The sequence below is a fragment of the Myotis yumanensis genome, unplaced genomic scaffold, assembly GCF_028538775.1.
Source record: "Myotis yumanensis isolate MYYU_CA2020_CCGP unplaced genomic scaffold, mMyoYum1.0.hap1 SCAF_1, whole genome shotgun sequence".
In the NCBI taxonomy this organism is placed as follows: Eukaryota; Metazoa; Chordata; class Mammalia; order Chiroptera; family Vespertilionidae; genus Myotis; species Myotis yumanensis.
In genome coordinates, this window is record NW_027223752.1 from 17,299,740 (window position 1) to 17,521,400 (window position 221,661).

General features: G+C 50.0%; 1 protein-coding gene across 6 annotated transcripts; it reads left to right on the plus strand.

The window, feature by feature from the left end:
- Positions 1 to 29,346: 29,346 nt before the first annotated feature.
- On the plus strand, positions 29,347 to 221,338 carry TTC7B (tetratricopeptide repeat domain 7B). Of its 6 annotated transcripts, XM_070414930.1 has the most exons (23): positions 29,347 to 29,547; positions 47,447 to 47,601; positions 49,460 to 49,628; positions 71,396 to 71,526; positions 79,220 to 79,341; positions 80,224 to 80,247; positions 101,746 to 101,824; positions 108,510 to 108,682; positions 116,432 to 116,495; positions 120,262 to 120,399; positions 136,884 to 136,967; positions 137,906 to 138,010; positions 140,266 to 140,383; positions 141,583 to 141,640; positions 147,343 to 147,415; positions 149,975 to 150,135; positions 165,446 to 165,562; positions 172,580 to 172,677; positions 176,178 to 176,342; positions 179,235 to 179,285; positions 186,211 to 186,351; positions 195,399 to 195,601; positions 220,379 to 221,338. In XM_070414930.1, the coding sequence occupies exons 1-23, from the start codon at positions 29,427 to 29,429 to the stop codon at positions 220,598 to 220,600; spliced, it is 2,772 nt and encodes a 923-aa protein (XP_070271031.1). In that variant the 5' UTR covers positions 29,347 to 29,426; the 3' UTR covers positions 220,601 to 221,338. The 6 variants fall into 6 exon arrangements, with proteins under 6 accessions (XP_070271031.1, XP_070271047.1, XP_070271039.1 ...); XM_070414946.1 differs by lacking the exon at positions 176,178 to 176,342; XM_070414938.1 differs by lacking the exon at positions 80,224 to 80,247.
- The last annotated feature ends 323 nt before the right edge of the window (positions 221,339 to 221,661 follow it).

The following is a 221,661-nucleotide window of genomic DNA, read 5'->3' on the forward strand; positions in this document are numbered from 1 at the left end:
TTATATGTAAAGTTAAAGGCGGTAATTCTTTAGTAGTGCAATTTTGAAAATATCCCTAAAAAGTTTACTGACGTGAATTTTTTTTTAAAAAGAGAAAACCACATATGAACATACTTGGAGGAAATTTTAAAAGACTGACATTTTAATGTATAGCTGGTATCCCGTCTAAAATGGTGTGCATCCTTAGGTGTGGGATGAAACCTTGTTGAGCATGATGCTTGCTGCAATAATCTATGTACAGTAACTGTGTAAATTAAAAGTGCAGTCAAGCCACAGTTCAAATGAATGCTGTTCCCACCCACTGCGTCGTCTTCGCTACCTGCACAGTCATACTTTCTCTTTCATTGCTGCTGCTGCTGTGGTCCAGCTGTATGGCCACACACATTAATGTAACACACAATGATATCTCACTCACCACTTATTTTTTTAAAATTTTATTTTATTGTTTAAAGTATTACAAATAGTAATACATTTGTCTTCTTTTTTCCCCCATTGACCTTCCCACGGCCTCCCCTACCCCCCGGCACATGCCCTCACTGCCCACCCACCCAGTGTCTTGCGTACATTGGTTATGCTTATGTGCATGCATACAGGTCCTTTGGTTGATCTCTCCCCCTTACCCCCACCCTCCCCTACTTTTCCTCTGAGGTTTGACAGCCTGATCGCTGCTTCTCTGTCTCTGGATCTGTCCCTGTTTATCAGCCTATGTTGTTCACTATATTCCACAAATGAGTGAGATAATGTGGTATTTATCTTTCTCTGACTGGCTTATTTCATCAACAAACAACAAGTGTTGGAGAGGATGTGGAGAAAAAGGAACCCTTTTGCACTGCTGGTGGGAATGCAGACTGGTGCAGCCACTGTGGAGAACAGTATGGAGTTTCCTCAAAAAACTAAAAATGGAACTCCCATTTGACCCAGTGATCCCACTTCTAGGAATATATCCCAAGAAGTGAAATAAGTCACTCACCACTTCTTAACATAGCCATGCTTTGACTAACATTTAGAGGTTGTAATTAAGATCAGAGAGATGAAGACTGGATGGAGACAGAGAAAGGAAAACGGGATGAAAATTATGTTGGGACAAAAAAAGCAATCTGAGACGAGCAACCTTCCAACTCTGAGACGTGAGCATTTGGTACAAACATAGGCCTACTTTACAACAATGCCACTTCTAGGGCCATACAGATAAATCTGTGTTTAAAAATTCTGTCTGCTCTGTGAGCTTCCTGAACACGTCTGTACAGGCCTTGTGAGGTGGTTCTTTTGTTCTGGGAGGCGTATGTGATCACTTTCTCTCTGTTTCCCTACCCACGCCTCAGCTTTTCCTACTGCCTTCAGTCACACCTCATATTCTGTGGCCTAAGTGGAGCACTAAGACGACAGATAGGTAGTGATTATGTTTTTTAATTGTATTTCTGTGTAACATGAAAAGTGCACAGATCCTAAGTGGACAGCTCAATGAGTTTTTACACATGTATTCATGCACCTATGTAACCATCATGCAGATCAAGATGCGGCTCCCAGTGCGTACTCAGACATAACCACTGTTCTGTTACCATAGATTCGCTTTGCCTGTTCTTGACCTTTCTGTAAATGGAACTCTACAGTCTGTAGTCTTTGTGTCTGATTTTATTGGGCCACCATTATGAGTGTAAAATTCATCTACGTGGCTGCATATAGAAATAACATTTTGCTCTTTTTCTTAACTGTGTAGTATTCTATCAGATGAGTGTATCACAACTTATTCTACTATTGATGAACATTTGAGCTGTTTATAATTTTTAGCTTGTATGTCTAGAGTTGCCATGAGCACTCATATATACAGGGTGGAGCAAAAGTGGGTTTACAGTTATTTGTATGAAAAATAATACAATAATAAATAATAATATGAGAATGAACTGTGTTTCATAGACATACAACTATAAACCTACTTTTGCCCCACTCTACATATTTTGAATGGACATGTGCACTCATTTCTCTTAGGTTTATACATAACAATGAAGCTCCTAAGTCATGGATGTGTATATAGCTATAGACGATATTGCCAAGTAGTTTCAACAGTGGTTGTACCAACTTACACTCCCACCAAGAAGTGTGAGATTTCCAGTTGCTCCACATCCTCATCAGTACTTGGTACCATCAGCCTTATTAGTTTTGACCATTGTGTGAAGGTTGTATTTCATTGTAGTTTTAGCCATTTTTGGCAAGTGTGTATTTTATTGTGCTTTTAATTTGCATTTCTCTGAGAAGTGATGACATGTGGAACGCCTTTTTATATTTTACTAGAGGCCCGGTGCACGAAATTTGTGTGTGGGGGGTCCCTCAGCCTGGCCTGTGCCCTCTCACAGTCCGGGGGCCCTTGGGGGATGTCCAACTGACAGCTTAGGCTTGCTCCCTCCGAGGAGCGGGCCTAAGCCGGCAGTCGGACATCCTTAGCACTGCTGTGGAGGTGGGAGAGGCTCCCGCTACCACCGCTGTGCTCACCAGCCTTGAACCCAGCTTTTGGCTGAGTGGCGCTCCCCCTGTGGGAGAACACTGACCACCAGGGGGCAGCTCCTACATTGAGCGTCTGCCCCTGGTGGTCAGTGAGCATCACAGTGACCAGTCATTCCACCATTTGGACAATTTGCATATTGGCCTTTTATTATATAGGATTAGCCATTAGTATATTCTCATTTGTTAAGTGCCATTAAGTCACTTTGCCACATTTATTGGGTTGTCTGTTTTTTCCTTTTGATTTTTAAGGGTTCCTTATATATTATTAATGAATATTTTTGTGTGATATATTATTATACATTTCTTCTCTTTGGCAAAGTCTTCGTATCTGGTAATGTAAGGCCTCTAACTTTGATCTTCCAGATAGTCTTGGCTAGTCTTAACCCTTTGCAGTCCAATGTTATTTTTGGAATTCAAACAGTGTGGTCCAAATTAATTGACTGGATTGAATGTTGAACTTTTTAATGTTCTTATTGCTCGACATTGGACCTGCTCCTAGCACCTGGTCTGTCACAATCTGTTTACCCTCTTCTTCCTTTTGTGTTATTGTTGCCATATATTTTACCTCTGTAGTCTATATATACTTTAAATTTCACAACACATTGTTTTATTATTTTATTATTATTACTATTACTATCTGTTTTAAAGAATCAGTATTTAGTTTTTTTTACCCATGTTTACTCGTTCTGATGTTTTTCATTCCAACCTGCCTTTCCTTTCTTCTCTCTGGGATTATTTTCCCTCTGGCTGGAGAACTCTCCTTAGTATTTATTTTATTGCCAGGCCTGCTGGAGTATGAAATTCTAGGCTCATCACTTTCAAAATACTACTCCATTTCTTAATTTCTGTGGAAAAGTCAGCCATCCGTGTTACTATTGCTCCTTTGTAGTTATATGTCTTTTTTCCTGTCACTTTCAATATTTTTATCTTTGCCGTTGGTTTTTAACAATTTAACTATGATATACATGTATGTGGTTTCTTTATCTTTGGTAAGGATTGTAAATTTGTTGATTCTATTGGTTGAGGTTCTTCCTTAATTTTGGAAATTCTTAACCAGTAATTATTCAAATAATTTTTCCAACCCCTTCTTTCTCTCTTCTTTTCTAGGATTCTTCCAAACCTTTCACCGTGTTCCATATGTATTTTACAGTCTTTTCTGTGTTTCCCATCTTTATTTCTTCTGTGTGATGTTCACTGACCTGTCTTTTAATTCATTTATCCTCTGTTCTGCTAGACCCAATGCCTTTTAATTTCCATGTTATGTATTGTATTTTCAGTTTAAAATATTCATTGACTCTTTCTTATATATTCCAAGTCTGTGCTGAAATTCTTAATGTTTTTACTCTATAATGTTCTTGAACATATTACTCAAATTAATTTTAAAGTTATTGTCTGATAAATCCCAAGTCTTAATTATTCCGTAATGGTTTTTTCTATTGCCCTGGTACATTTTCTTCCCGTTTTCATTCATTGGGTCCTGTTTTCTAGGATGCCTTGTAAGTTTGACTGAATACTCTACATTGTGTATTAAAGATCACAGAGGCTCTGCACCTTACCTTCCTCCTAAGATAGTTGTTTTCTTCCGCAGGCAGGTGGAGTGCAGACACATCACCAAGCTCCTGTTGAAGTTGAGATTAGACTTTGTCAGGACTTGTTTCAGTGTTTGCCCTTATTCCCGGCCAGGCCTGGTAGTAATCGTTTTAATCACCATTGTGCTTAATCGCCAAGGACTTCACACATTCCAGAGGTGATCATTAGTACCTCCCCACAGTGGCTTCTCACAGCGATAACTCAGTTGTCACAGTTCAAACAGAGGCATCAGGTTTCTTCATCTGTTCCTTCACACACTAGACATTTGTGAGCGCCCAGTCAGGTCAGATGCTGTTCTAGACACAAGGAATGTAGCAGTTTATAAAATAAGATCTTGCAACTTTGGGACCTCTGGCCTCTTGTTTTATAGAAAAGCTACTAAAGGGTTTCTGTGTTTACTAATTAAAGACATTCCTTATGTGTGGATGAGAGAAAGACAGACTGAGACTAAGACCTTTGGTTTATGACAACTTCCTATTTTATACAAATACTAGAGGCCCGGTGCATGAATTCGTGCATGGGTGGGGTCCCTTTGGGTGGCCTGAAGGGATCGGGCTGAAACCCTCAGTCCAATGCCACCTGCAGCTCCTACCTGCTGCTCCCGCTCATCCTCGCCCCACTGTGCCCACCATGGGCTCGTGCCCAATCAGTCCCCATCGGGAGAGGCTCACACTGCTGCAGCAGCACTTCCCAGCCATGAGCCCTGCGTCTGGCACCCTCCGCAGGGGAGTGGCCTGTGGGATCAGGCTGAAACCGGCTCTCCAACATCCCCTGAGGGGTCCAGGATTGCAAGAGGGTGCAAGCCAGGCTGAGGGACCCCACCAGTGTACAATCGGGCCAGGGAGGGACTGCAGGAGGCCTCCAGGGCGTGTCCGGCCCATCTCACTTAGTCCTGATCGGCTGGACCCCAGCAGCAAGCTAACCTGCAGGTCGGAGCAACTGCCCCCTGGTGGTCAGTGCATGTCATAGCGAGTGGTTGAGGAACCTTAGCATATCATTAGCATATTACACTTTGGTTGTTCTGCCGTTCGGTCTATTTGCATATTACCCTTTATTATATAGGATTTTTAGCCTTCTAAATAGTTCTGCACACCATTCACACACAATACATCCATACTTGGCCCACCTTTTGAAAGCTAAGACATAATGCTTAATTCTTTGAGTTTCTATACCAGTGATGGCGAACCTATGACACGTGTGTCAGAAATGACACGCGAACTCATTTTTTTGGTTGATTTTTCTTTGTTAAATGGAATTTAAATATATAAAATAAATATCAAAAATATAAGTCTTTGTTTTACTATAGTTGCAAATATCAAAAAATTTCTATATGTGACACGGCACCAGAGTTAAGTTAGGGTATTTCAAAATGCTGACATACCGAGCTCAAAAGTTTCACCATCGCTGTTCTATACCCTACAGACAAAACAAACACCTGAAAAGTTCACTTTTTTGGAGTACCTGTATATGACAATTTGAGTTAAAACTCCTGGAACTGACTTGTGGAAACAGCTCCGAAATCAAATCTTTCTGTGAGCGTCAACATGAGATCTGATGAAGAACCAGCCTACTCATGGTTTCTCATTTTAACTTCCGTTTTTAAAGAGCATTTCACACGCTACAAAACACTTATTAAATGCTGTGAGATACTAAAAAAAAAAAAACCCAAAATGGCTTGATGTGACCAGTCTCCCAGAATAAGTTAAATGACACTGTTACCAAAAGAAAAATCTAACCCGGGCACATGTCCCTGTTAAGATATTATAGTCGCATCAAAAATGTTGCTCCTTGTTTTTTGTTATGCTCTCCCCCTTCAGAGACTTCACACGTTCCAGTGATCATTTGTACGTCCCATTCCCACCATTCCCTTGTGATCAGAAGGCAGAGACCTGGGATGTCCTCAGATATAGAGGTCTGCAGACGCGAGGACACACTCGGGGAGCAGGTCGAGAATTTTGAGCACCTGTGGTTTGGTGTCCCTGTGATGAGGGACACTAACCCCTTCAGAATGATTTAAAAACTACCAGTGAAAGTGGACAAAGCCAGACACAAGAAGTCACATATCGCACAATTCCATTTATATGAAATGTCCAGAATAGGCAATCCGTAGAGACAGGAAGTTGATGAGTGACATCCAGAGGATGGTAGGAAGGGGAAATGGGGTGTGACTGCTTCATGGGCAGAGGTGATGAGGTTTGGGAATGATGAAAATGTTCTGGAATTAAATCATAGTAATGGCTGTACAACATGGTGAATGTACTGAAAACCACGGAATTGTACACCTAAAATGGAGAATTTTATGTTAAGTGAATGTTATTTGAATTTTTTGAAAACACACACACACACACACACACACACACACACACACACGTGCGCGTGCGCGCGCGCGCTACCCGCTAGAAAGGACAGGTTATTTTGAGGACGTTAATTCCAACACCTACTCTTCAGAGAATACCCTTCCCAACCCTCCGCTCTTTGGCCTCAACTCTGAAGCAGAGCTGATATTATGGTTGGAAAATCTTCTCTTACAAACAGGAATTGGTTCTTGGGGACGAGTGACTGTTTTCTTGAAGATAACACCAAAACTTCAGCCTAACAGACAGAGGGCACCTCCTTGGAACCCAACCTTCCCAGCCCTGGGTAATGTGTGGATAGATATCAAGGTGCGGTAGTTTGAATGGCGATCACGTCTACTTTGTCATAACTGATCTCTGCTTTGATCCTCCTTCGTCCTAATGGGTCCACCAGGCTCTTGTTTTACATACGTTTCTCTTTGGTGAGTGCTTTTCTCAAAGCTGTTCATATCCTACCTACATTAACTGTCAGAAGCAGTTTCATTTGTGCCTTGAACTGCAGTATTATTTTATTTATTTATGAAGTCATTTGGAGCAGTTTTCTTTTTCTCAAACACAATACCATTGAAATACCAGAAAAGTATGCTACTCACGACTGTGCCATTTTACCAAGTAATCAGAGGCCTATTGTCTCCCATAACTCCACTGGACACAGCTAAAACTTTTATCCTTGATAATTTATTTTTACTGACTGAATGCAAAAGTTTTATCAACATGGGAGTGAATGTATAAATCTTTTCATTCACCAATTGAGATACCACATGAAACGTTGCTTTTGTGCCTGGCAAACATGAACTATATTGAAGAAAATTAGACTTCGAAATTTTTTAAATGCTTATGTAGCAAATTAAATAAAGTTGTTTCAAGCTGCAAAGTATTTGACATAAAAATGTTATGTGAAGAATACATATGGCAGCACAATAAAATTAGTACTTTTGAAACATTTTGAGTGATAAATGTTTTGAAGGTATTTTTTAATAGTAACTGGTATTGAAAATTCTAAGTATTTAGAATAAAGCACACTTAAAATGTATAAACTAGTAATTCCAGATGTTTTTATTTCAGTATCCTTGCTTTTGAAAGTCAGAATACTCAAACTTGACTCACCTAAACTCCAAAAAATTTCTCTGATGATGAATACATTCAGTGAAAAACTTGAGTCTTTTAAATTTTTAATTAGAAATTAAGCTGACTTATTTGGGCCTATGTTATGAAACCTAAAAAGATAACTACTTCTGACTATTATACTTAATGTATAATCTTCAGTCTGTAGTCTTTAAAAAATTTGTTTCTGCACTGGTTTCATGTTAAATTTTTCAAATGTTACCAGATTATAGTAAAGGGTTTTGTTTTAAATCTGGTAACATATTTAGGAATTATCTATAATAATAAAAGCGTAATATGATAATTAGACCAGATGTCCTTCCAGACGACCTTCCAGACAAAGCTGGGCTGTGAGGGAAGCCAGGGTCCCAGGTGCCAGAGGGAAGATAGTGCCCGTGGCCGGGGGAAGGAAGGCCTACTCTTTTTAAAAAACATATTTTACTGATTTTTCACAGAGAGGAAGGGAGAAGGATAGAGAGTCAGAAACACTGATGACAGAGAAATATCGATCAGCTGCCTCCTGCACACCCCCCACTGGGGATGTGCCCACAACCAAGGTACATGCCCTTGACCAGAATCGAACCTGGGACCCTTCAGTCCACAGGCCGATACTCTATCCACTGAGCCAAACCAGTCAGGGCAGGAAGGCCTACTCTTGCACGAATTCGTGCATCAAGCCTCTAGTGAAATTATAAATCACAATGTTAAATCTTCATTCTTGCATTGTAATTACTTAAAATTAGGTTGCATTCATAGTCTAAAGTATATACCTTCGTTTGGGAGAAAAAATACTATTCTATTTTCTAGTTACTTAACAATTAATTGTTACTAGTTACTTAATAGTTCAACATTGTGAAATGTACCTGTGTAAGTGTGTATGTGCGTGTATACACACACATATCTGGGGCTTACACGACACCTAGAATAAGACCATCCCTTAAATTTAGTACCTGTCCTGTCCTGAAGTACACTCCGGTTGGAATAATTAATTAATCACAAGGTGTGAGGTATCTCTGTTTCTTTTCTTTACTTTTTCACACTTTTTTGTTGTTGTTGTTGTTGTTAATTATCACCCAAGGATATTTTTCCCATTGATTTTTTAGGGAGAGTGAAAGGGATGGAGAGAGAGAAACATTGATGTGCGAGAGACACATCAACTGGTTGCCTCCTGCATGGGCCCTGACAGGGGCTGGGGATGGAACCTGCAACCCAGGTACATGCCCTTGGCCAGAATCGAACCTGAGGCCCTTCAGGGCACTGGCTGGTGCTCTAACCACTGAGCACACCGACCAGGGCTCTTTGTTTCTCTTTTAATGAAAGATATGGAAACAAACTACTAACACCAGATTGGTCTCCTAAAGAACTAATATAATTGTAACAGGAGATAACATTCCAGAGTTCCAGGATTATCTTAATGTAGCTTTAAAGTTAGTTAAAGGATTTTGATTTAATACAAAGACTTCAGAATGGTAAACTTTGGGTATTTAAAACATCCATAGCTAGTAAGTATTTGGGTGTTTTTACCTTTTTTTTATTTTTAATCCTCGCCCGGGGACATGCTTAAAGTGAGGAAGGGAGAGAAAGAGAGGAACATCCACTGGTTGCCTTCTGTATGCACCCAGACGGGCTCGAACCCAAAACCCAGGTATGTGCCCTGGCCAGGACTCAAACCAGCAACCTTTCGGTGCACAGATGATGCTCAACCAACTGAGCCACTCTGGCTAGGCCGTAGGTATTTGTTTTTTAAAGATTAATTAAGGAATGCGTTTTATTACTTGCTTGATTTTATCCAAACATAAATGTAATGTTTTTTAAAAAAATAATTAGCTACCACATTGTTGGTGTCTTAATGGGAAGTTTTAGTTTGATTGGCCAACTCTGCTGGGTTTGGCGGTTCTAAATTGGTTGGTTTTGGGAGGGAGGGAGATAACCTAAGGAGGTACTGCAGTAAAAAAATCTCATGGAACCATCCAATCATGTCCCTTATAAAGCTGTGGCACTTAGAGGAATTTTTCAAAGCCTGTGTTGGGAGACAGGTAAATTAAGCAAAACCTCAGAGTGAATTCTTCCTAGTGAACTCATCTTACACACAGAATGTCAGCACATTCAACACTTTTTGCTAATATTCCGGGCTTCTTTTTATTGCTTTACAACCTTAATAATGCTCCCTCCCTGATAAGAGGCTCACTGGAGTTTATTTTTGGTTAAAGAGAAATATTTTTACTAGGGAGAAAATACGAGGCACATACGCCTCTGGTGGCAAACTCTAAATCAGCCCTCCTACATCCCAGCATGAGCTCCCAGGCCTACCGACAGCAAGTCAGCCGTTCATTGTTACACCTTGCACTTCACACTGGAAGTGCTTGCAGATCAGATCCTAGGCGGGTGGGTTTCGTGGGCTTGGACTAATATATGGATATTTGCTCCTGTGAAGGTATTTAGACATTAGAAATTAAATTTCCATTCTTAAGATTTCTGTAAGTGAGTGGCTTGGGCATAATGCTGTGTCTCTGTGTTCTAGGACTGCTACTGACCGATGCTATTTATTAAGTCAGCCGCTGCAATTTCCTTCTGGAAGCAAGGTTCCTTCCTGGTGACGTCACCAACAGGTGAGGCCTCGGACAGGGGCGTGCTGCTCCTCACTATTTGGGTGTGTACCGTGTGTTCAAGAATTTCTTAAAACTTGGAACTGGTCAACGTGTTCCATTAAAAGATGGGAGCACTTTAACGTCTGCGTTGAACACCATTTTTATTCTGAGGACAGATAGGTAATATTTTCTGGGTTTGTTTGGGGCATGGCTCCCCCCATGCATTTGGGTTTTTTTCCCTATTTTCTTAATAATTGAAAAACGTTTTCCTCCCCTTTTATTTGTATCTTCTTCCATTTAGTCCTTATGGTAGCAAGGCGGGAAAGGAAGTCTCCTTTTAAAGTGCACTTCTGTTCTTCCCCAACTATGGCAACTGCATCGATTACTGTCTCTACTTACAGGTTCTTCGGAGCTAGAACCTGTTCTTCCTGGTAAGCAGTGCCGGGAGCTCCGGGGAGGGGGAGCAGAGGAGACCCCAGCATGGAAAACAGTGTCTGAATGTCCTTCTAAGGAGCCTCCTTCCGAGACGTGGCCGAGTTCTCCTGTGGGGCCCAGGGAGAGGCTGTGGAGCCATGGAGGGTTTTCCTTTATCGTAGCAGGTTTGGGGGTCTCTCTCTCTCTCTCTCTCTCTCTCTCTTCCTGCCCCCAACCACGATATTCCTTCTGCTTTCTCCTCCCTTCCTCCCTCCCTCCCTCCCTCCCTTCCTTCCTTCCTTCCTTCCTTCCTTCCTTCCTTCCTTCCTTCCTTCCTTCCTTCCTTCCTTCTTTCCTTCCTTCCTTCTTTCCATTAATCCTCACCTGAGGATATTTTTCCATTGATATTTAAAGAGTGGAAGGGAGTGGAAGGGAGAGTGGAAGAGAGAGAAGCATCGATGTGAGAAAGACACATCCATTGGTTGCCTCCGCACACACCCTGACCAGGGACGGGCATCAAGCCTGCAACCAGGTACATGCCCTTGACCGGAGTCGAACCCGGGACCCTTCAGTCCACAGGCCGACGCTCTATCCACTGAGCCAAACTGTCTAGGGCTCTCCCAGCTTTCTAAGAGAAGCTGGACTTGACCTTATTGTTGTCCAGGTTACCCTGTTGGGATGAAGCAGCCTTAGACGCTGCACCTGCAGCAGCTTCTGCCTGCGTGTAGCCACCACGTTAACTATTTTAGACAGTTTTCAGCCGCTCTTTGCTGTCCAGCCACCTCAGCTGTGTTGCAGCCCAAGGTGACCTTTCTGGCCAAAGAAGCGCCGGCCAGAGTGGATGTGTCTCTAAAATAAAAGCGCTGAACTCGGTGCCCCTCTTAAAACTTCTCTTTTCACACGTAATATGGGTGCATGTTCATCTCTGGCCGACTCTCCATTTCCAGTGTCTGAAGGGCTGGTTCTGAAGGTGCCTTTGCAGCCGCTGGCTGGCTGGCTCTGTCCGTGGCCTGATAAGCAGTCGCTATTCATCATCCCCTGGACACGAGAGGCGCATCTGCGCTGCTCAGGCGCGCCGGCTGCCTCCGCATCCCGGCCGGGACCAGGTGCTCATTTGTCATCCAGGGAGGAAGCGTCTACTGTGTTTGCAGAAACCTGCTTGCAGCTTTTCTTTTGTTGGTCTTTGCCATATACTCTGCCTGGCTTGACGAGGTTCTTTTTTACCTGCATATCTGTCTCCTTTTCTCGTCCACTCCGAACGTTCCAGTAGGAAAAATTAAACTGAAAAAAAGGCCGAAGTGGAAGGCGTCTACGTGAAGTCTGTCGGTGGGGTTTGCTTTGGGAGGAGGTGATGTCTTCTCCTGTGGGTTGAGAACATCGATTTGGACGGCAGTTAGAGCAGGTCCTTAACCTCTTTGAAAAAGCCCTTTGGGGGCAAACCTTTGACAAAGTCCCTCCCGTGGCATGTAATCCCAATTTTATGCGCATGGCTTCTTTCCTACGTCTCTCGAGAAGAACACAAGACATTCTTAAGATGCACGAAATAAAATCATCCTCATGTCAAAGATCGATTTTAAATCTGCCTTTTACGCCATCTTCCTTTATCTTTGTTAGTATTGATCTCCTACTAATTCTCCCCAAAGGGAGTGGCTTGTTTTTCTTTGCTGGGTACCTCCTGCATTTAGTTAGGAGTAGCTTCTCTAGGCCTGCTCTCCTGAAACCCATGTTTATAATACTTTATGGTGGGTTTTTTGAGTTGACTCATTCTTGCCTGTAGAATCTTCAAGTATTCATTTATACTGAACTTTTCCTCTTCTTGGCTTATTTAGAAGAGCTAATTACATGTTTCTTTTGTTGCTGTAGATATGCCTCCATAGGCCGATGGTCTTTGAATGATTTATTACCGTGACAATTGCTGTTGGTTACAGGTAAACTATATGCTGCCGGAAGTCGGTCCATCCTTGCTGCTTGACACAGTCGCTGCAGGGAAGAAACATTTGCACAGTGTATGTTTCAAGGGACCTGGCATATATGGCATACTGTTCTTAATATGTTTGCTCACCTTCTTGGCACTATGTGTTTTAACCAAGGTCACCTCTCTGAGAAAGGTTGTTTCCCCAGGTAGGGATTTTTCCCTGAAGTTAGGGAGGGAATAAAACCCCTTAACTAAATGCCAGGTGGGTAGTTAATCACTTTAACTATGAACAATCCCCCTTAAGCTACATAATCTTTACTCCCTGGAATGGAGATAAGAAACGCCCTAACCTTTGGAATAGAAATTGACAGGATTAAAATCAACTGGTATAAATACAGATGTAATAAGACAATAAAAGACAGAACCTGGCTAGAGACCCTGACAAGAGAACCCGGCTATGATGATCACCTGAACATAGCCCCCGTGTCATTCCTTCTTCACCGACTCCGTCCACACCTTTGGGAACCCCTGGACCTGCTGGGGCTGGACCCCAACAATTGAGAACTGTTATCCTATGAACCATTGATTGTTTTCACAGCTACTTGTCTTCAACATATATAAGAGGCATGTGTTTCTTTTTCCCTTCGTGGTCTTAGTTTTCCCTTTGCTCAGGCAGGCCTGAATGAGTCGTATGGACTGGAAAACACACACGTACCCCAAAAATGGCTGTAGTGTAGAAATTCGATGTTTTCTTGCTTCGGGAGTTTGGCCAGAAAGTTTTATGGATGAGTTTTATTTTTAACAAAGCAGGAAGGGGTTACTTTTTACCAGCTTCTCTGTGTGTAAAGATGTATTTATTCAAACTTTAAGAAAAGAATAAACCTGTTAACATTCAAAGACTTGATATCAGATTTGAATTTGTGTGTAGAAGGTTTATGGAGGGGAAGGGTTTACAGTATGTTTTTGGAATGAAGATTATGAAAGAAACACAACAGTATCAGTAATTTTGTGTCTTGGAAGAATGGCTCAAATCTGCTTGCTGGAGCTGAACCTGTGTGGGTAGCGGAACGCACTCTTCCACTGTCCCCCATCTGCAGGAGCCTGCCCTCAGCAGGGCCTTGGGAGGGGCAGACACTGCCTCTGTGCAGAGTCCTCTGAAGGTCTTGCCCCCTCACCGCCCACTCAGAACTCTCTCCTGCCCTGTGACCTGGGGGCTCCGGTGGAAACCAGCCCCTGAGTGATCAGAAGGGAGGAGATGCCTGGGTCTTCATTGCCTCAGCTCTTGGCAACTGGCTCCCAGTCTCCTTGGCTGCCACCCCTCCAACCTTCTGGGACTCAGACCTGCCTTAGGCATGACTCTCCTGCTGCTACCTTCATGGTTATCCCTCACCTTTATCCTCTTAAACTCCCCCGCCTTCCATCCAAGGCCAGCTCCTCTCAGTCTTCCAAAAAGAAATAGTCACCTAATTCCATTATTTTGGAGGCAGCAGCCATTGATGGGATGAGCACAGGCCTGGGTGCTGTGTTAGTTACTTATGCTGTGTAACCAATCATCCCAAAACTTAGCAGTTTGAAACAATAGCCATTTATTATTTCACAGTTCCTGTGCGTCAAGAATCGGGGGACAGCTTAGCTGGGTGGTCCCTGCTCAGATCAAAGTCTCGTGTGGATTGTGGTCAAGGTGAAGATGCTGCCCACGGCTGCCATCATCTGAAGGCTCGACTGGGGCTGGCAGATCTGCTTCCAGAATGGCTCGCTCGGCTGGTCACATGCCACCTGGGCCTCTCAATAGGGCTGCCTTACAGTGTGACAACCGGCTTCCCCTGAGCTAATGATCTGAGAGGAAGAGAGGAGGAAGCCCCAGCTTCTTTGCTGTCCTAACCTCCGGTGTCACCGGCATTACATTCTCTAGAAGCCGGCAACCAAGTGCAACCACACTGAAGTGGCAGAGAATTGGGTCCCGCCTTTTGAAGGGAAGAGCACTAAAGACTTTGTGGACATAATTTTTAAATCTCTGCAGGTGCAAATTCTTACTCACCCGTTCTACAAACCATGTGATGTTGAGTGAGTCATATTCCTAAGCCTTAGTTTCATCTCTAAAATGAGTATAACACAATCTCCTCCCAAGGTAGTCATATGGATTCCAGATGTGGTGCACAGTAGGTCTTCAGTTCGTGGCAGTTATTGTGACCTGGGCTCTGGAGGAAAACCAAGCTGGAATCTGCCAACAGCACCGGTGGAGTGGGACCCCAACCTGGTGGGGAGGGAGCATTTGGGGCCCTCCTGCTCCCCCCGCCCCCCCGCCCGCCCAAGATGGGCGTTAGGGCAGAAGCGCCAGCCTCTGAGCTAGAAGCCAAAAAAAACAAAAGGCCCAAACAGTGCTGTCTCCCAGGACCTTTAGTTGAGCAAATCTTTCCTGCTTCTCACCTCCTTCCGGGAGTGGCCCTGCGGGGACTGACACCCGAGAGCTTTTCTCAAGACATTGTGACCTTGAGCTCAACCAACTAAAACGAAAATTTGAGAGTGAAATAAATGTGCCCTTAACTTAGACGCTTGGGTGGTTGTTTGGCCCATTTGTTTACGGTTGACTTTGGACTCCCCGCCTCTGGACTGTGTCCAGCTCACTGTTTATAATTTGCATCAAGTTTGCAATGGCAGGACCTCTTCCTAAAGCTCGTCTCAAACTGGATGCACAGAAAGAGCCGTGCGTTTTCCTTTGCTGAGGAGGCAGCCTGTTTGCCAGTTGTTCGCGATTTTGTGGCCTAGCTCTCTTCACAATCTTTTTTAAAAATACGTTTTTATTGATTGTTAGAGAGCAAGCGAGATGGAAACATGGATGAGAGAAAAACATCATTGATCGGCTGCCTCCTGCATGCCCCCCACCATGGGATGAAGCCCACAACCCAGGGAATGTGCCCTGACCTGGAACCGAACCAGTGACCTCTTGGTTCTTGGGTCGCCACTCAACCCCTGAGCCACACCGCTGGGTTCTTTTTGCAATCTTAGTCCTTTCTTATTTCTTAGTAATTATAGCCCACCCTCCTGTGCTCCAGTCCTGTTCTTGATCCCTGTCACCTTCCCTCCCTCTCTCTGGGCCCTGAAACCGCCTGACCAAATGGGAGAAGTTTATTGCAGAGAAGAATTACCTGGGAACGGTGCCACCTTCCCCTGTGGGAGGGCCTGTGGCCGGAGGGGGCGATAGGGAATGATAGGTACCAGGATGCTTCCCGGGGCCTGTTCTCAGCCTATTCCGTTCTGTGATTGGGCCTCAGAGCCAGGCAACAGCCTCAAAACGGGACTTGTGCTTCGAGTTTTGTGTTCCTTTCACTTGGGTCGCTGTGTGGTGTGTGCTATCAGCTCAGACTGAGCTAGACATGATTCTGAAATCTCAGAGCCAGCCCCATGGATTAACAGCTAACCCAGGCATGTGTTTGGCTATTTATAAGACAAAGGAGAACTAATCCCCAGTGTAAAACCAGGCAATACCAAAGGCCGGGACTCAGCTGCCCATTGAGGCGTGGGCTGGGGGACAGCCTGGGGCCGCCCGCTCTCTCAGGCGCCTCCTGCCCGCTGCTGCCTGTCTGCATGTTGACTTGGCAGGATGTTCAGTTGCAGATGATGCTGAACCACATACTCAGATTGGGTCAAGAACCTCACTTTTGTAAGATAATCATGTATGTCAAGCATCCATGGATGTTTCTGGTAAATATTATTCATGTTTAATCTCTCAAACTTTCACAGTCACAGATGATGCAGCTGAGCCAAATCACAAGTCTACTTTCCAAATTGCACCCCCGTGGCAGCGTGAGGCTGTGACTGTGATGATGGGGAACGTAGAGGACACCCAGAGTTAGGGCACCCCGGGCCCCTTCACTGAACAACGCGGCGTGCCCGCGAGTGGCTAGAAAACAACCAAAATGATGGCTGGACCAGCCTGGCCAGACGTGAGAACCAGCCTTCAGTGGGAGGTCTGGGCAAGATGCCGCCTCAACATTCCATCTTCTCAGCAAGTTTGATACCATCCCTCCCTCCTGCCTGGGTCCCCCATTGGAGGGTCAGACTTCCATGGGCCTCCGTTTCCCCATCTGCAAAAGAGGGCTAATGTTATTGTTCTCCAGTCACTGCCTCCCTGGAACCGGCCCTCAGGGTGCCGAGGACTGGAGCGTTCTCGGGGGCAGTTAGACTGTAAATTCTCTATAGCATCTGATAGTGCTCCAATATCATAGAAGATATTGATAGATTACAAATATTGAGGGAGGGTCTAAGGCCAGGAATACACTATGCAGCTTGAAGGGGGAGCCCAGAGTGGGAAGAGGCAGCATGACCTGAGGAAGCTGGGCCTGTAGCCCTGCGGGAGGTCTGGGCAGAGGGGAAGGTCAGGGGCCTGGGTGATATGTCACAATTCGGGCCTGACCTACACCCCCACCTGGACTGTATGGTCGTTAATAGGAGAAGGGGGCACAGTGGGCTGAGGTCAAAAGTTCAACTCAAGCCCCAGCTGGTTTTCTCAGTGGTTAGAGCATCGGCCCACAGACTGAAGGGTCTCGGGTTCGATTCCAGGTCAAGGGCAAGTGCCTCATTTGCAGACTTGATCCCCGGCCCCAACCGGGAGGCAACCAATCGATGTGTCTCTCTCACATCAATGTTTCTCTCTCTCTCTCTCTCTCTCTCTCTCTCTCTCTCTCTCTCCCTCTCTTTCTCTCTGTCTCCCTGTCTCTCCCCTTCCTTCCAGTCTCTCTAAAAATCAATGGGAAAAATATCCTTGGGTGAAGATTAACAACAACAAAAATTCCAGCTCGACGCCCAGGCCTGCCTTGACCCATTTTGGAGGCAGAAACATACAGCAATCAGCAATAGGGATAATAATTGTTAGCAATTTTCTCGATCTGTTGAGAATTGCGGCCCACCCCACGTGCGTGAGCGAGCGGCACAGCTGGTCAGAGCTGGGCTCGGTAAGCAGGCACTCGCACAGGCGCCCCAACTGCCTTTCTAATGCTTTCTTCCTTGAGCTCAGTGGTAGCACACAGGTGATCGGCAGAGTTCTTTGCATTTTTGCACGTTGGAAAGATTTCGTAAGGATTTTTTAAAGGACAGTGCAGGCCTAGTCCCACAGCAAAGAGCAGCCAGCGCTTGGTCACAGCCTGGAGGCGAAGAGCAGAGATACAGGAAGAGGAGAGCCGCAGGCAACAGGTTGGCATTTCAGGGGTTCTGTTCAAAATAGTTTTAAAGCATTCTCTGAACAACGGGTAAGGGGGACCGTCTGCCCAGAGCGCGCTGATTGGTGGGAGGAGGCCACTCGGGGATGAAAAGTTTAACCTAGATAATGCCCAATGGGAGGGAGCAGATGGTACAAAGTTCAGAACCTACTCCACCCACAGGCCACTCTGAGCAGTGAGCCCACGGTGTGGGATGTCCCATGCTGAGCACGCGGGGGTGGGGTGGGGCGGGGGGGGGGGGGGAGTAGGGGGAGGAAAGAACAGGGAGGAGATATTAAGATCTCTGTTCACCTGACAACACAGAAGGGTTGCCAGGCTTCTGTCCTCTCTCTGCCTGGTTTGGGCTCTGCACAGTTCTGTCAACCTCTCAAATCCTTTCCAACTCTGATGGACTTAAAATTAACCTATGTCCCACTCAGGTTCTTTGTTTGAAAACTACTCCTGAATAACTTAAGCAAAAAAGGGAGTGGGTGACAGGAGGCGGGACAACCACAGGAACAAAGGAACAAAGACCCAGGGTGGCAAGGAAGGGCAGGAACTGGACTGGCCCTGGGGCTGAGGATGGTTTCATCTGGGCCCCAGTGCTGAAGGGAGCCTCAAAGGCATGTGCGTGTCTCTCTCTCTCTCTCTCTCTCTCTCTCTCTCTCTCTCTCTCTCGTGGCGGTGGGGGTCGAGTGCCAGCCATGGCTGAAGGAGGGCCCCGCATCACCCTGACAGGCACTGAATAGATGCTAGTTTGTGTTTTGAGGCCTCGTTACCATGGAACAGCGGTTCTCAACCTGTGGGTCGCGACCCCTTTGGGGATCGAATGACCCTTTCACAGGGGTCGCCTAAGACCATTGGAAAACACATATATAATTACATATTGTTTTTGTGATTACTCACTATGCTTTAATTATGTTCAGTTTGTAACAATGAAAATATATCCTGCATATCAGATATTTACATTACGATGCATAACAGTAGCAAAATTACAGTTATGAAGTAGCAACAAAAATAATTTTATGGCTGGGGGTCACCACAACATGAGGAACTGTATTAAAGGATTGCGGCATTAGGAAGGTTGAGAACCACTGCCCTGGAAGCTACTTTTGGCTCACCCCCACCTTCACTCCCAGGTTGGGCCACTCCCTGTGATGTCACAGATGTGAACAAAAGGGGCCACATGCTGACCTGACAAGCTCAGGGGAGGCCTGCATGGCAGTCTTGCAAACTCAGAGACCTAAAGTAACCACAAAGGATGGTCTGAAATTAAACTTTAACTAAAAGCAGTTATGGTGGGCAGTTACATCCTAGGCCAGTATCTTCACTGACAAGATCAACCTTTGCCTTAACTGAGCCTATCTGTCTTTTTGCATCTATGATAACACACCCTTGAAATGTCTGGGTAACTTGTAACTTCCCTTTTTCTGGAGCCCCTGGGGCACAACAAAATGTGCTGGGCGCCAGGACAGATACCACAAATTCCTTCATTATCATGTTAATTGTCCTGCACCCACCTAAGTATGTGTCCATCATTTTACTTTTTATCCAATCCCAGGGGTTTCCCTGCTTTGCTTTATCCCTCCTCCTTAATCTATCACCAATGAATTTCATGTAACCCACCTATGTCCCTCATTTGATTGCAAATGTATAAATACAAATGTAACCCCACCATTCTTCGGAGCATTATCTCAATTCGGAGCATTATCTCAATTCGTTGAGGTTCTGCTTCCTGGCATATGTCAACAGTTTGGCTCAAATTAACACAAAAATTCTTTACAGGTTTCAATGGTTTTTATGTTAACACAGAATAATGGAATAATTTTCATTTTCAGGACACTGAGGGGTTTATTCGGAGATAACCTTTGGAAAAAGGCCCACTAGATGCCAAATATTGATTTGCACGTTTGCAGAAGAAAGAAACCCAGATCACAGCGAGGTGGTGTGATTCAGTCTATGGTGCTGGAGCCCCCGTCGTTCCCTCCACAGCGTGGAAGGCCGTGACTCACCGCCTCAGCCACAGGTTCCCCGGCATCAGCGCACCTTACTTTATGCGACGTGAGTAGACAGCCACTGTAACAGGGGCCACACATTCTCTCTGGGAAATCTTCGCCGGGGGCAGCCCAGTGGCCAGCCTTCGTGGGAGCTTTGTTCACAATAGCCAAGAAGTGGAGGCCACCTTGTCTGATGAGTGGACCAATAAATGTGGTGTCCACACAATGGAACATTATCCGACCATAAAATTGAGTGAAGTGCTGATACTGTGCTACAGTGTGGAGGAACCTTGAAAACACTATGCTAAGTCAGAGGAGCCGATTATGAAGGAGCACATTGGTATGATTCCATGTATATGCAATGGTCAGGTAGGCAAGTCCACGGGGACAGAAAACCCACTCGTGTTTGCCAGGAGCTGGAGTGGGGCAGCGAGGAGTGGCTGCCAGTGGGTCCAAGGTTTCTTTCGAGGATGACAAAAAGTCCTCACATTGATTGTGGCAATGGTTGCACAACTCTGATTATATTAACAGCTACTGAATGATGTTATTTAAATGAAGACCGTATGCTACGTGACTTATATCTCAACTTGTTTTAAAGATTACACATTCTAACACACCACACAGATGCTGCAGGTAGTCTCTGACATGACCATCCCATTCAATGAATGTTTCTTCAGTCAATAACCATGGCATGCCAACCATCAACCCAGAGGATGTGAGGGATGTGGAAGTGATCCAGACCCAGTCCTGGCCTTTCGGACACTCGGAGTCTTTTCGGAGAAGCAAATACCCAAATGCCTGCAGCAGGAGGAGTGGTGGGCACCTGTTATATAAAAGCACAGCGTGTCAGACAAAATGACAGAGAGCTGCAAACCCCAAGTGCTCCTTCCTCTGGGAAAGGAGATGAGCCTGGTGAAGAGGGAGGGACTTCCCTTCTCTTTCCTTTTGGGGCTCCCCAAAGGCACCCTCTTTGAATGGATGGGTGGCTGATGAGCCCAGGGCAGCTGTGCATCCGGGAGGTTGCACAGAAGACTAAGGCACGGCCGTTATTGCCCAGGAACCCAGAGCCCAACAGGAGGGACACAGCGAGAAGTGGACACACAGTGCCAATGACCTGCAGAAGGCAGCAGGTGGCAGGTGCTGGGTTGAGTGCCCAGGATGCTAAGTGTGACAGGAAGTCCACCCCTAGTTAAAATAGTACTTTAGGTGAAGGACTTAGCAGCATTTTGGGCTCAAGGCCAGGGAGCAGTGGAAATTCCCAATCAAACCGGAGAAGCTGCCTGTGATGAGGCTGATAGTAATTTTCCCTCCTAACCCCTCTTCCCCTTCCCCCGGGGAAAGCCGGAGGGTCTTTGCTCAGAAAGCAGCAAAGGAAGAGAAGCCAGAGGCGCAGGAAAACCCTCCCAGATTCACCCTGCGGAGAGCGGGAGGACTTGACCGCTGTGTGACTCACTTCCCTCCGCACAACTTGTGACTCTGAGGGCAGCGGTGCTGCGGGGCCTCTCCAGGCCCGAGCACCACATCCTCTCCCTGGGCGCCCGCACCTCTTCCTGCCCTGCCAGCGCCTGGCCCTCCTCCGAGAAGCCTCCGCCCGCACCCTACTCCCTTACAAGCCACACAAGCCAACCCTGGCTCATTTAGGCAGAAACGGGTTAATCTCAGGACTTCATAATCTCCGGGAGGAAGGGGGCCAGGCCCGAGCTGGGCAGTGGGGCAACAGAGGCTGTTCTGGCAGGAGAGAGACTGCTGCCACCACTCCTGGGCCTGGGCACCCACAGGAGGGAGAGAGAGCCCTGCCACCACAACTGGGCCTGGGCACCCACGGACACCAGCACCAACCTCATCCGCAGCTGCCAGACAACCACAACGGAATCGAAACGCAGCTGCCCTGGACTCCGAGTGGTGTCTGCCTTGCAGGGCTGAGGTCATTAGCCTCATTGGAGCCATAAGGGAGTCTGGCACCGTGAGTGCCTGGCATTTCAGCTTCTCCAACGGGAGGCAGGTTCTGCCTTATCAGGTGGGGGGTTCTCCAAGTGCAGGAAAGGAGATCAAGATCCCAGGTGGCCACAATGCCGACAAACGGCCATTCTGCCTCCTGTGAGTAAGGGCATCTAATTCTGCCTTTTCTGCTCCCTGCCTTCCCTGATCAGCACCAGCTCTGAGTTTGACAAGAGTCATCCAGGTGGTCAAGGCTGAGCCAGCTGCTCAGCACGCATCTGTTGAGGTCCCAAGCCAAGTGCAAGGGCCCCATTTCCCTGGGGATGCTCCTTAGAAGAGTGTTAGGGGCAGTTGGGACTGTTTTCTTCTGGGCGAAAGGGTTGGCTTGCCTGGACTGCAGCAATAGAGACCCAAGGACCTCTTTAAAAAGATGTCCTCTTATATCATATAAAAGAAATCTGGGTGGGGCGAGAACCAGTGCAATATGGCATGCACCTTCAGCCACAGACTCATTCAAGCCACCCAGTCCACTGTAGTTCATCAAAAAATAAAGTAACTTCCTAGAATAGACGTTGCTGTCAGCATCTTTCTGCTGACCACAGACTATTCCGGGCAGTATTTTGCAACAGGAGGCACGAGGGGACAGCTTAGCTGTGGAGAGAGCCCTGGTCTGCAACCTGAGGTCATGAGGGGCAGTCCCCGGGGAGGCAGCAGTGGCCTGAAAGCTCAGTTCTCTCATCCCCACTATCCCACGGTGTCCCGGTTGCTACATGACCTGAGCAAGCTGCTTGGTTTCAGTTTCCTTGTCTGTAAAACAAAGCTGAATCCCTTAGGAGTCCTTGGGTGGGTGGAAAATAATGCAAAAGCAGCCAATTCAAAATGGAATCGATGCCCGGCCTGTGTGGCCCAGTGGTTGAGCGTGGACCTATGAACCAAGAGGTCATGGTTCGATTCCCTGTCAGGGCATATGCCTGGATTGTGGGCTCTATCCCCAGTGTGGGGCGTGCAGGAGGCAGCTGATCAATGATTCTCTCTCATCCATTGATATTTCTATCTCTCTCTCCCTTCCTCTCTGAAATCAATAAAAATTTATTTTAAAAAAATGGAGTCGGAGCTGCCATCCCAGAGGAACTGCGTTGCACATCTTAGACCTCAAACCTTTGTTGCGTTTGAACTGGGCAAAGTAACCTTGGAACGGGCCGAAAGCAGCATCCTGTTCCAAACCACAGTTGACAGGGAAGCAGACATTCTGACTACCAGACTGAAAATGACAGGCAGTCCTCAGAATTAACACCACCATGTTGAGCTAAAGAATAACTTCACTCACTTGCACCTGTAGACATCTCTTCCTTCACTTATTAACCCCAACGGAAATTCCTTCCTCTTAGAGACTCCTTGCCTTCACCCACTAATCGGAACACTATTTGGGTTTCTGCCTGAATCAGCGCTTCCCAAATAGCAATTTGTTTGGGTCTCCAATAAATGCTTGTTGCCTCTTGCTTTGGCCGTTTACGTTTCGGTTAACATTGGTAAATCACAGGGACCCACACGGGTCAGCTGGGAGGGGTGTTTGTTATGAGAGAACCCAGGGAGGGGAAGGCAGCTGGGCCTCAGGAAGGTGGGGAAAGTGATCTTTCTTCAACTGATGTTTATTGATTTACCACTAGGGGTGCCGCTAGGTCTGGGCTGGCACAGCCCAGGGATTTGCATTTCTAACAAGTTCTGATAATTCTTTCCATGTGTTGTGGCCCAAAGTGGGGCCCACGCCCCTGGGCCTGTCATTTTCTTCAACTGCAGGTTTGGGGCATGGATTTTGAGATTTAATTGCCTCCATCAACCAAGGGGGCATGGAGCCTGGTGTGCAACCAGCATTCTGGACCCCATTGCACTTATCAGGGTTTGAGAATCACGGTTTAAAAAAGTTTCAAAACGTCAGAAATGTCTTTGTTCCCAGCCTTGGGTGGGGGAAATCAAAGATGACCGGCCAACAGACTTTGCTCAACTTCCCAAAAGGCTAGTGTGTTTTATTGGACTATAACAAACCACCCTCCACTTTCACCAAAGACCATGAGGGTTCCCCCGGAATCAGTAAATCCAGCCTCCGGGCATCTTCATTTCTTCCTGCAGGAGGAGACCGGGTCCCACTCACTGTGCGGCTCGCTCCTCAGGGTAGATAAATGCTGGGAGACAGTCCCAGCCCCGACTCTTGTGCCCCGGCTGCGACCCAACACCCCGCCCCGCGGCCGGCCCAAGCCTCGCGCATCCACCAATGAAATGCCGAGGAGCTCCATGACCTCATCGGTCGGCTCTCTCATTGGCTGCCGCCGCCTCTCATTCGTGCAGGAGAGAGCGGCGCGGGCCCCACCCCCGAGGCTGAAGGAGATTGAGTTGCTAACGGGGTCTGCAAGCTTTGCTGGCTGCTCTTCAAACAACAGATGCCTCAGGAGGCCATTCTGCTCTCTGACAAAGGCTTTCGTGTCCCTTCAACCAACCAAAGAACTGGTTTGCTGCGCTGACCTGAACGGATGTGTTGCTGGGGGTTAGCTGGTAGAATCATCTTCCCCGCGCCTTTCCCACGTACCTAACAGATCATGCTTATTTCCCACTTATCCTAACCGTGCGTTTAAATGAGTTTTGTCTTGCTTCTCAGTGGATGAATTTCGCAAACCCGACCTGATCGTGGAATGCTAGAGAGCATCTCCCCCACAATTAATGAACGTGAGCATTAACTGACACCCAGGCTGGGGATATGACTTTCACAGGGCCACACGGCAGGCTGGTCACAGCGATGAAAACCAGACCCGGGCCTCCTAACTCCAGCTTCAGTGTGGCATTCCGCCCTCCACACCCGATCTGCTGCCTGAGAGCTAAGAGGGGTGCTGCAGGCCCCTGCTTGGGAGAACCCACATATCAATCAGGGAACCGGGCTTCCTCACATCCCAGCAGCTGCCCAAGCCTCACTCCGATAAGAGGGAATCGTGGGCGGGAGCCCAGCAGCCGCCTAGAGCAGTGATCTCATTTTACAAATGAGAAAATTGCAGGGTGCCTGGTCATAAGCCAGTTGGTGATGGGTGGAGGCAGGGCTTGACCCTGGCCTCCTGCCCTTCTCATCCAGTGATGACCTCAAATGCCTGCCGAAGGAAGGAACGGAATGCCCACGACTCCCCAGGGAGAGGTTCTGCATGGTGATCCTCCCGCAAGCCGCAAGCCGGCATCTGATTCTGTGTAAGGAAACAATCGGGAGTGCTTGTATGCTTCTCCGGCTGCCCAGCGGGTCAGATGATCTCTCCTTTGTTGTTATTTACATGTAGAAGAGGGCATTTTACCACAAGCCACTCTTGGCCTTTCTGGAGAAAAGTAGGACAGGGGATATATAAGATAACAGGAAAGGGTTCCCAGAACTCTGAGTGTGAAAAAACACTCCTGAAGACAAGGGATTCCTACCGCACAGGTTTAAACCAAAAACAACCTCCTAACAAGCATTTCAGCTCTGCATGCGTCCTGACCCAGGGAACAGGGTCTCTGGGTATGGGGTGGTGGGGGAATGGCTTCCAACACATAGGAGAGTGGGTGTGGAGGGTAACAATGGTCTCTGATGGGCTTCATGAGTGGGATAGGGGAGCACCCTGGAGCACCCACATGTTTCTGGACTCGCAAAGCTGAAGGCCAGCCTGGGAACAGACTCCCCTCAAGGGGCCAGCCAGCCTCCTCCATCTGTCCATCCCTCTTGAATGGCAACAGGTGGTAAATTAGAAACACCGGCGTCAGTGCCTGAACCGAAGTAGCCCCGCAAGGTCCCTGCTGGTTTGTCCCTACAGTGGGAACCTTGGCTCCAGGCCAAGGGAAGAAACGAGACCTTGAAGGGGTAAGGGGCACAGTCATCTTAAATCATCCTCGGAGGCCCTGCTCAAAACGTGGGCACGGAGGCCCCAAATCCCTGGGGCCTCTCCAGGGATTTGGCCCCACTGGATTTGGCCCCACTGGACAGCAGGCTCGTTTGTAAAGGCAGACCTGGCACTGGAGATAGGAGCCTGGAGGATGATAACTCAAGGGCGGTAGAGTCCAGAGGGAGTACTGCACACCAGAGAAAAGGAAGGAACCAGGGCAGCCACGTGCCACAAGGACAAATCCCGGGACATAATGAGCAAAACAAGCAAGTCACAGAACAGGGTGTCAGCTTTAGAAAGTGGAACCCAAACAATAGCATGTGTAGGGGTACATATCACACTCCTATTACAAAGGCTGGCAGAAAGTGAGTTTGGTGGGTGATAAAACTACTTTTTTTTAAAAGTGAGGGTTTCACAAAAACACAAAAATCAAGGCGGTGGTTAACTCTGGGATAGGCTGTCAGTTCCCTGGTGTTCATTTTATTACACAGGCACCTCTTGATGATATGTTTTCTCATGTGTCAAATATTTCATAATTAAAAACCATCCGAAGGCACTGCAGCTATCATTACTCAAGCCCCAGGCCTGCAAGCTGGGGCCTGGCTTCCGCGGTCCCCATGAGCAATGCTGCAGCGCCTGCCACGGGGCCAGCTGCTCCAGGCTCAGGCGACTGGGTTGCTGCTCGGCATGGTGAGGTCAAAGGGTCAAAGGTTAGAAGTGACTGTGTGTTAGCACACTGAGACCCCTGTCCTTTCCTGCTTCGGGATTTCTGTCCCCCCTTACACCTGACCCACGTGCTTCAGCGAGCCGATTCCCGCTTCTCTGTGGGCCTGTCCACTGGGCTGCTCACGCCTGGAGTCCTCCTGTCCAACCCAGCCCCACCAGCTTCCTTCTGCTTATTCACCCACTCCACAAATATTTCCTGAGCACCTACTACGTGCTGGGTACCGTTCTCAGTGCTGGGATGCAGCCGTGAACAAAACCACACAAAAATCCCTGCCCTCACGGTGCTTACATTCTAGTGAGGGGAGACAGAAAAGAAATACTAAAGTAACCAACGTAGGTCAGGTGGCAAGAAGAAAACCATAGCAGAGTGAGAGGTGAGGGAGCGAAGGGTTTGTTTAGCTAGCTGGTCCGGGAGGGCCTCTCTGAGGAGGTGGCCTTGGGCAGGGACCTAATGGAAGGGAGGGAGGACCCGGTGGGTCTGTGGGGAAGAGCCTTCCAGGCTGAGGCAGGCACAAGGGCAAAGGCCCAGCCCTTCCTTTCACTGGTGTCTGCTTCCCCTGAGCTCCCCCGACCCCACCGGCCCGTTCTCTCTCCTCCCCCTCCCCTGCTCACCTCTTCCTCTATTCTAGTTGTACAGGGAACCCAGGCTTTCAGGAAGAGAGGGACGGGAGATTTCCAGACCACAGAGGCACCCCATTTGCGCTGACCTTCGCCCTGAAGCTCTGCCTGGCTCTACTGCCCCAGATAAGCCGGCTTTTCTCAAGAAATTAGCCTGAAGTCATCTTGCCTGCTGGGCATTGCCAGGCTTCCAGGCTGGATTCAGCTACAGACTGTGATTTTTTCGATTCTTGTCAAACCTGTAATACCAATGCCTGGGAAAAAGAGGTTGGCTTAATTACTATCATTAGCACCAATGACCTCCCACTCCCGAATTTCCCTCCGAATTTCCCTCCGTGCCACCTGCAGGTAAGCTCACCTGGAAAACAATTTGGGGATCTTCTCCCCGTGTAATCCTTTGCCTCTGCGGTGGTTGTGACAGCTGCCAGAGCAGCCTGGGCCATGGGCGAGGGTCAAACCGCGCAGGTGTGGGAAGGAGCCCAGAGACCGAGAGGTCCCGCTCTCTGGCTCCACGCAGTGAAGGCTCCGAAAGTTCTTTCCCTCTGCTGGGTCAGGCCGACAATGTTTGTCAGCCTTTGCTCTCAACCCTGTACCCCAGCAACCTCAGCGCTCAAGCAAATGGTCCGAAGAGTCCTCTGGTGGGAAGAGTCCATGGTGGCCTGCCGTGAAGGTGGAAGCCTCGCAGGCAGTCGCTGTTGTGTATTTGTTATTGTGCTAAACCCTAAAGGAAACCATCTGAAGGCTGATTCTAGACCTTGGAGATCTTCAGCTTCATTCATTCATTCATTCATTCATTCATTCATCACTCTCTTATTCAAGCTCCTACACTGTGGCAGGCCCTACACTGGGTGGAAAGGGTACAGACACACGGAATGAGAGCTCACATTTGTTGCACTCTTAAGGCAAACCAACACCGTTTTATTGCTTTACCTGTATATTCTCATTTAATTCTCAACCAGCTCTGTGGGGTAGGCATTACAGCTGAGGAGCTGTAGGTTTGGAAGGCATGGGGAGGTTAAATACCACTGCCCAGGTCGCACATGCTGAGTCAGGGTTCAAGCTCCACTTTGCCCCTGTGCAACACAGGCCTTGTCCTAGAACTTACCAACTAGCTGGGCAGAGAGAGAGACACCAACACTGTACACGACAGTGCGGCAACTGAGGCCGTGTAAACATTACCTGTTATTACGGCAACGTTTGCTACGAGAAAGTCCTACCTGGAGGAGATACCACTGCTGTGGGACCACCCGGGGTCTGTCGGATGTTGAGCAAGGCTTCATGGGGACCTTTGGGCTGGGTCTCAAAGAATGAACAGGTACTTCCCTCCTGGCCCAGAGGGGAGAGAACATTCCAGGCAAACATCTGGAGGGACAGACCACTGTGCTAGAGATGACAAGATAGGGGCCTGAGGGAGGAGAAATGCCTCCGGTGGAGATTCCTTCTCCTCCCCTCCCTATTCCCCCTGTTGGTGGAACCAAAGGGACCAGGGCACCAAAGCGCCCCCTGTTGAAACTTTCACCTTCTGCTCCCCCTTTCTGGGCTGTCCGCAGAGTCTGAGATCCATCAGGTCCACCTTCATCACCTTGTTGGCCTTGGGGGGGTGGAGGGGTGGAGGGGTGCTTGAAGGTTATGCTGGTCACAGCAGAAGGCAGCTCCTGATGTTCCAGCATCACATCTCTCAGTGTCTGCATTTCCGCTTCCTCATTGGTAAACGGTGGCCCAGGCTGCTGCGGGGAGGAGAGGCGACCCTGCATGCGACAGCCAGAGCTCCTGGAAGGCGGGGGAAGGCCCAGGAAGGGATGCTGCTGCTGCTGCTGGCTTGGTGCTTCCTCATACCTGGAGTTCCATCCTCACGGGGATCTTCGCTCCACCGAGGGAGGCGTTTTGTCTGTCCGGTTCTCCACTGTATCCCCAGCACCTACAACAGTGCCTGGCACACAGCAGGTGATCACAACACAGCTACTGAATAGCGGAAAGAAGGCGCCGCGGGGGCACCTGCCCCCAGCCCTGGGTCTCCAGGGCCAAGGCGAGGAAACCCCACTGGTGACCGCATTCTCCCCCGAGCGCAAGGCAGCTGGCGCCTTTGCCCGGCTCAGTTCAGCTCCCCAGACATTCACGGGGCCCCTCCCTGGGCAGGTGCTGTGCCAGCCCACCTGCGGGCAGGGTGGCGGCCAAGGTGCCCGGGCAGAGGGCGCCTCCTGGGGGCACATGCCAACCAGGCCCCGGGGAGCTGCTGGACACCCGAGGCGGCAGGACCAGCTCCGGCAGGACCGCCCCCCCACCGGCCCCATCCCGGTCCCCGAGCCCCGAGCCGGCCTGCGCGGTGACCTTTCCCGGGGTCGCTGGCCTCTCCAGGCCCCGCCTGCGCCCCGACCGGCCCGGCTGCGGCTCCGGCCCTGGCCGGCAGGGGCCGCTCCTCGCGCCGCCCGCCGCCGCCGCCTCCCCGCCCCTTGCCCAGCCGGCGCTCCCGTTACGCCGCGGAGCCGGGAGCCGGGAGCCGGAGCCGGAGCCCGAGCCCGAGCCCGCGGCAGCGGCGGGAGCGGCGAGGGGGCGCCGGCGGCGGCGGGGCCTGCGGGGCCTGCGCGCGGGCGGGCGGGCGCCATGGCCTCCAAGAAGGCGGGCTCGCGGCTGGAAACGGAGATCGAACGCTGCCGCTCCGAGTGCCAGTGGGAGCGGATCCCCGAGCTCGTCAAGCAGCTGTCGGCCAAGCTCATCGCCAACGGTAGGCGCCGGGCCGGGCTGCGGGAGCGGGGCCTGCGGCGGGTGGGCCGGCCCCAGGCGCAGCGGGCGGGCGGGCGGGGCGCGGGCAGGGCGCATCGGGGCCGCCGGGGCGCCAGAGGGGAGGGGCGTGGGGCCAGGGCCTTGGGAGCCGGGGTCCCCCCGGAGTCACGCGTGGGATGTCGGGCCGGCGAGGGCTCCTGTGCGGTCGGTGGAGGGGTCTCGGGAGTTGGGTGCTGACCCGGGTGCCAGGGGGTCAGCGGCCGGCCTTGGGGTTCTAAGAAGTTGGAGGTGATGGGGCAGGCTGCTCCCCGGGACGCGGGTGTGCGTGTGTCTGGGACTCCAGGCTGTGTGCATGGTGTACTCAGGCAGCCAGGCTGCATGGATAGGGGTGTTGAGCAGGGACCCCCGGGAAATATGGTTTGTAAACATATGGGTGAAGGGGCTGCAGGCAGAAGCTCAGGCCCCGGCTGTGTGTGGGGTGGTGAAGGCGGGCTGAGATGATTGTCCTGCGGTTGAGAGGCTAGGATGTCCAAGCTGTGGACCTAGGGAGTCAGGTTTAGGAAAACAGGGGACATAGAGGCAGGGAGTCAGGAGGGACAGTCCTGTAGGGAGAGGTGGGGATGGGGTTGAAGAATGTAGGGAAATGGGGTTGGCTGGGTGAGGGGCTTGGTGCCTAGGGGAGGGGAGGGGAGTCCGATGGAGTCACTGAGTAGGAACCTGGTGCCTGGAGTTAGTCCATGACCCCACTGCCTGAACTGGTACTTGGACCCAATCAGATCTAAATTGCCTCTGAAAAGCCCATGTGAGAGCATAGCTCCGCGTGGCCTTATTTGTTTTGGAAGCAAGCACTGTTGATATCTGCTTGTCTGTTAGTACCTGCCAAAACCACAGGCACCCGTGGACTGGGGAGAGGGCAGAGGTTTTGTCTCGTCTCATCTCTGGCTTCCGGAGGCGGGTTGACACCTGTGGGCTGAGCAAAGGCACGAAGGAAGGCATGAAGGAGTGCCAGCGCCATAAGGAAGGACATCCACTGTTTTCAACCTCCTCACCTCAGAGGACCCAGAAATAGAGAGGGATGTCACATGTCCTCTTCAAGAATGGTGTACATGTGTGCCTTTTATGGTTTTCTTGCCTCGAAATGAGGACTTGGTTCTGCGTACTCTCAGCCGTGGTGCCCCGTGCTTGGGGGGGGGGGGGGGGGCGGGAGGGAGGGTTTCCTGGGCGAATGCAGGTGTCAGGACCAGGTCAGGGACGTGGAGGAGGCACAGGCCTGCCTGGGCTCAGCATGCTGGAAATGGAAGGATGACTTCTTTGCAGTGAAGTTAGCATTTGAGGACGGGGTGTTCCGTCCCATGGGCCTGGCAGCTTGACCTCGTCCTTCCCGTGAGGCTCACTAGCTTGTCCTCTTGCTTCTCCTCACCTGCAGCATTTTTCTCGTTTCTTCTTGGAGTTGGGTTTACTGTGTCGCTTCCCAGCTATGAGGGCATATAATACCTTCAGGGTATTATATGACCACGTTAGGATTAAAGGGGTTCATTTGTGAGGTCCCTGGGTTTTTCCATAAGAGCCACTTGTCTCCTGCTTTCTTTGCTCATTTATTCAACCAGTATATGTGTGCCCACCACTGGCCAAGCCCCCACTCTCACGTGCTCATCCTCCTTTGAGGAGACAGACAATAAACGTGGAAGTTAATAAATAGGATGGCTTCAGAGAGTAAGCGATTTAAAGAAAACAAGAGTTGATGCAACTGAGAATGATGGGTAGGGGAAGAAGGGCAGCTGGCAGCACAGTGGTCTCTGGAATGAGGGGACATGGGCTTCCGGTGGCATGGGCCCAGCTTACCTTCACGGGCCTCTGGACTCATCTCCCTTCCCAGGGCCTTGTCCCTGTGGCCTAAGCCACGGTCATTGATGGGTGTTGGGGCGGGGAAGTGAGTTGTGAGGGGCACTGTGGCCCGTGGGTCTGAGTGCAAGGTTGGTTTTGGGAAACTCATGAGAGGTAGATTTCTGCCCCAGAACCCACATGGTGAGCAGCAGCCATTGATGGCAAAAGGTCGCCAGACCTGAAAAGGTCAAAGAGATTGCTCAGGAAGATTAAAAAAAGAAAAGCAAAGAAAAAGATGAAATAAAAACAGAATTATTGGGCACTCCTTTGGGGTTCAGAGAAATGTTAGAAGGAAGTTCCTTCCCTTCCTTTGGCTGATAGGGGCTCCCCTGAACCAGTGGTGGGACTTCCTCCTGATTTTGGGGGCATCAGCTCCCCCTCAGATGCATTGGATGTCAAGTTCTGGATAGATTTGAGAAAATCCTTAAGCTAAAGCATTTGTTGCTTAGAATAAGGAAAGTGAGTTAATGCCGTGTGTGTAATATTAAGACAGTTCCTGTGGAGGTAGCTACTCTGAGCCCTCAGTTTCCTCATCTTAGAATGGGAATCAAAAGCCTAACTTTGGTCCAGCTGGTGTGGCTCAGTGGTTGAGCGTCGACCCATGAACCAAGAGGTCTCGGTTTGATTCCCAGTCAGGGCCCATGCCCAGGTTTCAGGTTTCGGGTTCGATCCCCAGTAGGGGGCATTCAGGAGGCAGCCTGTCGATGATTCTCTCTCATCGTTGATGTTTCTATCTTTCTCTCCCTCCTTCTCCCTTCCTCTCTCTGAAATCAATACAAACATATATGTAAAAAGAGGGGGCAGTTAATGGTGGGCTGGCCCCAGGGTCTCCTTTGGAAACAAGGATGAGGTTTAACTGCGAGTCCGGGGTGAGAAGGTGGCACTGTTGTTTCGAATGACTTCTTTGGACACTCCCGGGGTATAGCAGTCTCCTGCCCTCTGACACCAGGACCTCCGTGACCCTCCATCCTGACCTTCCCAAGGCAGTCATCCCGCTTTCAGATCCCTGTCCTGTCATAGGACATGTTTTTGTGGCCGACCATATGTCCTGATTTTTGAATTCAAGACATTCACTAATTGACAGTAACACATGGATGGCTCTGAGCTAGGCATTGGGGCTCATGGTCACTGTCGTCAGGACAGAAGGGTTGTGACCTTGTGGCTACGCACAGTGGGGCCAGGACTGCTCAACTTTTCCCTCAGCCTCCTCTTTAGAGGAATTTCAGGCTCCGAATGGGAAGGGCGGAGGACTTCTGACATTCCTTCCCTTGACCAGCCAACCTTTCTAGCACGTCCTCCCTTCACCGTGGCTGGTAGGGCCTCCTGGATCGTCTCGCTCACCTTGTGATTGTCTTTCCACCTGTGCCCGTGCTGTTTGGCTCTGGAGGCCTCTCCGCAGGACGGAAGCCTACCCGTCTGTCAGGGTCTGGTTCAGATCTGTCCCAGCTGTCCTTCCTTCACAGGAAAGGTTGTTTGCCTCCAAGAAGACACTGTTAGAACCAGATGGGACCTGAGAGACCACACTGTATAGCAATTTTCTTCTTTATTTTTCTAAATATATCTTTTATTGATTTTTAGAGAAGAAGGGATGGAGCGAGAGTGAGAATGAAAACATCGATGTGAGAAGGAAACATCGATTGGCTGCCTCCTGGTGACCGAACCTGCAATTTTTTGGTGCCTGGGACGATGCTCAACCAGCTGAGCCACACCATCCAGGGCCATGTAGCCGTTTTCAAACTGTGCTATGGAGGAACCCCTTGGGAACAAGCTTTTGGGTCCTGGTGGCTGGTGGGCAGGTCTCACTCACGGGAGCAGCGGCACTTTTCTGGAAAGTTTCCCTGGAAGGGACAACTAATAACAACTTAAAAAACACAGTTGAAAACCACTGGTGTAGTTCAGCCTCCCCGTTTTACAGACGAGAAAACAGGCCCAGAGAGGGAGGTGTCGTCCTTAAAGCCACCAGCCGGCGAGTGGCAGAGGCAGACAGAGTGGGTCAGAGGTCTGGCCCCGGTGTTCAGTTGTGTCAGCTTGAAGTGTGGGTCTGTGGTTTCCTAACCAAGAGAGTAGCTTCACTGGAGAAACCCCGTTTGTACCGTATTGCCACACACCCCAAATTCTTTTTCTGAAACCCTTGGGGCCACATATGTTTCAGAATCCAGAAATTTTCAGCCCTGGCCGGTGTGGCTCAGGTGGTTGGGCATCATCCCGTGCACCGAAAGATCTCCAGTTCGATTCCCGATGAGGAGACATGCTTGGGTTACGGCTTAAGCCCCGGTCGGGGTCATGCAGGAGGTAGCTGATCGATGTTTCACTCTCACGTTGATATTTCTCTCTCTTTCTGCCTTCCTCTCTCTCTAAAAATCAATTAAAAATTATTTTTAAAAAGAATGCAGAAATTTTCAGACTATGGTACATATGCTGGGCATTATGTGACACTCCCAGGGGGGTCAGGGGCAGCCCTTCCTAATAAAACCCATCAGTATTTCTGCATCAAAACATATGACCAGTCCTTGCAAAAGGGACGCATAGCCTATAAATGGCATCATGTTGATTCAGTTGAGGTTTTGCTGCCCAGTAAGTTAACAGCTTTTGGGTTTTAGAGAATTCTAGATTTCAGAAATTGTGGATAAGGATTGTGAACCCGAAATAATAGTGCCAAATTTGTCGGATAGTTGTAGGGACCGAATGAAAAACAAAAACAACAAAAAACCACCGAAATGTGCTTAAGATGCCGCTGCCTGCACTGGATGTTAGCTGCGTCCATAGTGGTGGGCGTGGTCCCCCCTTTCCCGGCTCTGGGCTGTTCCCCCCTGGGCAGGTGCCTCACCTCACGTTGGTGGTCAGCCTGCACAGGACAGGGGATCCTGGTTCTGCGTGAATGAGCCATTGGGCTCAAAGCCCATTGTTGGTGCGTTGTATTGGATTGGCCCACAGACAGAGGGGAGGCCTCTGGGCAGTTGGAACAGGCCGAAGGGAGGCGGGCGAGGGCTTCCAAAATGCAGTGAGGGCCAAAGGGCAAGTGATGACGACCCCTGAGAAGTGGAGTCCTGCAGGGACCGGTGTTTACCTTTGGGGCTGCTGCCATTGAGTGCGTGTCCGCCAGCCAGGGGCTCCCTGGTTGTCAACCCAGCATTTTCCACCTCCACTCCTCTTCCTCCCTCCTGGCTGGCCTCCTGACAGAGAGTTTGTTCAGCTTTCAGCCCCCACCTGCCATGTGTCATATGTTTTACTGGAGGTGGGCTCTGGGTCCACCCCCTTGCCTGTGATTGGTTGAGGGATGAGCATGTGACTTCATTTTAGCCAATGAGATATGTACATTTGCTCTGGAAGGGGCTTCTGGGAAAGGTTTTCTCATGGTTGAGAGTGATGTATCTTGCTTTAGAGGGAAGGAGCAGGGCCCAGCCAGTGGCTCAGTGGTTGAGCTTGGACTTATGAACCGGGAGGTCACTGCTTGATTCCCGCGGGTGGCAGGTTCCAGTGGAGGGAGTGCAGGAGGCAGCCGATCAATGATTCTCTCTCATTGATGTTTCTGTCTCTTTCTCCCTCTCCCTTCCTCTCTGAAAGCGATAAGACATATTTAAAAAAAAAAAAAAAAAGGGAAGGAGAATGGTCTCTCTTTTTCCTCTGGAAATTGTTAATGTGTTTGAGGCCTGGAGCTGCAGCCATCTTGAGGGCACCCGGCCCAGGGGTGAGGCCGACCCAGGGAGAGTGGTAGCACAGAGCCAAGAAGAACATGGCCCCTTGTCACATTGCTGACCTTCCCTGGGCTGCCTGTTAGGAGAGATAATAAGAGCCTCCTTGTTGAAGCCACACCGAGTCAGGTGTTTGGCCCGTACATGCTGCTGAAGTCATTCTAACTGGTGCACCACGTTACTTACCCAGAGCACCCGCAACTGCCGGGCAGCTTCCCACTGGGCGCTCTGTTCACACTGACCTCACGTGGGTGGATTCCTGTCCCTCTGGGTGACCTCACGCTTGGCAGATGCTGCGGGGTTGCAGGCCTTTGACTTGCGTGAAAGCCAGCGCTTCCCATCTGAGAAGCCAGAAAGAGAAGAGGTTTTTTTGAGGCATCCCCAAACCATCCCCATCAGCCACCAAGACGAGAATGAGCAGTGTCTGGCAGATGGATTAGATCGGTGCCACATAAACTATAAAGAGAAGCCACAAGCCACAGGAAACCTAATGGCCTGGCTGCAGCCTCTGCCGACCTCCGGGTTTGTCTGTCCCTGCTCAAGCGTAGCGTTGGTGGAGGTGCCAGGACTAGACAGAACAGATGTGTTTTGGTCCTTTCGGAGGCCTGCCAGACCTGGAGTCAGAATCCCCGGGCACTTGTCCTCCGAGTGCCCTTGAGCACATCACTTGATCCTCTGGAACCGTAGTTTTCCTGACTGCCCGGGTGTTAAAATAGTGCCAGTGGGTAAGAAGAATGAATAAGCATTTCTTGAGCTTCTGCTGTGCACTGGGTTCTGGACATGAACGTGCACACGGACCCCAGTCCACCATCAAGAACAGCTGCAGGAGGAATGGAGTAGACTGAGGCTTGGAGATGTTCATTGAGTTGGAGGCTCGCCCACTTCCGAGTCTAGTTCCATTATTCTTTCTAGCTCACTGGTGTTTTCATAAACTCGCTCGATCCCAGAATCGCCACGCTGGCTTGTTAGAGTCCAGATTTCTAGACGCAGCAGGTCTGGGGTGGGCGATGCTGAAGCTGCTGGTCTGTGGGCATGCTCTGAGGAGCTCTGGGCATCAGGGATTCTCAGACCTTGCCTCCTCAGGGGTGATTCCCTGGGTCCAGATGGGTGCTGGAAATCGGCATTTTTTAAAAAAAATGTTGTTAATCCTCACCCAAGGCTATCTTGCCATTGATTTTTAGAGAGAGTAGAAAGGAGGGGGGACGGGAGACAGAGAGAAACATCGATGTGGGAGAGACACGCTGATTGGTTGCCTTCTGCATCCACCTGCAACCGGTATGTGCCTTTGACTGGAACTGAACCCGGGACCCTTCAGTCCATAGGCCGTCGCTCTGTCCACTGAGCAAAACCAGCTAGGGTGACATCTGCATTTTTAAATCAAGCCTCGGGTGATTGGTGTGATCAGGCAGGTCTGGAAGCCCCTGCCCTCAACCTCAATCCGTAGCATTTAATGAGCACCTCCTGTGAGGGGAGCCCTGTACCCCAAGAAATAGAGTGACCAGGTCACCTGCCACAGGAAGCTTACAGCTCTGGGCAGCTGAGTCACCGGGGCTGCTCAGCAACTCAGGTTCCCAGGCTGGGCCCGAGCTTCTGCTTCAGGAGGTCTTAGTAGGGTTGGGTTCAGGAAGCAGGATTGTTCACCAGGTGATTGTGGCCCAAGGTCTTCCAGGAGCAAACTTTGGCCATGATTGTTCAAGGGGTGGGACAGAGTGTCACCCTGCAGCCTGCGGGGAACAATGGCATCACTCACAAGGCCGCAAGGAGCACCTGAGTTACGGGGGCTGAGAGCAGGGTGGGCTTATGTGGCAGTGGGTGAGGCCTGGAAGAGAGCCAGGAGGAGGGTCTTGGGCAGAGAGTGGCTTTAGGGTAACTGACTCATCTTAGTTGCCCTGAGACTTATGTGGTTTTAACACTGAAAGCAAGTCCCACATCCGGGGGTGCCCTCAGTCCTGGGTAGCAGGACAGTAGTTCACCCTGTTGGGCAGAGGCAGGTATTTTAGCAGAGGGGAAAGACACCCGGTGCAGCAGAAGGCAGTGGACTTGGCCATGTCAGACCCGGGTTTGATTCCTGCTCTGCCACTTATTGCTGCCTGGCCTCAGATGAGTTACTTATCTTCTCTGAGCCCCACTCTCTATCTCAAAGGTTGTTTTGAAGAGTGAATGAGATAATGAAGTTTCCAGCACCAGCGTTATCGGAAGCAGCCCTGAATCAGGAGTATTGTGTGTGGAAGGAGGGTCCTTCACAGGGAGAGGGGAAGCAGACAGGATAACAATAGGAACGAGAACAGCAGAGATGTGCTGTGGGGTGGGGTTCCTGTCCTACTGGACTGTGACTGAGGTCTGAAGCTGGGTCACAGGACTAGTAAATGCACAACCAGGGCTTCAGCCGGTTCTGACAGCTCCCCCGACCTCCTCTGCCAGCCATCCATTCACCATGTTAGTGAGCCCGGGATAGCACGTGGGGGTGGGGGGAGGGGTGTAAGGAGGATGCAAAGATGAATGAAACCACTGGGCTGTCGGCCCCATGAGGTAGGCATATTTTTACTCTTTTGTTCATTATTAAATCTCAAGCACCAATAACATGTTTGGCACACAGTAGGTACTCAAGTCATTGTTAAATGAACAGCTTGGCCTCTGCCCTTAGGGAGTTGAGTTGGATTCATTCACTCCTCAAACACCTACCGAGCACCTACTGTGTGCCAGCCCCCATCCTGAGGACTGTGAAGGCAGTGATCTCTAAGACCATCCTTGTGCTCAAGTCCAGTACATAGAGACGTGGCATACATGTAGTCAGGGCTAGAGTGGCAGAGGGACGAGGGCTGTGGAGGCCCATGGGAGGGTGTGCCCACCCAGGGCGTGGTTCCACATCTAAGAGTCTTGGTGTTACCCTGAGGGTGACGGTCCGTGGCTCTGCCTGCTGGGGCTCTGCGTGAATACTGGCCGTGATGGACTGCTGTTTGGGCTGACTGACTGCCTGTGCCCTCATCCTGTTTCTTGTGTAACTGTAGGGTGGACACTTGCTGAGTGGCCCTTTCCAGGGCAAGATTCCGGTCCCCTCTGCTGCCCTTCCTTGTCTCTCTTCTCTCCTCTCATAGAGCTGGCTCAGCCCCTTTGCTGTGAGCCCTGGCTCCCTTGAGGACCTGCTGTCTCTGGCCCTTGCAGGGTCAACACCCTAGTTAGCCAGCCTTGGAGGAGTGCCAGCCGGCGAGGGGATGCTGGCAGGGGTGCCAAGCCCAGGGACCTGCAGTAAATGCCACTTTTCTTTCCCTGGCCACCAGGCCAAGGGAGTCAGCTCTCCAGTCAGCCCTGGAGGCCTGGGGAGGTAGGTCTCCCAGGCCCTTCACAGCTGCCCCACTCCCCACGGTCGCCTTCTTCCTGCCCCTGCCCCACCACACACACCAGTGTGTCCAGCCTCCCTTCTGCCTGGAGTCTCACTTGGAGACATTCCTCAGGCCCAGCTCAGACCTCACTGGCTTCCGACAGCCTCTGAGTGTACCTGGTGGTCCTTCCGCGCCACATGCCGGGCTCGGTGGTTCCTGTCTCCCCTCAGACCATTCCTCTCGAGGGCAGGGACTGGGCTGGGGCTTTGAATTTTCAAAAAATGCTTGTTGATAGTGTGGGTGTGCATGTAACTTGCCTGCGTGGAGCTGACTTCCGCAAAGAGCCATTTCCAAGCCTTCTGGGCCGGCCTGATAACGTGCCCCCAGCCCCGCTAGAGTCACTTCCTGCACTTCTAGCTCCGGGGACAGGCCCAGCCAACGGCAGCTAATGACTTCCCAGTTACCTTTTCTTTCCTTAGGCTGGGTTTCTCTAGGGCAGCTGGGTTTCTCTAGGGCAGCGGTTCTCAATCTGTGGGTCGCGACCCCTTTGGGGGTTGAACGACCCTTTCACAGGGGTGGCCTAAGACCATCGTAAAACACATACATAATTATATATTGTTTTTGTGAATAATCACTATGCTTTAATTATATTCACCACAACATGAGGAACTGTATTAAGGGTCGCGGCATTAGGAAGTTTGAGAACTACTGCTCTAGGGGAAGAGTGTGTGTATGTGTGTGTGTGTGTACGCGAGCAGGTGCACACGTGTGGCCAGGGTAGCAGAATGACTGTCTTCTGTCCCACATGTGACTCTCCCGTCCCTGCCTTCCAGCTCCTGCCTTGTGTGTGGACATGGGAGGAGGCTCTGGCACGAAGCCTGGACGCCAACTACCAAGATTTCTCAAAATACCGTTCCTGACGACTTGCTTTGAGCTCTTTAATCTTTGACTTTTTCCGTCTTTGCTTTTCAGTCAAGAATTCCAAAGAGCCAGGCCAGGCCCTCTGCACTGGGTCACAGTTTGAACTAAGGTAGTGGAGGGGGAGCAGCGAGGCCCTGAGGTGGAAATGCCGAGGCTTGGGTCTCGCTCAGCAATCAACCCCCACCCCCCGCCCCCCAGGCACCTCGAGGAGGGGCCCAGTCTCCAAAGGCGAAGGCACTTGGGTGGGTCCTGTTGTACGGGGAGAAGCACCTGTGGACTCATTCCGGAAGTGCACATGGAACCCCTGCTCTGCGCCAAGCGGTCCAGGTAGAGCATGAATGTGAGAGCGAGAGGGTGGACGTCAGAGCCAGGGTGATCGGCTACAAGGAGTTTGCTTTCACTTTGGATGAGATGGGAGCCATTGGGGGGTTTTGAGGGGAGGTGACATGATATGACTTACATTTTAAGTCAGGTGTGGGGTCCCTGGCTAGCTTGGCTGAGTGGATAGAGCATTGGCCTGCGGGCTGAAGGGCCCCGGGTTCGGTTCCAGTCAAGGGCACATGCCCGGGTTGCAGGCTCAGTCCCCAGTGGGGGGTGTGCAGAAGGCAGTTGATTGATGATTCTCTCTCATCATTGATGTTTCTATCTCTCCCTCTCCATTCTTCTCTGAAATCAATAAAAGTATATATATATATATATATATATATATATATATTTTAAATCAGGTATGGGGACAACTAATCAATATTTTGTAGTTGTGGTGTGTGCCCTTCTCTTCTCCATCCTGGGGCTTGTCAGTACTGGTGCCCCAGTTACACCCAGCTCTGCCTCCCCCCCCCCCCCCCCCCCCCGCCCCCTGCCCCATGCAGCCGAGCAGCTGGCTGCTGGAGGAAAGCCCTTGGCCTTGCTGGCCACTTATGCTTGGCGACCAATGACCTCAAAGGCACTGCCACTCTTCCAGTCTGTTTGAATTCCCACTTTCCAAAATGTCCATCTCAGTTGTTCTTTTCTCTTCGGAGACCTCTCACATCCTCTGGACGCCATCCTGTCACTCCTCGCTCATGACCTTGCCTCATTCTTTATTGAGGAAATAGAAACAATTAGGAAACCCGCTCATTTCCGACCACCGCGGCCACCGCTTTCCTCCGCCACTGCCGGGGTTTCAGTTCCTTTCAAAGGCCGCGGCCCCTTCTCCACCTTCACGCAGGACCCCCTGTCCTCACCCCTCAGGACGTGGCTGCTGCGGCCATCTCTCCTCTCTCCTGGTCACGTCTGCCTCTCTCTTTCCCGACCTCTCCCTGCAGGATACTCAGAGGCCTAGACTTTCCTGCGAAACCTTCATTAACCTCCCGTGGCTGTCTCATTGCCGCGTCTCCTGCTCCTTTTTGGCAAAGCCTCTTCAGACTCGTCACGCCCTCCGCCTCTGCCACTTGGGCTTGTCTCCCTTGCACATCCCGAGACCTCTGATGCCCAGGTCACCCTCTGGTCAGCTAATTGCCATGTGTAATGAATGTTCGTTCTCTTCTCTGCCTTAATATTCCAGTAGGTTTTAACCCACATGACCTCTTCCTCTTTCCGGAAACTTCCTAATCTTGGTTTCTGTAACGGACACGGTCCTGGCTTTCTCTTCCTTAACCTCCTGCTCAGTCTCCTCCATCCACCGACGAGTTCTGTACTTGGATGTCGAATGTCCTTTAACTTGGTCAAAGCAGACCTCTTGGTTTTATTCCTCCTCTCCTCGGTAAATGGCAAAATGGTACCACTGTTCATGCCCTTGTGCAACCTGAAATCCAGGATTCATCTTTAATCCCTCTCCTTTCCTCATCCCCAATGCATTGGTTTCCTGTTGCCGTGGCGCAAATGTGCTGGTTTAAAACAATGCAAATGTGTCTTCTTAAAGTTCTGGGGGTCAGAGTTGGAAACGGGTGTCAGTGGGCTAAAATCGACGCCAGCAGGAGGCTCTGGGGTGGGCTCTGTCCTGGCCTCTCCCAGCCGTACAGGCTGCCCACACTCCCTTGGCTCCTGGCGCCTCCTCCATCTTTAAAGCAAGCAGATTAGTCTCCTCCAGGCTCCGGGACCCTCCTGTGCCTTTGCCACATCTCCTCTCTGACTCGTCCTTCCTACTTCCCTCTTCTAAGGGCCCCATGTGCCCACCCAGATAACCTCCCACTGCCAGGTCCTTAACTTCATTATGTCGTGGGTTCCAGCAACGGGGACATAGACAGTTTCTGTACCTTCGACCCAAACTGTCCTCACTCACCCTTTACTCCCTTTACACACCACTTCTTGCCTCACCCGTCTGTCTAAGTGTCTGTCCCTCCCACCGATCGCCGCAGTGGCCTTCTACCCATTTCTGCTCTTGCCTCTGCCTGGCTCCAGCCTCGAGCTCATTCTCCACACAACAGACAGGGAGCTTTCCAAAACCTAAATCCGATCATTTCACCCCCCTGCTCATCCCCCCCTCCCCACCCCAAAGACTTCCAGTCGCACTTCGAATGGTGCCACACTTTTTACCACAAAATACGAGAATGTCAAGGTCTGCTTTTACCCGCCTCTCTGACTGCCCCGCCCTGAGGGCTTCCTCTGCTCCAGGACCGTGGCCTTCTTGCGGTTCCTGGAACACCCCAGCTGGGTTCCCACCCTGGGCCCTCCGTGCGCCGAGCAATGTTCTCCTCTCAGCCGTTTGCACGGCCGACTCAGTCTCCTCATCCACTTCTCCTTGGAGACTCTACCTGGTCTGACCACCCATCTCAAGTGGCCGCCGGTCACTCCCATCATGCTTTAGTTCTCCGCACATCCTGACCAGTGTCTGGCCTTTTCCTGTTTGTCTCTTCGTCCCACCTGCCTAGGAATGTAAGCTCCACGAGGGCAGAGACCTCCTCTGTCTCATTCTCTGCTCGACGTCCCTGGAGCTCGCAGGCCCTGAATGAATGCTGGCTGGTGTGTGCATGTGCAAAGTGCTTCGAGGAACATGATTCGCTCAGGCCAAGAGCGCTGGGCAAAGCTTCTCCAAGGTGACCCTGAAATGCATCCCAAAGGATGCCTGGGATTTGGGCAGGAGAAGGGAGGGAGGATAGCAGGTCCAGGCAGGCACCCTCAGCAGAGACGGATCGCCATGGCCTGGGAAGGATGCTGAGGGCCTGGAGGGTGTGTGCCTGAGAGGCTGGTGGCCCGGAGCAGTGGCAGATGGGCTGTCGGTGGTAACCACAGACCTAGAACTCCTTCACTTGGTTCCGAGGTGATGGACTAGGTCCTGTGTACCCTCCTGTGTACCAGCCAAGCTGCTCTAGGTTTTCTAAAAATTACCTGGTTGTTTTGTGTAGGTAATGAATGCATGTAATAGTAACGATCAAACATTTAAAAAGTATATAGTGGCCCTAGCCGGTTTGGCTTAGTGGATAGAGCGTCAGCCCGCGGACTGAAGGGTCCTGGGTTCGATTCTGGTCAAGGGCACATGCCCAGATTGTGGGCTCAATCCCTGGTGTGAGGCATGCAGGAGGCAGCCGATGAATGAGTCTCATCATTGATGTTTATATCCCTCTTTCCCTCTCCCTTCCCCTCTGAAAACAATAAAAAAAACGTTTTTTTAAAAAAAGTATATAGTGAAAGGTAACTGCACTATCTCTATGTTTTCTCCTCCCTTCCACAGAAACAACCACTCTTTGGACTTTCCCGGGGGGGCCCTTTTAGGCATATGCTGTATATCTGTACATTCTACGAACATTTGTTGTTGGCTTTGTTTTTTACACATAATAGTGATATACTGCACACTGTAGTTAGGGGTCTCTGTCTCTGAGGTTGTTATCTACTATATAACAAACCACCCCAAAACTCAGTGCCTTAAAACAGCAAGATTCTGGGCTTGCCAGGGCTCACTGTGCGTCCTCGGGCAGCTGCGGGTCAGCTCAGTGTCATCCCTGCCCTTGGCTGGGCTTCTCACCTGGCCCTCCCACCTCCCAGGCCCAGGCCCAGGCCCAGGCCCAGGCCAGCCCGAGCACGTTCTCATGGCGGCCGCAGAGAAGCAAGAGGGAAGAAGCGGCTACGGCCTTTGCCAAGCGCTGTGTGCGTCAGCTTTGCCACTGTCCTGTGATCGGAGCCAGTCACGTGGCCACGCCCAGGTCCGTGCAAGAGCCACAGAGCATGTGGGTTCAGGGAGGCTGAGGACCCGGGGCCCTGAGGGCAATCCAGCCGCCACAGGCTTGTGTTTAGGTCTGTTCCTTTGTGTAATGGGCACACGGTGTCACATCGCACGGGGCCCACAGTCCATTCAGCAGGACACCTGTTACCTCTGTCCTCTGCTGTCACCAGGGGGGCGCGTGTAGTAAACTTCCCTGTCTGCCCATCTTCGTGCTCCAAGCGCACGTATCCGTGGGGTAAGTTGCTAAAACTGGAATTTCTGGGCCAGACAGTTCAGGTACATCAATCATTTGGTAGATGTTGCTAAATTGCCCTAAAGCATCTGACAGTGTCTGTTTTGTGTCAGCACTCTATGCGGGGGAGGGGAGGGGAGAAGAGGGGAGCGGGGATGACCAGCACACAAACATTAAGGCACCTGTAAGCTACCTGCGACTTAGAAGCAGCCAAATGAACCCGGGGATGGAATTCACTGAGGTCACCCTGAGACTGAGACTCGAGAACCAAGAACAGGGCCGTCTTTGCTGGGTAACAAAGGGGCCGCTGAAGAACCAGTTCCCGCGTGAATAGGGGCTTGTTTTTTCCTCTTGGCTCGGAGCCCCAGCAGGAATGGTTTGAATAGGCCTCAAGGCTTCTCTATTGACATACAAACCGAGTCCTGGAGATTTTTTTGTATTGATATCAAGTACTCCCTGAAATAGAGTAGAAACCCTAACTTTTTCCCCCTCCATCATCTGATCAAATCTCTGTGTCAGCTGCTTATCCCACAAGGGAGAGGGCTGTGAGGAAGGGACAGTCACCTCAAGTGGCAAAGGTCACAACCCCTCCGACCCTGAGTGTCTGAGGGAGGCCGAGGCCGCCTGGGCACTGCACTGTGCCAGCCACCGGGCTTACTGGATTGGGGATCGTCTGTTTGGAGATGAACCAGGGGACCAGAGGCCCCTCCCGGGGGCTGAGGCCCATGCTAATCTCAGGAGCAGTCTCTATTCGATGTCAGGCTTTATCCCGCTAACAGTCACTGGAGAGCTGGTTTCTCAGCCTCACTTAAACCCCCCAAAATGGTCGTGGGGTGGGGGAAACCAGCCCTGGGCACCCCTGAGCTTCTCCATCCTGGCAGGTACGTCCCGGCCCCGCATTGCAGTCCTGCAGCTCTGCCTGCTCCTGTGGACTGCCCAGCTGTGCCCAGCTGTGCCCTCCTCAGTGCCTGGGGAGTGGGAGCGGGGAGTAGGGGAAGAGATACTGAGACTGAAGTCTTCCATGAGGCAGAATTCTGCTGTCAGTGTCCCCGTTGCCCTGTTGCCGCCAGAACTCTCCCGGCAATCCTAGCGCCAACCTGGTTTGTTACCCAGTTCTCAGGGATCACTCCTCTGTTGCCTGATGTCTAGTGTCTTGAAAATTGTTTTTATTTAAAAATATATTCTGTCATGTTTTTGTGGATTTCCAATGGGAGGTTAAATTTGGTCTGTCTTGGCTGGAAGCGAAAGTCTATTCTTACCATTTTGATGCCCTTTTATTTTATATTTAACTCTTTAATCTGAAATGAACCTTCTTGTATGCCCGGAGGGGTCTTTTCCCGTTTCGTCCCACTGTCCCAGCACATAGCTGGGCACACTATTGGGCATGAACAACCGGTTAGGTGGCACCCTTTCTTCTGTTGCCAGTGGGTTCTGCCGTGAGGTCCTTGGCAGGTGCAGCCAGTGCCCGTGGTCAGGCCGCCGAGCCGCCTTCACCGTTAGCACGGAGCCGCGCAGCCTCGGTGTCATTGCTCTGGCATGAGAGCTCCTTGCTGTGGTTAAGATCTCTACCTGCTGGTTGGGAGAGTGAATGGCAGGGAAATCACCTTTTTTGCAGGGGAATAAAGAAAACAATTTGCTTGAGAGATTAATTGGAGCCTGGAAATTTTAAAAAGTTCAAAAATGGTTTTATAGCAGCCATGCTGAATTTCAATTTAGATTGTAAGCTCTTCGCCCGGAGCGTGCGGCTCCTTCCAGAATTAAGGAACTGATCCTCACCCACCTGGCAGGAAGCTCCCAGGACCATTCCCCTCTTCCTCTCCCTGCCCTTCATGGTTCAGCTCTAACAAATCACTTAGGAGTTCCCAAACAACCAGGCTGTGCCATGCCTTTGCACATTCTGTTCCTTCTGCCTGGAATGCCTTTCCCCACATTTTCCACCCTGAAACATACATCTGTCACATGTGCGTTGTATTGGTGTATAACAGTCAGGTTCCGTTGTAGCAGTGCTCCTTGTAAGCCTTTAAGACTGTGCATGCGAATGCTCTGACACCCACCAGCAGGCCTTAGCCTACACCTCCTTCACCCCGAGCCCTGGGTTTCTTTATTAGCTGGATTTCCGTTCTGGGAGGAAGCTGCTTGTTACCTTCGTCCCTGACTGGTCCATCCACTGGGTTACACTGGCGCCCCTGCGCCCTCGGCAGGCGGAGCTTTATTGTCCGCTGGTGGGGGACCCTGCTGTGGGTCCTGCCTGATGTCCTTGCGATTTCCTTTTTCTTCTTGGACAACCACAGAGCCCTTGAGCTCAGATCTCTGAGTTAACTCTCCCGGGGCCCTCAGCACCGTCTCTGGCAGGTTACTGTTGGCTGCTCAGAACACAGGCGGAGGTGCTGCTGGGAACGGGAGGCCCGGCAGCTTTGGGTCACTGAGCAGAGGGCTTGGAAAGGCTCTCCGTCCAGCTCTCGGCCTTTGGAGGCCCCGCCCCCGAGTCTCAGTGAACTTTGGGTTGTACCAATACTGGACCTACCCCTGGTTGTTCCTCTAGGACCGGCAGCTCAGGATCAAGCCAAGGTCCCTTCTGGCCACTAACCCCAGGTGGGGTTCTTTTTCCTGCACCCCAGTGGTAACTATTAGCATGGGTTTGAGGTACATCCCTCCAGACTTTTTAAAGCTGCTTTTGTATTTGGACACAATGAGGTTCTGTCCCACCACAGAGGAAGTAGACCGTGCTCGGGCTGGTGTGCAGGTTGTTTGGTTTTGTTCAGAACAGCTTGGATGTGTGGATCCAAGGAGCCGCCACTGGAGTGAGCTTTTTATTCTATTAACCAGCCAGCACCGACAATAACAAAGTCACTGCTATAAGTATTGCACTCTTAGGGATAAAGCCTTCGTACAAACGGTCCCTGATATCAGTGTCTGTATAGTTCTTTAAAACATATTTTTATTGATTTCAGAGAGGAAGGGAGAGGGAGAGACAACGACGTCAATGATGAGAGAGAATCATTGATCGGCGGCCTCCTGCACGCCCCACACTGTGGATCAAGCCCGCCACCCGGACATGTGCCCTGACCGGGAATCGAACCATGACCTCCTGGTTCATAGTTCGAAGCTCAACCCCTGAGCAACACCGGCCGGGCTGTTTGTATAGTTTTGACTTTTGGACAAAAACAGACTGCCTGCATTCAGGTTGTTTGGGCACAAGCTCGTTTGAAGAGTCTGACTGTGCAGACATTCTCCCGGCTCGTATCCGTGTACCAAGGCCATAGAACACGGCAGGCTGGGAGGTTCCACTGCATGGCTCTCAGGAAAGACATGGGTTGGGTCCTGTGTGTGTTTTATAAAGATCAGACTGAATGAATCACAAGGCAGCTTTATGTCTTTCTACTGAACTGGAGCTCTCTCCGTGTTACTGTATCCGTCTTTCTAGATTCCGTAATTTCGTGACAAAAGAGGACAGGACAGTGCTTGAGTCCGTCTCCGCCCCCCCCCCCCCCCCCCCCCCCCCCCCCGTTTGAGTGCGTACGCTGGAACATTCTTTACTGCCGACTGGACTGCACCCTAAGATGGTGCCTACTTGGGCCCCACCTGAGGTTATGAGGTTCCAGGTGGGCCTTGTTGGGGGTGTGAAGCAAGCGGGGGAGGCCCTGAGGCCCTGGGGGGTTCCCAGCACAGAGACCACTCCTCGCCCACCTAGCCTCTCCCTTTGTCCTTGACAGATGACATGGCAGAACTCCTCCTCGGGGAGTCGAAGCTGGAGCAGTACCTGAAGGAGCACTCCCTGCGGCAGGGGGCCAGCCCCCGAGGCCCCTGGCCCCAGCTGACCGAGGTCCGCAAGCACCTGACCGCCGCCCTGGACCGAGGGAACCTCAAGGTACCCTGGGCCTCTGGGACGAGGGGAGGCCATGGGGAGGTGCTGGCGCCACCTGCTCTGAGCTGTGTGGTTGGGGGGCGGGGTTGGAGCATCTCCCTGCCGGCTCCTGTGTGATCCATGGGCCAGCCCCCGCTGGCGGCCCCCGGGGGGCTTCCGGAGTCTCTGATGAGCACTGGCGGGGATGTGACAGCTCACAATCAGTGAGATCGGATTGTGGAAAATGGCGCTGATCTTCCCCCGGTGCTTGGAGTGAGCTGCCATATGGGACCCAGGGCTCCACTGTAGGAAACAGGTTCATCAGGAGTGCCGCTTACTACCCCCATTTCCTGCCTGAAATACGTGGTCCATGAACGCCCCAGGCTGCTGTGGCCCAGAGCTGTGCGGGGTTTCCTACTGGGGACGGCGGGCCCAGTACCACGGTGCGGGAGGGAACCAGGCCCGACCTTCCCTCGCCGAGCCTGGACCCTAGACAACGTCCCCCCCCCCCCCGCCTCCCCAGGAAGCCTTGCGCACCACCCTTCTATGTATTCATCTGCCAGTTCTCCGTTCTGTTTAGACTCAGCTCTCCGCCTCCCTCTCCAGCCTTCCCTCGCTGCTTCCTTTGGATCCCCTTTCATCTCACCTTCCCTCGCCCTGCCCCTCCCACCATCCTCTCCAGTGCTGCCTGTTGTCTCTGCTCCCTTCCCAGAAGTGCCTGGAAGTGGCCACCGTGGCTGACACAGCTGCTTCGCCATGCTCTGGCTGGTTCCCTGAGCCGTCAACCCTGTCACAGCTTTAAATGACAGAATTCGTGCTTCTGGAAGCAGAAAAAGCCAGCCTTGTATAGCTTAGCTTCCGAGGGAAGGCCTGGGAGATAAATCTGTCTCCTTATATAGATGCTGGGAGCCTCTTCTTTCTCTGCGGTGAGGGGGCAGGGGAGCCAGGAGTCTGAGCCGGTGGGCGTGGCCTGGGGAAGCTGGCCTCCCTGCCTGGATGGGAAGGAGAGCCCATCAGGGGACAGTGCAGCCGCTGGCTGGGGAGAGGGCCCAGGGTCAGTGACCGCAGCAGGATGGAATGGCTCCGGGAGGAAAGTCACCCTTGGAAAGAGAGCAGGTGCTGATTTTGCACAGATTTAGAAAGCCTCTCTCCTCCGGTTATTTAGGTCCTGCCCAGTGCAGTGGGCTGACCCCCGGGAAGCCCGTGGAGCTTCCTTTTTTGAGACGAGTGCTTCTGTGTTTTGTTCATAAAGTAGTCCTTCTATTTTTGCCCCAGTCCAGCTCAGCTGCCTTAGGGGAACCTCAGGGTTTCTGTTTCATTTTGCAGCAGCTTCATTGAAATATAATTCACACACCATATCATCTACCCATTTAAAGTGTGCAGTTCAGTGGTTCGGGACTATTCACAGAGTTGTGCAACCTGTACCTGAATTTCAGAACATTTTTATCACCCCACAATACACCCCTCACCATTAACCGGCTCCTCCCATTCCCACCGTCCCAGCCCTAGGCGAACACTGGCCTACATTCTGCCTGTAGCTTCGACCATTCTGGCCATTTGATATGCCCCCGGGAGCCTCTCATGACTGGCTTTCTCCTTGCATACTGTTTTGAGGTTTGTCTGTGCTGTAGCTGTGTCGTTATTCCTTCCTCCTTATGGCTGAGTAATATTCCACGTGCGGCTCCACCACATTTCGCTTATCCATCCTCAGCCGATGGACGTTTGCGTTGTTTCCACTTTGGGCTGCCGTGGGCCATCTTGCTGTGATCGCTGCACCCCGTTTCTCTGTGGAGAGCCCCAGCTTTGCGGTAGCAGATGGGTCCCCAGGGAGCATCCCTCCGATTATAGTAGGAAAATGCGTTTTCTCTCCTTTTCCTTCTAGTCAGAGCTGCTACAAGAATCCAATCTGATCATGGCCAAGCTGAACTACGTGGAAGGAGATTATAAGGAAGCTCTCAACATCTACGCGCGGGTGGGCCTCGATGACTTGCCGCTGACAGCCGTCCCTCCCTACCGGTTGCGGGTGCTGGCGGAAGCCTATGCTACCAAAGGTGAGGCCTGCGCCGTCTGTCCCTGGGAGGGTGTCCCCCAGGGCCGTGCCGTTTGGAGCCAGCAGAGCCTCCCTGGAGCCTGCGGTTTGACCCCGGGGCCCTTGGCTGGTGCTGGGCTCCCAGCAGGGCGCTGGGCTGGGCCCACGGCTGGCACGGGGTAATGTGCGGCCCAGCAACACCCGGTTTCCTCAGAGCCTAGGTCTTCAGTTGTCACTGAGGAAAGGAGAGAACAACATCTCAGCCAAGTTTTCCGATAATTAATATGCAATGTGTGCAGGGACTTTTCTTGGTCATTAAGATGCTGCAGAACATTTATAGGGATTCTTATTCTATGGCCGGTTGGCCACATGGCTGACCACATTTTCATTCAGGAATGCCACCTGTGTGATAATGAAGGGCTCAGTGGCCGCTCCAAGTGGCAGTGACTGTAACCATCCGTCATCCCGTGTTTACCCATGCTCCCTGGGGCCCGGGGGCTAGAAGGTGGGGTCAGTGTCACCCTGGTTGTCGGGAAGGAGTTTGTAATCAGTGTGAGAGGATGTAGTCTCATGGGAAGAGATGACAGAGGGAGGACACCCGTTGTTTGACTTTTTCACGTGGCCACTTCCTTATCTGTGAAATGGGTATAATCACGTCCACGTCATAGACTTGTGAAGATTGCATCACATATTGTACGTGAAGCACTAACGCAGTACCTAGAACGCACTAAATGCTGCTAAATGACATTTTAAAATGTCAGCCCCAAACAAGGCAGCAAGTGGTGGCAGCTGGGCACAGGTGACAGCTTTTCAGAGGCAGGAGCAGTCACTGCAGGCCAGCGGGGCCCGGAGGCCTCCTGCAGGAGGAGAGACGCTCTGGACTTCTGACGGCCACGGTGAGAAGTAGACCGTCTGACACAGCCACCCACTGTTCACACTGTGCATCGTGACTGACGGTGGCTGGCCCGGAGGCCTGGCCCTGGGTGGGCGGGGGGCAACCCTCCGACCAGCAGTGCGCTGGCCTCTTGTGTGCTGCCAGCCGTCTGACCTGGTGTCCCGTGCAATGCTGAACAAAGACGCAGCTCCAGACACACTAAGAGCTTTGTGACGGGGGTGACACATTCCTCAAGTTCCCCGGGGAACTCGAATACTGCCAGGTTCGCCTAATTAATCCTCTAAATGCCCCCGTGGGCCGGGAAAGATGCTGTCACTCTTGACAGGGCATGCTGGCCGTTTACTGGGCACAGTCCTTTCAGGCTGCCTCGGGAGGTCCTGAGAGCGCCCGGCCTGTGTCTGCATCCGTCTGAGTCATGGGGTGTGCTGGGGTCTGTGCCACATAGCTGCCCTCCTCTCTCTGGGGTGCTCACTGAGCCGCTGCACGTGCCTTGGCTCATGAGAGGGGTGTGTGTGTGTGTGTGTGAGTGTGTGTGTGTGTGTGTGTGTGTGTGTGTATTATTTCGGGCCAAGAATGATATTCTGCAAAGCTTCCTCTGGCAGTTTCCAGCTGCCTGATTGACATGGGGCCCAGTGCAGCGTAGCCAGAAGTTGGTTTGCTAGTTGGGGTTGGGGGATGGCTCTAGGGCTGCTTAGCAGCAAGAGCTCAGGTCTTAGTGTTGGCTCTGAGACGGCCTGGTGGTAGCAGACTGTCTACAGGTGGCACTGCCAGCTTAGTCTTGTGGCTGCCATGCAAAGGGAGTGAGGAGGACAGGAGACTTGGTCCCTGAGTCTGGCCTGGTGATATGTAGTTAGTAGTGGGTCCCCAGCCCTGGATGAGGACCTGGCTCCTGGGACCCACTGGCTGGCTCGGGGGAGACCTGGCCCTGGCTAGTTTCTGACTTTGTAGGCACATGTGGAGTCACACGTGTACAGGGACAGGGAAGGGTCACCTTTGCCTAGAGGGAGTGGCTGCATCCGTGGAGGCCCCAGGCCTTGAGAGCCTGGGTTGGCCAGGTGAGAGGCTGCTGAACCACCTGCTTGGGCCCAACTCCCACGCTGTACTGGTTGTGTGACCTTGTACACGTTCTTAACGCCTCTGTGCCTCAGTTTCCCCACCTATCAGGCTCTCATTGGACTGTCGTGAGGATTACATGAGATAGTATATGTTAAGTGCTTAAAACAGAACTGGCGCGCAGTGAGCCTGATGGAAATGTTAGCGTGGAAGGTAAGTGTTTGGTGGGGGAACCACTAGAAGTGACTTGTAATGGCAGGAAATTGCCCCTCTAGTTCACAGAAATGCCCAAAGATGGGCCAGTTCTCTCATGAGTTCAAGAGGCTCTTGGCCGAGCTCTGTGCCAGAATATTTGGCCTTTCCTTTCTTCATCGGGTCCTTGAGAATTTTTCAGGGGAGATTGCCAACAAGGATTGGAGGGACGTTAGTGTACAAAGCCTCTAAATCAGAAGGCGTGAACCTCTGGACCCAGGGCAGGCTGTGCTGAGTCAGTTCAGTGTTTCCAATGCTTTCGAATTAGTTGCCGGCATTTCCAAATCAGGAATACTTAACAATCCGGCTTTCCATCTTCTTGGAAAGAAGGGAAGAGCTGTCCCCTCATTCTCCCAGGGCGAGACCAGGCTGGAGCCGAGCGCAGCTGCCCCTTGGATGGGCACGCGCTCCACCCACACCCCTCCCCTGGGCGGCCTGATAGTGGTAGGCGGCGGAGTTGACCTGCACAGGTTCATAGGTCACCTAGACTTTTGCATGGTCTCCTGAGGTCAGACTCGACCAGGGCTTTCAGCCAGAGCCCGGAAAGTCAGTGAACACCCACATCTAACTCTTCCTTCCAGCCGTGGCCGGGAGCTCTTCCCCTGGCCCGGTAACGTTAGCGTGGTTTCCTGGGAATCAGAAGCCAGTGTCATTCAGTTATGGAGGACCTCGTGTTAGGGCTTTACTGTCTCGTTAATCCTCCCAAACCCTAATTTACAGACAAAGGAAGAGACTGGGTGAGGTTTCTAGGAATGATGTCAGAGGCTGCTCTGTGCCAGGGGCTGTGCCCTCTGCTTTGGGTATCAGCCAATGTCCACAGCCACCCTGTGAGGTAGGCACTGTTGTTTTTTCCATTCTGCAGATGAGAACACTGAGTGCAGGGAGGTTAGATAACTGCCCAGGGTGCTACCGCTGGGAAGTGATGGAGGCGGGACCCGACCTTGGATGGTTCCAGGGCCCAGGCTCCTACTGAGGGGCAGGCAGGGACTCAGTCTGAAGAGTGGTCGACTCCAGAGCCCATGTTCTGATCTCTCTGCTCTGTTGGTCTATGGACCAGAGCTCGCTGGGGCCAGGTCAGGTTTCCTCGGGGAGAAAGCATTCAGGCCACTGGAGAACGTCCTAGATTTGCCTACCTCCTCTCCTCAGCTCCACCCCCACTCGCTCCTTGCCTTTGCCCAGGTTTCTTCCTATAAGTTCCGTCCCTCAAGCTCACGAGTCCTATCTCCAGAGTCAACCCTGCTCAGTATCGCCCCAGCACAGTGGATTAGAATCAGGTGAAAATCGTCCTAGGATTAGTTGTACCATTTCCAGATGCCCCTGCTAGTGAGGAGTTCCTCTAAGGCAGTGGTTCTCAACCTTCCTAATGCCACGACCCTTTAATACATTCCTCATGTTGTGGTGACCCCCAACCATAAAATTATTTTCGTTACCACTTTATAACTGTAATGTTGCTACTGTTATGAATCGTAATGTAAATATCTGATATGCAGGATGTATTTTCATTGTTACAAATTGAACATAATTAAAGCATAGTGATTAATCACAAAAACAATATGTAATTATATATGTGTTTTCTGATGGTCTTAGGTGACCCCTGTGAAAGGGTCATTCAACCCCCAAAGGGGTGGCGACCCACAGGTTGACGACCCACAGGTTGAGAACCGCTGCTCTAAGGGAAGAATTCTGTTTTGTTTGCGCTTCTCAGAACTTAGCACAGTGTCTGGCATATAGTTGGTGCTCAATAATTGAATGAAATGTATGAAACTTCCCTTGGATTTCTACCAAGATGCCTGTCATGTAATTCAGGTGATTCTGGGTGTCTGCTTCTAGCCTGTCATGGTCAGATGTGTGGGTTTTGTTGTGGGTTGTTTGTTTGTTTTTGCATGTCGATAGCATACTGAGCATATTTTGATGATTCGGAGTCATTTCTGCTAATTATGGGAATACCTGTGAGATCATACTGACATCCCACCATAACCCACCTGACATGGGTGTCCTTCCTGAAGGTGGTACATTCCAGTTCATTTCCATGATCAGGGAGCTCCTAAGTGGGTCTCAGTTCTCCCCACCCGATCCCCCCGCCCCCACTCCTTCCTCCTATCTCTTCAACCTAAGTAGAGAAACAGAGAATGGGAATAGAAGAAGTGGAGAAACTTTAGCTTCTGGTAGTCCTGGGTTCATCAAGTGAGTAGAGGCCTGTGCTCTGGGTGCAGATTAAGATAGCCATTGGAATCTCCAGGACCCGAGTGGCACAGATGTTCTTTTCCCAAATGGGAGGCATGGCTTGGGACCAGTGGACACATGGCCACTCTCTTTTGGAACTTAGCCCTCCTGGACATGGGGTGACTTTCTGCAGCTCGGACAGCGGGAGCTGAAGTGGCTCGCCTTCCTAGAGATGGCCTTTGTAAATGCCTTGGTATGTACCTGTTGTGATAAAGAGGCCAAAATGCATTGGCTCCCATATGAGGGAAGTCCTGTACCAGCCCTATGCTAGTCCAGCTGGTCAAGGCGGGTGGGTGGCTGTGTGCGCTGACGTTACTATTCCTCCCGCTTCTGCTGGGGCGCAGCCCACAGCTGTGTGATTGAAGCTGGGTTGCTGGAATGTTGCAGCTCTTGGAAAGGAAGAGAGAGGTGTCCAGGGGGAGCGGAAGTAACACACATAAGTAACTGCTGACAGTTCATTGGCGAGAAGTTACTGTAGGACCACAGCCACCAGGAACCCCTGTTGACATGTTAGTGTATTCCTCTATACTTACCATATGTGTGGATTTTTAAAAATAAAAATAAGATTACGTTGCATCTCCTGCTTTGCGACCTGCTTTTCCCACTTCACTGCAGTCATGAACACTTCCCGTGGCAAATGTCCATTTGTGCATCATTTCAGCAGCGGTACAGCGTTTCATTGTATGGGGAGCTAAAATACATTGACCTCAAAAGCCTCTATTTTGGGACATGTCGGTTGTTTTCAGCTTTTCACTGTTACATGTAAGTGAGGCTGTGACGGATGCCCCCCCAGCTGGGCTTTGTGCTTGTTCTCCGCGGCTTCCCTAGGAGGGCTCACCAGAGGTGGAGTTTCTGGGTCAAAAGGGAGGTATTTCCAGACTGGCCTGCAGGCCGGCTGTTCCTGTGTGCTTTCCTGCGCAGCGTGTGGGCCGGGCCGCCTCTCATTCTGGCCAACACTGAATAGAATCTCTTTGATCTGAAAGGGAACATTTATTCTTTCGTTTGTTTTTTCGTTGTTGAGTATAGGCTATTTGAAAAATAAAGAAAAACATAAAGCAGAAAATAAAGTCCGTCACCATACAGCCATTTGAGCTAACCACTTTTAGAACATATATATTTTTATATAAATGCCTATGTCTCTTTAAACTATATATATCTTTAAATATTTAAAATGCATAAATATGTAGATATACATTCATTATTTTATGCACAGTTAAAGTTACTCTATATATATTGTTTTATATTCTGCTTTTTCACTCTATGTATATATGTGTATAATTATTTTCCATGTCATTAAATATTTTTGAAAAAACTTTTTGATATCTTTTAAAAAAAAATCCATTAATTTTTAGAGAGAGTGGAAGAGAGAGGGAAAGACAGAGAAGTATCGATGTGAGAGAAACACATTGATTAGTTGCCTCCTGCATGGACATGGGGGCTTGGGCTGGGGAGGAGCCTGCAACCAAGGTACATGCCCTTGACCGGAATCAAACCCGGGACCCTTTGGTCTGCAAGCTGACACTCTATCCACTGAGCCAAACCAGCTAGGGCTTGAAAACACTTTTTAATGGCTGCACAGTGGGTTGCCTTATGGATATTTTGAACCAGTTGCCTGTGGAACATCTGTGTTGTTTCAGTTTTTCATATTACCAATATGCTCTATAGCTTTTTTTAAAACAGCTTTATTGAGATATCATTTACATACCATAAAATACAACCTTTTATAGTGTACAGTTCAGTGATTTTTTTATATTCAGAGTTGTGCAGCCATCACTGAAATTAATTCTAGAGCATCTTCATCGCCCCAGAACGAACCCTGTACTCAGTAACAGTCACTTCCCATACCTGATGAATGCTCCCCAGCCCTCGTCCATCACTAATCTACTTTCTGTCTCTATAGATCTGCCTATTCTAGACAGGTTATATAAATGGAATCATATAATATGTAATATTTTGTCTGGCTTCTGTCACTTAGCATAATATTTTCAGGTTTCTCACATGTTATAGCTGGTATCATTCTTTTTTATTAAGTTCAGTTTATCTATTTTTTTTCAGTTATTGCTTTTGTGCTTTTGATGTTGTATCTAAGAAACCATCGACTAATCAAGGTGTCTTTTTGGTTTCTTCTTCTTTTTTTTTTAGTTTTATAGTTTTAACGCTTACATTTAGGTCTATAGTCTATTTCAAGTTAATTTTTTGTATATAGTGTGAGGTAGGGGTCTAACTTCATTCTTTTGCATGTGGACATTCAGCTATCCCAGCACCATTTGTTGAAAAGACTATTTTTATTTTTCCCCATTGAATTGTCTTGACATCTTTGTTGACGTCAATTGAACATGAATGTAAGAGTTTATTTCTGGACTGTCAATTCTATTTCATTGGTCTATATATATATCCTTATGCTAATACCACACTGTCTTTTATTATTATAGCTTTGTAGTCATTTTTTTTTTTAAATATTGTTTTGGCTTTTATGGGTCCCTTACATTTTCACTAGAATCAAATGGTCAATTTCTGCAAAGATAAGCATGCTGGGAATTTGATAAGGATTATGGTAAATCTGTAAATCAATTTGGCGAGTGTTGCTATCTAAACAATATTAGATCTTCCAATCCATGAACATGGGATATCTTCTTTCATTTCTTTAAAAAATGTTTTGTAGCCCTAACCGGTTTGGCTCAGTGGATAGAGCGTCGGCCTGCGGACTGAAGGGTCCCAGGTTCGATTCCAGTCAAGGGCATGTACCTTGGTTGCGGGCACATCCCCAGTAGGGGGTGTGCAGGAGGCAGCTGATCATTGTTTCTCTCTCATCGATGTTTCTAACTCTCTATCCCTCTCCCTTCCTCTCTGTAAAAAGTCAATAAAATATATTTAAAAAAAAAAGTTTTGTAGTTTTCAGTATACAAGACTTACATTCCTTTTGTTAAATCTTTTTTATGCTATCATAGTAAAATCATTTTTTAGTTGATTAAAAAATTGATTTTAAATTGTTGACTGCTAGTATATAGAAAATACAACTGATTTTTGTGTATTGATCTTTCATCCTATCACCTTGCTAGACTCATTTTTTAGCTCCAATAATTTTTATAGAATCTTTAGGGTTATATATATATGTATATATATATATATATATATATAAATATGAATGATCATGTCATCTGTAAATAGGATAGTTTTCCTTCTTCCTTTCCAGTCTAGATGCCTTTTATTATTATTTTTTGTTGCGTAATTGCATTGGCAAAACCTCTAATACAACGTTGAATAGAGGTGACCAGAGGAAGTACCATGTTAGCTGTGGGTTTTTCATACATGGCCTTTATCAAAGCCAGTTCACCTTTAGTAGTTTTTTTGAGTGTTTTTTATCATGAAAGAGTGTTAAATTTTGTTGAATGCTTTTTCTACTAAGATATCATGTATTTTGTGCTTTATTTTTTAAATATGGTTTATTACATTAATTGATTTTCATATGTTAAGCCAATCTTGCATTCCTGGGATAGATCCCACTTGGTCACAGTACATAATTCTTTTTATATGTTGCTGGGTGTGGTATGCTAATGTTTTGTTGAAGATGTTTACATCTGTATTCATAATGGATAGTTTGGTTTATTTTTCTTGTGATGCCTTTGTCTGAGTATCAAGATAATACTGGCATCACAGAGTGAACTGTGACATGCTCCCTCCTCTTCGACTTTTTGGAAGAGTGTATGAGGGATTGGTGCTAATTCTTGTTTAAACATTTGGTAGGATTCACCAGTAAACCATCCGAGCCTGGGCTTTACTCTGTAGGAAGATTTTTTATTACTAATTCAATCTCTTGTTACTCTATTCCTTTCATAGAGTTTAATAGCCTTTCCTTGTTCTCCACTTTCTTCTGTATGACATCTTTTCATTAAAGCCGTGAGCCTCCCAGTCATGGCAAATAGTTCTTTTCAGAAAGGATTTAGGGTGAATGACTTTGAGGAAGAGTCTCTATTTTCTTCTATAGTGATACCTGGAGTAGCAGCTCATCCCATGTTATAAAGTAAGCTCAGTATCGTCCAGGGAAGCAGCATTTTCTGTATTTGCAATTGATCGACAAAGTCAGCCTGATGGGCGAGTCCTATTTTTTCTGCAGGAAACTACCAGCCACTGCCAGGTTTTAGGCAGGAGGACGGAACTAAGCTTATAAGTGGGAAGATCTTTCTGGTACAGAGTGGAGAATAGATGAGAAGGAATTAAAGATCATGGTGAAGGTGAGCTGGCTTTGAGCCCCTCTCCTCTGCTGTTCTGCATTTCAGGGGGTCTGACTTGTACAGGCCGTTTCGGAGATGCCCAAGCCAGTTCGTTTCTGCCTGGTTTGGCCAACTGGAAGCACTGGCAGGACATCAGGGCAAGAGGAGAGGGAATCCAGGGTATTTCTCTTGCTTTGCCTCAGGCAGCACCTTAACAGCAATTGGGTGTCTTCAGTTGCTCCAGCTTCTGTCAGGCAAACCCTTCCTCTGTAGTTTCGACCCCCAATAGGGAACTTCTGCTGGGTCCTATTTCCCACCCCAAAGCCCCAACTTCTGGGCTCTTGTAACTCCGCCTCCTCCCTTTGCCCTTTCCAACCCCAGGGAGGTGAGTGGCCTCCTGCTGTTGCAGAATTCTGGGATGCAATGCCATCCTTTTTGGCTTCTCATCTATTTCATCCCCTATGCAGACAACTCCATCCATTGTCTCCTTTATGTGACAGAACTAGATTGATGGCTTTGTCCCAGCTGGACCCTGACAGATATTGCAAAAACCTGGGTTGCAGTAGGCCATTGAGACAGTATGTGTGTTGGAGCGTTGGTGTGGGAAGGTGGTTGAGGGAGGAATCGAGATGACTGTGAGATTTTTAGTTTAGCTCGCTGGGCAGGTAATGATGTAGCTAAAACTGGCAAGGAGCCCTGGAGGAGAGGCTGGGCTGGCGTTGAAGGTGAGGATACCTCTGTGACCACAAGAGGGCGCATCCAGCGGGACATTCTAATTCTGGGGCTGCTGCTCAGCATGAGGGTCTCTACGCTCTTTATTGTGGTTTTTTTGTCGTTTGTTTCAGGATTAAGGAATTGACTGTGTATAGATTTGCTTACACCTCGGGAGTGGCTGAAGCTCACTCAGGACCACAGAGAGTGAGGAAGGCAAGAACTGAGGCCCCTCTCATCTGTGGGCAGAGTGCTGCCAGGCCGATGAAGGGGAGGGGGGATGCAAATGACACAGAGCCTTCCCCCGGGGGTCCCAGAGCTTGAGACACATGAGCATGTGAACATTGTGGCAGGTTTAGATTCCTAAGTAGGTTGTAGTTAAATGTGGTGAAGGCAGTAAGTAGACAGTGGCTTAGTGCCAGAACTAGTTGGACTGGTCTGAGGTTTCACACACCAGGGAAAAGTTCACACTGAGGTAATCAAGAGCGGACCCCACCCCACGCCCTCCCCTGAAGTCATCTTTCCCTCACTGTTGAAGCTCGAGTTCCTGATGAGTCCTTCCTGCTCAACATTCAGGTCTCAGCACGGCTGAGCATCTGTCCAGCGTTCAGAGGCTGTGCCCTGCTCTGTGCCCCCACACTTTGCTCCAGGCTGCCTGCGGCCTGCCCGCCCACCTCCCTGCCCTCACCGCTGCCAGGCTCATTCCCACCTCTGCTCGCCTTCTCCTCCAGCTTGGAGCCCTCTCTTTTTCCCTGTGAGGAGGCCACACTCAGTGACACCTTAGTGACAACCTCTCCAGCCCTGTTGTCCATGTCAGTCTCTCCTTCCTCTGAGCCACCTCTATTCTAGTTGGTACCATCCAATCTGGTGCTCAGTTTTTGTTGAATTATTTTGCATCTGCCACTTGCCTCTCTCAAACTAGATCATGTAATTGATTCATTAAATCATTAAATACGGGAGTGCCTGCTCTGGGCCGGTCTCTGGGCTGTGTCTCATCTAAGCTGCTTGCTTAGATGCCCACCACACAGGGTGCTTGTGCGGGATGGTTCTGCAGACGTTTCCCCCTGGCATCTAGGGGCAGACAATCGAAGATAAACTGTATCTGAGTAACATACAAGTTACTTACGCCAAAGTGCAGTGTTTTCAGTGTATTCTGAGATCCTCTCCATTTTAGATGGAACGGGATTGTGTTTTGGGCCTGACATAAAAGAACTAATCTTGTCTGTAACTCCTCCCTACCCACACTCAGCTTCAGGTTGGATCATCCCAATTTGTGGACGGTGTTTCAGCTTGTTTGGCTCTGAAGAGCCCATCTCCTGTGGCTCATTTTCGTTGAAAGACAGTGACCCCTGGGGCTTCTTTAATGTAGTTTCCTCCCCTGCATTGTGTGCTAGCTGCTGTATTGTTCACTCTTAGGATTTGGATCCTTCCTGCTAGGTTCTCCTTAGGGCCCTAGACTCATACAAAGCTGGCCAAGTTATTAAAAAAGGCACCTAGTTCGTCCAGGCTCCTGTTTGATATTTCAAAACCAGGACTCGTGACTCCTACTACAGTGCTTGACTGCCACCACCCATGACTTAGCTTCCATCATTTTCAAATCATGCCTGGTGCTCATTTTCTCCCCCCAAATGTTCCTGATGCTTTGGGAATGAAAAACGTATCCACATTTGGAAAGCTCAGAGCTCTGGGGGTGGGAGCAGAGCACAGACTGTTCTGTGCAGAAGGAGGGCGTCAGAGCTGGCTCTCTTGGCTGTCCCCCAGCCACACTGGGGCTGGGCTGCAGCTGGGCCTCCAGGGCCTAGCTTGACCCGTGGGCCAGGCGGACCCAGCACAGGGAGAACTCAGGTTCTTGAGCTCCTACCAGGTACTAGGTTCTGGAATAATAGTAGTAAATGATTAATAATTAAAACGTTTAAAAAAATTCCTTGTAAACACCCTCTAAGCATTTGCCTCTTAACATCCTTAACCCTGACAACAACAATGAGAGGGAAAGGGGTAGGGTCCCCATTTCAGAGGAGGAGCGAAGGGTGGACCCCCTGTTTTACCCCTGGCTTTTCCTCCTTGCTGTCAAGTGCTTGCTTCCTAGGTTGAGGCTGGCGTGTCATTTTTGTAGAAACGCCCAGGTGCAGAGACTGCTGAAGCTGACCGAAAGAGGCGGAGTCTCCCTGGGGTGCTGCCAGGTGCCCTGGTTTGTGTCCAGTGGCTCCCAGAACCAGCGTGCACCTCGCAGGAGGTCTTGGAAACGTCTTCTTCCTTGACAGCACTCGGGCTTCTTACTGAAACTGCGGGGTTCTAAACCCGGAATTCCACGGAAGGCCTCTGAGCAAGTCCTATGCCTGAAGCTCTGTGGGCCATGCCACCTGCGACTTGCTGCTCGCCGCCCTCCGAGGTCATCTCCGCTGTGCCGGCCACGGCCGCCAGGGGGCGCGGGAGCCGCGTCCTCGCCCGGCGTTCGCGCTTGCGCAGAGCCGCGCCTGCTTCCCGCACGCTCCCTCCGGTGCCGGGCGCCGCCTCCCGGGCCACTCGCCACTCGCCGCTCGCAGGCCCTCACATTTGCGAGGTCAGGGGCCGGCGAAGAAGGGTGCATTGCCAGCCTTCCTTATTAACCTCGGGTCAGGGAGGCCCTGAGGGAGCGCAGGCCGTGTCCAGAAAGCGGTGCCTCCAGCGGGCGGCCGCACGCAGGCCCGGCTGGCGCTCACTGGGCTCGGCGAGCCCTGCTGATGGGCCAGTCATTCTCCGCGAGGACGTCCACGGAGGGGCCCTGGAGGGTTTCCTGGTAGATGAACGTTCAGATCTTGAAGGGACAGAGCCTAATTCTGACCTCTATGAATGGGATATTTGCTAATGGCCATGACCTTCTAGGGGCCTGATAAGGACAGACATGTAACCACCGGCCGTGCCTCCTCGCTGGCAGACAGCACCCCCCCCCCCCCCCCCCCCCCCAGCTGTTGGGGGCTGTGGCCCAGCTCTGCCGGCTTGCCTGGTCGCTAGCTCATCCCGCAGGGCTCCAGGTCAGGGCTCCAGGTCAGGGCTCCAGGTCGTCTCTGCCGTAGCCCCTGTATGATGGCACATCATGAACCCCTCAGAGCTTGGATTTCCTCCTTGCTGAGTGCAAGGAAGGGGAAGAGAGGGGATCCTGGTTTTTCCTTGAGAAGCTGCTTTTCTTTCTTTTTTGAAACCTTGAGATCCTTTCAGGTGCAGTGAAAAAAGTTTTATTGGAAAGTCCCTGAGTGGAGGGAGTGGGGTAGAAGTGGGGCCCCGAGTCCTCGCTGAGAGCTTTTGCCTGTGTGCAAGACCCAGAAACTGGGGGGCAGGGGCGTGAGAGTGGGCGGAGCTGTGCTGTGCAGCCTGGTGCCCCTCAGTGTCTCCACTGGCGACCTCCCAGGCCTCTTCCCATCTAGATATAACGATGCTGCAAGGTGGGAGGTGGGAGCTGTATTGCATGGAGCCACTCATCTCAGGTTGCTAGGCAGAGCTTCTTGTTTATATTTAGATGGTGTCAGAAGAGCAACAAGCCCTTTTACTGCCATTGACCCATATTCCCGGTTAATGCTGGTTGTGTTGGTAGACTTCTCATTGGTCCTCTCTTGGGAAGCGAGCAGAGACTCAAAGCCCAAGAAAAGCTGGGGGCTGGAGCCTTGGTGCAGGTCCACGGTTCTTAGCTCTGTGATACACATCCGTCTCAGTGATGTACCTGTTACGTTGTGTGGAAAACGCCTGCTTGCTCCATTCCACCAGAGGTGGCGCTTCTGGAGGGAAAAGACCACGCCCCGCTCCGGAGCCCCAGCTCTCCGGGGCCCTGCACACCGTTGGTGCTCAGTGAGAATTTGTGGAGTGAAGAAAGGACACCTTTCCACCGCAGCTCTCATTCCTTCCTGCAGTTGGCACATCCAGGGGCTACACTTTGCACTGCAGGGGTCCCCCTGGGTGATAAGTCCACCTTTTTAAGGAAAGAAACTAGGATCAAGACCGAGCGTACGTGGCATTATGTATTATTTAAGGTTGAGGGTCTGTGGTGCAGTGTTACTGGACTTAATTCTGAAGGGTGGGATGTGGTTCTATTTTCTTCTCCTTTCTCTTTGGTATTTCTCAGATCCCCTCAAAGAAACTGAGGATTGGAATCGCCCCCAGGAAAGGGGTTTGTTAGTAATTGTACTTTCTGTTTATCGAGTGCATATTTATTATATGCCAGGCACTGAGCTACCTCAGAAAGTCAGTGGGAGCAGAGGCTGTTATTCCCGTTTGCTTGCCGAGGAAACAGAGGCCAGGAGATGCTGAGAAGCTTGCTAGGTCGTAGAGCTAGTGATTGGAGAAGCCAGGGTCCGACTCCAGGTCTGCCTGCTCAAAAGACCATCTATTTTCACTTCTTAATATTTTACCCAGCAGTTTGGGAGTTAGAGAATAGATGTGATTTTTAACACAAAGATTAAAAATAATAAAACAGGATTACCATATGGCCTACCGATTCCATTCTAGGTATGTATCCAAGAGAATTGAAAATATACATCCACACAGAAACTAGTACATAAATATTCATAGCAACATTCTTCATAATATTCTAAAAGTTTAAACAACCCACATGTTTATCAATTGATGAGCAGATAAATAAAATGTATTGTATTCATACAGTGGAATATCCAGCAATAAAAAGGAATGGACTGCTTGAAACTAGATCGAGGTGGAGGTTTACAATATTATGAATGTAATAAATGCCACTGACTTGTTCACTTTAAAGTGGTTACTTTTATGTTACGTGAATCTCACCTCAATTTTTAAAAACTGAATGAAGTTCTGGTACTGGCTACAAGTATGAACCCTAAAAACATGCTGAGTGAAAGAAGCCAGATGCAGATAGTCATATACTGTATGATTCGCTTTGTATGAAATAATCGGAATAGGTGCTTCCACAAAGAAAGTAGATTAGTGGTTGGCAGGATCTGGGAGGAGGGTGGAGTGGGAGCAGCTACTAATGGCTATGGGGTTTCTTTTTGAGATGATGAGAATATTCTGGAATTAGCTGGTGATGATGGTTCCACAATTATGTGAATATACTAAAACCACTGAATTGCATACTTTTAAAGGGTGAATTTTGTGGTATGTGAGTAATATCTCAATAATCTGTTATTAAAATGTATATAAAATAATGTAACAAATGAATAAAATGCTCCCACGTGGAGACCTTCTAGCCTACTGTTACCTAAAGATAATCGTTATGCAAAGAATAATCATGGCGTTTTATATAGAAAGTCCGCTGTGGACTAGGAGCCAGGGAACTGGCTGCAGGGCCCACACTTAGCCACTACTTAGCACTGCTTTGCATGTAAAGACAGACAGATAGCCCTAACCGGTTTGGCTCAGTGGATAGAGCGTCGGCCTGCGGACTGAAAGGTCCCAGGTTCGATTCCGGTCAAGGGCATGTACCTTGGTTGCGGGCACATCCCCAGTAGGGGGTGTGCAGGAGGCAGCTGATCGATGTTTCTCTCTCATCGATGTTTCTCACTCTCTATCCCTCTCCCTTCCTCTCTGTAAAAAATCAATAAAATATATTTTTAAAAAAGACAGATAAATTGGAGGTATGGAAGAGTGCAATGTAAGGGCTAAGAGCAAGAACCTGGGAGTAAGAGTGTCTGGTTGGAGGCCTAGCTCTGCCATTCACCAGTTGTGTAATCTCGGGTGAGTCACTTCACAGCTCAGAGTCCTGTTCCCTCGTCTGGAGCACGGGATGACAGTAAATCCCCCTCGCGCTGCGAAGGTTAGAAGAACCGTGTCACACTCTGAGCACAGTGTCTGGCGGGTAGCTAGCACTCTCTAGGTGTGGTCATTGCTATGATGTGGCTACTAAATAGACACTGAAAGAGCAGACATTCAGATTGCAAAGGCTCACTTAGCATTTCAGGTCGAATAAGCATCTCGTTTGCTCCCAGAACTGTGGAAGGGACATGCACTCTAGCAGGTGAATGTCTAATGCAGGGCCTGGCATGCTCTTCTTTCACGAGTGACGTGTGTGTGAGTGTATGTGTGTGTGTGTACACACGTGCACAAGACAACAGTGTTTGCAAATGCCCAGAAAGGGCCAACCATGGCTCCCAGCCCAGCGACCCCCAGAGCTCACAGAGGCTCTGGAGTGACAGGGGCTTCACAGGAGGTCTAGGACAGCTGCCGCCCCTTCCGCCCCAGCCTTTGGTGGTTCCATCAGCTGTCTCCTCTCCACGCCCTGGACAAGGGCCTGTCCTCTCAGGGAGTGAGGTACACCTGACACCTGTGGGAGTGTGGCCTTTCTGGAGGTGAGAACACGGGACCCGCAATCCGGGCTGCCTTTGCCAGGACTGTGCTCTGAGGATCTGGAATCCTTTCCTGAGTTTCTTTTCAGCCTTGGAAATTGAGATCCCTGGAAATTGTCCCAATGCCTTTGAAGTCCATACCACGGGGCTCGGTTATCAGAGACGTGGTGTTATAATAAAGTTTTTCTGGTACTTCCAGTAATAGATTCCCCCGGGGGTCATGTTACAGCAAAGCAGCAGGGTGTACCTGTCCCAGGCTTGGCTTCCAGAGATGCGATTAAGAGAAATGAGGAAACAGTGCCGCATGTTGTGGTACATAGTTCACATAATTATGTTTTATGGTCTTTCACTGTGTTGCATAACTTCACAAGAAATTAATTCCCTGTTCATTTTAATGCGATTAAAAAATCAAAATATTTGTTTTGACTGTTAATCTTGTAGAGTTATACAGCTACGATGGTATCCCTGGAGCTCACCCCTTCCTACCGCAGACGGCATGGGAGGCCCGCATCCAGGGAGTTGCCTGGGGTGATGCAGCTCTTAGTGGAAGAACAGCGCCACTGCCCTGGGGCCCTGGACTTTGATTTCTGTGCCTGTGCAATTGGAAACTCATTTTTATTGTCATTGCTGTTATCAGGCAGTGAATATGCTGTCAGCGGCTCAGTGGACACAGGATATTGTGAGCAGGGTTTTGTAGTCAGATAGACCAGGGGTCAAAACCTGGCGTTATCATTTGCTAGCTGTGGAGCCCTAAGTTCAAGCTTATCTATAAGGTGCTGTTAGCACCTCCTTGCAGAGCGGCTGTGGGGATTATGGATGGTGATGTCACACCCGGCATAGTGCGCGGTGCCGAGGAGGGCCTGGACGAATGGACCGTTCATGCTACTGGAACTGTTCGGTCCTACAGACCCAGGTCGGGCCCCCAGCTGAGGGATCCTGAAGGAATTTGGGTGTTAATCCCTGAGTGATCACTGGATGTCTTGGCAGGAGATTGCCGCTCTCCACTTCCTCAGCCAAAGCCCCTACGGGTAGTCGCTGGGGAGATAAAATGGAGCTCCTTTCACAGGGGATGGAACTCGGTGTGGAGGGAAGCAGAGATGGAGGCCCGTTTGCTGAATTCCGTTCTGTAAGTCACACCGACATAGAACACTTGAGGCCGGGCACACTTGCACTTTTATTTTATTTTATTTATTTTTTTCGTTAATCCTCATCTGAGAATATTTTCCCATTGATTTTTAGAGTGGAAAGGAAGGGAAGAGAAAAACATCGATGTGAGAGAGACACATCAATGGGTTGTCTCCAGCATGCGCCCCAGCCAGGGCCAGAGTTTGAGCCTGCAACCCAGATACATGCCCTTGACCAGAATTGTACCTGGCCGATAGAGTCCACAGGCCGACTCTATTCACTGAGCCGAACCTGCTAAGGCACACTTGAACTTTTAAACTGGCCAGGGTCCTCAGCCCGCTCCTCAGCTTCCTGGTGCCCCTCCCAACGGTGACACCCCACCCGTCTGCTGGCGTCTGTACAGACACTCCACAAATCTGTCTCCTGCTAGAATGCTACCCAGGGCAGGGTACATTTGCCCTGGCTCCCGCTCCCTTATAATGTCCAGAGCTGTCCCTGCTCAGACCTTAGGCAAGTCACCTAACTCTCTGAGACTTTCTTTTTCCACAACATTGGAAGGAGACAGTGCCTGTGAAACAGGACCAAACAGGCTAACGCACACAAAAGAGCTTCAGAAGCCGTCGGGTGTGGCCGGAATGATTTCCTTATGGTTAATTTATTTCACATGTCTTACCCTTCACAGAAAGCACCTTTCAGAAGTCAGTCTATCTGTGGGAATTCCCTCCTGTGGAGGGAGGTCAGTTCGGGGTCCAGTGGCTACTCCGCAGCACGTGCTCAGCCACTTGCTTCACCCATGCTTTGAAGCCGGCCTTGAGGACTGGTCAGGAAACGCTTAATTTCTGTTTTGTACAAGCTTGGATTCTGGACCTGCAGATCTTACTGAGATGCCCCTTAGGTATTGCTGTCACACCAGTTATTTATCCAGTCCGGTTTTTGCTTTTCTTGTCATGCATTTCTCTGGGAAAAAGAAAGCAACTAGAAACATTATTGATGATAGCTTCCCAAACTGACAAGGTGTCGCCTGACATTTTAATGAGGGCCAGTTTGGGCCGTGACCTCAGGACTCTGCTGATTCTCAGACGATGTTGATCTGATCCCAGACACTTGAAATGTCCAATCGAGAGGGCTCGTAGCACCTTTTGACAGAGAACTAAATATTCTGGAACCAAGCCACATGGCCATGAATTCGCCATGGGCCCAGTGGCACGTGGGATGAATGGCATAGCATTTGGGAGATGGAAAGAAACAACGTTTACCATAAAGAGCCTCCTACCCAAAGATAGACTCCTTGCTGGAGACCCATTTGCCAACCAAGACTTGGGGGTCCACATATCTGCCTAATTAGAACATAAACCCACAGAAGATACCAGTCTCTTCTCAACCGGAAGGTGAAGTTTTATACTAGTAGCTGGTTTAATGTTCTTACTATGAATGGTCATAGACTGCAGCCCTAGGTGACTGGGTTTCAGTATTTCACAACTCCAAATGCAGGTGATAGTCAAACTGTATCGAACTGGATTTGCCTTTTCTTTAATTCTGTGGGTGTGGCAGGTCCCAGAGGGCCTTGGTCATCTTGGTGACTCGTAGTGGTCCGAGCCCAGCTGCAGTGGCACAAAGCGCCAAAGAGTAGACCCGTTTTCTTCCTGGCCCTTCGACACACTAGAGAATTTTGTTTTCTTTACATTAAATATCTGATACCAACTTGCTCATGTTTTGGTGGCTTCTCACACAAGCAGAAGGCAGATTATAAAACAATTTGTCTCTTTTTGCTGTTTTCTGGTGGTTTTAATTTTGCACAAAGGAGAACTTAGAGCACACTTTGGGAGGTTAAATCAAGTGCTTGCTCTTGAGTGGTTCTGGAGCCGTCCTACCAAATGGTGAATTTGTTCAGTTTATCTTGCATTCTTCAAAGACAATTTCAAGAAGTTGTAACAGTTCACACGGGTGAGGTTGTTGAGTGATTATTTTTTTGCAACTGCATAAACAACTTTGACTGGAGGGACATTAAAACAGTCATTACAACTGTATTCCTTATGTTCAAAAAGTCCGGTAGAGACATGGAAGCTAAAATTAGATCCAAATAAAATTTCTAGAGATGAAAACTACAATGTGTGAGATGAAAAATACACTGGATGTGATTAAAGGCAGATTAGATATTGAAGAAAAGATTAGTGAATTTGAAGATATAGCAGTAGAAATTTATCCAAAATGAAACAGAAAGGATAAATTAAAAAGAAAGTGGAAAGAGCATGAGTGAGCTGTGGATAACTCAGGTGGCCTAATAATGTGTTAATTGGATTCCCTAAGGAAGGAAGAGTTAACATAATATTTGAAGAAATAATGACTGCACAGTTTTCAGATATTATGAAAACTATGAGCCCTTAAATCCAGAAAGCTCCATGAAGCCCAGCACAAGAAACATGGAGAAAACCAAGCCAAAGCACTTCACAATCCAAATTTCTCACAATCAGTAAAGTCGTAAAAGCAGCCAGAAACAGGCGGATGAGCAAACATGAGGGTGACGGCAGATTTATTGTCAGAAACCATGGGCGTGAGAACACAGTGGAGCACATCTTCAGAGTAAGTGGGGAGGGCGGGGCAGAGGAAGCAAACTGCCAACCAATGAGAATATTTCTCAAAACTGAGGGCCAAATAAAGCCTTCTTCAGACACACAGTGACTGAGAGACGTCGTCTTAGTTGAACGGCACTGTCAGAAACGTTGAAGGAACCCCTTTAGGGAGAAGGAAACACGGGCCTGCACAGAGGGATGAAGAGCGCTGGGCGCCATGACTACGTTGGCGACCGAGTTCCCCCTTATTATTTCAATGTCTTTATAGATAATTGACTATTTCAGCCAAAACAATAACCATGTAGGGTGGGATTTGTAACCTGTGTAACAGTCAAATGTGTATATTAAGAGAATAAAGACTGGAAAGAGGGAAGTGGAAATATGTGGTTATAAATGTGTTATACTATATGTGAAATGATTTAATAGCATGTGAAGAGACTGTGTTAAGTGAAACCCTGAAAGCAGCCACTGACAGGCTCGAGACTTCAATAAATAGAACAAGTGGATGGATGGTCAGTAAGGATAGAGGAACCTTGGAACAACACCATTGATTTGCAAAGAAAATATATTTATTTCACTATTTCTTTCAAATATATTCTTACTGTACAGCCCTCCGATTGTGCTTGTTGGTATTTTACCTAATTGAGATGAAACTATGTCAATACAAAGACCTGCGCACAAACGTTTGTAGCAGCTTATTCATAATTGCCCCAACTTGGGAGCAATGGAGATGCCTTTGACTAGATTAATGGGTAAATGGATTATTATTTAGCAAGAAAAAGAGATGCACTACCAGGCCGCAGAAGGACAGGGAGGGGCCTTATATCAGTATTCTAAGTGAAGGAAGCCAGTCTGAAAAGGTTATAGACTGCATGATTGCAGCTGCATGACATTCTGGGAAAGGCAAAACTACAGAGACAATAGAAAAATTAGTGGTCGCCAGGAGGAGGGGATGGAAGGGATGTCTTAGGGCAGTGAATCTATTGTGTACAGCACAGTAATGGTGGACACTTGACATTATTAAAACATTTGTCAAAGCTCATGGAACTGCACAACACAGAGTGAACCTGAACGAAAACTATGGACTTGAGTTGGTAAATAAATAAAAACAACAATAACAAAAATATGGAAACATTGAAAAAACATATAGTTTGTTACATGCCAATCTTACCCCAATAACGCTGTTAAAACCTATCAAATTGGCTGAGCTGCACCTTCTGTGGCAAAGTGGCAACCTCTGAGCTCGCAGGTAGGTCCTGCGGTTTTGCCCCCTTGTGCATGGAAGCGGCCTCTCCTTCCCGCATCGTACAGCCGCCTCCCGTGGCCTCTGCAGCCGGAGGGACTGTCGCTTTTAGTCTCAAAACGATGCACGTGAGGCTTCGGGTCATTTTCTGATGTTTTTAGTGTGTCTGACCCCCTCTCTGTAGTGGCATCCACTTTGAAAATCAGCAACTAATGACGGGTGTTACTTGGGAGGCCAAAGGCCTGCATTCTGATTCCCGTGGTGCCGATAACTGATCTTCAGGTTTGGGGCAAGTCTCTTGCTTCACCATGGCAGACCTCAGCTCCTTCGTCTGCACAGTGGGTGGGTTTTCCTGCGACTCTGTCTGGTCCCTTCCAATTTCTGTCGGTAGTAAGCCTTGTCTCACTTTTATATGGAGGGGGATGTGTGGGATGTGTGTCTACTGCATCCCAGGGCACTTGGCGCAGCAGCCCTATTGCAGGTAGGGGCACCGGAGACCCTCCACACAGTCCCTCTGCCTCCGGTTGTGGGTGGAACCCTGAGTCCAACTTGCTCCAGGCCGAGTGCCCAGGGCTGGGGTCAGGCTGTAGCTGCTGCCCTCAGCATTGTTCTTTTTTCAGCCTTTCATACATCCCAGCCCTGAAATCTCTCTTGGCTGAGAGAACCTCCTCCATCTGCAAAAAAAATGCCCACATAGCAAAGTTCTGGGTGTTTTCTTAGCCCAGAACTGAGAGGTGGTCCATGGTGTGATGGTGAACCCAAACGCTAAGGCTGAGAGTTGGACGATTTTTCTAGTAACTGAGCCTCCTGAGAGCATCTGAACATGTTTTATGTTTGATTGGGTAAGTTTACATTTTGAGATAGAAAATATCCTTTAGCTGGTCTTGTTCCACGAGCCTAACTTTCCTTTAAAATTCTTTAAGGACCTTGGGATGTAATTGACTGAGAAGCTCTGTTTGGTCTGAACGGGGTCACGGTGATCAAGTCCTCAGACTGGATATCAAAATCGAACGGTGCTTTGAGTACGGCCAGGGGCCTCGTTCCTCTGTAACTTTACGGATGCTCTTTGTGATGTTCCATTTGTCCGAGAGCAGGACAGAGGATCTGCTTCTCTGACCGCTCGTGGGCTCCTGCGGCCACTTCCTCAACCTCTAGAGCAACAGTTTAAAAATTAAGCCCCATGAAAAGCAACTCACCCAGTGTTTGTGTTTGATCTTTTTCTTAGGACTTTGTTTAGAGAAGTTGCCTGTTTCCTCTTCTACCAGTAACCTCCACGCGGACCGGGAACAGGAGGTCATCACCTGCTACGAGAAAGCGGGGGACATCGCGCTCCTGTACCTCCAAGAGATAGAAAGGGTGAGTGAGGCCCGGGCATTTGTTCCAGTGGATACTTAAAAAAAATCAAATCAAATCAAATTGTGGAGGACTGTGGTCAACCTCGGGAAAGCCCTCGGCTTGTCCGCTTCTGGGCGCGAGGCTTTCCTTACTCTCCCTGACGCCGAGGCGAATCTGGTGGCGACCGTGGCGTCTCGTGAGCATGGACGGGTCAGTGCTGGGAGGCACTTGAACACGCTCTGAGCAGAAGTGACGGTGTGCCTCTGTTCAGTCCCTTCCACCCTGAAGCTGGCTATTATGTCCGTTCTCCTTCACAAAGTGGGTGGATCTTCACGTGTCCTTGGTGGACTCTGAACCAGCACCATGTACATCTGGGTTTGGGAGGCTTTACCTCGAAGGCTCTGCCGGAGGTCTGCTGGGGACTCTCAGCCGACCTGTTCGGAGCAGGTGTGTATCCCCTGAGACCATCGGGGACGGCTTCTCCTCAGAGTCCCTGGTTTGCCTGTCGTGTGGGGAATGGAGACCAGCAGCTAACAGGGGGACACCTGACCAGGGAGTGAGTGTGCAAGAGACCCCGAGCCCACGCCCTCGGGCAGGAGGCATTGGAGCAGGATGGGCCAGGGACGAGTCGCTTCTTGTTTGGAAGGATCTCTGTCGCTGGCTCTGCTCGTGCCTAAGCTCCTTCACTTCTCAGCCTCAACATCCCCATCTGTAAAAGGAGCATAATAATGGCTCCTACTTCACGGTGTTCTTGTGGGGATTGTGAAAGGTCATGTAAATAAGGCACTTAGCCCAGGATTCTTGAATGAATGTCGCTTGTTTTTACTAAACTCTGCCCCTAGCAGAGCTTTCTGGGGTCTAACTAAGGCTCAACACGGGTGTTCCCCCTTCAGACCCCGAGATGTATCCTGCGAGGTATTTTGAAATGATTAGAAATCCTCTGAGTCTTTGAAAATAACCATGATCTTGTTTCCCATCATTTTCATAGGTCCTCTGTCTCCGTGAGGATTAGAATAGAGAGGGACAACCAAGTCAGGGTTCGTTCTTGTTATTTTATAAGTGTACAGACTGGAAGTGATTTCTTCATAAATAATGTGTGTGATGAGGATCAGAATTGCCTTGTAGGAGGCGGGGAGAGGAGGTGGAAGCACAAGAGAGGAGGGGGGAGGGCGGTGGAGTGACGTTTGGCCTGGCCTCCACCAGAATGGACTCTCAGCCACGGTTCGGCACATCTGGGAATTCAGGAAGACCTCTGGCCATCTTGCCAAAGTGTTCTATCCCAAGGCTGCTATGAGGAAGGGTTTTGTTTGTTTGTTTGTTATTCGAAAGTTACGATTGGTCTTTAGAGAAATGACCATGCAGCTTGCTTTCAAAGTCACATGGTTTTCCCTGCCTGCCTTCTCGAGAGCCGGGCTCCCGGCAGGAAAACTGCTGACCCGGCTGATCCGTTCTTGTGGGCCCCACAGCCCTCGCCTCTCCGGGCCCTCATTTTGCACCGTCTTTGTCCAGCGGCTTCCCAGCCCTATCCTGGAGGGGCTGCCTTCTCGGGCCGGGAGGAAGGAGGTTCATCTGTTACTCGATTCTTCCATGGCGTGGGAATTGGCAAGTCGGGATGTACTTCCTGTCTTGTTCGTTTATAACTACCTGCTCACCACTGGACTCATAGGATATAAAATAATTTTTTGATGGGTTTTGGGGAAATGGTGATCATAGGACGTTAGGTTTTGAGAAGAAAATGCCCAGAAAGGGAGAGCCCAAGGGCACAGAGGAATTTGGGGCCAAAGCTAGAATTAGAACTAGCTTTTTCTTTACCTAATTCAGCACTTACTCGCTTCCCTGTCCCAGGCTACTGTGGTTTCCCACACCCTTATATATAGAAAACGCTCACCAAGTATTTGGCCAGGCGAACCCTGGCTCTTAGTAGCGTGGGGGAGCAGCCTGGGCCCAGAGTCCAGTCTCAGGGTGTGTAAACGACTTTCACGTTTCTGGCTCGATTTTCCAGTCTGAGTTTTCCTTCCTGGGAAAGCACTTTGAGCCTCCCCAGACCCAGCAAGTCGAGAGAGTAGCAACGAGAGAGGTTGAGTGAACCAGACATCTGTTTTGACCGTAGTGGGTGCTCCAGAAGCGACCTGTTGATGGATGAGAAGTCTAGGGGAGAAATGACCTTCCTTCCGTAAGTGACCTTCGGGCTTAGTGAAAGTTCAAGGGTTTTTATGAGACAAGACAATGAGGATACCTGCTTGGACTTAAAAAAATTTTTTGAACTTAAATGACTTGAGAATTATGCAAAATTGAAAACAGAAATTTCAAGGAAATAGCATCTGAGGGAAGTCCAGGACTGGGGCAGGCTTGGGCGAGTAGTGCTTTGATTTTCTGGGTAGGCAGCTCTTGTAAGTAGAAAACGCCACATGCTCTGTTCCTGTGTTGGTTCTGCCGGGCCAAGGCAGTCCGTCACTCAGTGATTTCCCCTCATTTCCCAGCTATTCTGTAGTGAAGAAACTTCTATTTGCCAGGACCTTGGGCATTTTCCTTATCAGTTGGCTCTTAACTGCATGCACTGGCAAGAATAAAATTGGGGGAGAACCTTTGAGGACAGGTGGAACATTGTGGCCAGACTTTTCCGTGTGGGAACACTGGGTTGTACTTCCCAGGCAGCTCTATTCTCCGAGCTTCCCTAAAAGTGGCTATGTCCAGTGATGTTGGACGTGTTTGCTCCCTGAAGGTGGGGACTCTTCAGGGAGGGGCTGATCTTGGCTTCCCCTGGAGCTAACTTAAGCTGTGAGAGGCAGCGGAGCACAGCGGCCAAGCGACTGCTGGTATTGGGATCTTAGCCGTGGAACTTGGGCAAGTTACTCAGCCTCTCTGTACAGTCTCAGAATCCCCATTAGTAAAATAGCAATAATAATTGCTAGACTGTTGCTGTGAGGATAAAATGATTTCACTCATGTTCTTCCCAGTAAGTACATGGTCAGCACACAGTAAATGTTAGTTTCCTTGTCACTCTCTGTTCCTGTGTCACCTGGCAGTGGAATCTGTCCTAATCTTAGGAGATTTCAGATATTTAGGTAAAAATCTGGAGTATTATAAACACACTGTTTTATTTAAAATGTTAAAAAAATTTTAAGGGAATGTTAATGGGAAAAAATTACTTTTTCTTTTTAAAAAATATATATATTTATTGATTTCAGAGAGGAAGGGGAGAGGGAGAGAGAGATAGAAATACCAGTGATGAGAGAGAATGATTGATCAGCTGCCTCCTGCATGCCCCACACTGGGGATGGAGCCCAAAACCCGGGCATGTGCCCTGACTGGGAATCGAACCATGGCCTCCTAGTTCATAGGTTGACGCTCAACCATTGAACACCGCCTTTCTTTTTTGTGTGTGGAAGATAATGGGACAACATTCTGCCTGGAGTCCCTATGTGATATCTGGGTTCTGGACCTCTGTTCACCCCTGACTGTTTGACCTTGGTCCAGTCACTGAGTCTAGCTTTCCATTTTCATGGTGGGTCTGATACTGCCTGACTAGTCTGAGGCTAGAGAACTCGTGAGTCTGTGTGTCTTTAGCTGGGATGCAAGGAGCTTCCCACATGTTATTCTCTGCCCCCCCCGTTCCTGATGTGGAGGCAGAGCCAAGGAAAATGTGAATACACAAAAAAGCCTTGGGCATTAAATATTTGTTCAGTATTGTCCTTGTTATTTTAGGGTTACAGAGACATCTACTAATATTTTTCTCTGATAATTTGTTCTCTAAAGGGGAGTAAAAAATAGCTCTAAAATTGTGTACATAAAATAATTTAATCAAACAAATTGAATTAGAGCAGATAGAATTAGAAAGGACACAGGATGGCCTTGATTCATTTACCTTCAGGTGGTGGCATCATGCCAACAGCAAATCATGTTATTTGCCCCGCCAGGAGCTTCTGCTGGTGCAGTGACAGGAATAAAGATGACTTCATCCTTGACTCTCCTAGCGCGAGCCTTGCGTTTGGCAAATGAAATCATGCTGTCCTTGTCCTTTGCAAGCATCAGCCCACCAGCTGGTGCTCCTTCTCGAGCAGAGGCTGTGCCAGGGTGGAACCCTACCTTCTGCTGACAGTTCATTCCTTCACACCCTTCAGCAAAGGAGTTGCTGCTAAATTACGGGACGTCCACAGACCTGCTTTGGGCTGTTTCAGTGCTGGGGTTTTGAAAGAAACAACTGGACCCCAATGTTGTAGGGTCCGGCCCAGATTTCCTCTGCTCACCAAGGAGTCGCCCAGCGGTCAGCAGGGTCGTTATTATGCTGTGGTTATTATGTCCTCCCTCGGGAAGAATGTGCAGTGACACAGCTGAGGTGTTGGATTCGGAACTGGATTAGACTAAAGTTACTGTGTCTTGAATTCAAACCAGATGTCCTGGGACAAGTGCTCAGTGCAGCCGTGAGAAAGGCAGGGCGTGACTCTGGAGGTCCACGTGGCTGTGCTGTTGGCTTTCAAATGGGAGACGATAGGAAAGGACAGAGTCTTCCTTCCCGTCCCCTTTCCCGTCCCTGCCTTTTCACTCAAGCCGCAGCAGCGGGTCACAGCTCAAAGCTAAGGCAGCGTATCTGCGTGAACACTGCCTTCGGAGAAGGTCAGGAATGACGGGCAGCCGTGTGCTCGGACTTGGAGGCTGCCGTCTGAGTAGCTGGAGAGGAGGCTGCCACATCCTTAAAGCTGACTTAGAAAAGTCTGGAAAAGTTTCATTTTAATTTTTATATATGCTCAGTCAGTCTTTGCCTTCATAATTGTATAGCATTAAAGTATTTTTAACCTGTGTTTTTTCACTCAACATTTATATCAGGACCTGGAAGTGTTTTCAAGTTGTATCATAGTTGTATCACAGGGTGGGGTCTATGGTATAATGAACTTACTGTCAGGTGTAACCTCTGGTTGGGAATAATGCTGCGCTGGGAACTTCCTTCAGATGGCGCTGTCCTTTGCTTCACATTGTTTCTTACCGGCAGGTCTCCAGAAGTGGGGTTACGTTTTAACATTTTCGTTACTGCATACTGTGCCCACTTGCTCTCTACAAGTCAGGCTAAGCTCCGCTACCCTTTGGCAGTGCAAGAGGGGAGTGGCTTTGTGCAATCTTGACAGGCTTGCTGTATGAAAGTTATTTTGCTGATTTGCTAGGTGAAAATGGCCCTTGCAGTTTTAGTTTTTGCATTTCTTGGACTATCAGACAGGTTGAATTATTTTCATGTATTTGTTCACTAGCTGTCTTTTTTTTTCTTTTTTATTACAACACTAGTGGCCCGGTACACAGATTCATGCACATTGAAAGGAAATTAATTAGAAGAAATATTTTAATATCGCTATTCGCCCTTTCTCTATAATAGAAGTGTCAACCAAATTCACGATCGACAATGACAGATTGAAACACACGTGTGCAATTGGCGCCAGCGAGAGCTTTATATGTATCGCGCATGTGCAAGTCAATGTTTATTTTTAAATTGCCAGTGCGTGTCATATGTACCTGCTGGTCGGTCGGTTGGATGAACGGCTGGTCAGCCACGTAGCCTTTTATATAAACAGATTATAAGAAGGTGCTATGAAGTATGAGATATGAATACTGTATCTTAATTTCCTCATCTTTACTGTGAATCAATAGATACTGTATAAAGTTGAAATACGTAGATAAAAGAATCACCTACTTTCTCTCATCTCTTTCCCTGCACATGCGCACACACACACACACACACGTACACACACAATATGAGATATTTTAAACTTTAGAGAGACCTCTTATGAACTATGTGGAAGAAAAACACATTTTTCTTTAAAGTTGAGTGATTACTTTGGCCACACTTTAGTTTCTTCTATCAATTTTCATTAAAATTAAATGTAATGGTTTAAATTTGAACATAGACAGAACACAACCTCAGTTTCTGAAAAATGATTTTTATCTTTCTCTCCTGATAACAGAGATATCTGGACTATTATTCAATCAGTGCTAACTGGTTATGTCTGTGGTAGAATTTTGAGATGATTTAAAATTTTATACTATACTGGATTGTTTTTGCTTTAAAATACTCATGGCATTCTTTGACATTAACAACTATCCTCAAAAGCCCATGAAGGATCATTTTTAAAGGTGTCAGAGCTGGACCTCCACGTGGAAGTAGTTGGATATATGAGTCTGGAATTCAGAGGGCAAGTCTGCATTAGAGATGATAAATGTGGGAGTTGGCAGCATGTAGCTGATTTTGAAGCTCAGAGGAATGCATGGAGTCATCTTGAGAGAGACTTAAGGGAGAAGGGACAAGTGCTCAGGTCCCCACTGTGTGCATCTCCATCACGGGAGGAGGAAGGGTGGAGGAGGGGCCTGCATTCGAGCCAAAAACACCCATGCTTTTTGAGGTGGGAGGAACGCCTACCTGTTAGCACTTGCAGACGTCGTGAAGCAGCCGGGCAGTTTTGATAAGATGCTGGGATGCAGTTCAAATTCAGGGGTTGCCCACTGGATTTCATTCCAGGACATATTGTCCATTTGGGTACCTCCTACTTTTCTTTTCCCCAAACCTTGCAAGTTAGAGAACTAGCAGTTGCTTTAACTCCACTTGGAGAATAAGTTCAAGACCTCTAGAATATTTGGGGGTTTGACTAACATCTGGGTCTTCAAAGAGCTCCTGACTTCCAGTAGATGTGGTCAGTGTGTTTAGAGAGCACTTGTATAGATTTTTAAAAAATACCTTTTTATTGATTTCAGAGAGGAAGGAAGAGGGAGAGAGAGATAGAAACAATGATGAGAGAGAATCATCGATCGGCTGCCTCCTGCACCCCTCGCCCCCTACTAGGGATGGAGCCCGTAACCCGGGCATGTGCCCCGACTGGAATCGAACTGTGACCTCCTGGTTCATAGGTCGATGCTTAGCCACTGAGAAACACCAGCTGAGCGTATAGATTTTTAATGAGCCACAGTGGCTTCTGTTGGATGAGTACTGTATTGGCTTGTGAGTTTAAAGAGAGTGGCCTCTGTGTACATTGCTATGACCCACTCAACTTATAATGCTGTCTCCTGATTAGTAGGGAGTCTTTCCTGCAAGGCTACAAACTTAAGCTTTGAAAGCCTCCTTATCTGTTGACAAGAGGTCAAGTGCAGGAGACTTGATGCTTAGGTTGTTTTTCTCAACTTGCCCCTCGAGAACAGCCAACTGCTGCTCAGCCCACAGGCCTCACTTTGGGAGCCTGGAGAGTTTGCCTTCCCCGGTTACCTTTAGGCCAGTGCCAGTCACAGCACTTCTCAGCCCTTTCTGAGCTCGTCAAGCTCATGTGAGGCTGAAGCTGCATCTGCCAGCCAGTGAGTGACCTCGGCCTCTGGTGGGTGATGACTGTTTCTGGCCGTTGCTGGGACCTGCTTCTGTGTCATTCAGCCTCTCTGTCAACAGCCTGGCATTCAGAGCCACTCCGGCTCTAATGCTTCTCCTGGCACCAGGCACGCATCAGCGTCCTTCACGCCTCAGTCCCCAGTGCCAGGAGGGCCACACCTGTCCCCAGGTTGCTTGGTTGCCTCCTGTCTCACAGTCATTTTCTCTGTTTTCCTGATCCTGGCACATCTGCACCAGGGCCTTTGCACAGATGTTTGCAAAAACGTTGCGTTTTCCAGTTGTGCACTGCATTTAGCGATAGGGTTTGAAGGAAGTAGACTTGGATGTGCATCTGATTAGTTTTCCGATTTTCTCCCCTTCTAGGTAATACTTACTAATATTCAAAACAGAAGCCCTAAGCCTGGCCCTGCTCCCCACGATCAAGAACTAGGTTTTTTCCTAGAAACAGGACTTCAGAGAGCCCATGTCCTCTATTTCAAAAATGGGTAAGCCTTCTTTATTTTTTAATCAAGGTCCTCAAGAAGGAGAGTAGAAAGCCTTATAATGCTGTCTTCAGTTTAGTTATTATAACAAAACTATTTAAAATATGAACTATAATTGGAATTTTTTTTTAAAAAAAGAATGAAAATAGGCTCTTTTTTTCTCTCCTCACCTGGCTCTCTCAGTTTCCCATGAGATTTGAAGGTGGGGGGAGAGGATGGGGGGCACCTGTGTGAGTCTGGGTCACAAGTGTGGAGCACCAAGCTCAGAGGGGGATCTGATGGGAGCCGTGCTTCATGCTGTCTTCCCAACAGGGGACCGGGACTGCACAGCCCCCTCCCCGCCCTTCCTTAGGGAAAAGGGAATGAGCTGGAAACCCTGGCACACAGGATCATCTTCCTCAGAATGGCTGATCAGTTCAGAGAATCCAATTTGCCAGGTCTCTGACGGTTTTCTTTTTTAAAATATGTCTTTATTGATTTTAGATAGATGAAGGGAGAAGGGAAAAGAGATAGAAATATCAATGAGAGAGAAACATGGATGGCTGACTCCTGCACGCCCCCTACCGGGGATCAAGCCCACAACGGGGCATGTGCCCTGACCAGGAATCGAACCCTGATCACCTGGTTTCTAGGTCAGCGCTCAAACACTGAGCCACACTGGCCAGACTCAGACAGTTTTTATGAAAGTGAGCGTGGCTGTGATGCCACACAAGAACGTTTTCTACCTGAGCTGCCTTTGAAGAGGGTCTGAGAGCCTGAATGTAAGGGAGAGAGCTCTCTAATGCACTTGATGTTTCTTTTCTTTTCTGTGTTGCTCTTATGAGAAATGCCATGATTCTGTTCCAAATCTCTTCAGCTGTCCCTTGTTTTGACATTGTGCTGCAGGATAGATGTGCATGAAGACCAACAGTAGGTATCGGTTCCTCTGTAGCTCCTGCTGGGCTGTGCATGGAGGCCCAGAGGCCTGTTCCCTTCCTCTAGGATGAGTCCCAGCCTCTGGATACATGAACAATGGAGTTGCTCCCTCTTCATTGTTACGAGCTTCAAACCTTGGGGCGCAGCTCGTGGAAGTGGGATTCCATCTTCCTCGTGGCCCAGAGCCACACACATCCAATTCCCACTGGCCTATTTCCCGGAGCCTGTTAAACTGTGGGCAAGGCCTGCTGTGCTCTGAGGGCCACTGGCTCAGATTGGCAAAGTCCACACCAGACACCCCAAGGTTTGGAATGGCTTGGTGGCTTTGGCACTAAGATGTGCTCAAATTGGATCTCATCTGCCATTGATTGAGATCGTCTGAGCGATGGTGCATGCCCTCTAAGCTGAGTTTTGCTGTTTTACTAGTAGATAGAGGGAGAAGGGAGGGAATGTGGAATTTTTTTTTCTAGTGGTCTGTTTTTTCTCCATTTTCACAATAAATGGTGGTCATCACAGAGGACCCCCCCCCCCCCCCCCCCCCAACCAATACCCACCCTCCCTCTAACCTGTGAGCTGTGTGGTGGAAACGCAATTTCCCGGGGGCTCTCCGGGGAGCCACACCCACCCCTTCCATCGAAGATGCTTTGTGTGAGGTTGATCAGGATGGGCCAGGTAACACGTTTTCATCTCCGAAGGCTGTTTGTTGAGGAGCAGCAGGGCCGCTGGGCTCTGACCTCCTGCCATGAGACACGGCTGCCCGCTGAGCCCAGCTGAAGAGTAATGAGGATGAGAGGTGTGTTATTTATCACAAGATGATGGGTTACATGCCGGGAATTGCTTACTGGCTCATTTCTCATTTTACCCAAGTTCAAGGGGATTCCCACTGATGTGGCCAAAGTTAAGGGACTGCTCAACTTGGAAGGCTTTGCTTCTCTTTTCTTGTCCTTGCCCTTCTCTCTGGGCTCTGAGACCCATTGCGATGGCATTGGGCCAGCCACTCCACAGTGTGCCTGCGAGTGTAGTGTTCGGAAGGCTGGGCTGTGCAGCAGTGACGAGGGGTTACTTTTGGGGGAGGTGGAGGCCAAGGCCAGTTTCGAGACCACAAAATATTCACGGAAGGAGAGGAATCTGTGGAAAGTTTTGGTCAAGCCAAGTGCCATCAGGGTTCCTCAGGGCCCAAGGGCCACACCGGGGGTCACTTGTCAGTGGCCGCCTACAGGCAGCATCCCTGAGAGCAGAGGCAGATGGGGCAGCTGCTGTCCCTGCACCCCGGTGCCTCCCCTGGCTCCATCTCCTGATATGTCTGCTCCATGCTTTCTCGAACCCTTTTTGATTTTCTGCACTTTAAAAATGGGCATCTGGGAGCATGTCATGGACAGGGTCTGACTGATTCTCAGGGACAGGGAAATGCATTAGACAAGAGTTTTGCCATAAGAGACAGAAATGGATAAAGCACATCTGTTTCTTTAAAAATATACTTAAAGATATTCAGTTTTTTGGTTGTCATCCCCGAGAATTTAAGGAGTTATAGTAATCACTTTTATTCTTTCATAATTCCCCGTCTTTTTCAAGAGTGAGCACCAAACTAGTGACCTTGAGTCTCCTTCAGAGAAAACCTGATCCCTGGACCAGTTCCTAATCCCTAACCCCTCCTAATCCCTCAGACCCCAGGGATGCTTTTGTGTACCAAGTACTTGGCCTTCATCGTCCTTGCTCCTCGTGGTGGCATCTCGTTCATGTCCTTTGCCACCTTTGAGGTCGGCAGTATAAGTAGCATGGCCCCTGTTTTACACACGCGACCTGGCTGCGGGTTCAGTCTGTTTAGCACTGCACCCCTGCGGTCACTCCATGTGGAGGGGCTTGGTTGGACCCTCAGACAGTGGCTTTGTCCAGCGCCTGCCTTCTGTGAGGGAGCGCTTGAGCCCTGGTGCGAGACCCGCCCAGGGGATGGTTCCCAGCCTCCGCTGATTGGTGTTTTCTTGCCAACTTTCCCTCATGTCTCATCTCCATGCCACAGATCACCTGTTTCTCCTTCTTTCCTCTCCTGGTCCCTCTGCTCCCCCTTTTCCTCACCCTCTCTTCCCTTCCTCTCAGCTCCGGACCCCTTTCTGGTTGCTGTCCACCCTGGTGTCCGGGGCGGGGCTGACTTGGAACACACTCACATCTGCTTCACAGCTGTGTCTCTTCTCCCTCCGGGTGGCAGCGGCAGGCCTATTAAGGATGAAAAAAAAAAAATCCTGCTCAGGCTCTGCAGAGGGTGAAGTCAGAGAGCCGTAGCCTCAGAGGACCAGGTCGGCTGCCTCCGAGGGTTCTCGAATTGCCTCGCCCACGGCAGGCACTGGGCTCAGGCAGCAAGGGCCCGGGGCCAGAGGCCTGGGTTTGGAACCAGCCCTCCTCACCAGGCATCCGTTTCTTTATCTGCGAAATAGGGCTAACCCCACCTACTTTAGAGCTGTGGCGAGGCACAAATAAGAAAACACATGTGGAAACACCGGGAGGCATCAGGCAAACAGCAAGTGGTCAATGGTAATTTCCCATGTTGACGGTGCCCGCTGACCTTCCAGGGGGCGTGGGACCAGGTGAAGGTCAGGTTGCAGCGGAAGCGGAAGCTCGCGAAGCAGGCACCCGTCACTCATTGCATTGCTGAGCCTCGCACTACCAGTGTTCAAGGAGCCGCACTTGTTTAGGCGGCTGGTTTAAGCGGGCGCTGCTGATGATGCGTTAACAGTTAGGGTAACACCTAATAACAGTATTTCAGAGGGGGCTGACTGGGCTGATGCAGCCTGAGAAGGAGAAATGTCACACACACACACACACACACACACACACACACACACACACACATACACACCCCTGAGTCTTTGCAGCCAGAATTGCCAGAGAAGCGTGGGTCTGGGAGGCCACTTACTTCCTGCGAGTCTTGATCTCAGTGTCACTTTCTTGAGGGCCCTGCCGAGCACCTCATGTAAGCAGGTGCCCTCTGTTACCCGCTCTCACTGCACACATTCCTTTCCCAGTACTGACTACGATTCATAATTCTGTACATTGGTTTACTGGTTCATTATCTGTCTCCTTTACTAAACTATCTCCTCCATGAGAACCTGGGTTATGTTCCTTAAATTCACCAATGTAGTACCAAGCACAGTTCTTGGCAGGTAGCCACACTCAATCAATACTTGTTGGACGACTGAGCAAACCTACTATGTGCCAGGTCCTGTGCTGAGAGGCTTACATACCCTGCAGGGTATAAGGAGGCCAGTCTGCTTGGAGTGAAGGTTTATGTAGAAGTCTGTGGATTTCTTGAGACTTGGTTAGATGGAGTGGGGCCAAGGAGAGGACCGGATTTGGAAATGGGGCTATCAAGGATTTGCCATTGGATGTGTTATGCTTGAGATGCCTATGAGACGTATAGCTGAATGGAATTGTCAACTAGGATGATGTATGAGCACAGAGGGAAGGTTGGAGCTTGAGTTATAAATCAGGAGTTTCATCACATTGGACTGGATGAAATCAATGAGGGACAGAGTGTAGTGAGGGAAGCAAAGACTGCCCAGGACCCAGCAATAGTTGGATGTTGAATAAAGGGGAGGAACTTGTGGAGGGGCTGCCTGAGGTCAGAGGGACGCCATGAGGGTGTGTCCCGGGAAAGCCTACAGGGGAGGACGTGCTGGGAGAAGGAAGGGACCATGTCTGTGTTGAATGGTGCTGTGATATTAATAAGGGCAAAGACCAGAGCATTGGAGTGGATAACATGGAAGGCATGTGACCTCGGATAGACTTTTGGTGGATGGTTTAAGAGCAGAAGCCAGGTTGGGGAAAGAGAAGAGCAAATGAAACAGGAGGAAGTGGTGGCATTTGTAGGTAAGTCATTTTCAATAAATGTTACTTCCTTTTCCATTTTAATTTCTAAGGTAGAGTTCCTGCTGGAGGGATAGATGGTGGGAGACTGAAAACCAGGTTAAGGAATAGAGAATTTATCCTCCAGGTGTGGAGAGGCTAGTGGATCATGAGGCTGGGATATCAGGAAGGGCCCAGAATGGGGTGGTTCATTGGGCAGGAGTCCAGTGCCAGCAGTCATCTGTACCCTTTCAGTTGGCCGTGGCTCATTTTACTTATTTTTTTTTTGGCTAGTGGTGACATTCCGACCTGAGCAGTTGACTGAGAGGAAGATGGGGGTGATGGAGGATGTGTGGAGAGGGAGAGGGAGGGCCAGGGAGAGAGTCCGTGTAAGGGGACGACTTCCTTTACTGCAGCAGCGCAGGAGGGAAGCTCATTGAGCAAGCTGAGCCTTGCAACTGGCCAGCCAGGGCCACTGTGGTGAGGCCACATGTCACCCAGGCAGTCATGTGTCCTGAAGACGCTGATCAGTGTAGCTTCCTGTGCTAAGCACTTCACGTTTCCCTACTCAGGGAAATGTTTGTAATAGCTGAAAACCAGGAGCTCAAATGTATGAAAGCACATTTGTTTTAGTTGCTTCCCTTTATAGATGAGGAATCAGGTCCAGAGGAATCAATGACATTCAATAGTCATTCGGTAATTTTTTAAAAAGTCTCTTTATTCCCTTGTGCTTTTTAAAAAATGAACAGTAGCTATTTATTCCCTTTAAAAAATGTTTTTATTGATTTTAGAGAGAGGAAGGGAGAGGGAGCGAGAAACATCATTGATGAGAGAGAATCATTGATTGGCTACCCCTTACGTGCCCCCTACTGGGGATCGAGCCTGCAACCCAGGCATATACCCTACTGGCAATCAAACCATGACCTCCTAGTTCATGGGTTGACACTCAAACCACAGAGCCACACCAGCCGGGCTCATTCAATAAATTTTTATCAAGAATCTCCCTAGTTACACTGTTCTAAGTGAACAAGTCAGACAGTCCCTGCCCTTACGGGGTTGACATCTTGGTTGGGGAAATAGTCAATAAACAAGGCAATAGGATTTACTCAGGGCCACACCACTGGTGGGTGCAGAGCTGGGACCTGCACATCCGCTGACACCCAGTTCAAGTTCTAACCACCCAGACCACATTGCCCACACTCAGTACTCTCTTCTAAAAATGGAGTACTAGGTAGCACGGCTCCAAGAAGTGCATTCCACTTAGAGAATAAGAACTTTTAAAAGCCAGTCCAGATGTAATTATTTATGTCAGAAAAAGTGTCAGCCAATTTCCTCTGGTTTGTTTAAATGTATATTGGTCTGGCTCATCCCTTAATGCCACCAGAACTTTAGTATGGAAACAAAGGAATCTTTGTCAATGTTAATTCTGGATCTCCAAGACCACTTCCGGGATGAACCATGGGGCCAGGTAATAGCTTTCAGGGCACTTCGTAAGTGCCAGCACGTAGTGAGGGTTCAGAGTCCTGTGCCATCTGGAAGCGTTGTCAGTGTTCAGGAAGGTGGGTGGCTCCGTGATGGTCTGTCCTTGGCTTCAGCAGAAGCACGGGGAGGCCATTCTAGGCTCCCCAAGTGCAGGGGCGGGATGGGCGGGGCGGGCATCTGTGTACTCCATTGTGTGCGCCCTACCGGAAGTTCAGTTTCCTTTAGCAAATAGTTGACCCCCTTTATCCACTCTGGTGCCCCCCAGGGTCATTTTTTAACATAAGCAATGTTGCCTAGTAACATAATTGACATTATATCTTTATTAGGTTTCCAGGGAAACAGAATTGGAAAGTTAACCTAAGGTCAAATTCTCAAGCAGAAGAGGAAAGGAACTTGTTAACCCTTTGTCCTCATTGTATTTTTTCTTGATATAACTTGTTTACTGTCTGTCTCCAATCACTGGAATATAAGTTCCACTGGGGTAGGAATTTGTCTGTTTTATTTGGGGAGGGATCTGTATCTAGAGCAGTGTCTGGTGTACAGTTGGACATGAATGAATGAATGAATGAACAAACGAACGAACTCATTTTCAGCTGAGATGGCTGTGGCTCACAGATGCCTAGCAGTGTGTTTTCTTTAAGCGTAGTTAATGCAACATACATGTATTGAAAGCTAGATATGTTTATCGAACTCTGTGCTAGGTCCTGGGATGTAAGGATGGACAGAACCACCTGACTGGCTTCATGGGGCCTGCTGCTCTGATTGCTGCTTCTTGGTGGGAAAGAGGGAGGATGTCACTGACCATCTAGGTCTTCTTGCATATGATGTCCTTGTGTGAAAAGGGGGTGAAGGGGGCCAGGTGTCAAATGATTTCCTTGATCTCAGGAACAAATAGCTTTTCTGGGTCATAGGGACCTCTGTTTTGTGCCCTGTCTCTGAGATTGGGGAGAAGGGGTATTTACAGTGATGGTGGCTTTATTATAAGAAACTCCTTACGCAGGCCCTGGCAGACTCGTTCATTTCTAGAAGCCCCTGGTGTGGCTTCAGCATACCACATACACATCTGGATGGAATTCCGGAGTTCCCACCACAGGAAAGAGAATTATTGTCTTCTGTGGGTTAGTTGTTTCAGAACATTTGCTCCCAGGGCCTCCCAGACCCACATTTGAAAAAGAATATGTGACTCTTGGAGTTGAACCCTTCACGGGCTGAATGAAATTGCACAGAGAAGCACAGGAGAGTGTTTTAGCGTGGCCTCTGTAGGCAGCCCCGCAAGGGCAGGCATTGAAATGACACGTGTGTGTGGGGAAAGAGGAATTCACATCCTGTCTGGACAGAAGGAAGCCAGGCTCACCCTCTCTGACTGTTGGGAGCTTTCTGGGTAATTTGGTAATGTCTGTGCTGCAGAGCAGGCCATGCTGTTGCTGCCCAGGAGGGAGTGTGGGACTTTATTCTGGCTCAAGGTTAACCTACTTCTTCCCTCCCCTGGTTTAGGTGTCAAATGCATTAATATTTTACATGAGGGAAGGTGGGGGTGGAGGCCCCAGCTCTTTTTACTTCCTACCTATTTCTTTTTAAATCATTGTTTTTCTCTCCTTCTTTTTTCTTCTTTTTTTTCTTTTTTGCAGAGGTATTTTTAGTCAACTCTTAGAGAGATTAAGCTACAGCCCAGAAAATGACTGAGACATCTTTGGAGAATTTCTTACTTTTTTTTTTTAGGAAACACTAGAACCTTCTATTGATAATGAGAGGGGCCATACATATTCTTACAAATACCTGCCTTTGTATTTGTGTAGCAATGTCTGCCATTGATCTGAACACCAACCAATAAGGAAATCTGTGATGAAAATGTATGTTCTCATATCAAAGTCCTGCATTAAATTACAAGATTTAAAAAAATTAATGAATTTCTTTTTTCAATTGATGTTTGGATTTTCCACCTTCTCTACTTTAGGTTTGAATTTTGACTTCTTATTCACAAGTGACTTTGGTGCTAATTCTCTAGGCCCAGCACCAACACACTGTAGCTCTCCTCGGCTGCTCGCTCTGCGTCCTCGCTCGGGTCCTTGCTCTGGTCCTGGCTCTGCTGGCAGGCGCTGGGTTGGTGGGCGTGGTAGCTGGTTCTCCTTTGAATCTGGCAGAAGAGCATCCGAAGCAGCCGTCTCTGCATGTTGTAAACAAGCCACTAAAATATCACGACGAATCCAATGCTGTGTTTCTTCCAAAAAAATACCCAGAAAAACATTAGCCAGACTTGGTAAAATCTCTGAATACAGATTTTTTTTTTCAAGAAAGATGCAGTTTTATTGCTTTCCAAGTACATTTTGAGCTAGTTAAGAAGGAAAACAATTGCCTACTCAATTCCACGAATGTTCGTTGAGAGTCTGCTAGGGGACAGTCACTAGGGTGTGCTCTGGAGGCACGAGATGAATATCAATATTCTTTGAGCTCATGGGGAAGACAAGAACGCCAACAGTACGTGTAACACCTGGTGAAAAGCACCAGCGTGAAGGATGGGAGGGGGAAGAAGGCGGGGAGGAAGGAGGAAAAAGCTGCTTGTCTGGGTGAGTTCAAGTGTTTTAGAATTGACATTTGAACTTGGTCTTTGAGGGAGGGGTAAGATTTCCCCTTCTTAGGGAGGATTGGGGGACAGGAGGTAGTCATGGTTGAATGCTAGGTCTCCCAGACCAGATACACTTTATAAGCTCTTGAGAGCACTGGCTCTGGATCCACCTGCCTGGGTTTGAATCCTCCCTCTTGCATTTACTGTGACATTGGCCAGTTATTTAATCTCTCTGTGTTTCAGTTTTCTCACTTGTAAACTGGGGATAAGAATAGAACCTACTTCATAGTGTTGTTAGTGGATTAAGTGACTTAGTAATTATAGTGTGTTTGGACAGTGTCTGGCACAAAGTAAGCATTATATATGGGCTCGACAAGTAAGTGAAGGGTTTGTCAGCTCCCTGATGGGAAGGTAAGAATTGGCAACTGAAATCTGGGAAGATGATAACAGCAGTGGTGGCATTTGAATCTCCTCATATATCCACATAAAAAAGACACAGTAACCAGATAGGAAAACCAAAACCCATGAACAACATTTACAACAAAACTAGATGACAGGGTATACTCATGAATCCCTAAGGACAAGCTGATGGGGACAAATTACCAACAGCTACAGGCTAGCATGTAATTTGCATTTGTGTGGGTGAGAGCAGAAGGAAGCAATGGGGCATCTGATGGACCAGAGAACAGGAGACCCTAAAATAGCCAACAAGTATTTATTGGAGAGCGCCTCTAGCCAATTTGAGATTAGCAGCCGAAAATGGGAAGTAAGGTCTGTGGGGTGGGAGCAGCCTGGCCCTTCTGACCCAGTAGGGCTCTTTCCTGGGACTGGGCCCCACAGCGAGGGGAAACTGCTGAGAGTGGAATGAAAATGGACCAAGAAGAGACAAAAGAAGGAAAAGGTAGACATAAAAATGGGGGAAGGGGCAATAGCCAGGAATTATCAGAAAGCAAGCTGATATATATTTTAGCAGCTTTATTCAGGTATACTTTCTATAGCACAAATGTTATAAATATACAGTTTGTTTTTTAATATATATATTGATTTCAGAGAGGAAGGGAGAGGGAGAGAGAGATAGAAACATCAATGATGAGAGAGAATCATTGATTGGCTGCCTTCTGCACGCCCCCCACAGGACATTGAGCCCCCAACCTGTGCATGTGCCCTGACTGGGACTAGAACCATGACCTCCCGGTTCACAGGTCAATGCTCAACCACTGAGCCACACCAGCTGGGCTACAGTTTAATAGTTTTAAATAAATTTATACAGCAGTGCAATCATCTGCACAATTCAGCTTTACAACATTTCCATCATCCTAAAGAGTTCTTCAAGCCTATTTGCAATCAGTCCCCACTCCTACCCCCAGTGCCAGGCAACTGCTTAGCTATTATTTGTCTCTATAGATTGGCCTTTTCTAAAAATTTTACATAAATGGAATCATAGAATATCTAGTAGGCCTTTATGTCTTTTTTTTTTTGGTCTTTTTCTGGTGTCAGGAGTGGGATCTGAGTCCTTTATGTCTTGCATCTTCAGCTTAGTATAATGTTTTTGAGGTTCACCCACATTGTAGCATGTACCCATAGGCCCCTCCTTTTTGTTAGTTATTCCGTTGTATGGATATGCTATATTTTGTTTGTTCACTCACCAGTTGATGAGCATTTGGATTGTTTCTACTTTGGGGCTCTCGTGAAGAAGGCTGCTATGAACATTTGCATACAAATTTTTCCGCAGATGTATGTTTTCATTTCCCTTGGATAGATTCATAGGAATGGAATGGATGGGTCATCTGATAAGTCCATGTTTAACTTTTTAAGAAACTGCCAAACTGTTCTCCAAAGTGGCTGCACCACATTACATTTCCACTAGCAGTATCTGAGAGTCCCAGTTTCCTTCCATTCTCTTCAGCTCTTGGTATTGCCAGCTTTTAACTTAGAGCTAGTCTAGTGGGTTTATAGCTTTAATTTGCATTTCCCTAATGATTAATGTTGTCCAGCAGCTTTTCCTGTCCCTGTTATCTATTCTTATATCTTCTGTGGTGAAATAGCTGTCTGACTATTTTGCCCTGTTTTCATTTGGGTTGTTATTATTAGGATACACATTCTTTATCAGATATAGCATTTGTAAATATTTTCTGCCAGTCTGTGGTTTGTGTTCAACTTTAGTGATGTCATTTAAAGAGGAAAAGTTAATTTTAATGAAATTCAATTTTTCAGTTTTTCTATTTATGGATTATCCTTTTGGTGTCATATCTAAGACATTTTCACCTAATCTAAAACCACAAAGATTTTCTCCCATGTTTTATTTTACAAGTTTTATAGTTTTTACTTTTACATATAGATCTTTGATCTATTTTGAGTTAATATGCATGTGGTATGGGATAAGAGTCTGAGTTAAATTTTTTTGCATTTGAATATTCATTTGTCTAAGCACCATTTGTTAAAAAGTCTTCTCCTTTCCTATAAAATTGCCTTGACACATTAATAAAAAATAACTAATTGAACATAAATGTAGAGGTTTATTTCTGGAGTGCCTATTTTGTTTCATTGATTTATATGTCTATCCTTAAGCCAATACCACACTGGCTTGAATATATAACTTTATAGCAGGCTTTAAAAATATATAGAGTAAGTCTTCTAACTTCATTCTTTTTCAAAATTATTTTGGTTATTTTCAGTCCTTGATATTTTTATATACATTTTAGAATCATCTTGTCTATTTCTACCAAAAAAAAAAAAAGCTGCCAGGATTTTGATAAGGACTGCAGTGAATCTCAAGATCAATTTAGGGAGGATTGCCATATTAACAATAGTGAATTTTCCAATCCAAGGTCTCTCCATTTATTTAGATAACTAGAGGGTGAATGACAATGGTCTTTTTTTGGGGGGGGGGGGGGTGGTAATTGCAAGGGTGTTTACCTTATAATAATTCCCTAAGCACTATATTTGATTTTTTATGGTTTTCTGTATCCTTATTTTATACAATAAAATGGTTAAAAAAGAATGGGAGGGGAACAGTAAAAGGTGGGACAGAACAGTGCCCAGCAGAGGGCAGGAGGTGTCCCTGCACTGGGAATCAACAGGTCCAGGTTCTAGTCTTGGCTCTGCCATTCACTCACTGAGCTTTGGCAGATCTCACCCTTCCCCTCTCTGGGACCCAGTTTCCCTCTTTGTCCGTTGGAGGTAATGAAGTCCAGCATGCTTCACTAGGTTGCTTGGAGAACCATCTGGAACAATGGGCTAGGGCAGTGGTTGGCAAACTGCGGCCCCTTGAGTGTGGCTCTTCCACAAAATACCACGTGTGGGCGCAGACATACAGTGCGATTGAAACTTCGTGGCCATACTCAAGGGACCAAAGAGCCGCATGTGGTTCGCGAGCCATGGTTTGCTGACCACAAGGCTAGGGGATGGCCTGGAACTGGCTACTGTTGCCTCCGCAGAAGATGATGAGGATGGCTAGTATTCACTGAGCAAGGACTGCTACCTCGTGTGATCCTCACAGCAGCCTGTGAGCAGTAGGTATGCAGCTGGGTCTTATTCTTTCCTGGCATGTGAGGCCCAGTCACTGTCCTCGGGGAGCTGATGAGAGAGTAAAATAACTGTTAGCTGTCTTGCCAGTGGTTTATTGGTAAACTAGAGGCCTGGTGCATGGATTCATGCACTGGTGGGGTCCCTCGGCCTGGCCTGCGGAGAGTGGGCCGAAACCAGCTCTCCGACATCCCCCAAGGGGTCCTGGATTGCAAGAGGGTGCTCGCCAGGCAGAGGTACCCCACCGGTGCCTGATCAGGACCAGGGAGGGACCGCAGGTGAGCTCCAGGGCATGTCCGGCTTGTCTTGCCCAGTCCTAATCACCCAGACCCCAGCAGCAAGCTCACCTACCAGTTGGAGCATCTGCCCACTGGTGGTCAGTGCACACCATAGCAACTGGTCGAATGGTCGGACACTTAGCATATTAGGCTTTTATTATATAGGACTAGAGGTCCGGTGCACAAAATTCGTGCACGGGGTGGGGAGGGTCCCTTCAGCCCAGCCTGCTCCCTCTCCAATCCAGGACGCCTCGGGGGATGTCCGACCGCTACTCGGTTGTTGTGTGAGGGCATCCTGACCAATTTGCATATTACCCTTTTATAGATGTCAGCTCTTGTAGATGGCTTAGTGGGGCTTGAAAATAGCTCATTCCCCTGCACAAATTAAATATTCGCCCCACAGGTGGCATTGGCCCCGATAAGGTGCTTAACAAAGCTTTTTCTCTGTAGGTGGCTCATAGGTGCAGTCAAACTACCATCTAAGTAATTGGTGTGCATTTTCACTGGGAAGGGCCAAATAAATGAGGCAAGAATGAGAGGATTTCAGGTAGAAGCTTGTCCTAATGACCTCTGGACAGACCCATTTCCATATCGCCATCACTCTGTCAACGTTAGCCCCTTGTCTAACTGTCTTACTTCCGAGTTCTGTCTCTGCTGTCCCCTTGTCATCCTCCCCAAGGGAAGGGGCCACAAATCCCGCTCTTTCTTTCGAGCCCATGTAGTGAGTCCATGTGGAGGCGTCATCTGGCCCTGCTGCTCCCAGCCTTTCTTGCTTCTCTCCCTTCCCGCCTCTGTGATGCTTTTGTTTTTGTGTCACGGGAGTTAGTCACAGTTTCCAGTTTGTTTGCGGGCTTTCGCACGGCAGGGATCAGCGGCAGCTCTTCTGGCGCTGGAATGAGATTGGGCCCTTGTCAAACACCAACTCTTCTGTTTGCAGGCTGCGTGACGATCCCGGGCATGTTACATAATTTCTCCGAGCCTTTGCTTTCTCACGCACGAAACTACAGAAGGTGCTAAATAAATACTTGTTAATTGAGAAGAAAACTTTGACATAGTATATAATAGAAAACAGTTCTGATTTTGCACTATTTTCTGCTAAACCAAAGATACGCAAACATACCAGTGGCTGCTTTGGGCTTCTGCCCAATAAATGTTTATCTGTGGGACGGAGGGCCAGATGGCGGGTGGTGGGAGGCAGCGGATGGCTGGGCAGTGGGACGTTTGACAGAATTTTGAGCACTGGGCCAGGAGCTTCCCCAGGCATTGGAAGTAGGCACAGTCCCATTTCATAGATGAGGATGCAGGTGAGGTCTACTGCCCTCCTTCCTACCCTTCTCGGCGTGTGCCTGGCGTCAGGGTGTTTTCCCTCTGCCACGTTTCCACGTCTCACATTCCTTTCTCCCTTCCCCTTCTGCTCCTGAGCATGCTCAACCCTTGCCCCCCTCCCCCCCCCCCCCCCGCTTTTAAAAATATTTTTATTGATTTCAGAGAGGAAGGGAGAGGAAGAGAGAAAGAGATAGTAACAACCATGATGAGAGAGTATCATGGGTCGGCTGCCTCCTGCACGCCCCCCACTGGGGACCGAGCCCACAACCCGGGCATGTGCCCTTGACTGGAATCGAACCCGAGACCCTGGGGTCCGCAGGCCGACTCGCTATTCACTGAGCCAAACCGGCTAGGGCTGCCCCTTTCTTCTTTTCTGTCCCCAACTTACTGCCTTTCCCAGGCCCAAGCAAGTTGTCTGGCACGACTCACGAGAATGAGAATCCCAGCAGCAGGCCTCACACTGAGCAAAACCGCTGCTTCCGCAGGAGCAGATCGGAGGCTCCTGTGTACCAGTTGCCCAGCAGAGCCCTTTCCTTCCCCTGGTTGGGAACGGATGCCTTGAGCAGGCCTGGGCCTGAGCACCCCGCAGTGGCTCCCCTCTGTCCCCCAGCCGCTCCTCACCCAGGCCTGCCACCTGCCTGGCTCCTGAAGCCACTGGGACCAGTGACCCCTACATTGAAAGGCCTTTTTTTTTTTTTTAACTGAGTCCCTTGGACTGTTTTAGTCATAGTTCTTGAAACATTGTCCCCAAGGTGGCTTTGTAAATGCAGGCCTCCTGTTTCCTGCTCTTACCCTGTTCTTCACTGTGGCACGGCTTGGGGGGGGGGGGGGTGGTGGTGGGGGAGAGGTGAGGACTGCCCTTCCCCCCTCCCCACGTCCTTTCTGTCTTCTTCCTGCTCACAGCCCAGCTGGCCTGGGAACAGGAGAGTCAGACGTCCTTTTATCTGTGTGACTTCACTGCTAAGAATCGATTAGTGTTTGAACTCATATTGGTAGCAGACCGTTTCTACCTTCTCAACTGTCTTCCTTCTACTAATGTGCTTATTGACGTTTAAGGTGAATGTGAAGTTGCCTGGTGCTCCTCCGTGTTCCGTGTCATTAGCGTGAGGCAGGGCGTGCGGAGCCCCAGCCACTCCTCTCCTCACCCCGTCCTCCAGCTCTGGCTGGACCTGCCACAGACTGCCCAAACCTCCAGTTTGAGCCACTCAAACCACCGTCAGTGACTCAGCCACCCAAGTTCACGTGTGAGTTTGGGCTGGCCCTTTTCATTGAACTCTCTCCAGTGCTAGCTGCATTCGCCGAGATAGGACAGGACAGAGCCAGTCGCCAGCACCTGGGGTCCTCGGCTCCTCAGGGCTGCCCTGGGCCTGTGGCCTTCGGTGGACATGCTGCACGCCTCCCCATGGACACTGGATCTTAGGAGATGTCGCCATGATTTCCTGAGAGTGACCAGCGTCCCAGAGAAGGAGCATTTTCCTAGCCTCACCCAATATCAGTTGTCTTGTCATTGAGGACATGACAGGTTTTCCAATAAACAGCAAAGTGAATGAATGGGTCCAACTGGGGAATGCCTTTTTCCCCCTTCAAACTTAAATGACTCCAAAGAAGTAAAACAGACTTCCCTGCGCTATACATTGACGAGACGGTAGATTCCAGAATTCCAAAACTGTTGGAGCAGTGGCAGAGTTTTGAGGATAATAGTGGTAATAATGCAAACACCGAGAAAGCACTTACTACATGTATGAACTCATTTAATGCTTGCAACCAGTCTATGAGGTGAGCACATCTGCTATCACCATTTTACAGAGGAGGAAACTGAGGCACAGGCACTTTCCCCAGATCAACACGAGTGAGTTGTAAAGCTTGGATTTGAGCCCATTCAGTCTGACTCCAGAGTCCCTGCCCTGTTTTGCCCAAGTTTATCAACAAAGATGTGGATTTCCAGGTGAATACTTAGGAGAACGGTCCTTACAGTCCTTATATGTGCGATACTGGTTTGTTTGTTAAAAATATTATTAGATTAAATAGTCCAACTGTATTAAAAACTGTTTGGCTTCTAGGGTTAAGTTGAGCATCATTATAAGTTCCTGGGGAAGCATGTTCATTGGCTGAATCACTATTGCCTCCCCTGTACACAGTAGGCCCTCAACATATGTGTGTGTGTGTGTGTGTGTGTGTGTATTTAATTTTTTAATGTTTTTATTGATTCAGAGAGAGGGATAGAAACAACAATGATAAGAGAGAATCATTGATCAGCTGCCTCTTGAATGCCCCCTACTGGGGATCAAACCCGCAAGCCAGGCATGTGCTGTGACCGGGAATAGAACCATGACCTCCTGGTCCGTAGATCATTGCTCAACCACTGAGCCACACCGGCCAGGCGGCTATATATATATTATCCTCACCTGAGGATATGTGTATTGATTTTAGAGAGAAACACCAATGTGAGAGAGGAACATTGATTGGTTGCCTCTCATACTCACCCCAACAGGGGATTGAACCCACAACCTTTTGGTGTACAAGACGGTGCTCAACCAACTGAGCCACCAGCCAGGGCTCAACAATTATTTTTTGAATGAGGATGGATATCCTTTGACTCAATCCCAGCGGTTGGAAAGAAGGAAGGACATGAGACCGGGTCAGCCTGGCTGTATTTTTTTTTTCCTCGGAGACTCAGGGATTGGGAGTGGGAGAAACAGCAGAAGGCTGAGTTGCTCCCCTGCCTGAGCTCCCGGAGCAGTTGGGCCAGCTTTCATGCATGTGGGAGGCACCTTTGTGCATGTCCCTGTCCAGACCCTGAGAGGACTGTCCAGGCCTTTTTTGATTTGTGCCTCTACGGCCTGGCACACAGAGCCTGCCTGTCTGCTGCCTGCTGCCCGGCCGGCTGACCAAAATGCCCAATTCCCTCTGCTTTTGTCCCGAGGAAGCCTCAGTTGCTGAGGTAGGCAAAAAAAATGTCGTTAAGCCTGGTACAACTCTCATTAGGTTTGAAATGAGACTTCCGGACGCTTCGCCTGCTTGTTCGCATCCCAGCGCGGATGGTTGTCACACCCGTCACTGTATCTGGGCTACAGCTGGCTGGCTGCGTTGGTCAGGGAGAGTCCTTTGCTAACGAGGCCAAGGTTGTGGGTCGGGTCCATGGGCCCTGACGGCCGCGAGAGCATCTGTCTTCACAACACACGTCACTGGATCCGAGGCCAGAGTGTGCAGAGGACAGAAGCTGGGCCCGTGCGGGGCAGCAGCCGACAGCGGCCAGCAGAGTCTTTGGACGGTGAAGGATGGCCTTTTCTTGCCCCACTTTCCGGCGCTGGGTCTCTGGTTTTGATTTCAGACTTTTCCAATTGATGATACTAACGGTTATATAAACGGAGTGGAAGCGGTTCCCGAGCTTGAGAACAGAGAAATGGGCCTAGAGGTGCACGACACGTCTGTTTTTCTGGGCTTATAAGCATGGACATTATGGGCACATGAGAACACGTATGGGCACGTCTCATGACGTAAGAAGTACCCGATTCCCTCGTTCCCTTGGTAATCAAGAAAGCTCTTCTCAGCAGAGAGAATGGGAAAGGGATTTCAGAATAGAAGATTGTGCTCACTCTTGTGGGAAGGGGGTCCTACCGCTTACCAGGTGTCACTGAGTGCCTGGTTAGCTCTGTGAGGCTGCTGGGATATGGAGAGGCGGTACAAAGAGGGCCTGTGCTCTCACGATGGTCACAGTTTGGTTAGAAGACAGACCTAAATACACATGAAAATCAGTGTGTTAAGTGTCACCTGTGCTCAAAATACAGGCGCACCCATTGGGAGCACCCAGGACCGGTGCCTTGGTCTTCCCGGAGAGGCTGGGTCTTGATGGATGACTTGAAGTTTCTTTGGACACTTCAGACAGAGAGAGGAGCATGTGGAAAGGCATATGGGAAGGGAAGTGTCTGGAAGATTTTTTTTTTTTTAATCTTGAAGTCCTCATTATCTACATAGCTGTCTCGAAGCTGTCAGGCCAGGCATGCCCAGCAACATCGCTTGGTACCAGCGTGTCACCCCTCCCTTGGGCACCCAGGCACAGCCACCACGGACGGGCACATGAGGATTCTGTGTAGGGGAGAGCTGTGCTGTGCTACTGCCCGTCACAAGCAGTGCCAAAAAAGGGACGAGAGGCAGGGGGATGTACCCCCTGTGGCCTCGCTTCATCTGACTCTGGCAGTTCTGAATTGCATTCACCCCATGAATATTTACTGAGCGCTTTCTGTCTGAGGGATTTGGGACATGTTAGTGGGCAAAACAAAGACCCTGGTCCTCAAGGCGCCTACATTCTTTTGGGGGCTGTGAAGCCTCTGAGCTCCCTGAGGCAGGGGTGGTGGCCTTCGCCAGTGTGTCCTCAGCCTGGGACTTGGTGCTCAGTAAAGGCTGGAATAACCTGCCACTTGGGAGTTCCAGAAGTGAGGGTTGGTAAGAGACCAGGGATTTGGCATCCAGAACAACGAAAGTACTCACATCAGGACTTTGAGTGTGTGCACCAGTGATAGTTGCTAATGACTTTAAGTGGATTGGTGGCCTGGGCCAAGCTCTGAGGTCAGACGATAATTTAGAAGGATAAGTTAAGGGGAAGAATTGTATTTTCCCTTCTCACTCCTAAGAAATGGGAAGAGGAAGAACAAAGCCCTATTCTGAGCTTGCTGTGGAAGTAGCGCCCATCGCGAGGCGATGTGGTTCTCAGTCTCTGAGTTTTCCGTTTTGATTTGGGGTTGGGAGCCCTGCTTCCACCCCCTCCCCCCCCCCCCCCCCCCCAGCCCCCTCGGTTAGATACACAGGCCCAGGTGATGGTATTCAGGAGCTGAGGTTGTCATTCCGAGGCCTAGAGCAGAACCAGGCGCTGCTGTAGGCTTGTTCATAAGAATGTACACTTCAGGGGCAAGACTTCCAAAGTGCTGCTGCAGGGCCCAGGGGGTCAAGAGGCAAGCCACAGGCCCCTCCCCGCCGGTGTCCGCAGGAAGTCATGCTTTTGCACTGACCTCATGGCCAGCAGACAAGCCCTGGAAGGAGGAGATTCAGGAGGAGGAGGAGGAGACCAGATAGAAAAGGGAGGAGAGAAGGAAAAAATGGAAGTAGGTCAGGGAGAGGGAGACGGTGTCCCCATGCAAAGGGACAGAGACCGAGCAGGAGGTTGCCTGTGTTTGAACAAGAGCAAAGCCGTGGGACACTGGGTTGGGGACAGGCAGTGACGCTGGAAAGTGGAAGCGGGGTTTTGCCTGTTTTTCTGGCTGGAAACGGGCTGGTGCACAAGGGACCTGCTGGCACTTTCTCCTTGGTCAGAGCTGGAGCTGTTTGGGAACCGTCTGACCTGGATAAACAGGCACCCGGCTCGGGGAGCTGGCCCCAGCAAGGTGCAGGGGTGAACCCCGCGTTCTGACAGCTTGCCAACGCACCTGCTGCTCCGGGGTTGGCAAGAACATTCATTGGGAGAATGGTTTGCCACAATGAATTCTGACATCACTGCGCTCTGTCAAGGGTGTTGAAATGGGTAACTGACCTCCTGTCAGGGGTCTGTGGGAGCCTCACCCCCAGGGACACTCCTCGCCTCTCCTCATTCTGGAGCAGAGGTTTTAAGCAGCAGTTCCTTCCACCTAGTTGTTGATCACAACATTTTAAAAATAAAGTAACAGTTCAGAGACAAGAAGCAATCCTGTGGCGTTTGTTTACTCCCCTCCACTCGGGTTATTTCATAGCATTTAGGATGTAATTCTTAAAGTTAATTTCCCTTTTTGTTCCTTTGTCTCATGATTATCCAGCTAGATTAGAAATTGTTTTTTCTGCTGCCAACAGTGAAAGCGATTGGCTGGATAAGATGATGCGACCTAAAGACGTATGAACGGTGTGGGCGTCCATGAGAATCGCATGTTTCTGCATCTGGGTTCTTCTTCACTTTCTAATATTTACAATGAGCAGCCTTTTACCTTCAGCTCCTCCTTCCTCCTGCTGCCGAGTTGGCCTGTGGTTGGACAGTCAGCCTCGCGGTCGGCCTGATGGGGCCGCGGTTCATGGGGCAGCACAGCCCCAGGCCTGCCGAGACATTCGCGGCCGCTGTGGATCCTTGGTTCACGAGCAGGATGCCTCCCAGTTTGAGGAAGAATTTGATTCACAGAAACACACTAGAAACAGTTTGAGAAAAACTTGTATCTGCTTCCAAGGTAACGTCAGTGCTTTGGGAACATGCCCTCGTTTCCCCTTAGGATGTGTGACTGCCCCTTGGTCTGGGGGACTTCCTCCAGTCCTCCACCAGAGGGCCTCGGTCCTGCACAGAGAGCCACCTCCGCCTTCGAGGGGAGGTCAATTTACCCATCCTTCTCCTTTAAGGCAGCGAAGACATTGCCCTGGGCGCTGGGCGGCTTCACCTGGGCCAACAGATTTTCCCCACTTGTGAACCGGTTCCTAGAAGTATCTCATTGGCTGCCATCCCTGGAATGCATGAAATTTGTACTGTGTGCCGTGTATATAGATATTAAGTAATTTGCATATTAATGACACAAAACATAGGCCTGAGCTCTTGATCTCATAGTCTGTGCTTTCCCCTGAGCTGTACTTCATTTCGAGAATCTACGTTTCTTTTGTCCAAGAGGGTGACAGAGTTCCCGGCTCACTCCCTTGCCGGGTCTGGGAACCTGAGCAAGCCATGTCCCTTCCGTGTCATAATGAGTAGACAGTGTTAGGTCATTACGGCTAGAATATTGTGTTTTTGCCTCGATAAGTCACTCCTTCTGCAAGGAGGACGCGGGTTCATTCTGAGTGACCAGTTCCCTTCTCGCAGCCTTCCCTGAGTTACAGTGTTGAGGTTTGGTGCTGCCCGTTCAAGGCCTGATCTCCACCCCGGGAAACAGCCCTCGAAACCTGGGTCTCCCATTGTGTCGTGTCAGTCCCACCCCTGTCATACAGTTCACAATGCCACTGCTTTTGTGCCTCGGACACCATGGGAGCTTAACCAGTGGTTCTGGAATAAAACAGACTACTCCTTCCTGCCCGTCCGTGTTTTAGCTGTCGCTGTCTCCTTCCCCCACGTTACTTACGAGAACTGAGCTTCAGTCCAAAAGCAAATGTACTTTGTTGCCTGAGAACACGGGTCCCATAAAAACAAACGAAGGGGAAAGCAAAGGAGATTGCATGTTCCCAGGCCTGTCACCTGATTTTCACCCCCGCCTCTTAGATCTCCTTCCGCGCTGCTTCGAGTCCTGAGCTCACGCTTCTCTTCCTATGCCCCCAGAAAACACTGATCTGCTACCACCCGATCCGTGTGGGTGGGAGGAGGACGGGAGTATTTGTGTACCCGCGCCAACAAACTGAGCGAAGTTCTGGGGCTGTTCTTGTGAATGAGAGTTCTGGGATGTCGTGTAGGTAGAAGAGGCGAATTGATAGCCCTTGCGAGTGTTGGTAACGTACAGAACCCACATTCAGTTTGATTTAATGCCTTTGTGCAATTTAAAATGTCATCCAAGAAGAGGGCCGAATGCCTGGAGCATCTGCCACAGCCTGCAGGGCTGGCTGACAGGTTTGCACCGGCTGACCGGCTCTGGGCTCTGCGGCGTCTTGGAAAGATGAGATGTGTTCTAATGAGCAGGTTATAAATATCCCCGAGTTATGTCATAGGTGGTAGCGGCGCTCAATGTAAAGGGACCGGCTGGGGAGTGCGCCAGCTGAGCAGCCGGGCGCAGCTTTCAGCGAGGACAAGTGGGGCCTGGATATATTGACCAGGATGTTACTCAGGAATCATTTGTCCCTTAATGAAATGTGTCACCAAACACGTCTCTGTGAGGTGTGTGGGGCAGCGGGATGCGATGTGTTCTGAGCCGTCCGGCAGCTCAGGTTCCATGCTCATACAGCTGCTCCCAGAAGGGGCCTCTGACCCTTGGCTTCTCCGCGGGCTTGGAGGCGGGGGTGGGGAGCATTTGATGGATTTATTGGGCAGTAATTTATGTTTGCAAAGATGCAGCGTGGTTGCTTGGTGGAGCCCCTCATTTCTCACACCTTTTCTCTCTGTCTCGCCCATAAAAATGGCAAGTTACAAGTAGCCTTTCCCCACACTGCATGCGGTGCCTTGTGGATATTTCTGTTGCCCAGCTGCCACCCACCTTTTAGATGAAAAGACAGATTTCAGCGCCACTCAGCAGGGCAGGAAAACCAAGGAGCCACGTAAGGATGAAGATAGACTCTGGCAAGATACCTTGCTTTTGAGGGGCGGGGAGAAGGGAGCCTCAGAATTGATTTTCCAACTTTTGTTTTTGTGAGAAAATTTGGTTGCAGAAACACAAAAATCCATCAATCCTAGGTCATGTTTTGGAGATTTGAACAAAGATGGACAGGCACATTCAGAATAATTGTTGCTTAAAATATAGCCAACAGCTTTTATGTAGATAAAATGCATTGAAATATGTATATGAAACGTTTGATGTTAATACACGCCAGATGGAAACCCTGTCAAATTCTGTGTGCACACAGGAACTTGACCAGAGGAGTGGGGAGGTTCAGAGAGCTCCTCAGAGCGGTCGAGACGAGAACAACTCAGAACCTGCGAATGGTAAGTGTGGTGAATGACTCGACTAAGTGTGACCTCTCTCTCTCTCTCTCTTTCTCTCTCATATATGTTAATAGGTACAGTTTACATACCATATAATTAACTGTTTATAGTCAGTGGTTTTTAGTATACACACAGGACTGTTTAGCCATCACTATTATTTCATTTTAAAAGGTTTCATCACCCCAAAAAGGAACTCCATAGCCATTAGTAGTCAATCTCCCTTCTCCCTGTTCCCCAGCCCCTGGCAATCACTCATTTACTTTCTGTTTCTATAGATTTCCCTCTTTGGGACATTTTATATAAATGGAATTATACAATATGTGGTCTTTTTGTGACTGGCTTCCTTTAGGATATTTTTAAGGTTCACCCATATTGTAGCCCGCACCAGCATTTTGTTCCTTTTTATTACCAAATAATATTCCATTGTATGGATATAAGACACTGGAGGCCCAGTGCATGAAATTTGTGCACAGGTGCGGTCCCTAGGACTGGCCGGCGATCAAAGTATGAGCATCTGGCATGGAAGGACAGGTCCCAGCTGAACTCTGGGCCCTGGGCAGCACCTGGGCCCACAGGCCCTCACGCACCCACCTCCGCCTGAGTCACAGCACCTGAGTCCCCACATGTAGGTGCGGTGAGTGTGGCGGACGCTGTGGGCCAGGGCGCAGCTTGAGCCACTGGGGCCGCCCAGCAGCGCTGCATGAAAGCCGGGCAGGCAACACGCTCTCTACCGGCCAGCCTCGCAGACCAGCTCCTGTGCAAACCCACAAGGAGCCCAACTGGCCCTGTGATCCCGGCGGCTGTGGCCCGGCTCACCCAAAGACGCTGCGCAGGTGCAGGCTCCTTATGGGCACCCAGCACTTGAGTGTGGGGGCTTCCCTAGTGCACGAGCCCTGTTGTCCCGGGGGAGGGTAGCAGGGGGAATGAGAGTGAGCTCAGCAGACACCCTGCATTCTCACCACACCTCCATCCCCATCACCCTCGCCCCCAGGTAGCCAGTGAGAGGTCGCAGCATGTCGCTGATGTCCGCCATGTTCCGCACTGCACCCTGGTGGTCAGAGCACGTCATAGTGAGCGGTCGAGCTCCCAGTCAAATGACCGCCTGGGGGGATAATTTGCATATTAGGCTTTTATTATGTAGGATTTTACTTATCCATTCATTAGTTGATAGACATTTGCGCTGTTGCACTTTTTAGCTGTTATGAATAATGCTGTTGTGAACATCCTTATACAGGTTCTTATGTGGACATATGTGCTCATTTTTCTTGGGTATGTACCTAGGAGTGGAATTGCTGGATCGTATGGTAACTCTATTTTTAACATTTAGAGGAGTTGCCAAACTCTTTTCCAAAGTGGTCGTACCATTTTACATTCTCGCCAGAAGTTATGAGGTTCCAGTTTTTGCACACCCTCGACATTTGATGTTGTCTGTCTTTTTAGCTGTAGCCATCCTAGTGGGTGTGAGGTGCTGTCTCATCGTGGTTTTGGTTTACATTTCCCTGATGGCTAATGATGTTGGGCATCTTTTCAGTTGCTCATCTGTAGTGCTCTCTCTTAAACATAAGAAATGCATCCCGTAAGGCAGGTAGAATGTAAGCCCTCCCAGATGCCATTGCGGGAAGGGATCGCTTGTATGCTAATGATTCATACAGACAGAGCAAAGCAGATTAGCCCTGAGCAGTACCTAGTTGTTTAACTAATTATACTATATAATAAAAGGGTAACATGCAAATTGACCCCAATGGCAGAACGACCAGAACGACCACTGGACCAGTCACTATGAGGCATACTGACCACCTCTTGGTCCCTTTTCCTGATGGCCATCCATGGGGGGGGCGGGGCCAGCAAGCAGGCGGGAACAGCTGACCTCTTGGTCACTTCCCCAGGCCATCAGGCACCGATCACCCGATGGCGAACGGGGGTGGGGGTGGGAGGTGTCAGGGGGCGGGGCCGGCTGCGGGCAGTTGGGGAAGATGGCCTTGATCGCAGGCCAGGCCTAGGGACCATGCGCTGGGCCTCTAGTATTGACTGTAAAACTTAGAAGTTAAGTAATGGGTTGATCAGCCATTTGGCTCTCCTTTTGACTTGACTTCTCTCTCTTCCTTTTTAATCCTTTCCCTTTCCTTCCTGGAGACATTCATCACACCTTCATAGCTTTCCCTTCAGAGCCATAGCCATTGAGTGAGGGTTTGGGCAAAGGCCTGGTGCTTACTGGGAGCAAATGCTGCCTGTCACCACTGATGCAGAAACCCCGTGTAAGATCGCAGTTTCTTTTGTCTTCTGTCATCCATGCGATTGTCCTCCCATCATCACAAATCCTTTAAATGCTGTAGGAGAGCATGCCCTGGGGCCAGGCTAACGGATTCCTGTCACAGAAACGAGGCTGTATCTTCCGTTTGATGTCTCCAGAATTTTAGATGCAGACATATAACTCATGGGGCCAGATGGCTAAGCCATAGGCTTTCCTGGGACTATGGGGATGAGAGAAGATGGACTTCACACATACCTCCCCCACCAACTCACTTGGTCTTCAATATTTATTTACATAGTCATGTGATCTATAGGTGCCTTAAGAAATTCAAAGTATTTCAACTTGTAGTAATTTTTATCCATGTTTTACAGTGGAAACCACTGCAAAATATGGATAAAAATCATTGCCTTTTTCCCCCTCATTGATCTACTCCCAACATTCCATAAAACTTCTCAGCTGGTCAATATAACAGCTTTTTCCAAAATTTGGAAGCATAATATAAGTAACTGATGGTGTTAGCAAATGTTTTTATAACTTTTTCAAGCACATTGAAAAAGCCCATCTTTCAAAATTGCTTACATATGGAGCATTTGTTCATATTGTTGTCTCTCAAAAATATATATTCATTCATTAAGGAAACAAATGTTTTTTTTTTCTCATTAAAAAGAGTGACTGTATTGAATACACTGTTGGAATCTGCCTGCTGCTAACTTCAATGTTATTTTTCAGAATTAGAGAATATCTTTCATTATAAGGTTTATGATTTTTAAATTAGTATGTTTGAACTTATAAATAGATATACATTAGGAAGGAAGACAGCTTTCTTTGTTTGTTTTCTGAGAATTACAGTGAAGAGGCCTTGAAAGAAAGTCTGGGTAGACTGGAGCTGCCCCTGGACATTCTCAGCTGTTAACTGGTCAGTGTTAATATGAGAGGAATAGCCCGGCAGACGTGACTCAGTGGTTGAGTGTCAACCTATGAACCAGGAGATCACAGTTCAGTTCCTGGTCAGGGCACATTTCTGGGTTGTGGGCTCGATCCCTAATGCAGGAGGCAGCCTATCAATGATTCTCTCTCATCACTGATGTTTCCATCTCCCTCTACCTCTCCCTTCCTCTCTTAAATCAATAAAAATACATTTATATTTTTTTAAAGGAATGTGTCAGAATTCTTGGAGAGAAACTTAAACACAAGGTAGGGCAAAAGTAGGCTTAAAGTTGTGAGTAGGGGAAACACAAAGTTTATTATTGTATTTATTAATTATTAATTACTGTGTTACTTTCCATAGGAACAACTGTAAACTTCCCTTTGCCCCACCCTGTCCACATCCCTGTGCCTGCCTCAGAAATGCCAGCTGGGCAGTTCTGGGCAGGACCTGAGAGCCCTATTTTCTAGTTTGCGCAGTGATTCTTAGCCCACCCTCACTGAGAGGCGCTTCTTAGGTCTTATTTACTGGTGTCTTGGCTTACAATGGACCTCAGAAAGCCTCTCCAGCTACTGCCATTCGTTAGACAGGGTTTTCATTGGTCTTAATAGCCATTTGATTCTTTTTAGATTAGCTGATAACTGCAAATTTGTAACATTCATATGAGATGGAAAGTTGCTTTGTCAAACTCAGTCTGGTGTGAGACCATAGCAGAGAAAGATTTAAAAGTACATTTAGAGCAATGCCACTCCTAGATAAATACTCCAGAGAATTGAAAGCAGGTGTTCAAACAAAAACTTGTGCATGAATGGTCATAACAGCATCATTCACAACAGCCAAAAGATGGACACAATCTAAGTGTCTGTCGGCTGACAGCTAGGTAAGCAAAATGTGGTGCCGCCATAAATGGAATAGCATTCAGCCATAAAAAGGAATGAAGCACTGACACATGCTACAGCGAGGATGGACCTTGAAAACATTACGCTGAGTGAAAGAAGCCGGAAACAAAGGCCACCCATTATATGGTTTCACTGATAGGAAAATACCCCAGCTAGACAAATTTATAGAGGCAGAAGGCAGATGAGTAGTTTCCAGAGTCTGGAAGGACGAGGAATGGGACTTACTGCTTAAAAGGGTTTGGGGTTTCATTGGGGGTAATGAGAATGTTCTAGAACCAGGGAGGGTGATGATTGCACAACACTGTGAATGTACTAAATGCCGTTATTGTACACACTTGAAATGGTTAAATGGTGATCTTAATGTTATGTGAATTTTATTACACTTTAAAATACATACAAAAAAGTGCATTTCATGACTGAGTTTGTATGTAAAAGTTCGAGTCTTCTTTCGGGCCCCTTTCCTTCCTTTAATTCTGAGTTCATTTGATAGTTACCAGCAGTTTTTAAGCATTTAAACTGCAAGCTAAATGCAACCTCCAGGTAAAAAATAAATGATATAGCCCAGCTGGCATGGCTCAGTGGTTGAGCCTCGACCTATGAACTAGGAGGTCACGGTTCGATTCCAGTCAGGGCACATGCCTGGGTTCCGGGCTCGATGCCCATTGTAGGGCGTGCAAGAGGCAGCTGATCGATGCTTCTCTCTCATCATTGATGTTTCTATCTCTCTCCCTTCTTCTCTGAAATCAGTAAAAATACATTTTTAAAAAGTTAAAAATAAAACAAAAGGTATGATAGATATTGGTGATCTTGCTGATAATTTCTCATATTTAATCATTCTTCCTGAACTTCATTTGAGCTTTCAGTGAATGCAAGCAGACATCCTTTCTCATCGGCAGGGCACTGGTGAGGTGATGGGTGCCTTTAGAATATGCACACATCAAAACCTACTTTAAAGGTCTCTCTGGAAGGGTAATGCCCCGAGGGAATTGAGATCTAGTAGTGGACAAGCAAACTGTGTGGGGCAGAAGTTTTTATCATTTTAGAATCCCTCCATATCCAGAAAATGAAGGTCCTTGTGCCTTTTTTCCTTTAGCATCCTTTTTTGCTCAGCTGCCGGGAGCGCAGGTAATTTTTGCCCATCGACGCTCCCAGCAGAAGTCATTAGCTTTATGACTGCGGTGAGTCCAAGTGAAACTAGAGCGGAAGGTTTAAGAAAACAGTTGAGGAATCGTTTAGGCCCTGGAAATTGTGTTCTTAAGAAAGCTTTACAGATGGCTCAGTTGGGGATGATAGGAGTGGTTTAATTTCACATTTTTATAGACAGTTAAAGCCAATGAGTCTTACTTGAGAATAATCAAGAAAATTTGCCTTTACACGGTGATTATCAGAAACCACCAAGCTAGTGATTTGGTTGCGTTTAAGTTTCCTCGCGGCATTTTAAGAGATTTCACATGGATGAAAGCCTAGCAGAGGTCTCCTCTGGAACATATTATTAAAAAAGGCTCCTTTGCAGGGAAGATCAGCATCCTTTGTCTGCATCTTGCAGAGCGCTGAGACCTCCTGGAAAAGCTGCTGGTGGATGGTTTCTTTTGCTGCCTCTGGCTGATCATGGGCCACCTGAGGTGCAGTGCTTCTGTTTTTCAGAAGGGTTTTCTTCTTTCTTCTTTTTTTGTTTTTACCTTTCCTTTTGTTTTGTCATTGGAAACAACCTAATATGCATCAGTCAACAAAATACTTCTTAGTAGAAGCCGTGTGCTCCTTCCCCCATACATCATTCTGGGCTGCTGTGGGCGGTGGAGCTGGAGTTTGGAGAAGGTAGTAATCTGCATCGAAATCAGGAGGACCAGGCACTCCTGGGTTTTCACGGTGAGGAAAGAGATGCCTACCCAACGTTGGACAAAGGCCTCTCTTGATCATTAGCCATACTCCCCACTTGGCCTTCTCCATTGCAGGGTCCCAGGGTCACCGAGAACAGGGCTCTCAGGAGCGGGGTCCCAGGGTGGGGCCATGGAGGACCAGGCCGTGGCATTCTAGGGAGGAAGACAGTCTGAAAATCTACGCTGGACGTCATCGTATCATCAAAGCAGAGATTTTTTCAGGGATAACATCACCTAGGTCAGTGGTCGGCAAACTGCGGCCCCTTGAGTGTGGCTCTTCCACAAAATACCACGTGCGGGCCAAAGAGCCGCATGTGGCTGCGAGCCGCAGTTTGCCGACCACTGACCTAGGTTGAGTAGTGGCTTTTTGTGAAGTGTGGGCTTTAGCAGGCATCATGTGGGAGGTGATGAAAATATTTGCAGTTCACCTGTTATTTATAAGGGTTTTTGAAAAAGAGCTTAACCAAAAGTGTAAAACAGGTTTAGCGTTCCAGAGTGCAACCGAGGCAGGTGGCATTTGAAGGGCATGAACTTATTTTTTTAAATTGTCCAAATATCTTAGTGTATCCTGTCTTCGTTTTGTCATCAACTGATATAATTTCATCCAAATATTTCATTATGAGACTTGGAAGAGTGCATAATACAAAGTGATGAATGAAAAATATTTAGTAGAGGGTGACTGAATGATACAAAACAGATTCATGGCTATGCCTTTGCTCCTCTGTGTTCCCAGACCATAGCGAGGCAGCTGGCGGAGATCCTGTTGCGGGGGATGTGTGAACAGAGCTACTGGAACCCTCTGGAGGACCCGCCATGCCAGTCGCCTCTGGACGACCCTCTCCGAAAAGGAGCCAACACAAAAACCTACAGCCTCAGCCGGAAAGCCCGCGTCTACTCAGGAGAGAAGTATGGGAGCTGATTCCTCATTTATGTATCAGGGGATGGGAGGGAAGCTTTGGGAAAATTCAACGATGAGTAAGAAGCTCAAGGGCAGATATTTTCCCCCTGAAAGAAAACCTGATGAAGAAGTATCATTGACCAATTTAAGCGAGGTGCCTCATTATTCCTCACACTTTCAGCAAACGTCTGTGCACTGGTGAGGGAAAGGCTCTCATCTCAGACGTTGCTATTGGTCTTTGACTTCTCAGTCTGTTTATCGGAAGAAACCCAGCGTTGTATGCAGTCAGTGAGAAAGCTAGTTGTAAAGCCAGCAAGTTAACTTTGTACTTTGCTTCAATTCCTTCATCTTTTTGTTTAAAAAAATTGTTTGAAACTGAATTAGCTATATGAAGGAGAATTAATGTGCGAGTGATTGGAAGGTGCTGTCTCCTTAGAACTTCTTGGTTATTTTAAGTTTTAAATTTGGGACTCGATCACCTGTGAGGATAATGGGCTAGTGAACCGCTGTAGCCTCTACCTGGGTCTCCCCAGGCCAGGAAAGGAGGGAAAGGAGGGAGAGAGACCGTGAGAAGGGCAAGCAGGCAGGAACAATGTGGGCTTATTCTTGACTTTCCCCTCAGAGCCTTTACTTCCCATCTTTGCCTGTTCTTGTAAGGACAAGGCACGATGACATTTCAGAATCTCTCCATGAAGGAAAGGGAACATGTATAAATAAAGAGGGAAACCCTCTCTGGCTGTTGTCAAATTAGAAAAATGGCCGAGAGACCGCAGGCCCCAGAGAAAGCACCGATAGTCATGGGGGGCGGTGGGGGAGTGGTTAGGGGGAGGGAATAGATTTTTACTACACGTATACCTTCTGAAAGTGGTTATTGCACTGTCAAGGGACAGCTTTTCTCAAAGCACCTGTCTCTTAGTCCTCTTAAGCATCTCTCTCCCTTATCATCTTGATCAGTTGCCTTGTACAAATTCAGACAAGTGAGCATATTCTTAACGTTTTCCCTGGGCTTATTTTAATTTCATTTTTATCCTCCTTTTTCATGGCCTTGTTGAGCCATGAGTTTGCCTAATTCACAGCCTGTTTATTTTTTAGTCCTTATCTGGATTCATAGAACATGTGTTCTTGCAATTCCCAAGTTCACTTTACAATGCTGACCCCTTTTTATGAACTATTTAGAAGTAGATTTGGGTTCATTTTGAAAGTGATATTTATATCTTAAAAATAGACCCTACATTTTTTTTCTGCTTTAGATGCTTCATAATAGACAGGCATATGAGGTACCAGGTATATTGAGGAAGTCAGTTCTTGCTCCCTGCCCAGATCAAGGTGGACAGATGGAGGACAGGAGGAGGGAGCGCTCTCTCTGTGTGGATGCTGTTCCAGTGTGGCCTCCCCCATCGAAGGCAGAAAGCTCAAGCTTCTTTATTTCCTAAGCCACTAAGACTCTTCTAGCAGCAGCTTCCCCATCTGTACAAGGAGAATTGTGGAGGCAGCATGCAGATCTAGAAAATGCAGTTACTAGGTAAAGGAACCATTTTCATACCAGGATTGGTTACTGAGTCACAAGTTTCATTTCAGACAGATACACACATGTGGGGGTTTTTTAACCATTTTATTGAGATGTAATTCACATACTATATGTACCATTCACTTATTTAAATTGTACCGTTCAGTGGCTTTTAAATAGTCATATAGTTGTGCTTACATGACCACAATCAATTTTACAACATTTTCATGTGCAAGTGATTGGAAGGTGATCAGCCAGAATCAGCCCAGAACCCCTGAACTGTCCTCCCTACCCACTTTCCTTTGCATTTGAATTTTGGAGTCAGTTCATTTCTGCAAAAAAATAAAAGCAACTGGGATTTTGACAGGAATTTCATTGAATCTGTAAATCAATTTGATAAATATTGCCATCTTAACATTATTAAGACTTCTGATCCATGAACATCAATTTCTTTCTATTTATTTAGGTTTTCTTTAATTGCTTTCAACAATTTGTAGTTTTCAGGGTATAAAGTTTGTACTTCTTTTGTTAAACTTATTTCTAAATTGGTGTGTGTATGTGCAATTTTTTAATGCAATAGTGGCGATAGTGAATTGAATTATTTTCTTAATTTCATTTTTGGGTTGATTCTGTTGATTTTTGTATACCACAATCTTGCTGAATATTCATTAGTTCTAATAGTTTTTAGGTTCCTTAGGGTTTTTTATATACAAGATTATGTCATCTGCAAATAGAGATTAGTTTTGCTTCTTTCTTTCTAATCTGGATGGCTTTTATTCCATTTTCTTTCCTAATTGCCCTGGCTAGGACCTCCAGTACAATGTTGAATAGAAGTGACAGAGTGAACACCCTTCTATTGGTCCTGATCTTAGGAAGTGAAAAGCATCCGTTCTTTCACCATTAAGTTTGTTGTTAGCTATGGGTTTTCATAGATGCCCTTTGTCAGGTTGAGGAAGATCCCTTCTATTACTAGTTTGAGTATTTTTTTTCATGAAAGGGTGTTTTAAATCTATCAGATGCTTTCTCTGCATCTATTGAGATAATTGTATGAGTTTTGTTCTCTCTTCTCTTGATGTGATGTGATGCGATCTATTACATTAATTGACTTTCAGATATTAAACCAACTTTGGATTCTTGGGTGAATCTCACTTATCATGGTATATACTTCTTTTATTTATTTCTAAGCTTGACTTGTTAGTTTGGAGAGGTGATGAAGATATTAGTTGAGGGTTTTTACATCAATATTCATAAAATACATTGCTCTGTAGTTTTTCTTGTGATATTTTTGTCTAGTTTTAGTATTAGGGTAATACTGGCCTCATAGAATGTGTTGGGTACTATTCCTTTTTCTTCTACTTTTTAAAAGAGTTTGTGGAGAAGTGGTATTAATTGTTTTTTAAATGTTTGGTAGAATTCACCAGTGAAGCCATCTGAGCTTTTGTATGTGGGAAGGTTTTCATTACAACTTCAGTCTCTTTACTCATTATAGGTCTATTAAGACTTCCTGTTTCTTCTTGAGTCAGTTTTAGTAGTTTTTGTCTTTCTATAAATTTGCTTGTTTCAGCTAAGATATCTAGTTTGCTGGCATACCATTTTTCATAACATACCCTTATATATTTTTTTATTTCTATAAGGTTGGTATAGTCGTGTCTTGTCTTTCACTTCTCATTTTAGTAATTTGAGTTTTCTCTCTCTCTTTTTGGGTCAGTATAGCTAAAAATTTTATCAAATCTTGCTGATCTTTTTGAAGAGCCAACTTTTGGTTTTGTGTATTTTTTTTAATTGTGTATCTACTCTCTTTTTTTCATTTATTTCTGTACTATTTCTTATTCCTTCAGTTATTACCTTCAATTTTTAACTTTCTAGTTTTGCATGTTCACAATCCTACTTCTGATTTATTATAAAGAGAGAAAAGCTGTTGGGTTATATTTGTTTTGGGGCTTCTATATTACCAAGGCAGGAATCTCTGATCAGCCAGTTCTCAAAAGGACATTATCACCAATTCACTTGAATACAAAGCAAATTTTAGTGGCACAGATCCTAAAACATGGTGAATTTTTACCAAGTGAACACATGCATGTAATTAGCATCCTGATCAAGAAATAGCTCAAAAAGCCCTCTTCATACCGTCTCCCAATGACTACCCCTACTCAAGGGTGACTCAATCCAGACTTCTATCATAAGAATCAATCTGGTTCATCTTTGAAACATATATTAAACTTTTTGTTTAACTTCTTTTTTCTAATATTATATTTGAGAGATTTACCCATATTTTTACATATAGTAAAAGATTGTTTTCATTGCTGCATAGTATCTATCCACGTTATTAATATACTCCAATATATTGATTTATTCTACTTGTAATGGACTTTTGAGTTGTTTCTCCTTTGGGGCCAAGAAGAATAGTGCTATGAACATTCTCATGTGTTTCTTAGTGCACATATGTGTGCATTTCATTCAGATATATCTTTCCTTTCATTGTATTCCTCCTTATAAAAAGTATTTGTGGTGGCTTAGACAATTAAATGCAAATTAGACGAAAATAAAGAATGCAATTAAAAGCCACTATTCTGCCAGGAAGTGAAAGATGAAAAGATTTATCGAAAGCTAGGAGTGCCAGGTATTTTGCTTAACTTTTTTGTAGGCCTAGGAGGAGAAAGTAGTGATCACGGAGCTCTAAATAGAGGTCTGAACCTCCTGGTAGCCAGTGCAGAGGTTTGGGGTAAGTATGAAGACGCTGTTTTAAGTATAAAGATAAGGGATATTAAGGGTCAGGAAAATGACATAATGGTGGAACTGAAGCTGTGTGAGCAGCCTACATGCCCGTACCAGTGATCGAACTCCTAACCTGGATACATGCAGCTGGTCATCGAACCTGCCACCTTTTTGCTATGTCTGTAGCGTGTCTTTTCTGGAGGAGAGATTATTTCAGATCATCTAAAAAATTCAGTTGTTTGTTGTTTTGTTCATGATTTTTACAAATTCTTGTTTTTGGATAACAAGTGCTATTGGAGGTATTTGTAACTATTTTCTTGCATTTCCTGGGCTCTCTTTTTGCTCTTTGGATAGCTTCTTTTGGTGCATGGAAGATGCTAATGTCAAAGAAAAAATCACTTATTTGTCATGGTTTTGCTTGGGAAGAGATTGCGCTGTCTCCTGGCCCGTCCTCTCACCAGGAGCACAGCAGCCCTTGTGCAAGGCCATGTGCTTTGCAGGACTCGCCCAGTCCACCCACAGCACAGCTCAGTGGGCTGGGGCTGATCTGAGTGAAGGGCCCTTTTTTCTTTGTTATGAAGGAATTTTACCAAGTGGATTGACAGAAAAGGGAAGAATTATGTAGAAGCCTAGGTAACCTCCAGATGGGATCAGCCAACCCCTCATAATCAAGAGGCACTCTCCACGCTTAATTTAAATCTCTTCCTCTCTCTCGGAACCTCATCCTTCCAGGCAAACCCAGGACTGACGGTATCATGGGCCTTGGCGTATTTGACAGACAGTGCGACTTGGGCTGGGGCTGGGGCTGGGGCTGGGGCTGGGGGTGGGGCTGGGGGTGGGGGTGGGGCTGGGGCTGGGGTTGGGGGTGGGGGTAGGGCTGGGGCTGGGGCTGGGGCTGGGGCTGGGGCTGGGGGTGGGGCTGCAGCCATCCTTGGCTTTGATTTTTCAGCTCGTATCTGGCTGGCTGTGGATCAGAGGCAGTTTTCTCCAGGAATTCCCCAGAATTCCTCTAGCCAGGCGTAGTAAAATGGTACAGACACCATTGCTGGACCTGGGAGCTGATGTCATTATTTACAAACCAACTTTCTCCTGGGTGAGGGGTGCTCCAGGCCCTTCTCACACCTAAACAGCGTTGCTTTGATACCTGGAAGGTGCCCTTGACCTTAGGACATCCGCCCTGTCATCAGTTGTAGAATAGCTAGATGACAGAAAGAGGACATGCGTCTGGATCAAGTTGGGTTACCTTCTTCTGTGCTATTGCTTCTACCACATACAGTGCCGTTTTTCAGAAAGGGCTGTGATTCTCTGAGAGTAATCATGACTACTGTTTCTAAACAAGGGTTCTCGCCCTTGTCCCCTGTGTCTTCTGTAAAATCAGGTAAGGAGGTGGTAAATGCATCTGAAGTATTGAAAGAGCAACTTGCCTGAAGGTCAGCCTGTGAGGTAGTCATGTGGCCAAGACTAGACCGCAGCCTGCCCACTCGGACCCCAGCACCCTGCGCTGCCTCCTCCTCTGCCAGCCCCCAGCCCAGCTCCCGGAGCTGGTCCTCACTGCCCGCTGATCCCATTTTCTCCCTGTCCCCTTTCATCCCCCACCCTGCCCTTCAGTCAACTTCCTCTGAGGTCTGAGCACCCCCGCATCACCCCTGAACTCTTGGGCCCCAAGAAGAGAATGTCACAAAAGGGAAGTCCCCAACAATTTTGACTTTGAACTCTGAGCGCCATGCTTTCCTGAATAGGGAAGAGGGAAGGAATGGCCAGGAATGGGTCTAGAGAATTTATAGTTATTCAGAGGGCATTCCAGTGCCGTTTTTTCAGGCAGGCCTCTTAAAACTACCCTTCCTCCCTCCCTGCCCCACTTCTCCCACCAGCCCCGAGTGCTGTGCAGCTCCTAGGTCTCCATCTTGCCTGGCTCCAAAGGAAGGGGAGAGGAAGTGGAATTAAAATCAATGTGCTACTTGTTAGCAGCTCTGGTAAAAATAACAACCGCGCATTTAAGCAGTCTGGATGGCTCAAGTGGAATTTGGGGATTATCCATGGCCGAATTGGCTGGTGTTAAATCACAATTAGCATGGGCTCTCTATCTCAGTTAGTCTGGACAATGCAGGGCTGGCTAGCCATGAAAAATGCTTAATGATCGCATGTAAGCACAAGCCAGGATATCAGGAAACGATTGCTGGGTGGACACACACACACACACACACCCCACTCTTAATTCAAAACCCGTAGGCTCTGTATCTGAATTTAAGGAGGAAGAAGTATTCCATCTTCTCAAAGCCCAGGTCACCTCAAGCTACCTCTTTAAGGAAGGCACTGCCGATTCCAGAATCGTGCTCTTTGTTTCCTAAACATTAGCCTTTTCCTAAAAGTTTAGCCCTGCAAGAGCCATAGGACCCATTCCACAGGTGCTTTTCTTACCTGTAGGGAAGTCAGACTTGTGAAGAGTACGAGACACGGTACCTTTTCTGTCTTGCTTTTTATGGTCCTTTGATACAATATAAAAGTTGCCAACTCTTCAAAGAGAGCAAGTATTTATAATAATTTGGAAAACATTTTTTTGCCATTGTGTGTGTGTGTGTGTGTGTGTGTGTGTGTGTGAATCATTTCATCTCTTAAGTTAAATGATTGTAGTGTTACCCCCTGAGAGGATAAAGTTAGTTTTTATTTAGTCCTCTCCAGAACATCCAGGAGGTTTTTACTAACCAGGTTCATCTTTATTGCACTCCTCTTCCAATCCATGAAAAAGAGTTGAGTTTGGCCCAGTTGTGGTAACACTCAATTCTACTCTAAGGATTCTAGAGCTTCAGATTGGGGGGGCGGGGGACAGGGGGAGGGATGCTGTGTGTGTTTTTAAATGCTCAAAGCATAAAATATAGGATATAGAGAATGCATATTTGGGTTCTGTTTGGTTTTTATTGTTCTCTATTCCTGATCAACATCGTACTTAAGCTTTTTATAAAATCCAAGATGTTAGAGTTCAGCCAAATTCCATAAAACTGATTAATAAGATAGCTAGATCTGGCATGCCACCCCATAATAAAACACGTGGTTACGTAAGATAGCTCACTACATTCTTACAGAATTCTAGAAATTATTCAAACTCTAAAATTCCTTCCAATCTCTTATTTCATCTTAAGGACAATATAAGATATGCCAGTTAGCAAGAAAGAGGTAAAAAGAGTACTGCAATCACACCTCCATAATGGGTTTAGGAGAAAGCTGGTGCTATGAAGATAATGTCAGTTTGTAGCCATCTAAATTTCTGCTTCTATCACAAGCTTACATGTTATTTGGACTTTCAAATTGGTTTTTACAGCTTTATTTCACCCTGCTGTGTGCTACTAAAATGTATAGTTAGAACGTACAAATTCCATAGATTACCATAGAAATTAACTCAAGTGTCCAGATTATACACTGCTTTCCATGGGGTCTATATAAAAATCTTAAAACTTTTTAGCATTTCGTCCTGCTCATAGTCAAGGATTTTGTGTTATTTTGAGATTGCCATATATCAAAGCTGGTTTTCTTTATGCAGCATTTTTTGTCCTCAAGAAAATACTGAAGAGGCCCTGTTGTTATTGCTGATTAGTGAATCTATGGTAAGTAGAATGTGTTTTTACATTTTTTTCTTCCCTATTCCTGTAGTCCCTTTTTTGATATGGCTACTGCATCAGTATAGTGACCCTTTTCCTTGGGAGAAAAATAGATGGGATACCTGGGTGGGAAGAAACAGTAGAGGCTTAAAAGGAGGGATGTTTCTTACTTCTTGGACTGGGTAGCACATTCCTTGGTCACCCCGGAGCATGGAGCTTCTCTTCCCCGAGCAATTAGTAGGCATCTGAGTTTATTCCTTTATCCGCCAAGTATTGCTGGAACACTAACACAAGCCTATACTATAGGTAAACTATAGCTAAAATGATCACCAGGGATCCTTGCCGGGGGAAGGAAGCCCCCAAGGGTCCCTTTCCGAGCCTTCTCGATTTGCCGTGGAGGGAGAGTTTGGAGAGAAATCACTTGTGAATTGAACCTCTGGTTTTCAGATGAAATTACCTGGGCCTCTACACAGGCCCTTCCCCAAGCTCCCACTGCTCCTGGGCACTGCACGGCCAGCCGGGAGGGTTCACTCCTGTCACCTGGCTCTGCTGCTGGGAGGGCGCTTTTGCCAGACCCTAAATTCCTCCGAAGTGTTTTCTTCGTGTTTGGCCAGGATATCACCTCTTAGGTCTGGAATTTCCTTGCTCATCATTCATTGGGTTTCCACTCTGTATATCTTCAGGCGTGACAGCCCTGGCTTGCATCTTTCAGGAGTAATACGTGTTATAGTAGTTGTACCTTGGCAAGCCACTGTGTGCCCAGCACCTGAGCAGAATGGCCAACGCCTGGGACTTGAAAGGACCTAGAGGTCCTCATGCCCATTCACTCAGTTTACACGTGGGGAACCCGAGGCCCAGAGCAGGCGTCTCGATTCCCCGTGCAGTGGTCTTCCCGGTAGGTCATACTGTCCCCTCCCACATCCCGCACCGCACCTGGCAGGCAGGAGGACAAGGGAGGAGCAAAAGGAATCCTAGCCGAAGCGAGAGAAGTGTTTCACAGTTTAAAGGGAGGTCTGAAATGCACTCAGGTGAGAAAGGCTTAGAGATGAGCAGGAGAACGTGCATGTGCCACGAGTCGGAGGGAGGGGTCAGGAGGGCCGGACTTGGTCTGGGAGGACAGCTTCCTTAATTCAGAGCTTTGGGTTTTCTTGTTCTGTGCAATGGCCCAGAGATGTTTACAAGAGCAAGACTGCTTGAGTTACCACTTCTCTCTACTTGGAAGCTCTTTGACGTCATTGGCCTGCCTTCCTCCGAAGGAGACAGGTTGCCCCGTTGGCTCATCTTTCCTGACTGTCAGCTGGTTACTTAGCACGGTGTCACTTACACTCCCTCCTCTGCCTCGGCGCAGTCGGGGAAGGCGCGCATGTGGACGGCCTGGCACCGGCGTTCGGTGACAAGTCTCACTGTGCTTTGTCATCAGTTCTTCGATGGGGCAGCTCGTGGTGGCCTCCTCGCTGACACTCCTGCACCCGGAGCTGGACTCTTCGCAACTCAGCAGTCAGTTTCCTTGGGCAGACCTGGTTGGTTACACTATAGAAGTTCTGGAAGCGTGGGGACAGTTCTGATGGGAAATATTGAGTTCCGTTGTCAGTCATGTATTCGTTTGGAATCTGGAAAACACGGCCCCCTCTCTAAAGTGCTGTGTCTTGGGGATGATGGCTCCATCTCTCCTGCTCCTTCACGAAGTGCGAGGAACTCATAGGCTCAAAATGGAGAGCCCTCTGAGACAGTCAGATGTGTCTCTGTGGTATTTAACTTCCGGAAATCCCTTCAGGGGCTGGTGAAATCCAGTGACATCAATAAATATGAAGGATGAGGTTCCCAACCAAAATGATTATGTTCCCACTGTAAGTCATTCCATGATTATGTAGGTAGAAACCTGAATTAAGTTGCTTTTGGAAGCCCTTTTTTCATGTTCCTTGACTCCTTGATTTTTCTGTTTTTGGACAGAAAAAGAATGTGCTCAATTTCAGAACCAAAATGAGAATTGCTGGTGGTTGTGTTTTTGGTACTTGGGAAAATTGTATTTTTTGTTGGTTCTGACTTTATCTTAGAAGCATAATTTGTCCGTAGTCTCTCCACCTACAAGAACTCATTGGGAATTGTACTGCTTTCTTGCCTCAAATTAAATAGTTTTCCCCAGGAGAAAAGAGTCATTGGGACTATATTTGCACAACGGACACTGATACAATACTCCGGGGTCTTTATTATTTGTGGATCAGTTTAAGGTTCTGTGTTGTACCTTTTTATTCAAAAGAAAACCATAGACTTTCTCTAAAAATTAAAAAAAAAGAATGCATTTGGCATAACTTGAAAATTTCTCTTAAATAGTATTTTGTTTTGTTCTCTTCTCAACATGGAGCATTTATAGCAAATAAATCCAATGAGACCACTTACAGCAGGCCCTGTTTTCCTCCCGAGCTTCTTCTGTTGGCTGAAAAGCCACTCCTAACAAGAAAAATTTAAGGATAAAATCTTCAGAATCAGGCTTATTTTCATAGGTGATGACTCACTTTGAAGGAAGTGGCCTGACATATATTCTTATTTGTCTTTGACATTTAGGAGCGAGGAGTTTTGAAGTGAGTGAGTGCTGATGGGTGGCTAAAAGCAAATGCTCCAGACTCACAAAAAGAAGCCCTTTGACCTCATTAGTGAGAGAGAAGGTGCGCATAGTCTTTCTGAATGTCAGGCAGGAAGACAGACATCAGCCTACTCGGACAAGCGGCCCCGTCTCATGTGACCACTTTCACAGGAAGAGCTGGGGGGTCTCTTTTCGTGCTCCCAGGGACGGGTAGATCTGGAGACTTCTGGTAGTTAGCAGGGAGAAGGACCGGAAGATCTAACTATCGATTCTAACTCCCTGGGAGGTGTGTGTGTGTGGGGGGGGCGGGGGGGGGGTGCGGGGGGCGGGGGGGGGGGGGAGGTGGAGAGGAAAAGGAGCCAGTGGTTAGAGTCTCCTCGCATGGGTTTGTCTGGAGGAATCTGTAGAGAAATTATATTTCAAAGGTAATGAAAACAGGTTGCTGTAAGGAGCCTTTGATGTCTAGATAGATGAGATTAACAAGCTTGAATGTGCCTGCTGTCTTCCTTGCTAAGCAGTGGCGATGTGAAATAGGCAGGTGTTCTCTTGAGTCCTCTGTGGTAATGTCTTTAAAATAAAAATCTGTTTGCTTCTTGCTGTCACTTATACATCTGCTTTGTGCTTCCCTAAACAAGATCGGATTAGTCTTTGTAGTCTATGCCAGCAAGGATGTCACCGAGGGACCTGAGTGTTGCCTTGTGGTGGAGGAAAAGTGTGACATGTCTCTGTAGGACGGAGAGAACTTGATGCCACCATTTGGTGATGGGAAGGGTGGGGCCGGTGACATACGGCAGAGCGGGATCTGTGAGTGAGGAGCAGCAGGGCCTGACCTGCTGGGGGATCCTGCCGCCCCAGAGCACAGCTGTGCCTGCAGCGAACCTGAGCCCAGGAGAAATCACCCCGCTTTGCGCTCACTGGCCCTTAAATCTCCCTCCACATACCTGCCAACTGGGACACGTGTCCTACAGGATCGCACCCCCAGGCCCCACAGTTTAGAGAACACCCCGCACCACGGGCTGAGGCGCTCTGGGGAGTTTGAACAAACAACCAGAGGTGACAGACCCCTTCCCCATCCCCGCCCTTGTCTCCAGACCCTGCTGTTAGGGCAAGAGGCCGAGATGGCCTCCCGACAGTGCAGGCTGTGTGCACGGCTGGCTCACCATCTGCTTCTCTCCTCCGTGCTGCTTCCAGGCCAACCGGGACGCCGTGCTGAGCAGGATCCCCGAGCACAGGAGCGACCGCCTCATCAGTCTGCAGAGCGCCTCGGTGGTCTATGACCTGCTGACCATTGCTCTTGGGAGAAGAGGCCAGTTTGAGATGCTGTCGGAGGTACAGCCCTCGAGTCCGGATGGCTTCCAGGGGTGGGGGGTGCTGGCGGTCTGAACGCAGGGACAGCTGAGGCACCTGGTCCTGAACCCCTGTCACCGGCAGCCACGTGGCTTTGGGTTTAGCTTTGGTTTGCTCCTCTGTGAAATGGAAATGGGGCTAAGCCAGTGGTTGGCAAACTGCGGCCCCTTGAGTGTGGCTCTTCCACAAAATACCATGTGCGGGCGCGCACGTACAGTGCGATTGAAACTTCATGGCCACACTCAAGGGGCCAAAGAGCCGCGTGTGGCTCGAGAGCCGCAGTTTGCCGACCACTGGGCTAAGCGATCAGGTGGGGCAGTCACTGGTGGTCACTTCCTACCAGTGGTCCCAACACCCACTGGCTGTGAGTCTGTGGGAGGGAAGGCAAGCATTTCTCTAGCAGTTTCTCTTTTAGTGTCATTTCCACCATAACCCAAATCACCCATCTGTGATATTAATTTCCTTAAAAAACGGGCTGTATTTGATTTAAAGCATCATTGTGTAACTGCTGCTGAAACGGCAGCTGTGGGCACAGGGTCTCGCCCGGCGAGCTGGGACAGGCTTCCCCGTCAACCGCGTCTGCGTTCAGAGGGACCCTCGTAGCATAGGATCTCGGGCGAGGCGCTGTCATCTCCTTCCCTCCGTTTCTCAGAAACATTTGGGATGGAAGCTTGGCTTTTATCTTGCGCTGTGGTTATGCATAACCGAGCTGCTGCCCAGAATACCAGATTCCACGATGGTAGCAGTGAAATAAGTATAAGATCATTTTATCTTTTCTTTAGTGAAGTAAAGAGAAAGAAAGAGAAGACAACTCATTCGGTTAAAATGGACTTTTCCATGTTATTCATCTTTCTTTTTCTAAATTTATACACATTGCAACAGCCTCTGGGCAGGAGGACAGGGAATGAAATACAGTAACAGATCGGCTGAAATCAGATAAGCGCGCCTCGCCCTCCAGCCTGCGGAGCGCGGCCACATTGCCCGGAGCCACGGACAGCAGTTGAGCCTGTGTGGCCTGGACCTTTTTTTAGGCTTCGGTTTGGTGACTGTACAGGGCAATGGTTACTCATTCTTCAAAAAAAGCCCTTCACAATCCAGCTAGGTAAGGCGATCTGTCCTGATGTTCCTGTTACACCCCGCACCCCCCCACCCCCTGGGACTGTGCCCAGGCTTGGGATTGGCCTGGATTTGTCACCGCTCCTGGTGCTTTGACTTCCTGGGACCCTCTCCTCCTGGCCAGCTTAGCTCCCACGCCCCGCATCTGCTGCGGAGCCCTCTGCGGGGACAGGGCCCCCTAGCCCGTGGCGGGTTCTTCGAAGGTGAACCTTTGCCCTCCAGATGAACCACTGGACGTCTCTCTGGGTCCCAGGCTGAGTGTGGTCACGGGTCTGCTCTCGTGCCATCTCGGGGCTGCGCGGCCTTTCCCCAGCTTGAAATGGCCTGCGTCTGGGACAGGTGTGAGCCACAGGGGGTGCTGCCTTAGTCACAGGCTGGTGGCCCCTGCCCACGGGCTTCTCATCATGCCATGAATGACTTGAGGGGGCGGCTGTCACCTTAGCCGCATTCCTCTGCCAGGTGGCGTTCCCGGGCCTGTGTTTCCTCCTGGCACGGAATGCGGCAGCCTTGTATTCACCAGATGACATTCCTCTTGATGTCGCATTTAGCTGCCATCTTGTGGCAATGACCTGGCACACAAGTCACTGGCTGGTCCTGTTGGTTGTCTGAGCCTTTGTGGTTCCGAATTTCACTGCAGGAGACACATTTAAAGCAATGGTGAACTTGCCAGAGGTTGCCTGAGGAGCTAGAGTAGAGGGGGGTGGGGGTGGGGGGCAGGGAAATGTATCAGGGTATATCCCTGGGAGCCTTTTGAGTTCTGTACCGTATCTGAGCTGTATCTAGTAGGTCAGTTGATAAAACAGAGGACACTCATGTCTTCAACACATATGTTTGCAGTCCCCTGTTCTGTGCTTCAGGCCGGGACACCTGAGGCAGGTGCGGTCCCTGCCCACCAGCAGCTCCCAGTCTACGCAGAGGCGGCCAGGCCGCATGGCCGCCTGGTGTGGCTGGCGCTGGGGAGGCCTCCCCGCAGGGTCTGCATCCAGTAATGAAGGATTCGAATACTTGGCTTCAATCTTTCTTGCTATTTCTACTTAGTTTTGCCGTTAGAGCTTCCCCAAGCCCCGTGGTCTCAGATCTTCTGAGTGAAACAGGAGGGATTGTAGGTGGAGAGTGAACACGGTGGCCCCTGGAGACACGGTTCCATCTCTGGAAGCTCGGTCACTGCAGAGCAGGCATGGTCACCCTCGTTGAGCTCGGACCTGCTCTCCCTTCGTCTCAGGCTACATCTTCCTTAGGGTGTCCTGCTTCCCTCATTTGCTGGGGTTTTCTCTTTTTTTCTTTAATCCTAATTTTTCCTTCCATTTTTCTCAGCACTCTAGGTTGAAAGACTAACCAGATTTTTTTTAAATTGAGGTAAATTCATGTAACATAAACACAGCCATTTTTAAATGCCCAACGCAGTGGCATCGAGTACATTCCCACTGTTGTGCAACTATCCCCTCTATCAAGTTCCGGAACATTCTCATCGCCCTAAAAGGAAACCCCGTCCCACTGAGTGATTTTCCTCCATTGCCCGACCCCCAGGTTCAGTCAGCTGCTCATCTGCTTTCTGACTATGGATTCACCTAATTTGGGTATTTCATATAAATAGAATCATCCGGTATCTGACCTTTCGTCTGGCTTCTTTCACTCAGAAGGCTGTAGCATGTGTCAGTACTTCATTCCTTTTTTATGGTTGGATAACATTCCATCGTATCACAATTTGTTTATCCATTTGTCAGTCGACAGGCATTTGGCTTTGGTGTAGAGTGCCGCTGTGGGGGCAACTGGCATTCAAACTTCCTGTGTTACTCCTTTGGGCCTGCGATGGTTAGTGGGTGTCATTATCACCGCTCGGCGTGGTGGTATATTCAGTTTGCCCTTCTGCATCTCCTGCACCGTGCCAGTGAGCCTTCTAAACCAGGGATGGGCACACCCCCCTTCTGTTAAGAAACATTCGATGGCTCTTCCCCGCTCCCCTTCTTTTTTCCTCTCTTTTAATTTTGTTTTGTTTTACTTTTTCTCCCGTAATGAAATTGACTTCATTGTTTATGTTTCTGCCATATGCAGCAGCCCTGCAGGCTCCTTGAAGAACCGAGCAGTACGTACAAACATGGAAAGAAAATAAAGGTCACTGGGAACCCCACTCTCCTGGGGTGGTTACCTGCCCGTTGCCCATCTCTCCTTGTTTGCCTTCATGAATGTACATTTATGGACGTGTGAAGGCGTGGGATCGTGCCGTGCATGTTTTATTGTGGATGTTCCCAGTCATTGCTCTCCCTTGCCTTGGTACCCCTAACCCCAGGCCAGCACCTTGGGCATCCCGGGCACAGGCCTAGAGAGCTTGGCCTTGAGTTCTGCCCTGCCATTGGCCAGTTGTGTGATCCTGGAAGTTATTAATCTCTCCTGCCTCAGGTCCTCCTTCTGTGAAACAGGGAGGATATCACACCTGCCTCATAATTGTGAAGGTGACTCACTAATCCATGCAGAGTACTCAGAGCCGAGCACACAAGCTCACTGAGTGTGTGCTTCCGCACTGCTCCTACCACCGTCTTCCCAGGGGTTGCCAGGCACCGGCAAGCAACAAAGTATACAAAAAGGTCTTTGGCTTCTAGAATTTTCCAACCTAGAGAGATCAAATAGAAACATGAAAAGATGACTACAGTTGACCCTTGAACAACACGGGTTTGAACTGCACGGGTCCACTTACACATGAATTTTTAAAAATAAAAACCTTATTGTCTTCCCTCCGAGGTTGGGAGTCTGCGGATGTCCAGGGCCGACTGTGCGCGTTGATCTGCGCCATTTTTATACTAGTGACTTGAGTACCCAGGATTTTGGTATCCACAGGGGGTCCAGGAGCCAGGTCCCCACAGGTGCCAGGGGACAACTAAGTTTTGGGGGAGCCAAAGTTTTACGTAGATTTCCGACAGCATGGGGGTCAGGACCCCTAACCCGTAGTGCTCGGGGTCACCTCTAATGAGAGAAGACTGGATAGTGTGGGCACGGTCATGGCAGGGCACAGAGCAGGCCACTTGCAGCAGAATTTGCAGGTGGGGGTAGCAGCGCGAGGTTAGGAGCAACTGATACATGAACTGGCTGCTCAAGGCCTGATGGGAATTGAAGTCTTGAGAGCCGAAGAACACCCTTCATCATCAGGGTCATGGTGTGAGGGCGTTCGGCCTGAGGGTGGGAGCTGAGGGCTTGTTCTCACGGGGGCGTTGGACAGAAAGCCTGGTTGTCAGACCCCGCGTCTCGGTGCAGACTGTGCCCTGGCTCGTGTGAGCAGAGCCATCACCCTCGGCTGTTCTGTGAGCAGGTCCCCTGTGCCTCGGCGACACTGCCCAGCGACACTCCCTTTACACAGTGGACCGCTTCTGACCAGAAGGTGGACAGCCGCAGGCCACCGCGAGAGAAGAGGTGTTACCTCCTCACCACGTCCTCATGCTTCCTTCCTCTCTTGCCCCCGCCGCCGTCAACACTTCCTTGTCAGGCCGCGTGCTCTCCTCCTGGCCCCTCTCCTGGGCGGACCTGAGCCCCGGGGCACTCTGCACCAGACGGGGACAGGGGCGGGGGGGGGGGGGGGGGTGTGCCTGTGCTGTGGGTCCCAGCAGCCTTCCCACCTCTGTCCTCCTGCCGTTGGCACCTTTGGGTGGGCTGTGCAGGCCCAGGCTTTTAGGAACTGTGCTGGCAGGAGTCGCAGAGCTACTTTCACACGAACGCCGCCCTCCCTGCCTCTCTCTCCCGTTGTATTTATCCAGGATGAAGGCTGCTTCCCACCCCAAGGTTGGCTGCGTCTGTGTGTGCCCACATGTAATGCCTTTCTTTCTTCAGGGCACTGTTCAGCCAGCTACTGGGCAAGGAGCCTTGGACAGAGGCAGTGCACACCCCAGGTTCATTACATCCTCATTCTGACAGGTTTAAATATAAGCACAGTGTTTACCGTGTCTCCAGTGCTGTGAGCTTTCGTGTTGTTTTTTTTTAAACTCATTGTGAGCTCCGCCGAAAGGCTTGTGTAGGAAGGAACACTTTCCCCCTTCGGTTTAAGCAGCAGCTCTGGTTGGCATGACAACCCGCACTATTAAAAGTAAAGCAACAAGCCCGGCTTCCTTTGTTTTCTAGGATGAACCCAAGCCGCTAAGGGGTTTGTTTCTTTCATGTGACTACCCATGGCTCCATTTCGACAGAACGTTAAGAGGTCCTTTTTGAAGGACGCATGTGTCCCCTCTGCAAAGACACGGCAGCGTCAAAGACAGAAGGGGTATTTTTATTTTCCTTGTTGAATTTCTTTTCATCTGTTTATGATAAATCGCAACAGCATTATGGTTCTGTGGGCAGCACTGTCTGGCTAGTGCTTGTAACAAAGGGACATTTTCCATCCCAGAGCCAAACACTTATTTAGTCGGGGAGCGCTGTGAGAAGCGCTTGAATACTGGGTCTGCCTAACAGGCCTGCCAGGTGTCAGCTGACATCAGAATTTGGTATTTAAATGCAGCCCCACTCCAACCGCGGACACTCAGCCTGGACCTCGGTGCCCAGGTCCGTGGAAGGCACCAGTGTGGCCTGACTCCGGTGGACCACAGACTCCTGGGAAGTCAGGGCAGAGGGTTTGGTCCATGGTAGGTGCTCAATAAAACCTGCTGAATAAACCAGTGCTTCAGGCCACGAACATTCTCATCCCGCTCCCTCTTCCTCAGTTTTTGAGACAAACGGAAGGTCATTTAGCTAGGAAGTAGGCAGCGGAGGAAGAGATGGGCCCACCGTAGGCAGCGTTGGGGGTCACCCCATCCGAGAGGAACCAGCTACGTCATTTTTACATGACAGGTCTACCCGGAAGAATCTCAGCCCCTGCCATGGGCACTGGTGCCCACAACCCCACCGTAGGAAAGCATTTTTTTTTTTTTAATTAGGCATCATTGCTCTCTTCTTATGGTCCTTAATGAAAAAAAAGTTTTTCACTTAAAAAAAATTTAATATGCCATTTTAACCTTTTTAAAGTATCTAATTCAATGGTATTAATTTCACTCACAGTGTTATGTAACCATGGTGATAATTTCTAAATTTTCCATCACCCCATGTAGAAACTCTTTACCCAGTAAGCAATAACTCCTCACTCCCGCCTCCCCCATAACCTGGTAACCTCTGATCAGACGATACTTGTTTTTTTGTGTCTGGCTTATTTCATCAGCCTAATGTTTCCAGGGTTCTGCCATGTTGTGATAATACATCTGATAGAATGTCTCAGACTTTATTCCTATACTAGAGGCCCGGTGCACAAATTCGTGCACAGGTGTGTGTGTGTGGGGGGGGGGGGGGGCGGTCCCTCGGCCTGGCTGACGATCGGGGTGAGAGGGGCTGTCTTGCCCAGTCCTGATCGGGCCAATGGGGGCCGTCTGGCCAGCGAGGAGCTGCAGGAGGTTGGCCAGCCGCCCCGATCGGGCCGATGGAAGCCGGCCCAGAGGGACCGCAGGAGGGCTCCAGGGCATGTCTGTCCCTCTCGCCCAGTCCCGATCGACCCGGACCCCAGCAGCAAGCTAACCTACCGGTCGGAGCGTCTGTCCCCTGGTCAGATACTTAGCATATTACACTTTTATTATATAGGATTGGCTGAATACACGCCATTGGATGTATAGGCCCATTTCGTTTATCTGATTATCTATTGATGGATGGACCCATGGATTGTTTCCACTTTTTGGCTATTGTGAATAATGCTGTAGGGAACATTTCTGAGGGCCAGTTTTCAGCTCTTTTGGATGTATACCCAAGGGTGGAATCGCTGGGTCATATCGTAATTCTAGGTTTCACTTTCTGAAGAACCTCCAAACTCTTCCACAGCACTGGGCCATTTTACCTTCCCGGCAGCAAGGGGTGTCTCCGTATTCGCACCAACACTTGCTGCTTTGTAGCTGTTGTTTTTGCTGTAGTAGTCGTTCTAATAGGTGTGGAGTGGTACCTCATTGTGGGTTTGGTTTGCTTTTCCCTAATGACTAATGGTGCTGAATATTTTTTTTAAAATATATTTTATTGATTTTTTACAGAGAGGAAGGGAGATAGATAGATAGTTGGAAACATCGATGGGAGAGAAAGATCGATCAGCTGCCTCCTGCACATCTCCCACTGGGGATGTGCCCGCAACCCAGGTACATGCCCTTGACCGGAATCGAACCTGGGACCTTTCAGTCCGCAGGCCGACGCTCTATCCACTGAGCCAAACTGGTTTCGGCAGTGCTGAATATTTTTTCGTGTGCTTATTGGCCATTTAGGTATTATGTTTGGAGAAATGCCTATTCAAGACCTCTGCCCATTTTCAAATTGGGTTATTTCTCTTTGTGTCATTGAGTGATAGAAGTTCTTTATTGATTGTGGATAATAAACCCTTAACAGGTATTTTCTCCCATTTTGCAGTTTGTCTTTTTTTATGATGTCATATGATGCACAAAAGTTTTTAATTCTGATAAAGTCTAGTATATCAATTTTTTTCTTTTGTTGCTTATGTTTTCGTATCAGATCTAAGAATCTATTGCCATGTCCAAGGTCATGAAGACTTATTCCTATGTTCTTCTCTGAGGATTTTATAATTTTTGCTCTTATGTTTGGGTTGTTGATTACTTTTAGTTAATTTTTGTATATGGTATTGGTAGGAGTCCAAGTTCATTTTTTTGCATGTGAAAATCAAGTTGTCCTAACATTCATTGAGACTATTCTTCCCCATGGACTTGGCACCCTTGTTGAAAATCAGTTGGCCATAGATGTGTGGGTTTATTCCTGCAACCTCAGTTCTATTTCATCACCCTATATGTTTATCCTTATGCCAGTACCACACTGTTTTGATAGCTATAGCTTTGTTGTGAGCTTTGAGAAATCAAGAAATGTGAGTTCTTCAACTTTGCTCTTTTTTAAGATTGTTTTGCCTGTCCTGGGCTCCTTGAAATTCCATATGAATTTGAGGATTGGCTTTTCTATTTCTGCAAAAAAGACTTGGAATTTTGATCAAAGTTGCATTGAAACTATCCAGATTACTTTGGATAGTATTGCCATCTTAATATCTCATGTTTTGATATCAGATCTGAGTTTGACTTCTCAATTCTGCTACTTTACATGCCAAGTATGAACTTAAAGGGGTTCCTTTAACTCTAAACCTGTATGTGGAAAATACAGGTAATACTAGGACCTACCTCCAATGGTTATTATGATGATTAAAGAGATAGTGTATGCAAAATGAAGGTTACTGTTCTTATTGGTGGTGTTGATAATCTGCTTTCTAATGTAAAAATCCCCACTGTAATGACCCTTAGGAGTGTCTTTCATCGCATAGTGAAGTAACTCAGCCTTGGGGTCAGTCATGTCTGGGTTCAAATCCTGATGCTGCCCTTTCCTAGCTGTGCAACTTTGGGAAAGATACTTAGCCACTCTGGACTTCCACCTCAGAGACTGCTGTGAAGCTCAGCGAGACAATAGGTGTGAAACAGCCAGCACAGGTCTTGGTATGTAATGCATACCATTCCATTCCTCTTTGGTCATTAGAAAGCATTGATCTGAAATTGTCTCCTTGTAACGTGCACCTGTTCTATGTCTTCAAAACAATAGGGCAAGTCAGTCCTGCCTCAGTGACATAAAGGGCCCCATAGTTATTCTGGAGGTTGACAAACTTTTCTAAAAAGGACCAGATACTAAATGTTTTAGGTTTTGAGAACCAAGAACCAAAATCAAGGATGTTTGTAGGTATAACAAGAGAGGAAACAAATTGCCACAAAATTTTTATTGATTAAATTAACATATAAGAGTGACTACACCTTTTTGTAATCCAGGTGCATTAAGATGAATGGGATTGTTTGGGGGGTAGCATTTTATTTAGTTTGGATTCCAAGTCAGTATGCCCTCCCTACACATTGATGGCAAGTGCTCATCTATAAACGGTTCTGAGCTTTTGGACTCTGGAAGCAGGCAGCAGCTCGGACTTGGCTGGCAGGCCATGGTTTATCTGATGTGGCATCATCTCCAAATTCTTTGCCTTTTGTCACACTCCTCATAGTGCTTTCTTGTTTGTCCGTGACCATCCATAAAGGATATCCTAACACTCGACCCATATTGATTCCTTCAGTCAAGCATTCACTGGGCACCTACGCTGTAGTGACACCCCCCTGGGCTGCTCTACCCGCGACTCCTTACTTCCCTCCCTCAGACCTTGTGTGGGTGAGGCGACAGCTGTGGCTGAAGGTTCAAACCTGAAGCCCAAGCCAGGAAGACAGACTGAAGACAGAAAAAGACAAAAGGTGAGAGGCGGTTGAACAGGGAGGAGGTAGAGGAATGAAATGTCCATTTCTTGAATTTAGAGGTTCATTTTCCTAGAAAAACAAAGAACGGCAATATCAGCAGAAACAGCAGGCAGAGTATGTAGTAGAGGGGGATCCTGGAGACCCGTTACTCGCGTGCAGACTTGATCAGGATGCGTCATCTAGTTGAGCAGAGAGCATGCTGGAGGATGGCGACCAGCATTCAGTTCTGCAATCAAGTCTGAGAAGCAGCCCACCTTCCCCGCCTCCCACCGTGGCCAGAGGCAATGGCGCACTTTAATCTAAGCGTGCGCCAAGGCAATACAGCTGTGAGACGCCTCTGCCTGGAGCAGTATTGCTGTTTTAAAGCAAAAAGAGAAATGGGAGAGGGGCACCAATGTGGGGTTTGCTCTATTTTATTTTTAATTCAAGGAGAGAAAACTCTGAGCAAGATTTGGTGGGAACCACCTGTGTTTCCTCAGAACTTGCGTTGGGAGGGTCTTTTATTTGCAGCCAAGAGCCCCATGAGTATGTTCTTTAGAAAATTTTCCTGGACTTTGTGGATTAGATATCTCAAATTCCGGAAGAAACCAAGATGGCGGCATAGGTAAACACGGGAGTTTGCTGCCTCGAACAACCACTTCAAAAATACAACTAAAAGACGGAACGGACATCATCCAGAACCACAGGAAAGCTGGCTGAGTGGATGTTCTACAACTAGGAGGAAAGAGAAAAGCATACAGAGGCTCAGAGGAGGCGCAGTGCTGAAGTAAAATACCAAGGTTCGGAGTGCATGTGGAGCGGGCTGGAGGCTGAGGGCGCGGTTGTTTTCAATCGGGAGGGAGTCTCAGGCTCTGAGCTCCAGTTCCGGGCGAGTCTCTAAGGACCCAGACTCATACGGGAGAAGCGGGACTGTCTGGCATCGCTCAGAACCCTAGGGCAGCTTTCTCTCCGTGGGGCTTTCAGCGACTACTGGGACACTGAGAAGCAGAGCCTCTGAGGGCAAGACTGAGAGCAGCCATAATTGCTAACCCCGCCCTGTTGATCCCGTGGGACCCGCCCCGCCCAAGCCCTGCAGGGAGGCTTTTGCTGGATAGCCTCAGGCAAAGGCTAGATTAGCACCTCCCTAGAGATCCAGGAGCCAGGAAGCCCAGAGGTCAGAGTGGGACCATCCAGCTTTAAGCTCTGTGGAACCATAAAAGACACACTCAGGAGGCAGACTCAGTGAGCACCAAAGCCCCATCGAAGCAAGTCTAGCCCCAGAGGGGTGTCTCCAGCACAGAAGTTCTCCCACCGCAGACACAGCTGATTCTCACAGCCAATTGACCTGGAGGTCAATTCCTCACAGTGATAACTACAACAATCAAGGCTTAACCACAACAAGACTGTGCACAAAGCCCACAAGGGGGTGCACCAAGAGTGTCTACCTTAGGTAATTGGGACACTTAGCACAGAAAGGCACTCTATCGACACAGCGAAGCATAAAAAAATGCCGAGACAAAGAAACAGGACACAAACGACAGAATTGGAGGAAAGCAAACTGTTGGATATAGAGTTCAAAACCACACTTTTAAGGTCTTTAAAGAACTGTTTAGAAGCCCTCGAAAAGACTGGTAAGACCGCCGATAAATGTAGTGAGATCCTCAAGAAATCTAATGAGACCCTCGATGTTGTGATAAAGGACCAACTAGAAATTAAGCATACACTGACTGAAATAAAGAATATTATACAGACTCCCAACAGCAGACCAGAGGGTCGCAAGGATCAAGTCAAAGATTTGAAATACGAAGAAGCAAAAAACACCCAACCGGAAAAGCAAAATGAAAAAAGAATCCGAAAATATGAAGATAGTGTAAGGAGCCTCTGGGACAGCTTCAAGCGTACCAACATCCGAATTATAGGGGTGCCAGAAGATGAGAGAGAGCAAGATATTGAAAACCTATTTGAAGAAATAATGACAGAAAACTTCCCCTACCTGGTGAAAGGAATAGACTTCCAAGTCCAGGAAGCGCAGAGAACCCCAAACAAAAGGAATCCAAAGAGGACCACACCAAGACACATCATAATTAAAATGCCAAGAGCAAAAGACAAAGAGAGAATCCTAAAAGCAGCAAGAGAAAGAAAATCAGTTACCTACAAGGGAGTACCCATACGACTGTCAGCTGATTTCTCAACAGAAACTTTGCAGGCCAGAAGGGAATGGCAAGAAATATTCAAAGTGATGAATACCAAGAACCTACAACCAAGACTACTTTATCCAGCAAAGCTATCATTCAGAAGTGAAGGCCAGATAAAGAGCTTCACAGATAAGAAAAAGCTAAAGGAGTTCATCACCACCAAACCAGTATTATATGAAATGCTGAAAGGTATCCTGTAAGAAGAGGAAGAAGAAGAAAAAGGTAAAGATACAAATTATGAACAACAAATACACATCTATCAACAAGTGAATCTAAAAATCAAGTGAATAAATAATCTGATGAACTGGTGATTGTAATAGAATCAGGGACATAGAAAGGGAATGGACTGACTATTCTTGGGGGGGGGGGGAGAAAGGGGTGTGGGGGTGAGTGAAGAGATTAGACAACAATCGTGCACCTGTGGATGAGGACAGTGGGTGGGGAGTGAGGGCAGAGGGTGGGGTTGGAACTGGGTAGAGGGGAGTTATGGTGGGAAAAAAGAGTAACTAATGTAATAATCTGAACAATAAAGATTTAATTAAAAAAAAAAAGATATCTCAAATTCCACTTTAATTATTTAATTAATTTTATTTCTTTTTAGTTGATTCAGAAATAAGCCTTCTGAACTGAGCATCCTGAGACCTGGGTTCTAATCCCAGTTCTGCCCTTGGGTGACCCTGGCAGGTCTTGTCTCTCTTGCTCATCATTTCCTCAGCCATAAAGTAAGAATGTGTCCACATCATCTGAGAGGTTTCAGCATACCCTGCTTATGCCCTTCTGTGGGTTCAGGATAATGGTCCAGAATGTCTAAATTGTTTAGTCTTTAATTGCTAAAAATAAAGGCACGAAATATTATCCATATACCATGTTAAATTAAGAAGCACTGAAACACAACTGCAAGAATCACATATGTTAGCTGCCTCATTACCTACAAAGGACGTAGGGAAGAAAACCTTCCGACTCGATGAAAGGATCTGAGTTATGAGAACTCCCAGGATTTGGCCCACCTGCCCACAGAGGTGAGTAATGAAGACAGCGCACCATGCTATTTATTCTGTTTTAATGGTGATGAATTTTAGACTTCAGCTCCAGGCTCAATTTGAGGCAAAATCTGATTATTTTGTTACTGCCCCCTCCTCCACGGGCTCTTGGATGCTCAGTCTCCCTCTCAAATTCCAAAAATAGGCCCTGGCTTCCCGTGCGGTGCGGCTGCACAGCTGTTGCTGCCATGTGCCCAGTTCATGTCACTGGGCTTTGCCTACCAGGAAGGTAATTGCTCAATCCCGTTCTCATGCCAAAGAGCTTCTCATTCCTGTTGCCCCCTCGGGATGGCTGATTCGTGAAAAGCCACAGCGACAGCAGGAAAAGGTACGCTTCTGCGACCAAAGGAAACATTTTGCAAGGGACAGTGTGACGGCCACTCAGATGACTCGGATGCCATTTAGAGGCTAATTCTTGTTCTACCAAGTATTTGTGGCATCAGATGAATGTGGTCTGGGCTTTGGAGCGATGGCGGTGGCATGGTGATTACAGCGCCCGGGCCTGTCTTTCCTGGTAGAAACAATCCTACTGCCAAATCCACCTTCGCTTCTGGTAAGGGGATGACTTGGAGATGCCACTTGCTATTCTGTGTGGGTGACTCGGGGGTCTGCAGGCCCGGAGAGGACCCCGGATCCCTCTCCCAGGCCCACACGCCATCTCTTCACTGGACACCGGACGTGAAGAAGGGCCAGCGTCTTCTCTCATCTCTCCTTTCCTCTCAGAGGCTCCAGGCCACTCCCCTCTGCCATCCCCTGCCCCGGCCCAGAGCTCTCCTCCCCTGCATTCCCCCTCATGCAGAACCCCCAAGCCCACAGGATCTGCTGCGTCTTCGTTTCATAACAGCTACATCACCACTAAGGTGTTTGTACCGTTCATTCTGTGCCAGACAGCCTTCTAGGCATTTCACGTGCATTTAAAACATTGCTTCATGTAGCCCCATGACCACCCTGTGGCTGGGGGTAAGGAGTTTGGATTAAATGTGGACCCAATGCCCCGAGACTGCTGTCCTCGCCCCATGCCTGCCTTCTCTGTCCCCTCCCGGCCATCAGCCAGTGGGCCTGGGGGACTGAAGCAGCCTCTTAAAGGCCCCAACATGCACAAAACTCCTGTGTCTCCTTTTTTTCTTCTTTTTTATTGAATTTACTGGGTTGACATTGTTTAATAAAATTATATAGGTTTTAGCACCTGTGTCTTAAAAGTCCATTTCATCAGTATTTCTTTTAGACTGGAACCATCATTAAAATGGGAATGCTCTTATTTTGTTTTTATAGTATATATTCTGTTCCCAATCTCCTCGCTCTATTAAAACTGGAAGTTTTTACTTTATCACATACAGATACGATTAAGGTGCTGAAAAGGGGTAGTCAAAGAGAACTGGGGTGAGCAGACACCCAGGCCAGGGGGCAGATGTTGTGGAGAGCAAATGCCCGGTGCCAGCCGAGTTCTTGGTTTGCTTGGAGGCATTCTTTGGGAGGGGCCTCCTTCCGGGATTGAGGAATGTCGACCTGCACTGTGTGGGGAGTCGTGTCATCTTGATGTCTGCAGGGACATGGGGAGGGCAGGTTACACACCAAGCGGTGTGCTTGGCATTGAGACTTCAGGAGCATCTGCAGCTGCCTGGGCGCTTTCTCAGGCAGCGCGTCACCGTTTGTACGATGCCAGGAGCCCACAGGAAGAAAGAGGGGTGATGCCGGAGCCCAGACACCTCTGAATTAGGGTGAGGGGCCAGTGTGTTGTTGACTTCATTCCTGAATCCCTGTGTGATACCCCTGTGGCTTATCGTGGGCTGTAGGTTGTTATAGTTGTGAGAGAGAGGCCTAAGCGGGGAGGGGTCTGTGAAGGATGCGGCAGTGAGTGGAGGAAACTTGTGACTCAGGACTCACGCCAGCTGAGCGCCTTGAGGTGGGCTGGGGCGCGGCATCCTCGCGCGGGGTGCTGGTGGGCATAGTGGCATCTGTGAGGCTCCTTGGAAATTCTGCAAGCTGGAAAGACCTCAGTCCTCAGTAGCCTCGGGGGTCCCCAAAAGGCCAAGGGAGCAATGCCCCATTAACAGTGAAAGCTCTTGCTGGATCTCAGAAATAGCTCAGGCGCCCTGTGGCATTCTGGGGGCCTTTTAGCTGTATTTCGCTCTGTGCAGCATGAGTGGGCCTGGGAAGTGGGCGTGGCATGTCGGAGCAGCGGAGTGTGGTGCTGAGAGCTGCCTGGTTCAGACCCTGGCTCCACCAGAACCCGCCGGGACCTCACTGGGCACGCAGCAGGCTGTGAGGGGAGGGACAGAAAGGGCCTGCCTGGACCTCGTGGGGTTGGCACGACCAACGAGGCGGCTCTGGTACAGCAGCCAGAACGGGTCCTGGCTCCATAGCCCATGTCATCCAAAAGCTGTGTCTGTCCGTTCCGGCTGCGAAAACAAAATACACGGACCGAGAGGCTGATAAACAACAAATGCTTGTTTCTCACGGTTCTGGAGCTGGAAGCCCAAGATCCTGGCTCCAGCAGATTTGATGTCCGGTGAAGGCCCACTGCTGGGTGGCAGGCTGCCAGCGTCCGCTGCGGGCTCACACGGCGGGAGGGACTAGGGACCGCTCCTCTTTCATAAGGACACGAATCCTATTCATGGGGCTCTGCCCTCATGACTCAGTCACCCTCCAAAGGCCCCACCTTCTGGCACCGTCTGTGGGGGTTAGGTTTCCACATATGAATTTGGGGGGCGGGGGGGGGGGGGGGACGGGGACGCAGCATTCAGTCCATACCACTTGTTAAGGAAACAAAAACAAGCATAGTCTAGTCCAGTGGTTCTCAACCTTGGCTGCACATTAGAATCACCTGGGAATCTTTTTGAAATCCTGATTTCTGGGCCCCATCCTCCGGAAATTCTGTTTCTTTGTTACTAATGTTGTGGCCCCACCCCATAACAAAGAAACAGAATTTCCGGAGGACGAGGCCCAGAAATCAGAATTTTAAAAAGATTCCCAGGTGATTCTAATGTGCAGCCAAGGTTGAGAACCACTGGTCTAGACTGTAAAGTTGCAGCATCTAGCTTTTGATTCAGAACAGATGGTGTCAGCTGCTGCACTCCTTTCGTTCATCAGGAAAACAATTGATGTTTATCATTCCTCGTAGCAGTAGAGCTGGTAGGACACACTTACTTTTTATCACCATCGACCCTTTCTCTCCACATACCGGCTCCTTTGCTTAATCTCAGCGAATGTGATGAGTTTCTAAGTGAGTTCCCTCAGTCATTTTCTAAGTGCTGTTCGCTTTTCATTGCTTGGTGTTCTCTCCATAGCACCTGTCTCCCCCATTATCCCCAGCCCACACCTCCCTGCACCTGGGTTAGGTCGCCCCCCCACTAACCCCATCTCGCCCACTTGTCAGGTGGGGCCTTGTGTTGGAGCTGTTGGCGCCCCTGCCTCTTTCCTCGCAGTGGAGGGAAAACTCCCCGAGACCAAGGCTTGTGCTTTTGTCACCGGTGGGTCGTCTTGGCGTCTGGCACAGTGCACGCCACCCCGTGGGGTGGGGTGGGAGACTGTGTTTCAAACATCCAAGGAAAGCAGAGGTTGTCGGTCTCACTGCAGTGTGCGTAGACCAGGGGTGGGCAAACTTTTTGACTCGAGGGCCACAATGGGTTCTTACACTGGACCGGAGGGCCGGAACAAAAGCATGGATGGAGTGTTTGTGTGAACTAATATAAATTCAAAGTAAACATCATTACATAAAAGGGTACGGTCTTTTTTTTTTTTTTTTTAGTTTTATTCATTTCAAACGGGCCGGATCCGGCCAGCGGGCCGTAGTTTGCCCACGGCTGGATTAGACCCAGACTCACGTGGCGTGTGACGGCGGCCATGCTCACGTGTCTGTGTTTGCTCTCTCCCACCAGTGCTTAGAGAGAGCCATGAAGTTCGCCTTCGAGGAGTTCCACCTCTGGTACCAGTTTGCTCTGTCACTCATGGCGGCCGGAAAAGTGAGTCCCCCTTCTGCGTGCGGTTCTCCGCGTCCACGCGCAGTGCCTTCCAATCCCAGGGGCGGTGGCATCCCTCACAGGGGTCTAAGCCATAGGAAGCTGCCCTGTGGTCATTTATAAATGAACAATCAAGTTTAATTATTTGGGGGCCAACACAGACACATCGTTGAGAAGAAGAATTCTGAAATATTTGCCGTTTTCTCGCCATTGAAACTTTGTCACGTGACCATGTGGCTTGAACTAAGGCTGGTGTCTTCACACTGGCCCTCCCGCGCATTTGGGAGCATAAACTGACTCCTAGGGGAGAAGGGGGAAGTTGTGTGGTTCTCTTTGGCCGTTTGTTATATCAGGATGTGTCTGATGTTCGTGGAAGACGTCGGCTTTGGAGTCCAGCTGCCAGAGCTGAGGTCTGGGCTGTGTGACCCGGGGCAGGTCACCATGTCGCTTTCCTTTTTAGTAAAATGTAGCAATAATAGGGCCGACTTCCAGAGTGGTTAGTGGGTGAGATCAGACTCACCAGGTGCTTAGTATAGAACCCCCACGTGGTACGTACTCAATAAGGAGAATTAATTTGGGCCATTTAATGAATCTGCCATTTAGCGAATTGTTAAGTCTGTGATATAAGGTTATTTGGGGTAGGTGAAGACAGAAATGTAGTATGCTATGCTACAAACCGTTTATTTTTCATTACAACACCAGGAAGGAAGAAAAAGAGGGTGACTCCAGGGAAGCCTTTCCGCTGGTTTCACCCCAGTTTACGGCCCTGTCACTCAGGAACCCCGTGTTCTGGTTGTTGCCATCCCAGGCCCCTGTGGGGTTGGGCTCCCCATTGGAAAACCGCATTAAGAGGACAGCTAACTAAAAGCCCCCGGGGAAGTTTTTAGTGTTTGGTTCTGTCAAACATTCCGAGTTTCACAGAAACACTCTCCTTTGCCAAGTCTGCCCGTGCCGTGAAGGTGCTGAAGGAATGCATTCGGCTGAAGCCCGATGACGCCACCATCCCGCTGCTGGCCGCCAAGCTGTGCATGGGCTCCCTTCACTGGGTGAGTAGCTGGCCGCGCTCAGGGCAGGGCTGCCAGCCTGTTGCATTGCCCGGCAGAGAGGAAAGCGCAGGGACTCACCAGTTACACACACACAGGCTGCCCAGAGCCCCAGACCCCGGCTCCTCTGGCCTCTCCATCTGGCCCCCTCCCACCCACACCCACCCCCACCCCGGACTGTGGGGAATCAGCATGTTCCTGGGGCTCCAGTTTTTTGTTTTTTTTTTCATGGCAATATGCTTGAAAAGTAGAAATGATAGAGTGGGAATTCATGCTCAGATACATCTGGCTGTGTGAAGCTAACGTAGGACTGAAGAGCGGGAGGGAGAGGGAGAGAGAGCTGGAAACATCTATGGGAGAGAAACATGGGTCGGCTGCCTCCTGCACACCCCCTACTGGGGACAAGCCCACAACCCAGGCATGTGCCCTGACCGGAAATCAGTCAAACCGGTGATCTCCTGGTGCATGGCACGATGCTCAACAACTGAGCCACACCGGGCAGGCTGAGCACAACTTCCTTCTTTCCTCGGCCTTCACACCCACTTCCCTCTTCAGATATTCTTGTTCAGATTTGGATTTGGGAATAGTATGATTTGTCACAGTTTTAGTACCTCCAAAACCTACCATTTCAATAGAAAGCTCAGACTAGCTGCTGAGATGGTGGTCCCTGCCATATACAATGCAGTCTTACTGCCTTTTCTTTGACTGCATATCAAGATTAGTGATAAGAAGCCCTGGCCAGAGCCTCTGCCCTCCCACCAAAGGGTCTCAGGTCCAAGGGCACATACCTGGGTTGCAGGTTCGCTCCGCACTGGGGGCACGTGTGGGAGATAACCAGTCGATATATCTCTCATATTGATGTCTCTCTTTCTCTCTCTCCCTCCCCTTCCCACCCTTCCTCCATCCCTCTCTCCCACTCTCTGAAAAGCAGTGGAAAAAATATCTTAGGTGAGGAGTAACAAAAAACAAACAAAATAACAGATTAGTGATAAGAACTCCCCCAGGAGACTTGCTGAGGTTTTTTGCCATTATGGTCCTTGCTGCTGGTGTTTTCCCTCATTTATTCTCACCCGACAGGACAGAAGTGAGCCTTGTGAAGAAAGTGTTCTACCTTTGTTAAATTTTATTTGGTAAAATGTGGGAGGAAAAGACATTTTGAAAGAGCAGGCTCTCGCCTGAAACAGAGAGCTGTGAAGGTCTGGGCAGGTTTTGACAAGTGGGGTCACAGTGCGGGGCCAGTGTGAGCAGCGGCAGAGTGGGCGCTGGACGGGGCACAGGAGTGGGCGCAGGAGTGGACCCAGCCCCTCCGTTTGAAAATGAGGGCCCCCAGCTCTGACCGCTGCCCTCCCTGCAGCGTGACATTGCTCATGACTGTGATACACGTCTCCAACGCCTAAAGTAAGCCTACTCCCTTTTTTAAAGATAAGAGTAACAGATCTTTTCTGTATATATTTTTTCCATTTTTGTTATTAAAACTTCCAAATGCCACAGAGTGTAATGAGCTGCCACATACTGTCACCCAGCCTCAATAGCATCAACATTTGCCATAGTTCGAAGGAACAGATCTTATTATTTGCCTCTAATATTCTGTGCGGAAGGCCTCATGGTGGGTGCAGTTTACAGGTGCACATTCTCTCACCGCATCTGCTCGTGCCAGGTCCATGTGCTGTGCGGTGTAGAATAAATAGATGCAGTTTTGGCATTTTTAACAGCTTATAAGAAAGAGAAACCAAGCTTCAGTGGATCATTATGCTTTTAAAAATAAATAAATAAATAAGGTAAGACCCAAACGCAAAACATTTCTATCTGGGTAGGCAATGCTGGTTTACAGTTGTAATACAAACAATGCAATAAGTAATATGTAATAATGCAAGAATAAACTGTTTTGCATACTCATTGCTTTTGCCCACCCCTGCATATAACATTCAACTTCTGAGCACCTTGCACAACCTACTTACAGAACCGATCAGTAAAAAGCAAAGGTGAAAAGGACAGGAGCCCACCGAGTAGGAGAGTGATTTTGGAAAAGAAGGCAGAGAAGCAGGAGGGAAACCTTGGTGGGAAAAGGCAAGGTGGGGTCCTCAGGACTGTCAGAGGGCTCGGATAGAGAGACAGAATTGCCACCGTGGACTTGGAAGATTTGGGAGTCATTTTCACGGTGACTCATCAGAACTCTGTTCTTGGCAGCCGATGCTTCTGGTAACTCGTGCTGGAAATTCTGCAGGTTGTCGTTGTTTTTAATGTGTCTGATTTTTCAGTTGGAAGAGGCTGAGAAGTTTGCCAAAATTGTCGTTGATGCGGAAGAGAAAACGTCCGAGTTCAAGGCCAAAGGCTACTTAGCTCTGGGGCTCACGTACAGCCTGCAGGCCACTGACGGTGAGAGAAGCCCCACCCACGGGCCCTGGGACACAGGCCGGGCTGCCCGTCTGCACCGCGGGGTTCCCACACCTCCCACTGTCTCCGGCGGGCGCATAAGCTGGGCCGCTCTATGTGCCCACTCCTGTGCCCTGTCCTGTGGGGCCCTGCTGCTGCGGTCCTCGTTGCGTGTGCTGCTTGGCTATGGGAGGGAAGGGGGCTGGGCTGGTGGTGCACAGGGGGCCAGCTGGCAGGTGCAGGGGCCTTGAGAACCGATTCATCTCCCCAGCCTGGGCCTGCCTCTGCCCCAGCACTCGGCTGGGCGGTCCACCTGTGAAGGGATGTTGGGTCTTAGGCACAGGAATATAGGAGAGTTCCGGGCCAGCCTCTGCCAGGAAGCTTCCCTTGATTGGTCAGGACCTGCCCTTTCTCCATGCAGTCATTCTTTTCCTTTTAAAAAAAATATATTTTCATTGATTTCGGAGAGGAAGGGAGAGGGGGAAAGAGAGAGAGAGAAACATCAATGATGAGAGAGAATCATTGATTGGCTGCCTCCTGCACACCCCACATTGGGGACCGAGCTTGCAACATGGGCATGTGCCCTGACCGGAATCAAACCATGACCCCTGGTTCCTGGTCGATGCTCAACCACTGAGCCACACTGGCCGGGCCCACTTCTGAACTGATTTTCCTGGTCCAGTGTTGCGGGGGTCAGATCAGTCCCTAGTGTTCATATCAAGGTGGTAACACTCCTGGCCGTTGCACAGTGTGAATTAAACGGGCCTTTCTTGGCCCAGGATCAGAGCTGCTCGGTGCCAGAGGCCCTCTGAGGCCGTCCAGCCCAACACCCATGGTGCTTGGTGGTCTGCTCTGCCTCCTGGGAGAGCCAGGCTTCACCCAGTTACATGCCTGCATTTGAGAAAACAGCCGGGCTCCTCTCTGCAGTTCCCACTGGTCTTTTAAAGATGGCCCCCTCTGCCTGGGGCACCAAGAATGACCCTCAACTCACGCTGTCCCCTCGGCATCATGCCAAGTTACACCCACGAATGCCCGGGCCCCGGGTTGGCCTGGGCTCCGTGGCCCGCCTCCCAGTGCCTGGGGCAGCACTGAGCACACACCCACCCAGAATTTGTTGCTCATAATCCAAAGGAATGTGTAGTTTTTGTGATGAGCTTTGTATTTGTCCGAAACATGCCACTGACTGATGGAACCCTTTTCAGCTTCGTTGCGAGGGATGCAGGAGGTCCTGCAGAGAAAGGCGCTTCTTGCATTTCAGAGGTGAGTGGGAGTTCATCTTTTCACTCGGCTGTGCATAATGACACCACAGTGTGATGAGTATAAAAGGGAGAGATATTTATAAAGATTATGTAAACAGTGTTTTCCCCCCGGGAGTCTTTCCTCCCGAGCACTGAACACACATGTGGAAGCTCGCCGCATCATTTGTTACCGTGAAGATCTGCATTCTTCATCCGTCCGTCCTTCAGCCTTCGGGCACGTTTCCTTCCTTCCTAATAAAGCCAGTGCAGCTCTGGGAAGACAGATGCTCTGTATGTGTAGGGAGATGATTCCTTTTATTAAAGACATTTGTCATCATCTAGAAAAGGGATCATTCTTTCCTAGCTTTTTTTTTCTCTGCCTGTGAAGCTGCAGATTTTTATGTTAAGAAATGAAAAAGTCAGGTTTTAGGACAGTCTCTGAAATACGATGTGAAGACAGTCCAGTCGCTCCACCCCTGTCTTGCTCCGTAATACCTGTGCTGTGTCCATCATGTACCTGCTGTGAAATTTGGAGAATGCTTTATAATTAGCACGTGCTTGCGTGTCATAGTGTTCTCCCAATCCCTCATTGAACTCGTCCTCACCCACACCAGACAGGTGGACAGGACAAGCAGTGTGTTCACTGCAGGTGAGGGACTCGCAGGCAGGAGTGGGGAGTAACTGAGCCACATTGCCTTTGAGGTCAGGATAGCACCATCGTCTCCTGACTCTAACCCAACTTTTCTGGTACCTACTGCACTTCACTGCCCTGATTTTATTCTTATCGCAGCTGTAATAAATCACTAAAATGAATCATTGCTTGAACGTAAAGCCGCCTGATGGTAAATCCACAATTGCTATTGATCCTCTCTCTTTAAATATATCTGCGTTACATTGCTTTCTTGGAATTGTATTAGAAACTTAGTTACTTGCACCAACATTTCATGAGGACCTCAGTCAATAATACCCTTTGCTAGATTTCTTTCCCAGAACCGGGGTTGCCTACGGATTTACCGCAGGGTTCACGCCCCTGTCTTCATGAAATCACTATTACTTGATTTCGGTTAGTCCGAAATCTTGCATCTCACTTCTGCTTCCTGCCAGGCTTGCGGGTTGTGCCTTCACCTTGCCCGTCCCACGCTGGGTAATGACACACAGTCCGGATTGACACCTGCACACAGATCTATGTGTGTGCTGAGCTTTTGTTGCCGTTCTTCAGCATGGGAGTGGGGGAAGCCTTTCCATTTCAAATGATGTGGAGTTTTAACTTTTCCAGTCCCAGCTTGTGAAACACATGACTGCCTCAGAAAGCGGCCATTACATCTGCTTCCCTTTTCTCAAGTCAGCACATCTCATTGGCTCTCTAACAACAGCCGTGGTGGTGGTCTGCCTTGAGCCGCCACAATTCGTAACTTCATGTTATGTCACAGCTGTTCCTTTGACCCGAATTCCTTCTTGTGCCTTTTACTTAGGTTTCAATTCAAAGAGATTTTCTAAAATATTAGTTCATGCAGAAATAAAGAGTAATAAAACCCTATTAACCTACGTGATTTATTGGCAAAGGCTAATGTAAATTAGTATTTGTGTGAAATAAAGAATATTTTTCAAGGAAATAAATTATTTTGTTTCAAGAACACATTAATGAGGGCTATTCTAGTACACTGCAGACCTGACAATCTGTAAGGAAAGATTTTAAGTAAATATGAATGATTTGTAGTCCTTCTTAAATGTAAATGGATATTTAAAAACCACTTGGATGAGAAGTACTTTTTTTTGCTATATATTTAAATCCTATGCCCACAATGCTGTTTATACTATTGCTTGGCAATTTTTGTTTAAAAAGAAAAGAGTGTAACTCAAAAAGGGGTGGGGTTGCAGATACAACATATAAATATTAGCTCTTAATTATGCCTGGCGTCAGAATTCAGAAAGATTTGCTGTCGGGTAAATTAAAAAAGGTGGTTTTTGAAGGCCTCCCTCTTGCATTTCTGCATCTTAATATTAAGGCCCTCCACTGTTCGTACGTCCAGAAGCTCAGCCCCTGCAGCTGGGCCAATTCATTCGGCCCGGACAGAGGTATAGTGAACAAGACCATGTTGTCTGCAAAGCTGCGAGTATGGTGCAGAGATGGCCCCACGTGCAGAAATCGGCTGCTCCAGGTGGTGTTGGTCGTGTTTGTCACTCAGTGTGAAACACGATCTCGCGTCATGGTGCTCTCCCTCCTGGCTTCGATTAAGTTTGCTTGTGGTATAATTGGTGTGTGTGGAAGGAGTGACCATCCCAGTCTTTCAGGAAGTGAGCAGTATCCCAGACCATGGGACTTTGAGTGCTGAAACCAGGGAAAACCAGGGCAAGTTGGTCATTCTGTGTGTGTCACTAAGGGGAGGCTCCTGAGTGATAGATTTAACCAGGTGTGTACATTTCCTCCCTTAACTGACTAATAAATACACTGATCACAGGTCCATTGTAATCTGGACAGAAGGAGACTTTGAGGAGAATTGACTGAACAAGGCAGCAGGGTGATATGGGGGAGAGAACAGGCCTCAGGATTTCACTTCTAGCTCTAGCTCTTTTATTGGATACTCTTGGACCAGGTGCTTAAAAGTAGATTCTTCATAAATTGTAGTTATTATTGTTATAAAGTATGTATCTTAAGGACCAGGGTCAAAATTGTTCAGCCTTTTCCATATTCTTGGTTCTAGAACATGTTAGAACCAGAGTCTAGGAGAGCACTGGGTGGACCTCAAGGTGTTCTGGGTTCTAGACAGGTGATCTTGGGGGCCCATCCCATGCTCTCCTGCGGCAGCCTGGCATGCCTCTCTCGGGGCCCTGCTCCCACTGTACTGTAATGGTCACTTTGGGTCTCCCTGGCTCTGGGGGAGAAGGGATGTTCTCCCATCTCCAGGCTGGTGCATGGTTTATCTCCAGGCTCCCCAGAGGCTGGCACAGGCCTGGCACCACATTGGTACTAAATAATGTGGGTGGGTGAATGGATGGATAGGTGGATGAGTTGATAGGTGGATGGACGGATGGATGAGTGGATGGATGGATGGATGAGTGGATGGATAGGTGAATAGATGAGTGGATGGATGGATGGATGGATGGATGGAAGAGTGGGTGGATGGATTGATGAATAGATGAGTGGATGGATGGATGGATGGATGAATAGATGAGTGGATGGATGGATGGATGGATGGATGGATGGATGGATAGATGAGTGGATGGATGGATGGATGGATGGACGGACAGGTGGCCTGGTGACCCCTCAGTCTAACAATTCCTTTTTATGGACAATACATTAAATGAATGGGCATGGAGTTGCTTTGACAAGGGAAGCGCTTTGTGAGCATCCTGTGGTGACAGTTTTAGATGTCTGGGTTTCTCCTAACGGCTCCACCAGGTGCTGTTGTATGGGAGTGGGGCTTGTGGGGCTGCTTTGTATTCATGTGCAGCGTTCAGCAGGGTTCTAGTTGTCAGGAACACAAATGTCCATCCTCTTACCTGCATGGCCTGATGACGTCTGTCGAGCAGGTTGGCTATGGGCGTGTCCTGAGATCAACACCATGCGCTTTTTCTTCTTTTGTTGAGCATTCTCCTTATTTTCTTTTTTCTTTCCTGGGCTAAAGTAGTCAGTTTAACTCATTAGCCAAATTGTAAAAATAAGATTTTTAAAGTGTGTATGTTTAAGTTGTGCCTCGTGAGAAATTGGCAGTTGGATATCCATCATTACCCAGGTTTGCAGTTCTTCAGCTGCTGCCCAATCTTCCCAGAAACGCCGAGACCCCAGGCCCGCCTGGTTGTTTTTGTCACAGTGTGTGGCTCACAGCACGTAATCACTGATGAGGCCAAGGTGGGGTTCATGTCAGAACTGTCCTCACCCATTACCCAGAGCCACCAGGCCATGGCCAGTTCCTCACCTGGGTGGTGTTGGGTGGAGGCAATCATGATCTGATGTAACTTCACCTTCAAAACCCTAACCTGGCCTGAGAAAATGATAGCTCTGAGGGTTTCCTGCTGAAGGTTGTAGAAGCCTGGCTTTTTATTCATTAGGAAAGAAATGAAATAAAATAAAGAATGCTGAATAATTCATTGTCTCTTCATAACTCATTTTGTATTAGCTTCCCCTGAATAATTGAGGGAAACAGAAACCATGATGTCCCGATCTCATTTCTCATGAACACCAAAGAAAGATTCTTTTTTCCCTTTTCTGTGTATAGGAATGATAGTGGCCTGTTTTGTGTCCAGTCCACCTCTGAAGCAGTAGCCGTGTACAAATTCATGGGAAGAACAATACTTATCTATAAAAATGAAAGCATAATATGCTAATTAGATTGGACAACCTTCTGGACGAAGCCGGGGCTGTGAGGGAAGCCCGGGTCCCAGATGCCAGAGGGAAGCCAGTGCCATCAGCGGGGGGAAGGAAGGCCTACTCTTGCACGAATTTCATGCATCGGGCCTCTAGTAAAATAATAAAAACTAGAGCATAATGGTAGAAGCAAAGCTTTAAAAGGGCAGCGCAGGCAAATAGCCCGAGCCTGTTACCCTACGGTGAGGAGAGTCCTAGCCACAGTTCCAGGAAGTGGTGAAGTAACCAGGGAGTGGATTTAAGAGCGATAAAAGGACAGACTCCCCTTGCTCCCCCAGTCCCCACAGGAGCTGCCGCATTTGCCCAAACAGTGGCCCAAATTGTAGGACTCGGCGTATTTCCTGGATGGCAAACACCTGGAAGACTTCTTAGTCTTTTTCCCCACAGCAGATGGACAGTTCCATGAAAAGGCCTTTTACTGCATGAAGCCATCCTTACTGTGTTTGCCTGGGGTATGGCTTTCTTTTTTCTCCTGAATTTGTTTTCTGCCCCTAGAAGATCCTCCTTTAATCACAGAATGTTGACAGAACAGGATGAAAGGCTGTTTATTATCTGGGCCCCACCGTTTTTTAATTAGTCTGCTCCATCGTGCCTTTTAAAGAAAGTGAAGTTGGTTTTCTCTTCCCTCCAGGCTGTCCAGCAGAGAGTTATGTCTCGTATATAGTCCCATTTTGAGTTGCTCGTGGTGAAATATGATTGACTCCCACATAAGAGCAAGAATGACCATGTTGGCAAACAGGAGTCCAGTACAGCTCTTCCCAGCTGGGTGTCAAAGGCCAGTCAGTAACCCTTAGGCCAGTGTTTAGCTTTACATGTCAGAGTTGCATGGGGCTTGGTAGCTTTGGAAGACTGAATGAGTCTCCTCCTCCTCTCCTAGAGTTAGTTCATCAAAAATGGAACCTCACTTTACCAGCAAAGCCGCGTCTTGATTTTCGTATGGTTTCTCTGAAATCCAGAAATCTGGATGAAGGTAGCGTTAAGGCCAAGCCAAAACTCAACGAAAGTGCAACTGCCTTGCCCAGGACACCATGGCCTCACCGTGTCCCAGCGTGACGGTGAGTGGCCAGAGCTCAGAGCCTGCGGATTCTGCACCTCCGGGCTGCTCCTCAGAGCCCAGGGTCACGGCTGCTGCTTCAGAGGTGGACCGAACACAAGGCAGGCCACTCATTCCTGTACACAGAAAAGGGGAAAGACAGCACATTTGTTAGTAAACCTTTGTTTAAGTGAGACATTCAATAGTTAAAAATGGGGTCTTGGCATAAAAATGCAAATGATAAAAAAGCGAATGTGACTGCTTGTTGGATAGGGAAAGTAGAATGGCCTCTCTCAGGTACTAACAGCCGTAAATGCTTTTCCAGGGCCCACAGTCTGTCACCTACAGATCACCAAGCAGCTTTCTACCTCGCTCTGCAGCTCGCCATCTCCAGACAGGTCAGTTTCTCGAATGTTCCTAAACTGGGTGCACGCTCTGTCTTGATGCAGTTCCTCCAGCGCCTCAGCTTGAGTTAGTTAGTAGCTGGTCCTCCACCCCAGGCTGACCTGGACCTGGACCAGGGGCCCTCCTCCACACAGCGAAGACCTGGGTGCTCTGGTCAGTTTGAGCATCAGCTGTATAGACACAGGCCAGGCTCTGCTTTAGGAGTTTTAGTCCATAGACCTGGAGGGCCCAGCCCGGGGTCGACGGCAACATGGACACAGCACGTGGCAGACACCTTAAACCCAGGGGTCATCGAAGAGCCCGTGTGACTTGCCAGCAGAGCCCATGCTGAGCTCTCAGCAGAGTGGAGATTGGGGTGGGGCCTGGTTGCCATAAGGTATCAGGGATTGACGATGCCAACAGGCATAGACAGAAGCACCAACCAGTTCCTTTCAAATACGTGGAGGTCTGAATATTACACGCGGTGACTCCTGGAGTAGGAGCGTCAGCAGTGTCCTCGGTGGAGGGACAGCTTCGCTGGCCTTCATCCTCCCTGTTGCAGTCTCCAGAAGCCGCCTTTGCCTTCTCGTCCCTTCCTGTCCCCTCCCAGCTGTTCTGGAGGCTCTGGCCGCATGCCTGCCTGCCCACCAGGTGCAAGACACTGGTGGTAACCCCAGCACATTCCAGAGCACTGACTGGAGGGTGAACGAAAGGTCAGCTCCCCAGACGTGCCATTCCCCTGGCAGGCCCGGCTGCAGGCATGCATCTGACTTCCCGGAGAGGCGGCTCCCTTTGGCGACCTGGGGACTAAGGAAACCAAGGTCCTCGCAACTGGCGTGGTGTGGCTCACAGCTGCAGGCTCGTGATGGCCACCTGGACCCTCCCCCCTGACCCCTCCTTACCTTCTCTCCCTCCCCCGTGAAGCCTCCTACCTGCCGCAGCCTGCACGGCCCCTTCCTCTTGCTCAGCTCTCCTGTTTGGTGTCTTTCCTGCCTGAGGGGAGGTTCCACGCGGGCAGGAACCATGGCTGTCATCGTCACCGCTTTGACCAGCAGCTGGAATGCTGCCTGGCAGGTGGCAGGCACTCGGGAGCACTCCCTGAATGAAGGAGCCAGCCTTGCATTCCTTCAAGTCAGCTGTCCCTGCAGGATGCCATTGTGAACCCTGTCAGTTCGTCCCTGGCTGCTTTGGTCAGACTGCACATTGACACCCTGCCTTTCGAGCCTCCCCACAGTGCAGGCTGGGCGCTGTTCACACCCCAGTTCTCACCGGGGGATGGACAAGGTCACAGAGCCTTTGTGAGCGCACAGCATGACAACCCCAGGCCCTGGAAGCTGAACTTCCTGCTGACCTCAGGCAGGGGCTTGTGGCCTGTTATCTGTACAGCCAGTGCCCTTTGAGCAGGGGAAGAGGGTGGGAGAGGAATCAGAAGATCTAGAGGCCACTCCCATCCCAGAAGTTCAACAGCTGGGTGACCTTGCTCAAGTCGTTTCACCCCTGGACTCAGCTTCCTCCCGTAAACGATGGGTTGGGCAGATGGTCTCCCTTCCAGCTGTGTTAGCCATGACTCTGTGGCTCAAAGCAGGAAGCCTCCGTAGCCAACATTTATAATCAAATTCATCAAAATGAAGTTGCAGAGGGAAACTGACCGATTTGGAAAAAAACAAAGTTGTGGCTTCCTACTAAGGAGTGAGGTTTCTGAGAGTTTGGGAAGAAGCAGGAGAGCTGAGAGGGGTCCAGCCAGGGGACTGACGTTGGGAGGGGAGACCGGAGGGGGCCCAGGCCAGCTGTGGAGAAAGCTTCAGGTTGTAACTCTCCCCAGAGACTGCTAAACCTCCATGGAATCTAGGGTATTCAGTCCTCATCTGTGCATTTTATCAACCATCGTGCTTGGGAGGTTTTGAAGAAAGTCTTGAACAGCTATTGCATTTTAAGATCAAGGCTGTGTCCGGTCCCACTTGAGTTTGAATGTGGCATTGAATGTGGCACTGCCATTTGTTTCTTGGATCAGGGTATTTGGGTTGTGGTTTGGGAAGGTGTGGGGCGTGTGTGTGTGTGTGTGTGTGTGTGTGTGTGTTTCCCTGATGGAGAACCAGGGCAAAGGGACTTGGCAGGAATCATGGGTGTCTGATCATTTAGAAAGCTGTTCTAAAGTTCGTGACTTATTAAGCACTTTTATTTCAGTAATACTTTAAAAAGTGAGAACAGTTCAGTTAAGGCTGTTAAATTCCACTAAAAACCTCTGGCAATTGCTATGTGCCTCCATGTAGTAAAATTATCTTTAGCATAATTCAAAGTAGATCATTTTTGCAGAGAAAGAGAAAGTGTTTACTTAGGGGTATTGGCAGTTACACAGAGAAACGGTATTACTTTGATGATTAGATTATTGCTTGAAGAGAGCGTCTTGTTTTCATGTTTGTGGCTAATATCCCGGTGCTTTTATAAAGATGGCTTCGTGTGTGTGTGTACGCGCACATGCGTGTGCATGTGTGTACACATGTGTGTGCGTGTGTGTACACATGTGTGTGCATGCACGTGTGTTAAAAATTCCTGTTGGTTTTGTTCTAAACCAGATACCGGAGGCTCTGGGGTATGTCCGCCAGGCTCTTCAGCTTCAAGGCGATGATGTCAACTCCCTGCACCTGCTCGCCCTCCTGCTGTCGGCACAGAAGCACTCCCACGACGCGCTGAGCATCGTGGACATGGCCCTGAGCGAGTACCCGGAGAACTTTCTGTGAGTGACCCTGGGCTTGCGTTTTCCTTATGCGAAAGCTGTTACATTTACTTCTTCCCAACGTCCTTCTCTGAAATCTGACTTCTTCGTGGACACCCTGAGAGTAAATAGTACAAAATTCCTTTCACTCTTTCTTCACCATGATATTTAGAAACACATATACTGTTGACCCTTGATGCAAGGGCCAGGGATGCCAACCCCTGCATAGTGGAGGATCTGGGGAGAACTTCTAACACCCCAGAAGCTTGACTACCTACTGCTGATGGAAGCCTTACCACTAAACATACACAGTGGGTTAGCACATTTCGTATGTTACATGTATCCTATATACTTCACTCTACAATGAAGTAAGCTACAGAAAAGAGAATGTTATTTTAAAAATCGTAAGAAAGAGAAAATACATTTACAATATTTATTGAAAAAAATCCACATGTAAGTGGACCCACGCAGTTCAAACCGTATTGTTCAAGGGTCAGCAGTAGTCTGTTAGGTCGTCCTTGTTAAGTTAAAATACGGGATCTGTTTTTTCCATCGTGTACCCTTGGGCACAGGAGAGGATGTTAGATGGGCTATGGATGAACGTTTTTATTTTAATAGTTATGCATTCCTAAATGTACATTAGAAAAATATAACTGCATATCAAAGTGTGATTTCATGGAAATGGTCGCTCAGAGGGAGACTAAGAAATTTTTTTAATGAGTTGCTTTAAAGTCACTTTCAATAAAAATGTTAAGTAAATACTGGTAGGCACACCTGGATATGGCAAACATTGTATTAGACGAACTCCAGTGACTGGAACACAGGAAATACAGCTTCAGGGCATGTTTGTCCTGCGTTAATTCCAGGGTCTCCCTTCCAAGGTGTCAGATGATGGTTATATTTCAGCAACTTCAAACGAGATAGCTGACCTCTTTCTGCCTTGGCTTTCTTCTCTAGGAAACAGAATTCCTCAAATCAGTCAATATTTGTACCTCACCTAAGAACTGTCGTTGCAGACTGCTAGGTGCTTGGATGGTCTACTTATCTTTTTTTTTTAAAATATATTTTATTGATTTTTTACAGAGAGGAAGGGAGAGAGATAGAGTTAGAAACATCGATGGGAGAGAAACATCGATCAGCTGCCTCCTGCACATCTCCCACTGGGGATGTGCCCGCAACCCAGGTACATGCCCTTGACCGGAATCGAACCTGGGACCTTTCAGTCCGCAGGCCGACGCTCTATCCACTGAGCCAAACAGGTTTCGGTGGATGGTCTACTTATCATCATGCTTCCGTAGACTCCCCGAACCCAGGCTTGTCGCCGAGGCTTTGCTGAGCAGGACTTTGTCTTTGGGCTCCTGGGCTCCTGTTTTTTCCTCAGGGAGTAGCTTAGTAACAGGTACACAGTGGCCAGAGACAGTCAACAGCCCTGCACCTGGCAGGTTCTAACTGTCTAAGGGGCAGGGGCAGGGGCAGTAATGGGGCGGGAAGCTGGTGGCCGGGCTGGCTCTCTGCACCTTCAGAAATAAGTGCAGGCCCACATTTTAAGTGGATCGCCTTTGGCTTGATTTCTCTGCCTCATCACCTCACCGTGTTTTTAATCAGAGAGTTTCAGCAGCTCCCCTTGGAAAACCGGTGCGCACATTTCCATTACAAACATTTCTTTGTCTCCAAGTGAAAAGAGCACTCTCTTCTCCCCATCCAGAAAATTCTCATTATAACCAGGAAACCTCTGACTAGAGATTTCCTTTGTAGGTTCAGCTATTTATGCAGAGCGAACTAAAGAGCTTTGCGGCAGTGTTTACTGCTTGCAGATCTCAGGCTTGCTCTTTTGCATACCGAATATATCTCGGATTTTAGCCGAAGCTGGTGAGCCCATGGAACCGTAAAGGGGTGAAAGCACTTGAAAAAGTCTCCCGTCCTTTACCCGTCGGTAAAGTACAGCCCAATGCAATTAAATTCCGCTTCTCTCATCCATATTTATAACGCCACCTTCCCACCACGCACCCCCAGCGCCTTCATTAGAGCTGAGACTCGCTGTAGGCTCCGGCAGAGACGCCTGGGGGACCTTCCCGGGGAGGGCTTATTAGACCCATAGCCACCCACACAGCAAGCAGTAAACAGTGGCGGCTAATACGGCAATGCCTCCAGTGACAGCAGCCGACAGCCTTTCAGGCAGTGTAAGGAAGAACAGCAGTAGAGATATTTGAGGAATGCAAGCCTGTTATTTTAATGTTAGGCCGTGAGCTCAAAAAAAGCAAGGCATATGTCAGCAGGTCCGAGAGCAGCCGTGACTTGTTTGCTTTTTAAATATTTGTATTTCTTCCTCTGTGATGAGAGACTTCTCCCCGAGAAGACTTTATTAAAAGTTGGGCCAGATGTAGTCAGTCGATCCCATGGTTTGTTCCCAGCCTGGGTAAAACATTTCAGCAGCAACCTACACAAGATCCTGCGGGCACCTGTCATGTGGTATGACCCGCGTGTTTGTCAGCCTTGTCTCCAGCGGTCTGTGGGTCTCGGAGCGGGATGCCCTGTGTGGCTGGGTCCCCCCAGCCATGCCTCCCACAGGCTGAGGCGTAATGGATGTGTGCTCAGCACCTGCTGGATGGAGGTGAGCCCCTTCCCACTGTTCAGCTGTTGAACGGAAAGCAACTTAGGCAGCCTCTTAGCCTGAGGATGACAGAACTTTTTGGTGCCTGTTAAGCTTACCCCAGGTACTTAAACACTAACCTCTCTCATGTCCAGTGGCAGTGAGGATGAACACCAGAGAGGCCAGAACTCCCAGGGCATTTAGCTGCCTTCGCCAGTGCACTTAAGGCATTGCAATCAATGCCTTCCTTCATTGTAATCATTACATGGTAGTCACTCAAAATAATTCGTAGGAATTCCTCTTTCTATTACTGATACAGTGTTTTCAAATATGAAATATTTTAGAATCTTTTAAAATTGATATTAAATATTAAGTAGAAGCAAAAAAACGACTTAGTAAATATATTTGAAGCAATAATACAACTGATATATGTATGTATACCCCCTCTTCGTTTAAGAAAAAGAACATTAATATTAATTTTAATTTCCTGTGTACCCCTCTATCCTAGCCTTACCTCTCACCTCACAGGTTAACCGCCGTTCTGAATTCTGCGCTGAGCACTATCTTGTGGTTCTATGCCATATATGCTTTACTCCTAAATAACGAAAATTTCTAATTTTGCATGTTTAAAAAAATTGTAATGAAATCATACGGAATATATCCTTAAAGTACTTGCTTTTATTGCTTAACATTATGTCCCTGCGGTTCATCCATATTGCACACAGCAGCAATTTATTCATTTATACTATGAACAGCACCTATTGTAGAAGCTTACCGAGATTTGTCTTTCCAGCCTACTGTAAGTGGTGTGTGGGTGGTTTTCAGCTATTATGAACAATGCTGCTGTAAACATTCTCGCACAGGCTCCCTGTGCACATGTGCGAGCATTTCTTTAGCTATACACCCACCTTGGAATGAAATTGTTGGGCCATAGACTATGTGTATCTTCCATTTCACCACATCATTCCAAACTGTTTTCCAAAGCAGTTGTGTCGTTGTGCACTCCCACCAGCAGTGCCTGGGGACCCATGTGGCTCCTTACATTCATACTGGGTGTTGTCAGACTTATTTTTGGTGGTTGTTGGTTAATGGTATCACGGTGTGAGTTTAAGTTGCCTGTCCTTCATTATAATGAAACTGAACACCTTTCTGTTTGTTTATTGGCCATTTCGCTTCTCTCTTTTGTGAAGCACAAGTAAAAGTCTTTTTCTGATTGGGTTGTCTTTTTTCATACTAATTTGTAAGATTTCTTTATATATTACTAGAAGCCAGTTGCACGAAGATTCGCGCAATAGGCCTTCCTTCCCCTGGCTGCCGGCACGGTTTTCCTCTGGCACCCAGGACCCAGGCCTTTGGTCTGGTCACAGCAGAGAAGCCAAGCCTCTTCAGTCTTCAGTCTTCGCTCAGCGGCTACATATGCAAATTAACCGCCATCTTTGTTGGATTAATTTGCATGCTCATCCTGATTGGCTGGTGGGCGTGGTGGAGTGACACCAATTTGCATGTTTTTCTTTTATTAGTGTAGATGATTTCAAGTGCTTTCATTGGTTATATGTGTTGCAAAAATCTTCCAAGCTGTGCCTGGTCTTTGCTTTCTCTTACTGATGTCTTCTGATGAACAGAAGTTGCTGATTTTAAAGTAGTTGAATCTATCAATCATATCCAAGGATAGTACTCCTGTGACTAGTTAAACCTTGGCCTCCTCCAGGACCATGAAGGTAGTCTCCCAAGTTATCTTCTGAGAGCTCTCTCGTTCTCTTCACACTTAACGCTGGGAGTTCATCTGGAATTGATTGTTTTATGTACGTACTAGAGGCCCGGTGCACAAAATTTGTGCACTTGGGGCTGGGGGGTCCCTCAGCCTGGATTGCAGGGACCCCACTGGTGCACGATTAGGGCTGGGGATGGACCGCAGGAGGGCTCCAGGGCATGTCCAGCCCATCTCACTCAGTCCCGATTGGCTGGACCCCAGCAGTAAGCTAACCCAGTGGTCGGCAAACCGCAGCTCACAAGCCACATGCGACTCTTTGGCCCCTTGAGTGTGGCTCTTCCACAAAATACCACGTGTGGGTGCACACGTACAGTGCGATTGAAACTTTGTGACCCATGCGCAGAAGTCGGTTTTCGGAAAGGAGATAGACGAAACAAGTATACAAGACAAGTGTGGATGGGAGAGTTGGAAGGGGTCAACCTCAGCAAACGTACCTCAATCAGATTGAGGACGTTTTTAGCAAAGGCCAGCTTAGGAGTACCCTAATTAAGTTAATAACAATGTACCTACCTATATAGTTTAAGTTTAAAAAATTTGGCTCTCAAAAGAAATTTCAGTTGTTGTACTGTTGATATTTGGCTCTGTTGACTAATGAGTTTGCCGACCACTGAGCTAACCTATTGGTCAGAGCGTCTGCCCCCTGGTGGTCAGTGCATGTCATAGTGAGCAGTTGAGCGGCCTAGTATATCATTAGCATATTACGCTTTGATTGGTTGAATGGCCGTCCAGATGACCAGACACTTAGCATCTTAGGCTTTTATTATTTAGGATGATGTGAGGGATCTGATGTAATTGTTTCCATATGGATCCCCAATTCTCCCAGCATCCTGTATTGAAAAGTTTTCCTTCCCTGTTGCTCCACGATGCCACCTTTGTCTTACGCCCTTCTCTGTGTGATGACCATTCTTTCATCATTATTTTATTTTACCTGAGGTAGGTCCATCCTGTATCTTGCTATCCTCAGGCCTTTGAGTTTGTCAAGTAACACAAAAAAAATCTTGTTGAGATTTTTTTTTATTGGAATTACTTTAAATCTAATAGCTCACGCGGGGGAGAATTATTTATGACAGTGGGTCTTCTCATCCATAGTCATTAGATCTCTAATTATGTAGGCCTTTAAAAAACGCTTTTTAAATGAAGTTTTATAATTTTCTTCATAAAGATTTTGCTCAATTTTTAATTAGATTTATTTCTAGCCACCTGAAAAAGATTTCCATGCTCTTCTATTTAAACCTCTATTTCAAAGGTTAAGGAATTTCCTTTCTCCTGGTTTGCTAAAAGTTTTTTTAAATCATGAATTGATAGCAAATTTTATCAAGTGTTTTTTCTATATTTTTGAGTTGGTTATATGGTTTTTGCTCCTTTAATCTGTGAATATTGTATTAATTGATATTTCAAAATGTTAAATTAAACTTACATTCTTGGAATAAGCCCAAGCTGGTCAGGATCTATTAGCTTTTTTATGTTATCAGTTTACTACTTTTTAATTTACATTTGTGTTCATGTGTGAAATAGCATCTATTTTCCTTTTTCACTATAACCTTGTCAAGTTTTGGCACCAGGTTAAGGTGAGTTGGAGTTGTTCTTTTTTGTGTTTTGACATCATTTATGTAAGATTGGAATTATTTGTTCCTAGAATAACATGTTTTGATAAAATTCACTTGTAAAACCACCTGGGGCTGGTCTTTTTTTCTATGGAAAGACTTCTGATGCTTTTTAAAAATGATTATGAGATGTTCAGGTTTTCTACTTATTTTATTAAGCTATGTATAATGCATAATACATATTTTAAGGATTTGTCCATTTCATATCAACTTTCAATTTTATTGGCATAAAGTTGCTCCTGATGTTTTTGTTTATTTATTGCACACAGCATCTGTGGTTAAGTCTTTTTATTTCTGATATTGTTTAATGCATCTTCTTTTTTCCCCTGAACAGTCTTGCCAGGAATTTGTTGGTTACATTGATCTTTTCAAAGAACCAGAAGCTTTTTTATCTTCTCAACTATATGTTTGCTTTCTCTTTTATGAATTTCTCTTCCTATTTTTATTATTTTTTTCTTCCATTTTCTTTGAGTTTGTTCTTTTATTTGGTTTTCCTTCTTAATCTTTTAAGTTGGATATTTAGTCCATTAATTTGTTTTGCCTTCTTTTCTGATATAAGCATTTAAAACGGAAAATGTCCTGCTATGTACTCTATTAGCTTTAAACCACAAGTTTAAATATTTGAAATTTTTGTTACTGCTTAGCTCTAAATATATTTAAATTTACATTATATTTTTTGCTCAATTATTTTAGAACCGTGTCTTATAATTGTCAAACATATGCAGGGTTTTTTTTTACTTATCGTTTGTTCATTGAATTGTGTTCAGAGACTATAATCTATGTATATATACATATGTTTGAAATTATTTGAGACTGGTTTATGGCCTAGACTGGTTTTATTAACTATGCTATTCAGATCTTTATTCTTATTGATTTCTTGTGTCTAATCCAAAAATTATCGAGTTGAAATCTACCACTAGGATGGCAGGTTGTCCTGTTTCACCACGTAGTTATAGCAATCTTTGCTTTATGTGGTTTAAAGCTGGATCATTAGGTACATATACATTAAGAATTGCTACATCTTCCTGATAAATTCAACTCTTTATCACTATGTAATAGGTCACATAATTCATTTCGCCTCAAAGTCTATTTTGTATGACATAGACATACCTCTACATACATATATCCACATACATGTGTACATACACATATATATAGAAATGTGTGTTTGTGTGTGTGTGTAATATCTTTTTCCATTCTCTTACTTAGATTCTTATGTTTTAGAAATTCTCTTGTGCTCATTATGTATAGCTTATTTTTAAAAAATCAGGCCAGTGTTCTTATCTGGAATATTTAGCTCATTTCCATTTATTGTAAATACTGATATATTTGTTTAGTGTCTGTTATCTCACTTGTGCTTTCTATTTGTCCTGCCTTTTTTCATACCTTCTCTTTTCCTTTCCTGCTTTCTTTTAGATCAATTATGTTCTTATTATATATTTTCCTTTACTACTTTGGAAAAGAAAGATTCTGTTTTGGTGGTTGTTTGATGATTAACCTAGAGATTTTATTTAGCGAGGGCTGGCTAGCTTTCTGAGTTTGGGTCTAAAAACAGATTTGTCTTTACTCGCAAACAGAGGTTGTCAAGCTGATATAAAATTCTAGGCTCACTTTTCTACAGCACAAGTGATCTGCTCTTTTGTCATTGTTGGGAAGCTGAGGGTTTACTCTTCGTTCATTTTCCTGTCCCCTGTCTTTCTCTCTGGCCTTCTTGCCGTGGTCGCTGATGTTTCATGTTTCATGACAACACAGGTAAGAGTGGGTCCTGCTTGGGATTCACCTGACTTTTTTAAAACTGTGGGTTGGCATTGTTTGTACTTTTTTATCACTTCCAGAAAATTCTCAGCTGCATGTCTTCAAAGATTTCTTCTCTTATAGATAGCATATGGCTGGGTCTTGCTTCTTTAATTAATTTCTGCCTTTGTCTCAAATGTATGTCCTTTTGCATTTACTATAATTAATGATATGATTGAATTTATGTTGGTCATTTCTACATGTGTCTTGTTTTTTTCTTGTTCCCTTTATACTGCCTCCTTTTTCTGTTGAAAAAAAAAAAAAACACACACGTATTTTTAACCCTTTCAATATTAAACACCTAAACAAAAGGATGAAAAATTGATATTTTCTGATTATGTGTTAAATCTCTCTAACAACATTCTGAGGTTTCCCAAACTATATTTTAACAAAGTATACATTTTTATACTGAACAGTGTTAATAAATTCTGAAAGATTCACTATTCACTGTACTTGGTATAAGAGCCTCGATCCTTCTTTTGAAATACAGCTTTGTGAAAAATTTCTAATTGATTAGTACATTTTATTAGTAATTTTCCTCATTGGCCTGAGAAAGTAGAAGTCGGTGCCCTGTGCAGTCTGGAACCCTTATCTTTCCTACAGACAGTGTGGCCGCCTGCCGCCAGGGCTTTGATCAGACCCTCTAAGACTTTGTGTGTTTGCCATGGAGAGTCCCTTGTAGATGAAATATTGGGATGAGAACTGACGGTTTGTTACGTTCTGTTCATGTCACTAATATGTGTTGTTATAACTCAGTAAGCCCCACACGGCTTCTAAGAGCAGCCACTGCCAGCGTTTCGTTCTTGCCCTGAAACCAATTGTGGTTGAACAACTTTCCTCATCCTACATTTTTAATTGATTTTAATTTACTCCTTCCTATTTAAATAGAATACTTACAGGTCCTTTTTCTGTGCTCTAAGAGAGGTCAGCAAATCAATAGCACACTTGAAACCATCAACTGTTACCACAAAGCACATTTTTGAAATCTGTGAAGGAGACAAATACAAGGGGACCAAGTGTGTATTCTGGTCCATACTTTGATTATCAGAAGCTGCTGAACAGATCCTCAGTGGCCTGATTGGAGGACCACACCCTCGTCTACAACACCCTCCTCTCTGTATGTGGTCTCTACCCTGCACGTGTGAAAGCAGATTCTGTGAAACAAACCCATTTCTTGGTACGCCAGTGGGAACTAACTGTATGGAAAGAAGTGAACATGTATAACATTCACTCACTCACTCATGTAGTAATAATGATCACTAGCATCTATACACTGCTTTGTCATAGGCAACTCTTATCAGCACTCAACACATTTTAAATAATTTAATCACCAGTACAACCATGGTCGGTAGTATTATTCCCATTTTACAGATAAGGAAACTGAGGCACAGAGAGGTTAAGTAGTCTGTCTAAGATTATGTACCTAGTACGTGGTGCAGTCGTGATTTGAACCCAGGCAGTCTGGCCTCCACATCTGTGCTCTTAACCGCCGCCCCCATCTTCCCAGCATTCTGCACGTCTCTCTCTTCCTGGCTCTTGCCTGACTTCAGCGGAGGGAGCCGTTTCTGTCTTACAGGCAGCGTGGAATCCTTTGAGTCCACGTCACATCCTCAGACTTGGGAATGTGGGGAAATCGGCTGAGGGAGCTGAGTCAGGGACGACCTGGCCTTTGGGGAGACAGGGACATGGCCTTTGGGGAGTAGACTTGCTTGCAGGTCACCTGCTCCCCATTTAGAAATGACCCATGGCTTTGTGGTTTAGGAAGAACAGATTATTTTATTTTAGAGCCAGAGTAGATCAGATAAGTTCCTGGTCACACATTTCCTTACCAGAGGCTGTTTGACGCCTTCTGTGCCAAAGACGCTAGCGCTCCCCAAGCCCCAGGGCAGGTCCTCTGCCTCGGACTTCCTTTCCACCCTCACCCCCCAGCTCCGCTGGTCAGACAGCACTCAGGTACCGTCCTGCCTTCTGCTGCTCTGTGGACGGTGCTAAATGAAAGGGCCCCCTTCATAAAGGTGCCACCCCCAGGCCTGGGAGGAGGCCCCTGACACAGGGCGGTGTGACTCCAGGGGCCCCTGACACGGGGCGGTGTGACTCCAGGGGCCCCTGACACGGGGCGGTGTGACTCCAGGGGCCCCTGACACAGGGTGGTGCGACTCCAGGGGTGCTTTCAATCTGGGCCATTTCCAGCTCAGTGCTGGCTCTAGGACGCTAATCCGATTAGTGGCCGAAGCAGGAGCAAAAAAATGAGCCAAACTGGGGTTTCTTGAGGTGATTTATGTTAGCTAAATATGTCAGTTATTTGTTCTAAAAATATCGCCAGAAGGATGGGGGAGCAGTCCAGATTGTTGACACTCTGACTGAAATGAGAAGCAAAATGTAACTGATAGGGAACTAGCAGGAGCTCCTGCCTGTCAGAAAGAGGAGGCGGGACTAGGCCAGGAGCCCTCCCTCCTCTTTGCCAGCCCTCGGAGAGGATGGACCATCCCCAACACCCGCCACTCATGAGCAGCCTCTCAACCAAGGATGAGGGGCTGCTAAGTTCCGTAGAGCCAGGCGTCTGCTCCCAAGACTTCCTTTTGCTACGGAAGGGTGTGCGGTGTGGATTTCCCCAGGAACCAGCAGGTCTGGGAGCCTGGGCTGGCACAGTCACATGTCAGCAAGGCCGTGGCGGAGAAACGCTGAGTGGCTGCCCAGTCTTGTGGGCACATGGCACAGCGCCTCCTTCTTGAGGAACCGTGGGCCTTCGACGTGGTCGGAGTCTAGAACTTCCTCAGGGGCTAAAACTCCCAGGTGGAAGCTTGCCAGTGCGCCTCCCGGGTCAGTCGCTCAATGGGGCCTTATCCTATTTTTAAAAATGTCTTTATTGATTTCTTATTTTAGAGAGAGAGGAAGGGAGAGGGATCGAGAGATAGAAATATCGATGAGAGATGAACATCATTGATTGGCTGCCTTCTGCACGGCCCCTACTGGGGATGGAGCCCACAACCTGGGCATGTGCTCTGACCGGGAATCGAACCAGTGACCTCTTGGTTCCTGGGTGGACGCTGAGCCATACTGGCCAGGCAAGGGCTTTATCCTAGAGAAGATGCATGATGGGAAGAGCCCTGCCCTCCCACCCTCCTGCGGTGGCTCTGCAGGCACTCCGACCAGCAGTAAGCGTGTGTGTGCTTTGGGGTTTTGCCAAGGGAACAGGTACTCAGAGTCGATCCCTGAAAAGCCCATAGTGTAGGGGTCTCCGTCAGGCGGCCTGTGAGCTGACATCTGCTGGTAGAGTTCTGTTAGGTCTGCGCACATTTCTGTTCGTTTTAGTCCAGTTGGTTAACTGGACCCTTCAAACGACTAGAGTTTCATAGGCGCCTGACTTTTAGGTGAAAGAGACGGGTCGCAGAGAGCACAGGCCACAGGCAAGTATTTAAAAGACCCGCGTTGACCTACCCCAGGAACAGTGCCCCGCAGCCCAGACTCCGGCTCTCCTGCCGCCCTCTCACGCCTCAGAGCCACCACCTGCCCCGTGGTCTGGTCTCTCCTCCTGGTTGGACTGTAAATTCTTTGAGGGCAAGGAACTATATTTTATGCCACGTTTAATTCCACGCGGTAGTTGGCACGGATCTTCACATATCTTAGGGTGTGAGCTATTTGGCAGTGGATTAGAAAGTGCCGCACGGCATCATTAGTGTCGTGGTGTGGTTAGACCAGTTGAAGCCATTCTCCTCGGTTTGTTCGGCGCCCTGAAGCCTCGTGGGTTTGGGTTTGCATCGCTGTCCGCCCAGTGCCTGGCAGTGTGAACTTGGACACGCACTTCACTCTCAGTCTAACCTGCAGGCTGTTGTAAGAACCAGTGATTAAATATTTAAAGTGTCTGACAGCTGCTGCTGCTGCTGCTCTGTCACTTGTCTTGCAAGCGGAAGTTTCCTGGCTTGTAGCTTGTTATCCCACAGTTGAGAGCTCTTGTCTTTTCTGGAGCTGCATTTCCATTTGGAAGTAGATAGCTCCTAGTACTTAAGGCTGGCTTCAGTGAAGGGGTGCTATTTGGCCAGAATCTTGAAAGATGAGTAGATGCTTAAAAAGCAGAAAAGGATGGAAAGGCACTTCAAACAGAAGGAACAGCGTGTGCGGAGACCCAGGGGCGTGAAGGAGGGTGGCAGGTGGAAGAAGCTGATGTTGGTTGAATGGGGGATGTGCCCCGCGGGCAGTGGGCCGACGCAGGGTAAGGACATGGGCAGGAGCCAGGTCTCGAAAGGTGTTGCGTGAGACGCTAGATTTGAGCTGTTCGTAACAGTCAGATGGGCATTTAGCAAGTTTCTTCTGTTCCTCATTAATTTCCTGTAAGTTTTCAATCAGCCTCTGAACAATAAATGTTTAAATGGGTTAATGAACTTTGAGCCAGAGATAGGGGATAGGAATGGACCGTTTTCCCAGCAGGTTAACTATTCTTAGAGAAACATCTCACTTTATTCATGGTGACGGGCAGCGGACAGTCTCTGGCCGCCACTCTCCACTGTCCCCCCTAAAGGTGCCACGTACTGAGATGCCGTCCGTGCTGGTTGGTTCCACGTTCTCTCGTAGCTTGTTTTTTGGCCTCGAGGTTTCCTCGGTAGGTGAGTGTAATACCTGTGGACATCACCCGCACAAATTCATGCTAGTCGTCGTTGGCGTGCTCAGGTGACACAGGCAGAGGTCCCAGCAGCCCTATCGTGTGGGAGCAGGGCTCGGCGAATATGGCGATGCTCTCCTTGTCCTGTTGTTGGTGTTGTCTTTGCCTGTGAATGAGCTGGGGTTGGGGACATGGTGATGAGGAGCAGTCTCTGAGGCAGAGCCTCTGTCTCCGCCTTCACTTGTGCGTTCGAGGGAGTATCGCAGGGGGAGGCTCGTCGAGGCGTCCTGCCCATTGTACTGGGAACAGCCGATGGCGGCTGAGCCTTCGCTTCTCCCCACCCGTGCTTTTGGGCTCCTTTCCCTGCCAGTCTCTCTCTCCTGTGCTCCTCTGTCTCTCTTTCCATTAGCGGGGCTCAGCAGTTCATCTATTGTTCTTCCTGTCTGGCTCCCTCAAATCCAGCCCACACCTCTTCAACTCCACATCCTCAGTCAAGTGCGTGCAAGCTGTTATTTCATGTTAATTGGGAGTTCTTCTTCCAGCCAAGAACCTTGCTTGAAACTGTTCCCTAAGCTGAGGTGTGGCGGTGGGCTCTGGCATTTGGGCATCATTAACGGGCCCGTGGGCACTGCTCTCGGAGCCACAGCGCCGCCTGTGCGGGGACACCGTCCCCACCAGCTGGAGGCCCTCCCTGGGGCAGGCACCCTCCGAGCCCGGCCGAGCCCGAGGAAGTGGGGTGGCTCCCAGAGAACATCGCCCCGTCCTAGGCAGGTTTCCGAGGCCAGAATTGCTCGGCAACCAGCCCGCATCCAGGCGGGCCTTGGCCTCTGGTAGGTCTCCACCAGAAACTGACAGGTGACCCTTGGCACCTCTCCTTCTGTGGTAGCACCTCTCCCCGTTGACCCAGTTTGGTGGGAGGTTCTGGTAGAAATGTTCCACCACCTCGGGACCCCGGAGGAAAAAGAGACTTTCCTCCTCCAAAGGGCCTTCAGACGAGGCCATCACGCTGCAGGTGGCTGAGGAATTCTCCCTGATGTCTAACTTAAACCACTAGAAACATGTTTCTTTATATCCTGGTTTATAGAGAAAGTAGTCGGTGAGCAAATGCTGATTTCAGGCCCATTGACCTCCGAGCACAGCTCTAGGCGCCATGGAGGTGAGGCCTGAGACAGGGGTTGGGGTTCTGTTACCGAAGGGAAAGAAGCACCAGCCACTGAGAAGGGGTTTTACAAAGATGGCATTGACATTGTTCTTAAAGGGCCAAACGCAGGGCCAGGTGCACAAGGGGAGGAGCTCCTTCCTCTCTTCTCCTCCTCCTCCTCCTCCTTAATAACAAGCACCAGCTAATCTGGTCCGTACTGGGTAGAGACTATGAAGGGGTAAAAGTGTATTAGTTGAAGACTTATTTGATGAGGTGGGGTTTTAGGTGAATTTAGGAAGAATGAAGAGATATGTGGATGAGTAGAGATTAAGATTGAGAACATGGCATATATATTCATAGAATTATGACAGAGCCATAGCCTTGGGCCAGTGAACTCTATTAGCAGGAGTAAAGGGTCCATCGGAGGGATGCTCAGACCAGGATGTGCCATAGGCGTGGCCAGTGGGCAGAGTGCCTTAAAGGACTCAGTGAGGGATTTAACTTATTATTACAGACAGTAAGGAATCACTGTAGTTTCTTGAGCTGGGAATGAAAATTATTTTTGGAGATTTTTTAAAATCCTCATCCGGGGATATTTTTCCAATGATTTTTAGAGAGAGTAGAAGGGAGGGAGGAGGGTGAGAGAGAGAGAAAGAGAGAGAGAAAGATCAATATGAGAGAGACACACACTGATTGGTTGCCTTCGGCACGTGCCCCAACCCAGGCCAGGGATCAAGCCTGCAACCACGTTATGTGCCCTTGACTGGGACGTAATCAAACCGTGACCCTTTGGTCTGAGGGCCAATGCTCTAACCCAGGGGTGGGAAACCTTTTCTCTGCCAAGGGCCACTTGGGTATTTATAACATCATTCATGGGTCATACACAACTATCAACTTAAAATTAGCCTGCTATATTGGGTCAAACATTTCATTAACTCACCCCTAATGCCTTGGCAGGGCCAGACCAAATTATTTCTAGGGCCTTGTACGTCCCCACCCTTTTAACCACTGAGCAAAACCAGGGCTGGAGGTCTTTATAATACGGTTACTTGGAGTTGTGCAGGTCAAGGGGTAGGAAGACCATGAAGAGGTGCCGGGGCTCATGCTGGGGCTTTCGCAGGTCCTTGATCGTGATGAGCGCAGGACCAAGAGAGCTGATGTGGACAGAGAGACCTAAGTAAATGTCTGGGTGGGAGAATGCTGAGGGTCCCAGAAAGAGAGAAGGGTCTAAGCTCAGCGCTCAGAAGGTCTGATGGAGGTGAAGCCATTGGTGATAACAAAAGTAGGGAAGAGACCGCGGTTATGGAGGGAGGTGGTCAAGTCCTGGCTGCTAAATAGCAGGCTGGGAGGACAGAGAGGGGAGGGGTCGCCCTTCCTCGCGGCGCTTCAGCTCCAGCTCTTCGAAGCTCATGAGATCTGTCCACCTTCCATGGTGAGGATCGCTGTGGAAGGTTAATTGCAGATATTTACATCAATTGAGACACATCTTCTGTGTAATTTTATAGACAAATCAAGATTAGCTTTCAATGAATTTTTGCAGCTTTGCAGGAAAATTGGTTTTGTTCTGAAAAAGCATGCTCTTAATGAATCCCTGTGTCCTGAATAAAATTAGCCACTCCGATGAATTTCGCCCGACCACACACGGTCATTGCCTGCACTGGCCTCAGGTGCGGCTCCGACGAAGCCCCGTGCTGAGCCGGGAACTCCGGAGCCCTTGTTGGGGTGAGGCCTTTGGACGCCCCATTCTGGAGCGAGTGCAGTCGCTCCTGAGTGCGAACCAGGCCTCTCCCTCGGGTGTCAGCTGTGTCCTCTTCTCCCTGTCTCCCCACCACAGACTGCTGTTCTCCAAAGTGAAGTTGGAGTCACTGTGCCGGGGCCCGGATGAGGCGCTGCTCACTTGCAAGCACATGCTACAAATATGGAAATCCTGCTACAACCTAACCAACCCCAGGTAAGAGGCCGGTGGGGCCTGTTTCGTGTGGGGCTCGCCTGGGTCCCTGCCTCTCAGTGCCCTCTGATTGGCAGTGCGCAGTGCCCCCCAGGTCCCCACACAGCAGATGACAGCGGGGAGCCTCCCACGCTCTCTCTTTAAGGGGATTTTGTCCTGGTGGCTGGTGAAGCCATAGGTCATGGGTTTCTTTTGCTTTTGCTGCCATGGTGGCCACTCGGCTCAGCTCACAATGGATGACCATCTGATGATTTATGGGTAGGCTAGTCGGTTATGTTCCAGATCGGATTCTTACAGGAATATTTAAAAGACCTGCATAGACAAGAGGCCACATCCTCCTAAGGAGAGTAGAAATTGCTATGGGCGTAGTAAAGTGCTATTTTCAAAAAGTTAAAATTATGACTCAAATAGAAATTAAGCATGTGTCAAAGATTTTATTTACCTCATTAGCTAAAGAGGGAATCAGTAAAATGGTAAGGCTTGTTCAAAGAAGACTTTAAAAATAGATACGTTGAAACAAATTTGCAAATACATGCAAAAACACTGTCCTGTAGGACAATGAAATATGTTGTTTGGGATTATCTTTTGTGCAAGGTGGAAATCGATTGTATCTGGACCGGGCGTGGTCAGCGGAGTCACTCCTAGGGCCCCACCCTTCAGAGGCAGATCACCTGGGGGCGTGCACTGTCCACCCCCGGCATGTGCTGAAAGACACCCCTTAACCTGCTATGGCCATGTTCAAGCCTGGGCAGTTCTTTCTGCTGCATGTCTAGGTTACTGATGCACCTGCCCTATCAGGCAAGTAATGTAACAAACAGGGATGTGACGATTCCAGTGAATTCAAACAACTGCTCCTACATTCAGAGTGTTTTTCATGCTCGTAGGTAGATGTATGGCAGCTCACATTATGCTCTTAAAAGTTGGGAGCCTAAAATGTGTGACTCAGATGGTACATGTGGACTAAGGGTGTGGCTTGCTCAGTCTGGCCCCCCAGGAGGCCACCACATGGCAGTGGCCGTGGCCCCCAGCTGCTGGCCTGGGGAGAGGAAAGGTGGGGTGGGCAGCAGGGAGCAGCAGAGTGAGTGTAGGTGGGGCTGCAGGTGAGATTCTGTTTCACAAAAGTTTCTGCAGTTAAGAAACATGTCATGTTCAGGGCCCTGCTAAGGGCATGGGTCCTTGGGAACTGACATTAACAGACGGGACCGCAGACCCCATGGGGGAGCAGCAGGAGGGGGCTTATGCTGGAAAGCCACGCAGTCCCTTGCAGAGCTGGGGGGCAGGACTTAGACAAGAGTTCCCTTCGTAACCATAAATCCTCCTCTTGATGAGAAGCCTATTTTTCCTTTTGTGGGTATGTTCTGAAAATAAAGATCATTTTAATTTTTAAAAAATTCTCCTTCTCTAAGTCTTTAAGCAGAAATAGAAAATGCTCATATTTATGCTCCCTACAGCCCCTCCCTGCTGGCCTATCAGTAACAGCAGGTTTGGGGAGACTCCGCCACAAGCCCAGCGAGCAGAAGACCCTCCCCAGGCCGCTGCTTCCTTCTGCGCCCGAGCACGGTCCTCTGCCTGTGCCCCCTTTAGAAATGAGAAAATAAATCCACCCGCGTGCGCATTGCCAGTTTCCCCTAGTTTCTCCACACTTCTCCCACCTCCCCACATTTCCTCCCACTTAGCAACCAAGAATATTGAATGTGAAGAGAAAAAAAATAGCAGAATTGGAAAGCTTTTTAAAAATACTTAACCAAATGCCTGGGCTGTGTCCTTACTTCCTCTGTTTCCTGAAGGGTCTTTGAGGCCTGGAGCTGGAGGAACCCTGGCTTCAGGCGCAGCGGGATGGGGGTGGGGGTGGGTAGAGGGGGACCCATCACAGAACTGCACCCTCCAGCTACTCCTCCCTCCAGCTACTGCTCCCTCCAGCTACTCCTCCCTCCAGCTACTGCTCCCTCCAGCTACTCCTCCCTCCAGCTATTCCCAAAGCCTGAGGGAGGGGGTGGTAAGCAGGCAGCCCCTTATTAAGGAGCTTCCTCTTTTTTAAAAAAAACTTTATTTATTTTCTCTGGGATATAAATAAATGTTTCTCCTGTAGCCCTTACCATTGTGCAAATTTAGACATCCTCCCCGAATGGTGGGGAGACTGACCTTGGCAGGAGAATGGAGCTTCCAGAGGGGAGGGCTATGTCCTGACAGGGACGGCACGCATCGCAGTTCTCCAGATCAGGGCAGCGCTGGGTGCAGCAGCCGTGAATCTGCGATCGATCGGGTCACGGGGTTTTAGAAAAGGGTGGGATCGCATGAACACGTGCGTGAGCAGCATCCCTGCTTAAAAAACAGCAGCAAAAATGGAGCAGCAAGCATCTGGGCAGGAGGCCGTTGGTTTCTACCTGGAGAAGGTCCACACTGACTTCTGGGCCTGATCAGCAGGGGGGGAGTGAAAATGGGGGTGGGGTGGTTTGGAGCCTGATCAGGGGGAGGGTGGGGGTGGGGGCTCTGCTCAACCTGCCTGGGCTCCTGCCCCTCCCACCTCCATCCTGAGGCGGGCGCAGGCCTGCAGAGCAGAGGACAACACGGGCAGTAGCGGGGCCGGATGAGAACAGATGCAGCTTCGTGTTCTCTTCAAGGCCCTCTTCTGCTTGAAGGAAGAGCTCTCTGAGCTGGTCACTGAACCGCACGTAGACAGCTTGCAAAGAGCGTCCCACCTGCCTCCCGAGGACGTGTCTCTTGCTGTGAGCAGAATGGCGGGTGTGTTCTCACGAGGGTCCCCTTGGCAAGGTGTCTGTCCTTGCAGAAGCCTGGATTTGCTTCCCTAGGTCTGCAGTTTCGCTTGCATTTAGGATAGAAATTCGTCTCCTGTTCACTCTCTTAGTCGTCTCTAAGGCCCCCTCCGCTTGTGCGTTGTCACTTGGCCACCAAAGACAGTGTGACCTCTGACCGGCCAGAGCCCCACCTGAGGCCCAGCAGCTCCTGGACCGCACAGGACAGCCTCAGCTAGGGAGGCTTTCCCTTTGACACCACCGTTCCCATGCGGTCTTCAACCCCGTGCTGTTAGCCTTGCAGGACAACCACTGTCCTTCCATTCGTAGGAGATAAAATTAGAGCTAAGCAAGCAGTGAAGTCAATAGTAGAGCTGAGTGAAACCCAGGTCTGACACTAAAGCTCCCTCCACCACCATTCTGCCTCTCTGAGTGGACAGCCAGCTTCTTTGTTTAAATATGTTTCTATTGATTTTTTTTAGAGAGAGGAAGAGAGTGTGTGTGGGGGAGAGAGAGAGAGAGAGAGAGAGATGAATTGGTTTCCTCCCGTACACACCCAGATCGGGGAGTGAACCTGATTGCCTCCCTCTCATTGGCCTTTCCCCATCCCCCTAAGTACACAGGATGTAACCTGGGCCTGTGCCTGACGGGAATTGAACTGGTGTCCTTTTGGTCTATGGGACGATGCTCAACCAACTGAGCCACACCAGCCAGAGCCAACTTCTGTTATTTCTGTTTCTTATTGTTAACCGCTCCTTTCCCCCGCTTGTCACTGCCACGTGGACCATCTCCAGCAGGCAGCCATGTGATGGGAAGAAAACTTTTTCTCCCTAGTTCTTACTTCAATCACTCATTAATGAGTATCATTTAAAGTTTGGGGTTTCTTTTTTTAAGATGGTTGCTTTGCTCTAACCTCAGTTGGAATTTGGGGGCCCCATTTCACACTAATGCACAGCCATTTTGGTGGAACTTTTCCTTTACAAAGTGTGCCCCGATTCCATCTGGAAAGTAGCCCTATAAAGTGGGAAAACGTCATGTGATGTCATACCCATTTTACTGATGGGAAAATTTGAGGTTTGGGATGTTGGGAACTTGCGTTGGCTCTTGTAATCCAGCCTTCAGCATCCAGCAGGAGGCCAGGCATCGGGTGTCCTGTCCAAGGCCCCCTCTCACATCAGCTCATTGTGTGCCAGGCACCCCCGGAGCTGGGAGGAGGCAAAGCTGTGACAAGAAGTCCAGGTTCCGTCTCCTAGCCCAGCACCGGCTTGTCTCTTGGTTACCCTCTGTGTGGTGAAGAAAGATGGAGGATGTCCAAGAGAAGCTTCCGGTCCCCACGGTAGCTTTAGCCATCACTACAGCTCACCCTGATTTGCAATCCTGGTGGGGAACGGAAATCATTGCTGTGCACATCACATGGGAGGATGTCTTCAGCTTATGTACCGTGGATTTGGGGCTCCTTACAGTTTTCTCTCCCTGAACCCTCTCGACCACTGACCGGGAATGGTTTCCTCCCCTTGGTGGGAGTGCCTGGCAGCCTAGGGCCCCCACAGAGAAGATGCGAGATACCTGGGGGGCCGGGAGGTCCGCGGGAGGGGTCCAAGCAGAGGTTACCGGGAGAGAGAGGAAGCAGCTTCCAGGCTTCCGGGAGAGACACTGGCCAGAGTGAGGGAGTGACGGAGACTCGGGGTGGGCAGGGCCCCCTTTGCCGCTTCTTCCACATTCTCATCCATCACAACATTCAGAGTGGAGACCACGGCATCTCCATGTTGAATAGTTACGCCTATGTTCTGTTTTCAGAAGGAACTAGGGAACGTAGCCAAATAGAGTTTCCCGGCTGATGGAGGGGAAATAAACGCTGTGTCATTGTCAGTGGGTGAAGGTCACAGGTTAAGATTTTGGCCTCAGTTGGGGTTTCTACCATTTGGAGTTGGAGGAGGTCCTTCACCCGGCTTCCCCGCCCGCCCATTGCACCAGACGGCTGGGAATTCTCCAGAAATCAGCCAACCACACGGCACCCAGGTGCATGTCTGTAGGTATATGTAATGACACCTGGGTGTGCCTAGACACTATACCTCTTCTGACTCCTCTATCTGATGGGGAGTCTCTGCGGCACAGGAAGTGGCCTTGCCCAACGTGACCTACTTGATAGGACAGATGTAGAGACAGATCCCCGCTGAGTCCCAGGACCCAGCATCACACGTGGCAGCCAGTCCTGTGCTCCGAGACGTGGTGAGATGGAAAGCCTCCAGGACTGTGGCTGAAACGGACATTTCTGATCCACTTTCTCGGATTTGGTCCATGGAAGCCCAGGCATACCCTCCTTTTCAACACCAACAGCTCAGGGCGTGTCTGGGATCCCCAAGATGATGGAAAATGCCCTCCATTTTGAGATAACATCTTCGGGAAAACTCCTAAGTGGGAGCCATTGCAATATTCATATTTTTGTAATGTTTTAGTAATGTTTGCATTAAAAACACATAGACCCGTGCTAGAAACATTTAGTCAGTAATGTGTTCAATGAAAATTTGTGTGTACTTTTATGTTATCTGCTGCTCAGAGACATTTATTGTTTCTTGGTGGTGGAAATAACTAATGGGACAGTTTCCGGAAAACATGTGCCCAGGGATGTAGAACGTCTGAGCGGCCCGGCCCTCTGACCTGAATGAAGCAGGCTTCCTCCTGTTTCCTGTGGATTTCTCCAGCTCCAGCCTGCAAACCATATTAAGTTTCAGACCAAATCTTGTTTGTGCCACTTTTCGCAACAGCTGCAGTGAGGAAGGAAACTGTGTTCCTTTATTGTAGAATTTGAACTTCTTAACAAAAAATATCACCCTTAGGGCCCCCAGAGTGATAACAAATGGACAAAGAAACGTATTAAAGACTCACAATTCAAGAGGCAAATCAGCTTGTTTTGGGAGGTTCTTTGATGGAATTATCATGAGAGGAAAAAAGAAGAATAGTATTGTTTTTGCTTACAGGCTTCTCAAAATTTTAAAGAACAACAACAACAAAAACAGGAGTCTGTATAGCGGAGGTCCCTTAGCTGTGTGTCCTTCCAGTTACGCCTGAGGGGGTCCCCTGTGGGAGAAAGCTGGAGAGGGGATTCGTGCAGGAAGCGGCCACCAACCTGCTGGGCTGCCCCCCCCCCGCCACGCCCACTTCTCCGGCTCAGGAACACTGGGCGGCGCTGCGGCTCCAGCCCTACCCACAACCTCCTCTTCTTCATGTGCCAAACGGGTATCGAACACCCAATTTATCTTAAAGGCTTGTTCTGGGACACAAACGAGGCCATGGCTGTGATTGCCCTTTGAAGAGTAGGGGCCAGGGGTCCTCGAATCCACCTGTACATTAGAACCTTCTGGGGAGCTTTGAAAAGTGTTGACTGCCCCCAGAAGTTCTGATTTTGTGTTCTGGAGTGGGCCCTGGGCATGAGTGGTTTTAGAAGTGCCCGGCGACTTCCCTGTGTGGCGAGGGCTAAGACGCACTGGCGCCGAGTGGACACATGAGGAGGGCATGTACAGGCATGATGAGCTATGGACGCGGAGTAAGGTGGATGGGGCCCTGGGTTTGTAGTTTTTATATTTTACTAGAGGCCCGGTGCATGAAAATTCATGCACTGGTGGGGGGAACCCTCAGCTCTGCCTGCCCCCTCCCACAGTCCGGGAGCCCTCAGGGGCGGGAGGCGACCAGCGATCAGGGGAAGGCGACACCCATCACACCTCTGCTGCTGCCACTGCTGGCAGCGCAAGCTTCAGCCGACCCTGGTTACCTGAGCCTCGGGGGGCCCTGGGCAGCTGGGGGGCTGAGGGGACTGGGCACTGCCTCTTGTGGCTGTGGGCGCTGCCATCTTTGAGGGCAGGGCAGTCAATTAGCATATTCCCTCCTTATTGGCTGTGGGCGCCACCATCTTTGAGGGCGTGACAGTCCATCAGCATATTCTCTCCTTATTGGCTGTGGGCACTGCCATCTTTGCGGCAGTGTGAGGGTCAATTAGCATATTCCCTCTTTGTTAAATAGGATGATGACAAAAAGGCTGAAATCAGCAGGGTCTGTGGGTGTGGTTGAAGCCATGCTAGTGATGTTGATGGCTGAAAGCAGTCCCAGCCCCAGCCAGGAAGCAGGTGCTCTGTAACAGATGAAAAGGTGCCGAAGAACATCAGAAACGCACCCAACAGCAACAGCTGCTCTTCAGGAGCCCGCATTGGTGGGATCTGTTTCCTCCCGCCCACCCTTCACATGACTGACATTCCTCGCTGTTGTTTTACAGTGACTCTGGACGCGGGAGCAGCCTCTTAGATAGAACCATTGCGGACAGGCGGCAGCTCAATACGATCACCTTGCCAGACTTCAGCGACCCGGAGACAGGTGAGAATGAAGAGCCGGCGGGGGCGGAATGGTGCCAACTCCGAGGGACGGGGATGAGGACGGCCACCGGGGCTGGGAGCACAGCTCACGCAAGTCGGTTAAACTCAACCGAGGTGCCTTTTCCCCGTGTCCTTTCCAAGTGTGTGCACCGTGGGGAAGTCGTGCTACATGGCCAGCACATCGCTGAGGGCTGTCTATTTCTTCCCCTTGCTCTTAGAGCCTAAAATTCGAAACTAAAATTCGATTGTTCCCGTCTCCACAGCTTCCCCTCTGCTTTCCCGTTTCTGCCTCTTGCTTTAGATTGCAGACCTTGCTGAAACCCAGGTTTTGCTTTCTAATCAGTTGCACATGTGAACACACATCCAGCGCAAGAGCCTGTAGGAGGCAGGGGATGGGGGGGGGGGGGCTCTGAGCTCTGATTCCACTGTCCCACGTGGAGGCCCGCAGCACGCGCCGCCTCTGAGAGATGTCTGTGCCTCCCTCTCATTGGCCTTTCCCCATCCCCCTCAGTACAGAGGAGTAAATAGTCCCCGGTCATTGCCAACACTCCCAACAAGCAATTCTAATAGTAATTCCGACTGTTCAGTGGCAATTTGGAGGACTCGACAGACCCACAACATATACAGAAGTTCCCTCTGCTTTGAGCCTCAAGGAGTTCCAGAGCATCACTCGGAACCTGGCTCTGCTGCTGCTCTGCTGCCCCGGGGTTTGCGTGAGGCCAGTCCCGGGCTGGGTGTGCCTGCTCTTCATGGGCTGGCTTTTGGAGAGGAGCCTCCAGGTTCTTCTACCCCGGGCCAGGTCCCAGCTCCTGAGCAAGCCCCCCGAGAGGAAGCGAGGGAGCAGGCCTGAGGCACGCACAGCCAGCTCCTGGCAGGCTCTCCTCCGTCAGGATGGGAGGGATAGGGCCTCTGGCAGCCAACTGTGGTACCCACCCAAGCCCGGTGGCGTCGCAGTGGCCGGGAGGCTGCGTCCCTGTGCTGGGCTCCCTGTTACCAAGTTGAAAATCAGCTTGGGAAGTCCCATCCCAGGGCCCTAGGTCAGAAGGACATCAGGCCTTGGAAGCAGCCTGAATTGCACACTAGTGCATTTAACATCCCGCAGCCACTGCGCCAAATGCAGACTGACAAGCCGCACTCCGCCTCCCCCTGCGATGGTCCCACCGGACTGATCTGCAGGCCTTGCTGGGTGTAGACTACAACCCAGGCAGAGACTCTGACTCAGACCCGTCCAGTCCTGCTAGAGGGGACTCTAACCCCCTCGTCCTAGAGTTAGAAGGTCGGCTGTCAGGACCAGGCTGTCTTCCTCCTGGGCCCCTTCCCCAGGAGCCTGCGAGGACATTCGTACTCAGACCCCTTTACCTCCGGGGTCTCGCTGTTCTAAATCCCTGACTTAAAGGGCACGGGCAGCCGCCACAAGCAAAGCCGTACCTGTTGGCATCGGCAAGGGCATGTGGCCAGTGGACGTGTGAACTTCCACCTCATGGTCCTGCCGATGCTGCGCCGCCCACTGCACTCGACTCCTTTGTGAAGCCACGGGCACGCTTATATCCCTTGTTTTTCTGTTCCAGAACTAAAATTCACTCCCTGTTTATTTTTGATCTTCTCCTGTGGAAGATATTCGGATACACCAAGCTACAATATAACATAATGAATCCCCATGTGTCTGCTGCCAGCCTTCAGGAACTAGTGTTTTTTTCCAGCCATCTCTCCCGCCCCACACTCGGGTTTTGTAGAGTATTTTAAAGCAAAGCCCAGACATCACATTTCACCTGTTAAAATGTCAGTGTATATGTCAAACAGATAAGAACCTTTCAAAAGTATTAGCACAACACCATTGCTATACACCTGGGTCATTACACAGTACAGGCGCGGGGTGCTTGGTTTGGGGAGTGGTTAGTTACTTAGAGCATGGGTTTCCACCTCTGAAATTGTCCATACACAGATCTGTGGAGTCCCATTAGGGGAACCCATGTCTAGGAGCTTTGGACTGACTGTGGGTTTATTAAATGGATGTGGCAAATTGAAAAGCCCTCCTCCCTAAAGAACATGATTTCCCAGCTAACATCACCTCTGGCCCTCCTGCCCCCACCCCCAGTCATCAAATAGTCCCAGCCATGGAGAGGAATCCAGTGGGGTGACAGTCGTAACTCTGAAGCTGCAAATCACTATCTTTTCTTTGGAACAAATCGGTAGTTCCTTAACTAGAGGGTGAAAAAAAATGTTTTCTTCCCTTGGCCTCCAAAACAGGATGCAGTTAAAAGAATGACTTTGCTGTGGCGAGGTGTTGGGTTATATTAAAGATAAAGCCCCTTCTCCAGTGCCCAGCGCACAGCCACCGGGCCAGCTTAGGGAGCTAGCGCCCCACTGCCCCGGGCTGAGACCTGACACGTCCTGTACCTCAGTACCCGCACCTGGGAAAACAGAAATACAGTCAAACCTCATTTCTGGAACATCTCCCATCTCGTGCAATTTGGTTCTCCACCAAGTTGCTCACAGAAAACATGTCTGGGTTATTGAACCAAACTTCAATTTTCAAACTGACAACCCTTTCAGGCTGATACCCTAGCATGACAAAAAAGCATCTCTCAGCCAACAAACAAAGGAGAGGATGCTTTTGTGGCTGGCGGAATCAATGATTAGCACAACTTAAAAACATACAACGGCCATCGGGAGTGCTAATGTTGCTAAGGGTGTGAAAGAAACAATGATCACAGGCAACTGAAGAGGTGGGAAAACCACTGCTGATTGGATAAACGGAAAGCGGTTAGCCACTGACCGCATTTTGGAGGCAGTGGTACAAGTATGTGAACAAGCAAAGATGCTGCCGGCTGACCTGAAGGACACCCCTGGAATGAGGCTAGGAGGGGGTGGTTTAATAAATTTTAGAAAAGAAGTGTTTGTTTATAGATTAAACAGTACATTAGACAGATACTGGATATAAGAAAAGTTAAAACAGGGAATCATCTGGAGGTCTGGAACGGATTAATTCAATTCACATTGTTTCTAAGGGGGGGCGGGGAATGATTCGGTTTTCGAACACATCGCCCCTCGAACAGCCTTCCGGAACGCATTAGGTCCGAGAACCGAGGCGCCACTGTACACTCTGTGTAAATGCTTCTCATAAAAAGCAAACCTAGGAAAAGTCAAGTTCTCACCCTTTACAATGGACAGGCCAATAGTTTCCCCCAGAATGCCCGGGGTGTTGTCGGTGACGGACATGTTCTTTTCAGTGGGTCTATGCTGAATCGGTGCCCAGGTAAACCTGAGTGGTGTTGGCTCCATGCTGTTACTGCAGAGCAATTAAATAACCAACGGGAAACAACAGATTTGTTTTCTTCAAAAAGCACTTGTATTCTGTTGTCAAGTAGAGGAATGATTGTGTATGACATGACCTCATTTTCTTTGCAGCTTATGTGAGTATATTAAAAGCTAGTTTTATTTTTTCTTTGTGTTTCTAAAGTTTTTTTGCTTTTATCCTTTTTTTTTCTCTTCACTTTTTAGTGTCAGATTCCTCCTCCTCCTCCTCTTCTCTTTCAAGAACCGAGTCTCCTCTCCACCTGTTTGTATCTTCTCATCTTCATTCTCATCCCAAACCCGATACCTTTGTGTGGCCCTCAGCAGCTCACTCATTCCATGGCCCAGGTCCCCGCCAGGAACCCTCTCGGTGTAAACATGGTTTATGGCTTTTCCTTTCTTGTTAGATCTGCTTCATTTGCCTGATGTTTCATTTTCTGATAATCTTCCTAACTGATAAGCTGGATGGGAAACTCCATCAAATTTATCTGAGAGACATATCTTGCTAATTTGAAAATCCAAAAGGCCGTTTGGGGCAGGAGGAGGTACTGGTGCCCGGTTTCCAGCCTTCTCTGTGAAAAGTAAAGAAACCCGTTTTGAGCAGAAGAAATAGAAGCTTTTCTAGGTACTTTGGTGCTTTCCTGGCATTGATATAAAGGCATTAATTAAAGTTTCAGTTTTTAAAAAGGCAAATTAGAACAATTGGCAGATAATTTATTCTACATATTTCTGGTTTTTCAATTTAGAAATTAATTCAACAAGTATGTAATAATCAAGCTAACTCTCTAAAGATAATGGTCATATGCACTTTAAATATGTGGTTCTCGAACTTTCCTGTGCATTAAGATCACACAAAGAGCTTTGAAAGCTGTGGATTAGATCCGCTGGGCCCCACCCCAGAGTGTGTAGTTCAGTGGGCCTGAGGTAGGGCCCAGGAAGCTGCATTTATAAAATACCCCATATAATTCCAGGACCCGTGGGTACTGCACAGCATTTTGAAAAGCAATGCTGTAAATTATTTTCCATTTGCAGGGAAGGGAAATGTAGGGTTTATGTTGTGAAAATAGGCAGAAAAGTTGAGCAGCATTTTAATCTAATCTTGCTTTTAAATAATACTGAAATTTTCAAGTCTGTTTAGGGTGTCTGGGAACCTGTCGATGAAAAGAAAAAGCCTGAATTAAATGGAATGCTGGTTGGTAAAGGCCTTAAATGGGACCTGAATTATGGCTCTCACGAGGAGATCCACCCTTGTTTTCTCAGACTCATTTATTTAATGTTCACTTTACTGGGAGGGCCAGAAAAATTAATCTCTATACCCATGATTTATAAGGCTCATCTTTGTTCCAAATGCGCAGTTATATGCTGAACAAAAGCTCATAAGGGGAACTATTGCCAGAGAAAACTACTTTCTCTAATGTGCTCATCTCTTGGATGGCTAGCCTGCTTTGTTACACATGCGCGTGCGTGTGCGCGCTCACACACACACACACACACACCCAGGACAGAAACAAGGCTATCACCTAAAACGGTGGTTCTCAACCTTGGCTGCACAAGGAAATCTTTTTTAAATCGTGATTTCTGGGCCTCATCCTCCGGAAATTCTGTTTCTTTGTTACTAATCTTGTGACCCCACCCCAAAACAAAGAAACAGAATTTCCGGAGGATGAGGCCCAGAAATCAGGATTTTAAAAAGATTCCCAGGTGATTCTAATGTGCAGCCAAAGTTGAGAACCACTGACCTAAAATAAGACATCCAGACCTTGCCTGTCTGCATACCAGGTGTTCTGAACCTTGCTTGAATGGCAATCCCAGCTTCATGAACTGGAAGACGGAGATAATGCTATCCTATATAATAAAAGGCTAATATGCAAATCAACCGAACGGCCAATCGCTATGATGCACACTGACCACCAGGGGGCAGACGCTTAATGCAGGAGCTGCCCCCTGGTGGTCAGTGCGTTCCCACAGAGGGAGCAACGGTCAGCCAGAAGCCGGGCTCATGGCTGGTGCGGGAGCCTCTCCCACCTCCGTGGCAGCGCTAAGGACCCCTCAGGGGATGTCCACCTGCCAGCTTAGACCTGCTCCCCACCCCCCGAGGGGTCCCAGACTGCGAGAGGGCACAGCTGGGCTGAGGGACGCCCCCCCTCCCCCCTCAGTGCACGAATGTCGTGCACCGGGCCTCTAGTAAACTATGAACTGTTTATGTTGTTTTTAATCGCCTTCTTAAAAATAGATTTTTTTTCCCTTCAAAACAATGCCCAGCAGCAATTGCCAACTTCATTTTTTTCCATTAAAACTGTCTTTTGCATTGACTTTTGCCCAGTGTTTTGGTCATAAAATGGGATCTCACTGTTCTAGAATACCTCAGCAATGTTCCCATGGCCGTTCACTCATTTGCACAACAAGCCCTCCGACCTCCAGGCCCTGCCAGTATGTATCACGTTGCATCCCCGGGACCCTGTGTTCCTTTAAACCCGGGCAATTGAAATCCTGGCTCTAGTGAGGCACTTTATAGCAGATTAGTTATAAAATGTTGGGTGAGGAGCACCCATTTGGCTTTCTTCTAAACGTATATGTCCCAAATGGTGCTCAGTTGGTTGTTTTTGAAGCTATGAGTCATCTCCCCCACCCCCTCCTTTAGGGAGTACCTGGCCCTAACCAGGTGTTTAACTAAGACCGACTCGCCCGAGAATCTTCCCCGCCCCGTGGATGCAACGTTTAGTTGGAGACGGAGAAAGCATACCATACGTCAGTGGTAAGTGTAGAATTTCCTGATTAAAGTTGTTATGAACTTGAATCCCAAGTCTTTTCTGTAGGACAGACAGCAACGACCTGACGTTTTATGAATTTCTCCCTCCAATCCTTTGACTTCATAGAAATGAAAACTGGCCAAACCCTACAAACTCTTGGAATCCTAATCAGGGTTCATGGGTGGAAAGATCTGAAAACCGCTTGTTTGATTATTTTTCCCTTCCCTTTGGAATTTCCTGCCCTGGAAACAAAGCACAGTACATGAATCGGTCAGCTTGCCTGCCCGGAGCGCTGAGACGGAGAGGGGAATGCCCAGTTGGCCTTTGTTTAAAAAAGAAAAAAATCATTGTTAGTGGAAAACTCTGTGTCATTCTCGAATTGCAGTCCGATTCCAGAAGCCAGACTTACAGTTGGAAGGTTATTAGAACTCTATTTGCTTTTTTAGCCTCAGTTTTGATTTTTCAAATGTTTTGTTTCTTGGTTTTAATTTTTGGTTTGATTTGTTGTTCCAAGGCCACTCTCCAGAAGTATACTTTCATGGTTTTCCCTCCCTTTTTTCAGTTAGTAAGTAGTCCACCGATCTGTTAACCTTCCCCAGGGCCTCAGAGTCACGCTTCCCTCCCTCATGGAATGTGTGTGGTGGTTGCTGGCGGGTGGTTGTGGAGATGGTGTGGACATTCAGCTGCCACCCGCTTGCCCACTCGCCCCCCGGGGCTCATCTCTCCTGAGGTGCTAACGCTTGGATTTACATCCTGAGGAGGCAGTACTTGCCTGGAAAGGACCACGGAAGAAGGCACAGCGGGGAAAATGCCCAAGTCAGGCTGTGCAGTGGAGGGTCAGAAGCCCCCTGTGCTGATCAGACGTGAGACACCCGGTGGCCCAGGTGCGGGCCATCTGTAAATTTTGGGAAGAAGGAACCAATCGGATCTTGAAATTCCTTTCCAGGTCAGCCATTATTGCAGCATAGAAAAGCAATTCTAATCATTATTTTTCCTAAAATAAGCTAAACAGACATCATAAAACATAAACTACATCTGCCAACATTTAAAGGAGACAAAGCAATTCCCTGAATATAGAACTAGTAGTGCTTTAGGTGGTGCTCTTTAAGGCACTAGTGAATGATCACATTTTCCGAAGGCTGTTTCTGAGACGCTGATTCTGCCTGGGCAGATATTTTTAGAGACTCACAGTTCACATGAGCACATTAAAGGCTCTGAGAGGTCCTGCAGTTAAAAAAAAAAATTCAAGACTCTCTTAGCTCTGACCCAGTGTGTCCAACCCGATTGCATCGTTTTCCCCACCCTGTGGAATCGCTGTTCCAGGCCAGGCATCTTGGAAATGCTAAGGTACATGATGATCCGGTGAGATCTGAGCCTCTGCTGCCTGTGGCAAATGCACCCCTCCGGGAGATGATTTTTCCTCTGAAATCTTGCTTGGCCTACATGTGCCTTCCTTTTGCCTTTAAAGGTCCATAATAGAAAACAAATGTTTGTCATTACCCTCACATTAGGGTTCTTCAGAAAGAAAAAGGTTTCACGCCAGGGTCCCTGCAATAGCAGGCTCCTCGGACACGTGAAAAAGCCTTGATTTTTAGAAAGTCGGGCGACATTAAACCTTCGGGGAGCCCTTGTTAGTTACAGTGAGGCTTCATGGTTCATGGCTGGGGGGTACATTTATATCAGGGACTTGTATTTTCTACTTTCCCTAGAAGCAGCCCAGCTCTCAAAGGTCAGGACACTGGGTTCGAGGACAGTTCTATGGCTGACCCCTCTGCATTTGAGGGGTGTCCATCTTAAAAGTTCAGCCTTAATGATTCAAATATAAATCTTTTCTCGCTAATTGGGTTAAATTAAAGTCTCCTGCATTAGTCCTGTGGTGTCTTTCTTTAAACAAGATTGAATGGAGTTTTAGGAGATTGACAAGTCAATAATAAATGGCTCTGGGGTAGAAGTTGAGGAGTATGTGTCCAGTAATTAGACGGTCCCCCAAACCCGAGAGACTGTTCCTGTTCGCTGCATTCAGAGACGAACACGCCTTCCCCAGGCAGAAGGGCACTCAGGCCAGAGACGCAGCCTCAGCCATCGGGAGGGTTTCTATGGAGATGGGGGCATCTTCCCGGTGTGGTCCTCCAGCAGGTACTGCCTCCAGCCCAGGCCGCGTGGTCCTGACCGCTGGCATCTCCCTGCATGCATGGGAACGGCGTCCCCCACGCTTCTGTGTGACCGCCTGGCTGGGCCACCCCGCATACCCGCCTGGGCCGTGCCCTGCCTCTCCCTGCCTTAGTGTGACCCTTCCCTAACGCTTTCCCGGGAAGAACCTTCCCTTTCAGAGGCACGTTCTGTCAGGTTTCAACTGTGCTTGATGATTCTGTTAGTCGATGGGAAATTGTGATCTCGTCTGGGGCCTGGGGTTGCTGTCCTGTTCTCTTCCATTCAGTGAAAAGGAACAGTCGCTACTAGAATGGTGACCAAGCTACGTGTCAGAGGGGCCCACAGCTGGAGGCCTCCTGGCCAGTGGGGTTGGGGGAGGACCAGGCAGCTGTCCCTAGAGCCGCTCCAGCCCCATGTCCCCGTCACATTATGGGCATGCTACAGAGAGGGGGGTGGCAACCTTGGGATTAGAAATGTGGGAGGGAGGGCAGTGACAGGCAGCTCCAGGAGGCCACACCTCTGCTGCCTGCTCAGACAGGACTACCCCCAGCAAAGACGGGCGGTGGAGACGAACCAAAGTGTTTAATGTTCTTACAAAGGTACAGAGAGAATACACCTAATTCGAGGGTTGAAGTGAGCATGGACTCTATCTCTCCTCCCCCTTCAAAAACTAAGAGAGAATCATCACTAGCTACTCAGCCGCCACCTCCTTCAGCCCCAGGACACCCTGGTTCTCCGTGCACAGGTGGCAGGGTCAGGGGTCACCAGCTACCAGCAGTCTGCAGTATTGGACTGACTTGCTCCCAAGCCCTGACTTGAGAAACAGAAATTCTCTTCCTGCTAAAAATGAAAAACGTTTAGCACAGCTCTGCAGCAGAATGCTTAGTCACGCAGATTGCTGCTCGGCAGTCAGGGTCTTTAGAGGTAAATCGCTCCTCTTTTCCTGCTTTTTTAAATAGTTTGGGGTGAGGGGGCCACAGCCTCCAGGAACTGGAAGCTGAGTAAACTCTGTTGACAGATAACCTTGAATGACGTCGGGACCGAGGGAAAATGAACACAGAGATTCTTGCGCGGCAGGTGATTCGAATGCCAGGCTGGAGCCGCTCCGCCTCGTACCAGCGCGGGCGGGCAGGTCGCTGCCGGGCATCAGGCAGAGAGAATGTGGATGGCAGGCAGAGAGAGGGGCTGGTGCTCCATCGTGGTCCCATGTTCATGTGCATGAGGTCCCGGAGTTCATTCTCGGGCCGGGAAGCAAAGAGCGATGCATCTACTGAGGTCTCTCTGGTGAAGGATTTTTTTTCTATGCATCACGTGACCATTGTCCCTTGTTTTTGGACCCTGCTGCTCTCCTGTCACTGGGCGGGCAGGGATTCCTCTAGGGCAGTGGTTCTCAACCTTCTGGCCCTTTAAATACAGCTCCTCATGTTGTGACCCCCAACCATAAAATTATTTTCGTTGCTACTTCATAACTAATTTTGCTACTGTTATGAATCGTAATGTAAATATCTGATATGCAGGATGGTCTTAGGCGACCCCTGTGAAAGGGTTGTTCAACCCCCAAAGGGTCTCGACCCACAGGTTGAGAACTGCTACTCTAGGGCAAGCTTACCTTCTGCGTGCTGTGAAGATGGGAGGGGAGAGGGAAGGTGGCTGTCCTTCAGACCATAGCCACTCACTCAGTGCCACCAGGCCCAGCCAGAGGACAGCGGGACAGAGCATGCTCTGTGTTGAGTGCCCTGCTTATGGAGACGCCAGGTTCTCAAACAGAACCAAGCCTCCTAATGCAGCGTGCCTCTGGCTGAACAGAATTGTTGGCTGTGAGGTCCTCTGAATGATGAACTTGGAGAGGTGACATGCAGGCCGTGCGATTGCCACACTGGAGGTCTGCGTGGAATGAGCCGCAGGTCTCGTGCTCCGGAAAAGGGATTTTGGTGAAGGCTCAGCCGCAAGGGCAATTTGAGCTGACTGTTCCCGGTGTCCTGCTTGTGACAGGGTTTCTCAACAGGCTCCGGCATATGACAGGAGCTGGGTCAGAAGTCCTCGGGAGGGGCCAGAGCTTGACGTGCAGCTTCCGAGGCCAGCGGGCTTGGTTCCTGGGCCTCTTGGTCCGTAGGGCAATGCCTCGCTCCCCCCCCCCCCCCCCCCCCCCGCCTCCCCTCCCAGCACATGGCGGTCCAAGGGAAGCCCAGACAGAGCCCTGGGTGCAGGGCTCAGGGCCGTTCTTAAGTGGCCCCTGCCTTCGTGTCAGGTGTCCGAGATAACGCTTCCACTGGGGCGTCTGGGTGAGGAGAGAAAAGGCAGTGGGCTTGGGGAAGCACAGATCTCGTCAGCCGCGTGGCCTCTTACGGCGCCTGGACCATTCAGGCCATTAAATTAGGTCACAGAACCTGGGCCAGGTCTGGGGGCATGCTCCCTCCGCCTGCAGCAGCTCCCAGGGCCCGGTTTCAGAGCCACTGTGTCCTGTGACCGAGGGCCCCGCTGGAGCGCAGCAGCTGCTCACCCTCAGGGTTGCCACGGCGACAAGCACTTCTCCAGCAAGAGTGATAAACAAGAGGCAGAGCAGCCGCACTCGCCCTGGCCTACCTGTCGGACCGGATGATTCGGAAGCTTATTTCTCCAGCCGTAGGTTCCGTTTAGAAATATGTCCGATACCCTTCCCTCCGATTCTTTTTCCAAGCTTCACCCATGCACGCTGTAGGAACACTTTGGCTTTGGTGAGAAGGAAAAGAGTCGCTTTAAAAAGATGTAGGTTAGATGAGCACTTCTCGGTGTTAACGTACATAAATCAAAATCCAGCATCTACAGTATTTTGAAATGTACCATTTCAGTCCTATGAAACAGTAAGACACAAGTTATTTTGATTATATTTGATGATATTTTTTAATCAGATACATTCATTCTGATTCAAAATGATGTTTAGCCCTTGTTTTCCTCCAAATTGTAATCCAGGGGAAGAATTTTATTTCCTGAGCCATTGCCGGGAATATAGGTGTTAACTATTAAATACTTTTACCATTATTGTTCGTCCCCTGCTATTATTAGTAAATATCTGAATGCTCCGATATCCGTCCCTGGCCCAGAACATGAAGGGTCTCCGCCCTGTGACATGTGTATAAAAAGGGATTGACCAGGAAGGAAGGATTAGTTCTGATAGCACTCACGCTCCATATCCAAATGGGTTAGTTCTACTCTAGATGTGGGCGGGGGGGGACCCCGAGTGAAGTACAGTGTTTTGTCCACTGTCAGTTTTAGTCCAGGGCGTGATGACCGCCACACCGAGCAGTCCTGTGAGACAGTGAGGTCTGGCTGTGAGGAGAGCCGAGAAGGAGAGCATCTGAAAGAGAGGGCCACTCATCCAAGCCCGTACAGTGCCGCGTCTGCGGACAGCACACACTCCTTCACGCGTGCGATCCACAGGCATCTGCCACGGGCCTGGCACTGCTACCGCTGAAAATGCCTCAGTGGAGGGCCTGGTTCCTGTCTTGTGGAGCCGCCCACAGTTCAATTGGAGAGACCGTGACTTCCGCTTTCACATGAAACGGTGTGGTAAGCTCCTGGGAGCCCCGAGCACCGAGGCCCGGCTGTCTACGGGCCAGTGATAGGGGAGAGACAGAAGGCTCGCACAGTCTTCCTGGAGGAGTGCTGTCAGGCTGGCTTTAAAGGCTGGATTTGGATCCTGGCGAGTGTTTGAGTCCTGGCTTTGCCATCTGTTGGCTGTATGACTTTGGGTAACTTACATAACCTCGTTAAATCTCAGTTTTGCCTCAAGATTAAATGAGATAATATGTGTAAAGTGCTGATCCCACTGCTGGAAGCATGGAATGTTCTCTGGAACTGGTAGCCACCACTGTCAGCATCGCCGTCACTCGCCAGAGCTTGTTCACAGGGAGACATTCCAACGAGAGGAAGCCACTAACTTAGTTGTATGTAGGTACCACGAGGGAAGGTTCTGATCCGTTCATTTGGCAGAAGTTCTGATCCGTTTATTTGTGGACCAAACCAACAAAGCAGTTTATCCAAAAATCACACTGAGCCCCTCCCAAAGCCATTAAGTTCTTGTAGCAAAGGAGCCAGAGGACCTGGTGGGAAATTTGCAGAAGTTTTCTAGCACAGTCATTTATTATTGAAGTGAGTTAATGATTCCCTTCAACATACCTCAGTTTTGACTCCTAAGGTAAATACCAATAGACACAACCCATGTAAACAAACTCTCTCGAGGGGTCTCAGCAACTCTTCGGTGTAAAGAGGCTGAGAGACCCAGACGCTGAGGAGCGCTGTGCCCCGGTGGCTGAGCCGCAGGGAAGCGGTAGAGCCAGGCTGTCGGCACGTGTAGAACACGCCTTCGGGCTTTCCTTGGCTGAATGGTGGTACCATCCATCTCAGCCGCACCTTGGAATCACGGCCCCACCCCTGGAGTTAGTGATGCCCTTGGTCTGGGATGCATCTGTGGCATCATGATTTGTTAACCCCCAAGTCATTCCGAGGTGAAGCCACGGCTGAGAACCGCTTGTTCAGCGAGGAGGTAAGCCAGCGTTGTCAGGTCAGGCCCAAGCAGCAGCCACCTCCTTTATTTCACTAAAAAACCTCAGGGAAACTGTAGCAAGTCCTGGTTATCAAAGTTAAAATATTACTTTTCCATAAAAAGGTTAAAGTCAAAATAAGACCTGAAAAAACCAATAGCAGTTCTTCCACCAGGTTCCGTGGGCCAGTGAGCACAGCAGGGCTTCCGGGAGCGTTAGGCAGGCGCAGGCGCAGCCGCTGGGCCCGGGCGTCTTCGCTGTCACCCGCCCTCCACGCATCTAGTACCAGCCTGAAGTCGTGTTCTAGAACCTGGTTTCAAATCTGGGGGTGTTGCCCACCTCCCAAAGGCCAGGGAATGAAGTGGGGAGTTGCTAGGTTTGTCCTGAAAATGGCCCCCATCTACTGCAGGGGTCACCAGGAGGCCAGCATGCTGTTTCTAGGTTTAGCCCCTCACGGGGATGCTCTGTAAGTTCACTGTGTAGGCGTCACGTGTGCCGTGTTTAACAGGTGTGTCCCAGCCGTGCACTGGCCCCGTCCCTCCTGCCCCCACTCACACCCCACAGACGGCTTCTGGAGGGAGCTCGGAGCTTAGCAGGTGCGCTGGTTGTTGACTGAGAGATGAGCTAAAGCAGGAGGACAGGAAGTAGTTTCGGCTGCCGTGACTGTATTTCTTTATAGACAAGGAAACCTAGAAACCTCGTGGGGGAAGGGGCGTGTGTCCGTCTTGCACCCCTGTCTGTGTGTGGGAGGGGGTGGCGGTTGGTTGGTTGGGTCTGTGCTTTCACTCCTGATGTTATCTTCTCGGAAACCTCTCACAGGCTCTATCCACGCCACATCCGTGGCGGCCTCCCGCGTGGAGCAGGCGCTGTCCGAAGTGGCCTCGTCTCTGCAGAGCAGCACCCCCAAGCAGGGCCCGCTGCACCCCTGGATGACACTGGCACAGATCTGGCTCCACGCAGGTATGCTCTGCCCCGCGGTGGGCCCCGCCCCGCCCACTGTGGGCCCCGGGCCAGAGGCTGCAGGACCCCGTGGGCACTGCCTCTGGGGCCCACAACCCCTCAGCAGGAGAAATCAGAGCTTTGGCAGTCACACCAAAATGTTAGTGCAGTGGTCCCCCCTTATCCGCGGAGAATATGTTCCGGGCCCCCCAGTGGATGCTTGGAACTCTGGATGGTATTGAGCCCTCTGTGTACTGTTTTTCCTTTTCATACACACCTGTGGTAAAGTTCAATTTATGAACTAGGCACAGTAAGAGATTAACAACAATAATATTAAAATAGAAGCATTTTACGGCCTCTCTTTGTCATATCTGAATCGCCAGCATCCCTACTCTTGCACTGTGGGGCCATGATTAAGTAAAACAAGGGGGCCTTGAACACGAGCACTGTGATTCCCCAACAGTCTGTTCCATAACCCAGCGGGCTAAGTGACTGACAGGCGGGTCATGTACCCAGCGACCCTGGACAAAAGGATGAATCTTGTCCAGGTGGGAGGGAGCAGGATGGTGTGAGATTTTATCCCATTGCTCAGGTTGGCGTGCAATTTAAAGCTTGTGGATTGTTTATTTCTGGAATTTTCCATGTAATATTTTGGGACCACAGTTGAAACATAGAAAGTAAAACCGCCGATGAAGGGGAGACTCCTGTACTTATTTGCAGGAGCCATGAATTCCTCTGTCTCCCCACGCTCCCCTGACCCAGAGCCCGGCACAGAGCAGCACCCAGGAAAGCTCTTCGAGTTGGACTCTAAGGGTCGCAGGGAGCCTGCTGTCAGCAGGGCCCAGAGAGCTACGCCCCAGGCTCTCTCTGCAGGAGACAGCGTGGCATGGAGGCCCAGACCCAGAAGTCTGGAAGCCCCGCACACTTGGAGGGGAGTCCCAGCTCTACTACTGAACAGCTGCATAGACTGAAGCTAATAGCTTCCTCCCAGCCTCGGTTTCCTCATCTGTACAATGGGAGTAATAGTGCTTGTCTCCGGGGTTGATGAGCACAGTGCCTGGCTCATCCTGGCAGTGAGACTCGGAGCCCCTGGGAGAGGCACAGACCGATTGCTGGCACGGTGCCTTTATCGAAGCAAAGGAGGGGCAGTGTTTTCCATTCCCGCTCCCCTCTCTGAGGCGCTCCTGGTAGTCCACAGTGAGGAGGCAGGTACTGCACCCGCTGGGCCAGAAACTAGCCCGGGAGGCAGGCACCATGTCCCTCCTCCGTTTCACGCGGCTGCTTTTGCGTAGCTAGAAATCCACCAAATAAATCCAGCACGCAGGCATGTCAGCAACAAGAATCCTACTTTACAGACTCCGAGCGAACAATGGCTGTGGTTTGCTTGCATTTTTATGTTTCCATATAAAAGACAGTTCTGTTCCTCATGTTTTATCACTTGATCTGCAAGGCCCTCCCAGGCCTTCCCTGGCTTGACTCTCAGGGCGCGTGGTGAAAGCCCAAAAGTGGCTGGGAAAGTGCTTGTTATCCTCACTGGCCATCTGTTTGCTCATTTGCCAGGCCCAATGGTATGATGTCCAACCTTGTTTGGAACTGTTGGCCGGCCTTCCTATAGGAAAACCCGGTGGGTTTACCTGGCTTTGGCGTGTCGCAGACCGGGCTCAGCCAGCCTCTTCTGCCTTGGCACCTTTAATTGAGCCATAAAACAACAGCAAATTAACAAATTATATCCTTCTAAGCAGAAATATATGTGAGGGCTGATTCAGGAATGTGCCGATGGTTCTTCCTGCGCGGACGCGCGCCAGCAGCCGCCTCTCCTGGGTCCTGGGCGCTGGCGGGGAGAGCAGGGAGCAGCGTCATGCCTGCCTCCACTGCTCTGACAGAAGGCCAGCCCCCGTCCAGGCGCCTGGCCGATCCAGTGGCCTTTATGAGCAGTAACTGCAGAAAACGGGGGAAAAGGGGTACGGGTTACTGTCGGGTCAGGAAAGACTGGCTGAACCTGCGGGGCCAGGGTGGGAGCCACTGGGGAGGCGAAGTTGTCTTCCAAATGGGCCATAGACTCTAGTTTGTTTTTTTAATATGTATTTTTTATTGATTTCAGAGAGGAAGGGAGAGAGAGAGAGAGAGAGAGAGAGAGAAACATCAGTGATAAAAGAGAATCATTGATCGGCTCCCTCCTGCACGCCCCCTACTGGGGATCGAGCCCACAACCCAGGCATGTGCCCTGACCGGGAATCCAACCGTGACCTCCTGGTTCATAGGTCGATGCTCAACCACTGAGCCACACTGGCCGGGCTGGAGTCTAGTTTTGAAGGGCCAACGTCTGAAAAACCAGAAGAGCTGAAGGGACCCTATGGGCTGGCATGAGCTCCGTGGACCTCACGGGCTTACTCCTCTTGCCTCTTTCTTGGAAAAGTTGACGGCCCGAGTGAGAGCCACGTCCCGGGACGGCTTCCCTGTGGCTTGCTGCCACTCACTCAGTCACCCAGACTTGGTTCCTCCCTGCGCGGCTGGCCGTGACTCTCGGGAGGAGATGTCGCTGCTGTTGGAACATTGCGGAGCAGTGTGGAGGTATCCCGGGGCTTTTATGTAATCATGTGACTTCCCTGTCTCGCTGCCATCGCCTGCAGGACAGCATAAAGCCCTCACTGCTGGTAACGGGTGGTGGTGGGCATTCTGCCTGTGAGTGAGATCGAACTTACGGAAACCGGGTGCCGCATCTGCCTGACTGGGCAGAATATGCATTGTGCTTGTGTGCGCGGGCGAACGTGTATGTCATGTGAATGGCTGGAGTCGATTAGGACCTTTGTAGGGTTTGTGCCGTAAGGACCTAAAGCAATGGCTGTGTTAGAATTGAGATTTAGAATCTTATCATATATTCATGTCATGTCTTCTTCATATAGTTTTTGAAGAGGTCAACTCAACAGGCAGGCTCCCCCAAACTGTGCCGTGTTAGCTACTGTGGTGGGAGCTCTGCTGCTCTGAGAGGCACGGTAAACGTGATCCCGCTCTCTGACAGCTGATGGAAACCAGGTAACACCCGCGTCCACGTCAGCTCTAGCAGCACTGCCAGATTCTGTCCGTTCTGCGAGCTTCAGAAGCAACTGGTTAGATCCAGGTCTGACACCCACGGCCGAGGCGTTTCTGTGACGTTTGTGGGTCTCTTCTCTCGTGGTTGTTTTTCCGACAAGCTCAGTAGAAACGGGTGATGGGAACCCAGGGTAGAGCTAGCTTCAGATCTGAGGGTCACAGGTCAGATCTCCCCGCTATGGTAGGAGAGGGTCCCTGTATGTCCATTTGAATGGCAGAGACCATGAATAGGACCCCCGAGCCTTCATCTGCTCTGTGAGGGTCCGGCCAGAGCCCAGCAGGGAGCACAGACCCAGGCCGACCAGGGGTGCTTGGGACAGGGTGCCGCCTTCCAGTGGGGTGGGACCCATCCCCTGGTTGCCCTCCCCCCCGCCAGCACCTCCTCAGACTCTTCCTCATAATACCTGGTGGCCGACCTGCATGGGTTGTGCATGTTTTTCCCCTGGTTTGTTTGGATGCATGTGACAGTTTTATTTAAATTATTTTTGAATAAATAATACAATTTTGAATAAATAGTGCACAATTGGAAAGGTACAAAAGGCATCGAACGGAAAGACTCTGCCCATCGCTGAGCTTGTCTCTCCCACCCACAGGCACCCACTGTCAGCAGTCGGCACCTTTGAGATGCCACACTCGGAGGTCACTGCTGTCCCACACGCGAGGCTGACTCATGCCTTCCTGCAGCTGCAGAGCATAAGCCCATTGTATGAACTTGCCATCATTTTATCAGGACTCCCTCGCTTAACATTTAGATTCTTCCTAGCATTTTGCTGTTACAGACAATGCATCAATAAGTATTGTTATGTGTATTGTTCTGTATCTGTACCTAAACGTGGAAATGAAGCATCAAAGGGTGCATACTCGAATTTTGATAAATCGTGTCAGATTGTATGAATTTCTATTCAGTCACTAATGTCTGAATGCCCATTTTCTCGCATCCTTGCCAACGCAACGGATTACCACACTTCTCGATCTTTGCCAGTCTGACGGGTGAAGATGGCATTTCAGTTGCCTGCTCAGGACGCCCGCCCAGTCATCTGCTTAGATGCTCAGCTTTTCTTTGCATTTGTAAGCATTTATTATGTCAAAGAAATGTGCCTTGTCTGATATGTGCTAGAAATATTTCTCCCCGTTTTTATTTTGTTAGTGCTTTTTGTCCTTTTTACTGCCAGTTTTTAAAACATACATTTATCCATCTTCTCTTGGTGGCAGCTGGCCTTCATCTGACATTTAGAAAGCAAGTACCCATTTTTACGGTCTCTTTTCCTGAAAGCCCGGGGGATCTGCCAGTGCCACTTGTACATTCGTTTTATAAAGAAGGCCGGAGGGGTTGTCTGCCCCTCTCGCAGGAAGGAAAGCCAGGCTAGACAGAGGAAGCGCCTCTGAGCCTCCTGCGGCAGAGTCGGAGGTGGAGCGGAGGACTCGGTGTTCACTCCACGTGCGACCCGTCTCCCTCCGGCTCTGTCTGACGCAGACCTGGGTGCTGCCGTTGGAACCATTCATTCCCAGAGACTCCGAGCAGAACCAGGGCCCTCCCAGCCAAGCAGCCTGGGTGCCATCTTTCCATTTCCACGTTGGGATGGCAGCTAAAAATGACACTGCAGTAGGTGGTTAATTTCTGCTTGTTACTAATAATTATAGCTTTCACTTTGGCACCTCTCACAGTCGAAACCAACGGCTATTCTTAGATGTGCAAGATCAGATTTTCTGATTTCTGCTGGGAATTGAGAGCCATGATACTCTCACAGACTCCTTGGCCCTGGCCCTTTGCCCTTCCCCCTGCCAGGCTCCTCCCAGTCACCAGCAGGCCGCATGGGCAGAGTCACGGCCCCTCCCCTGGCGTGACGAAGACAGCTCCCAGGCAGGTGGCCTGCTGTCACTCAGAGGAAGCGCCCACCTGTGGGAGGGATCGTGGTCCCCGGTCCTGCCTGCTGACGCAGTGCCCTTGTTGCTCAGTCAGCCCACCAGACTGCCCCTTCCTCTGCCCAGAGGTGGGTTTTAATTAATGGTCTACAGCTTGCAAGTAGCCAACTCTCATCAAGGACTGTGTGTGTGTCAGACATTATTCCATGAACTTTATGTCTCGAGTTGTTTAGTCCTCATGATAGCCTTATGGGGCATGAATGCCCTGTTCACCTCATTTGACAGATGAAGAAACTGAGGCACCGCTGTTGTCCCTTGAGTGGCTGGTGGTTCGCTTTTCCGCAGCGGGAAGCCTGGGGAAGAGCTGGTGTGTGGGGTCAGTGGGGACGAGAACTTGTGTCAGGTGCCTGAGAACATGCAAGTGACGATGTCAGGCACAGGAATTTGGGGGTGGGTGCAAAGCCAGGGACGTGATGCGAATGGCTGGGAAGAGAATGTCAGTGGAGGAGGGAGAGGGCTGGGACAGGGAGCTGAGGCCCCACATTTAAAACCTGCTGCGGGAGGAAAGGCCAAAGAAACGGAAGGAGTGGGCAGCAAGGCAGGAGGGGACAGGAGGGGTGGGGCAGTTGTGGCCGCAGAAGGGGTGCACACAGGAGCCCATGCGGCAGTGGGGAGCGAGGGCTCTGGACTTGGACGAGTCCCACCATGGTGTCCACGGCAGGGCGACCCCTCTGATGGATGATGCAGTCAGGATTGAGACCCTGTCCATCATCCAGAAGACAGGGGACATGCGATGGCGTGACGCACTCCAGAAGGCCAGAGTGCCAGCACCAGGGCTCGGGCAGAGAGCTGGCCCACAGAGCAGAAGGGGCAGCATGGATGGGTGCAATGGGCAACGAAGGGTGTGAGGGCTCAGTGGCAAGAAGGGGCTCAAGGTCGGCTCAGCTGGTTTCTGTCTCCTCTTTGAACGATGAGTCAAGTTCAGCGGGGGCTGGGGACGGAGGGCTAGGGGAAAGGGTTGAGGAGTCAGAACATCCGGACCGAGGCCGGGAGGGGACACAGTATATGGCCAGTGCAGCCAGGAGCTAGTCTCGCCGTCCCACCGAGCCCCTGGCGGAGGGACCCCTCTGCACAGCCGTTCGCAGACTCGGAAATAAAGGTCAGACATGCAGCCAAGCCCTCGATGAGGACAGGACCTGGGCAGGGTTTCCCCCGGGGGACTGCAGGCCCTGGCATGGGGCCCGGCCCCGAGAAGCTCAGGGTAGGACCAACGCATGAAAACAAAGCCTCCTTTCGCTTCCCGAGCCCCCAGAGGCAGCCCCAGTGAGCCCATAGGGATGAGGGCCTCCCTCGGCCTTGAGGATTGGGAGGGTGACCGGACACTCGTCAGGACACGACCCCTTTCCTCTTGGCCTTCGTGCTGAATTACATGAAAGAGTGGACACGGGAGACGGGCTCTGAACACCTGCGCTACTGGCAGCCCTGCGTTCCCCTGGGGACCCCCTGCCCTGCCCGGGCAGGGGCTACCCCACAACCAAGTGGCTAGGGTCTGTTTCCCAAGCACAGTCACACACACCCCCTTTAGGGTAAAGGACATGGTTTTGAGGGGTCAGGTTTTGAGCTCCCTGCCGGCCTGCTTGCCTGTGGGCCTGACCTGCAAGGCCAGGGAGAACCTGAAGGGACACCAGGTCCCTTCCTCCCTGTCTGCCAGTTCTCAGGCGATCGCAGGTGTAACGGCGCCCACGCTGTGGTCAGCCCTTCGGCTGCCTCTGACATTTCGTGTTCCTTTGTGGGAGTCTCAGAAAAGGGGTTCCCCCTGGCTAGATAGACCCCCAGGGAGCAGGTGTGGCCAGCAAAGGCACCTTTGAGAGAAGAAAAGAGTCCTCACGTTCCTGGGCAGACACAGCCCTGTGCCCGGCACACAACGGCCAGCGGAGTCCAGGCTGGACTTCAGCCCTGCTCTGCCCGGAGCACCTTTGCACAGTGCCCACCTGCACGGCCCGAGCCACGGCAGGCAGCTGCAGCCCCCGGCCGGGATCCTCTACACCCCGAGGAGGAAGTGGTCCTCAGACTTGGCGCCGATCCGCCTCGCAGGTCACACCTTCAGTTTGGTTTAACAAGCAGTTTCCGAAAGCCCGCCGTACAGGGCAGACAGGGTGCCCACTGGGTCCCGGCCCTCCAGGGGCACGGCGTCCAGGGACGGCCGGGGTGAGGGACCTCCCGGAGCACACAGGGCGTCTGGGGAAGTCACGTGCAGGGTGGGCATTGGCGGAGCGTGGAGTGAGGAGCGGTGGGTCTTACAGATGGCCGTCCAGGGAAGGCACTGGGCAGAGGGAACAGCACAGCAGCGGTGAGGCTGGGAGGCCGGGGAGTGACAGGCAGGGAGGGTGGGGAGGTGGCAGGGCCGGGTAGTGAATGCTGAGCAGAAGCGTGAGTTCCCTGCAGGAGGAACCACATTTCTCATAGTAACCGGTGGCAAGGACAAGCGGAGGGGCAGCCGGAGCGTAGGCTGACTCCCCGGAGACCAGGACAGAATCTTCGTCCCGTGACCTCTCCAGAGAGCGCCTCTGGCAGCCGCCTGCAGCGGAAGCCCTGACATTGCACCCAGGTGTGTGCTGTTGGAGCTGACCGGCTCCGAGTTCCCAGAGCCAGCTTCCCTCCGCGTTCCTTCCTGTTATCATTCATTCATTCACTCACTCATTCAGTCACTCATTCACTCCCAACATTCCCTGAGCTCCAGCTGCGTGCCTTGCACTGTTCCTATCACAGGGGACACGGCAGCGAACAGCACCTGTGACGCGTGGCTTACGTTCTAGAACAGTGATGGCAAACCTATGACACGCCATCAAAATGCTGACATGCCGAGCTCAAAAGGTTCGCTATCACTGTCCTAGAAGGACTGTAATGAGACAAGATGAGCGTCAGTGGGTTCAGGGAGGAAAGAAAGCAGGGAAAGGTGGGAGCAGCAGGAAGGGCCTTAGGCAGGAGTGGCGTGTGGGGCCGAAGGGGGAGGCCTCGCCTCCAGGACACAGCTCGTTAGGTGCGCGAGGAAAATAGTAAAACTTTTCTCTCTTTTTCCTGTTCTGTTTCTGTTTCCGTGTGCACTGTATGTTAACATACAGATAAGTAGCTCAGAGATACAGGGACAAACATCTTTGATGCTGGGGGTCAAGGCCAGAACGGAGGAGGGCGGGGCGGCCTGGAGGTGGAAGCGTCAGTGGTCACAGAGCACAGCAGCCAATGAGGAGGGCCCTGGCAGTGGTCTTGACAGACACGGCCGAGGAGGGGACAGAAGTCGGACGTCCCAGCACTGGGAAGACGATGGGGCCGTGGTCCCAGCCCTTGGGGCGGGGGGGCGGGGGAGGGCTTGCGTGTACCTGAGAGATAGGCGGGGGCATTGGACACGCGTGATGGGCTCTGGGGCGGGCTGGGCAGCAGAGCATTCAGGACTCTGGGAGAGTGGACGCCTGAGGCTGGAGGGAAGGTTTCCTGCTTTTTTTGAAAGTGACAGCTCTGTGGTTCCAAGAGCTTGGCTGATGTGGGACAGTTAACCAGTTAACCGTCTCCAGGGCGCAGCGACGTCCCCTGGCAGAGGGCAGGGTCTAATGGAGCAGCCACTTTATTTCACCCCCATAGACATGTACGCCCCGGCCGCTGCCCTGGTCACACTGGCTGGCATCAGGAGGACAGGCCGCAGGGCAGAGCCGTAGCCCTGTGAGGGGCTGTGCGCTTCTGGTTGGCTTGTCCTTGAGCTCAATCAGGGGCTGTCAGAGCTGAGGGCGGGTGTCCCTGCTGCCAAGGTGTTCCAGGTAGGACACCTGCACAGGCCTCACTCCCCCCTTGGTGGTGGTGACGTGTCCCCTTCAAGGCCCCATGGTATGAGTGACTCAGGTCCCTGTGTAGCAGTGGGCGTGAAGGACTGTCGACCTGCAGCCGTTTCCACTCAGGGTGGGGGGCTGGCTGGCTCTGGGCCCTGTGTGTTCCCGACGGGCCCCTGCCAGGCTCTTGTGGTGGGGGGGAGGGGGGGCGGTAAATGTCCCCACTAGAGTCGCACTGTCCACAGGGCCTTGGAAAGACAGGAACCCAGAAAAGCACCCCCTGCTCTGTCCCCACAGCCGAAGTCTACATTGGCATTGGGAAGCCTGCAGAAGCCACAGCCTGTACCCAGGAGGCTGCCAACCTCTTCCCCATGTCCCACAACGTCCTGTACATGCGAGGCCAGGTGGCCGAGCTCCGAGGAAACATCGACGAAGCCCGGCGGTGGTACGAAGAGGCCTTATCCATCAGCCCCACCCACGTGAAGAGCATGCAGCGACTGGTGAGTCTGACGGCCGGCGGGACCCCTCTTTGGTGGGGCTCCCCTTGGAAGCGGCAGGGAGCTCGTGACCCTCAGACCCTCCTGTGGTCCCAGAGGCCGGAGGTGGTTCGCCCGCCAGGCCAACACGATGCACAAAGCCAGCGGCTCTGCTCCTCCTGAAGGTGGGGTGACTGGAGCCCTGGGAGCTGGCGGTGCATGACCGCAGCAGCCCGCCCGGTGCAGCGGGCAGAGTGTGAGGCAGGGTCCCCTGGCCACCGGTCCCAGCCACCCTGTGGCTCAGATTTAATAAATACAGTCCCATGGCCCTGGGCGCTGTCATTGTCGTCTGGGTCTCACCTTGGGGGTGCCCGCCCCCCAGGAGAGACTTCATCACAAAAGTCAGACCACTTCACAAACTGGCGCCTCTTACCTTGTGGGACCCCAAGACTCCAGCTTGTCCACCACTAGGCTGGGTGGTTTCGGACCATGAGTATCTAAACTCCTCGGCCTGCCTCCAGCCTAGAGAGTTTTTAAATAGATCCGATGCCCTGAGAACAGTCTCAAGAGTTCTACGCAGCCTAGTAGGGGCCCCCTGTCAGAGGACCCAGAGGACCAGGTAAGTCGCTCCAGGGTCCACAGTGTATGGGGTGCTGCTCCCCACAAGTGCGCACACATGCCTTGTCTGGATACCCAGGTCAAAGGTGTGAGGCTGCCCTTCTGCTCCCCAGCCCTTGCCATGGAATGGACCCCCCGTACCCCAGTTTCTGTCACGTGGGGGAGATGACCGACCCCTCCGGAGGGTCTGCGCTGTTAAGAACAGACACTGAGCCTGGCTGGTTTGGCTCAGTCGATAGAGTGTCGGCCTGCAGACTGAAGGGTCCCAGGTGCGATTCCTGTCAAGGGCACGGCAATGCCCCGACCCCCAGTAGCGGGTGTGCAGGAGGCAGCCAATCAATGATTCTCTCTCATCATTGATGTTTCTATCTCTCTCTCCCTCTCCCTCTCTGAAATCAATAAAAATATATTTTTAAAAATTACAAAATAATAATAATAATAATAAAATAAAGAGCAGGCACTGAGCCCGCTGCACAAAGCCGTCGTCTGCTCTCACTTCCTGCGAGAACCTGAATGGCAGCGCAGAGGGAACAGGCCCCCGGAGCTGGTAGAAAGCCGTGTCCTCTCTCTGGTCTGCTGGCCAGGCTGGGGCTCTGGCTTCTGTTTCAGGGCCTGTGTGACTCAGTGAGCCCAGGAAAGGAAGCCTTGTGATGAAGCGGGGTGCCCTCTGCACCGTCAGTGGAGTCCAGGGCCCGCGGTCAGTGGTGTGTGATCTGTGAGGGCGAGCACGGGACAGCTCCAGGGACGGAGTTCCTGCCCCAGCGGTGGGGCTTGCTGGCCCTTTAACTTTGGGAAAAGCTCATAAGTTCTCTGCACCCTTTCCTTTCTGTGAAATGGAAACATTCAACTAGATAGGCTGTGAGTTTCTACCTGGTGTTCAGAGGACATGGTTAGGACGTTGTCTGAAGGAGCCCAAAGCCTTCGTTCTCCTGCTGAGCAGTAGTGACTGGTTCTCAGCAGAGAAAGCCCAGCACCCAGCCCTGGGCACCAGGAGAGGGGGCCTCGGAGTCAGGCTCGAGCCCAGCCCCAGCCCTGAGACCTCCGGCTGTTGCCTGACCTCCAGGGGCCTCGGTGTTCCTGTGACTTGGGCTGTGACTTACCCAGTCATCCGGGAGATCTGAATGAAACGATTTACTTAACAAGCCTGGCAGAGTTCCTGGCACCTAGTAGGTGCTTATTAAATAGAAAACTGACAACAGCCATTTTCAGTTTTAAGAATAAATCACACCTTATAGTAATTACAGCTACTTAATTTTTTTCGACTTCCCTTTATCAACATTCCGTAGCTCAGGACAGCTTTATAATTTTACATACTATCCCAACACTAGTTTGATTAGAAATGGCTTTTCATTTTTGTCTCACTATGGCAAGAGGCATTCGCAAGAGCTTCTGAGACCCAAGAGCTTTCTCTAGCATTGCAGGAAGGGCATAATCAAGGTGTGTACCCAGCCTTTTTATTAACAGGAGGCAGCGTGCTTCTACCTCAGGGCATATGAATTATTCAGAGAAGTATTTCTTGTCCATCCCCAAGGGGAACACATGAGACAAAAGATCAAATAGGAAAATCGCACCAGGGAGGTTTTCGGTTTCACCTTTGGAGCTTGTCAGGACACCTGAGCTCCCTGACGAATGCCAGGCGCTTCCCTCTGTGAAAGGAGCCGCCGCAGTGGGCCCAGCACCCAGGGCTGGGGAGCCCCGGGGTAGAGGCCCCGGCTGGCCTTCTCTGGCCGGGGGACTGGGCTGCTGTGGAGGTCTCACCAGGAAAAAATAACAACAATGAACTCTTGAGACTGTTCTCAGGGCATCGGATCTATTTAAAAACTCTCCAGGCTGGAGGCAGGCCGAGGAGTTTAGATACTCATGGTCCGAAACCACCCAGGGACTGTGATCTGTGGGACTCCCAACAGGTGGCCTGGAGGGTCCCTTCTTGGTGACCCTGTGAACGATGCATGCTGGGCTGTGTACTCCCAGCCCATCCCATGGAGGGGCAGCCCCTGGAACTCTAGGCCTCTGGCCGGGAAGCATCCCAGCCCTCCCTCTCCTCCTCCCTCCCTGAGCTTTGCACGGAGGAAGGGAGGAAAGTGGCCTTACATACACTCTGGAGGCCACACTGGCCTGGGCGGCATCCCAGGTCTGTCTCTCACTAGCGTTGGGACCTTAGGAAGTTACTCACCTTCTTTGTGCCTCAGTTGCCTCAGCTGTATAATGGGGGTAATGTTAGCACCAGAGGAACTGAAAATCTCTACCTGAGTCACCAAAGACCCTGCCTGACCCTCATGGAAACCAGACTGGCCCATCGGCCCCTAAGTGCAGAGGAGGGCCCGGCAGCAAGGTCACAGCTGTCTTTCTACCAGGTCGAGGCCAGTGGCGAGGGAGGCGGGAACAGAGTCTGGGCACGTGCCTGGCACTCAGAGAGGGGTGTGCACATGAGAGGTGGGCCAGGAATGTCTGCCCAGGCTGGGTCAGGGCGGGACTTAAAAGGTGAGACTAGAAGGAGCTTGAAGAATGCGAGCACTGGAGACCATCCGGGAACCAACCAAGGAGGTTCCAGGGGAAGGAACCAATTGTGGTTTGTGGACAAACCCAGAGGAGGGGAGGTGGTCAGAGTGCTCACAGGGGAGGAGAGGAGCAGGAGGGCCCGTGGAGGGCGCTGTTTGGAAGGAAGGAAGCCTGCGTCTGTTACAGGTGGAGACCAGGTGGCGGAGGTGATGCGGAGAGCAGTGAGCAGTCAGGAGCTCCTGCCTGTTCCATAAAGAACAATTATTCGTTAACTTGGGGGTTGTGGGGTGAGTGGCACATGTGCCAGATCGCCCGACCCAGCTCGGAGGAGGGGTGTGATTTAAGCAGAAATGCAAACACATTAATATTGTTAAAAAGCAATAATGACATAGAGGCAGATGGTATTCATTAAACTTAATAGAAGGTCAGGCTTGACAAGAGAAATATGAATTAAACCTCAATGAAAATTGACAGTTTTCTAACAGTTTTAGCCTTCATATGTGTTTAAATCCACATAGAGAGAGAGGGGAGAAGAGAATTAATGTGCTTATTGTTAATAATGAGTTGGCACAAGACAAGAGAGGCAGAGAGCTGAGTGTGGGCAGATAGAAGGGCGTGCTGAGCTAGGGGAGAAGGATTGCGTAGCTGTGTTGACAAGGGAAGCATTCATAAGCTGATAGGACTTTTTTCCAGAAAATCCAAGGGCATATTTTCATATCATTTTTGCATGTGGATAAATGTACATACGTTCGCATGCTATACCTAAAAGCCTTTTGCTCCCAGTAGCCAAAATGAATTCATGAAAGAGAGCAAGCTTTTCCCCACTAGTTTTTCATGACCTGGAGGAGGAGAGGGGAGGGACGACTGAGGGCAGAGGAACTGCATCCCTGGGCAACGCTGCCCAGGCCAAGGATAGACACCGAGACTCGGGGTGGCCAAGGACAACGGGGACAGGCTCCGCAAGCAGAGACATCTGCTTGTCCTCTGATAACGGCAGCCTGGGCTTTGGAGGGCAGAGTGTGAGACGTGGGGGTGAGAAAGGAACTGGCGTTTTCAGGGTAGAGATGAGTGTGGAAGGGAGCCAGGAAGGCTGAGGGGAGGGGTCGCTGAGGCTGCACCGAGGAGTGCTGCTGAGAAACAGTGTGTCCTGGAAACAGGAGCAGGTGCTCCACCTCCCTCGTCCAGGTGACAGGTGTGCAACAGAAGCAGATGGTGGGGCCATCAGGGCTTGGCAGCGTGGACAGCTGTGGAGAGGGAGGCAGACAGGCCTGAGGCAGGTTTTAGAGGACTGGGCCCAGGGAAGCCTGGGAAGGGGGCAGTGGGAGCCAGGGCACCTCCTCCTGCTCCCCACACCCCTCCCCCGGTCCCCGACCCGGGAGCAGTGGGGAAGGAAGCGCACTAATGTGTCGGCCTGAGGGGGGCCTGCAGCTAAGGCCAGCCTGGTGCAGCAGGCACAGGGCATTTCAGAGCTGACGGGAGAGAGGGAAGTGAAGGTTAAGGAGCCATCCCCTAGATGTGGAAGTTCCCAAGGCAAGGCGGGCCAGGAGAGGGCAGGGAGCACCATGCACGGGAGGGTCGCTCCAAGACAGGACGTGGTAAGTCCCACCCCGCTGGTGGAGCTCCCTGAAGAAAGGGGACGATGATTGGGAGGAGAGATGTTGGAGGTGATGGGTGAGGCCCAGGCCACCCGCCCAGGAGCATGGCTGAGGCCCACCTGCCCCAGCTGAGGCCGCAGGGTGCGGGGTGGAGAAGGGAGACCACGGGGAGGTGGCACAGTGTTGAGTCACTCTAAGGGGCCAACTCATCACAGGATAAGCTTTCTGTTTGGGGCGCGCTGGGTCCAAAAGTGCTAGCGTGTCCTCTGTGCATGGACGATAACACGAAAAACCCAGTTCAGTCAGGATGGCTTCGACTACAGGCTTCCCCAGGCCGTCTTTGAGGGTTTTCTCCACAATCTTGGGTTTCTGAAGCATTAGAAACCTGACCTCAAGCGTGAAAACGTTAGAAGTGGTGTTGGGCTCTGTTCCCAGGAAGCACATCGGTAGCAGAGGCTGACAGAGAGAACATTGCCTGTCTGAAAAGTGCATTCATTGACGATCTGCTCTAAGACACATGTGCTGTGCAGGAGCCGGGTGCAGGGGGCGGGTGCAGGGTGCAATCCATCAGATCGTCACTATGCTCTAAGTCAGCGGTTCTCAACCTGTGGGTCGCGACCCCTTTGGCAGTCGAACGACCCTTTCACAGGGATCGCCTAAGACCATCCTGCATATCAGATATTTACATTACGATTCATAACCGTAACAACATTACAGTTATGAAGTAGCAATGAAAATAATTTTATGGTTGGGTCACAACATGAGGAACTGTATTTAAAGGGCCAGAAGGTTGAGAGCCACTGCTCTAGGTTGTTTAACATCTCCAGCGCTTGATCCTGCTGTGGTCATCACAGCAGCACTGCTCCCAGAGAAGGCTGAGCCTCTGTAATCTGCCTACAGGCTCATGGGCTTGTTTCCGGGGAAGAGCCATGTGCATGCCGAGCCAGATGCAGGCAGAGGGTTTGATGGAGGGAAGGGGGCAGCATGCACTGCTAAATTATGAAACTTGGGTGTTTTTCTCTCTCCCCATCTTTTAAAGTGTCCATCTGTTTAATGAGATTTGGGCAAGATCGCTTGTCTCATATTTTGTTAGCTAGCAGCATGTTTTCCAACTTGTGCCTCTGTTGGAGGAGAGACGCAGCCTGAAGTTGATGAAATTCTCAGGGTTACTCCAGAGACCAGTGTCTGTGTGTCTGTCTGATGTATCCATCAGTCTAGCCAGGGGGACCCGGGGCCGTGGGCAGCCCAGGGCACAGACAGGGCAGGGTTACACATCTCTCCCTGGGAGGAGCCAGTCTTGAAGAGGGGCTGTGGGTCCCTTCTGTTCCTCTGGACAAGACCCAGGCACAATTAAGCTAATGAAATAGAACGGAGATGCCCTTCCCCGTGCGGATGCTGATCTTCAGAAGTGGATCTCTTTCATCCCAGGTATCCGTTTTCTTTCCGAGGGAGCCTGGAAAGAGTGATTGGCAGGAAAAACGTCACCGTAGTCTAGTGAGGAGGCTCTTTCATCCAGTAATTGTACTTTATTTTCTTTCAGGATGAAAGGTGCTTTTAAAATTGAGAACAATTCTTTTCTTTGAAGAAAGACTCATGAAATATTTAGGGGCCCACCCTTCCTGTGCATGTGTGTGTGTTGATAGTATGCCTTGGGAAGCGGACAGGCCTTACTTTCTCTAACACCTTTCCTGACCATGATTGGGATTCGGACTAACCGTGCAAAGCAAACAGGAGGGCCGCCTTCTACTGGACGCCTAGGCTTTCTTCTTCCTTCGCCTCTCCCTTCTGACGGCCCACACTGCGTTTTAGCTCCTTTGATAGCTTGCGGCCTTTTTAAGAATTATTAATGGTTGGCATGAGCATACCTTCAACCTCTACAGAGAAATGTAAAGCCTCGTACATCGTTTTCTGGTGTGTTGGTTCTCACTGTCTGAGGTGAAATGGAGAATTTGGAGTCAGAAAAGCGCTGCAGCCGGAATGATAGTACAGCACAGAGGTCAGGAGCGTGGTACCGGAGCCAGCCGGCCTGGCTCACATCCCGGCTTGTCACTTACTGACTGTGTGGCCCGAAATGAGTTCCTTTTTAAAAAAATGTTATTTTTAAATATATTTTTATTGATTCCAAAGAGGAAGGGGGAGAGAGAGATAGAAACATTAATGATGAGAGAGAATCACTGATCGGCTGTCTCCTGCATGCCCCTCACTGGGGATGGAGCCTGCAACCCGGGCATGTGCCCTGGCTGGGAATCGAACCGTGACCTCCTGGTTCATAGGTGGACGCTCAACCACTGAGCCACGCTCCGGCTGGGCTGGAAAGGAGTTCCTTAATCTTTCTGTACTTCCATTGTCTCCGCTGTGAACTGGGGAGAATAACAGTGCCCTCCCGGTGGTGGTATCGTTCAGGGTAAGTGAGCTCATGCGGGCTGCGTGGCACTCCGTAAGCCTAGCTGTGAACACTCCTGCCACGCCCTCACTAGTCACGAGCAGGACTGCCGTCTCCATCACGAGGCCACACCTGCATCTTTGTGACAGTGAGTGAGACATCTCCTCTCGAAGAGCTGGCCATGGGTGTGGCTTTCCTTCTGGTCTAGTGTGACCAAATTTTAGCAAGTGGAGGAGCTAAAATAAGAATACACTGTATATCATTCAGAGCAGGTGGTTGGCCAAGAGCATGGTACTTTTGCTTTATAAAGTATTACTGTTTCTATCGAGCCTATATCCCAGGGTATTAAGGTTGAAAGGAATCGGTGGAGGCCCCAGGGGGCATGACTTGTCCGGTAGAGACAAAAGCATCTGTCCTGGCTGGGCTCGGGCTGCTGTGGCCGGCGGGGGTGGGCCTCGGCCTGAAGGGCAGGGGCTGGTCAGGCACCAGAGATGGGCTGGGGGGCAGGAAGGGCAGAGCCTGTCCTGGGGCCTGGCTCCGATGTCACCCCCTCTCCCACCTGCACAGGGGGCTCAGCCCACGACTCCACCCCCCGACCCCCCCCACGCAACGCCCCCCTTGAAGTACTTGTTGGACCTCACGGAGGGTGTGTTCACGACCTGCCTGCCTGCCCCTTGGGGAAGGTGTCAGGCCTGAGACGGCACAGTGGCCTGTGGACACCTCGGGTGGCAGGTGGGCAAGGTCGTGGGGGAGGGGAAACGGAGACCAGCAGCTACAAGTGAACTCGAACTTGACAGCTGTTTTTATTCCCCTTGACAACGAAGCCCCCCAAGCACTGGATGCTATTTCCCTGGAGGACTCTGGCATGGCCGTGGCCCACATACTCGCCGCCCCTCCCCAGGAGCCCCCCCAAACAGCGTCGTGGATGCAAGGATGTTCTCTGCAGACATTTTCCGCTTGATTTTTGGATTCCTCCTCCCACTGCAGCATTTTCTCAGCTGGCCAGGGAGAGACGGCCCAGGCCTCCCTGCCTTCCCGGGGCCGAAATCGAAATCACAGGCCCAGAAGCGACAGGGACCCGGGCGGGAGGGGGATGCAAGCCGTGCCACTGGCTGCTTTGCTGCAGCTTAAGGAGAATTGAATTCTGTTTATTTCTGTTTTCTGCTTGGAGTCTTCTGTGACTAATTACAGGCAGTGCCGTGCAGTGTCTCATTAGTAATGATGATCTAAAATTATTTGAAATCTGACATACTCTATCCAAACCACTTAGTCTCAGAGATTCTGCCCCCCTTTCCAGTACCATTTGACATTTCGCTTCCACTGCCAGCCTGCCTGCCTGCCACAGCTAGCGCTCCAGCTCGGGTCAGGTCATCTGATCCCCGTTTTCACTGATCAGCTCTGGGCCCAGGGAGCTCCGCCCCTTGCAGGGGGAGGGGGAGGGAAGGCAGTGGAATTTTCCACTGTCTTTGGGGATTGAAGGGATTGCAGGGCTCCCACTCTGTGTCTTGAGGTCAAGCAGCATCTACTCAGCTTGTCTCCTTTCCCTGTGCTCCCAGCTGGAGTAGTCTTGCTCTCTCCCTGCGGTGTAGCATCCCTTCTCACAGCTGCCCAAGGCCCAGATATGCCCGGATGGCCAGCTCCCGCCCTGAATTCTGAGCCCGGCTGGGTGCAGGAGTTTTTAGGTTAGCCTCTGGCACCCCTCCTGTTACCTAGGGGGTAAGGGCTTGCCTAGGAGGAAGGAGTGACAAATGTTCCAGTGACAAATGTACCGGAATCACCAAGTCTCAAGCCCTGGGGCTCTGGGAAGGCCATGAGGAGAGCGAGGCCTGCCCTTTTCCTGCACAGATTCGAGACCCCATGAGTGTGTCTGCGAGGGGTCGGCGCGAATGTGCATGCTGCTGACTAGAGAGTGTGGTGCAGGTGGCGGAGGCTCCGCCCAGGGACATTTGGCGAGAGCACTGCCCAGGGCAGAGGTGGCCTTGCCCCTCGTGTGTTTCCCAAGGCAACCTCCCGGGGAGCCATGAGAACCACAGTCTGAGCCCCACCACTGGCTCTCTGACCTGAGCCCCAGCTCCCAGAGAGTTCCCAGTCCCCAGAGCTCCAGGAAAGCCCTTGAGAGTCCTCGGCTGAACAGCCTCGGCCAGAGTTCCTGGGACCCTAGGCCGCTTTGCCTGGCGGCACATGCCCCTCCCCGGGCGACTTCGCCTCTGGCTTCCCACCAGGTTCACCCCTGATGCTGACCCTCCCCCTCCTCCAGTCGGATCCCTTCCTTTTTCCTCTGCTTGGTGTTCACGGAACTCCTGTCTCTGAAAATACCTTTGCTGGTGTTGCTTCTATTCAAGCCTTTCAGAGCATCAGCTGGCTCCTCACCCGAAGGCTTGGGACGCAGGAAGGACTCCGTGTGTGAGCACCTGCTCTGGTGGGCCTGGGCCGCCATTTGCTCAGCACGCGGCCCCTTAGCAGTCGTGGTGAGGATTCAGGGAGCTGTGGGGTGGGGCACCTACCTTTGTGCCAGGTACTGGGCTAGATCCTGAGGGGACGGGTACACTGCTCCCAGCCAGTCCTGAACACCCAGGAGAGACATGGCATGTATGAGTGAGTGTAGAAAAGTCACAGGACTCTGATAGACAGACGTGCAGGACACGGCGACCTGTTCTCAGGTGGGGAGACCAAAGGGGCGCCACAGAGGGCGGGGCCTGGGGGCCAGGTTTCAGCAGCTTGTAGAGATGTAGACTCCTTCGAAGCTGGGAACAGATGGAGCTTAAATATATCATTTTAAAGCCCAGCTGTTGGAGTTAGCATGGGACACCTGGGGAGGTCTGCCTGTGGGCCAGGTAGCAGACGACAATGAGGCATTGTTAGGTGTGATATGGTTGGGTGCTTACACAAGAAAACATCCTTATTTTTTAGAGATTCCTGCTGAAGTATAGGAGTGAAATGCCTATAATTTTCTTTAAAATACTAACCCTTGCCCCAAAAGTAGATAAAGCAAATATGAAAGATGTTAACGGTTATTAAAATTTAGGTGACAGGTATGTAGATGTTAATTATATTAGCCTTTCTAATTTTGTTCACGTTTGAAATTTTTCAAGATAAAAATGTTTAAAGTAAAGTAACGTGACCAGGTTTGCATTTGGGAGAGACCATTCTAGAGGCGGTGGAAGCTAAGAGACACTAAGATTGGACTCAGCTGATAACACGTGGACAGATCCAGGTGGGAGACGTTGAGAATGTGGACTCCGTGCTCAGGGCTGATGGGGGAGCCGCAGGTCCCAGGCTGACTCAGGACACCTGGTGCTGGCGCCTGGGTGGGTGAGATGAGACGGGAGGAGGAACAGCTGTGGGAAGAAGGAGGCAGCAAGTCTGGGTGGCCATGTCGAGATGGGGTGACCCGGGTCTGTTTAGGAAGAGAGGCCCCTTTGCGTGTGGCTGGTGGGTCAGGAGGTCGGACACTCCGGGGCTCAGCCGTGGTTGGGGGGCAGTGGCCTGTAGGTGGTAGTCGGAGCTGTAGGAGGGCATGAGGCTGCCTGGGTGTGAATCACAGAGGAAGACAGAGAGGGGGGCCCAGGACAAGACCCAGGAGCACCAACATCTGAGGAGCAGGAGGGACATTTGCTAATGAGGAAACAGTCCCCAACTATAGCTGGACTTGGACCTGGGAATCTTGCAGGAGGAACACACACACACACACACACACACACACACACACACAGCTGGGATCTGGCCTTGCCTAGGGGTCCGTCTTGATTAAATCCGTAATTGAAATGCTGGCTGATGTCCTTCCAAATGAAGCAGAAACGGGGGGCCCGCCCCCCACAGGGGAGCCTAGCGGATGTGATGCTCCTGCGTCTTGCTTCATAAATAAAGGATGGAAGCGTGTCTTCTGCGGAAAACAACCTCTCCCCTGCAGGCACCCCTGTCCCCACAGGTTCTCTCATCCCCCGTGTCGGGCCACAGGCATCCAGACAGAGGCATGGGGCTGGGACCAAAGCACACGCAAGCGCTCCCCGCAGGGACCTCCCGGAACCAACTAGAAGCAAAATCTGCTTCCTCCTAAGACAACATGCGTTTTCCGGCCTTTCAAAGGCAGGCCAGCCAGTTATAATTGGCTCTCTAATTGGAACTCCCACAAGCTGTTAACTTCTTTACCCGCTGCTGGCGTCTTACGCAAAGGTGACAAACTGCCTCTGCCTTTGGAATGATTTTAAAAAGCCGCTATGGCCTTGTCTCCCTTGCTGACAGCAGCCCCCTCCAGCCACCCCACCACCCCGGGCACCCACACCCACCAGTGAGTAGGACATGGGACACAGCCGGTTCATGAGAAAGGTGGCTGCAGGGAAATTAAGCTCAGAAAGCTGTGTCGCTGGATGATCTCTTGGAGACTGAATGGGAGAAGACCAGGCCCCCAGCCTCTGTCCCAGACGATGGAGGTGTTTCAGGGGCGCCTTCGCTTCCCCAAGTCGGGTTGTTGGGTGACAAAAGGAGATGTGTCTCTTCCTGTCTGTGTTTTCTCCCCGGAGAAAACAGTACTTTTGTGCTGACCCCCCTCCGTCATCAGGATAGCAGTGTGCTTCGGCCGACAGGAAGGGCGTGCGTTAGGGTGCCACCTGCGTGTCCCTGTGGTCTCTCTGGAGTCCCGGGGCCTCCTCAGCTCCTGCCACTGAGATAAGTGCAGGCAGTGCTGGCCTGAGCCCACGAGCCCCTCTGCTCATCTCTCCCCAGCTCCACCTGCAATGACATCACGGCCAGCTTGAAGTCAGCTGTGGTGGGAGTATTTATACCACGGAAATTGGCAAACACTACCATCAAGGCTGTTGTTTTTCTTTCCAACAGCCAGTTTGCTGGCACACCACTGGCCTCCGGCCCAGATGGTTTAACAGGGGGAGGGGAGGCAAAGGAGATGAGGGGAGGGTGTCAGTGGACACAGAGAAGAACACAGTGTCCCTGACGTGGGATGTTTGGGGTGGAGGGTGCTTGTGGACAGGTACTCCGGAGCTCACCTTGCTACTCCAGGTAGAGACAGACAGCTGAGTAGAGGCCCGGGGAGAAAGAACAAGACTCAGAACTGTCCGGGCAGGTGGACGAGAGAGGCGTGTGTGTGGTTGGGACACATTTTGGAGCAAAAAAGACCCATGTTGACATTCTACCCCTCCCATCCGTTATTGATCTGCATGCCCTTGGCCATGGTGTCATGCAGAAAGGAGCTCTGCACCCTCACAGGGCTGTCGTGAGGGGGAATGAGGTCTGAGTCACTGCCCAGCCCATAAGCAGCTGTTAGTCTTCTGTGCCTTTCACGCTCCCAAGGCAGGCGGCTGTGAGAGTTGTGGGTGCAGTACAGGGTTCCCCCTGGTCTGGCAGGAGGAGGAAAGGGTCACTTCTCAGCAAAGCATCCCAGTCAGAGAGCAGGGGGTGCCCAGGTGGGTTGCAGGGAGGCTGGGGCCCAAACCCCTCAGCCCCCGGGCAGACAGCGCCTTCAGGCAGGTCACTGCTGGCTGCAGCGGCCCCTCTGTGCACCGCAGCGAGCCGGGCAGCGTTGTCTTTCCTAAGCCCACACAGTGTGCGAGTCACGTGGCCTAACCACCAGGAGCAATATTCGTGGTGGCTTTAATTTCCTCTCCAATTTCCTCCGTCTCCCTCCGAGTGGTGTTCAGCCCCTCGGGGTCCATTGTGGATCCCTGCACAGGCGCTGGGCTTGGGCGGGCTCCGTGCTCCTGTGAGCCCAGCAGGTGGCCGCACACATCCGCTCGGCCCAACGCCCACTGTTCAGAGGAGGGACCATCGGTGTGCTGTTCCCACCGGGGCTGACCGGGACGTGGGAGGAAATGGCTCCAATCTTGACACTGATTTGTTCCATGTTGAAGTGGCCAAGGACAGGAGCTCATCTGTGTAGGACAGGAAAGTGCCAGGCTCCGTGTCTGTTCCATTTCTGCAGCAGCAGCAGTTCCCCAGGTTCCCCGTGGCCACTGCTGCTCTCTGACTCTGGGGGGGGGGGGGGGGGGGGGGGGGGAGGGGCCCGCGGGGAGGGGGAGTTTATGACCAGAGCCCTGTTTCCGAGCAAACAGCCTTGTTGCCTTTCCTCTCTAAATCACAGCTTTCCCTGCTGTCACACCAGGGGCGCCAAGCAGAGCAAGCCCGCCCCCCTCCCCACCGCCCCCCACCTTCCTGCCTGATTCCATGTGTGCGTCCTCTTGTTATTAGTGGAAAAATATTTTCCAAGTCTTATCAATTCCAATCCTCCTCCCATCACAAAGTATCTTATCATTCCTGTCTGTTCCTGTTGAAAATGGAAAAATAGTCGGTGCCAGATCCCGGCAGAGAGGGGGAAGGTACTCGACAAAATGACCACATTCCCCGTGGCAGGTAGTGAATCACCGAATCACCGGCCTTTGTGTCGAGAACTGTCCCTCCCCAGCTGCCGTGGGCACAGGGCAACCCCAGGGCGGGACTCCGGGGGGCAGCCCCAGCAGGGACTGTGGGAGCACTCTGGCTTGCTGCTTGTGTAGCCCCGTTCCCCATGAAATCCAGATGGAGCCTGCATCCCCAGGTGGGTTCGGGCGGGGGTGGGGGCAGTGGCCTAGAAGCCTTGCTAGCTTTCGTGGCTGCGGGGCACACACCATGGAGCCACCCCGACAGCACCCTCTCCACTCCTGCCGGGGCACAGGTCCACTGCACCCAGAGGTGCAAGTTGGTGCAAAATCATCCCTGTGCCCTCCTCATCGGGACCCTGGGCTGGACGGGAGTGGGCGGCTGCGTGGAGCTGGGCCCTGGCACCCAGGCCACAGTCATCTATTGAGTGCCTACAGTGCACCGGGCGGGCACTTGCCAGGGACTGGGACTGCCGTTCCGTCAGCAGGCATTTCCTCCTGTCCACTGGGTCCTGAGGCTGAGAGCAGGCTCTAAGGTGGGCAGTGGGTGGTGGACCTCGGACCAGGCCCGGGAGGGCGTCCTCCCGGTGTGACCTCTCCAGCCTTGTCCTGCCCAGTGGGGCCAGGACTTCTCACTGTATTGGAACAGCTGGGACAGGCCTTTGTTTTCAGTTGGTGATAAACGGTCAGACCCAGGTACTGTGACGCCCACCCCATACCCTGTCTGAGGACGGGCTGACACGGACAGAGGCCTGGCGAGGGCCTGGCGGGGTCATTTGAAGGGCCCTCACACTCTTGGCTTCTCCCGGGAAACCCCCTCTCAGCTCTGTGGTGGTCACGAGGGGACTGTTTCTGACCATGGAGAACCTCCACTCCCCCACCCCCTGGAGTCCTGTCTCTCTCCCACCATCCCCCGTGGAGTGTGTGTCTGCCCCACCCGCCCCGGAGGAGCTCTGTGGCCACCTGGGCTGCTGCTCTCACCTGTGCAAGCAGGTTCCGGGCCCCAGGGGAAGGCTGAGCCTGCGCTCACAGCTTCCCAGAGGCCCACGTTGCTCAGCTGGGCTCCGCGGGCCTGGGGTGGACGCTGTCCCCTGAGGGTGGGAGGCTGGGCCTCAGCTTGGGAGGGTGATTAGCACCAAACTTTCCCCTACGAGGATGGGTGTGGGGAAGCGCCGACTTCCAGGCCACCCTGTGCTGTCGCCTCTGCGCGACTGGTTGTTGGGGGAGGTGGATAAAAAGAAATGTCAGCCAGGGAGATGTACAAATCAGTCAACAGGAGTCTCTTGCCCATCACCAGTGGACAGTGTTAGCACCATAGAAGTCATGGGCTGGGTGAGGCAGGTCCCAGGGCACCGGGTCAGACTGCGCTTTCTCTCTGCTAAGAGCTGGTGGTTAGCGTTCCTGTCCACGCGGAGCCTCTGGGCTGGTGCCACTGCAGCAGCAGAGCTTGTACTTCAAACGGCCACCTGGGGAGGGGAGGCTGGAGCTTCCTCAGGACTGTTACCAACCGTAGGAAGGAGATGCCCAGCTCCCCACATCTTTCTGGGACCCCAAGGCTTCCTCCTGCCCCCTTCACCCCTCCAGGGCCTCCTGCCCAGCACAGATGCTGACCTGAGAGTCCTTCTCGCTGGGGTGCCCTGAGGTTGCGCGGGACTTGCTGACTTTCCTTCAGTAGTCAGGGGTCCTCAAACTACGGCCCGCGGGCCACATGCAAGTACAAAGATTGTATTTGTTCCCGTTTTGTTTTTTTTACTTCAAAATAAGATATGTGCAGTGTGCATAGGAACTTGTTCATAGTTTTTTATTTAAACTATAGTCCAGCCCTCCAATGGTCTGAGGGACAGTGAACTGGCCCCCTGTTTAAAAAGTTTGAGGACCCCTGAGTTAGGTCATCACCGTAGAGCTTGGGGGGTGCTCACCTGGTGTTTCTGGGGGCACTCTTGAGTTCTGATGCTCTGCCTGGGGCTGCAGGGAGCCCCTCCGCCCGGGGGCTGGGACCCCATCACCCTGTGGCCTGGTGGGACACCGGGCACTAGGATAAAAGTGATTCCCCTGCCAGGGCTGGGCTGGTGCAGGGAGGACTGGGGTGAAAGAGGGAGCGGCTCCCAACGCCTTCGCTCTATGTTCCCAGGAGGAAGCAGCCCCCTGAAGTCAGAGGAGCTCAGACATCCTTATTGAGGGGAAGCCATCCTTCCCCTCTTCCTGATCCCGCAGAGTAAAAGGACCCGAGGTTCTCGGTCGCTGGCTTGGAGGTGGGGTGGGGGACTGCCAGGGGCACAGTGTACCCCACCTCTGGCTTGGAGTTTGACCAGTTGCCTAAATGGCCTCGTCTCCAGGGGCTTGTCTTCGATGAGCTCAGGAGGCAGTGCTGCTGGGGGGAGGGGTGCAGGGAGGGAGCTGGGCTGTGGCCCATCCTGCTCTGCAGCGGCATCCACACTGAGGGGACTCTGTGCCTTACCTTCCGGGCCCCATCAGAGGGGGCCCCGCTCCAGCCTGGGTCTGGAGAGCCCACGGTCTGGCGCCCCTGGAGTCTGGCAGCCACCACACGGAGCTGGAGGCGCTCTTGAGTTCTGAGTGCCCTGCCTGAGTGCCCCAGAACTTCTCCCCCAAGAAGGGTTATGCCCTGGGCGCCCCGCTGTGAGCCATGGGGTGCAGCGCCAGCTAACCAGCGGAGCCCTCTTGGAATGCGGCTCCAAGACCCCCAAATGCCCAACACCCTCTCTAGAGACCCCGGCAGGGCAGCCTGATGGGAGCACAGAGCCCTGAGCTGGCCCAGGACACCTGCGTTCTGAAGCCAGCTTGGCCTTCACCTGGCTTGGTACCTGGGCCAGGTGCCTGCCCTCCCAGGTGTGGCTGCAGAGAGGCGGGAGCCTGCCCCACACCTGTCAGGTATGATCTGGAAGAGGCGTCTCCTCCCGGAAGAATTAGACACCCAGGGCCAGACATGGCCCAGGAAGCTCTTACGGGCAGGGGTGGCAGCTCCTCCTCTGTAGCTACAGGGCCCTGAGCTAGTCACCCCGACTCTGCGCCCTAGCCTTCCCATTGGCTTAAAGAGAAGGGGGTGGGGTGGAGCGCCTTGTTATCCTTCCAGCAGGCCTCGCTCTGCTGCCTCCCCACATGAGAGATGGCCCTGCCCGCTCACGGCGTGTGTCTCGGGCAGGACCCACACCACACCCCCCTGTCCAGGCAGAGGCAGGGAGCCTGGCCGGAGTGACAGCCGGGCCCTGAGCGCCCGTGCCGGCACCGTGCTTGGTGCCTGGGTGCAGGAATGAGCTCGGGCGCGTAACAGGAGTCTGTGGGCGGAAGGAGACAGGAGGAAGGAAAGAACTAGAACAGCTTTGGTTGTAGCCAAGGGAAGGAGCCCCCTGGAAACCTGGCCCCCAGAGGCTGTCAGCTCACTGTGATCTCGGCCCGTGCTTTCCCGCCCAGGTGCCCATTTCCTGCCTGTTAATAAAGAGGCGGGCCCTTTGGGAGTGTTGGTGTCCTTCTCCGCCACCCCTGGCCGCTCGGTGCCTGCTGCCGAGAGGGGGCAGGTGTGGGTCTCTGCTACTTGGAAGCTGCTGGCAGGCTCACTGTGGGCCCTTCCCTCAATGTCCCCCCACCCCCACCCCCAGTGACTGTTCTCTAAAAGCCACCACAGCCTGGGGGATTTCGGCACCAGTGCTGAAGCACCCGTTTCAAAGAAATTAGGCCAGAGGAAATTTGGGGCCCAGGGGCCTGAGTCTGTGAGGTGGTCTCAAGGCCAGACCGCCCCAGCCTCCCTGCTGGTGGTCACCCCTGGCATCAGAGTCTCCCAGCCATCCTGGAGGAAAGCAGCTTTTAGCAGATGCTGTGAGTCAGATGCTTTAAAGGGGGGCAGCGGGGGCGGGGGGGCACGCTTTCCTGGGCTTACTGGCTCCTTCGCTGGAACCCACGGCGAGGCCTCCTGCAGGTGCCAGGTTAAGCAGCTGAGCTCCGGGAGGCAGAGGAGCTGGGGCAGGTCTGGATCTGCCATTTCTCTACCATTTCTCTGGAATGAGTGGAGGGGTTGTGTGGGGCTGTTCTGGAAGCTTCTTCAGACCCTGAAGGGCTGTCAGGTAGGAGGGGGAGGGGACTCTGCCCGACCCCAGAAGACTCAGCAAACATCAGAGAGTGGGAATTAGATAAAAGGGCTCCTTAGGGCTCCACGTTTTTAACCAACAGTTCAGACTGCCCACTGAAGGTGTGGGCACCTGGGGAAGTGGTGAGCTCCCGGTCACTGGAGGGTGCAAGCAAGAGTAGGAGGCTGCCCGTCGGGGACAGCAGAGGGGCTTGTATGTCACAGAGCGGAGGCCCAGGCCCCCTGCTAACCCCGAGGGTTTCTGCTTGCAGAGCTAGCTGGCCTCTGGCTTAGAAAACTAAGAGGTTTTTGAAAAATTGAGTTTTGTTTCCTTCTGAGTTGATTTCAATGCTGGAAAGGTCTGGTCCCCAAAAGGCACATTTCTTCAAATAAAACATTTGACCTGGAAAAGGGGCCCCATGAGAGCGCAGCCTCCTGCAGCCGTCAGATACCCTGAGTGAGCAGAGGTGTGGGCCGCTCTCTGGCTGCCTGTGGTCACCCCGGGCAGCGGGGGGCGGGAGGGGGGGCTGGGTCTTTCCCTCCTCCCTCTGGAGTACTCAGCACCCTTCACAGCACACACTGGTGAGGGAGCGCCTCCAGAGGTGTCTGCTTAGTGCCAGACTACGGCCTCCTGCCCGCCCTCTGCCCCAGACCCCCTCTCCTTATTGGTTGCTGGGGCCACAGGCTTCTCCCTGGGCACTGCACCCCATGGTGGCCTGAGGTCACGGGCACATGGTTTAGTTAACTTGCAGAGGAGTAAGGGGAGGGGCACCCCCGGTTTTAGTTCTGACATGTGAGCAGGGGGAGTGGGAGTCGTGGAGGACAGAGGCCACAGGGCGGCCGGGAGAGTCCCTGTCAGTCTCCAGCCCCGTCAGAGATGGAGAAAGGCCAGTCCCCGGAGCCTGCCTCCATCAGGAGCTGCTCCCCAATGCGGCAGGCCCTCCGCCAGGAGCCGCTCAGCGCACTTTCCCTCCCTCCTGTGCCCCTCGTGCTCTTCGTGCTCTTCGTCCAGTCCCAGCACAGGACACCTGCAGCCCTTTGTTGCTCTGAAGCCGGCCTCATGAATATTTGGTCCCCTCACCCCAGGGCCAGGGGCAGGGTGGGTGGGGCTTGGAGACCAGCAGGTGCCAGCTGCTGAGCACGCCGCTTAGATGGGGGCGAGGTGGTCAGGACTGGCTGCTTGGCCGGTGGGGAAACTGTCAAATTGAACAAAATCGCCAAAACAGAAAGACCAGCCTCACTCCAGTCCTCACCCACACTTCAGAGATGCCGAGAGGAAAAGGGACTCGGACTCCCAGGGGGGTCTTCTCTAGGACGTCCTTGACTCGCCCTTGACTGACCTAGGGAAGGGCTGAGTCGCAGTGTGAACCGGCGCATCCGGAGCTCCGGTGGGCACGGGTGTGGGTCTCGGCCGCCCTGGGCCTCAGCAGGGCACCAGGATCTGGCTCTGTGGGCCGCCTGGCCTGGTGAGGCCGGCCCTCCTGGGCAGGTGGAGCTGGCAGGGACTCACATCAGCCCCTGGCAAGCTCTGCGATTTCTAAGCTCTGAACACAAACAGAGGGAGACACAAAACAGAGCCCAGCGTGGGCCGGGCCCCACGGAGTGCGGGCATCCAGGTGGGGGCGCCGGGCACTGCCCGCTGCATGTGTCCCCTTCCTTTTCAAGGCACGGTTGGAAGGTGGGGCGGGGCTCAGGGCCCCCCTCAGCCGCGCCCACAAAACACTCCTGCTCAGACTGACGGTGCCTGTGGTGCTCACCAGAGGACGAGCGCCCGGGAGCAAGGGCTGGGGGCCTGCACGGGCTCTGTGTTCCCAGAGCTGCTCCAGGGAGATCCTTTCAAAGCCGCGGCTCCCGTGGTCTCCTCGGGGCGGCACTGGCCGCAGTCTGTGCACGTTCTGAGACCACCACTCACTCCCCCTGCTTCCCTCTGGCCCGCCGCCGCCTCAGGAAGGAAAATGCAGACACCTGGACAGAAACAGCGGTGGGAGTGTGCTGGTTTTCCCATGTGAGGCTTACAGTTCCCCTAACGCAGACTTCCCTGGGAGGGCAGGGGCTCCTGTGGGGTCCTCGTTCCCTCCTGGCTTCTAGAAACCACTCTTGCGGGCCTGGTAGTCTTCCAGAAAGCTCTCCCTGTGCCAGGCCCATCGCCCTGGCAGGACAAGCAGAGAGCAGCTGGGGTTGAGCACTGTGCTCTGAGTCTGAACCGTGGGGACTCGCCACATGCCGGGCCTCTCCTCCTGACACCTTCAGGGTCTAGCGGCTAGTGAGACTCTAGCCTCTTCGGTGTTCAGCAGGTCAGGGCCTGGAGCGAGGCTCTTTTCCTCTCTGGCCCCTGTTTCCTCATCGGTAAAGCAGTGTAGGACCAGCCCTGGCTGGTGTTCTCCGTGGTTAGAGCATCATCCTGAGCACTCAAAGGTCGCAGGTTCGATTCCCCGTCAAGGGCACGTACCTGGGTTGCAGGTTCAATCCCTGGCTCTGGCCAGGGTGCGTGCCAGAAGGCAACCAGTTGATGTGTCCTCTCACATGTCTGTCTGTCTGTCTGTCTCTCTCCCTCTCTCCCTCTCCTTCCCTCCCCCACGCCCCCCCCCTTCCCTCTCTCTAAAAAGCAATGGAAAAAATATCCTCAGGTGAGGATTAACAACAACGAAGAGTGTAGGACCAGCGGGCAGTAGGTGGTTCCGGGTTTTCCTGGGGAGCCGTGTCAGGTCTGTGGCGCAGGAGCAGCCAGCTTAAGGGGCGGCCATGGCAACCCTTTGGGCTCCTGTGGGAACAGAGCACCTCTCCCTGGGGACCGCCTCCCTGCTGGGCGGCGTCAGGCTTGGGGGTGCAGAGACGACCATCCTCCAGGCAGGCGCAGCAAAGCCTCATGGGAGCAGAGGAGGAGGTGAGCCACCTGGATGAATCAGTCCCTACCACCCAGCACAGTTGTGAAGCACTTTTTAACCGGAGACATAGGACATGTTGGTTGTGATCCCGTGCACAGTATGTTAATAGAGCCTGTGGGTCCGTGCCTGTGTCTCCAGGTGGATTGGTATTTTTGAAGGACCTCCTGACGGCCCTGCCCTAATTCCCACCCCCATCCCTGCCGTGGTGTGATGGCGTCGTTTGCAACCCAGAATGGGACAGAGGATCTTTAAGGGCTCCTGTCCCACCTGACACCGGACTTCCTCCCCTGCCCTGGCCTTGGTGGGTCCCGCAGCCTCTGCGGAACGCAGGCCGGCTCTGCCGCAGCGAGGGCAGCCTGCCCAGAGCAGGGCCCGCGAGGAGTCTGCAGCAGCAGCAGCCAGGCCCGCAAGGAAAGCACAGGGGAGGTGTTCATCTCCATCCTGCGGCTGAATGTGTGCTTTCCAGAGCCTCTTGCCTGGGAAAAAGCAGCCCCCAGGGGCGGGGGCGGAGGTTGACCCCCAGCCAGAGCTGAGCCTTGTGGCTTCTTTTTAGCAGTGGCTTGGCTGGGGAAGGATGCTTTCATGCGCGATGCCATCTCCCTGTCTCCTAGACCTAGAGGGCAAGCAGTGGCCCGTGACTCGGCCTTGAGCCCGGAGGGCTGACTTGGCACTTGAGCACAGCACAGGGGGGTGTCTAAAACCTCCCAAAAGGGCTTTGTCCTGCAGCCCCGATGTTGGCCTGAGCCAGGGCTGCCCAGGAAGCCTGGGGCATGGCAGCCCGCAGGCCCGGGCGCCCTCCGCATGTGGCAGCAATTACCACACTCACACAAAGACATGAGTGGGGAAGGTGCTAATTGTCCTCCAACTAGCCAAGTCCATTTTGTCTCGTTTGAAATAACAGGTTTAATTTAATCCCTTATTTCCAATTTGGTGCAGCACTAAGAGCTTAATGTACAAAAGACCTGATTATAATAATTACAGGCTAAGCTTGGGAGGCCGTCTTCGTTTGTGTCTGAAGAAAGGGACTAACAAGCCACCTCCTCAGTGGGTCCCCCTTCTCAGGAGGCGGTCCCAGCTGCCTCCTCACCCCCAGTGGCTCCAGGAAGGCAGGGTGGCGACAGGTGGGAGTTTGTTTGCACATCCTCCCCGAGAGGAGAAAGGAAGGCCAGCGCGAGAGTTCGAATCTCAGCTCCGGCGCTTCCCCTGCAGGCGCGTCTCAGGCAGGTCTTAGAGGTGAGCGAGGGTGCCTGCCTGCCCTGGCGTAGCCGGGCGCCTGGCACAGAGCAGTCGCTTGGCTGCATTAGGATTTTCACTGGGCCCCGAGCTTGGAGAGCAGGACTGCTTCGTGCCCTCCCCTGGGTCCCCAGCACATGGCTGGGACCTGGGCAGGCATTCCGGTGGTTTGGGGATTTTGATACAGGGGAGGGCAGGTGATTGTGGTAATGAAATGTCAATCATCGGAATCTGTCTCCTACCAGCCTGGAGGGCTGGGAGCGGGCCGTGTGCTCCAGGTAGCGCTGCTGCGGGGCCAGTGGGACCTGGCCCTGGATCCATCGTCAGGGCTCTGGGCAGATGGACTGGAATAGATGGCTCCCCGGTGGGGGGCCCAGGCTGGGACTGGCTAAGGTTGGGGAGGGGGAGGGGAGCTGCATCCTCCAGATACTCCTGGGCTGTCTGAACCACGGAGTTCATACTGGGAGGAAGTTGGGTACAGCTGGTGGGGAGAATCCTGGTAGTTAAATGTCAGCCTCAGGAATTGGGCCTTGGATCTTCGGGGAAGAGGGGAGGCAGGGCCTGTAGAATTGGGGAAAGTGTCCGGGTTCTAGGACCTAAGAGCACATCCCAGCCGGGGAAGGCCTCACACAGCAGAGGGGCTTGGGTGGGGAGGCAGTCCTGACATCCAGCACGTCCAGGTCCCAGCCGCCTCTGGCCCACCCGCCAGCACCGCTGGCCCCCAGCAGTGGCCGGACCCCAGCCGGAGATTGTTCTGGTTGATTCCTTGTGTGACTGGTTTCTGGGCTGCGCTTGGCTTACCGGGGCACTGGGGAGGGGCCGAGTTTCATTCGCTTGCCCAGCCCGAGCTGGCAGCCCCTGGCAAGTCTGTGATGTCTCCCGGGGCAGCTCCAGCTTTCGGCATTAGTCCTGCTAACCAGATTGCTCAGGAAGCTTCGGGGTCACCGGGAAGCGCAGCCTGTTCCTAGCTCGGCATGTGAGTTCAGGCGGGACATCCAAGCCCACAGGAGCCCTGGAACACGAGACCCACAGGCTCCTGGCTGCCCAGCGCTGAGGGTGATGGGCAGACTAGCCCTTCGGCTGGTTCTCTGCCAGCTTGTGGGGGGCAGGTAGACTTACCCCTGCCATAGACCCTCTGGCACCCCATGGTAAGCTGCACCCAGATCCAGGAGCTGGCCCCGTTCTAAGTAAAATGCCCAGCACAAGGACTGGTGGCCTTGTTGCCACTCCAGCAGGGGGTCGGGTGGAGGGGGCGTTGCAAGTCATTGCTGCTGAGAATGGTGGCCTCTGTCTCACTCCGGCTGGGCTGAGGCCCTGCTCCTCCTGGGCCCACATCTTCTTGGTCCACTTGGTGGCTAACAGGACCCCCCGGTCCTTTGGCACCTGTAGCCATCCCAGGCCTCAAAATCACAGCCAGTCTGAGGGTACGAACGGGGGCAAGGAGCCTTCCCAGTCCTTGAGCGAATCTCCTGGCTCCCAACAGGCATCCGGAGCCGGGGCAAATCTGTGCCCTGGAGAGGAGCCACTTCTCGGCCATGAGCGGGACAAGGAGCGGCAGCCAGTGGCTGGAGAAATGAAAGGGAAGAGACAGCAGGGCAGCTGCCCATCTGCTGCTGCTCAGATGTAACTGGGTTAGCGCCTCAGGGGCTCCGGGCTTGGCTCTTAAAGCGGCAGAAGCCAGAAGCGGCAGAGGCGGTGGCACGCTGGGGAGGACGGGGCCTTGGGCCTCAGGCAGCCCCGGGCTGGCCAGCAGCTCCGTGCTCATTGGCTCTGTGACCCTGGGCAAGACACTTGGCCTTTCTGCACCTTGTCTCCTTGAATCTAAAGAGGTGGCCATGTGAACACGTGTCCAGCGTGGTGTGACCTCAATTACAGTCTCTACCTGCAGCCAAGTAACCAAAGAGGCCTCTTTCCATCCTGCCAAGTGGCGTGTCCCCCTCACCCCCTTGCCAAGCACACGCCGTGTGTCTCCCTGCCACGTAGAGCGAGCCACTCAGAAAAGGTGGCGTGCATTCAGCACTTTAGATGCCCTGAGAAAGCCATGCCTCGGGGGGGGGGGGGGGGGGGGGTGATGGGGCTCCTCTGTCATCTTTTCGCCTGCTGCTGGTTGCCAGCACCCAGAACCCCTCCCGCCCTCGCTTCTCTGCTGGGTAAGTGGGAATGTTCTAGGGGGAGCTCCAGCTGATTACCTCCCCCGGAAGAAAGAGGCAGGAACTCATTAGCCCTCACATCCTGTTGACTGCAACCTGGGCAGGTGGCCTCCGATTCTCCCACCTGCCCTGCGAGGTTGGGAAGTGAGGGTTTTGCGCTCTGGGCTTTTCTCTAAAGGACCAGAGTGGGGAGAGCACCACCGAGGAGCTGGATGTGCTTGCTCACCCCCCGCCCCGCCCCCATCTCCCCCCCTCCCTGCCCGGCTCCTCCCAGATGGATTTCAGGCAGTGAGGAGGTGGGAAGGCGGTGGGAGGGCCGCCCTGGCCGCTGAGGCAGCTAGCTGTGTGACTCTCACCTGCAGCCGGGGGAGGAACCCTGGAGCCTGCGGTTAGTTCTCTGCTGCCCATCAGGTACTCCCCCACTGCGGGCTCTTTCTCCGCAGCAATAAGAGCAGGCCATACGCCAGGTGCCCGTGCCCATGTGAACGTGCCTTGGGGGCTCCCCAGCTGAACTGAATGAACTAACATAGGCACTTAGAACCGTGCCTGGTGTCATCAACACCGCGAAAGCATCTGCTGTGTCACTGCTATCACTGCTAACCGTCTCCCTGCCAGGAAGCCCCAGTCCGTGCTGGCCGTGGGTCACCCCGCCCCCCACTTTTGGGGCAGGTGTCAGTTGGTACGTACAGGACAGCCCACTGGGTCAGAACAGACCGTCCGCTCCCGGAGGTTCACTCCCGGTGTTAAATATTCAGATGAACTGTGTGAAATGGCTTATTTCTCATTCAAAAGCGGCTGAATGTCAGCACTTATCCGGTTCAGGTGGCTGCTCTGGCCGGTGCCCCAAGTGCAGGAGAACTTGAGCTCATTGCAAGCCCAGCCTAAGCAGACACATGCCTGCCTCCAAGGGACTTGCTGAAACCCAAGGACAGATGGCAGCCCCGAGCTGACTGTCTGTCTGTCTGTCTGTCTGTCTGTCTCTCTGATGCCTACAGGCCCTGATCCTTCATCAGCTGCGCCGCTACAGCCTCGCGGAGAAGATTCTCCGGGACGCGGTGCAGGTGAACTCCACGGCCCACGAGGTCTGGAACGGGCTGGGCGAGGTCCTCCAGGCTCAGGGCAATGACACAGCCGCCACCGAGTGCTTCCTGATGGCCTTGGAGCTGGAGGCCAGCAGCCCCGCGGTGCCCTTCACCATCATCCCCCGGGTGCTCTGAGCAGGCGCCCGGCAGCCTGGCAGCCGCTCAGGCCCGGAGGCCCCACCTGGGGTGCCCCGAGGGGACAAGTCTGCCACACCGAGGCCCTGGGTGGACGTGCGACTGGCCACAGTGATCTGACCAGACCACCCCGCATCATCGCTCTCCCGCGTGCACGCCTGTGGCCTCGGCCGCCCAATGACCATTTCTGAATCTACTGACGTTGCTCAACAGGGATTATGTGCCATATCTTGTTAGTTGACATCTGAGTTTTAAGTGACATGGTTATGGAAATAATCCGCAAATGTAGAAGAATATACTCAAAGTTAAAATTCCGTGGCAGCACAGATTATTTTTATCAGAGCTGTAAAGAAAGCTGTTCTCTCCTCCTCGCCCCCCTGCCCCACCCCTGGCCCAGAAACCAAATGTGAATCTTCTTTTCCCACCTCAAGCCAGGACTCCGGCCAACGACTTCTTGGTTTTGTTGTTGATACTTGTACCATGTGATGAATTACTGTCCTCACTTAGAACAAAGCCTGAGTCCAAGAATATTTATATTTTGCCAATATATGCCTGTTACAAGAGAAGGAAATATGAGTTATTTAAGTTTAACTTTTTTATGTGAATTCAGAGTTTATTTATCAATGGAAAGATGTACAAAGAAGCTTCAAATGGAATATTTACCGACATTCCTTATACATGACAGACACTTGGCTAAATGGGAAGATGATGTTAATAATAAAAAGATTTTTAAATGGACCCATTGCCTATGTCGTTAGTGAATGCACACAGAAGCTTAAGGCTCAGTTCCCGGGGTGGGTGAGGAGCTGTCTGCACCTGGGGCCACCTGATTTTAGTGTGGGAATTCACCTTTCCCAACTCTCCCCACTTATCTGGGGTTGGAGCATGTGACTCAGGTCTGGCCAATCAACATCCAGCATTCACAGCCACAGAGGACCAGGAATGAGCATGTGCCTGAAGTGGTCCAATCAGAGTGGGAGCTGCAACGAAAGGCTCTCACTCTTCTGCTGAACTTAAACCTGAGCAGAGAAGCTAGAATCGCAGCAGCCCCCCAGCCGCCA

Excerpts from the sequence above, each read along its gene's own strand:
- TTC7B (XM_070414930.1), top strand. The coding sequence starts at position 29,427 with ATGGCCTCCAAGAAGGCGGGCTCGCGGCTGGAAACGGAGATCGAACGC. Across the intron at positions 120,400-136,883 it reads AGTTTGAGATGCTGTCGGAG|TGCTTAGAGAGAGCCATGAA; the intron begins GTACAGCCCTCG and ends CTCTCCCACCAG. Across the intron at positions 172,678-176,177 it reads CTTCAGCGACCCGGAGACAG|TGTCAGATTCCTCCTCCTCC; the intron begins GTGAGAATGAAG and ends TTCACTTTTTAG.